The following is a 284,484-nucleotide window of genomic DNA, read 5'->3' on the forward strand; positions in this document are numbered from 1 at the left end:
CTGCTCACCCTCACCGCCCTGCCATGATCGCAGATTAGGGATATAAAGAAAAGATGAGGGTTATAATTAACCATTTCTATCAGTCCTTGGCCGAAGAACAAGTGTGGGGGTTAAGGCACCATGAATAAATACTAGCAAGGAAGGGGCCCCTTGCTGGTCCCTGGGGATCCCTCAGCCCCTCCCTGGGGTGCAGCACCCATCAGGGGAGGCTGATGGGAATGGTAGGACCTCCTGCACCCCTCCCCCCTCAAAAAATACCCACCAGGAGCTCCCCATGGAGCAGGATAGGGTGGGCTTCAGCCAGGTAGCTGCTGTAGACGCCCCATGGGACAGAGGGTGGGGAGGGTGGCACATCACCCATGCACCTCCATTACACCCCGCAATGTGGGGTCCCCACAGCCCCACATCTGCCACCTCTGCCCCCACGGGGCTTTATCTTGCCTGCTGGTGCTCCAGCCTCTCAGTGTGTAACTCTGTACCCCACCAAAGCCATCACCCTCACAGTGCATTTCTCCCCTAATGCACCTCCCTGCAGCCCCCAATGCCTCATCGTGCACCCCTTAATGCAGCACCCCAAATCCAGCACTGCAGCACCCCCACATCCCAGAGGACATCCCATATCCTGTGCCTGCAGCAGCTTCCCAGATCCCCTAACATATCACCCCAGCCTCACTTCATGCATGCACCTGCATGCTGCACCACCCTCAGAGCCCCTAAAACACTTCTGCACCCTACACTGTGTTACACTGTACCCCCTCAGGCAGTGTCCCCCAGCTGCAAACATCTGGCCTAGAAGGAGCCCCCAGGGGCTGTATCCAGCCAACTCCCTCCAGGCTCAGCCCCCAAACTCACCCCAGGGTCCCCCCCACAACCCCTATTAAAACTGATACTGAATCCTGAGAAACTGCACTGAGCTCCAGACCAGCCCTTCCTGGTGTAAACCGCCCTGGCTCCATCGCTGATTTTAGGGAGCAGGAGGGGGTGTCCCCCTCCCTTTCACATATTCCATTTGCTGCATTCCATTTGCCAGCACCCCAAGATCTGATGGGATGTAAATCCCAGGCTGGAGCCAGCAATCCCATCCCCATCTATCCCCAGGGCATTCCTTGTACATAGAAAAGCAGTCTAAACACTGAAAAATCCCCTTCCTGAGCCCTTCATCCCTCCTCCTCCTCCATCAAATGCTCCAGAGACAATCCCCCCTCACCTCCATGCTGCTGCAGCACCTGACACCAAAAAGGGGATTTGGGGTTTCTCCAGAGCTGGTCCCATCATGGGTATCCACTGGCCCAGCAGGAGGTCCCTGTCTGGATGGGATGGGGAAGGATGGAGTGGGGGGATTCACTGACTGGGGGGCTTTGAGAACCAGGCAGGGAGAAGTGGGAAATCAGTGGACAGCCACTCTCATCAGCCAGGATGTTCTGCAAAAGACCAGACCCAGGATGAGAATTTGGGGATGCACAGAAGGACCAGGATGTCCCTGCACACGGCCCCATCAGGGTGAGGGCTTTTGGGGAATCCAGCTGCTCCTCTGCAAGAGCAGCAGGAACCTCTCCCCTCCAGGAAGGTGAAGGCCGGGGGGATGATGGAGAGCAGGAACAGCAACAATGAAGATTAATGAGGCTGAGGCAGCAATTAGCAGCAGCCAGCGCTGACCAAGGGCTGGGTGTGGGCAGGCGGGTACGGGGGTCCCAACCCCGGCCCCCCCAGCCCAGAGGGATGAGGCGTCCCAGGGAGACCCTGATGTGGGGAAGGCTCGTTTGCTGATGAAGGGCGGCTGCCACCGTGGGCCCAGAGTTATTGCTTCTTTACAGGATGGCAGAGCCAGGTCTGAACTTTCCTGCTGGGATGGAGATGTGGGAACCCCCCAGGCTTCCACGAACGAGGAGCTGACCCCAAAACTTCTACCATGTGTCAGGGCTTGGGCTTGGATGACCATGAACGAAAATCCCGAGCCGGTTTCAAGTTGACATCTCTCACCTCAATGCCAGCGGGAAGCCTGGGCACTACAGAACCCACACAATCCTGCAGTGCAGGGGGCAAGCAGAGATTCCAGAGTACAGCTGAGATATGTGGCAGTGCCTCATCTGGATTTTGATACCAGCAGGTGTTTTGCTTCTGGGGTGAGCACAAGAGCTGGAGGGAGAGATCCCATCTCTGCCCGACCCACCGGCACAATGCCTGGGCATCCCTCCCGCCGTTTACAGCCGTCCTGGCTCCCCAGCTCTCCCATCGGGCAGAGAGGAACACGGAGGGGACGTGCCGGGCCGGAGTTTCAGCTCACAGTGGTGAGACAGGAGACTCTAATTAAGGCAAGAGCATGACTTAGCTTCTAATGGTCATTTAATTAACAGAGAATTCCTAGCAAGGGATGTGTGAAGGCACCAGACCAAAGGATCAGGGAGGAGGGAGGGGAAGGGGTGCTGGGTGGGGAGATGCTGCAGGATCCTGGTGCAAAGATACTCTGCAACAGCCCAGCAAACCCTGGAATCTCATCCCTGTTCCCCTTCCCCAGCCCCAGCACAACACCACAGCAGCTGCATCAGCGGTGCCAGATCAGACCCTCAGCAGCCCCTGGCATCCCCCATTCCCACCCTGATCCACTGTGCTGAGGGCAAGGGGAGTCTCTGCTCCCCCAGCTCCACACTTCTCAGGGGAGGGTGTTCCTACAGCTGAGGGGTGTGAAGGGGTGAGGATACTCCAGTAGCAAGTGGCATCACAGGACCTGAGCTGCTGAGACATCACCCTCACAGGGACAGGTTTTCCTGTCTCCAAACCCATGTATGAGCAGGTACTGCTGGCCAGACACCCCCACCCACCAAGGGAAACTGAGGCACAACATGGGAAGCATTGCCCTGAGAGAGGAAATCCCTGATCAGGGCTGAAGGTCAGCATTCCTGTAGCTCTGAATGGGCCAGTGACAGCCACCAGACCTCACCATGACCCCCAGCACTGCTCCCCATCCTGCAGGCTCCAGCAGCATCTGCTGGCCAGCACCCTCCTCCCCACCACAGCACACTCCACTCATGGCCTCATCATCCACCAGCTCCTGTCTCAGCTGATTAAAAATAATGAATTGCTGGGGTTCAGCAGCCCCAAACAGGCTCTTCCCCAGGGATTTGAGGAGGGCATCACTCTGCACAGCGCAGGATGAGCTCCTGCCTCACTGCCCCACAGCCACAGTCTGGGCTCCTCATCACCAAGCCCCTGGCCTCAAGGAAGGAGACTCAGCCCCCGGCTCATGTGGGAGAATTTGTAAAATGAAAAATTTAAAACTGATTGTTTCACAGCCAGTGCTTGCCTATGAGAGAGGATCTGTGTTACTCACAGCAAAACCAAGCGAGGTCTAGCAGTAAATGCAGCTTTAAGGCAGCCTTTGTCCATCATTTGGGTTCCAGATTGATGGCTGCTGGTGTTCCCAAGCCAAACCATTGGCTCAAGCTGCCAGAAGTCTCCCACTGGAGAGGCACCTAAAGGTCAGTGTGAGGAAGGGATGATCCCACCCCACTCCTGTGCATCTCCTCCTGCAAGGCATCACCCCAGCCAACATCCACCAGATACTGGGGTGCTTCTCAGCAATAGCAGGGCCCCCAGAGCACTGTGACTCAGAGAGATGGCAGATTTGTCCCTACCCACGGACACCTCCCTGCATGAGGAGCACTGCTGGCACCCAGCAGCACCAGGGTGCCCAGTGAGGCAGCTCAAGGATTTTCTGTGCCTTTGCCTCTAAAATCAGAACAGCACTGGGGTGAAATGGGGGACGAGGGCAGTGATAGCCCACGATGCCGGCGCCTGCATCAGAGGAGAGAAAGACCCACTGCTGGGCACTCGGAGCCCTGTCTGGCACCCAGAGGTGCTGATCCCCCAAAGCCCACTTTTTCTAGAGGGATCAGGCCCTGGCTCTGGTTTGCAGCTGCCCCAGGAAGGAAGGGCTGGAGGGAGCTGAGCTGGGACTGGTGCCAGGGTTCCCGCAGGAGCTGGGTCAGGCGCTGCCACAGCCACTGCCACCTGAGATTTGGGTGTCATCAGCAAAGGGACTGGTGAGCACCTTGCCCCCCTCTCCACTGTGGCTCTCTGCTTCCCACTGTCTCCCATCACTGCTGCACTGCTCTCTCATCCCACAGGAATGTTGCAGGGGCTGCAGGCACCACTCACCACCAGCACTTCACCCAGAGGGTTTTGGCTCATGCCACGTGCCACCATGGCACAGGTAGAAACGGCAGCTGGGGATGCTGGAGACCACAGTCTCCTGAGCTGTGGGGACACAGCTGTTACCAAGGACAGCAGAGCATATGGAAGATCCCACATAGCACTGACCACTGCCAGAGCAAACCACCAGGCTCACCCCAACCCCAGGCAGCACAGGCAGTCCACTCTTGGCACACAGACCCATGAATGGCCAAAGAAGTCTCCCAGAAAATAGTTCCAGGTGCTGCCAGAGCCCAGCCCACTCCCCGGCACTGTGATGCCACGGCAGCAGTGTCTTGCTCCGAAGGCAACACGAGAGCAGCTAAATAGGGCACCAGATGGTGATGGGCTGAGCTGCCCTGGCACTTCGAAGCCACCACACAGCCAAGAGTTCCAAGTTCTGCCCTCCTGGGTGGGCATCGCACTGCCGGCACCACGGCCATGGCCCCGTGCCCATTGATGGCTGCAGATCAGCATGGCAGGAGAGAAAAGGAGCCAGGTCAGCTCCTGGGGAAGAGCCAGAAGCGGCTCCAGGAGCGAGCCGAGACGCGGCGGATCGATGGCAGACAGGAGCAGGGAGTGCGCGCCCTGTGCTGCTCCCCACCTCAACGGATGGACCAAACAAGCAGACAAAAGCCACGGGGGGCCATTTCCAGGGGGAGGCTCCAGGGAAATCTCCACAGCTCCCAGCCAAGCACAAGGTCTTGGTGGGCTAGTGTTAGAATCCAGGAAACCATCTCCCAGCCCTGGGGAACTCCCAGCAATGCTCATCCTCCTCCTCCTCCCTGTCAGCCTGGGCTCAGTCCCCCAGGACTGGGTACTTGTGGGAGCAATGCTGATGCTGCTTGCCCAGCTCCAAGGCACAGAGAGCCCAGAGGCAGAGTAGTAGCTCTGTGTTCCCAGGGCCATCTGGCCTTGTGGCATTTGGGGTGGCAAAGGGACTGGAGGAAGCACAATGATGGGATCAGCAAGGGCACAGCACCACAGCAGCCCAGAGGATTTTGTTGTGTCACAAAGCCCCACCAAGGCCAGGATACAGGACTGACTTCCATGAATAAACCTTGTGCAGATGGAGAAATGTCACTGGGAGAGCTGGGAGCGCAGCTGGGGTGATGAGCACAGCCCCTGAACACCACAGGGGGCTACTCTGTCCCTGCCCAGTCCCTCTGAACTGCATCCCCATGTGACTCCAAGTGTTTTGTTGGCACAAGCACAACAGCACACACTGTCAGAGCTGCACAGAGGAGCTGCTCCACCAGTGCATCCTGAGAAGGTTGCTCCTCCCCTGGAAAAGCCCAGAGGCAAAGCATCCTGAACTGGTGTTGGTAGTCACCATCCCTTCCAAGAGTCCCCCGTGCCCAGTCCCATGGCGCTCCACCAGGAGGTGTCTGCTGGGCTCTCCTGTGGCACAGAGCAGAGCAGGCACAGCCACACACAGCTCACTGCGGCACCAGGCGCTGGCTGTGCCAGGCTGCTGGCAGTGGTGCCACGATGCTGCACGGGCAGTGTGAGCACAAGCCAGCACCTTCATCCCAGGCACTAACCCAGCTCTGCCAGGCCTCAGTTCCAGGAGAAAACCTTGGGACTCCCCTGGGAACAGAGCAAGACAGCAACAGAGCCCACAGGGAGCCCATGTGCTTATAATTCCACACATAGCTCTGAAATTTGGGATTGTTTTCTTCCTTGAATCCTCTGCTCAAGGCCAGTGGGAGCTGTGGTGCCACTTGGGGTTCCCCAGAACCAGCACCCCTCAGTCCCAGCATGTCCCCAGGGACACCCTGTGTCTTGCAGGAGAAGAGGGGAAGCATCCCCCTGGGATGACGCTGAGCAGTTTGGAGGCTGATCCCACCTCCATGGTGTTTTGGTGTAATTGCTGTGGTGTGGGGCATCACCTGAGGCTCACAGGAGTCAGAGATGCCTCATCCCATGCCAGCACTGCCAGAATGTCAGCTGCCAGATCAGCTCTGCTGATCCCAAACCAGCCCGGCACACGGGCATGTCTTGGGCATCCTGCTGCTCACAGACACTCCCAATCTCCATGGCTTCAGCCTGGCCCCAGATCAGCTCCCCAGGTCCCCGGCAGCAGGGCAGTCTCCCCAGGGCACCTCCAGCTCAGCACAGACTCAGGGCTTGGACTACCCCATCGCATCCCATAGCACCACCTACACCTCGTGCCCCAAGCATCCACTTTGTTCCTGGTCTCCCCATATCCCCAGGGATGCACAAGCCCAGAGTCCACATCTGCTGCATCCTGCAGGGCTGGGAAAAGCTGGGGAGCATGGAACACCCCGGATTAATTAAACCACACCAGCTTTCCTTAAGATGCACAAGGAGAATGACCTCCTGTCAGTGCCAGAACTGCCTTCCAGGCCAGTGGGGCCACAGACAGGCAGTGGGGATGGGTTTGATGCAACAGTCAGACAACTGCTTGTGTGGGAGAGTGGGATGTGGCTCCAGACGGCAGGAATTTGGCACAGCCCAGCACTGCCGCATGTACTGCCAGAGCTGGCTGCAGTCACCCCTCTCAAAGCACCAGCACCAGCAGAACCAGCATGGGGGGACAGGGAGCTCTGCCAGACTCTGACTGCTGACCAGCAGCTAAATTCAGGGACAACACGATTCCTGCTCCAAACACCAGAGCAGATGAAACATCACAACTTCCAGCACGCAGGAAGCAATGGAGCAGGTGGTCCCACTGGGATGTGGCAGCCCCCAAACTCAGCAGAAGACACCAGGATCCCACACCCCAGGGCTGACAAGAACAGGCCAGCACCATCCCCAGCTGCAGGATCACACCAGTTTGGGGCATTCAGATTCCAGACGCACACTGCCTAATTTACAGTTTAATTAATAAATGGGGAATTATGCCAAGTTTATCCAATACTTTTGGATGCATGATGTTATCAAAATCCCATTACTGATGAAGGAAGGCATGAAGAGCAAAATTAGCTTTGGCATCTGAAACAGTTCAGTCGATGTGATAACACAATTATTAGGGCTAATAATCAAAGAGCGCTTTGGGGAACACAGGCTCACACAGGAGCTGAGCTGAGGGCACAAGCCAGGGAAGAGTTGGGTGTTCATCCAGGAGAGAAAGGCCGACCACAGCCAAGGGCAAAAGCATTTTGCCACTTGCACTTACCGGCTCCAGATAAGTGGCACAGGGAAGGTGCTGGTGGCCACCAGGCTGAGGAGGAGCACGGCCGGGCACAGTGCCGAGCTGCACTGCCGGGAGTAGGGAATTAAAAAATAAAACCAGTGGGCACTGGGTCCCATCTGTACACTGGGCATTGATCCTGCTGGAGGACATCACGGCTGCCAGCTCACAGCTCTCTGCGCAGCCCGGGGAAGGAGAAACTCCAGTGATAATGAGGAGCTGCAGTCATCCGGCTCCCAGAGCTGGGACTTTGCCAAAACCATGGTGAACTGGAGGAAGGACCTGCGGGGGAGCGGGAGTCCCGGCTCACTTCAGTGGCCTCTAGCTGTAGCTCAGTGACCATCCCTGGGGCTTATGGAGCAGGAGGCAGCTCCCACGAGAGCAGTCGGCAGCAAATGCCACAGCAGCTGTGTTTGGAAACCCCCTTCCCAACCATATTTATAAAATATATCCATGTACATGTATATATGACTGTATTTGTGTGTCCTCTCTCCTCTGGGACCGCGGGCGCTGTGGGCAGCGGGGTGCAGAGCCAGGGCGGCGGGCAGCAATGCAGTGCAGCCGGGGCTGCTCACCGCCGCTGCCATCCCCGGGCTCACAGGCAGCGAGGGACGTGTCCTCACCCTGCAGAATCGGGGGCACCGGGGCTCCAGGCTGGCTCCCAGCATGCGGGGCAGCGGTGCTCACCATGGGAGGCCGGGCAAGGTGCCAGGGGATCGGGCAAGGTCAGACCCATTCCTGCACTACGTCCATAAGCAAGGAGGAGACATGGCATCACTCCGAGAGGCGCTTGGGTTTGGGGGCACTGAGGTGCTTTGCTGGGTGGTCTGTTCTCGAGCAACACAAGTGACTCTCACTGCCACGGCTGGCCTCAATGACCTTGGGTGCATCACCTCCTCGATGCCTCACACTCCCCCTGCACACAGACCACCGCAAGCCTCACTTCTCCCACCCAAACCCTGCGGCCAAAAGCACCCATACGCAGCAAGGACGCAGAGCCCCGGGGATGCCCCAGGTGTGCCCCGGGGGTCCAGCAGCCCTCAGCGGCGTGCGGCCGAGGCTCCGTGCTAGCGAGGAATAATGCAGCAGGCTGGAGACTCCTGCCGGTGGCTGCGCTGCCGCTCGGTGCGTGCAGGAGTAACACCGCTGCAGCAGCACCTCGCGTACCAGACAGCCTGCGCTCAGGACTGAAGTTTTGCTGCAGCAGAGGAGCAGGCGGGGAGTCCAGCAGCGCTCTGCAGCTCCACAGCGCAGGAGGCTGTGCTGTCGGACACTCTGCAGTGGGTGACACCCCGCAGCACCCCGGCCACTCTCACTCGGAGGACAGAAGAGCTCTGCGCCAAGGAGTGCCCGTGCAGAGAGAAACACTGAGGCGCTGATACAGTTGGAGACCAGGAAGCAATGGGTGACAAAGACTTGTGTTCCCCCCTCTCTGTGCCACAGTCACCTTGCAACGCTGCCTGTCCCCTGCGCAATTTGCAGAGCTCCTTTGGGATCACTCTTTAAAACTAGGCTGAGGGGAGCAGCGATGTGCTGGGCACAGCAAGGACTGCAGCATCTCAGTGTGACATCCCTGGCGATGGACTGAGCCCCTCTGCACGGCTGCACCCTGACGGCACCCAGCCAGCGTAGGGAGTGCTGGAGGATCCCGAACATGGTGTAGCCACGGCGCGGGAATCCAGACGAAGGGTCTGTCTGGAGCTGGCTCCTGGCCAGGCCGCTACGAAGAAGCCGTCAGAGCAGCGGGGCTTGTAGCTGCCCACGCTGGGGCCACGCCGCTCCCCGGGTTCCCAGCACCAGGGTGGGTTCCCCGCAATGCTGCGGGAACAGCCCCGCGCCCCCACCACTCCCGGGGCAAGCACCACAAGGGCACTCATTGTCGGGCATCCGCAGGGATGAGGAGCTGGAGCATCCCGCAGCGCCCAGAGGGCACCTTTGACCCGGCGGCACCGCGCGGCATCACCGGGAGGGTCCCCACGCCCCTGGGTGCTCCCCGCCGGTTCCGCAGCCTCCTGCACCACTGGCCGCCCCCCTCTCCATCTCTCCAGGCTCCGTCCCCAGCCGCCTTCTGGGCGCAGCCCCCCAAGGGCAGCCTCCGGGTGCTGGCCAGCTCTGCGACCTGTGTCCCGGCATGGGTTCCCGGGAAAAGCGCAAGTCCCTGCCCCGCTCCCGGCACCGAGACACGACGAGGTGCACTACCCGGTGCCCGCGGCGAGTACTCCATCCCACCCCCACGGGGGACGATCGCACGGGGCGGCGGGGCCAGGACGGGATCGGCGAGAGCTCGGGCTGCCCCATCCCACAGAGCCCGCGCCGCTGCGGCACGGGGCGAAACTTCGGCGGGAGTGCGGACGGGCACTTACCGGTGCGGTGCGGTCCGAGCGAGCGGGGAGAGCAGCGCTCGGTGCGGGGCGGGCGGAGACGGGAGCGGTCGGTGCGGTCGGTGCGGGGCGGGCGGCGGGACCTGCGCGGCGCTGCGGCAGCCCCGGCCCCTCCGGGCTCGCGTGCGGCGGCTCCGCGAGGCTCCGCCCGCCACCGGGAGGCCCCGCCCGCGGCCCCGCCCGCGCACCTCGGCCCGCCCGGCCCCCCCGGGGGCGCGCACCGGGGCTCGGGCGGGAACGGCACCGGGCACCGGGCGCCCCATGGGGTCACCTCACACTGGGCACCGGGAAACCCCCATCGGGGTAACCTCACACACAGCACTGGCCCCTGGCACTGACACTAGGGATTTCCATCGGGCACCTCGTACCAGGCACTAATACTTGGCACCAGCACCAAACACTTCACATCAATCACCTCGCACCGGTCACGCACACTGGTCCCTTTTCACCAGTGACCTTGCCGAGATCACCACCCGCCAGTCACCCACCACTGCCGCCACCAGCACCACAGGGACCTGCCAGGCCACAGAAGAGAGGCGCTGGAGGCAGCTGCGGTGGTGGCACCTCCACCGTGTTTCCCCCAGATCCAGAGGGCTCTGGGGAACCAGCTTTGGTTTTAGAGCCAAAACGTCAGGAAAAAGGTGATGGGATTCGAATGAGGAGCCCGGGTGGGGAGCAGAGGGCAGTGAGGGGACAATTTTGCCCCCGCTGTGGATCCCTTTCCTACCAACGGAGCCTCCAGTAGGAAAGGGAGCCCTTGGACACTCCTTACTCCCCCTACATGAGCCAGGGACAGGAACCCTGTGGGTTCACCCCAAGTCACCCCAGCTGAGGATCTGCCACCTCCATTCCAGCAGCCTCTGGTCTCAGTGTCGCAGCCAGAGCACCTGAGCTACACAAGGAGGTGTCCGGCCGCTCCAGCCAGAGACATTCTGGAAAGGCGGTGCCTGGAGCAGGGAGGGGATCCCGAGGTCCCAGTCCAGCTGGGAGCTGCATCACCCAAAACCTTTGCACACCCAGTTTTGCTGCAGCAAAACCCCCTCCTAGCTTTGCACCAGCCCCCGACACACATCACAGACAGGAGCTTCCACCGGATACTGGGGGCAGGGGAAGGGTCTTGCGTGGGGGCCACATCCCCACTACAGCACCCAGGGGTGCTGGTTGCTCGGACCGAAGGGACCCTCCCCTGCCCGCCATCCTTGAAAAGGGCGGATGAGTGTTCCCAAAAGCAGAGTCAGTCTGGAATTGAAGTGTCAGCATCATCCCCGTATGGTCTCTCTGCATCGCCCCCCCATCCCATGGCTCGGGCCGATTCCTCTGGCTCTGCGCCGTGGCAATTCCCGTAGTCACGATGCGTGGGACCCTTCTGCTGCTCCCCTGCCTCCTCTCCCGCCTGCTGTCCTCTCCTGCCTGCTCTGCTGCCTGCGCAGGGCTTGGAGTCAGCACAGGTCGGGGTGCACGCACAGGACACATCTCTGCGGACGAGAGACCGGGCGTCACCAAAACCGGTGCCACTCTGCGCGTCCGGGACCGCACCCAACGTAACGAACTCGTGTGAACTCGGCCTGCGGGAGGAGCGGGAGCCGATGGGAAGAGCCCTCTCCTGGCCCTGGATCCGCCACTGCAGCCTCTTACAGCTCATGGCAATCCCGTCATTAATTAACGGCTCCTGAAGCATCTGTACCCACTCCAGTATCGCACTCCGGAGGGGAAAACAGATTTGGAGACGCCGCGGGAAGAATGGGCTTTCCCTGCCTGCTTCAGCCTCCAGCCGTGCTCTGCAAACTGGATTTGCACAAGGGACACTATGCCACCCATCTCTGTCTGTCTGCTGATGTGGCATTTGTCACCATCATGTCCTTTCAAATGGGAGATCAGATGAGACCTGGTTAGGCAAAAGGGGCCCTGGGAATGCCCACTCACCCCGAGCCCTCCTCCCCCCCACTCACCTCAGGCAGGACCTTTCTCTCCTGCCCCAGGAAAGGGACCTCCTGCTTTCCATGTCCTGAACTGCAGATTCCAAACAGGAGCATTTCTGCCCACCCCATACTTTACAGGAGTGTGACCTCGAGAGAGGTCCCCAACCCCTAAAACTACTCCCAGCATCCTGCAAAACAGCTAAGATTTCAACCCAGGAGCACTTATAAGGCTCCCTTCCCAGATTTTGCAGGAAGGCAACTACCAAGGACAGGGATAGATGCTTTGTGGGCTTGAGCCCCTCCGCTCTGGAGCCAGGCTGGGAGAGATGGGGGATGTTCAGCCTGGAGAAGGCCCTGGGGAGAACTCGGAGCCCCTTCCAGTGCATAAAGGGGCTCCAGGAGAGCTGGAGAGGGACTTTGGACAAGGGCCTGGAGGGACAGCACAAGGGGGAATGGCTTCCCACTGCCAGATGGCAGGTTTAGATGGGATATTGGGAAAGAATTCTTGACTGTGAGGATGGTGAGGCTCTGGCACAGGGTGCCCAGAGAAGCTGTGGCCACCCCATCCCTGGAAGTGTTCCAAAGCCAGGGGCTTGGAGCAACCTGGGATAGTGTAAGGTGTCCCCTCCACCGAGATGAGGTTTAAGGTCCCTTCCATCCAAACCATCACATGATTCTATGATGTGCACAACTACCCACCCCTCTGCCACACAGGAACAGAGCCACAGACGCAGGACCAGGAGCCAACAGTACAGGAGATCACTTTATTGAATCCAATGGTGTTAGACAGACGACTGAGAAGAGACATGCCAGTTGGTGCGGGCAGTGTGGGCAGCAGGAGCTGACTTGGTGCAGGGCTGGATTTGTTTCTGTCTTTTCAGAATATCCTCAAGCCTTTTCCTGGCTTCCTTTTATGTTTCTTTTAAAATTTCTTTGAAGTAAAAACCAACTAATCGTGGAAAGAGTCCAGATGGTGTTTGTTTGTTCCCTATGATTGTTCCCGCAGCTATGTACAACGTGGGGCTGGGTCTCAACATCAGGTATAAAATGGAGCGAGTTTACAAACATGGAGGGTGCAAGGAAAAAGCAAAAACAGACAGGCAAGAGCAGTAGAAATCTGGACCAAAATCTTAAAGAGAAATTTAAAAAGTGCTATAAAACCCCTTGGCAGGAATACCATGCAGTTAAGAAACACAAAACCCAGTCCATTACACAGATAATCTAGAACAGGAATTTGTCCATTTCATCTTTTATTTAATTAAAAAAAGGTTGTTTGTGTTTAATAGAAAAAAGCTAAAATTGTAAGGTTCAGGCCACCAGGCAGCAGCAGCTCAAGGGGGCAGGAGGGTGAGGTGCTGACATCACACACCTCCAGCCCCTCAGGGGGACTCCCAGGAACCATGGGCACCTTTGGGGGCAACTGGCACCTCTGGGGGTGGCAGATACCCTTGTGGGGTGATGGGCACCTTTGGGGGTAGTAGGCACCTTTGGGACAACAGGCACCCTTGGAGGTGGCAGGACGATGAGTTAGAGCAATCCCTGGACCCTTTCCCTGGGGACAGAGGGGCTCAGCCCACAGCCAGGGGTTGGCCCCCAGACAGCTGCCAGCCTTGGGGACACGAGGTGCTTGGTGTAAGCCAGGAGGAATCCACCAGGATCTGGCTCTTCTGGCCAAGTAAACCCAGCCAAGGCCCCCAAACATGCCAATCCCAGGGCCCACCTGCTGGCATGGTCCTTCTCCTTCCCTCAGAGATTCCTCCTGGATCACACCCCCACCTGCTACTCCCCTCCAGTTTCCAGGGCCGAGGTGATGGGATGAGGGGCAGCCCCAATCTGGGGAGCAACGGCGCAAACCTGCAGGACATAGGCCAGGGAATGCTCAGCAGTGGGGGATGACTACACTTTGGTCCAGGTTTGGGTGGCTCCCTGGAAGTGTCAGAAAAGAAAGCTCAGGCAAGGCTACCCCTCCTCCCATGGGACTCCTCAGGGCACCTGGGCACCCCAAAGGTGCATCAGTCCCTTCCCACCCTGGGCACCAGGGTCCCAAGGAGGGTGAGAGAGGCTGGAGGAGACAGCTGGGTCCTCACTGCTAACCTCGAGTGGCTGCTGGGCCAGAGTCTCATACAATCAGAAAAGAAGTCAGCACAGCACAGTCATCACAGAGTACAAAAAAAACCCAAAACCAGGGACAAGGCGCAGGGCCGGCCCCCCCAACCCACACAGGGCGTTCCACGACAGATCTATGTACAACGAGTCCTCGACGTCAGCAACACAAGAGAAGGCGAACAGAAAGCCCTAACGCCCAAGCCAGCAGTGGGAGGAGATCCCGGAGATCCCCGTGGGAAGGGGCCGGGCTGGCCGGCCCCGGCAGCAGCAGGAGGCTGTCGGACAGACTGAGAAGTGGGAGAAGTGAGCACCATGGGGTGGCGAGGCGGGACACACCGGCCAAGAGCACCGAGGGCAGAGGTGGCAGCAGCCTCCAAGGGCACTGCGGGAGATGCCCGTTCCAGAGGGGTGTGAGGCGTCCCTGAAGGCCACACCAGCCGTGGCACAGGGGGCTGAGGCTGCCCAGTCCCCAGCCTGGCAGTTTGGGGACAGGGTGGGCTCAGCTGGGGTCACCTCTCCTCATACGTCTCTCCAGGGCCCCCTGGATGAATGTAGGGGCTGAGCTGGAGGGCAGCAGGGAGGAAGGGGCCCCCAGAGCCCAGGTGAGCACAAGACAGGGGTGGGGACCTGCAGGGCACCCTGCAGCCAATGGCAGGGGACAGGCCAGCGAGGGTGCTGCAGGCAGCAGTCCCAGCTTGGCCACTGCCAGCCCATTCATTCCATCCCAGGCAAGCTGGCTTTGGGGACAGAGGACACTGGAACTGGAGCAGGCTGTGACAGCACTATCCCAAGCCCCACATGCCCCCTTTCCCACACAGCCAGGGATTAAGGCACCACAGCAGCACCGGGGCTGACCCTCTCCATGGAGTCTGGCCTTTTGACAATGTGGGAGAAGGCCAGGAGGACATATGGCAACCCCAGGTGTCCCCAAAGCACCAACACAGACTCTGCCAGGCTGCAGGAAGGCACAGGGCCAGAGGGAGCAGGCTGCATGGGGAGCAACCCCAGGCTCATTAACCCGCAGCCCCAGGCCTGGCAGCACCAAGGGGATGGGAGGCTGGTTGGGCCCCCGCTCCACCAAGGGGACAGGGATGGCATCCAGCTGTCCAGGGATGGGGCAGCAGCAGACTCCCCATACCCCAGTACCTCAGGGAGGGGATGCCCTGTGGCATCCCAGCCTGGTGGGAGACAGCGTCCGGATGCCCTGTGTCTTTCAGGAGGAGGGAGTTGCCATGCGAGGGGCTGCTCTGGGAGCCGCCTGCTGCCACCCGCCTCCACACTGGCCTTCAAGTCCCACCTCAGCCAACCTGTGTGGCCCCAGGAGGTGGGTTCAGGGACTGGAGATCATCCAGTGAGCACCAGTTTTGTGACAGAGGTTGTTTGAGTGGTGAAACCAACAGCTGCAAAAGAAACTAAAGGGGAAGGGCACTGCTGCCAGGGAAGCAGTAGGCACCAGACCACAGGCTCCAGGCCAGGAGAGCGAAGAACCAGAACAAAAAAGGGACCAAAGCAAAGTCTGGACTCGGCCAAAGGAAAAGGGGAGGGAGGAAACAAAATAAAATAACCAAAGCATTGTTTTTGGGCTGTCCTGCTCACAGCGGCTGCCATGAAGGTGGAACAGGGAATGCAGAGAGAGCAGTGAGAGCCATGCTCCCCTTGGCTGGTAGGGGGTGGGAGCTCCACAGTGGAGGCTCTAGTGGCTTTGCCTGGTGGGCACAGAGGGAGCCAGAGCCCCTCATGCCCATGCCCTCATCCTGCAGCCCCAGCTCCTCCTGTGCCCCCAGCTGCGGCCCAGGTGGCTCCCACGGGGTCCCTGCCCCACGCAGGGGCCTTCCTGCAGCTCCCGGGAGTGGGGGCTCAGCCTCAGCGGTCACCTTGGTCCCAAAGCCCAAGAGTTTGCAATAGAGACAGAAAAAACAAAGAAGAGAAACCAGGATTCTCCTACCCCCAGGGTCGGGAGGAGACATAACAACTCATGCTCTTTCACAGATGAGCCGAGTTTCCACCAGGACATCCCAGAGCCCTGCTCTTCTCCTCTCCACTTGCTCGCCAGCCCCACGCTCCTGGATGCCAAAGGAAAAGGAGAGCAGCCCAGCAGCAGCTCCCCTCCACCTGGGCTGGCACATCCAGGCTTCACAGAGTCGACTGCAGGTCGGGGTCCACCATGGTCTCACGGTCTGGAGACTCAATGTAGTTGGCGGCTTCCTGGAGCTTGAGCAGCATGGCCATCTGTGGGGACAGGAGGCCTGCAGGTGACTGGGGAGGCCACTTAGCCCTCCCAAACCATCCTTGCTGGGAAGCTCCTTAGAGGGAAAAACAAATCCCAGAGATGCTGCAAAATCCCTCCCTTGTGCCAGGATCCAGCCTCGGGCACAGCTGGAATGCTCAAGACTCAGTGTGCCAAAGCAGCATCAGCTGGTGTCACCTGTGGCAGCTGACCAGTCAGCAGGTGAATCTAGGTGATACATCAGGACATGTAGGAGCACATGTGTGCCTGTCTGTGGCTCTTCATGTGGACATGGCACCTCATGGAGTGTCATGTCATGTCCTTCCACTAGCACATCCCCCTGTGTCCTGGTGTGCAGCCCACCTGCCAGTGCCACCACCCTGCACTCACTGTCTCTCCCAGGAGCACAAAGTGTTTCTGCATCCCTAAATCAGGCTTTTTACACCGAGAATTAACTGGGAAAGCGAAGCTCCACCCTGCTCTGCCACCAGCTCCTCCCAGACCCTCCTGTTGGCCAGCATACCAGTGGGTCCGAGTCCAGGGAGCTGGGTGTGGTGTCCTTCACAGTGCGCTCCTCAGGGGGGGACACGGCGTTGTGGGGCCCGATGGTGGGTGGGGGCAGGTGGTAGAGCTTGGACTGGTCCTGCTGCGCTGACGGCCAGGGCAGGGTGTCCCGCACCCACTCCACGGGGTCCTCCCAGGCCGCCTTCTGCCCATGGACCTGTGGCAAGGAGCAAGTGGCAGCCACCTCTTCAGTACATGCCAGAGCCAGCGATGTGGCACCCTGAACCCCCAGGACAGTGCTATGTGCCATGACAGCCACAGGGAACAGGGACTGACAGAGATGTCACCTGCACCCACAATCCCAGTGCCTCCCGTCTCCTCCGACCCATGACAGCTGTATCACTGTGTCCCCACACTGGTTTGTGTTCCCACGGGCCAGCAGCAGTGGCTACCTTGAGCCCATCTTTCGCCCCCTCCTGCAGGTAAGGGATGATGGAGTTGTTCCACAGGTCGATGAACCAGGTCCGGAAATCCTCAATTCCAATAGGGCAGGACAGAAAGAAGCAGGGGCCTGCGGGGGGAAGGTAGACAGTGGAAATGGGAGCTGGGTCCCCCTCTCCAGTCACTGGGCCCGAGGCTCACAGCACTGAGGTGGGCACGCCTGGCTGCCAGGGTGCCCTTGGGAACAGTGACTAGGCACCATTTGCCTGCACAACAGGCAGACAGCATCTCCCAGGTAAGGAAAGGGGCTGCCTAGTTCAATCTGTTCCCCGAAAGCCTGGTGAAGCATGGGGGATCCTCTTAGGAAAATACAGCTCCTCCATGCCCAGGGAAGGGTGTTGGGAGGACTGGCAGCCTTGGCTGACACTCCTAGTGACAGCTCCCAAAGGAACAAAGACAACTCAGGGAAGAGCAATGCTTGTTTGCATCACCCACCAGCTGTGGTTTGTGGCACTGGGAGACAAAGGGAACACGTCAGCCCCCCTGAGCTCCTTTGGGAGGGTCTGGTCCCAGCCCTCAGGGCTCTTTGCAGCCTGGGGCAGAGGAGGAAGGCAAGGCAAGGCCGTACCGATGAGGAAGTCGGATGTGCTGTGCTTTTCCAGAAAGGTGTGCAAATGGTACCAGAGTTTGGGCACCCAGTCCAGCACCCGCAGCAGCTCCTCCTTGTTGGCATTGATGTCCGTGTCCGACTCCAGCAGCTTCCGCCGCAGGTAGCGCACCAGAAAGCCATTGGCCGGCTCTACGTTGTTGGAGAAGGTCAGCATTCTGGGGAAAGACTCCAGCGGTCAGGACTGGGTCTCCACACAAGCTGTCCTGCTTCCCAACACTCTTGGGGTCCTCCTTGAATCCCTAACCTGCATTTGCCTGAGGCTGGGGAATATCAGGTCCTTCTGGGATGGCAGGGACAGGCTTGGGACTCAGTCCTAATCAGGGTCCCCAGTCATAAGATGTGACCACAGAAACACCCAGGGGCAAGTGATGGCTCCTGTCCCCCACAACCCTACAAGGATGATCCCCAGGGATGTACAATGCCTACCTGAAGCTGAGATGGAGACCGTGGTTTGGGGTCATCTTCACAGGCTGGTTGGTAGTGCCAATGATATACGGGCTGAGTGAGTGATAGAGACAAAATTAATGTGAAAAATCCTCTAAGTCATCCCACAGCCCAGTGACCTCGGTAGGAGCAGCGGGGAGCATGTGTGTGCCATGGGGCTGTGCTGGAGGGGTGCAGAGGGGCTCTCACCATTTGTGGTACTTGCAGGTGAGTGCACCATTGACGAGCTCGCTGATGGAGCCTGCCTCGCTGAGGTCGTCCAGGAGGATCACCAGGGGCACGTCCGTGCCTGTCTCCCGGTCGATCTGGTTGGCCAGATTGGACAGGTACAGTTGTAGATCCTGGAACAAACAGGCCAGGTGTCACGTGTGGGGCCATGGCATGACAGCCATGGGGACCATGGCAGCAGTGCCCAGAGGGATACTGCTGTGCGCTCTCACCTTGCAGGACTGCTGGTGCATGTTGAAGGTGCTGACGATGCCCTCGGTGACGTCCCGGCCCGAGCGCTCCACCAGGTACTCAGCCAGGCGGTTGGTCAGGTAGGTCTTGCCAGTGCCACTGGGCCCCGAGAGGATGAGGCGGCGGTGCTTCAGCAGGAGGCTGATGTAGTGCTGCATCATGGGCTTGGGGATGAGTGTTTCGAACACCAGGCTGTCCACGCACTTCTCTTTCAAGCCTGTGGGCAGGGGAGGGCTGAGGGTCCCACTCACACCCTGCAATACCCTGAGAGAGCAGGGACATGGCACAACCATGGAGCCCCTCTGCCACACTGACCTTTGAGTGTCACCACGACGCTGGTGAGGCCCCGGCGGCACAGTGGCAGCTCCGGTGGCTCCGTGTCCAGCACACGCTTGATGTGGCTGATGCTGTAGCCATAGACAGACTCGGTGCTAAGCCCCAGCGTGGATGCAGGATCCATCTTGGTGATATAATCCTACATGGAGAAAGACAAGGCTGTCAGTGCCCCTGAGGGCTAGCAGAGAGCAGCTCCAAGAGAGCTGGGGAGGACCTGGGCCAGGGAATAGCAGGCTTGGTGGAGCAGAGTCAAAGGATGGCTCTCTAAAGAGTGTTCTTCATGCCCTACCTTGAAGACCTGGCAGACAGCCTCATCCAGCATCTTCCAGTCTACCTTCCCGCTCACCTTGGTCCAGCCCAAGAAAAACTCCTGCTGCTTGAGGTCCTAGGAGCCAAGGCAGAAGTGTGCAGTGCTGCAGCACCACATCCAGTCCCGGGAGGCATCTTTTGCCTCTGTGTTAGGGTTATGACATGGTGACAGGTCAGGCTCCCCAGACAGCCCACACTTACCCCCTTGATGATGTGCTGGGGTGGCATGCGCACCACAATCCGCAGCGTCAGCTCATCCTTCTGGGTGCCAGCACTGACAGCATCCATGGGGGACATGTCTGGGGATGGAGCAGTGAGGCTGTGCTGGCCAGAGCCAAGCCACCAGGCCTGGCTATACCCAGCCAGAGGCAAATCCTGCTGTGGGTGACAGCGGCACCGGCAGCACAGCAGATCCTCTGCTCACTCCAGGTGAGCAGCAGCACACTGCCACCACACACACTCCTCCCTATCCCAGCCCTTCCCATCTGCCAGCAGCTCTATCACCCCTACCTGCATCTCCCAGGCTGGGGCTGAAGGCGTGGCCAAGGGTGAGACCCAAGGAGCGCCGTGGTGAAGAGGAGGCCGATGTGCTCGTGATATGGCTGGGAACAGAACCTGGCACTGTTGATGGCCCTGGGGCCACCTTGAGACGGTCATTCTCAGCCTTCAGGAGATCCACCTCCAGCTGGGGTAGAACAAAGTAGGGCACAGGGTAAGGAGCTGCGCATCAGCAGCACCGTGGGGTGCAACACAATGATGAAGAGGTATGGATTGTGGGCCCTCTGGTAACTGAGAGCAGCCAGGCTGCTGGCAGGGGTCCCTACCTGCATGTTGTGCATTGTCTCCCGCAGCTGCTCCAGCTGGTGGGCTGAGTTGAGGGCCTCCAGGCGGATGTCTGTCAGCTTCATCTCCTTCTCCCACAGCTCTGACCGCAGCTCTGACACCTCCTTCTTCTCGGGCTCGCCCTCGCTGTGGGCCTGGAAGAGCCTGGGCCAAGGGAGAGACCAGGTTTCACACATGTCTCTGGCAGGAGCCTGCAGCCCCTGTCATTGGCCCTCCCTGGCCCCACATACTCAGTTGTGTCGATGCCCACGGAGGAGGATGTGGAGGACTTGATGGAGGGTGAGGCAGTCTCTGTGGAGCCATGCTGTAGCTTTGGGGAGGAGGGGGCTGACGAGTCTGGTGTGGCAATCTCCTCAATGTCCGAGTAGGATGAGGCTGATTTGGGGCCCTTCTTGATGCTGAAGGCCTTATTAAAGGAGCTGCGTAGCTACAGGAGAGGGAAATGTCCTTGTTAGAGACAGTCCAAAGCGCAGCCTCGCAAGCACAGACCTGGCCTAGTCCTGCCCTGTCTGTCCAGGACCTACAGACAGTCTGAGCTGGGACCAGTTCAACCACACCCATCACAGAGGCAGCAGCACCACCATGCTGGGAAAGGCTGCAGTCTAACCCTGCTCTGCTGGCACAGTGAAAGGATGGGGTGCACAGCACTCACCACAGCCCGGATGCCACCAGAGCCCCAAAGAGTGGGACCCATGTCCCAGTCGGGATGTCTTCCAGCCCTGCTCCCCACCAGCACCTACACCACGCTGTTCAGGCACAGCACCATCACCTTGGTCCATCAGGAAGGGCCAATCCATCCCCACATTCACCCCACCACAGCCATTTCAACAAGAGACATTTATTTACAGGGATGTCCCTTGCTCCAGCCACTGCAGAGCCAGGGTCCTGCCCCAGACCTCCCTCTGCCCTGTGGATCCTTCTGGGAGCACAGAGGGGCAGTCAGCCCTCCACAGAGCATGCTGGTGTCTCATCTGAGCATGCAGCATGCACACAGCACACACAGAGCAACGAGTGGGTGAGCAGCAGGCTGGGGCCAGGGAGGGGGATGGACACTGCATAGGGACCCAACTGGACCCAAACCGGGTCACTCTAACCAGTGGGAGAGCATCAGGACGTGCACCCTGGGCTCACAAGATGTGCCAGGGCCTGCTCCAAGGGAAGGTGGGAGAAAGAAGGGATGGAGAACACGCAGGATCTGTCCCAATCCCCACAGGCACCAGCAGACTGCTCTAGGGTGTTTCGAAAAGCAGCAGCATTGCATTTCAGTGTAAAGAGAGTAGGTATCCAGCTCTGCTGATGGTGGAAGCAGGGAAGCACTGAGACCTATGTGGATGCTGACATGGACAGAGTCACTTGAGACCACATCAGGCAGCCCTGGAGAAGCAGAGATGGCCAGTGCACCTCAGTGCCCTCAGTGACACTGGCAGGGCTGCACCAAGGTCCCCATCCAAAAACATTCACTTAAAGGAAGTCAGGAGAGTACCTGCCTTCCCTAGGCAAGAAGGGTACTGCTCCCATCCATGGGACAGGTCCCATCTGAGCCTTTCCTGCTGCCTCAGGCAGTTCAACCCCCTCCTTGTGGGTGCATATTTGACCTTAACATCAAAGGAAGCAGTCAAAGCGGGCACAGCCTGGCTGGGGACCCAAGATGGCCTGTGCTGGGGTTAGTGCCAGTGGGATGGATGGGATGGGGAGTGTATGAGCACCATCCCATGAAATGGAGCAAGGGTCCTGGCTGGGCACAGCATGTGGTGGATTGGACAGCATGGGACTTACCTCATACACCTGGAAAAAAAGGGTTGAGGTCAGCATAGGGGGAGAGAAACAAAACAAAGCAAGACTTAATCACACATCCAGCTCAGAGCTGCCTGGAGCAGGGAAGGGGCTGCCTGGCCGAGGTGTCGGCCCTCCACACTGTGAGAGCCTGCGTGCGCAGGAGGGAAACATGAGGGAATACACAAGGAAGCAGGCATGCAGGGCCAGGGCTGGGAAACTCCTGAAGTGGCTGGAGAAGCCCCAGCCAATAATTCAACACAAATCCATTGGCAGTTACACGCTCCTCACTCACTACTGCAGTCCCCAGGGGACATGGGACACCAACACTACAAGGGCAAGGCAGACGGAGAGCAGCTGGTTTGTGGGGCTGACCCTGAGCAGACCCTGCCAGTGGCTCCCCAAGCCCCACTTCTCCTGCCAGTGTCCCATCCAACCCACCCAGCTCTTCTTCTTCTTCTTCTTGGCGTCAGCGTCCTTGCTGCTGCCGATGCTGGAGTGGCTGGTGATGCTGTTGAGGCTGGAGATGCTGTCAGAGGAGTTCTGCCGCTTGATGCGCAGCTCTGGGGTCCACCAGACAAGCAGGAGAGATTGGGAAAGGAGGGATCAGCCACCTGCAACTGTCCCAATGCCAGAGCACCCTATAGTCCCCTCTCCCTACACCCAATCCCTCCTCCCACCCAACACCTCCTGAGCTCTTGGAGCTGCCTTGTAATTAATGACATGGGGCTCAGACACACATGGGTGCTGCCAGAGAGATGCCCACAGCACATATCACTCTACTGCTGTCCCAGGCCATCTCTCTGACAGCCCCTTGCATTCACATTGGGGTATTTGGGCTAGAAATAGCACTTATGTGAACGAAGTCAAGATAAGCAGGTAAAACTGGCTGTTGGCTAAGAGCCTGGCAAGGAGGTCTCCCAAAACTGGCAAACAACCATTACCATACACGCCAGCACTATTACCTCCCATGGTGATAGTTCTGACTGTCCGCCCTGGTTTCAGATGCTCAAGGATCCCAGGTGAGGAAAAACTGCTGCCCAGAGAACCCAGCCTCCAGATGAACTTTCCCCATGAGAAGGTGTGCCCTGGGGCCCTGTGCCAGTCCCAGCAGGAGCATCCCAGCTCAGGAAGGGCTGCAGCATCATGCCCTACCTTTGGGGGTGACATCAGTGCCATTTAGAGCACCCTGGATCACAGCCTGGGCCTCTGAGTTCTTCTTCTTTAGGAAGTCAATGGTCTCTCGCAGGTCCAGCAGCTCTGTGTCCTGGGGCAGCAGAGTTGAGAGCCATGGGGTGCGTCCTGATGATGGAGAGCCCACCCCAAGAGCACCCTTGGGGCAATCACCCAAGTCCAGCATCCCCCCAGCCCCACTGAGCACTGTAATACACCCACCTTCTCCTCGGCGGTCTCAGCCAGGTGCCGCAGACGGGATGTCATGCTCACCAGGCTCTGCTCAAAGGCTGCCACCAGGTTGGCCTGGGAGAAGTGGAGAAACAGGTGAGCCCCCCCATTTGGGCAAAAACCCATGGACAGGTGAGCACCCACTCAGGTGTGGGACGCAAAATGCTGAAGGGGAAATCAGGGCTTCTATGGGCACATACAGCAGCAGCCCCATGCCCTGCATGGATGGAGTGGGGGGGCCCACAGGGACTCCCACGGGGACTCACGTTAGCAGACAGCTGGGATGTCAGCGTGGCCACCTTCTCCTGTGAGGACTCCAGCTCGCGGCGCAGCTTGCGGATTTGCTATGGGGAGAGAGCAGAGAGATGAGAGGGGCCAGGCACTCGCCCTCACTGGGGGCAAGGGCAGCCGTGAGCAGAGGGTGTGGGCTCACCTCAGACTGCATCTTCTCCTCAGCCTGGCAGCGTGAGAGCAGAGAGGGATAGACAGACAGAGGAGGCAGTCAGGGGGGCAGCGAGGCACAGACAGGCTCAGCACCAGGCAGAGGCATGCACAGAGCCCGCCCCAGTCCCACCCGGACCCCCCAGCCATGCACAAAGCAGCGCAGCACAGAGGCGGCTCTTACGGAGGAGTAGGTGGAGGACGCGCTGGAGGCCAGGGACAGCACTGATCCGTGAACTGCAACACAGGAAAACCCAAGATTGTCAGGGTGCCCTGGAGAGCAGCACTCAGGGGCTACAGGTCAGGACACAGCTGGTGACTGGGCTCTCAGGGGCAGAAGGCTCTGAGGGGGCCTGGGGGAAGTACAGCGTTGGATGGCAGCTGCTCAGTACTGCCCGTTTCTCAGTGCATGCCTGCTGGCCTCCCTGGGCACACAGTAGGCAATACCTACTGCACCGTCCTCTGCACCTTCCACTCTGTGGAACCTGGGGGCTCTGCTGCCCCTCCGTCTGCTTGGTTCCCCCTCCTCCTCAGTGTCACAACACCCTGGGGCAACCTAAGGACGCTGAGTACCCATGGGGTCAGGGCAGACCCAGGGCTGATGTCAGCTGAGGGGTCTCCAACAGACCCCTCAGCGTTGCTATCCCTGCTCTGATGCCAAGGAACGGGACACACCGAACCATCTAAAAACGTCATGGCAGCACCAGTAGGAAAGGACAAGGGTGCACAGAGCCCCACCAATCCTCTGCAGCCTCCTGTGCCTGGGCAGGAGCGCAGCACACTCTCACCATCGTCCACAGGGTCCCGGAAAGAGCCCGAGCGGATCATGCCCTTGGGCTTGTCGGCCAGGGAGAGGGTGCTGCCCATCTGGGAGGTGCTGTACAGCTCGAAGGTGGAGTCGTGGGTGGGGATGCTGTTGGAGCGGGTGATCCGCGGGGTTGCTGTGGCAGTGGGGCTCACTGCAAGGAGAAAGCAGGGAGGAGGCAGGGTCAGAGTCACGCTGGGGACCTGGCATCAGGATGGGGAAGCAGGACTGGGAGCGATCCACTAGAGCTGTGATGCAGTGAGGAAGCAGGGATTGTGGTCCCAAAGCAGGGAGTGGCCGGGGAAAGCTAAAAGGCAGGTTGATGCTGGGAAGACCTGGACACCAGCACCAAAGTAATCACAGGGCTGAAAAACAAATTCATTGCCCCAGGGCCAAGTGAGTACCACTGCACCATGGCCCAACACCTGCAGGTGCAGGAGTAGAGCCTGCTGCCCCACCCTGTCTGCCTGGACCCCACCCCAAACCCTCCAGGAACATGCAGGTCCTGGTCAGATCAGGGTAGGGATTACTCCTTGCCTCACCAGGCACCCCCAGCGTAGTAGCTATGGCCTGAGGCCCGAAGGGGGATGAGATGCCCTAAAGCAGAAGTGATGGACATCCCTGGTCCCAATCCAGCACCCAAAGCACCAGGTGCTGGTGTTGGTGGTGTCTAGGAGACAAGCAGCACCCGGGGGAGCACCAGCACATCACACAGGGAGCACAGGGAGCAGGAGGGAAGGGACCAGCAGCGGAGGGCACTGACCAATGCTGGTGAGCGGACCCTTCCCGACCAGCGCCATGGGGAGGGCGGGGGGCGAGGGCAGCTCCTGCTGCTCATCCGACTCGGGGAGCCCGCTGACTGCGTGTGAGTGGCGCCGCTCCTTGGCCTCCTCCTGGGAGTGGAGCTGGTACCTGGGGAGCCGCAGACAGGCACGGTAAGATCGACCAGCACCGTCCAGCTCCTGCAGCCCAGCTTCCCTGGCTCAGGGGCACTGCACTGGAAAGCCCCACCTTCCCGCCCCAGCACCATCCAAAAGTGATTTGGGCTCTTTTACCTCAACCCCTTCTTGGGCAGCGTGTTCCTGTCGCGGTTGGCACTGGAAGGGAAGGAAAGATCAGTGACATCCCTGTGTAGACTAGGGAACAAACTATGGGGATTGAGCTGCAGGAACAGGGAGCTTTTCCCTAGAAATATAGCAGGAAGAGACTGAAGCAGGCAAAGGACATGGCAGAACAGCAGGTATCGATGTGAGCCCATGAAGGTGCTGCAGCAGCCCACCAACCTCCTTCCAGCCGTACCTGTCCAGATGTGTGAGCCGGGGGCTCCCACTCCAGCCCAGCTCTCCTGCCTCTTCTTCTTCCTCTTCCTCCTCTGTGCTGGCAGGGGGTGCAGCAGCAGGGGCGGGGGTGGTGGTGCTGCCCCCTGAAAAGGCACTGGGCAGGCTCATGGGCATCTGTAGGGATTCCATGCTGCGGTGAAGGCCGGAGAGCTTGGAATACATCCTGCCCTCCTTGGGAACACTGAAGCCACCCATGAGCTCCAGGCCCTGGGAGAAGCTCGCCGAGTTGATGTTGAGGATGGGGGCAGGGCTGGGGCTGAAGCAGGGTGCGAGGTGCCCACCAGCCGGGTGCAAGTCCTGGAGCTTGGCAGTATGTGGGGTGTGCAGCTCACTGGAGGAGGGCAAGTCCAGGCTGTTGGAGTTGACCTTGTCCAAGTTGGCCAGCGAAGGAGGCTTTGCGTAGGTCTTGGCAGCCGCTCTGGAGGGGGGAAATGGGTACGGAAACAGGTGAGGCTCAGGCGCTGGTGCTGGGCACAGCTGTGCCAGGCACCTGCTGCCCTCGGAGGTGGAAGGACCATACCTGAGAGGTGTAGGGGGCAGTTCGGCCACCTTGGCTGCTGGCGGAAGGTTGGCCTGGGCTTTTGGGGTGCTCTCAGGTGAGCTGGCACTCTTCAGGGTGCTGCACTCAGAGTCAAGCGCCACTGCCTTGGCCTTGGCCTTCTCCTTCTCACGGTCTGTCTGGTTCACAGGGGCTGGTGTGCCACGGCCAGTGCCAACCTTGGACGGCTCCTTGAGCCGCGACACCGAGATGCCACCCTGCTTGGTGCTCAGCATGCTGGGGTCAATGCTGCTGCTGACAGGCCGGGCTGCACTGCGGCCCCCGGTCACACTCATGGAGCTGGACTTGGCCGGCCGGGGCAGGCTGCGGTACTGGATGTTGGAGCGAGCCCCTGGTGCCAGGAACCCAGGCTCAGGTGCGTTGGAGACATCGAGGCTTGTTTTCCTCCCACTGACTGGCTTAACAGGAATGCCAGAACTCTTCTGGATCTTGCCAAGTGTGGCCGAGCCCCCAGCCTGCATGACAGTGGCAGTGCCAGTAGCAGGAGCTGGTTTCTTGTAGCCAAAGGAGCTGGAGGATGAGGGGCGTGCAAGCCCTGATGGCGGCTTCTTGGCGTCAGTGGTGCGGTCACGGCCGGCATCAGAGGAAGAGCGCTGCAGACCTGTGTTCTTCACTGACAGCTTGCTCTTGTCAGTGACTTTGGTCTCTGGCTTGCCTGGTGGCAAGAAAGGACAGGTTAGTGTCCCCAGAGGCTTTGGGGACATTTGGAAGTGAACGAGCCCAGACAGGACACGGGCACCAGAGACACAGGGATGTGACGGAGAAGGGACATGCCAGACCCTTGGTGCACTCAATGACCCCCCAGCCTGGTGTGTGGACATGAGACCATGGGGCAGGCACAGACCCCCAACCTGCCTGCAGCCCGCAACACAGCCCTGCTTCCCTTCCAGCCCACACCCAGCTCTCGTGTCAGAGCACAGCCACAGGCCATCTCATGGCCCACATGCTTGGGGAAGGCACACAAAGACACCACTCAACCTTCTCCACATCAAAGGAGCTGGACCCTGCCGAAACTGGTTTTTACCTGCCACTTTGAGGGTGCTCTGGGCTGTGTGGGTGATGGGGGAGGTCACAGCCACTGGAGGAGTCTTGCCCTTCTTGAGGGAGCCCGGGGTGCCTAGGCTGACAGGTTTCTTCAGCTCACCACCCTTGGGCCCCTCCTCGCTGCCCTCCGAGGGCTCCCGTCGCCACTTGGAGGAGCCATGCTCCATCTTGAGGCTGCTGCTATCGTAGTCTAGCTTCTTGGGTGCCTTCTCGTCACCTTCACCGTACCAGCTCAGTCCGCTCTCTGCCAGTGAGCGCTTCTCTGAATCCGTGCGCAGCTGGGGGCAGAGCAGAGTCAGGGGCACTCTTGGCACCCACCCCAACCCCATCCCCAGAGACATCAGCTAGCTGGGAGAAGGACACAGCAGACGCCCTGTGCCATCCTTGTTTCCTCACACTGGCACCCTCCATGCCCTCTTTCCCACCGAGGTGGTGGCAGGAAAGCTGGGATAGGTGCCGGAAAGGTCCGGGTGCCACTGGCACCTACCGCTATGGCCGAGTTCCTGCGTGAGGCGGTGGGGGTGGAGGGCAGGGAGTTGAGCGAGGAGCTGGCATTGAACTCCTCCGAGCTGAGGTTGTCTGAGGCATCGCTGAGGCCACTGCTGATGGAGCTGCTCTCATCCCAGCTGTGAGGGAGAGACAGCATCAGACCCCTGCTCAGCCCAATGGGTCCCACCACCCACAGGATCTCCCTGTTCCAGGGGCTGCTGGAGCAAAAAACAGCTCCTAGTAGTGCCCATGGCAGGGATATGGCATGCAGGGCCATGACTGGCTCCAGCCCAGTCTGTCATGTGCTCATGGGCTCCTCTGGCACACAAGCCTCAGTGACCCTGCTTCTCCCCCATTAAGGCTCTGTGGAGCCTTGCTGGGGATGGAGGGACCTCCAAAGCTCAAAGCAGCCAGCACCCATGCCACAAGGCTGGCAGCATCACAGCTGGCAACAAACTTCTGGCAACCTGCTCTGACCCTGGAGGCAGGTCGGGATTGTCATTAAGGGCAGGACTGCTGGAATAAACAAACCAACCACCCCACAGCATGCACCCTTCCTGGGGTGATCCCCACCCACTGCACCCTACTGCACCTCTCCAGCCCCCAGCAGCGAGAGGGAGCAAGTCTGGGATCTGCAGCTGTGCCGAGGTGGCTGCTCCATGCCAGGGCTCAACCAAGTGTGCAGAAGCCCATCTGAAGGGCCATCAGTCAGCACCACACTGGGGCAGCCTGGGTGCCCCAAGGGCACGGCTGGTTCCACAGCGGAGGGCTGTGCCTGTGGTGATCTGGCACAGACAGGCATGGAGCACCTTCCAGCAGGATGAGCACAGCACCTTTCAGGTCAGCAGCTGAGTAGGTCAGTGAGACCTCACAGCCTCCAAGGGCCTGTGAGAGGCTGGGGGAGACAACACTGGAACAGGCTACTCAGACAAGCTGTGGGTGCCTCATCACTGAAATGTTCAAGGTCAGGTTGGATGGGGCTTAGAGCAACCTGGTCTAGTGAAAGGTGCCCCCGGCCATGGCAGGGGGGGCACAAGATGAATTCTAAGGTCCCTTCCAACTGACACCATGCCATGATTCTGTGACAAGCTGTGGCGCAGGAATGGGGCACAGAGCTGGGAGCTGCAGCCATCCCCAGACCCTGCAAGAGATGCCTGTTTCTCTACATTGGGGCCACAGAGGTGCAAGCAAAGCCCAGCAAACACTTAAGTCCCAACAGCAGTGGCACAGCAAAAGCAACAGCCACCACCATCCCTGTCCGATGTGCAAAGCTCAAGAAGGAGCAACAAAGGCAGCTCCAACAACATAATACCTGCGCTGCGTGTCCTGCTCTTTCCATCGAGGAGGAGCTCATCACAGACTGGCCAGAGCCAGGATGGACACAGCCCCCTGTGCCCCCACAGCAGCTTCTGGGACAGAGCCAGCAGGGGCTGCTACCCAGGAAGAGATTTCATCATGCACTCAGGATGAGCTGCTGAGCCCCTGAGCTCCAAGCCATGTCTCACCACCAGCCCTATGCCTAGTGTGAGTTCCCACTGGGATGGATATCCCTACCCCAGAGTGTGCAGCAAAGCTCCTCTCCCAGCCTGGCATCACCTGGCAGCGGGCAGTGCCAGGAGTGAGGCCAGGTTTTGTAGGGCTGTGTCCTATGGCAACATGGCTAGAGCCACATGTGGTGGTGGGTGTCTCAGTCTGGCCTTTGGGGCCAGGCAGGGAAACCCCAAACACTCTCCCAGCCACGTATGTGACACCACCAGTGCCCCAGGCATTCCGAGAAAGGGGCACAGAGTCAGAGGTTAGTCCAAGGCAGGAGGTAACTCCAAATCGTCCTTGACAGCCCTGTGCCAAGAAAAGATAACATGGAAGGTCACATCCTAAAATCACTAAAACCATGAGGTGAGGCTGGGGAGCCAGCTGCACATTGTGAGGGTGTCTCTGACTCTCTTATGCACATGGGACACACGGCTGGTGCACTGAGGAATCCCCCAAACTAGTACGTGTATGCCATAGGCAGCATAGCAAGGAAATCCTCAACCACAGCACCACTGGCCCCTCAACAAGCACAAACTCCTGGAGATGGCCGAGTCCTGGCACCCTCAACGCCCCCCTGAAACCGCGAACGGGGGGCAGCCATATCAGAGTGCCACTATGGGGCAAAACTGACCCCCTGCTTTGTGCTCCATCCCCTCCATCTTACCCAGAGCCATTCCTAGCTCCTGCAGACGGCCCCGCACCGAACCCACCGCAGCAGCTCCCGGGAACGGGGATGCTCAAGGGCAGCGTGTCCGTCCTGCCGCGCTCCGCGGCGCCGGCGGGCGGACGGGACCCGCTGAGGGCGGGATAGTCCGGCATGGCCTCGGGGATGAGCACGCTGACCCCAGCCCCGGCGTGGGGAGGCGGCTGCACCGGTAGGGAGCGGGGGATGGACCTGGACCACGGCGCAGTGCGCGGGGATGCTCCGCTCCGCCCCGGCCGCGCCCCGACTCGGCAGCCCCGGGGTCAGACCCGACGTGCGGGGCCACCAGAGCCTCGGGAGCCCCGCGGAGAGCCGGCCCGGCCGTATTGCAGGTGCGGGGCGGGGGCCGGGGCGGAGGAATGGGGTGCCGGGGCGGAGGATGGGAAGGCCCGTGGGAGCCGCCCCGATGTCCCGGTGCCGCGGTGCCGGGCGCGGCCGCGCTGCCCCGACCCCCCTCTCGTCCCCCCCAACCCCGCAGCGCGGCCGAAACAAAGCACCGCCCGCGGAGCGGCCCCGGGGCGCGGGGCTTTGTCTGCCGGGGCCGCGCTCCGGCCGCGCCCCCGCCCGGTACCGCTGCGGTGCCCGTTCCCTGCCCGTGCCGTACCTGCTGGCGAGGCGCGGGGCGCGACGCGGCCTCCCTGCCCGCAGCATCGCGCTGCCCGCGGCGCTGCGCGGCCCCGCCGGGCGGCGAGAGGGGCGGGGGGCGGCGGGACCGCCCCGCTGCCCGCGCCTTAAAGCGACAGCGGCACCGGACCCCCTCCGCCGTCCTTCGGCCCCTCCCTGTCCCCTCCGGGACGGGCCCGGGGTCCCGGCTGCAAGCCCCGCGGCCCCGACCCCTGTCCCTCGTGTCCCCCAGCGTCCCCCCAGATGCCCGCAGAGCCCCCAAGGCACGATTCACATCTCCAAACATAGCAGCAGTGACCCCTAGTCCACCCCACAATGTGATACCACAGGTCATTCCTCAGCACTGGGCCTGGACGACTGCCCCCCAAACCACCCTGTTCTCTCTCCCCAAAGAAACCACTTCTCTAATGTGGATCCCACTTTGGGGTGCCGGGACAGCTGCTTCCAGCAACCCCGGTGCTCATCCCAGAAAGGCCAGCCATGCCTGCCCCACTCTGCCTTTCACTGACCAAAATTTTTTCTTTTTTTCTCTCTCTCTCGCCGTCACAGCAAGAGCCATGTTGCAAGGTAGGGTCTTCACCGAGATAGTAACACCAGAGACAATTTCTCTGTGGCATGGCCACAGAGGGCAGAGAGAGTTAACTGCAGCCTTGGCAAGACAGACCAGACCCAGCAGGCTGGGAAATAAGTAATTCCTTCCTTGAAGCAACAGCGGCGACGCCTCTTGGCTCCTTCCCCACTGCCCCATCACTCAGGACATGGGTACCTGACCATCCCTGTCCCCACTGATAAGCTCATGCCCACACCCACCATGGCAGGAGCTCATGGCAAGGGGCTGGTAGTGCAGTCCTATAGTCGTGTGGGCCAAGGGGTGCGGCAGCACAGCCCATCCAGCACTGCTCCCTCTGGTCCCTCTGGCCTGGCACGATGCCGTGTGCTGTCCCTTCCCTCCTCTTCTCCTGGCTGGCTGCCTCAGCCCCGCCATGGCTCAGGCAATGCTTAGAGCAGCTTCCGCTGGGCCCAAATCTGGGCATCCCAGGTGGTAGGGGAGCCAGCCTAGCACAGCCCAGCACTACAGCCCTTTAGAAAGGCAGCTCTGACCCCGCCAGAGCCATAGGCCTGGTGTGGGATGACAGCAGAGGATCACTGCTAGTCACAGCAGACCCTTGGGCATCAGCACAGCCACTGAGCCCTGTACAGAGGAGTACCCCTGGTATATTTCTCAGCAGAGGTTGCTGTTGGAGCTGGACGGCTTTGAAATCTCTTTGCTTCATCTGTCTCACACCAACACAGACACCTGCCCATGTAGCATCCAGACCCACTGGCACCAGCCAGGGCTCCCACCAACCATGTCCCTGCCAGGCTGCTCCAGCCAGATCCCCACTGCCAGCCTGAAGCCCATCCTAGATGGAAGCAAGTCCTGCCCTGGACCCTTCCTCCTGTGGCAGGGGAGGAAATGCAGGGCATGCACTGAGGTCGTCCCACACCCCACATCAGCAGACCACTGGTATTGAGGGGGCTCTGTGGCACTGCTGCTCCCAGCCTCCTGCTGTGACTTGAGATGAGAGCAGTGAGGAAAGCACAGGCACGGCCGAAGCGTTCCACATCCTCCTCCTCCCTCCTCTCCACTTAATGGGGCAGAAAAAACAATTAGCTTCATAAATCCCGTTGAGGGGGCTGCCCATGGATGTGGGCAGGGCGGGGCTCTGCATCCCCCTCACATCCACATCAGGAACCGGAGAGTAACAACACTCCCTGACCTCCCTGATCCCCACAGCTCTGTAACCCCTCTGCACCCTCCAGGACCCCTCCCAGACCCCCAGGTACCCCCTCAGAGAACTGCAGCCCATACAGAGAGTCAGGCTATCTTGACTCTAGGTGTCTCCTGCTTGGATTTTGGGTACTGTGATCTGGCACTTTTCTCTGAAGCTGCACTCAAAGGAACAGAGGTCTGCAGAGATCTGGCAGATGGGGAAACTGAGGTACGGAAGTGACTTGCCTGAGCTCACCCAGCAGAAGAAGATCAACATCACACCCCACATTTGATTCAGGATCCCATTCTCCAGGCAGCACTACCTCCGGTCTCCGGCCCTCCAGGTCCCTGATGGGTGCAGACAACCCTGCCACAGGACCCCTGAGCGTGCATGGTCCCTGCAAGGGGGGACCCGAGGCCAGGCTGTACCTCCACCCCAGACCTGCGCCATCAACCACAGTAATAGCGGGGTCTGATTTCGTGCAGCAGCGAGGCTGAGGCCATGTGGGGTCAGCAAGCACTCACTGCATACTGCAGTGACATCAACCATGGACCTAACCACACTCCCGGCTGAGTTCAGCTCTGGTCACCCCTCTGCCCCACCCTCGAGTGGTGGAAACCCCGGAGGAAATGAGGAAACGTGTCCTGGTGCGGGGATCTCCGCTGGCAGTTTCAGCGACACATGGAGCCTCACCCGGGCAGCCACGGCACACGGAGCTGCAGAGACCACGTGCAATGCTCAGAGAGTCCCAGGGCAGTGCCGGGGTGGGGAGGGACGTGATTCAGCCTGCTTGTGAAATTCCTATTTTTCCTGCTGTCTGGACAAGCTGGTGACCTCGGACACCTCAGCCCACAGCAGCCAAGCCCCTCCACAGGCGGCAGAGTGGCACATGGCAAAGCCAAGTCTTGCAGGTGGCATGCAGAGAGGCAGGTGGGTTCTCAGGTGGCATGCAGAGAGGTAGGTGGGTTTGGGGGTCATATTCTCCCCAGCAGCTTTCCCTAGGGAACATGGGTGTGTGAGGTCCAGCCCTGTCCGTGGCTCTGCCCCGTGTGTGCATGCAGCCTCATCAACAAGCCGCAGGGGCCAGCAGCTTCCCTCATTCTGGGCGTGCAGTGACCCCCAAGTACCCTGTAGCCCCAAGCCTCATAAGCCAGGATTCCCTGGCCCATGCCTCATGCAGCTGCTGTCACATCCCCAGGGGCCAGGGATCAGCACTGAGTGCCTCAACCCAAATCCCAAAGGACGAAATTGCTAGAAAGCAGTGCACAGGACGATGCTTCAGTGGTGTTGATGCCCAGTGAGGTCCTGGGGCCCCCTTCTGGGAGCATCCCCTGTACCCAGCTGGAGGTAAGAACTCACCAAGCCCAGCATACAGCGCAGCCCAGCAAATATTTATACAACACTGTTCCCTGGCCAGCCAAGCCAGCATCCCACACACGCCAGGCCACGTGCAGGGCCACAGCCATGACCCACGGGATGTCCCTGATGAGGAATGACTTCATGAGCCTGCTGGGACAGGGCATGGGGTCATCCTGAATTATCCGAAGTGGAGCAAGGGGCGATCGAGGGAAGGGAGCAGACTCCAGTGCCGGTCCTGCTTGGAGCAGGAGGAGGGCGGCCGCTCCCCTGCTGCTCCTGGGGAGCTGAGCCAAACATCTGCTCCCGCCTACGGGCTGTGCCGAGCCCGAGGAGCGGCGAGGAAGCCGGAGCCAGGCCAGCCAGAGCGCGGCGGGTGTCAGCTCCAGAACATCCCTCCTGGGAGGATGCTGCTGGCAGCCCCCAGCCCTGCTTTTGCGGACCACAGGCTCTGTAGAGCTTGGCTGCCAGCATCATCATCAGTGACCAGGGACAGTGTCTGGGGTGTGCCATGGGCTAGATACATGTGCCCTGTGCTCCCAATTCCAAAAGCTGCTGCCTCATCTCCATTTCATGCCCAAGAGCAGAGTCAGGACTCATGAGGCTCACAAGGGTGCAGATGCTGCCACTGCTGTGGTGGGATGCAATGCTGCCTCCCTTTCTACCTCCAACAGATAGGATGCAAAAGGACATCCTGAAATCACAGCAGTCTCAGGACTGAAAAAAGATTCCCCCAGGGGTTTGGAAGCCCCAAGGGACATGAAGAGCCCCAGGGACCGGCTCCAGAGCTATGCCCCCACACCACAGCACTGCAGCGCACGCAGACCATCACTGCTCCTGCAGCTACAGCAGCAGAAGGTGCTGACTCAGCAGCCAGCCACAGGCACCCTCTGCACCCCATGAGCTCCCAACTGCAGCAAAGTCTTGCAGTATCCCACTCATTCCCACCGTGACCCAACTGGCCCTAGAGAACACCCAGGGACTGAGCCACTACTCAGGACACACCACACCAGGTCAGGTTCTGGACACACATAGCACAGGGGGAAACACACCAACATGCAGCCATCCTGTGGTGGCACTGGCACTGCTCAGACATGCAGGACATGGCCAGAACAAAATCAGGTCAAACCTGACTTGCACATCCCACTCCATACTCCTCACCACTGCCTGGCTCACGTGCAGGTCTGCACACGAAGGCACCCATGCTGTGGCTATGCAGACAGAGATGTCCCTGGGGAAGCTCCCGGTGGAGTGACCTTGGTGGGGTTACGTCCAGTGTTCAGGAAAAAACCCCAGCCTGGATGGGACTGGCCTCAGGGCAGGGAACATCAAGTGGCCACTGAATGGTGGCGAGTGGGAACCAGAGTTGTCCAAGGAAGGGAATGAATACGTTTTAGTGTTGGAGGAACAACCCAAGACTGGGTGCTATCTCTGCCCATATCCTGCCCAGGCCCCAAGGACAGGCAGGAGAGCAGCAGCATCCCTTCCATCCCTTCAGTCACCCCTGACACGTCTTGGCAGGTGCTCCCTGTGCCAGGTTCCTGCCCTGATGCAGCGCACAAGGAGGATATGGTAACATTGAGAACAAAAGGACCAAAGGACCATTGAGAACAGAGGACCAAAGCCAGAGCTTTCCAGACCCTGAAACCAGCATCAGGTAGAGAGGAGTAGCAAGTGTCATGACGATGGATGCAGGCACAGCTCTGTGAGGAGCCAGGATGCTGGTACACTTGGCTAACACAGGAATACTGCTGGGGTCTTGGGTGTCTCCAGCCAATCCCTGCTCAAACCTGACCATCCCATTCCCTTCCTGAGCTGAACCTCAAGTCCCCCACAGCCTCCTCGGCTGGGCTCACCCCGAACTCCACCCAGCTGAATCCACCTCAATACCTTGTGGGCAGTCCCCTTGCCCCGGCCTGTCTCACCTACCTCGGCCCTTGCTCCTTGCAGTCTGCGTCCCCGCCGAACCACGGCAATGTCGGGAGGCATCTCACAGCCCCACAGCCCTCCAACAGGGCTGTGTCACCGCGTCCTCTGAGTCGTCTCTGACCTACTGCCCTACAAGCTGGGGCGTGCGCCGGCGCCGTGCAGGGGACGCTGCCCCGCGGCCCGGGCTGGGGGCTGCTGGCCCCATCTGCAGCACGCAGCTCCTGCCCGGTGCATTAGCAGCACCGGGAGATGGGGCCTGGGGCGGTGCTGGCTTTCTAGGTCAGAGCCAGCGAGGAGGCTGCATGAGGGGCTGCGCTGGGTGAGGGGATGTACTGGGTGAGGGGCTGTGCTGGGTGAGGGGATGTGCTGGGTGAGGGGATGCGCTGGGTGAGGGGCTGTGCTGGGTGAGGGGATGCGCTGGGTGAGGGGATGCGCTGGGTGAGGGGCTGTGCTGGGTGAGGGGATGCGCTGGGTGAGGGGCTGTGCTGGGTGAGGGGATGCGCTGGGTGAGGGGATGCGCTGGGTGAGGGGATGCGCTGGGTGAGGGGCTGTGCTGGGTGAGGGGATGCGCTGGGTGAGGGGATGCGCTGGGTGAGGGGATGTGCTGGGTGAGGGGATGCGCTGGGTGAAGGATGTGCTGGGTGAGGGGCTGTGCTGGGTGAGGGGATGCGCTGGGTGAGGGGCTGTGCTGGGTGAGGGGATGTACTGGGTGAGGGGCTGCGCTGGGTGAGGGGCTGTGCTGGGAGAGGGGATGTGCTGGGTGAGGGGATGTGCTGGGTGAGGGGCTGTGCTGGGAGAGGGGATGTGCTGGGTGAGGGGCTGTGCTGGGTGAGGGGCTGTGCTGGGTGAGGGGATGCGCTGGGTGAGGGGATGTACTGGGTGAGGGGATGCGCTGGGTGAGGGGATGTACTGGGTGAGGGGCTGTGCTGGGTGAGGGGATGCGCTGGGTGAGGGGATGCACTGGGTGAGGGGCTGTGCTGGGTGAGGGGATGCGCTGGGTGAGGGGATGCGCTGGGTGAGGGGATGTACTGGGTGAGGGGCTGTGCTGGGAGAGGGGATGTAATGGGTGAGGGGCTGCGCTGGGTGAGGGGATGTGCTGGGAGAGGGGATGTACTGGGTGAGGGGCTGCGCTGGGTGAGGGGATGTACTGGGTGAGGGGATGTACTGGGTGAGGGGCTGTGCTGGGTGAGGGGATGCGCTGGGTGAGGGGATGCGCTGGGTGAGGGGATGCACTGGGTGAGGGGATGCGCTGGGTGAGGGGCTGTGCTGGGTGAGGGGATGCGCTGGGTGAGGGGATGCACTGGGTGAGGGGCTGTGCTGGGTGAGGGGATGCGCTGGGTGAGGGGCTGTGCTGGGTGAGGGGATGCGCTGGGTGAGGGGATGCGCTGGGTGAGGGGCTGTGCTGGGTGAGGGGATGTGCTGGATGAGTGGGGTCTGGATGAGGGGCTGTGTTAAATGAGTGCTCCTGGCCAGCTCCTTGTTTCATCTGACTCTCAGTAGGAGGGGATGCTGGGCTCTGCATCCAGAGTGTGCAGGTTCCTGGACAGGGCACCTCAGTGTACCCGTGCACTCAGCTCTGGGACCCCAGCATGCTCTGGGACAGAGATCCTGCCATGCTGCCCAGTCTGGGAGACCCTCCCAAGCCTTGCTGTGGGGCCATGAGGGATGAAGGTGTGAATCTGTGTAGGCCACTACGTGTCCCCGTGCCCACAACGACTCTGGTGAAATGGCTGATTCCCAGGATATGCCCGGATAAGAAGTCCTGTGCTGCCCTGGCACACTCCTGCACCCCTCCTTGGAGAGGGTACCGAGCACAGAGCACCCAGTCTGTCTCTGACATGGAGAGAACTCTGGGCACATCCAGGGCATCATGCTGGGGACTCTGAACAGGAACAGGACTAAGCTCACCGCAGCACTCATAGCCTCACCCACACAGGGGGATTGTGGTGCTGCCAGCACCTGGCAGAGGCTCCGCCATGCAGGGATCCATCCCCAAAGTTTGTACCTTCCTGAAGAAGTAAATCCTGCCCATAGCAGTGCAGGGCTGAGCTGTCGTGGGTCCCTGACAATGCCCACACTCCCCCTGCTCAGTGGTTGATGGAGACAAAATGTTGCTCCAGTCACTTCTCTCAGCTCTGCCTCCGAAGCCAAGGGCATCCCAAGGTTATCTGCCTGCATGAGCAGTACCAAGATGAGACAAGGAGGGAGATGGGGAGTGGTGTACCCTGCATCCCCACAGCCAGCCCTGCTGCAACATCGGCCATCCAGGGCAGCCCAAATCCCCCCCACTGCCAATCACACTTCACAGTCCAGTGGCCAGTGGAAGAACATGGTGATATGGGACCTCTGGCTGCCATGCAATAGGTTAAGATCTACAGGAGAGTCCGTGTTCAACCAGCACAAGGCTCCTTCACTCACAAGCACAGGCCAGTCCCCAAGCTCACATGCCCATGGGGAGGATGGGTCTGACACCTACTGTGCTGCAGACACTCTCAAGCCCACAGCTGGAGTATGGCAAGGGTAGAAACCAGCAGATAGCCAACGGTGTGTCCCCTGCAACTGCAACATGTGCCTACAGGCCATATCTGGGTAGCACTGGCCCCAGGATGGGTGTGAAGCCACAGGCTCTATACTGCACCAGTGACGTGACTACAGTTACCCCAGGAGGGCCAAAGCAGTACTGTCAGGAGTCCAAATACCTCATAGGGCTCTGGAACAGCTCAAACGCCCAAGTTAGTTATTTTCTCCTGTGCCGAAACAGGAAACCTCCAACATATTCAAAGCCTGGACCCCTGCCAGAGTCAGGAGCATCTCAACAGTGCAGCAAGAGCTGGACACATCTGGCAAGAAAATGTGAGCCCTGGGAGTGCTGGGTTGTGCCCATCTGGCAAGAATGCCCCTGGCCCCATGGGTGGAGGGATGGAGGCTGATGGGGGTCCCATAAGGAGGGACCCTGCTCAGCAGCACAGCCTGCTCCATGTGGAGTCATCCATCAGCAATGACACCTTGATGCCCAGTTCTCACTGGGATGCTGAGATCTGAGCAGCCTGTCCCACCATGGACCACCAGGAGTCCCACAGGACGTCCCCACAGTGCCTGGTCACAGGAAGCCACTCAGACTGACTGGTGTAAACTGAAAAGCACTTCTGAAAGCAGCAGCATTCACCCCAGCAGGACTCTGGCTCAGGGCTTCTGCACCTACAGACCATGCACTTTTCTCAGCTCCCTGCTGCAGAACAGCCAGATCAAGCTGGACACTTCCCACATGCTGGGAGAGCAGCTCATTCTGGCTCAGGAGCCCATAAGCCCCAAGAAGACCCAGCTGGCCCAGCACCACCAGCACTGCTGGCAGGGAAGCATCTCCTGAGATGTGGGGACATGATCCAATCCTAACCAGACTGGCTGTAACCTATGTACCACTCCATCCATCCCCGCTGTGCCAAGTGTTCCCCCACTGCCAGCCCGACAGGAGCGGGTGAAACCTCCTGGAGAGCCCCAGTCCGGGCACGAGTCCCCGCACGGGCACGTACCCCGTGGTGATGTCATCATCCTCCGTCAGCGTCTTCCCCATCAGATCACTGTCACTCATGTACCCCGACTTCAGCTCCACGTCATCGGTGTCCAGCGCCTCGACCAGCTCCAGGCGGGAGATGTGGCTCAGCTTGCTGGGGCTGCGCATGGGCATGGTGTGCGAGTAGTGCGCTCGCTCCCCGTGCATGTACCAGCTCGGGGTGCCCTCGGAGCGGCAGGTCCCCCCAACCGATGGCGCGTCCCCGGCCTGCAGGCGTGGGCTGGACTGCCCGTAGCGCCAGGACAAAGGGGAGGAGCGGTTGGAGAGGCTGGAGACGCTCCGTGGGTTGGCTTCATCACTGTCATAGCAGGTCATCTCAAGGGAGCTGCGAGGATAGGCAGTCAGGGAGTTAGGGCAGGGCACAGGGGGTAGTGGAGATCTGTGCCCTGCCTCACCCCTGGAACTGGGTCTGCAAGTGCTCAGATAACAAAACTGCTCATTTTGAGGCAGCCAGGCAAGGCCAGAGGCTCCCAGGACTGTGGTTGCAGTGACGCTGTCTGTTCTGGACCTCCTCCATCTCAGCTGGCAAGGGATAATCCCCTCCTTCCCTGCCTGGTGCCAGCCCAGTGTCCCACAGTCCAGGACCCGCTGGGACATGCACACCACAGTGCATACCCATGGGGTGTGATGGGGGCTCTGTGCTCAAGTCAATTTACAAACGCAACACTCTACCACCATCCTGTCTACCCACCTCAGAGCAGGGCCGGGGGTGCCACCAGGACTGGTGGCAAACACACCTGGGAGAGGGGTCAGCACTATTCTGGAGACTGGCCACAGCCCCAAAATCCAGCTGTGCTGAAATCTCCTGATAGGGAACCTTTAGTGGAAAGCCTGGACATGCTCCCCTGTTCTGCTTCTGCTACTTCTCCCCCAGCACTTCAACACCTGCACCTCAAGATCACACCCAGGACAGGACAAGTTGGGATGGTGGCACTGATCCCAGGGAATGTGACAATGGGCCATGACAGGGAGTGGAGGCTGTGAGTGAAAGGATGCTGAGGGACAGACCTGGGACCAATCCCTGCAGCAGTACTTCACACTGAACCCCTGTAGACTGAACGCCCACATCTGGGCAGGAAAGATGACCCCAAGAGAGGGATGCCCAGCCCCAGGGGCTGCCCAAGCACAGTGCTCTTGCAGCCAGCCCAGAGCCCGCGAGTGCTTCAGGAATGGGGACTTCCAGCACTCCCTGCACCTCCTGGGGTGTATTTTGAGCGAACAGTGATTCTAAAACTAAATTTAGCCACGAGAAACAATTACTTCTTGGAGCAGCTCCTTGGGAACCCACAGTCCTCAAATTGGCTCCAAACACTACTATCAGTAAATTATTCCCTAGCTTGGATTAAACGTTCCTGCAGGAGCACCCAAAGCCAAACTCGGGCTGCAGCACTGAATCTAAAACAGGGAACTACATTAAAAAAAAACTAGGAAGTTTGTTACAGCGGAACTGAAAGGGGCAGCTAAAAGGGTTTTTTGTCGGCAGCACAAAGGCTGTTTGAGGATGTGCTGCCGGCAGCTCAGAGCAGATGCCAACCGTGTCTCTGAGCAGGAGGAACAGAAGCTTCACCTCGAATCCTGGGTTCAGTTCTGGGCCCCTCTTGACAAGAAAGACATTGAGAGGCTGGAGCATGTCCAGAGAAGACCAACAGAGCTGGGGAAGGGTCTGGAGCACCAGGAGCAACTGAAGGAGCTGAGAGGCTCAGCCTGGAGAAAAGGAGGCTCAGGGGGGATCTTCTGGCTCTGACAACCCCCTGACAGGAGGGGACAGCCGGGTGGGTCGGGCTCTGCTCCCAGGAAACAAGGGACAGGACAAGACGAGACAGCCTCCAGCTGTGCCAGGGGAGGTTGAGGTTGGGTATTAGAGAAAATTTCTTCCTTGAAAGGGTGGTCAGGCACTGGCACAGCTGCCCAGGGCAGTGGTGGAGTCATCATCCTTGGAAGTGTTTAAAAAATATGTGGATGTGGCTCTTGGGAACATGATGTAGTGGTGAACACAGCAGTGCTGGGGAAATGGTTGGACTTGATAATCTTAGAGACTTTCTCCAAGTGTCCTCCAAGTGCCCACTGAGTCTCCTCATGACTCTGTGATTCCATTCTAAGCCCCAAGGAAATTCATGCAGCCCTGCTGCTAGGAGCATGGTGACATCTTTCAGGAATAACATTGTGCCCTAACAAGGCAACAGCAAAGACTGAGCCCTCAGCCACTGGATGGAAGAATTCAGTGAGAATAACAAGAGAAATCTGAGGAATACTTTGTGGAAGGAATAAAGAGAGAGCCCAAAGCAGCTACAGTACACCAGAGATGTAGGCACATCCAGAGGACTTGCAGATGACATCTGCTTTGGACAGACTTGTAGGAAGTGTTCCCAAGAGCAGAATGAGTGGGTACGTGTGTAATTACAACATACCAAGGAAGAGCTGACACAGCTTTGGGAAAGGAAAATCTGGCTCACAGTCGCAGAGGAGTTCCTGGAGGGATGCAGGGAGCTGCTGAGGTTGCTGTGGGCTACTGGAATAAAAAAAGCTTCAGCTGCCATGGGACAAGAGGGAAGATCTTCACATGTTTAAGTCCTGCTGAAAGGGACAGAATACAGGAGTAGGGATCCCTGGGCTATCCATAGCCATTTTCCTCCATGGCAGAAATGCAGCTGAGGCATCCACCATGTGATGTACTCACAGCTCATCAAGGAAAGGAAGTGATAGTGAAGAGTCAAATCCCACTAGCAATGCTAATTTAATCTCCCTTAATGTCCTCGTCCTATTTTCCTAAGACCTGAGCTGAGGAGGATTTCCGAAGGAGCTGAGCACTGGGGTGAGGCGGGGGTGGAGTTTGATACTGATGAAAGCAAAATGAACCCAACACAGCCCTGGTTTGGCATGAGCAGTGCTGGGCTCTGACCCAGCTCCTGAACTGAGCAAAGGGACGGCAGCGCTGTAATGGATCATTTCAGGAAATGGCCAGCTCAGACAATATTGTTGTGACCCCATGCAAACCCCACTGCCACAGCTCTCTGCTGCTCCTGGCTCAGAAAACATCCAGGAAGCACAGCAAGGGCGAGCAAGGTTCAGAAGTTCTAGGTGATGAAGAGGGAGATCAAAGGGCTGCTTCATCCTGGGCAAGGCTGGTTGAGAGGTGACACAGGAAGGTCTGTAATGGTGAATGGCTGGTGAAAGGTGGGAGGGAGCTGCTGCTTTTTGTCCCTTCCAAGACAAAAAACAGGATCGAGGGAGACCACGAGGTGGCAACACACTCCAGGAGAAGCGTTCCCACATCCCCACTTTCCCAACCGGCTGACACCCACACAACCTTGGCAAACCCAGAGTGAAACAGAAACCATGCAAGATCTCAAGTGAGTGACCCAGGGGGACACAGGCAGTCCCAGACGTGTGTCAGAGCCCCCTAAGCACAGTCACTGTGCTCTGGTTCTCCACTCAGTGCTCACTCTGTCCTCATCCCCACCATCCCCTCACAGGTCGGGGCAGGGCACCCCAGGGTACCCCCACCTCTGCTCCTGGGGTCTAGCTGAGAGTTCCTCTGTCATCACCCTACACAGAGCAGAGAAACTAAGTTACAGATAGGGATGGAGCCTCTGGTGCAAACCGGGGTCGGTACAGGTGATATCCTCACCTCTGATGGTCCATTCACGGTCACCTGACCACTGGGAACAAACTCACCCCCTCTCTCTGCTCTGCCAGCTTCCTTCGCTGCCACCACTCCCCAGTCTTTACTGTCCCAGAGCACTTTTAGGGACAGGACTCTGCTACAGCAACACAACACCCCATTGATTTGGAGGCTTCTCTCCAAGCCTCCATGCACCGGGTCCCCAGGTCAACAAAGCACTGCCGATTCCCTCCCACCAATGGGGGGGTCCGGTGCTGGGGTCTCACCTGTGAGACACCTGAGAGCCCCTTAGGCTGGACATGGTCTCCTCCAGGTTCTGACGCAGGTCCAGTACATTCTGCACTGTCCTCTTCCTCTGGGACTCGGGGTCTGTGGAGAGACAAGGTGATGGCTTTAAAGGATGGATGGATGGATGGATGGATGGATGGATGGATGGATGGAGCATCCCCCTGCCAGTGGCCATGCCCAACAGCCCTGGTTCTGCCCATCAGGAAGGGGCAGGGCGAGGCTGGCACCAGGCTGGAGCTGCACCACCCTGAAATGCCACTCCCAAGCATGCAGCTGGGATGATGTTATTCAGTCCAGAAAGAATGAGCTGGCAGAGACCAAGTGGAACACAGGACCCACACAGGTGACAGGAGCAGCACTCCTGGAAGAATGTCCCCAAACTTGCCCCTGCATCCCCCAGGCTCCAGGGGTGCTCCAGCCTGGGAACATGGGTGCTGGAGCAGCATCACTGGGTGTGAAGTCAGTGGGACCAAGGGGATGTTGGGGAGTGGACACTGAGCCTCACCCATGAAGGAGCGGCTGCTTCTGTGCGGGGCTAGAGCAGCTGGCGGGACTGAGCCCCCAGAGGCATAGCCCAGAATTGAGTACCCCTGAGTTCTGTTTGGACTTCTCCAAGTGTGCACACCCATGGCATGGGTGTGTACACACATACAGAGCCATGCACCCCCCAAAATGCACACATGCAGATGCATCTACCCACATCAGAACCACTTGTGCACATGTGCAGATACATGCAGGCACATCCACAAATATGAACATACACCTGCACACCCCAGCTCCAGAGACACCTACATGGATGTGTAAGAACGAAGGAAGGGGGTCACTCCTGGCATAACCCCAGCAGTGCTGGGGGCTTGAGGCCATGGCTTCAGCCCTGTCCCTGTCCCATTCACGTGCACCCCGGGCACTAACAGCCATGCCACTGCGGCTTTGATCCCTGATTTCAGGTCTTTCAGCTGCAGCCTGCCACGGATCTGCAGTGACAGCAGGCGTCAGGGACATAGGATGTGGCTCCTCCTAATGTAACGTGGCAACCAGCACAGTATTTGCAACGGCACCAGCATCGTGTGAACTGCAGGGACATAGGGATGAGGGACGCTGACAGCACACACCGCAGCTGCAGGGACATGAGGACAGGGCACACCATTGGCACACACCCCAGCAGCTCCCCACAAAGGCACAGCCACATGCCAGTGCTCAAGCAGGGCTCCTTGTGTGTTCCTTGTCCCCATCACACTGGCCACGTCTCAGGAAACACCCATGGGTGATGCTGCCTCGTCCCCAGGCTCCCCTTGCCCACCAGCCCAGACAGGAGCACCTCAGACCAGTGAAGCAGCCCTGATTTACACGAGCCTGGAAAGGGGTGACAAGCAGGAACAGCCCTGATGAGACGGGTTCAATCAAGCAGGTTAAAGTCAGTTGTAGATGAGGTAAAAGGGCTGGTGAGCCCACAGGGCACCGAATGTGGCCAGTCACATTAGAGCATAAGGACACTCATCCCTGCATGTGTTCAATCACCCCAGTCCAGCTCCCAGAACCTGGCTCAGCAGGACACAAGTCATTATTAACTCATTATTAAATCTCCATCGTGAAGATTGAAGGAGTTAATCAAAGGCACAGAAGCTCCAAGTGCATGTTCCAACGGCACTGACCCACATCCCCAGCTTCATCCATTGTACCAGTGGAGGAGTTAATCAAAGGCACAGAAGCTCCAAGTGGTGCCCAGAGCCACAGGATGGGGATGCACAGGCAGTACAGGAGAGGGATGGAGCTGAGGATTTTCAGGTTTGAAATGGCAGAGTAGGAACCTGTGGCCCAGTCCCCGGCTGTCACACTGCAATGTGTAGGGCAATGGGAGATTTGGGCTCCCTGAACCTCAGGAAACAGCAACACAACACCCACCAGTGTCCTCAGGCAGGTCTCCATGCAGGGAAGGAATTGGCACCCTCAGCTCCTTCACCCTGAACCCATTCGGTGGATGCTGTCACCCAGACCCAGCTCCCACAGCCAGAGCAGGTGGCACGCACACCCCAGCAGTGCCATGTCCCTGCGTGTGGGGTGGGACAGAGTGGGATGGGATGAAGAGTCACTGTTGTCCCCTGGCGCCGGCAGTGGCTGCCACCCCTGCAGTGTGCTCCTCTCGGGCACACTGTGCTCCTCTTTGGGCTCCCTCCCAAAACCCCCTCTGCCTCTGCCACGACCACCCGCAGCCATTCCCCTGGGCACAGAGCCAGCACCGGGGCCTGGCGCTGCCTCCTCCCCAGGCGCCGCTGCCAGCAGGGCTGCTACAGCCATGGCCATGCAAGGAGCAGTGGGGCGAGCCTGAGCCGTGTCCCCAGCTGCCCTGACTGAGGGGCCGGCACAGGGGCACCACCTCCCCTGTACTGCTCTGCTGCTGGGGCACCAATGGCAATAAGCAGCATCCTAGGGCTCAGGGACAGGAGTTCCAGGACAATGGCACTGACTCATCCCCAGCTTCATCCATTGCCCTATTCGCCATCCATGCCTAGATGACATCACCCCAGTTTTTGGGTGACAGTCACTCTGGACTCCAGGAAAAGCAGCAGCTCTCACCCAGGAATGGGCCAAATTGGGACTGGAAGAGCTGCTCACCCACTTCTGGCACACATCCTGCTGCTAGCACTGAAGTGCCACCATCTGCCCCCACAGTGCTGTCCAGGTGGTGACACAGGGAGCTCACAAGTCACCGCATACCAGAGCTGAGTGGAAACCGGAGCCACTGCGAGAGGCTGAAGTGTGGGAACAGCGGGAGAGCGTTGGATTCCTCCACACATCAATTTAGTAAGCTTGTGCAGCCAGATGTTTCCAGCTGCTGGAGCATGGAGCAGCAGAGAAGGCTCAGCCCATGCCGTGGCAAGGTCAGTCGGACACCCGGCCTAGGCCAGACTTATTTTCCCGGCAGCTACGGCTGGGATTTGTTCCGCAGCACTCCCCATTCCACTGGAGCTGCAGCTCAGGGACTGATGTCTCCCTGCCCCAGCCCCAGGTTGGCCTGCAGCCCCTCAGCAGATCCTGCTGCTCTTGCAGGCTCTGACCATCATGCAGTTACAGAGGGAAGGGAGTACGGGCTCTGGCCCTTTGCCCCCCCATTCTGACCATGCACAGGGCAGCCCGAGATGCAGCCACTGTCCCCAGGCCCTGCACTGGGAGGTCACCAGACCCCATTGCCCAAACAACTTGTCCCTGTGCCAGGCTGGGTCTCACTAGCCTATACCCTCTGCTGTGCTTGAGCAGCTCTCACTCAACACTCCTTTCTCAACTGAGCCCTTTCAGTGCTCTCTTCAATATCAGCAAATATGATACAGCTCTACTTGGCACATGAGGAAACTGAGGCAGGAAGCCTCAGCCCACCCCCAACCACTCCCTGGCATGGCTTCTAGTGCTGCCCACCACATCACACACACTCAGCACTGTGGGTGCCTGGCCCCAGCCCACGCAGTGCTCATCGCCCCCATCTCCGGCCTGGCTAAACTGGGGCAGCAGCAGGTACCATCACCACAAGGAGGAGATCTGCAAGGTGGGATGCAGAGCCAGAGGCAGCCAAGGAAGAAGAAGAGTAGGAGGAAGACAAGAGCTGAGAGCTGTGCTGGAATGGCTGCCTCAGGGCACAGCACTGTTTGCTGTGAGTCTGACTGTGCCAGGCAGCACAGAACCACGGCTGGACAAGGCTGGGGAGCCCCAGGTTGTGCTCATGACCAGCTCTCTCTGCCACCTCCCACAGCAAGCAGCAGCAGTTCCTTTGTCCGTGTGTCAGGGTGCAGCCGTGGCCCTGCAGCCAAGTGCTGCCGACGTGGCCCAGTACGTCAAGGAATGAGGAAACAATCAACTCCAAATGGCTCATTTCAAAGAAGCATGTGGCCACCGGCTCCTGCTGGGGCCGGGCAGGACTGCATTCGTGGGACACGTGTCCCCCATGTGCCTTAGCACAGAAACTCGCGTGTATGTGTGTTTACATCATTCATCTGGGACCCACATGGCAGCAAAAGCCTGCAGGAGGATGCACGTATGCATGTGTATCACCTATGCCTGTGACCTTGCACATGTGCCCACGTGCCCATATGCAGGCAGTGGGACAGCAGGACACGATACCAACACTGGCACAAGGGTGCCAGGCTTGCATGGGTGCACTGTCTGCACCTGTCTTCACTCAGCATGAGCACGGTACTCACACTTGTGTTTTCTTGACCCAATTGGTCTCATTTCAGAGGATCTAACTGGGAAAGGAACTCCTGTTGACCCAGTAAAAATTTCAACAGCAGGCAGGAATTCACCGGGAAAGGCTGCATGGTGTTCCTGAGTCATTCCGGTGGGCCCCTATTACACAGTAGCTGTAACGAATTTCCCCAGGCTGGAAAACATTTCTAACTGCTTACCCAATTCCTTCCAGTGCATTGAAAAATCCACTAATAAACTCTGCAATAATACCCATTCTCATAGAGCTGTGAGCCTCCTCCAGCACCACCACACTCCCCGGCTCCACAAACCCTCGAGCAGACTCACACTGTTCTCTCCATCTGCCCCAGTCCCTGCTCCTAGTCCTGTTTATGAACGAATCAGCACAGGCAGCGTTTTGCTGGTATTTTTCTTGAAAACCTTCCACTCTGGCACTCAGAGATCACCCGAGGGGAAACCCAACAGCCAGAGCCCGGTATGAACCTCACTGAGCCCCGTGGGTCCTGCACTCACACCCTGCAGCCCGGGTGCTAGTCTTTCTGAATGGAGTATATGGCTTTATCTTGCATTATTACATCCTGCTCTGATTCCCACTCCTGGATGGCTGGGCAGGCTGCAATCCTCCTCTTTGGGGTTTAACTGTATTTTTCCCTGAACAGCTCCCAAACAGGTAGAATGAGCAGTGGAGATGGCTAACGGGTCTGTGGGGTGACTGCCAGGTCTGCAGTGTTGGCCTTGTTTTCCAGCTCAGCCCCATCCCTGCAATTCCTGTGTGCTCCCACCAAGGATGTACCAGTAGCCCCAAATCACCCCTCTCTCTCTGGAGATGTCCAAGGCACCCAAGCTGGGCAGAGCACGTCTTCCACACTTGCTCAGTGCCCTGGGAAAGCATCGCACTTTTCCCTGCAAACTTATTGCCTCACCCAGAAGGCAGCAGGTACATTAGCACTCCTGGCTTAATTGCTTTCATTGGTGTGAGCAGAGAGCTAGCTGCTAGCCCTACATGCTCTGCAGCAGTGTCAGGAGAGGGTCCTGCTCCCCAAGGGGCAGGGACACAGCCACCCAGTACCCTGGTAATGGGGTACTGGGGTACCTGGACAGCTGGCTGGTGCTCTGCTGACCCCAGGCAGATGGATGGGCAAAGCCTGGCCACCATTCCCTGAATGACAGCAGCAGCCCCTCAACTGGTGGAGCTAGAGTTGCTATTCCCCATGGATATGGAAGCACAGCCTCCTGCCATCGGTGATGGGAAGCTGCAGATAACTGAGATGCCCACCCGTGACTCCACCAAGGCAGGCTAGCCTCTGCACATGATGCTGCCCTGCATACAGCCCTGCAAAGCTGCTGGAGGAAGTTGGACACAGCCCAGCACGTTCTGCACTTGCCCTTGGCTGAGGGAAGAGAGGCCAGCAGCAAGTCTTGGGGGAGACAATGGGGTTACAGCAGGCAGCACTGTGGGGGTAGCATGTGTCCTGCAGAGCCCAAGTCCTTCAAGGAGCACCATCCCCTGTGGAGCCAGAGAGGTGACAGGACCCTGGTTTGGTACAGCTACCCCAAATTTCACATGTTGGTGGACCCTTCTTCAAAATGACGTGGCTCTGCAAGAGGGGCTCCAAGGGTGGCTGCAGAGGGGGAGGAAGCCAATTCCCTGCCTGCAGTCACTGGCTCTTATCATTGCACCCCACTACTGCAGTCGTCATCACTGTCATCATCACCACCACCATCCCCACCACCACACCATCCCCATCACCACCACCATCATCCCCATCACTGTCAACATCCCCACTACTGCAGTCACCATCACTCCCAACATGCCCATCATCACACCATCCCCTCCACTGCCAGCAGTGCAGGCTGGGGCAGCTCCATGCTGTGGGAGGGGGCCCCTATCTCCCCACTGGCAGGTGAGAGCAGACAATAAGCAGCCATGCAGCATTGACAGGCCGGGACTTGAGCCGAATCAGCACTTTAGAGGCGATCGTGGCTGCTAAGCCTTGAGAATCACTGCTTGTAACAAGGGCAGGGCTGAGAGACCTGGAGCCTGGACCCCGTCTGGCTCCAGTGAGCCAAGCTTTTAAAAGGGATTCAGACTTTCTCAGGCTAGAGCAGCCATAAATCTACTTAATTGGGTCTCTCCCATACACAAGTTTCCAAGTGAACCCGCTGAAGAGATCCAGACTGGGCCTCCAGCCCATTTTTGGGTTATTCTTTCAATGGTTGCTGTGCTTGGCCCCAAACCACCCCACCTGCACATCCCAACCACAGTTCCTTTTCCAGATCCAGAGCCTCTAGCTGCTCCATGTACAGGCACTTCACCTTTGTGCTGCCCTTTGCTCCTCTGTGCTGATGAGCCGGAGGAGCCCAGAATCTCCTGCGTTGGGACAGACCCTGCTTCTGCACAAGTCACTGCACATCCTAGAGCCACACCTGCCTCCAAAGCTGCTCCTGAAAGCATTAGAGGAGCTGGGAGCATCCCAGCATCCCTGTCCCCACCACCATGGAAATATCCATGGAAACACCTGTGCAGCTTGGGAAGGAGGGCAATGGTAGGTCAACAGGCCAAATCCATGCTCCAAGGGGTGCCCCGAGCCTCTGGCCACCGGCACACACAGCAGCAGTCACACGCAATGACACTAACTCCCTGCTGACAGCCCCAAGGCCTTGGGCACACAGAGACAGTGTCACCAGTGGTCACTGCACCTGGGGTTTGTGCTAAGCTGACAGGCTGGTCATGCAGCACTCCATGCCTCCGTTTGCCCGGGAGCCTGCCACTCCCCACGGTTCTGCATTACCAAGGTGTGACAGTGCCATGCTGGCCCCCAACATGGCACAGCTGTGTCCAGCCTGGTTTCAGCACCCCGAACACCCAAGACACAACACCTTTCCCACAGTCACCAGCAGATGGTCAGGGCAAGGCTGCAGACACTGTGCAAAAAAAGCCAAAAAGTGAGGAGGAAATGGAAAAAAGCCCTAATTCCCCAGAGGGAACAGCGCAGCCAGGCCCCAGCACAGAGGCCCCGGAGCAGCCGGCAGCAGCAGGTTCACACTCCCCACACATCACCAGACGCAGGTTGGACATTGTGGAAATTCAAAATTCCAGATGGCTCTTTTTGGGTGGGGTTTTTTTTCGCCTTGCCTCATTTCCAAGGCAACAAGACTCCCTGTCATCTGCCAGTTGCCATAGAGATTTCACCTGATTCTGCTTCAGCGGAAGAGAAAGCCAGGCTCTTCGCTGCTGCTGAGGAGCCACGAGCTGCGACCGCCTTCAAACTTACTGGGAAGAGCAGAGATAAATGGGGCTTTATATGAGGAAAGCAATGGGCTGATTCAGAGGATCAAAGGAAGGAACTGCGGGTTTCTATAGCACAAATCAGCCCTTCACTTAACTGCTTTGGTGCCCTCCAGATGTGCTCTGCATCTGGGGACGTCGCCAGCTCTCGATCCAAGCTTTGCCTCGTGGAGGAGGGGGAATGTGGATGTATGGGGAATCCTACACCCACTGCTGACACAGTGTTTCAAGGACTAATCTGGGTTCCCTGCAGGGAAGGGAGGGCACAGGGTCTGTGCAGGTCACAGCCATGTCCTAACTCCATAATAACCCTCCCTCACTGTGTACAGCCCTTCTCCAAAGGCCCTGTGACCCAGAGAGCCTAGGGGAAGACAGGGCAAATGCAGGAGCAGCTAGGGAGGAGATGTCCATGGGCTGTGTTCAGCATGGTTTGGCTGTCAAGGACACGGGGGTCAAGCACCACAGGCCCCCAGGGCAGGCAGACACGGGGCATGTTCCTCATCACCATCAATGCTATCCCAACAGCCCCATCACTGCTGGGGATCATCCATGGAGATGGTGTGGCTGTGTCCATGCCCCAAGCCCAGATGCAGCACGTGATTTCAGTCATTCCTCCCAGACCCACCCTCACTCCTGGCCCCTGTGACAGTAGCCCTTGGACTCTCAGTCAGATGCCCCAAATCAGTGGATCTGATGCCCCCCCCTGCCTGGGGCTCCCTGCTGTTGATGATAATGAATCCCTTGGGCACAAGAGAAGGTCCCTGGTGCTCCCAGGGTGCTCCTGGGTGGCAGTCACCCCTGCGTGGCCTCACAAGAGGCCAAGGTCTCCACACTCATCCCTCCCTGCTGCTCCCCCTGGGTGCCCAGGCCGGGCTGAAAAGGCATTTATCAGTCCCCAGAGCTTCTCCCCTCCCCAGCCCGCATCCCTGCACCAGGGCCAGCGGAGAAGGGCCTGGCTGGGCAGCTCTTGGCTCGAGTTGGCTCTGTTTTGCAGGAGAACAGTCATTAGCAGAGCCAAATTTCCCATTCCCAGCCAGAATACGGACATGCTTGGGGAAGCTTTATATTCACAGAGACAAACAACTCACATTTGCTTTTTAACTGTTGGAATTGCACCCACTGGGACAGAGTGAACAGGGAGCCTTTTGTCCCCCTCGCCTTGTGACTGAGAGCTTTGTGCAGAGCAATGCGTTGCAAACATAATTCTCCCTGGCCTCAGCTGGGCTCTGGTAGACACTTGGTCTGTCTGTCCATCACCAGATCAGCCGAAGAGTCCTCATGTGTCTCCAGCAGGAATGCAAAACATCCTCCCCAGCTTCCCTGGCAACCTGTGGAGCTACTCCACACTGAGAGATCAGAGCCACCCAGATGGACCAAAACACAGCTGGCAATGGGAGCACTTCATCTCCCAGGTACCCAGGGTGGGCTCTCTGGGGTTACAGCTCACCTGGATGCAAGGAAGAGCAGCTCTGAGCATGGAAAATCCCAGCACGGCACAGGCACAAAGAGCAGCTCATCACGAGCCTCCAGAGAAGGTGCCCCAGTCACTCCCCAGACAGAGTGTCTCTGGAAACCTCCAGCCGACTGCCGAGCTCCTGAATATCAGAGCTGGCACTCACTAAGCTGTGGGCATAAACAGTCCTCAGAGCTGTCACTCTGGAGAGGTACAAGGGACAGTTCTCCCAGAGTGGGACATGTCCTCAGGGCACCAGCTGAACCCCTATCTCGGTCCAGCAGCCATCCCCAGGGATAAGCATCCTTCACTCCGGAAGAACGAGATCCCAGAACAGCTGCTCTCCTCTGAATGCTCAGCTTCAGGAAGGGGCTCAGCATTGCAAGCACACCCTGGGCTCTCTGCAAAGCCTGGGGGATGCACACCACGAGGGTCCAGCTGACAGCAGGGCCAGACCCCAGGGCAGGTCATCAGCCCTTGCACAAGAGGGTCCCTCAAGAGCCGAGAGAAGAGACTGGGCAGGAGGCAGAGCACCTCGGGAGGGGGAAAAACCCACCTTAACGAGTTCCAGGCTCCTTAGTGGATCTATTGTTGCTGTGTCCCGCGGGAGGAGGGAGATAATACAGGCTATTTTTGCTTCCATCTGGGGAATTACTTTCCTCCAACATGTACTGCCACGATGCTAATTTTTAAGGCTGATGATTAATTGATGTAAGGCTCATTATGGGGCCAACGGATCCCTCTTCCCTGGGAGCGCCAAGGACAGAGGGAGACGTGTTTTGACAGATGTCGTTGGAGCTGCGTGTGAGTGACGTCCTAACAACAGAGGAGAATAGGAGCCATTACCATGGAAAGTCCTGGAAATGGGAAGGGAAGTGCCTGCACGCGACCCCAAGCACCCCTCCTCGAACAGCCCCTAATCATCCCTTCACGCTCTGCCCCGTGGTTACCAGGGCTTTGCTCCGGAGATAAATGGTCTTTGTGCATGCCCAGGGAGAACTGAATCTCCTGCCGGCAGCGAGGAGGGCTTGGCCTTTCTTCTCCCCCATCCCCAGCCTTGCAGGAGGGCCAGGTGCCAAATTCACTCTGGCACCAGGAGCAGCAGCCTGCGGGGAGCCGGAAACGAGTCTGCTGCACATATGATCAGCAGGATCCCGCAAGGCTCGGGCTCTCCCTGCACCTGTGGTCCCCTGGCAGTGGGGTGGGTGAGCACTCCTGGGGTGCCTAGGGCTGCTGGTCCAACCAGGCACTGGGCAAGGTTCATCCTGAAAATCGTGGCAGCATCTTCAATAGCAGCCCAGGCAGGGCTGAAGACCAACACACATATCACAGATTTTGGAGTCCCTTCAGTCTGCAGCATCAGCTGCCCAAGTGATGATCATCCCAAAGAAAACCCTCCATACCCTCCCAAAGATGGAGCTGTGCATGGTGAGTAGCAGCAGATTTGCTAGAAGAGGGTGCCATGGCTTTTACAGCAACGCAATGACTTCCTGCATTCCCGAGGTGTCTCATGCCCCCTGCCCAGAAGTGGGATGAGGCATCCTGCTAACTCAGTGGAGAGCATAGGGTGATCCTGATCAGTGTCCTGCCCGCTGTGCCAGCTCCCCAGAGCCACCCTCACTGCAGTCAGGGGTACAGAAGAGCATCATGCCCTGCCACGGCCCTCAGCTCACTCCCCTCCCTACTAACACTGCCATTACCTCTGCTGGCCCTGTAACCTGCTCCTCCAAACTTCCCTGGGAACGATGCCTAATCCACTGGAGCTAGGAGCAGCACCAGCCCCACGTTTCTCCCCATCCTGGGGCTCCACATCCAGCACCCAGGACTCCATCCTGCTACCCCACAGCAGTGCCTCACATCCCAATGCCAGGGACATGTTGGGTGTGTGCCGGGGAGCTCAGCAACACCAGTCTCCCACATCCATACTCAGCCAAATTCGACACCGGCTCCAAAGGCTGCACTGCCAATCTGCCAGCAGTGTTATTACAAACTTGTGTTAATTGCTGCACAGTGCCTTGAGCACCCTTCACAGAAGGAGGGTCTATTCTTAGCAGTGATGGTTCCCCACTGCCGGTGCCGGCCCACACCATCCTCCAACTGCTTCCAGACTTGCTCCCCCTCTCACAGTGCACTCACAGAGTCCCCACCACTAGGGGAAGGTTTTCTTGAGCAGCAGTTACATTTTTCCCACTAAAGGTGATTTGCAGAGAAGGAAGGTCCTGTCTCCTTCAGGACATCTATTTGTGCCACAGGAGGGAGGGGCATGCTTGGGACCAGAAAGCTCTGTGGGAGCCACCACCATCCCTCCCTACTCATGTGCCCCAGAGGCTAGGGGCCAGCACGGAGGAAGTGTTTTTTACCTCCAATTCACCACCTGTGTTACAGTGAGTTAAGGAATGCTGACACACTCTACTATTCTATGCAAAGACCTGCTGTTCCACCTACAACTCCAAATTCTACTGGGGGCCTGGCAGTACCTGGGATGGACAGGGTGGAAAATGCTCCAAAACAGGCACCAGTGCCAGAGGGATTTCAGTGGAGTCTCTGGACTCTCCACCGTGTGCCAGCTCCTGTGGCTGCCCTCACTATGCACCTGCCAACACCAAAGGCTGACTGATATATGATGACAGCGGCCATGAGCTTCCAGGCACAACGGGAGAGCAGCCACTCACCTCTGGACCCCACATACTGACAAGCCCATCCCCTGCAGGCTGCAGGATCCTTTAAGCATGCTGAGACCACACGGAGTTACAGCCCCAGCTTGGACAGTCGGGATCCCCAGCCAAGCTCGAGACAATGCCATTCCCTGAGCTGTCAAAGCACCAGTGCTCACCATCCCGAAGGCAGACCCCCTGGGAATGCCACGCTTCAAGGATGGTGCAGAGGGGTCCCTGGCAGCATTGCAGCTGGGATTTATCTCCTCTAAGACATCTCAGCTCCATGCAATGGCTGCCTGCGCAGCAAAAACCCCTCTTCACTGTGGGAAGCAGCTCTGCAATGTGCTTTGAGCTCTTCTCCCCACATTTGCTCCGGGGGCCTGTCCAAGCACTGATGATGCACAGCCCAGAGCCACAACTGCTGCAAGAGAAGCCAAGCCAACACTACAGCTTGGGGGGAAAGCATCAGCCAAAAGTCACTCAAACAAGGAAGCAATTTGTCTTATTCTGGCTACACTCCCTTGAAAAAGGAGCACAGAGCAGGGAAATCAGGATCACGCGCGACGCGCTGACCGAGCACCCACCGCAGCGGCAATGGGGAGTGTTCACACCAGGAGCCTGACAGATACAACAGAATAGGGGAAAAAGGATGGAAAAAGAAATGCCATGTGACCCTTCACTCGATCCAAGGCAGACATCACATCCAACAGTTCAGAAAATGAAATATGCACAATGAGCTCCAGTGAGTAATTAATCCCTTCAGGAACACTGTAAGTGATTGCAGACAGCTTACCAAGAAAAAAAAATTGGAAAGTCATTGAAAAAATTACCACAAAACGTTTCCTTTTCTTTTCCAGCCCTGAAATACAATGAGATCTGCAAGGAGCCCTCTCTGCTCTGCACAGTATGACAGCAGTGGATTTCCAACACCAAGCTGGTTTTCCAACAACACTCAATCTACCTGCCAAGGTGACAGTTGTGAGAAATCAGCCTGCCTGATGGATGGTAGCAAGAAAGGCCGGTCCCAATGCTCAGCTCTGGCCTTGGTGTCAGTGGGACACAGTGGAGGAACATGTCAGGAGGGACAAGGCATGGCACAAAACGATGTCCATGATACCTCACAACATCATCAGCAATTCAAACTCTCCGAATGACTTTTGCAGGTCAGAGCTTGGCTTATGAAGCAGAACAAGCCCTCCTGGCCATGGTATTTAGGCTCCCTGGCAATGCTTAGCTCCGTGAGCCAGCCCCCCTCCTTTCTCCACCTTTCCTCTCCATCCTTTTGCTTCCTCTTGCCTTTTTCCACTTTCTCCAGCACTAACCAGCCAGTTCTCCAGCTGGAAGGCTCCAATTTGGGCCAAATTCTGACCCCCTGCACCAAAAGTCTGCTCACTGTCCGGCACCAACAGGCAAGGAACCACATCTGTCCACATTCTGCCCCTGTGTAAAGTGACCGTGTGCAGGTGATCAACCCTGCAATCCCCTATGAACAGGCAAAGGCATTTGCAGGGGGGTCTATCTCACCCACTCCTCCAGCCTCAGTCCCCCACCTCCAGGGAGCACTGACCCCCAGCACAGCCGGGGGAATTACAGAGCACAGCAGCTGCCTTTTACTTCCGTAATTTCATGGTATTTTTCCACCAACTACTACTACTTGTAAAACTGTAGTTTATTAAAAATAGTATTAGGAAAGGTATTTTCTCCTGTATATAAAGTGACTTAAGATTAGTTGGAACTTTCAAATTAAAAACACAACCTAAACTTTCACTTCCACTTGCAATCACTCTGATTTAGAAAACAGTTTTTTCCTTATGTCATCTCCTGGGTTTTCTCCCCTCTCTCCTGTTTTCTCCTCACCATGTTTTTGTTTAAAAATTCATCAGGTCGGGGAAAAAGGGCAGGAAAAGAGGGGAGGGAAAAAAAGCAGAAGAAATTGTAGCTTTTGCAAACCCATCTCAGCACAGGGGAGAAGAAGAGCTTCCAGCCTCACCTCTCTGCTCTTGGAAAGCGAGAGGCACTCGGGAAGACAAGGGAATACTGTATATTAACCAACCTCCTGCATGCTCCAGCAGCGGATGCGGCCTCGCTGACCCTCCTCAGAGTTCTGTGATCCTCCATGCCTAACAGCTCCTCTAGCATGGCAACCAGGGGAGAAAGGGATGGATGAGGCAGGAAAACAACTCTGTGTGTCGGTGTGGGATGCAGCCTGCTCCAGCACTGACCATAAACCCTGACTGCTGCTCCCAGCTCATGACAGGGCTCTTACTCCACAAAGACAAGTGCCAGCTCACATCTGGCCATGGCACAGCTCTGAGCTGGACACTGGCTGATATGAGGCACATCCCACAGGTGATGTTGATTTGGGGAAGGACTAAGATTATGTTTATACAGCAACAAGGTCGCTCCCATACCCAGTGGTGCAGGAACACCACAGAATAGTTTGGATTGGAAGGGACCTTAAAGACCATCTCGACCTTACACCTTCTACCATGCCAGGTTGTTCCAAGCATCATCCACCCTGGCCCTCAACACTTCCAGGGATGGTACAGCCACAGCTTCTCTCTTCTTCACCGCAACCTGTGCCACGGCCTGACCACACTTAGAGTAATGAATTTCTTCCTAATATCCTTTCCTGCATCCCTGAGCATCCCTGCAGTCTCAGGGGTCACTCTCACCCTAGGCAGATCCTGCTTTGCTGTTCCAGAGCTTACCTCTTACAACATGATTTTTGAGGACAGCTGCTGCACTCTCCACAAAGGATGTGTGCAGCATCGACTTACGAGTGAGCACACTCTGCCAGCGGATGAAAAGCTATATAGAAATGGAAGATCATTACCATGATCTCTGTGAAAACATCCCATCAGAGCAAGTTTTTTTGTCCTCCTTCTTCTCTCTCCCCATGTGCACAAATTCTGGCACCCCATGCACCACTTGGCGTTGCCTCAGCACTGTGGGTCCAAAATGCAGGCGTCTGATTTCTAAAGCCATTGTCTGGGATGTGCTATTGAGCTGCAAAACATGTAAGGTTTGGGATGGAAAACAGGCATCTCCTGAAATACAAAAAGAAGCTGGCAACCCAGATTTTATTTGACTTTGAAGCTATAGAGAATGTCAACCAAACACAGTTTGTTTTATTCCCACAAAGGGAATGAGAATCTCAGCCACAAAACAAACCCACACCTCTGCCCCGGAAGGCAGCAATGGACAAATGGGGAACAGAGCAAAGAGAGCACGGCTTTGTCCCACTGGTCAGCACTGCAGCACAGAGCAGCTGAGCTTGGAAATGCATTACCATGCTCCACCTGAGAATGTGAGGCAGGAAAAGCTGCTTTGTAAATTTACTTTTGATTTGGAGCTCAGGGTCTGTGTGCCATTACATTTAGCCGGTGCTCATTTCTCAGTTCCAGACAGGGAGGTTTGTAGGAACCCCCAGAATTTCACCCATTTTAGCACAGTGACTGTTTGCCAAGTACCTGCTGTTCACTTTTGAAAGGGAGCAGGGTGGGAAGTGCCCAGCGGTGCAAACAGCAGCTGAGCTGAGATCGAATCCTGCCTCCAGGTTACTCTACTTTTCTCATCATAGTATCTGATGAGTGACCTCTCACTGCAGATTCTGCTTTCAGAGGAGCAGCTTTAAAAGCCCAACCTCCAGGCCCAGCTCTGCACAGTCCTGAAAGTATCTCACAGGCTCCAGGATGAGATTCCCTCCCTCATCCCCCATGCTGCTTTATGAGTGGGGCCGTTCCCCTCTCCTCACAGGAATTGGCCACATGTTCTCCATCTGGGAGCAGATGCCCATGAGCCAATAAGCTCAACTTGGAAAACTTCACTGAAAATAGCACCGAATTTCTGAGTGCTCTACAAACCACGGCCAGATGATGGATATTAGTGTTTCAGCAGTCCCGGGACGCTGTTTGGCACAGCACAGCAAAAGCACAGCTACAAGGGCTCAGGGAAATGGGAATGAGATGGCTGGAGGTGCTGCTGCTAGAGTGTCTGCCTTCCTCCAGATGATCCAGCCTGTAAGGAAGGAGGATCTCAGTCTGCTGGTGAATCAGCCCCCAAACGGCAGCTGTACTCAGTCTGGAGTGTTGAAGGACAGCAGCTTTGGCCTTACGGCAATCCCTGGCACTGCTGGGGCACAGGGCAGAGCCCCGGGGAGAAAAGTGAGGGACCACGTAGGGCAGGACCCCTTACTGCCCCACCCCAGTCATGCCCATGGCATTACTGGCACAGGGCTGAGGAGCAAGAGGCCTGAGGTAGGTTTGTCACTGCTCTTCCCCACAGGGTCAGGATGCAGTCAGCTTTTGATGCATTCAACCACCTGACGGTGGGAGACAGGAGGTCCAGACAGGAGGTCCAGACGGTGGTAAATCCAGCGTCACACCACCCAGAGTGAGACATCAAAATGGAATTTGCCAAAGGACCTTGCACTGATGAGCTGTGAGCTCCAGGCTACCCAGAGCCCGAGGCAGAGAAGACTCAGGCCTGCTGGGAGTCAGGCAAATGCCGGCACTTCACTTTGGTCAGCAATCACACGGCTCTCCAGGCCACGACAGATTTTAACTCTGCTGAGTCTATGTACACATTATTTGGGAGAGAAACCACCACTACCAAGAGCCAACAGGTGCCAACTGGCACTTCTGCCCCCAGGGCCTCTCTTCATTGCCCACCCCGAGGTGCAATGCATGGCCTGTCCAGGGTGACTCCAATTCCCTGGAAGGGTTTTTGTTACATTTTTAAATGAACCGGGGGTCTGGGAGATGCAGGAGTGCAGGGCAGCCACCTTTCACCATGCCCAGTGGTGAGGCAGCCCCAGAGAAAAGCCCCCAGGCTGTCCCCATTGAATCCCCACAGCTGTTTCCCTCTAGCAGCCCTGCCCTGCCCTGATCCAGCAGGACAGAAAGCCCCATGCCAAGCACCAACAGAGCCAGACTCAATTTACTCCCACCCTTCAGTCTGCAGAAACCTCAAGCCCTGCACAGCTGCAGTGCGAGTCCAGCTCCTCAGGATTAGGCACATGCTCCTCTGGGCTCACAGCAGCAGAATTTTGCAGGACATCATCTGTCATCCTTCCTGCTGGGATGGGAGGAAGGTGAACTTCATTATTTCCTTTGCTTCTGCACTGCCTGTTTATACAGTGAAGGTCTAGCGGCTAAATGCACAGAGGCTGTGAAAGGCTACAGCTGGGTGGCCAGGGGTCCTGCACCGATGGTGGCTCAGCATGCTTGGTGCCACATTGGTCCTACCCTGGCAGAGCTGGATAGTCCCAGGTTCCAGCCAGAATCTGTAAAATTCTGCTTCTAAGATGAGGGGAACTTTGTTGTCTCCCCTCCCACAAAGCAGTGCTCCCACCTTGGAGCCTGCCAAAACAACCCTGCCTTACCTGACTTCACCACTGCCAGGTTAGCCCATGACTCTGTACCCACCCTGGCAATGCTGCCTCGGGCCTTTGAACCACCAAAGCTGAGAGAAACCTCGGGATGTGGGAGCAAGCATCCACGAGGCTGACAACGTGTCCCCTGCGGCAGCACACCGGGAAACAGCCGGGGAGGGAGGTGCTGGCCCCATCAAATGGTCCACAGCACGTTTTCTGCCAACCCCAGCTCACCTCGGGGAGCTCCAGCATCACAGCGATCAATGTGAATTAGCTGCTATCTATTCTTCCACTTGTTTGCATCAGCTTGGAAACGCACCGCCAGGCCAGAGATAAAGTGAACTGGAAATACCCCAGCAGCACCTAACACTTCCAGCCTGAGGGGTTCATTCAGCTGATGAGTTTCATCATCACAGGTTCCAGCCCGAAGAGCAGGTTCCTGCACTCCCCATGCATATCCCTCCCTGCCAGTGCCTGCATCTCACAAGCTGGGCTATGAAAGGACTGCTCTCTGTGAGGTGGGTTTTACAGAGCCCAAACTACTCCCCACCACGCTCCCTGCAAAAGCTGGTATGTCCTGACAAGGATTGGGTGACAAAGCCCTGCCATGATTAAGCAGCTGAATCTCCAGGCCAGAAAAAAAAAAAAAAACCAGGGTAAGCCCATTTTAGTGTCAAGCCGGGCTGGCAGAGGACCAAGACAGACCCCAAGATGACACGTGGGAAGTCTGAGATGATGTTGCTGTGCATGGGCGACGGATGTGTGATTCTGAGAAGCGTCTCCTCTGAGTTATTCTCAGTGCACAGCAATGCTGAAAGCTCACATGCTATAAATAACTAGCAACAGAGTTGTACCTGCACCACAGCTCTGAACGTGCTTCAAGCCAGCTCATAGAATTGGGAGACCCAGCCAGTGCCAGAGACGCTTGAGGCCTATGACAAAGCAGAGGTGTAAGCTTCAGGCAGTCTGGGTTCCCAACAAAACCAGTAAGGGCTAGGTTTGGCCACGACTGGATGCTCTTGAACAAGCTTATCTGGTAGGGTCTCACTGCCAGCTTTGTCACTCTTGATGACACAACCCTGCATAAGATGCACAGAGGTGGCAGTTTCCCCAGACACCAAACATGCAGTCTGGCAACCAGAAGAGCTGGCATGAGAAATAAAGATGGTTCTACTTTTCTCCAATGCTAAAGGTATGGCACTACCCATCTTCCATGCTGCAGTTAGGGGGAATAGCTTTAAATTGAATAGAACAGGGTTCGACTAGAGATTAGGAAGAAATTCTTCCCTGTAAGGGTGGTGAGGCCCTGGCACAGGTTGCCCAGAGAAGCTGTGGCTGCCCCATCCCTGGAAACGTCATGTTTGGTGCAATTTGGAGCAACCTGGGCTAGTGGAAGGCGTCCTGGACCATGGCAGGGGTTGGAAGAAGATGATATCTAATGGTTTAACCCAAACCATTCTGTGGCTCTATAATTTCCCTTCCAGCTCACACAGCAAAGGCTGCAGCACCCACAGCACAACTCTGCCCATTTTCCTGGGTTATGTGAAAACAACCAGAACCTCCAGCAGCTTCAACAAGGACCTCAGTCATGAACCATCCTTCCAGCTCACCAAGCAAAAGAGGTTGCAATCCCACAGCCAAAGCCAGCCAACCAGCTGGTGAGCCAAGGAGCTGGCAGAGAGCCTGGCCCTTCCACTGCGTCACCTGTGGCTGCGAGTCAGGCTCACAACCTGCCCAGGGAACCGCGGCTTCGTGAGCACAGCTCAAACCCTCAATTTCAGCTCCCCATTGAAAGGCAACTCCTGGGTCCCTCCTAGCCAGCTCACCATCCCCTCCCTACCCATTGGCAAGATCCAGCCTGAGGGGAAGGCAGAGCAGCCCTGCCTTTACATCTTCAGACTCTAATTTCTGGATTTGCCATAAAATGTTTCTGTAATTTCAGGGGGATGCTTGAGGCCAGACCCTCACAGGTACAGAAGAGGACTGCGAAGTGCTCACCTCTAGATAAGCAGGACGGCTAAGAAGAGAGACAACAAGGCTGACACAAAACCAGAGCAATGTGAAGTGATTAAGAATCACTGATACCTACGCCAGGTGGAAAAGCCTGTGCTCCCAAAGCTCACATGTTCACAGAGGTGGAGGCACATGTCCAGCTGCAGGACACATCTGCATTTCACTGGGCAGCATGGGGGCACGTGTGTGCCCAAGGTCTGCTCAGGTCCCCCTCTAGGGAGCTCACATGCCACGCTGTGCCAGGACCACAAGGCTCTGGAGCCACCTCCCCAGTCAGTGGCTGCTCTCAGGAGTGAGCAAAATGTCCTGCCCAAATGTGCTGAGCTTCTGCTCAGTTTCCCTATGTGAATTCCAGTAGATCCTTCAGTGGGAGAAGAATCCCAGTCCTCCTCCTGAATTAATAAAAAATACATTATGCCTTCAATTGAACAAGACAAATACCAGCGCAAGGAATGAGAGAAATGCTGGCGCAAAACAAAATGTGAAAGAACTGGATTAGACGAAGGACCAGCAAATCGGTGGGCACTGGGCACCACTACTCAGTGTCACACCCCCCGACACAAGCACATTTCCATTTGCACAGCTTCTAATCTCAGCTCTGCAATGCAGCATCCCCCGACTTCCCAGCTTCACGGCTGCAGCATCCCTGCCTTCCCAGCTCCCCTCCCGCTCAGCTCTCTGCTCTGAGCTGCAATGCAGCAGCGTGGGCAAGCCCTACTCTCCATTTTGCCCCTCCATCCCACCACGAGGCAACATTGAGCCTCCTAGCCGAGCTCCAAGCCTCACACGTCCTCTACCCTCCCAGGCTCACTGCTTTCTTGCCGGAGAACTGGCAACCCTTTCCCTGGCTCCCCCGGGGAGAGCAGCTTCACGTCTCTGGAGGAGGACACGACTTTGCAGGGTGGGGATATGGCAGAACGGCACCGTGTCTGATCTCCTGTGTCCCCACAGTTCTGCTTGAGACACAGTCAAGGTGTGAAGCCTAGAGAGGACAAGGACTCAGATATCACAGAGGGATGGAGCCATCCCCACTCCACCCAGGAAGTGGATCCAGGCTCAGCAGCTTCACCATTGCCACCAGTACCAGGAACACTGCGCACGCACAGCCCAGGACACCACGGTCATTGGTACCAGGAACATCACACACATGGCTCTGGGACACTGCTGTCACAGGTACCAGGAACACCACACATACAGAGAGCCCACTGCACAGCTGTCACCAAAACAGCCCAGGACACCATCGTCACCAGTACCAGGAACACCACACACATGCAGCCCAGGACACTGCCATCACCAGTAGCAGAAACACCACACATGCACATTACCCCAAGACACTGCACATGCAAGACACCAAACACCACAAGCAAAGTGCCACAAAAGACACTCTGGACCAGACAAGTGACTGATTGAGAGGATGTGCCAGTGGGTCCACCTGACACCACACAGTCAGGTAATCTTGATCCCAAGACTGAAGCCCTACAGCAAACCACTCGGTCACGCCCACAGCTGAGCCAGGTAAGCCATGAGCTGGCACTGGAGGCTGGCATCACTCACAGGTTACACACCTTAGAGGGTGCAGGCTCCGATTCTGTGCTGAGCTGGAACAAATCCTCCCCCATGCAATGGGCACAAGCATCAGCCAAGTGCTGTTCTCACATGCTCAAGTGAGAGTGGGCAAGGGGGTCTGCAGGTAGAAGGGACCAGGGACATTGTTTTCTGGCACCATGAGAAGCTGCACAGAAAGACAAAAGAGCTGGGAACCTAAGTGGACACAACAGGGCAATTGATGGTGGGGGGACTTGTGACAAGGTTGTCCTGTGGGCTCAGAGACACATGCCACAGCATGAGAAGCCAAATACACAAGTTTGGGAACAAGGGCATATGGAAGATGCTCTCCAGAAGGATCCAGAACTACCAATGATTCCCCGAGTGCCAACACGGAAGCATGCTGCTCATGAGGCACCAGGACCAGGCAGGAGCCTTGAGAGGGCATCATCCAGGTCCTACTGTGGTCACATCCCATCAGCAGATCCCAAATAGCACTTTCAGAATTTCCATAGTTTCCTATTCATTTACATATTTTCTTTTTAGACATGTTGGATTTTGGGGGCGAGATATAGGCAATCACTGGGAAAGCCCCATTTGAACAGGGATTTTCAGGCTCTTTGGGAAGAACTTTGTTTCAGCACCGCATCCCCAAATATGTGTTTTTAAGTGTTTGCTCTGCTACCTTTCCATGGGAAATTTTGAAAGACAAATCGGAATTTATTTTTTTTCTCAGCCCTGTTTCCACACTGCCTTAATCACTGGGAACAGGGCACATCCCAAACAGCTTCAGTAGAAGCTCTAGGGCCCATGGATCTCATTTCCACATCTTCTCCCCAATTACTGCAGCCATCTCAGCTGGAGAAAGTTTGCTGTCAGCTCCTGAGAGGAGGCTGGAAGCAGAAACACAACTGTGTACCACTCCCCTTTCTCCTTACTATTATCCCAAAGGCAGGAGTCCAGCTCTGTGGACAAAAGGAAATAAATTCCCATCCCAATGACCTCGTCACACAGATGCTGTCACACAGGGACCTTAAGAGAGGAATAGCATTGGTGGTATCAGGACAGCCGCAGCACTTTACGAGGCAATAACCCACTCTCATCACAATGAAGAGCTACTTGGTCTCTGACCTCCTCATGGTCTCCTGCCAGGGAGCCTGGATACTGCTGCCCAGTGCTGCCACGGGCGCATTAGTGCTTAATTAAACCAGTAGGAAAAACATGGGGCAGAGGGAGGAATGCCATGGGGCAGAAGTGCTTTTTTGATCCTACACTCTGTGTTTCCAGCAAGGATGGCAATCAGAAGGGAGTAACTTAGTTCCCGTCTCCTCTAGGGTCAGGAACATCTTTGCATGGGACATCAGATGCTAGTCTTTTCTGCACTGTGGTTTACTTTTTAAACCAGAGTCAGATGCAACATGCAGCTCCCGCCTGTCACGGAGCCCCTCTGCCCATACCAGCCCTTGGCTCTCCTCCCCACCACTGAGGGACTGCTGGCACCCAGTGCCAGCCTGAGCACAGCCGGGCTCTGCCCTGCCTACGTGTCAGCACCACGAGGGTACCAACTCCCCGTGGGCATACACTGCCCAGCAAGGACATCCCTGCTGGGCCACCTGGGAAGGGCACTCACCCGAGGGCTTCAGGACTAGAATGGTTTATAACTGCAACTGAAGAGTTTGGCAGGGCTGCAGACTTCTGTAGAGAGCATTTCGGAGAACACCATCTCCACTGGGATCTCACGTGTGTCCACTTAGGTTCTGGCCCACACAACACTGACCACTTATTTGCTGTTGCAAATTAGCAGTCACTTAAGAGACACCACATCCAGCAAGAGATGGACAAGAAAGTGGCTGCAGAAAGTAGCTGTACAATCTCAGAGGTGCTCTGGGGAGCTCTAGGTAAGTGCAACCATTACACTGGGCACCACAAGCACAGCCCGTACAAAAAAGCCCCTGCAAAGCCCTGTCCATCTCATGCAGACATGGGCATGGGGAGCTCTGCACAACCAGCTCTTCCAACAAGCTGGTCACGTGCCCTCCATCCCCTTCATGCTGTGGTTGGGCACTGGCGTAATTAGCAACCCCACTTGCCAGCCAGCTTTGATGAGAAGCCTCAGTCTTTGGTTGATGTGAAATGTATAATTTGGATGATGGAAATAGCCTCTACAAAGCACATGTGGTTGCTGCGTGCCCATGACCTCTCCCGGCTTGCGCAGGCTGCTCTTTAAACATGGTTCAGCTACAAAGGCTTCAGTGCCATCAAACAGATGAGGCAGCGGCAGTGACTGAATGAGAGGTAACACATGGCCATTACTCAATAAATTGTATTTTTGGCCAAGTGAGGCTTGGGAATGCTTCTGGCAGAAGCATGAGGTAGAGATGAGAATTCAGGTGTGGAGACCAAAGACACACAAGGCTCTGGAAGCCACTGTGGCTGGCAGGGTCAGGAGCTCAGAAGGTGCACAGGCTTCTCAACACGGATCAGCAGTTCATGGACAAACATATCTGCAGAGGCTGGAAGTCCCCACAATTTCTGCCTCTCTCTTCCCAGCACAAACCAAGCTTGCGGGTCTTTCCGTGCCACTCTGGACAGAGCGTCCTTCAGCAGACATTGCCAAACAGCTCAGGCTGATGTTTCACTTGCCAAAGGGATTGATGAAAACAGCGATCTTCCTTCCCTCCCTCCCAAATATCTCCTGTAGCAACCAGGAGAAAGCTGCTCTCCTCCCCAACCCTAGCAGGGTGTGAAGCCCACTGTCCTGAATCCAGCTCTCCTGGGACCCCATTCCTTCTGGGTCCATCTCCAGCACAGGAACCACCTCTTTCTGGGGAAGCCAGGTTGTGGAAGGTACCATCACCACTGGGGAAGATTCCACCTGCCTAGATTGCAAGCGAAGGAGTCTGGAGGCTCAGCATGTGTCTACACACCCTCAAGTTGTGGTTGTGCCAGCATCACCGTCACACTGCTCCTTCCTCACCACATCCCAGGGTTCCTGGCGGCATCCCCACCACACAGGCTGCCATGGATGTGCCAGGTCACGGCTGGCTTGGGTAAGTACGTGTGATTCAACATCACAAATCCCATGAACATGGGAAGTATAACCCATGGAACGGAAGGGAAGTTTCAGTAGGGTGAAGCTCCTGCTCTGTCCACCCCAGCCGTTCCCCTCATCCAACTCTGGACACAGTCCTCGATGCCCCCCACAGGAAGCCTGCCAGTCCATGTGTCTTGGAAAATTATTGGCAATACACAGAGGACAGATCTGGCAGAGTTTGGGCCTCACAGACCAGCTGACCAAGTCTTCAGATGCTAAGTGCAGTCCAAAGAGATGTTCAATACCTCCCAAGGTCAAAGTCAGCCCTGACTGATGCAGGTGGAGGCTTGGCAACACCCCAGAAACCAAACCAGTTGCTGGGGGCACTTCCACAACCATGATCTTCCTCAGAGTGTGCACAAGATCCTGTCTTGGATCTCTGATACTCCAGAGTACCACAAACTGGGAGTCACTTCCACTTGGGCCATTCCTGCAAGGATTTCTCTTGGGGATGCTGAGGAAACTCCCACCTAAGAGCAGAGCATCATGGGGAGACACTAAGATTCCCCCAGGCATCCCAACATCAGTGAGTGGCAGTCTGTTAGTCCCGTAAGTGACAAATCCTCATGCAATTTTGCCCTGCTCCCATGGCATCTGGTGCTACCGTGGCACTAGTCCTGAGGATGGATGTCTAAACCCAGCTGTGGGACCACTGGGGCAGCCTGAGCCCCTGCACCCAGGCTGACCTCCTGCATCCCACCTCCCCATCCCCACGGTCTGCCTGCCCAGGCCTCAAGCTCACTCTGTGGCCTTCCACTTGCAAGCCCTGGGATGCCCCAGCATCAGGGCAGACCCTGTCAAGGAGGACACTGCTGCTGCCTCCACGGCTGGACATGGCCAGGGGGCCAAGAGCAATGGTCTGGGGGCTCCATGCCTGTGTGCCAGCACACACTGGTGCACGCTGTGCCAGAGCCCTGCTGGAGCTGGGGCTGTGACACCCCAAAGGCTCCTGGAACAGCTAGGGGTACACAGGGAAGCAGACTGGGCAAGTGTGGTTTTCCAGGTGCCTGGCTCCAGCACATGCTCCAGCTCACCTCCCATCTCCAAACCACCTCTCCCAGCCTCCAGCCAGGGCAAACTCTCCCCTTTCTCTTCATCACACAGCAAAGACAAGGCATCTCAAGCCAGCTCAAGTGCCAGAGAAGCTCCTGGTCCCCTAAAAAGAGGTCCCAGGCAGGGAACTTGAAGGGACTGGACACAGCAGTCCTGACTGTACTGCTGCTCCTCCACCACCACCACTAAGTACCAGGGCTTTACAGATGGCCAGCTTGAGCACTACGAGCACCATGATGTCTGTGCAGGGCTCCTTCCCACCTTCTAATGCCAGTTTGCCAGATCAAACACAGCTCTTCAGTCACAAGCCCCCACAGTCATTGCCTAGCCAAGACCGCAGGAACTGCTGGTTGGGATACTAGGAAGACAGGGCGTCAGCGGGAAGCAGAGGGCTGCCGAGGCAGCCACAATTCCTAGAGATCAGCACACAGAACGAGAGAATAGCAAGGGCTGGGTTCACCTGTACTGAGACCCAACGCTGCAGCCCGCAACGTGGCAGTGGGTTCCGAGGTCCGGGGCACAGCCAGCACTGGGCCAGTGCTTGTTGTTCTCATGGAAACTCACTATACACAAAATGAACACAACAAGCTCGGGGATCAAACCCACAGGGATAGCAAAGCGCAGGCAGCCACAGCCTGAAACTGGCTCACGCAAACCCTGCAGCAGCATCCTTGGAGAACCCTCCTCTTCCAGAGCCCCAGACCTCAGTGAAGCTCTGGATCTGCCCAACATGGAACAACAGCAGGGACCCCCTCACACGGCACCTCCACCAGCAGCTTCCCAAGGTCACCCCCAGGGCGAGCCACGCTGATGGTGGGGAGCAGCTGTGGCACCCAGCTGTGCAGCCTCCATCGTGTAGGGTGGGTGTAGAGACAAGGGATGGCCAAAAAGACACGTGGGAGGGAACAAGCTCCACCACCACCTGCCACTGCTCCTTGTGAGGAGGAACTGCCCTTCCTCCAAGGCAAGAGGCAGGTGACAGCGCCTTCCCTCAAGCATGCCTTGGAGATGCGCTGAGGGCTGGAGCTCCTCTGCTCTGGAGCCAGGCTGGGAGAGCTGGGGGTGTTCAGCCTAAAGAAAGCTCTGGGGAGACATTAAAGCCCTTTTCAGTGCCTAAGGGGGCTCCAGGAGAGCTGGAGGGGGGCTTTAGGACCGCTGACAGAGGGCAGGGGTAAATGAGATATTGGGAAGGAATTTTCCCTGTGAGAGTGGGAAGACTCTGGCACAGGTTTCTCAGAGCAGCTGTGGCTTCCTGATGCCTTAGCAGTGGCCAAGGCCGGGTTGGACAGGGCTAGGAACAATCAGGGCTAGTGGAAAATGCCCTTCCCCATGGCAGGGAGTGGATAAGGATGAGCTCTGATGTCTCTTCCAACCCAAACCATTCTGTGATTGTGACTGAGGACGCGGAGGCTGATGACTCCTTTCCCCTCAGCCTCCCTTCGCTTCAAGATACCGAGGTGGCCCCAGCGGGTCCTCACGGAGTGTCAGGAGCCCACATGCCTACAGCTGCCACCTCTGGCCATTCCCATCCCGACGTCGGGCCCGGGGGCCGCGCCGGCCGCACTCACCCAGCATTTGGCTGAAGAGGAGCTGCTCCAGGTCGCCCAGCACCGTCACCACCAGCTCGGGGTCCACCTTCAGGTACGGCTTCTCCTCGGTGCCCGCCGCCACCGCCGGCCCCTTCCCTCCCAGCAGCTCGTCGTCGCACTTGCCGCCGCCGCCCGCCTCGGGGGCCTTGCTGAGGGGCTTCACCTCGGCGTAGGGCCCGCGGGGGATGCGGCTCGGCTTCCCGGCGGGCGGCGGCTTGGCGGGGCCGGCGGGGCGCGGCGACAGCAGCGAGTGCTCGGAGCGGGACAGACTCCGCGACATGGCGGGCGCGTCCCGCCCGCGGGGGCCGCCGCGCCCGCCGCCCCCCGCCGCCGCCGTCCCCGGCGCTGCCGCTTTGGCCATATCGTCGCTCCAGCGAGGCTCATAGAGCTGCCGCTTCTTCTCGGCGTCGGTGAGGAAGGCGAGGTTGGTGAGCGACTTCTGCTTGCGCAGGTTGGTGCCGGCCGGCAGCCGCCCCTCCGCGCTGCTCGCCTTGAAGACGCGCAGCTCCGCGCCCCGCGGGCCCGCGGCCGCAGCCGCCGCCTTCGCCCGCTTCGGCATCACGGTGCCGCCGTCGGGGCCCCGCCGAAAGCCGCGCTCCTCCTCGCCCAGCTCCACGTCGGGAAGGCTCTTGAGGTTGCTCCCCAGCATCCCCGCGCTGCAACCATTTAACCCGCCGGGCACTGCTGCTGTTGCTGCGGCACCGAGGACACACCGGGCGAGACAGAGGGAGAGGCGGCGTCAGCGCCCGTCCCACCGGCCGGGGCGGAGCGGGGAGGGGATGGCGCGGGCGGGGAGTTGGGGCGGAGAGTGGCACGGCCCCACCTCGCCGCTCCGCCGCCGGCAGGACACAGCGAACCAGCGGAATGTCAGGGGCGAACAAAAAGGGCCCGCCCTCCTCTGGCGCGGGCCGGGGGCGGGGCGCAGCGCGCGCGCCCGCGGAGGGCAGGGAGGGGAGGGGGCGCGCGCCGCGGGGCGGGGCGGGGCGGGGGCGCGCGCGGCGGAGCTGGAGGGGCGGAGGGACCGAGCGGGAGCGCGGGGACAGCGCTCCGGGCGGGACCGTGCCATGGCACAGGACCTCTGATAGCGGCGAGGGTGAAACTGCCGGGCAGCCGGCAATGGCCCCCGCGACCCCCACGGCCTACCGGCCCCGTTCCGCAGCCCCTCGCAGGCAGGGCCGTGTTGGGTGCTGGGCGGGAAGTGCATGAAGCCATGCAGAGGTCCCACGCCCCAGCACCCTGCTTTGAAGCACCCCCTGTCCCGCCCGCCATGGACCCCACACCCTCCTAGACACTGCGCGCCCATTCCCAGGGGGGCCAAAGCATCCCCATTTCTCCCCAAATTCTGCATCAAGGGCCCAGGGTGGCCCCAGGAATCCCTCGAGGGACACTGTGGCCCCCAAACCCAGCGAGGCCTCTCCACTGATCCTAGGGAATTAAGGGCGGGGGGGGTGAAGACGGGGAGTGGGATCTGGTTATCATCATTTTTCATTAATTACCCGTCCCTCGGGAGGGCTGAATTAAGTCTATTTGGTGACCTCACGCGGGCTGCCATGGCAACCGCCGGGAAATATTGCATTAGAGCCCATCACTGCTGCCGAGATAAGGACGGGAGGACTGGGGATGGTGCGAGCCCCCCAGCCCACCCCCAGGCCAGTGATCCGGGGTTCAGCCCGTGGTAGTGCTGAAGAGTCCCGCATAACTCCGCCTGGATGGGACAATAAAGGATACCAAAAAAAAGGGGGGGGTGGGGGGTGGTTTGCAACTAAGAGGTGCTGCTGGGGCAGGATGGGTGCACAACCTGCACCCCTAAGCCACAGGGAGGGCTGTTGCCTGGGTGCAGGCCCCGCTGTACGGGACAAATCTGCTGGTGTAGTGTCCTTTTGGGGCTGGTGAGGTGATTCTTGGGGTCTCCCAATGTCCCCTGTTCCCTCTGGCTCGGCCCAGCAGAGCCGTGGGAGGTGCCGTGGGCCGGGGAAGCTGGAACAGGCATGGAGTGAGGGAAAGGATCCGGCTCCTTCCCCGGTGCCGAACCCGCTCGGCTTTATCCCAAAACCTCCCCGAGGAGCAGGGCAGCTGCACTGGGCACATGCCAGCCCCGCTCGCTCCCTCCTGCTCCCTCCTGGAACATCCTCCCGCTTGCTGCTGGCTTCAGCACTTTCCAAATCGGGCATCAGCGCTGATTATTCTCTGACTGAGGTGCTGGGACTCCAGGTCAAAGTCGGGCTCTGTCAGGAGCCACAATGGATCTGACCGACTTCTGTCCCTTCAAATCACCCGGTGAAGCTCCTGACTCTCTTTTTCCCCTTCCCTGCACATCTCTGGAGCATCCCGCCATCCTCGGCTGCCGCTGCCCTGGCAACCGCCGCCCCAGCATCCTCCCTGGAGCCGCCTCTCCAAAATCTCTCCTCAAAGCAAGCGCCAGAGGGGACTGGGGTGGCCTCAGCACTGCAGCGGGGAGCTTGTATTCAGCTCTTGAGAAAGGGGGCGACCTGGTGGTGGGTGTGGGGACCCAGCGGTCCCTCTGTGCCGGCTCCTTGGAAATGGGTCATTCCTGGAGCTCGCTGGGAAACTGGGAAGAGGAGGGAAAGGAGGCAGCCCGGGTGATGTGGGTGCCGTCCCCAGAGGGTTCAGTCCCCTGTGTTTCTCACAGTGTAGGGTTTTGTCCACGGAGGTCACCTGATGCAGAAACTGCAGACGAGCCTTTCCCAGGGGAGTTGGAGCACCTCCAGTGTGAGGGTTCCCCCCACCGCCCCCCTGACCTCCAGCCCTGGCTCCCGTTCCAGCACGAGCCTCTGTCCCCTGGCACTGTCACGGCAGTCCCCCAGCAGGACACACCCGTTCCTGACCAACCCTTCTGGACTCACTCAGGCCTCTGGGCTTGGGGTCAGGGTCAGATCCCTTCTCAGGACCAGAGCACTCATCACCCGGGGACGTGGCACTCTCATGCTCCTGGTCCTCCTGCAGCCTGCGGGCAGAGAGGGGTGAGGGTGGGTGATCAGGGGCAACTGGCTGGGGACCCTCAGGAGATGAGAACGTGGAGCCATAGGCTCTGCCATGGTCTGGGGACACTGGTGCCATGGCAAGGGGTCCCAGGGCACCCAATTCCTCAATGAGTCCATCCCCTGCCCGACATCAGCTCCCATGGGTGCCTTAGGAACCCCAGCACCCCAAATCCAGTGGGAACCTTCCTTTTGGTACAGAGACCCCTGAACCAACCCCACCATCTCCCATGGCCACCCCTCCTGGGCCTGCCTGCCTCCCCCTGTTCCCATGCCCCCCACAACCCATGTCCCCATGTCCCCAGGCACCCCCAGCCCCATGTTCCCCCATCCCCAGGGACTCACCGGTACTGGAAGGGTGCCACAGTGGCAGTGATGGGGCGGCTGTGTGGGGGCCCTGAGGAGAAAGTGATGGCCCCTGACCCGAATACAGGGCCCCTCCTCTGTGAGCCACCATGAGACTCATCCCCTGTCCCTGCTGTGGCTATTCCACTGCCCTTCCCAGGGGCCCCTCCCAGCCTTCCCCCGCCCCTGCCCTGTGCTAGGGGAGCGTTGTGCAGCTCCGTGGGCTCCCCCATCCTGCCTGCCCCTCTCCTCCCACTGTCCATTGCCTCTGGCAATTTCCCAGGGGACACCAGGGGTCTTGACAGGGCTTTCTGCCCGCCATGAGTGGAGGCACTGGGGCTTCCCTCCCTGCCCTTGGCTGGCTCATGGCCAGCAGCTTTTCCAGTGGCTTTGGGCTTGAGAGCCTTGGGACCGGGGGATGGCACCTTCCCTGGCCGAGGGGATGGAGCCCTGTGGAGGACGGGGGACCCCGGGGTGCTCAGGGGGGCTGTGGTGTGCAGTTTGCCATGGGCCATGGCACGGGGCACTGGGATGGCAGACTGGTAGTGGCTGCGGCCAGTGGAGTTGATGCTGGCTGTCCCCTTCATCCTGGTGAGGCAGCTGCTGGCAAGGCTGTGGAGGAAGAAGAGGATTTGTTACAGTCCAGGACAGAGAGAGCACTCACCGCCCCCCAGCTGCACCAGACCTTGGTCTTTGTTCCTACTAGCCATGGGTGCTCAATGTCCCCATCCTTGGAGAAGGCTACTGCACCTCACACCCCAGGGTGAGGACACACATGATGTCCCCTGACAGGGATCCACAGGACCAGGGCTCATGCGATGTCCTCTACTAGGGAGCCTGTGCAGCCCCACCCCTGTGTCCCCAGGTGCCTACAGCAGGTCCCTGCAGCAAGGACATCTGGGCACTGACCTTCACCAGTTAAGCCTGCACCACAGTCAGTATGGGGCCCTCTTGGCCACTCAAAACATTTTCCTGGTCCCCAAAACCACCTCCTGATCAACTAAGATCACCTCCCAAACATCTGAGGCCATCTTCTGATCACCTAAGACCAATTCCTTGTCACCTGAAACAGTCCCCTGTCACCCAAGACCACCTTCTAGTGATATGAGGACTAGCTCTGTGACCCCATCTACTGATGTCTGAGTCCCACCCCCACACTGGAGTGTCCTTCTCATCCCCAATGTCCCCACACATGGTGCCATTTGCCACATCTCTCCATGCTCCTGCTCTCGTCTTGCTTGCCCTATGGTCACCCCTCAGACAGTGCCCTGTGTCCCCTGCCCCCTTGCCTTGGTGTTTTTCTCCATGTGATAAGGATGAGGTCTCATCCTACCTAAAACACCCACCACCAGTGACAGGGATGCCAGCACAGCAGCAGTGAGTGGAGAAGCTCATTGCTCCTCATGCCCACAGGATTTACCTAGGCAAACAGAGCAGAGCTCAGCAAGGAAACTGGCCATGGAACAAAGCTCCATCTCCAACTATGTTCCGCCTGCAGCTCTTCAGGAAAAAAATCTCAAAACTCAAAGAAAACGGTTTTCTTCAGGGGATGAAATGATCTCTAGAAAGATGGAGAGCTGTGGTCCCACAGGCACCAGGTGCCACAACTCTCCCAGGACATACATTCCACATGTTGCTCCAGCATGGTTTCACTCCTTGAATGAAAACCTCTGAGGAGGGGAAGCTTTGTGGGGTTCCAGAGCATTCTGTGGGGACCATCAGTTCCATGCTGGCCACCCATGGTAAGGGTTCCTCTACCTAGTGCTGACTTGGTGTTGGGTGGGTACTGGAGCCCAGGGAGGCTGTCCCTGGTGGGCTGGGAAATGCAGCCTCCCACGTACTCCCCCACCTCCTTTTCCAAACCACCCAGCCAAGACAGCTTCTGCAGAGCTGGAGAGGAGCTGTGGGGTGCAGGGAGGGGGCTCCATCACCCCGATGGGAACAACCCAGCCTCAGCCCTGCATCCATTGCATTACCCAGCAGAGGGTATTACATGAACCAAGTCCAAAAATGTCCTAAACCGCCCTGTTTTGCCTTTTCCCCTAACTGAGCTGCCCTGAGCCCTGCTTCCCCCAGGCTTTTGGGGGTCTGCAAGGACCATGCCTCACATTCTCCCCACCCTGGGATGACCATGTCCCTGCCATATGCAGCACTGGGATGAACACACTCAAATTCCCTTTTTCCAGACCCACGTGAGCTGGATCATTTGATCGTGGAGCCATGGGTCACGGGCTGATGATACCGATAAGATTAAGGAATTGCAGCACCAATTCCAACACCAGCCAGGAGCTACAAAGATCTTTCCAAGGCAATTTTGATTAAGGGGTAGAGGAATCTGACACACAGAGCTCTGGGCTTGCTCTCCCCGAAGCCTCTGAAACACTGGCACGTTTCAGAGGATGTCTCCCCAGCTGAGCTGTCTCTGTCTCTGCTCGCCATGGTCATGGCCCTGAGGCACGGCAGAGGTGGGTGGAGGCAGTGCTGGGACAGGTACTCGGAGGGCTCTGGAACAGATCCGTGCTCCAGTCACTGCAGGAGGTGGGATGGAGGCAGGCATGGGGGCTCTGCCACTCCCACGTGGGCACATAGATTCAGCTCCAGCCTGTTCTGGCAACAGCCCACACCCAAGGGTGCTGCAAGGTGGGCAGCAGGAGACAGGCAGGGCTTTCCTGGTGCCAGTGGGATTTCCAGCACCTACAAAGGTCATTCCTGGGAGCGTGGAGCTCAGCGTTGGGCTCAGCACCCAACTGGACATCAGCTCATTTTTGGGGGCATAATGTTCCCAACCAAACCAGCCATGAATATCAGCAGAGAGCAGTTCCCCTCTGTCCCCCAGTCTGTTCCCAAGCTGTGCCTCACAACCCACACTTACAAACACCAATTCTGCACTTTTCCCCCCCTCTTTAAGGCAGTCTCTGCCCTGAGAGTGGTCTGCCTGGGGACAGCAGTTCACAGCCTTGAGCTGCAAAACACCTTGTGCAAACACAAACAAGGTTGGCCTTCATAGAACTACAGAACAGTTTGGGTTGGAAGGGGCCTTACAGACCATCATCTCACTCCAACCCCATGCCACGGGCAGGGACACCTTCCACTATCCCATGTTGTTCCAAGCCCTGTCCAACCTGGCCTTGGACACTTCCAAGGATAAGGGAACCTTCCTCCTCATAGGTGCAAGGATGTTGAAACCACTGGTTCCAAGACACTCATTTCACCCCGAGGTCCCTCACACAAACACCTCCAGCCCCAGCGGCTGGTCTTGGTAGGTTTTCTCCTAATGCAGAAGCAGATAATCTGCTTCTCACTCCATAAAATCTGTCCCAAGCTCATCCTCAACCAACTCAGGTAAAATCTTCATCTAGATTTATGCTACCCTACCTTCCCCAGCACCTACTGAGCACCACCAGCATGCAGCACTCCTCCAGCCCTGCCTGCTCCCTGGGCATGTGGCATCAGGGCTGTAACCAGGTTTTGTAGATTTTTTTTCCACTTTGGATTTTTCTCTTGTGGACACAACTTCCATTTCATCCCCTCTGAGCCCACCAGCGATGCCACAGCTGCAGCAGAAGCCAAAGCTACCACGCTGGCCACAAGAAAATCAATCCTTCTCTTGTGCTCACAGGGTTGGGGCTTCTCAGGAGATGCCAATGCGTGCCGGGACCCAGCTCAGAGCAGTCCTTTTCCCACCACACACACCTCAGGTGCCTCCAAGGATTCCTCTGTGCTTGGCTAAGCACTGCTGACCCCCCTCCCTGAGCTTCACTCTGCTCTAGAGATGCCATGGGTTTCCTGGGGGATGGCTGAGGGGTGATGTGGATGTGGCCCTGCTCCCCCAGCCTGTGACACCAGTTGGACCCTCATGCTGGAGTCCCACACCCAGGGATGCCGTCAAAGGGATAAACCAAAGTAACTCTTGCCAAGTCCCTATTCCCTATTCCAGGAGGAGCCAGTCCTTTGCCCAGAAGCCCCTTACACATCTGGCATCCACCACCAGGAACTAAAACCATTCCTGGGCAAGATTCAGCCCATTCCTGTTCCCAAAGAATTCTTCCTTTGCCTCCAGACTGATTTTGCCCCCAAGGGCAAAAGCTCTGCCCCAGGACTGGGTGTCCTTGGCACGTGTTCCATGTGTGATGATGGCAGGGGAGCAGTCATGCTGTGTCACGCTGTGTCACGCTGGCATCCTGCTGCCTCTGCCTGGCTAAAGCAGGTCATGGCTTGACCCAGATATACCCAGCAGCTCCTTTGCAATTAGCTCAAAAGGGAAACAACTTTCTCCTTCAGCCCAGGAACAGCTATCAGGAACAGGCTTCTGCTCCCCCTCCGGATAACATGAACCCTGGGAACTTGCACCTGATGCTTTAAACTGGGGACTTCCAGCTGCTGGGTGAGTTTTTGGCCCCATCACTCCCCTGGGTACCAGCTTGGGATCACTGGGTTGTGTGGTAGTGGAAAGCAGCAGGTGAACACAAGGTGTTTCAGCACCAGGGTATATTTTGGAGCAGCCACAGCAGTGCTGTGGGCAGCAGAGCCATGCCTGGGCATCAGGGCTCAGCCTCCTGGGCAGCCAGAGGTATTCATCTCCCAGCCAAGCAGAGGATACTCATCCCAGGTGCCTCCAGAGCTCAGGTCTGGAGATGAACTTCAGTTTTTAACCCCAGAGCTGAGGTGGGATTTAATCCCTTCAGATGATGCCATGCACAGAGTTATGGGTGTTCACATTGAAGGAGAAGCCTTGGCCGAGCTGTGTCCTTCATCCCAGGAGAGACACAAGCCAGCACATCCCTGAAGGCATCTCCTTCAAAGAGGCATCTGTTGTGCCCGGAGCTTGAACTACTTCCTCAGCCTCGTGTCCAAATCCATCTCACACGTGATTTTAGCAGCCAGAAATGAACAGGGACCTGGAGCCTGGTCTCATTTCATGTCCCATTTCCATGACCTAGAGGGGTCACTGGAGTATTCCCAGCACTGAAGCAGATCTGCTTTGGAGCCATCCATCACCTGAGCCAAGATGGGAACAGCCTCCGGCCCTGCAGGGACTACAATGAGTGGCTGAAGCCCCTGGCTCCACCACTGTACCTTGGAGAGGTCCAATCACAGGGGCTCCCATGCCAAGAGAACAGCAAATGGCTCTGCAAGCATTTTGCTCTGTATTTTGTAGCATTTTGGGGTGACTTTTATAAGCGAGATAAAAGTTGTTTCTCTCCTATCTCTCACAGCTTAGATCCCTGTGAGGGATGACATGCTGTCCCATGTCCCAGGATAAATGTGGCAGGACTCTGAACATGGAGTGATGGAAAATGTGTGCAACCCGTCAGCCTCTGCTGGCATCTTGCTGCTGTTCTATGCCTGTTTCCCAACCCTGACGCAGCCTCTGGAAGGGGTAAGAGAGCTGAAACCAGGCTGATAAATAGGAAAAAAGGAGGATGGATCCTCCCCTGGGTGTTCTTGGATGCAGAACAGCTCTGTAAACTGGGAATCATCTTTGAGACGCCTTTGGGACTGGTAGCACAGGAACACCAGGGGCTGCAGCACTGTGCCAGGTGTCGCCAGGGAGATGCTCAGGGGCTGCAAACCATCCTTCATTTGTACAGGTGAGGGTGGAGGAGGCAGCCCAGGAGTGAACCCCAGGGTGTGAGTGGCATGAGGAGCTGAGTCCTTGCCAAGGTACAGGTCCTGGTGCTGTGAAACAGCTGCCCCCAGAACGCTTGCAGCTCTGTGCAGCATCCAGCCTTGAGCTGCCATCAGGGATGGACATGCTCCAGCACAACCTCCTCCCTGGCACACTCGGGAAGGGCGACAAAGAAAAGGGTCCTTGTGACACAAGGAACATAAAACTTTCCAAAGAGAAACAGAGGGAGCTGGGGCAGAAAGGGGCCTTCAGAGGAGAACAAGCTGCCGATTCAGCCACCAGGCCCAGCCCTCCAGCCCCCGTGCCCCAGTCAGGACCTGGCCTGCCCACCAGCCTGTGTCATCGCCTGGGACATTGCCACCACCCGCGTGGATGGGACACCAGGCTGGGTCCTTCCCAAGGGAGGTCTCACTGCTCCCTTCTCCTGCTCCCCCGGAGGGCAATGTCAGGCTGGGTCTGGGTGCAGGCAGGTGTTTCTCCTGGGTGCAGGCAGGTAGAAGTGAAGACCAGCCAGACACAGCTCTGCCTGTCCTGGATGTGTATTCCCCCCAGCACGATGCTGGGAGCTCTGGGAACTGCTGGGAGCTGAACAGGGGCAGGCACTGAAGGACAGAAATCAGCTGTTGTCCAAGCAGAGATCATAGAGAAATCACATATCATAGAGAATTGCCAGGTTGGAAAAGCCCTCCAAGATTATCAAGTCCAACTGCTAACCCAGCACTGCCATACCCATCACTAAACCATGTCCCCAAGTGTCACATCCACACGTTTTTTGAACACTTTCAGACATGCCCGGCCCATAACCACAGCACTAATCCCTGCCTTAGCCCCTCCGCAGCAATCCCATTAGCCACTTAACCCACTTCAATAAAACCGGCTCTGAGCAAAGCTGAGCTCTGGGCTGGACCTGCTGCAGCAGACACTGTACACGTAGATGCGGCCAGGAGACCGAGCTCTGCTTGGACTGGGCTGTGCCCGGCACAAATTCTGCTGTAGGATGAGGCTGGATGGTCTGGGGCTGGGACAGACCCTGGGAGCTCTGTGCGAGAATCTGGAAGGGGAACGGTCTGAAGGGCTGGGCAAGGGTCGTCGGCGCCCAAGGCTTCTCCCCGGGGTTATCCTGGACACACTGTGCCCGGTTCGCCACGGCCCCTGCGTGTTCCCCCAGCCCATCCCCACCCCGGTCTCTCACAGCCCTGGTTCCTGCCGGCGGCTGCGACACCTCCCGGGCCGGAGCCGGGTGTGTCCCCTCCTCCTGGCAGGACCCCCGGCGGGTGGATATGGGGAGTGCCCGGCAGACGCGGGGAGCAGCGGGGGCGTCCCCGGCCCCCGGCGCTGCGGCCGTTCAGGAGACGCCGGTGCTGGACAGCTCCGCCTGCGGCACCGCCCCCCGGTACCGCCCCCCCGGGCCGGTGTCACCCCCCACCCCGACCGGTGTCACCTCTGCCCGGTATCGCATCCCGAGCCGCTGTCACCCTCCCCTCCGCCGGGTACCGCCCCCTGAGCAGATGTGACCCTTTCCGCCGAACCGGTGTCACTTTCCTCGGTTCGGTACCGCCTCTCCCAGCCGCTGCAGCCCCTCCAGGACGAGCGTCACGTCCTCGAGCGCGTGTCCGTCCCACCCCAGCCTGATGCCCTCCGGGCCGGCAGTGCCCGCACCGCCTATGGCCGGTGGTGCCAGTTCCCCTCGGGCCACCGCCACCAGCCGGGGGCCGGCAGAGGGAGTCCCCAGGGACCAGCCCAGCGCCGGAGGCCCCCGGCCCCTCTGCTGCCTGTCTGGGACGGAGCCATCTGTCCGGTGCTGGTGCCATCTGTCCCCCAGCAGCGCTGCCTGTTATGTCCCGGTGTCCTCAACACCCACAGGGAAAAGGGTTGGGCTGTCCCTCCATGGGGTGACACCTCACCAAACCCTCTCCAGATGTCCCTGCAGTGAAGGGTCGCCTGGAAAGGTTTGGGTCGTGCCTGAGGTTCTCCCACTCTCCTCAGCCCCCTGCTCTTCTCGTGCTGTGTGGCAAGAAGAGCCATAAAGCTGTCGCTAGCCCTGCGGACACCTCCTCCAGCACACGAGCCACCACTGGACATCGCAGAGCCCGGGGTCTCTCCAGCATCCAGCACCGTAGCCAAAATACAGCGTCTCCTACTGCACGTCCTGAGGGCTTCAAAACCATCCCAGAACCTCAGTGCTGCCTTGGGGCTAAGGACCTCTCAGTGCCGGATCAAGCCCTGGGCCAGGAGCTGTCCCACAGCTCTGGTGACACTCAGCTGAACTCCTGTCTGGGCCAAAACTCCGCGGAGCCAGCTGCATCATTTATTTAGCCCTGTGTTCCTGCAGCATCACACACCTGGCCCTTTGCTCCTGAGAATACTGAGCAAGACCATATGTCACAGTGTCTGCGTTCGCTGCCGCTGTGCGGAAACGGCCCCCCCAGCCCTCAACCCCTGAAACCTGGAAGCCCCTGATGGATTTTGGCTTGGCTGCTGGGGTGGGGGGGAGAGGCAGCTGCACGGCGGGGCTGCAAAACACATTAACTCAGCAAAAGCTGCTGCTTTTGCAGGCATATGTGAGTGCTGGGTGGTCAGGATGGTCGAGAGGGCAGCTGGGCTTGTCCCCCCTATCCTGGCACTGGCAATGCATCCTCAGCACCCCCAGCACTCCCTGTTGAGACCCTCACTGCCTGTCTGCTGCTTTCAACACACAGCAGGCAAAGTGGAGTCATGGGGGTACCCAAAAAAGCAGGTTAAGGATTTAAAAATGCCACTAGGAACATGGGATGGTTATCACTAGCGACACAGCAACAGGGTGTGCCAGCAAAGTGGGAGATTAAGCCCCAAGAGCAGACACTGAGGATGTGCCACCATCACAGCCAAGCTCCAAATTGGGGTGGTTTTAGATGCTGAACCTACTTTGGGTGATGAACCAAGTGAATGAAAGCCAACCCACAGATCCAATTCCAAACTGAACCCCTCAATCCCTGCTCCAGTACGGGCCATTCCCATCACAGACCGTTCCTACCACGAGCTAAACTGCTGTGTCTGGTCTTACCTGGCCAAGCGAGACAGGTCTCCCCAATCAGTCCTGTAATAAACAAAGCTGTTCTTGCAGCCTGGACTCTTCTGCAGGGTTTGCCCTGAGAGCCCCACACACCCACTGGCACCCAGAGGGGGTTTCCCTTGAGATAACCAGGTATTTGCAATGGAAAGCAAAAACCACGGGGAGCCCTTAATGGGATGAGTGGATTTTCCAGTGAGCTGTAAATCCGCAAGGGCTGCTGGCAAACACCTCCCTGCTCACTCCGGAGGTGGGGGTGTGTGGAGGGGGGTGTGTGTGTGTGTGTATGGATATGTGTATGTGTGGGTGGATGTTTGTGGGTGTGGGGGTGGGGGTGTTGCAACAGTCTCCACTCCAGAGGGATCCACATCCCCAGGGCTTATCAGAACAACTCCAAGTATGTTCACGATGCCAACATCCCAAGGGAGTTGAGAATTGTCACTTAATACATGAGGCTGGAAGAGGTTGGCAGGGGCTGGCAATGCCCTCCCTGGCCCTAATACCCTTCACCAGCCCCAGCACAGGTAGCAGCTCCAGTCCCACGACCCTCTTACACTTAAAATTAAACCTCCTCCCTCAAAAGGATGCAACCAATGGAGCCGTCATGAGGCCATCACATCTGGAGAATGCCTGGCTTTCCTAGAGGGGAGCCCAAGCATCCCTCAGACATCCCTTCAGTATCCCTCAATCGTCCTTGAGCATCCTGCCTGCCTGAAGCGAGCAGCCCATTCGAGGATGGCAGCACTCCTGCCTTCTCTAGCCCACCCTACACTGCACATCCCCTGGTATGGAGACCCTAGCAGGGCGAGAGAGGAGGGGTTGCAGAGCCCAGAGGGGCGAGGAGAAGGGAAGGCGGGGGAGAAGGGGTGGAGGAGAATTCGTGACTGAACCCTGCCCAGGGGGAGTTTCCGCTGCCGGAGGCGGCACCGCCCCGGCCGCATCCGCACGGGCCTTGAACGGATCTGCGGAGGAGAACGGAGAACGAGCACAGCCCCGGCTCCCCCAGCTTCCACCTCCGCTCCTCCATGGGAGCAGGGGAATCCAGGGAATCCAGGCAAACAGTGGGGAGGCGTTAACTCGAGCGCTGGCTCCCACTCCAAACCCTGCAGCACAGCTGAGACCTCCGAAGCCCGATTCCCACATCCGGCGGTAAGAGGATGCGGGACACCGGTGATACCAGTCCCACTGCCCCAGCCCCCCCCGGGCATGGCTGGCTTGTCCCCACCTGCGATACCTTGGGGCTCTCCATTCCCCAGTGCCGGCAGGGTGGCAGCAGGGCAGGGCTCAGAGTGACACCAGGACCTGCTGCTGAGCCTTTGCGGGATGTGATCCCACTATGAAACTCAGGGCAGCCTGGCACCGAGATGGAGTGACCCAGAGCCCCTCATAAAAGTCCTGAGGATGGGAATGGTGCCACAGGTGATTTGGGGCCGGGATGGGGCATTGACCAGGTAAGCTCAGAGGAGTGCAGGGGGACCAAGTCCCACAGCCTCACCCCAGCTCCTACCCCACCATGACCCCTTCGGACAGAGCAGAGCTTCAAACCGTCCCTTGCTCATCCAGGACCTCCCTCCACCCTGGTTAATGAAAATGTTGCTCTCCCCAGTTATTGTGACTTCCTGTGATGGTGGTCATGGGTGCCACGTGCCAGGGGGATCCTCCAGCCCCTCTCCCAACAAACATCTCCTGATCCAGGCAGTCAATCCACAGCAGTGCCTGATGTCCATAGCACCGCCCAGACCCTGCAGTACAACCGGGCAAAACTCATTAGAGGTCACTTGCTAACGAGCAGGAGTTGGGTTGTGCCAGCCAATGCACCAAGGAAGCCACTAGAGCCTGTTGGGACAGGATGGTGGCTGATCTGTCACCTGGAGCATTCGAAGAGTTCCCACAAGGGTTGGCAATGTGCCACCTGCCTGCAGCCTGTGCCTCAGTTTCCCCATGCACTGCCACCAGCCTTGTCACCACCAGTGCCATTGACTGCCCCAGCAGGTCCTGGCTCCCTGCAGAGCACTCCTGGGGCTGCCACCCCTCTGGGCTTGGTTAGGGCTTGGGGACTGATCCTGCCCAGCCAGGACAGGCCAGTGACATGAGATGGGCTTTCCCTGGGGACACACAGGGCAGTGGGCAGAGGCAGTGTGGTTCCAGCTGCTCCCTCCCTGTCACTGCTGTTTTTCCCACTGCACAGGGCACAAAGGGCTGTGGGAGGACAGAGGGTGCTGTCCCTGCCCTGACTGCCACTAAATGGATGCCCAGACAGATGAGGGAGGACTGTCACCCATTTGCCAGCAGCAAGGCAGAGGGGGGGTCACATGGTGGTGGGAACAAATGCTGAAGACTTCCATCCAGTACTGATGTCCCAATCCCACACTGGTGTCCCCAGCCCAGGCTGATGACCAGGCACTGTGCTGGTGGAGCATGCCAGATGTCCCCAGGTAGCACATGCAGGTGAGGGGACATCGTGCTTGGTCAGGGAGCAAGGGTCATGGGCAAGGAGAAGCACTCTTGTCTCACAGTGCCCACTTCTGCTCTACAGGGATCCTGCTCTAGCCAGAAAGGAGGAACAGATCCCCAGGTTCTCACCTGGTAGCTGCCCTGGCTGGTGGCACTGAGAGGACAGGGTGCCCCAGGCTGGTGGCACCACGTCCTGTCCCCACAGTGGTGTCAGCTGCACCGGGGACTCCTGCCATCAGCCCAGCCAGGGCCTAGGGGGCTGCAGTGGCCCCACTGAGGTCAGGGGTCCCACCAGCCATGGGATCAGCAGCTGCACCCCAAGATCCAGACCGAGGGGGTCACCTGATCCCCCTGTCCATGGCCCAGGCCCTGCATCCCATTCCAGGCCTGGGGCCCCGCTCCCATCCGCAGGCGGAAACACCTTTTTCCTGTCCGTGGAGCTGCATGGGGGGGCAGCAGGAAAAAACCTCGTGTCCTGGCAGGTTATTTACATCCTGCTGCCAGTGGGGCCAGCCTGATTCCCTCCACGTCCCCATATGCACCCCAAACTCTGTTCCAGCCCTGTCAGCCTCATCTGTGTCTCCATCCTATTCCCACCCTCACCCTCATCTCATCCTATCCCAATGCACAGTGGAATAGGGACAGCCCTATCCCTACCCCATCCCTATCCTCATCCCACTCCCAATACATCTCTCATCTCATCTCATCTCATCTCATCTCAATCTCATCATCTCATCTCATCTCATCCCCACCCCTTCCCTATCCCCATCTCTGTCCCCATTCTGATCTTTACTTCCCATCCCAGTTCTCATCCTCATCCTTTCTTCGCCCCCATTCCTCTCCTCAGTGCCAATCCCCTCCCAACACCATGACTGGAGACCTCCTTTACCAGAAGGAGGATCCCAAATCCTGCCGTGGGGATACCATTCTCCTCCCAGTGAGCACCAGAGCTCACTGAGTCCCACAGTCCCCACCCCAACCCGTTTTCCCTCTCCCTGGCCTCTCAGAGCCAACTCCCATGCTGGGATGTGTGACATGTCCACGTCTCAGGAGCCTTCTGTCTCATCCAGTCCTAGGAAAACGTTGGGGGGAAACTGAGGCACGGGGCTGGCAGGGCTGGGAGTGACCCGAGGCCAGGGCCAGGGGCACTGCCGGGACATGTGCGGGCAGCCCCTGCCCCCCTGCCCTGCAGCCCCGGCACGGGCACTTACTCAGCGCCGCGAAATGACTCAGCCGGGATCCGGCCGGGCCAGCCGGGATTTCCTGATTCAGCTCTCCCAGCTGTGAAACTGGGGGGGGTCCAGCCCCTCCTTCCAACAACACCGGCACCAACACACGCTGCTCTGGGGTGCAGGGAGCTGCCCCATCCCTGTGACCCCCTAGGGAGCACATGGACCCTCTCTGGAACCGCGGATAATGACATAGCAGCTACAGCAAAGCCTTGGGGAACGCAGGCAGCACCCCAAAAACCCATGGGCAAGCCCTGCCTGTGCGGGGTCTCGCCTGCTCTGGGCAGTTGCGGGGACGCAGCAGGGCTGGCTGCGGGCTTGGCATCCCAGCACATCCAGACTCCCTGGCTCCCCTCCCAGTTGTTTTTTTCCTAGGTGAAATCCAGGAAAGAGTCGTCCTGGCACATGCACTCAGTGTGTTTTCACCGCTTCCCTCGCACAGGGTGACGGGCACCTCCGTGTCTCATGGGGCATGGCCTGGGATGAAGTCATCTCAAAGTTTCCCTCTGTCCTGTGCCATCCCAGTTTGGCTGCAACATTCCCAGCTCCACGGAGTGTGGGGATGGCTCTTTCACCCCAGGTGGTGGAGGATCCCCATGGGAAGCACCCATAGATGCCTACAGCCTGGATGTACCTTCCCATGTCAGAAATTAGGGCAGACCACCATGATCTGGCAGCACCGACCTGCTCTGCCTGTGGAAAGGGGATGTGGGGCAGCAGGACACACATTTTCTCTGTGCTTCGTTTGCCCCGTCACCCTTTGCTGGCCATTTTGTGCTCCCCAGGACTGAACTGGGGAGGCACCACAGCGTCTTCCTGCAGCCCCCCTCTGCCGGGGACAGGAACTGGGGTTGTCCAGGGGACATCGAAGGCACTGGGACACAGGAATTTGCCAGCTCGGTCACGCTGTAGCTCCCACCGCTGAAGCAGGGTCTCTGCGGAGAGGTGGGGACGTTGTGGGACACAGGGGGCTGCCCCGAGTGTCAGGCTGTGCCAGCCCCTACAGCTGCTGCCCGTACTCCCCGTCCCTGCCAGCGTGTCTCTCGTGTCACCGCTGTTCCCCGCAGCATGACCCCATCATCTCGGTCTTCATCAGGGTGCTCCCCATCATCTGCCGCTCCCACTGTGTTTAGGCAGCCCCCGATGGGGTGTCCCCCACCACCGCCCGTTGTCCCCTCTGTCAACGCTGATCCCCGCAGGATGACCCCGCTGATGTGTCCCCGATTGTCACCGCCAGTCTCTGTCGGGATGTTCCGTATCAGAACGGATACCACCGGGGTGTCTCTGCCTTCCAGGGCCACGCAGGACGTCCCCCATCACCCCCGCTCCCACCGGCGTTTCTCCCGAGTCTCCCCGCTCGCACGGGGAGTTGTCCCGCGGCCCCGATCCCGGTGCCCCGCTCACCGCTCGCTGCGCCCCGTCCCGCGCGGCCCCGCGGGCAGCGCCCGGAGCCGCCGCCGCTCGCGGAGTGACAGCGCGGCCGGGGACCCGCGCGGGCCGGGCCGGCGGCCGGGGGAGGAGTCGCGCAGGCCCGAGCCTGGCCCCGCCGCTCCTGCAGCCCGGGGTGCCCGCCCCGTCCCCGGTCCCCTGGCCCCTCGGTCCCCCGACCCCCGGCCCGGAGAGGCGGGTGCGGGGCCGGCCCTGCCCCGCTCGGTCCCTGGGGACGGCCCCGCCCGGTCCCTGCTGCCCCCGGTGCCGCTCGGCTGGCGAGACGCGGCGCCTGGAACCGGCAACGGAGCCTGAGCCGGGGAAACTCCATGGACGCCCCCCAGCCCCCCACGGAACATCCCCTCTTCGGGTTTCTCATGGATCCCACACGACCGCCCTGACCCAGGGGATCCCCCATCGTTCCCTCTGGATATCCCACCTCCACTCTCCCCGGATGTCCCCACGAGCCCCTCGGTGAATCTCTGTTCCCTCCCTATGGATCCTGACATTGTCACCCCTCCAGATCCCCCATGGACGACCCCAGCGAATTTCTCAGGGATCCCGGCCCCATTCACTCCCGCCCCCTTCTTCCCCAAATCCCCCGCTATGGATCTCTCTCTCCATCTGACTCCCGTTCTGGATCTTGCCCCACCTCACCTCCGGCTCTGGCACTCCTCCGCTTGGATCTTGACCCCCTCTGGATCCCCCGTATATTTTCCCAGATCCCACATGGATCCCCGACCCTAGATACACCCGCCCGCAACTCGATCTTTCCTCGGATCTGTATCTATATCCTTCCTCGAGTTCCCCTGGATCTTCCCACGGACCCCTGTGCTGGGTCCCCCGCTCCATCCTCTCTCCGTGGAGCCCGACATGAACCCTGCAAGGGATCCCATTTTGGATCCCTATAGAACCTCCTGTCCAAGAGTGCCTCACCATGAATCCCTTGATCCATGGATTCCCAACCTCTGGATTCTGCTGCACACCGCCCCCCACCCCCCCCCCACCACGGATCCCTGCCCATAGATTTTCCTAGATCCCTTGCCCCAACGAATTCCTCCCATCCCTATTTCCCCCAGATGTCTCTTGATTCTCGCCAACCCATGAATTCTGTCCTTCTCCTGAATTCTCTCTGGGACTCTCATAGGTCCCTCATAGATCCCCCTACACCCCGGTAACATGGATCCCATCCCATGTCCCCTCCATCCCCCCCTCATAGATCCCCTACCCATGGATCTACCCTATAGATGCCTCTCCATTCCCCACCCATGGATCTCCGATGGATCCTATCCATAGTTTTCTCTGTATTCCCCACCCACGGATCCCCTCCATAGATTTCTCTCTATCCCCCATCCATGGATGCCCGCGAGATCTCCGCATGGGTCCCTTGCATTGCCCATCCACGGATCTCCCCATAGGCCCCCTCCATCCCCCACCCATGGATTCCCCGCCTCTCCATTCCCCGCTCCCGGGACCGCCCCGCGCCCGCCCCTGGACGGGACCGGCCTCCCGCCCCCGGGGGCAGCCCCGCCCCGATCCCGCCCCGATCCCGCCCCCGGTCCCGCCCCCGGTCCCGTCCCTGGCGCGGCGATGGCGGCCCCGGTACCGGACGTGTCCCCGGTGCGGGACAGGGCCTCGGCGAGCAGCGCGGGCCCGTGGTCCCTGCGGCACCTGCACCTGGACCTGCGCGTGTCCTTCGCGGCCGCGGGCGCGGGGCGGCTGCGGGGCCGAGCGCGGCTGGAGCTGCGCTGCGAGCGGGACAGCGCGGAGGGAGCGGAGCTGCGGCTGGACGCGCACCCCGCGCTGTCCGTGAGCCGCGCCGCGCTCCTGCCGCCGCCGGGCGGGCCCGGGGACGCGGCCGGTCAGGAGCTGCCCGTGGAGAGCCGGCCCTTCGCCAGCTATGGCAGCGCCCTGCACATCGCCCTGCCCCAGGCACCCCGTGCCGGGCAGCTGCTCACCCTCCTCATCGACTACGAAGCGGGCGAGGGGCCCGGGGTGAGCGGGGTAACACTGGGAGACACCGGGCCTGGGGGAAGTGGGAGGACACCGGGGGCCACCGGGAGCGGGATGAGCAGGGGGACACTGGGGGACACCGGGCTCGGAGAGAGCAGGATGGGGGGAGGAAGTACCGAGCCCGGCGGGTAACCGGGTGGATGGAAGGGACGCCGAGCCCGGTGGGACATCCAGGCCCACAAAGTCCAAGAGGACTGGATGTGGACTGGGGGCCACCAGACCCGGGGGGAGCTGGGGGGTGGTCTAGGGGACAGCAGGCCTAGGGTGGGCAAAGCACCCTTGGGTGAGGAGCCTCTTCCCAGCTCCCTCCGTAAGGAGTTGCTGTGGTCGAGCCGCCCCTCACTGGGGTCTTGGTGCCTCCCAGGTGTGCTGGCTGTCCCCTGAGCAGACGGCGGGGAAGCAGAAGCCCTACATGTACACACAGGGCCAGGCTGTCCTCAACAGGTCCTTCTTCCCTTGCTTCGACACCCCCTCAGTCAAGTTCACCTATTCAGCCACTGTGAAGGTAAGCAGAGCCCCAAGAGGTGCCCCGGCCGTTCCCTCACACCCACCAGAGGCAAAACACTCCATGAGTGCAAAGTTTGCTGGGGAAGAAAGTCCAAGGGAAGCTATGGATATGATCCAAGGGCTGGAGCACCTCTTCTCTGGAGCCAGGCTGGGAAAGCTGGGGGTGTTCACCTGGAGAGGAGAACTTTCCGAGGTGACCTGAGAGCCCCTTCCAGTGCCTAAAGGGGCTCCAGGAAAGCTGCAGAGAGACTTTGGACAAGGGCCTGGAGTGCCAGGACAAGGGGAAATGGCTTCCCATTGCCCGAGGGCAGCGTTAGATGGGATATTGGGAAGGAATTCTTCCCTCTGAGGGTGCTGAGGCCCTGGCACAGGGTGCCCAGAGCGGCTGTGGCTGCTCCATCCCTGGAAGTGTCCAAGGCCAGGTTGGACAGGGCTTCAGTAACCTGGGCTAGTGGAAGGTGTCCCTGCCCATGGCACAGGGTGGAATGAGTTGAGCTTTAAGGTCTCTTCCAGCTTAAACTGTTCTGAGCTGTTGGGTTCTTTGCAAGGAATGTGCCAAAGCACTGGAGCATCACAGCAGGGACACTACTTCAAACCCTCCTCCTCAGGCCCCAGCTGAGAAATCATTCTTCTGTACTTGGGCTATTTTTCTCTTATATGCCCTTTTGGATGAGTTCAAGCAGTCCCAGGGTGCTCCTGTCTCTCTCGAGTTGCATTGCTGGTGCCCGGGAGCAGATGCATGAGGTGTCCTGCCTGAGCTCTTGGCATTTGTAGCAGGAGGAGCTGAGTTTGGGGGAAAACAGCTGAAGGAGGGTGGTGGTGCTGGGCCATGCTGGGCCCTGGTGGCAGTTCTGTAGCTGCCAAACTTCCAGGAAGGAGCAGCTGCTGATCTTCAAAGATGGCACTAAATCCAGATTCCCTAATTGTCTGTGTGTGGGCACGTGGTGACACTGGCACTGGGCCGCCACAGTGTGCTGGCCTGCTGTGGGCAAGGGGAACTGCTTAATGGTGTGACACCAAGCCAGTGCCAATGGCACATGGTGGCATCAGCTGGTGATGCCAGGATTGACTTATTTTGCTCTCCCAGGGCAGTGCCCCTCTGGTGCCACAGGGTGAGTGTGGGATGGGGCTGTTGCTGAGCTCTGGTGTGATGCCCTGTACCAAGGAAACCATATTCCCTGTGCACCACAGGGCTCACCCCCTGTATGGGATAGGGGACACTGGATCAGTCTCCCTGGGCTCAGCCCAGCCTGGTGAATTGGCCATGGGTTCTACATTGGCTTGGGAACAGGAAAAATGAGTTGTTGTGCAAGAACTGGAAGGGGAGCCAGAGATCTGCATCCTCTGCCCCTTCACACCTGCAGCTCCAGCATTTTCCTTATCTTCTCGTAGCTCCAGGAGCACCTGGGGCAGCTCCAGGTATCCTAGTGTTACAGAGATGCAGCTGGGAGCTCGGGGTGTTCCTGCTCTGCTCTGCTCCCCAAAGCCTGCAGTGCCCATGGCCCCAGCACCTTCAGGCTGGGATGCATTTGCCATCAGGCATTGTGGTGTCCCAGCTGGCCTAACTGGCCTCCCACTGTGTATGCTGTGGATCTAATGGATGGTTTTATCCACGTGTTCAGGTTCCTGAGGGTTTCACAGCTGTAATGAGTGCCACAACCTGGGAGAAGCAGAAGGATAACACCTTTGTATTCAAGATGTCCCAGCCAATCCCCTCCTACTTGATTGCTCTGGTTGTTGGGGACATTGTGTCTGCTGATGTTGGCCCAAGGTAAGGGGCTCAAGAGGGCTCCAGAGCTGTGGAAGCTGCACAGTGAAGCTCCTGTGGCAGCCAGCTCCTGCCTCTCCCTGCTCCACAGGGCTCTGGAGAGCAGAGACACTGGCCATAAACATGGCACAGTCAGTCCCTGTCTGTGTCACGGGATGAGGGTCCTTCTCGAACTGGAGAGTTCTCCTCACCTTCAGGAGCTCCTGGCTCTGCTCATGTCACCCTGCTTGTGAATGAGGGCAGTGGGTCCCCATGCATGGAGGATCCCACATTTCCTCACATGCTGGTGCTTTCTTGAGTTCTTGGCTGCCACTGCAGCCATATAAAAGCCCTTTGACATTCAGACAAGGAAAGAAATCACTGCAGTTTGCACTATTGGCCTCTTTAGATGCCTTTATCAGCAGGATTTTTTTCTTCGAAATAAACCTGTACAATTTCTGTCTGATGAAGCAACAAGGTGAAAGTCCCCTAATGGTTAAACTTCTTCTTCTCTGCACCTGGCCAGGAGCCGTGTCTGGGCCGAGCCCTGCCTGATCGAGGCTGCCAAGAAGGAGTACGACGGGGTGATTGAGGAGTTCCTGGTGGTTGGAGAGAAACTCTTTGGACCTTATGTTTGGGGCAGGTATGGCTAGAAGGTTCCTGAAGGGTCTGGCTCCCCAGGGACAGGGAGAAAATTTCCTTCTGTCCCCAGCCCCGTCTTCAGGAAGAGTGGGGTCTGAGCCCAGTCTTCTCTGGCAGGTACGACATCCTGTTCATGCCACCCTCCTTCCCCTTTGGTGGCATGGAGAACCCCTGCCTCACCTTTGTCACTCCGTGCCTGCTGGCCGGGGACCGCTCCTTGGTGGACGTCATCATCCATGAGATCTCTCACAGCTGGTTTGGCAACTTGGTCACCAATGCCACGTGGGGCGAGTTCTGGCTGAACGAGGGCTTCACCATGTACGCCCAGAGGCGCATCTCCACCGAGGTCTATGGTGCGTGGCTGTGCCTGGCTGTGGGGTACTGAGCCCTGTGTGGGTCTGGGGGCTGTGTCTCACAGCTCAGCGCATCCCTCCGAGTGCCAGTGGGAATGGAGCCTGTGCTGCATCTCAGAAGAGGTGAAGGGCAGCAGCTGCAAGGCCCTGTGGGGTTCTGTAAACTGAAAAAGTAGGTTTAGATTCGATATTTTGAGTTTGAGGAGGCACTGGCACAGGTGGCCCAGAGAAGCTGTGGCTACCCCACCCCTGAAAGTGTCCAAGACCAGGTTGGATGGGGCTTAGAACCACCTGGTCTAGTGGAAGGTGTCCCTGTCCATGGCAGAGGGTGGAACAAGATGATCTGTAGTGTCCCTTTCAGCCCAAACCAGTCCGTGATTTCCAGCAGCCTTTGCTCTGAGATGGACAGTTCCCCACAACCCCTGCCAGGAATGTGGGCACTGTGTCCTTGCCTCACCTTCCTCATCCTCTTGCAGCTCCCATGTGGAGTTGATACCAGCTGTCCTGACCTCCCCCCTGCACACACAGTGCTGTCCAGAAACTCGTGTTCTCCCAGCACAATTTGCTGTATCCACACAAATTTAAGTGGCTTAAAAAATCTGTCGCTGCCTAGGGCTGGGTTGCCCCGTGCCCCCCTGCAGCTCTGCCATCCCAACTCCCCATGTTTTGTTTTTCCTGCTCTCCCAGCTCAGTCACTGATGCTGTTCTCCCGTCGCAGTGCCCGCTGTGCCCGCAGTGCGCAGGGGTCTGGCCGGGCTCCCCGAACGCCTCCGTTTGTCTCTGCCCAGGTTTGCCCTACACGTGCCTGGAGGCTGCCACGGGAAGGGCCCTCCTGCGCCAGCACATGGACGCCACGGGGGAGGACCATCCCCTCAACAAGCTGCGGGTGGTGATCGAGCCAGGTGTGTGGGGTGTCCCTGGGCTCTGGAGGAGTGGGACAGTGAGGTGGGCTGGGGGGAGCCAGGCTGTTCCATGGCTGGCAATAACACCAGCATAGGTGATGGGACCCAGGAAAGATGATGGCTGCAGGAGTGATGGGATAGGCTGTGCCCAGCACAGATGGGAGAATCTTGGTGCACATGAGGGCTGTGATGTTCTGCAGGTGAGCAGAGGATTTCTGAGAGTTTTGCCTTTTTCTAGGTGTCAATCCAGATGACACATATAATGAAACACCCTATGAGAAGGGGTACTGCTTCGTTAGCTACTTGGCTCATCTTGTGGGTGACCAGAGCAAGTTTGATGCCTTCCTCCAGGTGGGTATGAGCTGAAAAGTCATCCAAAATGCCATGGCAGGAGGCCAGGGCACAGCAGGATCCTGGGGTGGCTGGGGAGAGGAAGAAGAGGTGGGAAACAGCAATGTGAATAGGGGAATAAGATGAAGGCGGAGCTTAGGCTCGTGCTAGCAGTAGATGCTCGGAATGTTGAGGGGTATCCCTGGGGATGCAGGGGGCTGGGCAGCCCCTGTAGGGAAGAAGGGCTGGAATGTGTTCCCCCATGAGGTGAAGCACACAGAGGGCTGGGCAGCACTGCTGGGGTGAGAGTGGCATCGGCCTCATCCATTCCTACAGGCCTACGTGAACCGGTTCAAGTTCCAGAGCATCACTGCAGATGACACCCTTGGGTTCTTCCTGGAGTACTTCCCAGAGCTGAAGGAGAAAGGCGTGGACTCCATCCCAGGTCAGTACAGCACCATCCTGGCCAGGGAATGGGGCTGCCACTTCACAGCCCCACACCCACGGGTGTCAGAGCTGCCATGTCCCCCGGAGCCTTTGCATGTTGATTTGTGTGTTCTGCTAGAGATGCTGGAGGCAGGGATGGCACTGACCAGCTGGGATCAGGCTCAGGCTTGGGCATGTGCCAGCTTAGCCTGATTTTTTTCCATTCAAACCCAGTCCCTGCTCCGCACTTGGGTGCTGTTTCATGGGGTGTCCATGACTCAGCCTGGTGAGTCTGGTGATCAGGCCCAGCCAGCACTCTGGGCTTGGCCTGGCCTTGCTGGAGATCCAGGCTTGGCAGGAGCTTTCTGTGCCAGAGCCAGCTCATCCTGCTGGTGGTGCTAGGACTGATACCTGAGCCCATGTGTCTGATGGCCTCACCCCATTAGTTTGTGGTGGTCACCGTCCTTGGGCAGGTTTGGTGGCACTGGAAGAAAGCAGTGGGGGGTCTGGGCAGTAGCACCTGGTGTGGGGCTCAGGGATCTATTCCCAGCTCTCCCTCCTGCCTCGCTGCAGGGTTTGAATTTGACCGCTGGCTGAACACGCCGGGCTGGCCGCCCTACCTGCCTGACCTGTCCCCGGGGCAGCAGCTGATGAGGCCGGCGGATGAGCTGGCAGAGCTCTGGGCAGCTGACGGCTTGAACATGGAGGCGATCGAAGCTGTGGACATCACAGGCTGGAGGACGTACCAGCTGGTCTATTTCCTGGATCAGGTCCTGCAGAAATCCCCCCTGCCCGAAGGTGAGTGACAGGGCACTCCCAGGGCTCTGGTGCCCAGGGTGATGTGCCCAAGTCCAGCCAATTGGCCAGGGATCTGAGGGCACATGGGGAGGACACACAGGTGTGTGACTATCAGCCCCTCCCAGCTGGGTCCTGGTTCCAGGGAAGCCTTGGTCAGTGTGGTGGGGGATGGAGAGCCAGGGAAAGCATGTCCCTGGATTTATGGGAACACGTGCAGTCCTGCTGTCCCTAGGCTGGCTCTGCTGGGCTGTCATGTCCCCATGTCACCACAACTCTCCTTGCCCTCTTCACTGAGGAATCTCCCCCCACTTTGTGCTGGCACCCCAAGCCACCAGCACATGGCCCTTCAGGGCTGCCCAGCCTGGAAGGCCCAACATAGGCACTGTCCTGCCCAGAGCCAGCAAGTGCCTGAGGTGCTCCAGAGCTGGGGTGGGGGTCACTTGGGCAGGGGATAGGGCTTACCTGAGGCTGGGAGGATCCCAGAGAATTTGCAGCACAGCTGGGATGCACTCCCAGGGACAAGGGCTGGGAGCTGGGTCAGAGCCCTGTGGGGGATGGTGACCATTCCCCTCTCACAGGCAATGTGAAAAGACTGAGCAAGATGTACCCCAAAATCTCCAAGGCCCAGAACGCTGAGCTGCGACTGCGCTGGTGCCAGATTGTCCTCAAGAACAACCTGGAGGCTGAGTACAGCAAAGTCAAGGACTTCCTGCACAGCCAGGTTTGTCCCTGGGCAGTGGTGGCAGTGCCCAGAAGCATGCCAGTGGGGAGAGAAGGGCATGGGGCACAGGGCCTTCAGTGCCAGAGAGACAGTGCTTTTAATAGTCCCACAGGATGGTTTGAGTTGGAAGGGACCTTAAGGCTCATCTTATTCCACTCCATACCATGGGCAGGGACATCTTCCTCTAGCCCAGGTTGCTCCAAGCCCCATCCAACCTGGCCTTGGACACTACTAGGGGATGTGCCAGGGCCTCACCACCCTCATAGGGAAGAATTTCTTTTTAATATCCTATCTAACCCTGCCCTCTGGCAGTGGGAAGCCATTCCCCATTGTCCTGTCACTCCAAAGTCCCTCTCCAGCTCTCTTGGCTCTGGAAGGGGCTCTAAGGTCTCCCTGGAGCCTTCTCCAGGTGAACACCCCCATCTCTCACAGCCTGGCCCCAAAGCAGAGGTGCTCCAGCCCTTAGAACAGCTCCATGGACTCCTCTGGACCTGCTCTGTTCATGTGTGTCTTTTGCTGGAGACTCTAGAGCTGGATGCTCCAGTGTTGGGGTCTTACGAGAGGGCAGAATTTCCCCCTCACTTGCTGCCCACGCTGCTGGGGATGAGCCTAGGACACAGTTGGGTTTCCGGGCTGGGAGAGCACATGGCCAGGTCACACCCAATTTGTCATCTAAGTCCTCCTCTGAAGGGCTGCTCTCCATCCATCCTGTCCTGACCCAGGTGCAGGACCCTGCACCTGGCCTTATTGAACTTCATGAACTTCTCATGGTCTGCTCCTTCTCCAAGGTCCAGGTGTTCTCCCCTCTCCAGGTGCTGCAGTGCCAAGGGCTGCCCACGGCCACATTCCCCACCCTGTCCCATTGCTGTGTGCTCTGTGCCTCGCTAAGAGCCGGGCGAGGCTGGAGGTGCTGGGGACGGGGGAATGGGGGGCGTCACCCTTGGGGCCGGGCGGAGTCTGGGCCATAACTGCGCTGTCCCCGCAGGGCAAGCAGAAGTACACGCTGCCCCTGTACCGCGCCATGTGGGGCGGCTCCGAGGCCACCCGGGCCCTGGCCATGGAGACCTTCTCTGCTACGGCTCCCCAGCTCCACGTCAACGTCCAGAACTACGTCAAGAAGATCCTGGGCTTGGGGGGAGCTGAGGACTGAGGCAGCCTGGGCTCTGCTCCCTCCGCCGGTGTTCCTGCTGGCAGGACCTCAGTGCCTCTCTCTCATTTCACATTTCCTTATTAAAATGTGTAATTTTTTCTCTGTGTTCTTCCTGTTCCCAGTGAGCCAAGGGCTACCTTAGAGTTACTCCCTGCCCCCCTGCCACCCCTGCTCTGGGCATTTGGCTTCTCCTGATGCTGGCACTGGAGGGATGGGCTTGGCTTTAGTGCCTGCAGGGCTGGAGCAGCTCCTGGCCCTGATTCACACTGCTCCTTGCTAGGCTCCTGCCACAGGTCCTGTGTGATAGTGGGGACATGGGCAGCTGGTGCAATGTGGCAAAGTTAGGACTTCCTGGCTCCGGTGCCCTGAGCTGCTGCTCCAGAGTTGGGGATTGCTTCTCCACCTTGCTTTTTGCCACCATGCTGGTGCTCACAATGGGCTGGAGGAAAGGAGTGCTCCTGCTCTCCCACCAGCAGTCCCAAGGGCTTTAAAGAGCCAGTGTGAGGCCTACATGTGGCAGAGACTAGGAATAAGGCAAGGCTGGACAGCCACAACGTTCCTTTTCCTTATCTAATGCAGGGATTTGACTGCACAAAGTCCAGTACAAAACTGCCCAAGGCTGCAGTAACCTGGGAGCCTGCTGGCCATAATGATAACAAGGTGGTGATAGCAAGAACACCTAACTGCCCTGGGAAACTCATGTGTACCCCGCAGTCTGTGTGGCCCTTACAACACCTCCCCATCCTGTGATCACCTGGGAAACTGGGGGATGTCCTCTCAGGGAGGTGTGCTGGCACTCTGCACAACAGCAGCCCAGAGGCAAATCTCAATGGGCTACAAGTTTTCACACTAAATCTCTGACCCAGCATTGTGGTCCCTACAGCTGTGACTGAGCCCAAACCCCCCCAAAGGCAAGACCCCACAGTGCCGTCTCAGAGGGTGCAGAGGTTGTGCATTTCCTCACGAGTGGACTCAGGATTTAAAGAGGGCTGGTTATGGCGTGGTTGAAACCAACCTGTTCAGCCTGAGAGAATGAGGTTTCCCTGGGCAATGGGTGTCCTCTAGTGGATCAGCATTACTGGAAATAGACTGTAGTGTTGTTACAAGTTGCAGTGTAGAACCTTTCTCAGCTGCCAGTCTGGTTTCCCAGGAAACACAGAGCCTGTCAGTTACAATTATCATGACCTCTGGGAAGAGGCTCCACTATCTATAAGGCATCTGGAAACAATCCCTCTGGTTTAAAAGGTGTCCTTGGCTCTCAAAAGCACCTGTCACCTCTGGTCAGACTCACCTGAGCAAGCCACCAGGGAGACAGGGGGTGGTCCCAAGAGCACTTCCCTTGGGTGAATACGTGACAAGTTCTCCATTGCACAGCCTGCAGTACCCCTGGCACAGCAGAGCATGTGCAGGTGTGTCAGGCTGTGGGATGCTGACGAGCTCACAACTGCTGCTCCAGGAACACTTCACTGAATGAAAATCATGGCTGCAAGCGTGGGAATGTGAGGGCTGGGAGCTTCATGTCTCGACAGGGATCCTGCAACACTCCAACTTCAGACAGAGAGCAGCCCCTGCAGCTGGAGCAGGACAAGATTTTGATTCCCAGCTTGTCACTCCCTCCCGAGGCAGCCCCAGGGGTTCTGGGCAGGGCTGGGACAGTTCTACCACCAGACACTTTACCAACACCACCAGCTGTGAGGAGAGGTGAAGCTCCTCTCCACTCTGCAGAGTGGGATGCATCCAGCACAGACCTGAGGGCTGCAAGGGGAGGGAACAGCAGCTGCTCCTCCACAGGCTGGGAAGGGCACTCTGCCTTCATTCACCTTCCTGCAAAGGCAACAGCTCACAGAGACACTTCAATATAAAATTAGTAACAAGATGTAACACACTTATTTTTAACAATGTGACCTTCATCAAGCTCAGAACGTTTTTTGCTTAATTTTTTTTCCAAAATGAAACCCAAGTCAATCATGAAATGCCAGGAAAAGATGTTAATTCTTTATTAATAAATAGATTTAGAAAGGCTTAGCAAGACAGGATTAATGGATTTGATGGTCAGAGAGGACTGCTGTAATCTTTCAGTCTGACCTGCTGCAGAGCATAGGTCTGGATTCCCACAGCTCACCAATCCAGGCAGTTGCACAGGGGCTTATCTGTTAATCCACACCACGGAGTCTCTGAAAAGTCACTACATTCTGGCCCAAGGGCCAGTCTCCCTGTGAACACCATGTGCTCTTGTTCCCAGTTTCGTTCTGACTTCCCCTTACAGCCCTTGGGCTGGGTCAGCTGAAGCTCTTTAAATAGTATTCTTTAACTATTGTGTTTCAAAGGATTAGTGACTCTTACTCGTGACTGCTTGATTTTACAGTATGAAAGTAATAATGGGCTTTATTATGAACTTAGTAACTCCCCAACCCATGTGGAATTAATTCATGCCTGCAATGATTTCAAGTCTACATTTGGGTAACAAATGTAACAAAGTCCAAATACTGCACAAAGGTACAAACCCAGAAAATCCAAAGAGAGCAGCTCAGTGGTCCCTGCTCCTCCAGGGCTGCTGTAGTGTGCAGACACTGAGCTACTCCATACGTAACAGTAAACCAGAGCCAGCTCTAAAGTGCCAGTGTTTTTCAGGAGCAAATGAGAAGGTGGATTACCCAAGGCATGTCATATGTCTGCACTCAGCTCTGCACACTGCTTGTCTGAGATGTGAGTAGCTAAGGAATCTATGATGTCAAGGAGGAGGAGCTGACTGAGCGAGCGGAGATTTGGCAACTTGGAGACCTTCAAGGAAAACAAAACAGAAAAAAACAGGAAGAAATTAAAACCCTCCCCAAATCACAGCTCATGTATTACCCTTTTACCCTTGGCACCCCACGGCAAGTCTGGCTGGGCACAGATGGTGCGAGATCCCAGCTGTGGGGCTGGGCTGCAGGGAACAGACCATGGGGCTCCAACTGGGGCTTAGAACCAAATTCAGACTGCTGGGAGTGGAGACCAGCAGGAATCTGCCCTCAGAGCTGCCTCTGTTGGTACTGACAGCCCTACTGCTACAAGACACTGACTGAGCACTCTCCTGAGAGCAATGCTGGGCACCAGTACAGCCTGAGCTCTGAGAGCTGTGGTTTTGCACTGAAAATGGGACTCAGGGCCTGCTCCCTTTGCTCCTGTGCTTCTGAGGAAAAGCTCTTCTCAGTGTCCATGCTGGTTCTGCTGGCATTCTTCCTGCAGTTAAAGCAGGTCACTGGAGCATTTGCCAACAAAAACCTCCACCCGCATTAGATAGATGAGAATCTACAACAAACTTTATGCTTTTGGACTGTTCAGAAGCTGAACTACTAGCAAAAATGAGCTCTACACATTCCTTCCTTCTCCTCAACCTCATGGTAAGGAGCCAGTAATCCTCTGTCTAGAGGCACTAACACACACCCAGCCTCCAGGCAGACCGTGCCCAAGCACTCACCTACTCTCCTTACCTTGAACTGACATTATCACCTCGCTCTAGGGAGCTGCACTGGGATAAAGAATAAAGATGTCCTGAGCAACCTTTGAAGGCCAGGAAGGAAATGGCTGAGCATGCTTTCAGAAAGAGCTCAGGACATGCTTGTAGCAATATCCTCAGCCTAAAGATCTGCCAGCACTGAAAGGGAGAGAGACCCCCTTAGCACTGGTGGGATCCTGGCCCCTCCCCAGGCATGCACTGAACAGATCAGGGTGTCACTACAAACACATCACAACAGCAGATTTATTAGGGCTTTTGCACAACACTGACACACAAGAGCCTGAAAACACATTGCCCAAAGCAGTGAACTTCTGGGAAACAGCTCTTCAGTAAGGTTCCTGCTGTGGAGAAAACTCCTTAACAGTCCAAATCCAGAACAGCCAGGAAGAACAGGAAATCCCAGAGCCAGGGCCCCAGCCTGCCTGAGCTCCGGTGACCCACCGGGCTTGTGCCCGAGAACAAACTCCCCTCAGAGCCCGAGGCTGGCCAGGAGCAGAGCAGTGTCCGTGCCCAGCCACGCTGAGTCACCCAGACAGGCCAAGAATCACACACTGAGGCCTCTCAGGCCAAGGGAAAACATTGCATAATTGAGATTTCTCCATGCACATCTGCTTGACAGTCTTCCAGCCACGTTTTGATGAACACTGTTCTACCAGTCAACAGTTTAAATAAAAAACATTTCTCCACATCCTGGTGAGGAAGTACAGCTGAGGAACGCCCTCCAGCTCCCATGGCTGCCTCCCAGTGTTGCAATGTCCATTTCCCCCTGTATGTTCTGGGGAGAATGACACCTCTTTTTCTTCCTGTCTTTCTTTGGCCCGCACTGGGCAAGTGATACTGTGATATTTCAGCCCTCAGTGGCCGCAAGGAACCAACCCCAGGAATGTCCTGTACACTGCAGTGGGACCATTCCCCATCCCTGCTGAACTGGGCTGCTCCACAGGACTCGTGGGGCCAGAAGAAAACAGACAGGATGAAGGCAGGGGCTGCAACCTCACACTGTGGAGTGTCCTCTGGGAGTGATTCTGAATGCTGGCTCGGCTCTCAATGCTTTTTATGCAATTTCAGTTATTTCTGAATGTAAAATGCATCATGCTCCAGCAACTCTGGCATTTAATGAAGAGCCTGAACACCATCCTGTCTCCTCTCCAGACACTAATGGGACATAGCAGTGCTGTTCTTCCCCAGGAGGATTGTGAGTTTAAATATACAAAGGAGACTGAGCTACTTGAATATTAACTAGGGAATTATTATCAGTATGTGTGTAGCATTCAGAAATCCCAATACCTATGATTTATCTACCTATTTCAGCAATGCTAATGAGCTGAGCAATGAACTGATGACATGCTGGGGAACTCTCATGGAGGGATCACATCTCATAGGAGCAATTAAATGACAATATCCTTATTCTTTCAAGTGAGGACAGGAGTATCAACACATCAGGCTCTTGACCTTTCCTGCCACTAATGCATAATCCCATTAAAACAGAACTACAGAATTTTTAAGTTGGAAAGGACCTCTAAGACCATGGAGTCCAACTGTTGAACATGGAAATCACAGAGAGCCCAGCCAGGACATGGTAATTTGTTTTAGAGCACATGACAATAAAAATGTATGACAGAGAATACTTTAAGGTAAGTATGAGGAGCACACTGATAACTGCTAGTGATTTGTGCCCTCAATACACAACAAACTTACCCTGCTATACACACACCAACCCAAGAAGGGCATGGCACAAAATTAACAGTTGGAACAACCGGAAATGGAAGCAATTTAAGGTAACTTCTGCTTGGAAGGGCTTTACATTTCTAGACTAGCTTGTTCTAGTCTTTAATTTACTTTGGTGTGAGAAGTGTGCCTAGCAGTCCTGTCAGTGAGTGTCAGTAACATGCAGCCAGCTCTCAGCTGTCCCACAGGAGGAAGAATTAAACTGATTTCTATATGAACATGTCTTTAACCAAGGCAGTGACAGAGGACAGCAGCTCTCAAAAGCCACGGAAAAGATGCAACCAACCTTGGTGAACTGGTGAACGATGATGTGCAGGCAGTGCCTCTTCATGTCCAGGGCCTGGGTCTTGTCAGCTGCTTCTAAAATCTAGAGCAGGAGCAAAAATGTGACTTCCATTCTGCACAGCTCAGATGCACAAACAGGCCTGACCTAGAGCAGGTAACTCCTCTTAGCTAGGGGACATCTCCATTTTGCATTACAAACTGAGTATTTTCTGAACTACTCAAAGATAAGCCTTGGATTTAAAATGTATGGAGTCCTCAAGAGCTGATAAGCAGGAATTGCTTCTGCTTGTGCTGCAGAGGTTCAGGGTGCCTGCCTGGGAGCTGGCATTGGCTTTCTTACCACACAGTGTCTTTTGTTAGTTCAAGTTCCACTGCCAGATCCTGTCAGCATCACTGATGAAACAAGACTAATGTCTGTCACCTGCAAACCACCATTTGCCCTGGAACAAATGTCTGCCAAAAAGGGTTTACAGTTGAGTATTGAGCACGTGGTCATCTTAAAAAGACCTTTAGAAACACAGTTCTGTAAGAGGGGATGAGAGCAGTACCTGCTGAACCCTGCAGCACAGGAACAGAAGTAACACAGTACCAGGTAAGGAACTCTGCTGCTGAAGTCTGGGCTCCCACACATCACATAGGGCCACTGCCACCAGAAAGGTCTGGGCAGTCTCAGTGACCTGGCACTGGGGGTACCCACTTGACCAGACCCCTTGGCTTTCCTCTAAGTGACTAACTGAAGTGCTTGGGAACAGTTACCTGGAGAACATTCTCCACTGTGACATTCATTTCCAGGTTCTGCTTACAGTAGGCCTGGAGTCTGTTGTTGGAGAAGCCGTAGTAGTAAGGTGCTGCAAAGAGGTATCTGCTCATCCCATTGAGGAATACACCAGAAAGCCAAGGTGAGAGCAATTTGCTGACAACAAACCCCTGTGAGGAGTGGAAGTGCAGAGCCTGCTGGTAGCCCCCTTGTCTTGACTTGCAAAGCAGGATGTAACCAAAAGTATGTATCCTATCACCATATATTGAAACCAGCTGGGGCAGTGTTCTCTATCTCCTCCACAGCCCATCCTCCCTCCAGGAGATCTCTCCTGTTCATGGCCATGCAGTCCCAGGGCAGGGCTGATCAAATTCCATCATCCCATTGGGAGATGCCCCACCCAGGGGGAGGAGCCAAGCATTTCCTACCCAGATCAAAGGGGAGATTTGGAACAGCAGAGCAGCCTTTTCCCACTGGATCCCAGAAGAAAACCAGAGCCTTCCACATCATCCCTGCAGCTTTGGAGGAAAACTGCACCTTGTGCAGGAGCCCTGCTCCAGCAGAACCACATCTGTCACTGCAGGAGGATGCAGCCACCATGGAATGGGACTGCACCAACACCCTGACTGACTGATGGGGTGTCAGGGTGTATTCTGACTCTGGCAGTGTTTTGGGTTTGTTTTCTGTAATATTGTATTTCTATTTTAATTTTTCCTAGTAAAAAACTATTATTCCTATTTCCATATCTTTGCCTGAGAGCTCCTTAATTTCAAAATTACAATAATTTGGAGAGAGGAAGTTTACATTCTCCATTTCAAGAAAGGCTCCTGCCTTTCTTAACCAATACCTGTCTTTCAAATCAAGACATCCCCTTGACAGCCCATCCTCCCAGTCTGTGCCAGGCAATCCAAAGCAAAAGGAAGGTGACCTGCTGGACATGCACTCAGACAGATCCTCCAATTCCTGGGAATCTAAGGATACAGGGAGTCCTCAGGAGGCATGTTCACTTCTCCATAATAGATGTATCTAAGCATGGACTCGAATGCTTGCTTGCTGGGGACCATTTCACCTATAGAAATGTTCACTTGTCCATCTTCTGGCATGAAGGAACGGAACATGGCTTCAAAGTAACTGGAAAGGAAAATAAAATTGATATAACACATTCTGCAGACAGATGGTGTAACCCAGTATCGTTCAAAGGCTGCTATTCAGAACTGCAGCTTCCAAAGCAATAAATTCAGGTGACAACCTGGGCAAAAACACTGCTGATGTATTTCTTCATGTATGTCAGCCAGTGAAAACTCCAAATATAATCCCCCTAATTACCATCAGAACCACCTGAAATTTGTCTGTTTCTTGAAAATTAGGACACATGGTGCTTTGATTTTTTTCTCTAATTTGCATAAGACCTAGCAGAGAGCTTAAAGCATTATGAATTTCCTTGGTATCTACAGGCTGCCAATCATCAGGGCTGCTTTAAGAGCTGTGAAATGCTTCTGGTAAAATACCATGGTAAGTAATAGTGAATATTGTTACTGGGTCTGGAAAAAATTGTGATGGTATTTGAAAATTTTATGTCAACACTTAATGTTTGGTGGAGCATAGAGTGCAGGTCCACAGAACACACAAGTGCAGGACAAATCCACTTCATCCATGCTCTGAGGAGGGAGAACAGTCTCACCATCAGCAGGGTAAACTCCTTTCTCTGCACAAAGCATGAGAACACTCTAGTCTCTGTCATGCACCATTTTTTGTTATGCTTATTCATAATCAGTCTCAAATATCAGAAAGTGAGAAAGAGATTCAAGTTCCACATGATTCAATACAAATTGTTCACTGTCAGAAGGCTCCTTCTGACCTCACTGGACATCTGTTGCTTTCCACTTCACTGAAACCACCCTATGTTTTCCACTTTTTCCCTTCCTGTGATTGTACAGATGCTTTGTCTTGCAGTGCAGCTTCTCACACCCTCTGCAGAATCTCTGCAGTTCTAATTTCTTCCTATCTTTCCCTGTTGGGTATCAAATGGAGAAAAAAAATTAATCACTACTGCTTAAAGGCTTATTACATTCATTGAGCAAAGCTGCATCTTAACACTTCATGGAGATTTATGTTCTTCCCTGTCTTCTAAACCAAGCCAGCTGAGCACAGACTGCCCAGCCCTGCACTGTTCTTCACACACACTCTTGGTTCAGGAACAGGGCTCACCTGGAACGAGCTGCCAGGATGGCTTTGTGGGCTGGCCGTGGGTGCCCATCTAGGAGCAGGATGATATCACAGAATTCAGTTCCAGCTCCTTCCAGGTAAGCCTTCATGTCCTGAATTAAAGATGTTCCTGAAATTAAACATAATGAAATAAAGACATGATAGTTCCAGGTGACCAAGTACTATCAAACGGCCAAGCCAGAGCTCCAGCCTCTCTTTGCGTTGGGACTTTCAGCGTGAATTTGAATCAAGTCCTTCCTCATAATCTCAGAGCAAATGAGCTTCATCTTTCCCCACTACAGCTCATTCCCTGCTGCCCCTCCCAGAACCAAACCTGTCAGCTCTGCTTTCTGCCACTGACAGCAAACTCCAGCTGTGGCCACACTGATAGGTGCTCTCTACAGATATAAAAGCTGATTTCCCCCCTCCCTTGCACTATTTCCAACCACAAGTAATATCAATTTCTGTATCTTAATGAAAAATTTTTCCCAAATCAGCAACAAAGGCTTCTTTTATACATTATTTTAATCAACCTTTGTAAATACACAACTGAGAAACAGAGCACATCCAAGTCTGCTCCAAACTCACTCAAATTTTCAAAGTTCGTCTTTTAGCTTTTAATATTTGGGTCTCTCACATCATTCCAGCTCTGGATACAGAACTGGCTGTGCCACCTTCCCAGCCAGTGAACCTCTTCCCCCTGGGACAAATGCCAGCCAAAGTCTTTCTACTTGACCTTCCAGGACTAGCTTCCTTCTCTTTCTCTTCAGTTCCCAATTATTTTTGTGCACAACTCCACACCAACACTGCCAATGCCTCTGACCTTTGTGGCCTTAGAAAATTTCATTATTACATTCCTTGTGTTGTGTGTCAGGACGTTAAAATGTTGAATAAGACTAGTCCCAAATCAGCCCTTGACGAATTCCACAATAAAACTGTAAACCACATCTTTCTCTTCTGCTCCCTATCTTCTGTGCCTTTCACACACACACACAGAGCAGTGCATTATTCACGAGATCCCCCTTCCTCCTGCTCCTCCTTGGTGTAGACCTACGAGCAGGCTGTTTCCCTGCTCATCTCTGCCACCCTTCAGCCACTTGTAGTAGCTGTCCATTGCCTTTTTTGTATCATTCTTCACACCCTTCTGCTCCTTCTCTCATCACTGTGTACAGGATCAGGATGCTTTATTGCAAGAACACAACTGTATTTCCCATGTACTTTGATGGGACACCGTTCTGATTGAAACTCACTGGGAAAAGAACTGGGAGAGAGCCTGAGCAGTTATCCCAGCTGGGGACTGGTGGGCTGCAGAGGGCTGCTTCCCAGACATCTCCTCAGGCTAAACAAACCATTAGCAAAGCCAAAGCAGCAGAAGGAATTACTCCACAAGGCAGGAAGGTTACCAATGTCGAGTGGCTGGTCAGAGTGTGTTCGGACAGGAGGCTGCTGCTTTCTCCGGACAATCTCCACAATGAGGGATGAAGAAAGATGCTCAAACTCCTTCATCATTATGACTTGATTAAAATGGGATTCCTTCACCACAAAGTTCAGGCAATGTTCCTTAAAGATACACCAGTATTAATTAAGAAATTTCTGGTTTATTGTTTGAAGTCATCTTACAGCATCCCACAAACATGTTACATGTTACATACACCATCTGCCATCCTTTCCTTTGACCCTCCTCATGAATCCTGGAGCTGGAACTATCCAACAGTGATATCCTTATCCTTCCTAAATGACCATTTAAGCTCGTACTTGAACAGGAAATTCAAGATAATTCTAAGCATCTAGAAAAATTTGACTAGAAATATTACAATGAGGAGATTAAATGCTCATCGAGCTGCTCCAAAGCTTTCTAAAACAGGAATCTCAGGAGATGCTGAAAACTTCATGGAGATAATGAAGATCGGTTGCTACCTCATAATAATTAGACAGCAAAAGTTAATTAAAAGGGTGAAGAGATCTTAACTCTTGACACTCTCCATCAAGGATCCAAAGAGTTTACAGGATTCCTTGTGTGGGTTTTGCCTGAACCTTTTCCATAAATACAGCAAACAGTTCAAGAATTCTGGAAGGCTCTCCTATGATCAACTACTTACAAAAATCAGTGTGGTGAAAAGGTGAAAAATGAACCAGACCTAATGCTAAACAGTTAAGAGACAAAAAAGGGCATTTAATTTCCCAGTATGAACCAAGGCTTCCCCTCAGGACACTTTTATAAGCAATAAATACAATCTACACCAGCTCACCATAAAGTGGGTACAAGGTTCACCCAAAGAATCATTACTACCATCAGTTTCTGACAGTTTATTTCACCTGGGATCCAAAGGTATCTGTCAGGACTCACTTGTGAAATGTTTTAAATCATGACTGGGATGCCAGAAAGCAGCTCTCTACAGAGGACCCACCCATGATGACTAATGAGCACCTGAGCAGAGAGGATGCCAGCTCAGGGTGATCCTGCCCGGCTGGAGCTGTGTGTAAGAATCTCTGGCACTCCAGAGGTAGCCAGGCAGGTGGGGACACCTGATCCACCAATGCTTGAGCTTCTGGGCAGCTGATGGCACCATGGTGCTATGCACCAAAGGTGTCAGCATTTACACTCTTGCTACTGGCCCTGCTGCTTCCTCCTGGAGGCTTTCCTCTCCCAAATGCAGTGAGCACACAGCCTGAGGAAATGCTGGTGCATACTGATTTCTCCAGCCTCACTGTGCTTGCAGCCACCAGCAATATGGTCACTGGTGTGCTCAGGCTGAATATCATCAGCAGGTACTGCATGGTCCTGCCCTGGCTCTGGGACTGGGGGCAGGAGCTGCTTCCTCGCAGGTTCAGTAGAACTGGCTGTGGGCACTGTGCTGCGATCAGCACACCCAGCACCTCCTGGGCTGCAGACAGGGGTCAACTCTACCCTGATTGCCACCAAACACCCAAAAGCCTCTCACCCATCACAGAGATGGAGAATCACTGGCACATTTAGTTTTTCAGTGCAAAGGCCTGAGAATAGTTTAGTTTTTCCATCTAGAAAATGAAAGAACCTATCTGCAGTGTCAGTATATATAACACAGCAAGACCAGGAAATGCACTGGTTTCATCTTGCTGCAGCAAGAGTGAACTGATGAAGAGCCAAAGTCACTCTGCCCTTGACATTCTACAAAGCAGATATGCAAAAATATTGAGCATGTATTGAAAAAAGCCTACATAATATCACAAGCCACTGCAGGACAACCCATGCTAAATATACTCAAGCAACTGTAATTAAAGGAATGATGAATCAGCAAAAGTTAGCACCTTTGGCCAAATGTTAATTACATAAATTTTATTTTTAAATTTTTTTTATCAGTTACTTTGTATGCAGAATGTGATTACCTTTAGCTGATCCAGCTGAAGCTTGTTAGCATTCTCACACACAATGAGCACGTTCTGCAGATCTACAGATGCTTCAATATACTGAAGGCAGAGCTGTTCCAGCCGAGAGAGCTTGAAGTTTAAGGCCAGCTTGTACACATCCATAATGAGTAACACATCCTGCACATGACCTGAAATTGCAAGAGGGAAAACTGCTGGAGAGCTCACAGAACAGTGAGAGGAACTCTTCTAAAAGCATTTTTTTTATCAACCAGAGCAATCGGAACAGTAGAACAGGCAGTGGCTGAAGTATTTTTATAAAGAAAAAAATTCCATTCCTGGTTAGATAAAATCTGAATTAATACTAGAAGAGGAAGTTCAAATTTGAAGCATGCAAAAGCCAACCCAAAGTATTGTTTAGACAAAGATTTTGTGACAATCTGGATCACAATTTTTTTAAACCCTCCAAATAAAGTGAAGTCTCTCAAGTCCTGGAGCTTGCAGCCCAGTTTCTCACAGTGCTCAGCTGCCAACAGCCCTGCCAGAGTCTTTGAGTTTTACACAGCATTAACAATCAGCTCCCTGATTCCAACAGACCCTTATGAAGGTACTCTGTGCTTTCACTCTGTGCTTCAGCCTACACAGACCCATACCTGGTCTACAAGGGCTGAAGTGAGAGAGGAGCAGAGGGGACCCCTGTAGGCCACCACAATGGGGCTACTGGGACACCAACTCAAGAAATAATCCCCCATGGCCTTTGCTTTCCTCACAGGAGATCTCTGCCCATCTGCTCTAACTGGTTTTTAATAGAGAAAAGCCCTTTTGCATGTCACGTGCCTTCCCTGTGTCTAATTGGAAAATCCCATTTGATGAGCATGCCCAATTCCATTAGCTCAGCCTCTTGATGGTTCCCCAGGGTGCTGCCCTCTGAACTGAGAGAAGTAACTAGGAATACAAATGAGCAGGGCAGGGCCCATGGAGGATCCCAGCAGAGGAGGGAGCACCAGGGAGAACTCCTCATGGGCTGGGAAGGAGGGGCAGGCTGCCTGGGAAGCCTGTAACAATGGGAAGAGCTCAGGGGTCCAAGCCTTCCCTTGGCCTGAGCCTGCCCTAAGGTGAGGGTACAGAGGATCAGTGAACGGCAGGAAGAGGGATCTGGCAATGTCAGCAGAATCCAGGGAGCAGTTCCCTCATCCCCAGTTAGTGGGATCAATCTCAGACAGGCCTCCCCACAGGGAAAGCTTTGGCACAAATGGACACGTACCACTTCTTTTCCTTAGAATTCTCTTTGCAGAAAGGGACGAAATTGGAGTGAAGCAAAGTTCAGTGCTAGGACAGCTGTACCTCACTGTACTTCACTGTGCCCCATGGCTGCAGCTTCTCCAGCCCCAGCAGCTGGAATTCCCTGCTGTATCCAGTCGTAACCAGACTCATTCCCATTGCCCCACAGCCCTCACCACTCACACAGCCAGGAGCTGGATTCCCTGGGAATCCAGGGAGCTGCAAGTTCTCTGGCTATTACTTCCCCACTCACAAGTGTTTTTAATCCAGAGAACTTCAATGAATGCATCAAATGGATTTTTCCTTTCTTGAGGTATTCCTTCAGGTTGGATTTTTAACAGGTAGTAAATACTGGCTTACACACCTTTCTGTGTGGGCTCAGTTTAAAACAGATCAAAATAATACCAGAAAAAGGAAATTAGCCAAGCCAGGATAAGATACATGGTCCTTCCAAGCAGGATGCTATAACGTTCAAAATACCGTAATATTTTTGTTTGTTTGGGGTTTTTTACACCTTTTGGAATGATCAAGAACTTGTTCTTCCTTGATACTTGAAAAGAATCAAGAAAAAAAAAGCATGGTTAGTATGCTCTACTAAAAATCTGCTTTTTGTTTAATCTCAGGTTCGTAATTAAGTGCTCAGAACAGGACTGATCACCTCAAATGCTGGATCCTGCTGTTTCCAAACACGTTTCCCCCTGCCCCCCACCCCCCCAGTGCCAGTGTTACTTCCCCCTGCCCTACCTTTGCGGGGGTACTTTATCTTATCTGTGTACAGGAACTGCATGAGCACCTCAAAGGGCTGGGCCTCGGCCTCTCGGATGGGCACTTCCAGCAGCGGCTGCAGCCGGCACAGCTTGACATTCCCACCAATCCCATCCTTCTGGCATGTGCTGTGTCCCTCCTCTTCAATGTCTTGCTTTGATTTCTAATGAAACAGAAAAACCACCCAAACATGGCACAAGCCTGTGCCAGTTCACACAAGTTACCACCAAACCGGAGTATTCTTCTCCTTACTCCACATTCTTCAAGACCGAGGATCTCTTTAGCTTCAGGATCATCTTCAAGATAACACGGAATTCCTATGTCTTAAGACTTACTGCTCCATTGTTGGATCTCAGAAATACTGAACACTCTTACACTCCATATCCTGGGACACACATGGATCAGAACACAAGTAAGCTCCTGGATACAGGTTAGAAGCAGGACATCAGAGCAAGGGAGGAATGAACTGCACTGAACTCACATTTCTGCTCACAGCAGAGACAGCCTCACTCTGTGAAGGAGGGACAGATGGGAGTAGATTCCATAAACCTTGCCTTGCAAAGGCAAAGCATGAAGTGCTGCACAGAAGTATTTTAAAGCACTCTGTTACTTCAAGTTTCACTTCGACAGCCTTTTCCAACAGCCTTTCCAGTGGTAAAACAATTAACTGGGGGGCAGTGAGGCATCCACATCTTACTGCAGATTGTGTGCTACTACCTTCCCAAAAGCTACAAAATGTTTGCTGCTAAAAAGCTGGAAGTAGTCAAAATTAATAGACAATGATCAGAGGCAACAGACTTCCACCTCTGGAAAAAGTAAAAAAATACAAAGGTTAAGGGAACAGAGACAGCTGAAACCCTCAGCAGTGCCTTTCTTCCCTCTAATCTGTCTGATCTTGTGGGCCATGACACAGCTCTTGCCTCCCCCACAGGGAAGGGTACACACACCTCTCTGGGGCATTCCTCAAGATTAGACCTCAGACAGCTATGAGAGCTTCCAAGAACCACACTGTCAAATCCAGATAACTGGATTAACTCTGGCTCCTCCATGTTACACTCCTGATACACATCCAGTAGCTTTCATTAATACTAATGATCCTCTTGATTTTACCTGCTCAAGAGCACCTTAGCTTCAGACACTGCTCCTAGCTGTCTCAGCAGATACTACTTTTCTCCTGACAACCTTACTCCCAAACCTGGGCAGAATAAGCCTTACCTTGCTACAAGGCTACTTTCCCAAAATACTCACCTGTTTCACCCTCTCCCTGGCATGCATGATTTTTTTTTTCAGCCACTTGCAGCGAGCGGTGACAATCGCGGTGTGCCCTCGTACTCGCTCCTCCTTCTGCCAAAGGCAAAGGTAGAAATCACATTCAACTTTTATCCCCAAATCACACGGTCCTGGCAGATGGCAGAAGTCATAGAAACCTGGGCTGAACCCCAAGTTACAATACATTTCAAGTTAGAGTCAAAGGCAGCCTTACATCTGCTCTGCACATACAGATGAAATTCAACACCTATTTCCCCAAAGGTTATTGGCAAACACCATTTTGGGAAAGAGTCACTCACTTTGTCACATTCACTGAGTGGAAGTGGTTGTATCACGTATAGTGTTTTTTAATTTTGCATCTGATTTTCTGTTTAATTTTCCCTTTTCAAAATAACAGTATGGTTTTTGCTATTTGCATAATTTATTTCACCTATTGTTGAGGATCTTTCTCTGAGCTTTGCAAAGCTTTTTCAACCTTTTTCTTTTTGCAAAAGGAATGCAGGTAAGTTCAAATTTCTCATGTTTAACTTCAGAAAACCTGTTCTCTGTTAATTTTTTAACTGTTTTCATTACTAGAGGGCCATTCCCCTGTACTGCTCTTACTCATTGTTTTTTATTTCAATAATTAAAAATGGCTCTTGAAATGATAATGGGTTTGCAAAACACTAGGAGGCAACTGGGACCTGGGTGTACAGAGGTAGTTGGTAAATTTTAATATTGCAACTTTATATAACATACTTCGATGAATTCAGGTTAAGTCAGTGACCCACAAATCTTCTCAGTTTAAAAGTTTTTTCTCCATTGCAGCTTTAAATATTTATCTGGATTAGTGAAACTTACTTAACCAGGCAGACAGTTCACCAGTGATTCATTCCCAGGGTTTCTGGCACAACCACTGCACAGTTTGCTTTTTCCCAGCAAACACACCACACACACAGTAACACCCCCATTGGCACCTCTCCAATAAATTCTACTCACCTCTCCCAAAACAAACTCCAAGTCACTGAACTGTCTGTTTTCCCACAGCCTTCCATAATCTTCATGGAGAGTGCATTTAGGGTAACAAGAAAACTGGGAGAAAAAAAAAAAACATAGAAGACAGAATTAATTTCAGTGGCTATATAAACATCAAATCTCAAATCACTAAAGCAGAGGAGCCTGAGGTCAGATCTCCTCAGCATCTGCAGCTTCCTCACAAGGGGCAGTGGAGGGACAATCAATCTCTGCTTCTCCGCTTGAGCAAGAACAGGACCCAAAGAAGGGCTGGAGCTGTGTCAGGGGAGGGTCAGGCTGGGTATCAGGGAAAGGTTCGACCCCCAGAGAGTGCTGAACATGCTCTCCAGGGAATGGGCATGGCCCTGCCAGAGCTCCAGGAGCATTTGGATAATTCTCTCAGGGATGCACAGGATGTCTGTGCAGGGCCAGGGGTTGGACTCGATAATCCTTGTGGGCTCCTTCCAGTTCAGGATATTCCTGATTCTGTGATTCTATAACTAAAAGTGCCAAGGTTACATCTACTATCACTGGAATTTCTTATTAACTCAGCCTCAGTGTAGCACATGAAGTAGAATATCACAAGCAAACCAAACACATGCAAGGGCTTCCCCCACCTTGAGGGTAAGGACAGAGCACACAGCGTAACATGGAAGAATTGAGCCTCATCACAACTTCCAGATAGGAGGATTTGGAGGCTGGGAGTCTCACGTGCTCTCAGGATTTATCTAAGGGTGCCATGCAATAAAAATAAACTCGAGTGTATGTGGGATTTAATCTAGTGTGAGTATCCTGAATTAAAAGTTTTCAATTCTCATAGTTCTGTGGGATGGGAGCAGGAAAGCTGCATGGAGAAAAAACTGCAACACAAAACACTCTGCTCCAGAACCCTGAACAGGACAGTACATGAAGAGGAACAACCAAATTTAATGAAATAACACAGCAAATCCATCTGCTACACTTTCCAATGATTTGTCAAAGTTATCATGATCTCCGTAGGACTTCAGAAGGCACTAGAGGGCTCGACCTTACCAAAACGTCTGTCCAAATAACATTTCTCAAAAGATTTTAGAGACACACATTGACTTTTGAAAGCTGAATCTGAAATACAGAGGCTGTCTGTAGGAAGGCCACAGACTAAAAGCTGTGGAGCTCATGGGTGAGCTAAACCAGACACTCCACAGACAGGACTCATGGGGAATTGGTGTGGAAGTGAGTATGTTTATCAGCAAATTACCTGGAACCTGTACATCTCTCCACTCCTGATGTTATTGTCCACTGTGCCACCAAAGATGTACATAGCATCTGAGATAACTGCTGCAGCATGGAAGAGTCTGCCACTGGGTAGCTGGGGAAAGAAAAGGACAAAAAAGGCAAGGTCATAAATAAAAGCTTATTTATCTGCCAAAAAAAAGGATCTGCTATTAACACATCAAGAGTGAAAAGGGAAAATCACAGAATATCTGAATTGGAAGGAATACACAGGGATCGAGTCCAGCTCTTAAGTTACTGGCCTGTAAGGGGATTGAACCCACAACCTCGGCATTGAGAGCACCGAGCTCTGACCAAAGGGATGCAGTGTGGGGTCACACCCCCACACCCACAAACACACCCACTCTCACACCTACACCCACAAACACACCCACACTCACACCTACACCCACACCCACACCTACACCCACACTCACACAACTCAAACACTCTCTCACACACATACACACACTTGCATCCTAAGACTGACATTTGCTGTACCTCAAGGATTGTTTTCTAGCATGTCTAGACCACATTGTCTCGTCACATTTAAGAATGCCCATTCACTGCACCTTCTAATCTGAATGGTCCCTACACAGCTCTACATATCATGGCAGCTACAAAATGTATAATTTACAAAATGAAACCCAATGTCATCTTCCACATAAACCCCCTCCACACTTTTAGAAATAAGCAGATTCTGCAAATGTGATCACTGTGCAAACTCAGCTTATTCCAAATGCTGTCAGGAACTTGAAAGGTGAATGATCATCTACCTCAGCAGGACTGAGCCCCAGGCCTGTGACTGCCTGCCTCCCCCACAGCTTGAAGGGCTGAACCATCTGGCCATGGCCCCAGGAATGTCCAGTGCCGAACAGGAGCCCAAGGCTGGAGCTGTTGGCAGAGCTGGCTCCTCAGAGCCACAGCTCCTGTTCCATCTTGCCAGCTCCACAGAAAGTGAAGCCCCCCACATTGCAGCTATTTATAGGGCTGAGGAATCACACCATCCCTGCAACACACCCCACCTCAGAGCTGCAGCATCGGGTGATTTTTGAAGAGTCATTGCAAGCCAAAGCCTCCGTGACCCTCCTGCAGAGGACAGACCACAGCATTTTTACTCATTTCTTCTGAGGCTACTCAAAGGTGTGTGAACACATCAGCATATCTCACTGAGAGCTCACAGAAAGGCTTCAAGTTGTGAGAGAAACTTCTTTTTTCCCCGTAGTTTGATCAGGTCTTTCATTTTCCAGGCAGTAAATCTCATTAAATCTTTGCTTACAGACTAAGAAGCCCTCTGGTATAAGAAATCTTTGCTTCTTGTACATATTTATAGACACCACTCAAGTAAAGTCAAACATGAAACAAGATTATGTTTATCTGGAGAGGCAGATTTTCCAGGAAACCATGCTGACTGGCAGTTCCCATTCCCACCAACTCACCCCTCTCACCACAGTATCACACAACAGCCTCATTTAGCCTCTTACTCACCACACTTTCCATGACTTGTTCTTTTCCTCAAACTACAGCTTTTAAGGAGACAATCCCCCAGTCAGGAACTAGGACGTGGTATTTTTCTCAGATGTACAAACCCCAGACTTGCTCACCTTAAAAGGCACATTTGCCTGTGCCAGTTTAACAAACCCTCTGGATTCCTCTGGATAAACCAGAAATACAGATGGCCTTCTGTATCCAGCATGTTTCATGGATACTTTATCAAGGAAACTTCAGAGTTGGTTCTAAAAAATCCTGTGATGGGTTATGGAATAACACTGATCTGTTAGTACATTCCTGCTTGGACCCAGTTCCACATCTCTCTGAAAGAGGATGAGATTACTGTCAAATATCGTCTGTTTTCTACAGCCTCTGCTTGTTCTTAGCAGTAATCTCATTAACTAAATAAGATGTACTAATTGAAATAATCAACCATATTATAATGGGTTAAAAATACATCTGTCACCTTCATCAACTGGAGCTCCAAGCTCATCCCAAAGTAAGAAGTTTGCTTGCTAAGACCCATTCCCACACAGCTAGGCAGGCTGAGTTTATCTGTATTGTAACATCTTCCTCACAACTAACTGCAACCAAAACCAAACTAAAAGAACTGCTCTAGCAAAGTTCAAATGCAGCCCACTCCCACCTGTTTTAGACTTATTCAGGTCATTTTCCACATCTCTTTTTTTAAAATAAATAATATTTTAGGGTTTTTTAAATTAAAATAATTCTCAAAATTCTCCAGTATTTAGTTTTTAAAAGCTGCCATTGAATTTAACCACTTTTTTTTTCAATCAAAAAGCCTTAGAGCTTTGAAACAACTGGTGCCAGAAGGCAAACATGAACCACCTGAATATTTAACCAAGTAAGATGTATTTCCCAGTCACATCATATTCAACTGCAACAACCTCTACGGAACACTGTAATGATGATTTTTCTTTTCTAATGGTTGGTATCAGCCAAGGAACCAGTTACTGCAGTTACTGATAACTTAAACAATCAAATAACTTTACTTTCTAAATACACAGACCACACACTCAAAGAGAAAAATTTAAAACATGGAATGACAGCCTGGAACAGAAAAGGTTCTGTTTTTCAGTTCATCAAAACGCTGTGCAGCTGAGAGTCTCAGAGTGTTTGTTTTACTAAATCAGAACAGCAGAATTCAGGCCAGCACAAACCCCCACGTGGAGATGACAACGCTGCAAATGGTGACATTTTGGTGCCACCCGCACAGGGCATAATGCTCAGCCCTCCCAGGACCAAGGATTTGGCCACAGGAACTTTGTTCCAGTGCCTGGAAGGAGAGCTGGGTGCTCAAGAAAATATTCAGGAGGATAAAAAGGTTAATAGAGCTCAGGAGCACAAACAGCTGTTGAGACATTCTGGTCTGCATGTTCCTCATTCACCTATACCAGACACCCAGAACCTGCCCTATCTAGAACTTTTCACTGGGAGACCTCCCAGGCTGCCAAATCCAGCTGCTCACTCACCCCAGGCAGAGTTTATAAGAAACAGCTACAAAATACCATCTACTGTGCTAGCCAGGATGGCCAGAAAGGATGAGAGGAAATGGCTCAAATTGCAGCAGGGGAGGTTGAGGTTGGATATCAGGAAACATTTTCTCCTGAAAGGGGATGTAAGCATTGGCACAGGCTGCTTAGGGCAGTGATAGTCACCATCCCCGGAAGTGTTCAAAAGGTGCCTGGCACTTGGGGATATGGATTAGAGGTGAATGTGCTGGTGCTGGATGGATGACTGGACTTGATTATCATGAAGGTCTTTTCCAACCCTAATGGTTCTGTAATTCTATGATTCTAATTTCATTTGCTGGCACAACTCCAGATGGTCCTGTATGAATCCAAAGGGATTTGTCTTTCCCATTCCTGGTACATACAGGAATGGTAAAAATCACAGACAAAGAGGCATTGCCAATCTGAATGTATTTGTCAGCTCTAGATCCAGTACTTACCTCTCCATCAATGTGATCTCCTTACTTTACTAACAGTGCCTGACAGAAGAAATTCTGGATTCAATTCTGACACCTCCAATGATGGGCACTGGCACCCCTCTCCGAGCTACACTGCCCTGTTTCATCTGTTGGAGTGGTTTCTCTATTTAAGGTTAATGAGATTTGCATCTGAGGATCTTTACAAGCTGGAATCTTTGCTTTCAAAAGCAGATCTCATCAGTCACCTTTGCTTCCCTTTCAGTACACCCTTCCACACTTGCTGGCATGACTCAAGCCATCATTTTCAAAATAAAAGTATTTCACAAATCTTTTTTCCTCATTTCTTGTGCTCAGACTCGTACTGTAGCCTGTCCAGACAGCACAAATGCAGTTTGTCTTGTGCTGCTCATCAGGGTTCTAATTTGACTCCCAAGGCTGTGCATTAGAGTTGCCTCTCCCTGTGCCAGAGCACCCAGCAATCATTCAAATAGGTGAGATTACAGCCCTGAGCATCACCTCTGGGCCTGAGCACATATACTTTAAAATAAACTCAGTAATACCTGTGCAAACCCCTTCATAAACTCATTGCTTTAAATTTTGATCTCACCAGGAACATATTCAGCTTTGCTTGAAGTCCTTAATACATTAGGTTGAAGCAATGTAAAGTAAAATTAAATAGTGAAAGAAGTAAAATGAATAATCTCCACTCAGGGGTCAATAGTAGCCTGCTCTATGCAATTTAGAGCTTGCACATGCAGAGCCAATGCTTAAATGGTTCTTGAGTTACAGCTTAAGTTAAATAGCTTATGATAAATTGCAAGGGGAAAAAAGGGAGCAGAGAAGAAAAGGCATATATGAAGGTGGAATTTCTCTCCCTTTCCTATAATAAGTTTAATATCCATTTTTGAAGTCTTTTTTATTTTCAAGTGCTTCTTTATTCACCTCTGAGTCTGCTGCAGGTCCTTGTTTAACTGTTGCTATGCTGAAATCTAAACCAAATACATACCAAGATTTTTTTAAACATCATTCTCTCAAGGGCACAATGGGAGCTTCCTCTGGGGCAGATATTCTGTCAGCTACTGCTGGGTAGGACACCTGGTTACAAGGTTTAAAACCAGAAGTGTGTAAATGACTCTTCACAAATCACAGAATCCGAGACTGGTTCAGTTTGGGAGGGACACTAAAGCTCATCTTGTTCCACCCTCTGCCATGGACAGGGACATTCCACTAGCCCAGGCTGCTGCCAGCCCTGTCCAACCTGGCCATGGACACTGCCAGGGATGAGGACGAGAAGCTGAGGGGTTTGCTCACTGCAAGCAGGCAAAACACAGATCACAAGCTAAGGTGGTGAAGAGGGAATATCCATCAGCTATTCCTAAGTCTGAGACAGCCTTCCCACAATTTGTCATGATGAAAAAACAGGGCAGATGGATCACTCCAAAGTGACAACCTGTGTTTTATATCAAAGCTGACTGACACACTGGAAGAGGATGAAGCAAAGCCCTTTCTCAGCTGGCAGGTTGGCAGCACCCACAGAGCCATAGCCTTGCCCAGCTCTTTTGTACAGCCAGCAGAACTGGGTCAGGGACAAAAATTCAACCTCCTTGTAGTGAGATTCACTCTCTTGGCTGTGAGGAATGCATTAACTATGCTATTATTGCAGGCTGTGACTACTTGTGCTGTTGTACATGATATGTTTCAGTGGTTTTGGTGATAGAAGTTTCAACATTAGAGGCAATACTAGGACATTGCTAAAATCAGATCTTCTGCAGTTGTTTCAAGGTTCTCTTTTCTTACTCTCAGCTCCTCTGAAGTCTTCTTATATTTACAGAATAGATTTATAACTGTGTAAACGTCAATTTTCCTCACAGTCAGCTATGAGCAGGTATTATGGAAGGCAGTTGTTGCACTGAACTCATAAGCCAGTAATGATGTGCTCAGATTTCTTTCACAACCCAGGAACATCAATGAGCCTCTCTATCCTTCAGTATCATTAAAAGCTCAAAATCAAAATGAAATAAGAAGACCTAAAGCCATCAACAAACCAACCTGGTGAACCAACATAAATTAAGAGATAAAAAAGTATCTATTTTTCTCTGAAACTGTAAGAAAACTGTAAGCTACAACAGGTTCAAATGAGCTGTCACTGCTGGGAGACTGGGAGCTGTTGATACCTGAGAAGTTTTTACCCTGTTACACCAGGCAACAGCATCAAATTCAAACAGATGGACAGAGCTTTGGATAGTCTTTAGGTTCAAGGAGGTTTAAGGATTTAAAATGTTTTCCCATACTGGGTGCAGACAATCTCTGCTTTCAGACAAAATTGGAACAGACATATATTAGAGTGAACTTCAAGTCATATGGCTCTACAAATGAAGAGAAGCAGGCAAATGCTGAAGGATTTCACTGAGCCTTTCCACAGGCTGTTGTTCCTTTATTGGGCCTTTCCTTAGGCTGACATATCCAGTTTATCACTACAAGTACCCAAGAGTAACCAAAGTGCTGTTTATAACCCAAAATATACCTATTAATTTTAAAAATCTGGCCTAGTATGAACTTTGGAAACACAGCTAACCATGAGCCAGGCAACTGCACGCTGTACAAGAAAGTTATGGAGAAAATCTTCCTGGAAGCTACTTCTACCACATGAAGGAGGTGACTGGTACCAGTCAGCAAGGATTTACCATGGGCAAATTTTTCCTGACTAACCTGATCATCCCCTTCAAAATGCTTCATGGGTTAGAGGACGGCACTGCATTCTCAGCAAGTCTATGCTTGATAACAAATTATCTGGAGCAGTTGAAATACTGGAGACTGATATTCCAAAGGACTCAGCCAGGCTGGAAAATGGGCCAGCAGGTACCTCAGGAAGTTCTGCCAAGTCCCAGCCCTGGGACAGTCATTCCAGAACACAGCTCTGCAGAACACAGATGTGGTGGACAGGGAGCTGCAGAAGGTTCAGCAGCATCCTCTGGCAGCACAGCCAGCAGCCCCTCAGCTGTGTCAGCGGGCTCAGGGAAGGGACCTGTCCTCCTCTACTCACTGCTTTCAAGTGCCCAGCTGAAGCACTCTGCCCAGTTCTGGGATCCCCAGTATAGAAAGGCACTGACCTACATAAGTCCAGTGCAGGGACACCAACATCAAGGTTGTGATAAGGGGTTGGAGCACAGGATGCACGAGGGAAGGGAAAGGAGGCACCTTCCTGCAGGGAAGTCAGAGCTGCCCTTCAGAGAGGTGCCTGGTGGGGAGAGAGGAGCCAACAGACTCAAGCCAGCACAGGAAGCTCTTTCTTAGTGTGAGAGGGAAATGTCTTTGATCATGATAGTGGACAAACACTGGATGGAAGCCAGGAAGAGCTGCTCGATCTCTGGAGATGGGATGGGATGGGATGGACAATGCCCTGAGCAGCCTGGCTCAACAAGACTTGCTCTGAGCATGTGGTTGGATTCAAAACCTTGGAAGTCGTTCCAACCCACCTGCTTTTGTGATACTAAGATTTCCTCCTGTTCTTTAACACACTGTAGGGCTGGGAGCTCAGCTGTGCTCTTGTTACAATGGAAATTTAATTTACATCTAAGATGGAAATTTAGCTTTTACTTTTCCCCTCTGATGGTACAGACAAGAAAACAGGGAATAAAAGCTCTATCACAGACACATAGAATGAACCTCTTCAAAGGCTATTTCCATTCCTTTGCCCCAGACAGGGTCAACAATACTTATTTTTCTCCTGAGAGAAAAAAATCCAGCCAGTTTTTAGAGATTTCCACTGGTAGACTTCTCAAAACATCTCATTAAACCTTCAACACCACACTTATGTCAGAAAGCCGAAAATATTTTGTCTGCAGTTTATTTATTGAGATTGCTATAACTACATTGTCAACATAAATGGATCTACTGCAGCTTAACAATGATGAAAAGCAGAGGATCACCTCTGTAAGTACCACCTCCTCGTGTGGAGCCATTAATACAGAAAGAGACTGCCATGGATTGAAGCAGAAGATAGAAAGTTGAAGACCATGATGTAGAAACCTACAGCTTAGGATAAATCATGGAATCACATGATGGTTTTGGTGGGAAGGAACCTTAAAGCACATCTTGTTCCAATCCCTGCATGACAGGGACACGTTCCACCAGCCCAGTTTGCTCCAAGCCCTGTCCAAGCTGGCCATGGACACTTCCAGGGATGGGGCAGCCACAGCTGCTCTGGGCAGCCTGTGCCAGGACCTCAGCACCCTCACAAGGAAGAATTCCTTCCCAATATCCCATCTAACCCTGCCTTCTGGCAATAGAAATCCATTCCCTTGTCCTGTCCCTCTAGGACTTTGTCCAAAGTCCCTCTCCAGCTCTCTTGGAGCCCCTTTAGGCACTGGAAGGGGCTCTCAGGTCCCCTCAGAGCCTTCTCTTCTCCAGGCTGAACACCCCCATCTCTCCCAGCCTGGCTCCAGAGCAGAGGGGCTCCAGACCTTGGGGCAGCTCCGTGGCCTCCTCTGGACTCGCTCCAGCAGCTCCAGGTCCTTCCTGTGCTGGAAGCCCAGGGCTGGAGGCAGCTCTGCAGGTGAGGTCTCACCTGAGTGGGGCACAGGGGCAGAATCCCCCCCTGCCCTGCTGCCCACGCTGGGGGATCAGCCCAGCACATGAAGGGGTGGTTCTGGGCTGAATCACCACATACAGAAGCAAAGCCACAATAACAAATGCTTATTGCAGTATCAGCTCTGGTTATGGTAAGTGACAGGGGATGCAACAGAGACATCCTTTGCAATTGTGCTCTACACTAAGGATGAGATTTTTCCATTTGGCATTCACTGGAGAACACAGAATGGAAACAGGAAGATAAATCCATTAACAATGACATCCAAACACGTGGCAGCATAACCACAAAGGTCAGGGTATGAGGCTGTCTGTAATTTATTTACAGCTGTAATAGTAAATGTTATTTCCTTTAAAACTGTTTTAGTATATATCAGTTGCAAATTTAAAGAGCAATGTAAATGTATAATTCATCAGAGGATGAGGCAGTTTGAAGAACAAGCCAAACTCCAGCCAAATCCAAAGAATGTGTTACAAAAGATTATATATTAAAATCTGACAACAGCTGACAGAAATCCAGTGACCAACCATTTGCTTCTCTTTGGCATGTGGTGTGCTTTCAAAAATCCAATAACCATAATAGTACTTTTGGGACCTTAATATGACTTTCTAAATAAACCAACCTACCAAACTTCTGTGAAGAGGTACTGAAATTTAGACTTTCTTTGAGGAAAACTTTCTTTTTAGAAGATATCAAATTCTGGTTTAAGTGTAATGAAGACTTTACAAAAAAAACCTGGTAAAATGTTCCAATAAATAATTACTCTCATTTTTTACAATTTGCAAACATTTGTTTTCCTTTCTTTTTCAGTCTGGATATTTCTAGTCTCAACCTGAAGTGACTGGATCTTATTTTATCTTTCACTGATAGATGAAAAGCACTCTGTTCCCCAGGTAAGCCAGGGAAGATTTAATTTCCTACAGCTAAAAGACACTTCATAGTTGGCCACTGGGATTCCCACCTTCAATCATTCTCTGAACAACCTCCCGGGTTTGTGAACACAACATGGGGAGATGTTACACTGGAAGATCTATCTAATAAACACAAGGATCATGTATTTATATTACTTAATGACTACTTAATTACTACACTGTGTCAGCTTCTAGAACCAAGTAGAATGTCAACTTCCAGCCATTCAGACCACCAGGAGCTCTCTCAGCTCCCCACAAGAACTGGGAATTTAAGTCATTGTTTCCAAGGATACTGTAAGGGAAACCATGAAGCCCAGACCACACACTGTTCATAAATGTATCCTACAGCCAAACTGAAACATGGACTGTTTGCATCCACCTTAAGAAGAAATCAAAATCTCTGACTGGACTGTTATTGTAATCAGTAATTGGCAAAACTCTGGACAATTAGTAAATATTGGAGGAAAGCTGTGATTTTCTGTTGTCTTTCAAGGCTGGTGGCTTAAGTTTATCCAGACTAACTGCTCCTCATTAACAAAGCATATTTCAAGTCCTTCTGTTACTCAGTTTTATACCACCTTAATGTGGGTCACGTTAAATCTGTGTTGTTACAATTCCTTACCAGTGAGTGAGTTACAGAAATATCCCTTCTGCCTATCATCCACATCATTTGCATTTTGCTTTCTCTGGGAAAATACTGTAAAAGGATGTAATAATGAACACCCCTCAAAAGGATATGAACATAGAATTGACAAACAGAAGTGGGGCTGTACAATAGCATTAGCTACAGCTACTTTGATGCACAGATTCTTATAAATACAAACATTTTCAAGATGTCTCTCTCCAGACAGATGCAGAGCACAGACCTGCAAAGGACACTGGTATGAGGGTCCTACATTTTTAAAAAAGGTTTTTAAAAAGGATGCAAGCTTGAACACTACACATTATTTATAAACATCAAAAGTATCAGTCTTCCCTCTGGATTGTGAAATGCTCAGTTTTCTCTGTCCCAGCAGAACACCATACCGTGACAACGACCCTGCCCACGTGTGAGGCAATCTTGTTAGGGGGCTCACTGCAGGAAACCAGGGCATTGTACACAGCAACATGTTTCTCTTGCCTGAAGATACTTCGAGGGGTGTAACTGATCTCTGCAGAAGGAGACTGGGGCAGACTCATCCCCAGGAGGATGACTAAATCCTTTTAATCTTCCTCAGCTGCCCACAAACCACGTCACTGTAATCTGTCTGAAAACTTCCAAAACTGAGCCTCCAAGTAAGCCCAAGAAGGTTACCAGCACATTAACCTCCCTTTTGGATTATTAAAAGAAAAATTAAGAGCTTTGAAAATTGGAGGTTTTTATTGCTCTTGGCTTTGAAAGCCTTAATTGTGAGACTGAAATGTTTCCCAGAACAAGTTTCAGAGATTTCCCTCATAACTTCAGGAGAGATGGATGAATCCCCACAGCCACAGGGAGATGATGGGAAGTGTGAGGAAGGAGAATTTTCTTCTTCCTGATGTAACACCCTGCCTCTATGAATCAAACATCACCTTGGATTCTGTGGGTCTGTGTCCACAACTGGCTGTGCTCCCTGCCAGACCCAGAGCTCCTGTCATTCCCTGCAGAACTCTCCTCTCTGTAGAACAAGCCATGACTGCCACGTGCACATGGGTCTGCCAAATATGCAACATGGGGCAATTTTCCTCTTACTGCCTGCTGATTTCTTATGCTGCTCCAACCTTCTTCAGAAAGTAAAGGATATTTCGAGTTCAATAAAAAAACTCAAGGCAAACAAAAAATCTATTTCTTGGTTTTGAAATCCTTCAGTAACCCTGTAAAAAGAAAATCCAGCTCACCAGGAAGCTTTGTCAGTGTTATGCAGGCAGGCAAGGACTCAGCCAAGATATTCCTGTGAAAAGGAATAGAAAAGGAGAACCCCCAGCTGTGAAGATCATCTCACAGCAAAGATGGGGAATAGCTCTGTACAATATATATGTACATGTATTAGATATAGGTTTGAGCAGCTACAGACTGCAATTGTGTAACTCAGCAAGGATGTCTTGTTATTCATTCTGGAGACATCCTAAAGCATAAAATGGCAGCTCCTGGCATATTTTTGAAGTACTGACCTGTTCCATCTCAGTTTGCCCTCTTCTAGTCATTAAGCCGTTTCCCATCCTCCATCCCACAGTGAAGCACTCCCAAGAATTCTGAGCGCCCTGGGCAGAGAACTACAAGAGATCCATTGCCAGATCTATTCCCAGGTTTGTTCTGTTTACTCAAAATGCAGAAAATGCCAGACTGCCTCAGGACATCTGCAGCACATGACACACCATTGCTGTCTGTGCTCAAGAAGTGCCTCTAGGACCTTCCTAGAACTTACTCTGCTTTGCTGTGATTAATGCCCAAATTGTGCCACCTTTTCCAGGTAATAACCCCAAGATTCTTCAGCTTTGTGTGACTTGTTACTTTCTGTGTTGCCCATAACAGGGTAGCAGAGGACAGACAATTTCCACATGACAGCCTATTCCTGCTACTGGCACGAATTTTGGACTGAAAAGAACAAATCACTCCCTGACCACCCTGAAAAGCTCCTCATGGCAGCCTAAGTTCAGAGAACAAGACTGGAATGGCAGTAATGACTCTTCTTCAGCGTAAGCAATTTCCTCTGTAATCTCTTTGTAAAACACTGTAAAAATCACCACTGAATGAATAGCTTAATCAGCACCAAACCTTATTTTGGACTCCAGAGGCTTTACCCATTCCATGCTAAACATCCAAAAGAAGAATTAAGGATCTGCATCACATGATGAAAGTAACCTCGCTATAGTGCAGCTAAGCAAAGTTGTAAAGCAGCATTTCTAAGATCATACCACGTAATACAGAGCAAGCAGAAGGTAAACTCTGTAATCCATCCATTGGAAAGGAAAAAACCCAACTCTAAAAGTCAAGATAGGTCATTCTACTGCACAATAACAGAGGTCACACTATCACTTCACACACAGCAGAAACCCTCAAGTGATGAGACAGCATTGCACTTACCGACTTCTATTTTGTTTCAAATTAATAATTTTGTTCACAGCGATGGATAAAAAAGGAAAATCCAAGTTCAGAGTGTCCAGGGAACAGGATGGTATGATAGATTCATTGCTACCTTTAGAAGTCTTTGCCAAAAGCTCATGGAAACTTTAGGAAAATGATTCTGATCAATTACCTAATTATGACTTCAGAAGACACAAAATAATTTAAAATTTACTTGAAACGCCAGAAGTCTTTCAGGTTTTTAATCAGTCTTTTAGGAAAATTTACTATCATGTGTTTCAACAGCACCAGTTTCACCTCCCATTTCTACCAAATCAGTCTCTAGATACTGTACCAGAGAAAGAAACTGCAAAATACAACACAAGCAACTAACAGACCTCTGCCTGGGATTACAGACAGAGGAAGAAAAGAGCTTTGAAATCTGAAATGAAATTTAGCAGGGGATAACTCAGGGAATAATGCTGGTTTACAACACTACCATGAGCAATTCTGCTCCTGGAAGCCATAAGCAATTGTGTGCCAAAGAACCAATTCCTACTGAAGCCTCACATATCCAACAGTAACACTGGCAGGAAGAGAACAAGATCTACAGTCCTGAAGGCAACTATGGGGGTAGATAGTTGAAGAAGCAGCTTTATTAATTTCATATGACAATAAATCAGCTTTGTAAAGCACTAAATAGGCTGCTGTGAAATACTTTGGTCAAATAACAGCTCCCAACAAGGCCCATGTGCATGGTTAATTTCGAGCAGTGTGTGTGGGATTCTCCAGCTCATCCAACACCGTGACATGTCTGCAAACACATAAACACACCAAACAGACCACACAGCTCTTGGGGGCTGAGCCCTGTCACCCCTGTGCTGGCTAAATCTGTAACTCTGCACCTGATCCCAATTCTTGCAACACTCAGCTGTCTGAGGTGTAACCTCACAGACAAATGGAGCATCTCCTCCTCCAAAGCACCTCACACCCTAAACCCACTGTGACATCAGCTGCAGTACCTTAACATGGCTTAAGGCAAAATCTATTCACATTAATAAACACAATGAATGCTGCTGCTCCAAAGCCAGGAACTACACTGGTATGGGCTTCAGGGAACAACTGCTTGTGCATTCTGGGATGAAATGATCCTCACTTACATGACCTGGAATATACACTGAAACCAGGTAAGCCCTTGGCACTTCCACCTGGAATACATGCTGATCCCAGACAGGATCTGTGAGTGTGCTATGAGAAAAAACAGGCATTTTATCACACAACTGCTGCCTTGCATGAGTAGCAAGTAGCAAAAGAAACAGAATGATATGTTCATATTTCTTTTTTTTTTTAAATATTGTCTCCTTTGGAGTATTTCCTTGGCATTCAGTGGTCTACAGCCTTTTGATGTCCATGCAAAAACAGACATTTTAAAATTTCTATCTCTTATTAATGCAAGTATGTTAAAACAGCTCTTTCTGAGCCTCCATGTTACTATTTGTCAGCCACACCTCTATTTATAACCAGAATTTATAAGATTTTATGCACATGGACATTACAGTGACAAATCAAACCTTGTCTAGTTTTGAATTCTGCTTCAAGAGGATCACATAGCCAACCAAAGAACCACTGATACACACTGGATTCATTGTTCAGCTTTTGGCTGATTAAATGATTGACTCATAACGCGTATCAAAGCGTTTCATGGTATTGCTTTAAAATGTGTTAAATGAAGTTTTAGATGTGTCAACACTGACTAATTTTTAAGGACTGCTACCCACAGTATTTGAGCTGATTAACCATCAGTGGGAAGGAGTTGTTACTATTTAGCTAAAAGCCAATGCTCTTGTAAAAAAGCGTCCATGGCAAAAATGAGTCAGAAAAGATGGAGTGTGGACACACACATTTAGAGAGGTAGGGAATTACAGCTTGGAAATTCTTTTCAGGCCTGGATTTCTCCTGACTCTCAGCTCCATTCCCAGGCTGACAAGCTGACTACAGCTTCAGTTAGGGAGGAGTCTCCCAGGGTGATAATATGGTGAAAAACAGAGTGGAATTCATAATAAAGATTAACACCTGGTGTCTTTCCCGTGGGACACATCCTGAGGTACTGTCCCAAGGATGTTTTTCCCAATTGTCCAATGAACTACTGTCCTGTCCTAGCTGCACATAGCACACTTTAAATACAGGTTGTCCATACAATAATGTTGGCCTTTTTTCCCCAAAGAAGTCCGTGTGTTGCTGTCCTTTCTCTCTCTTTTCAGCGCAGTAACCACAATGGAGCATAAAGGAAAAACCACAAGCAGAAGGTTTTACCTCACTGTCTGGGCTGGGCTGGATGACCTCCCAGGTCTGGGAGTCCACGTCGTAGCAGTGGAGCTCGTTGGGCAGCGTGTTGTCCGCAGCCCCGCCGAACACGTAGAGGTGCCGGTCGAAGGCCACCATGGTGTGCCCGTATCGCCGCTGCGGAGGGGGTGGCGAGCCCCGCAGCAGGTGCTCCGTGGGGATCCGTGTCCAGCTGGGGCAGGAAACACAAAACAGGCTGGTGTTTTACAATTCTTTTACATATTCTGACTCTACCCTTTGTCGCTGAGAGATATGGCATTCTCCCTCAATACGCTGAAGTATTACATTTCACAACTCAGGCAGTCAAGGATTAGGTGGATTTTGCACGATTTAACTGTCTACACTTACATCTTTTCCTTGAATTCAAACTGGAAGAGATTATTGGTAATCTTTGCTCCACTCTGGCCAGAGAAAACAAACATCTTGTCTTTGCAAACGGCCACGGGAAAATTACAGCAGGAAGGAGGAATTTCACCACTTTGCTCAATCTGAAAGGTAATTAAGTTCAAAATCAGAAATGTATTGTTAGAACGCACAACTCTACATGCTGAGGATGCTGCAGGGCCACGGGATGCAGGCGCAGCCAGGGTGAGCACATGAGCCCTGTAAAGCTGGTGACAGGTAATTGACTCCTGCTGTGCTTACATGTCTGATTTTCCCTGGATAAGAAGGTTGGGAGGCTATGTTTTTAAAGGTCCCAGTACTGTAAGGATCAGGACTTCGGTCAGCTGGCCAGCAAAGCACCCAGTCTGTGTCAGTGGTATGAGTGGGAATGCAGTGGTCAGAGTGGGAATGCAGTCCCTTCCACAGGAGGCATAGCAAATCCCCCATGGGAAGTCCAAGTCCAGTTCACAGATTCACAAGCAAAAAAATCACCCTTTTATACACACTTGATTTTCCAAATACCCAAACCAAATCAAACTGGAACTGTTTCTTTTCACTGTGGGTCAAAAACACATTCTGGAGAAAGTGCAGTGCAGTCTATCACGGGAAATTTTAAATAATTGTGCATTAAAACAAAAAAAGATAATTTTATGTGCTAGTTGAAATGAAAGCTTCTTACCTCTTCCCAGCAGGTCAGCTCTCTGTCCTGCAGGCCTATTGTCCACATGTCATTTAATCTGTGCCATAACACAAAAAATGCCTGATTTGAAACAGTTCATTTTTTGTTAACAGTGTTGAAAGGACACAAATCCTATTTCATCAACATTCCTTCTGCACAGGAAGAGACTCCTACTTCTACTGACAGAAAAACAATTATTAGAATCCCTTTGTCCTATACCTAAATTTTACAGCCCCTACCCATCTTGCTTCAGCATCTTTCTAGTTACAAGTACACTGCAGTTAACAGCTATACACAGCAACTTTGTCTGGAGCTTAAGGATTTGAACTATTTAATCTTCAGGATTTTTACAAAATACCCCTTATTACCCTGCTCCTTCTGCTCATCCCTGTTAACTACTGAGACTGACCCTAACAATTATTTACATTGCTGAATCCTTCCTTAAATACAGAAAGGAGGATGAAGCAGGTAACCTGACACATCTCTGACTGTGCTGTTCCCAGAACAAGTTACTCACAGTAACTACAGATGTTTCCTTTGTTCAAATCTGCCTGGAGGCTCAAGTTCCATAAAAAGACATTTTTTAAACGTGATTAGACATATTTAACATAAAAATTAGACAGCTCCTCTCACCCACTCCTTCCTTACAGCTACCCAAGGCCCTGGGGGACTCCCTAAGATGACACTGAACAATCCCACAAAGTCATGCATCTTATCTTACACCAATTCCTCCTCCAGAAATAACAAAGACATCCCATCTGTTTTCCCGATTATCACCAGTTCTCCTGGAGACTTTGTGGAGCTGGACACTTTTCTGAAGATTCTCCTCAGAAGAGGAGGCAACCCACCTCCTCATTTGTAACAATCTCTGTGTGCTCTCATGATGCAAATATTGTGCATCAACATAAAGTATTCAAGTTCATCATAACAGAAAAAAAAAAGGCACGTCCAGAATTGACTGCTCCCTCTCAGACCAACAGAAAATGCAAGGAGCTACTGTGAAAAAAAGCACCAAGCTCTCTAACTTCTCAGCACCACTCCTTTCCAGTCTTTCCCCACACAAAATCCCACCTCTCTTTAACCTAAGTATTACATATTTCCACAGATTTATGAGAAAAAACCTGACATGTTGCTTTACTTAGTTCTGTCAGGTGATTTCAGAGCAAATCCAGGGTTTGCTAAGTCTTCAGCAACACCAGCCGGCCTGTGCCGGGGACGTTACAAGAAATGTGCATTTGCCAAATTCCAAATATCATTCTGCAGCCTTACAACCAAGCACACTGTCAAATTACACATCCACAACCATTCCAAGTAACCAGATCTTTAGGCTTTAAGCACATACTTATTTGAACATGAAGCAGGGAATTGTGAAGCAGTGAAGTGCAATGCTCAGCACTCCAGTTGAGTGTTCAAATCTCTTGGAATATGGAAATGTCTCTACAAAGGTGGAAACTGAGGGGTTGGAATTTCACAGAAACATTCAAGCAGAGGGTGATGCTGCCCCATACCGTGCATTGCCATCATATCCAGCAAAGATCCACAGCTTGTCACTGTACACTGTCGCACCGTGAGCTGACCTGGCCACTGGCAACCTGCAAGGAAGAAAATGCAGACAACAATCTTTCCTCTGCAGCTGCAGAGGGGCTGCAGAAGGATCTAAGGGCTAAAATGCACACGGAAGAAGAAAATCTCCTACACAAAACTGCTTCTGAGTGAGCCTCTGAAGGCATGTATTAGTTTTGCACTCTTCTGCCTTCAATGGAGAGAAACTACCTTAATGCAGACAGGAAAAAAAAAAAGAAAAAAAATCCCAACTAATTCCTTGCCAGGACTCAAATACTCCTGGAGTATTTTGTGTAAAGTAGTTAAATAATGGGAAAATTCATAGCACCACTGGTAGAGCAAAGTGGCAATAAAGTGGCAATCAACTCTTGCTATGAACATCCCACATGTATTCCCACAGACTAAGCAGTGAAACACAGAAATGAGACCAGGACAGAGCTCAGGATACTCATATGGGATCATTCAGGGTTGCTTTCAAGATGTAGTGCCCACAATGAAAGATCAAACCTATGATTTCTCTTCCACAGTCTTTGTTGTTTTAACTACATCAGCCAGGTTGAACAAACCTGTGATGCCACAAGGCATCTGTTGGCTTGTCTGAGGTCATTGTGCATGAACACTGTAACTCTGGGGAACAACAAGCAAAATGTGAGTTTGTAAACTGAGTAAGAATTACTCTCCAAAATGTCCCATGTTACCAGAATTAACCAGAAAGAGAAGTTACTAATGTCGTCTCTGTTCTGAAATATAATGTGCTCATCAGACGTGAGCAACAGTAACACAAGAATGGATGGGATCTTCCTCATCCCTCTCCACAAATCACAATAAAAAATGTTCCCTTTCCTCTCTCCACTGAAACCAGCATTTCAGAAACTTCAGCTGGGTAAAGGACTGTGGGTAAAGACACCACATGACCCTTACTGGGGAGTGGTAAACACAGAAATGTTTGGGGCAGAAAGGGACTTTAGAGCACATCCAGTCCCACTCCCTGCCATGGACAGGAACACCTCCCACTAGCCCAGGTTACTCCAAGCCCCATCCAACCTGGCCATGGACACTTCCAGGGATCCAGGGGCAGCCACAGCCGCTTTGGGCAACCTGTGCCAGGGCCTGCCCAACCTCACAGCCAAGAATTTCTTCCCAATATCCCATCTATTCCTGCTTTGCCAGTATGAGGCCATTCCCCTTTATCCTGTCCAGGCCCTTTTAAAAACACTAAGTCGTTGGACAACCATCACTTTCAGAAATGGCATTTTGAAATGTGCACCGAGTCAACTTTAGGAAGCAATGTGTTAATAGTGATTTTGATTTTCCTTGGAACAATGAATCTCAGGAACCCATGTTCATGAGGGATCAACAATTCCCAAGCTATCCTTGAAACTAAAATAACTCAGAAAAAAACCCAACTCCCTTTGCTCCCATCCCTTCTGTCACGGACCTGAAACATGAATAGTGGATTTTGGACAAATTTCTATTACAGTGCACTCTGGAATGGAGGCCTTCCAAAAAAACTCCTGTAGAACCAGAAAACTTTAACTGAGAAAGCAGAGCAGCAATCATGCTGCAGTCCTAACATCAGCACTGTAATTAGGTCTGACTGTGCCATGTGAAATGATGCCAGGCTACCCTCACTCCCCCAAAGCATGAGGCAATGACACCAACTCTTACCTTCCCTCAGTCTTCCACTCTGTCCACTGCCCAGTTGCAAACTTATACTCAAAGAGGTCGTTTTTATTCTTCAGGTTAGAATTGGAATAGATATCTCCAGTATAACCACCTGGACAAAAAGAATTCCATTAGACTCCCAGGCAATGGAGCACACACACTCCCAGTCACTGCATTAGGAGAAACTTTAGATTCCAGAAAGTGTTTGGTGTGGACACACACATTTAGAGAGGTAGGAAATTGCAGCTTGGCAATTCCTTTCAGGCCTGGATTTATCCTGTCTCTCAGGTCCATTCCAGGCTGACAAGCTGACTACAGCTTCAGTTAGGGAGGAAGTCTCCCAGAGTGATAACTTGGTGAAAAACAGAAGGGAATTCGTAATAAAGATTAACACCTGGTGTGTTTCCCATGGGACATCCGGACATGCTGTCCCAGGGGATGTTTGTCCCAATCGTCCAATGAACTACTGTCCTGTCCTAACTGCACGTAACACACTTTAAATACAGGCTGTCTGTACAATAAAGTTGGCCTTTTTTCCCCAAAGAAGTCCGTGTGTGTTGCTGTCCTTTCTCTCTCTTTGCAGTGCAGTAACCACAGTTTGGCTAATGGACTACTACAGAAGAAGACTTCTTCTCCACTCCTTCTCCTAAAGAATCACTTTGGTAATGCACTTCAAGTCATCTTTACTTTAAACAAAACAGTGAAGTATTTCCAAACTAAAGTTGAAATCAGTCAGCCATGAAAACACCAGATTTGCTGCTGAATGAGGTCTTTGACACTTCCTAAAGATCTCTCATTCTTTATTCAAACCAGTACAGCATGACATCGAGCACTCCCAGCACAACCTGCTGCTGCCTTACCAAACACGAACATGCTGCTCCCGTAGACCACAGCAGAGTGGTGGTACCGTGGTGCTGGCGGTGTCCCCGTCGTGAAAGCCCTGCACAGGTTACAACAGCAGCAGTCAAACACCCTGGTGGTGCTTTGGGCACTCAGAGCTACTGTGCAGACTCAGAAAAGAAACAACTGTTAGAAGTTATTCTTTTGTTCCTGAGTGTTTCACTGGTTTTGGATAGCTGATCACACTAAGATCTTATGGAACAGCAATATAGTATAAATGGTTACAAACATGCTGCTGCTGAAATCTATTTGGCAGAGCTAGAAAGTGAGACACAGGTAAGACAGACTGCCCAGTGCAGAGCAAAGGAGCGAAGAAAGGTGTGAGCTCCCCTGGCACCTTCCCTGGCCCGAGGGGTGCAGCACACCCGGTCCCTCTGCCTTCCCTTCTGCAAGAACAGAGGTGACCCTGGTCCCCTTCCTCACTGTGCCGCCCGGCCTCCCCTCGGGAAGGATCGATAACCCCGATGGCCCAGCACACAGCAGGCTGGCAGGGAGCAGCTGTGACAGCGCTGGGCGGAGGTGACACTTCCTCTCGGGTACTCGGCTAGTGCCACAAACTTTTACAAGCAGCCCGAGGTGCTGAGGGAAGCCGCGGCGTGTTCCGCCCTGGCGGCGCCCGGCGAGGGGCCGCGCTGCTCACCTGCACCACGAGCAGTCCTTCACGTCGAAGCGTAGCAGATCGTTCAGCATCGTCTTCCTGGGGGAGGGACAGGAGAGGCGGCTGAGCCGGGCCAGGGGTCGCACAGGGATGGCCACGGATCCTCAGCCCTGCTCCCCTCACACCCATCTCCCCTCACACCCATATCCCCTCACACTCATCTCCCCTCACACCCATATCGCCTCACACTCATCTCCCCTTACACCCATCTCCCCTCACACCCATCTCCCCTCACACCCCCCTCCCCTCACACTCATCTCCCCTCACACCCACCGCCCCTCACATCCCCCTCCCCTCACACCCATATCCCCCCACACCCCCCTCCCCTCACACCTACCTCTCGTCACACTCCCCTCACATCCATATCCCCTCGATCCCGGCCCTGCTCCCCAGGTTCCCGGCTCCCCTTACCCGTTGTCCCCGCCGAACACGTAGATCGCATCCCGGTAAGCCACTACGGTGTGTTTGCTGCGGCTGTGGGAGGCATGGACAGGTCAGCGGCGCCGGGAGCCCCCCTCCCACCATCTCGTCCGCTCCCCAGCTCACCGGGCCCCCACGAACTCGTCGCAGGGTGGGAGGCGGCGCCAGCGGTGCACGGTCTCGAAGGGCCCGAAATTGAGGGTGAGGTACTCGACGCTGTCCGAGCAGCTGTGGTCGAAGTCCACGCTCGGAGCCACCTTCGAGCGGCCCGCGCCGCCCGCCGGGGCAGCGGCCGCCGCCATGGCCCACGCCTGCCCCCCTGGACTACAACTCCCGGCGCGCCCCGCACACCTGCCTCCCGGCGCGCCTGCGGCCGCGCCGTCAGACCACAACTCCCGGCGTGCATCGCGCCCGGGGCGCCGGCCTGGCAGCTACCAACCCCTGGACTACAGCCCCCAGCATGCACCGCTAGAGGGGAGGGGGCCCGAACGCCACTGCAGGCTCTAGCTGCCGCGTTCGAGGCTGGCGGGGATGCCAGGGTAAAGACGGGGAAGCCAGGAGGTATTCTACATTACAAAAGTTTATTTCTTAATCCAAAAAAACCCACTCCCAAGAAAGAACAATACTGATGAATATGCATAAAGTCTCATTGCAGCATGCGAGCTGGGCGGTTCGCTGGTTAAACACGGTCCGTGGGGGTCTGAGCTTCGTGCTATTCCCCGGAGAACACTCACAGTGAGCAAACACGGCCAGTTCATTCTCACTGACGAGTCCTGAGCAGGTTATGTGCGCCAACGCAGCAGTGACGTGTCCTCGGCTGTGGAGTGGCCCACAGCCCACCTTTCGCGTTTCCTTAATTTATGTTTCCTAACGTAGTGTCAGTCACCTCTACGACTATTAGTTTAGTTTTTTTGCAACAGCAAACACAAGTGGTGCTGCACCTCAAAACCAGACCTCAGACACTGCTTCACAGAGTGCAGCAGTTTCCATCCTGAGCAATCACTGTTATTAGTCAGAGGTTTATTCAGCACAATTCCTTCAGCAAACACAATCCTTGTATAGACACATCATGGAGCCTTCCGAATTTTATTAGGAAGGATGACTGGTTAAGGAGAAAAGAACAAAGTCATGAGCACCAGCAGGACTTCGCTGAGGTCCCTCAAACCATCTCCCTCGTGCACCCTCTCAGATCCTATCCAGCCTCTTCCTAGGGATTGCTTGAGTCCGAGTATTTCTTGCCAAGACCACCCGGCACACGGTGAGGGTGGTGGCAATAGTTGCTGCACAATCACACCATCCCTGTGCCAGTCCTGCCCCTCGGGCTGGTCCCAAGCTTCAGCTGCCACACAGCAGCACCGTGCCTGGCCAGCTCAGGCTGCATCCGAGCTGAGGATGGAGGAGGGAGAGTGCAGAGCACCAGTTCAGTCAAGAGGAACAACCTTCCCACTCCTCAAGTAATCCGTAAGGGACACAGTGCCTTTTTCTGTCCATCTATACTGTGGGAAACTCAGGTAAGTGAATCTTTACACATAGAGACAGTGCCACTTATCCCCCCCATCCTTCCCTTCTCACACTCCTTGAAAAACATTAATAACTGCAAATCAAAGCCATTTTTACCCAAAACACAGATGAGCTCCAGCAGGAACGTGGCACTGACCCATCCATCTTTTGGAACTTAAAATGACACAGACACCCTTAGATATTTCAGTAGAGTGTCAGTACTAATGTCAGCCCCATTTTTCATGGTCTTGTTTAAATCCACTCTCTGACCTGGCTAAAGCCTCCCTGAGGCACAGGACACCAGCTCCAGCTCCCACTGGAGCACACATGAACCCCACCAGCACCTCTGTGAGCCCAGGCTAACCAGTCTTCAATGTGCTGTTTACTCCAGACACCTTGAACACATCCTGATGCTTCCAGATATTTGGCATCCAGTTTCCTCCAAGTTTGGATGGCTGGGTTTGAGCCTTTGCTGCTGATGCACACGGCAAAAAATGCCAGTCCTGCCTCTTCCCAGAGCGGGGACCAATTCCTCTGAGGACACTCTCGACCCTTCTGGAGTAGCCATGTGGACATACCACTGCAGCCATCAGCTTCTTGGTGGGTTTTGAAAACGGCACTGTTCAGTTTAACCTGTTGGCCCTTTCAGTGAAAGCTGAGAGGCAAAGCCTCAGAACAAAACTCCTGGACTGTATGACAGGAGGGTCAGGGCACCCCATTTATTAGATATTCTTACAGACCAGAGAATCCCCAGGAAAGAAAGACACTGAGACTCAATGGCATGGGAAGAGCTTGTACCTTATTAGATACATAAAAATCAGGCTTCAAACTGTTTCTCATAGAGTTAATTAGAGGTACACAGAAAACTGAGAATGGCTCAGAGGAGTCTGCAGGGGATGGGGGGGTTCCCCCCTGGCTCTGCCCATTCTCACATGGCACAACATGAGACCAGTGAGATACATAAGGACTCCAGGTTATGGAGGTTTTGATTTAAAAAAAAAAAAAGAAAAAAAGAAGCAAATTATTCCACAAAGGAACAGCAAGTGCCTTTCTTAAAAGGAAACTGTAAAGGCTGTTGTTTTAAGCAGCAGATACATACAGCACAGGACTCCCTTTCTGTCCTAATGACTCCCAAGAAACACCCAAACATCCTCTGGCAGCACATACAGAACGAGTCCTAAGCAGAAATATGTCTTTAAAAAGTGACTTCAGGAAACAAGCATAAGTTCCTTTTAAATCTGTTTTATAAGAAGGATACCAATGTACATTTTAATAGTTTTATTTCATTTTCCCCAAAAGGGAACCAAAGGCAGAGAGGTGTTGTGAGATACATCATACTGTTCTCATGGGGAAATCAACTTGCAAATGTTATTTTACCACTCTATAAAATACACACAGGAGTGTGAAAAAAGCAAAGAAGTTCAGAGTGGCTGTCATGGAGCAAATACATTAAGTACAATCAGGTTTTTTTTCCCCTAAAAACTGTGGCTCCTTGTGTTCCAAAAAACCAGTCTTTCATAGCCACATGCCACAGGAACAGAAATTTAAGTGGTGGCTTCCTCTGAGCATGTGCACACACAAGTGTTAGTGAAGAACTGCTCCCATGGGAGATGTGACCGACACAGCCCCGTTCACACCACACCAGGAAAGAAGATATGCACTCAGGTTATTGTCTCAGCTTCCCCTCCAAACTCTGTGAACTGGCTCCATCCCATCCAGGCAGCTCTGAAAAGAGTCTGTGGTTTCATAAAAGAAGTCACGTTGTAGGATCAAGATATTTACCCTGTGTTATGTGAGGAGAAACAACAGCCAAGAGGAACAACCTTCCCACTTCTCAAGCAATCCGTAAGTGACCCGGTTCCTTTCTGTCTGACTGTGCTGTGGGAAACTAAAAGTGCCTCTTCACAGGTAGAGACAGTTTCCTTTTAAAAATATTAAGGACACGTTATTTTTAATCTTTAAGAACTTCCTGGAAAGTTACTGTGGAAAATGAAAGTGCTCCTGTGGTGAGACCAATGTGCAATGTCCTTGCTGCTTTCTCAGGATTCCTTCCCTTAGCAGATGCGTGTTAAGATGAGGCTCAAAACAACGAGGCCATTGTCAACCTGGAACAAGGCAGGCAGACACTGGAAAATGTTTTATGTCCAATCATAAAACGTGGAATTAGCAAAAAATAAACCTATTGTTCAGATCTGGCAGGTGTAGTCTCTGGAATGGGTCTATATCCCGATGGCCTGCAGCACTCGCTTCTCGTTGTCATTGAGGTGGTCAGAGAACATGGCATAGCAGGGCTGCTGTGCAAACTGGCACAGGAAGTCAGTGAGATAGGCCTGGGAGGGACAGAAACACCCTGTCAGCACCACCCTCCTGGGAAATTCTGCTGCTCCCACGTGTCAAAGACATATCCCAACATGCACCAAGTGAGACCCCGGGACTGAGGGGAACAGAAAGGAGTGGTGTAGGAGGAGGAATTGAATGAGGGAAGGGTTGGAGCAGAGGAAGAAGGGTGGGAGCAGAGGGAAGGGCCCATCAACAGCTGCAGGTGGTGGGAAGAGCAGGAGCAAAGGGTAACACAGGGGCTGACTGGGCGTGAGCATCTCCGAGTATGAAACTCTGTCATGTTCACTCTCCAATCTACTCCTGACTTCTGCCAGTAGCTGTGAAGCTCACAGGTAGAAAAGTCTCATCTCCCTCTGTTCAAAGAGTTTTGTTCACTCACATGTCCACCTTATAGATATTAATGATAAGGAAAATAGCTCCAGAAGTTCTTGGGACAACTGGCCATCTCCAAAGTAATTTCAATTAACAGAGTGCCTTCTGGATGACAATAACTGGTGTTTCCAGTGCTTACATATTTGTTGAAGTACAACATTAAAAAAATTAAAGTTTATAGAAAATGATTGGAATCTGGTACAACCCCTCATTCTAGAGCATCACCTGGAGATCTATTTGGTAAAGAGGGTCCTTTAATGCATCTGGATCATCCTCCTCATCATCTTCATAGTAATCTTCATCTGTCAGAGGCAAATCGGCAGGTTTTAACATCAAAAAGAGCAGACTATCTCAGGAAATTTTCGATTAAGCTACTGAAACCCAAGGATCCAAATTAAATGGTTTCAGCACTTCTGGGAAAAAGAAAATTGCATGCAGAATATTTGTTCCTTTAGGTCATGAGACAGAAACCACTGAAGCCCAGAACCAGGATCAGTGGAGGCCCAAGGAACACGCAGGTGAGCCAAGCACACATGGGACACTCACAGGCAGGTTTGGGAATTCCATGCACCAGGATCTTCTGCCTTAATCCCATGGGAGGGTGACAATTTTTTTTCTGAGCTAATGTGAGCAGCATCCCTCACTGTTTCCCTGTAAAGTTCTCCCTTCTGAGGCTACATGAGACTGAGAACTGATGTACCCACTCATCTCTTTAGGCATCACTCGTTCCTCAAGGTGTCTCCACAAACGAGCTCACCCATCCCTAGGACACCCTCACACTGAAGTCACACCTACACCTTTGAGCAGCAATTTTCTCTTTAGAAGAAATACCTGCAGGAACCTCCCAGGTGTGAAGCCTGTGCAGCATGTGAACTCCCAGGTGATGTTATTTATAATGCAGCAATTTAATCACCATGTTCCTCCAAGCCACAGCTTCTCCAGAGGGTCCTTATTCACAATCCCAGAGCAGAATTCTTTCCCTGTGCCTGCAGCCTTTGTTTTGCTGCTGGCAAGGGAAGGAAAGTTTGACTAGGATGTCACCTACTTGATTATTGCTTTGAAGAAGGACTTTCAAGCTGTTACTCACCATACTTGTTTGTGGAAAGAATATCTGATAAGAACTGTCCTGCCAAGCCTTCATCTTCATCCTCGTCTTCTTCCTGATCTTCCCACATATCATTTGAATCATCTGTTTGGAAAAAAAAATACTAGAAATTATCCAAATCCAAGAGTCTGTGATCACTCTATAGAGGACTGGAGTTTGTAGGCAAACACATCCTGATGTAGGTGGATGAACAGAAATACCTACAATCCTCCTTATCCTTTTGGAATGATTCCAGAACTGGAGCCAAGCAAAAGGCAACAAGAACGGATACTTGAAGTACGAAGAAAGCCAAACCAGATATCCATGAAAGGGTAATTTTATTCACACATGGTCAGATGCCATCTTCCAAACTAGCCCAAAAGAATTTTCAGGTCTAGGGATACACAACCCTGACTGATCTTATTCTCCCATTTTATTTCTTTTTACTGGAAGAGATTGGTAGCACTTAAATACAGCACAGTGAAGGAAGAGATGTCGTGCTAATGATGAACTTACAACAAAACAAGAGAGCTGGAGAGGGATATTGACAAAAGCCATTTTTGACATGGCTTCCCACTGGCAGAGGGCAGGGTTAGATGAGATACTGGGAAGAAATTCTTCCCTGTGAGGGCGGGGAGGCCCTGGCACAGAGTGCCCAGAGCAGCTGTGGCTGCCCCTGGATCCCTGGAAGTGGCCAGGGCCAGGTTGGATGGGGCTTGGAGCAGCCTGGGACAGTGGAAGGTGCCCCTGCCCATGGCAGAGTGTGGAACAGGAACTTTAAAGTCCTTTCCAACCCAAACCAGCCTGGGATTCTGTGATTCTATGAGCTTATCCTCTGGATCACTATTCAAGCCTTTGTAGTTACAGGTACACGATTTACTGTCACAAAGTTCCTATACCATAAATGCTTTTCAAGAGAAGATCAAGTACATTTAAGCCATGCAAAGAGAAAAAGCAAACCCAGTATTTTACCTTGGCTCCAATCTGCAGTAGTCTGTCTAGATGCATTTGCTTCCATGGCATTAGAAAGTTCATTTATAATTAATTTTAAGATTTTTACTAACAAAGGAATGTTTGTCCAGCGCTCAGGATCTGTAAGAGAAAAAATACACATATTCAAGATGCTTTTAATTAAAAGTTCTAAAACAGGCCCTTTTTTGTTGAAGTGGAGATTTTTTCTTAGGGAGATTGGGAGGGAAAAAGAATTGACATAAAATCCCCAAATCATCTTTCCATATACCCTCAGAGCTACATTCCCAAAGATCTCAATGCAATATCAACCTTGCAATTCTGAGTGAAGAGGAGGCAGGGAGAAAATATTCCCAGCTGAATGAATGTGTGACTCTGCTCCTGCAGGCTGATTAATGGAGTCATCTGAAGTCAACCTTTATTTCCTGAAATCCATTTGCACATCCATCAATGCTTTCATGTAAATGAGCAGTGCAGTACTCCCAGGCATGGCTCTGCCCCTTCTGAGGTACTGTAAGCTCCAACTTTCCCTTACTAGTGTTCCTGCAGGGCTTAGCTATTCCACAGGGACAGCTAGATGGTTTATTTGCTCTTCATTACAAAAGTAAAGATCCTATCAAATAAATAATCTGGGAGCATTGGTTTTAGCTCTTACGGATACTAATATTTAACTCAAATGCTGGCATTTGCCATTTTTCCGTCTGACCTTCGTTGGTTTGGTTTTCTTAAGCCAAGAATAATCAGGTAGCAAGTGATTTGTGACCAGCACTCACCTCTTAAAATCCCTAGTGTTTGTCCCTATTCATCTTAGCTGTCACCTGTCCTTCACTGCATCACTGCAGATCCCAAGCCCATGGCAGCTGAAGGCTCAAGGAGCACCTGTCTGGACAGGCTCCCAGTTTGGATCTACACATCCTCCACATCCCATTGCACCACTGGTCACACACGAGCTCTAGCACAGCAAGTGCCACAACCAAGCTCTGACTCATGGCTGAGGACAGCAGCCCCCAAGTGGCCTCAGGAGCTCAGTCCTCAGGAAAAACTGCCCAGAGCTCTGCTCTCCGATTTAAAAGCAACAGCAACCTCCAGTCAAAGACTTTGAGTTCAACCTATTAAAAATAAGACACATCTTATGAAGGAGACTGGTCAAGCTTTCCTTAAAAGAAATCTCTAACTTATTGAATCATTGCTTTTTGTGAAAGTGTCTCCTTGAAAAAGGCACCCCTTTGTTTTAAATCTCGGCATATGCTAAAGACATTGTCCTCTAAGAAGCTACCAGGCATCCAGAAGTATCAATTCCATCTCATGATGCAAAACAGCAGTGAAGAATTCTCCATCCCATAATTACCTCATCCAGTTATATTAAATCAGACACCAGGAGTCCTCCAAACAAGTCTTTGGCAAAATTAAGGTAAAGAGATACAGGTAAACAAATATATTAAGAACATGATGTATGAATTAGCTCTAAAAACCAAATGCACCTTCTGCAGAAACTACCTCCCACAGCTCTGTGTGATCTGCCAGACCTATTTAAGGCCTTTCATAGCATCTACTTATAGAAAAAAGCCCTGTTAAACCCAGCAAAATGATAACTTACTTTTGGCTGACTTGGATCGTGTCCGAATTCCCTCATCCATATTAAATATTTCTTCTCCCTTCACCCTAATGTCCTGAAGTCTCTTGTCATCTGTGTTGATGCCATACTGCAGGAGTTTGCACAGTGCTACAGAGCTGGGAGCAGAGAATAGGAAAGTTAGAGATTGGAATTTCCCCAAACTGTCTGGCTTTCACAGCCCCTTTCTAACACATCCCAGAGCAGACACTCAGATGCTCTTTCCTCTACCTCTTTGCCAAGAACAAGCATGACAGAATTTGCCCATGTTTCCTGCTTTAGGTCAGCATCTGAAACTGGACTCGGCTCCCAACCTGCACAGCAAGCTGGGAACTGGTCAAGCTTTGGATTTAGTACCACCAACAGTACAGACATTCACCCATATATACATTAAAGGTTTCTCCAGGTCAGAAGGGCCACCAGGTTAAACCTGGTACACACGAAGGTGGAATTAAGAGGAAAGCAGTGGCAAGAAAGCAGTCATTTGGCTGATTTGCAGTGATGATCTGCCCCCTTTCTCCAGTCTCAATGCTCATTTTCACTTCTGGTCATTCATGGCTCTGCTACACTCACACCTTCCAGCTTGCTCCTCCCCTTTACATGCTCTTTCCATCTCTGATGCTCACATTTCTACTCCACACTTGAAACCTTCTCCAGTTCGATGCTGTTTTCAAGCACATTGAGGATGATGCTGACTACAGGTCAAGGTTGACAATCCATGCTTGGCACCCCCAAAACTCTCTCTCTCCTGGCTCCACAAATCTCAAACTGAAGTTTTAGAGTTCTGTGGAACTGAACTTTTCTTGTGTTTTCACTTCTCACCCTCTCTGTGTCCCACACCACTACAGCTCTGACTTCTGCTGGTTTGGACCCAGGTCTTACCTGCTGCCCCAAGCTGCCCAAAGTTTCCCCATCATTTCATCAAGACCCAACAGCCACTTCTTCAACCTGCTCCCAGTGGATGGGGTCTGTGCACACAGGAGGTGTCAGCTGCCTTCAGGGTCCTTCTACTAACCCTGAACAAGAGGCTCTTCAGAGCAGGCCCCGCTTTTCCTCAGGACACAGAAACACCAAGTATTTCTAATGCATGGTAAATGTTACCACAATCAACCAAATCCAAGTGTTTAATACAGTGTGGAGCCCTGTTTTCACATTTTTCATCTTGGACAACACAGCTCTAAACAACCACTTTTAACCTTGTACTTTTTGTACAGCCTTGGCTTTTCCCTGTGCCATAAGCCTCAAGAGACCCTGCAGACAGGCCTGCACTGTCAAAATAGGGATAAACCACCAGGCTCAGGGATGAAACCAACGAAGTAGGACCAAAAAGAGCACTGCATCCCCAAATCTGCTGCTTGTCCTTCGAGATTATTCACTAACTTCCATTTTGAACCTGCTTTTTCTCATTATTTATTTCACAGGCTATTTGACGGTCCATAACAATGACATAATAACACACACTAATAAGTGAGTTAACAGCTGGTGAGACCCCTAAGAGTGGTCTGTGAGGCTTCATGATTCCAGAAAAATCTAATATAGCAGTGTGACAAAATTTAAATGAATACAGAGCATGCCATGCTTTGGAATACAGCACTCAGCCTCCACCAGAACACAAACATGCTCCTACAGCAAAAGGGAGAGAACACTGTTGCAATTAATTTCTTGATTGACTTTTAATAGATAAATAAATCAACAAGAAATCACCAAATTCTCTTAGGAAACCCACTACAACACCCCAGAACTCTACAGTAGTCTACAAAGGCAATTCCATGTGTGGAAGCTCTTCTCAACACATTCACAGAAGTTCAATTCCAAAAGCAGCCCCATATCTGCAGGAGACATCCCCTTCCCCCTCTGTCTCTGTTCTAGCACAGGAACACAAGGCAGCAGGAGCACTGATGAGGAAGATCAGAGCTTGCTCCAGTTACCACAGCTCTCCTGAGCAGAACTGACAGCACAAGGAGCAGCAATTCTGCCCAATGCTGGCACACACTGCTCCCATCTGAGCCAGCTCCCCTTCCCTACAGCCAGCACTCAATGGCAGTGGGTTGAGGGCAGCTAACAGGGGAGTATCTGTGGGTCCCACCTGACTTTGCCTTCATACTGCCCATAGAAGAGGTGCTGCCGGCTCATCCACTCGGCCATCACGAACTCCAAGGCAGGTTTGCCTGTAGGGCCAGGCAGGCTACACAGGAATTCCAGCAGTGGCTCCAGTTGTGAGTGGACCAAGTGAGCAAACACCATGATCAGGGACTGCAGGAGGAGAAAGGCAGTGTTAGCTGTATGTCATTTAATAGCTGGAAATGTTTTATCAAATGTTTAAGGAGCTGGAGTGAAGCTGTGCTTGCTGAAGGAAGCTGAAGCTCCCTGCAGGAGTGAAGGCTGTGCTCCCCAACCCCGGAAGGGGAAGGGCAAGTACAAATAGCTGCAAAACACTGCTACAAATGCAGGCAATAAACACCATCACATCATCGCTCAGCAGCACCTTCCCAATTCTGAATGCACTACATGATTTTAGGGAAAGAGCTGCAACTTTTGAAAAGGTTTTGTTACAACACACAGTTTTACAATCTGACTCCTAAAGACCAGGGGCAGAACTCATTCACTGTGTATGTCTAAATGTCAGTCTCCCAGCCCGAGGGCATCTCTGCAACGTTCCTCAGAGAAAAGCTGCCTATCTCCAGAGGCCCATCTTCCAGGCTAACACAGAGAAGAGATCCAGCACTGCAAAATGCTTGGCTACAAGAGCTGCATGGGACTGCTTCAGAATTAAACTTTCATATCTTTTAAATCCATAACCAACAAAGTGAGAGCCATTTCAAACACTTATCATCAGTATATCCAGGGGCAAAAAATTCTAAAGCAGGTGAGATTGAAATGGCCATTGTGGCACCATATGCTGGCTGGAAAAATGCACATTCAAAAATCAAAGAAGATAAGATGGTTAGAGCAGAGTGAAGCTCAGCTGAGTGCTGCTCTGGGGGCAGAGATGGGATCTTACTCAGCAGAGCCAGCAAAATGTCTTCCCCCAGCTGCTACTGAGGAACCAGGGCAGTCAGCACAAGCTGTTTTACATTGAGGGCACAGACAAAAAAGACAGGAAAGAGAATAAAGACCATTGGGAAAAAAATCACTCCAGAAAACTATGTCACTACAAGTAGGTCAAGAAGAGATGGTGATGCTCTTTGTCTGTCAGGCCAACTATGCCTCCCATCCACTAAAAGCTCATCATGTCTCAAGTCTCAGGCATTTATCCTTGGAATACGGAAAAAATCCACTCAAAAACACAATGCTGTCTTTGCCATAACATTGCTACTGAGGCAACTCCTATCCCTCCAAAGAAGGCTTGCAAGTACAAGGGCATTACTGAAGGTGCATTACAGCTTATCCAGGAGAATATTGCTTACCCTGTAACCTGACAAAAGATTTCAGACCTGAGGAACAGCATGGAGCTGTGTCACAGGAGGGTTCGGTTGGGTATTAGGAAAAGGTTCTTCTCCCAGAGGGTGGTCAGGCACTGAACAGGCTCTCCAGGAAATGGTCACATCCCCAAGGCTGCCAGAGCTCAAGGACTGTTAGGACAGAGTGGGACTGTTGGGATGTCCTATGCAGGGCCAAGAGCTGGACTCAATGATTCTTTTAGGTCTCTTCTAACTCAGGAGATTCCATGATTCTCTGATCAGAATAAGCATTTTCCTGACTACTTCAAGAGGATACACAGACCCTCCAATTGCACGAGCCATAAATAAACAGGCACAAAATGAAAGAAAATTATGACAGTTTCTTCTCTTGGTGCTTCTCCTCGCTCTCCTGGGTGCCAAGCCTGCTCACCTGCATCACACTGAGCGTCTCCGCTTGCTGCATTTTACTCAGGATGGCTCTCAGGATCTGGTCCAGATTCTCTCCCAGCTCACTCCCAGCTTTTGAAATTAAAGTGGAGACCAGCCTGCCCACAAAGGCAGCAGTGAACTCGGAGGTGCGTGGGTCCAGGAGCTGGCTCACCACCTGCATCACGTACCAGAGCCCGTTGTGGCCCTGCTCGTCGTGCCACTGCGCGATCTGTTCCAGCGCCACCGACACGTAGGCGCGCAGGCACTCGCCGCCGTTCTGCAGGGACAAGCAGTGGGTAAGGGAACGGGCAGGCACGGGGACACGTCCCCTTCACCATCCCAGAACCACCCTGAACAACAATGAAAACAAGGGAGAAACCGGTGGCACCCATAAAAGATTTACAGGCAAGTTCTACAGACTCCAGCTCATTATCAAATACACTACTCTTCACTGCCCAATCAGCAGCAATCAATATAACTAATAAATACAACAACAACCTCAAGTAGCTGCAGTTTTGTGCCAATTTTGGCACCTAAAGAAATTCAAAGAGTTTTTAACAAGTGAGAGATGAAGACAGAGAAGCGTGACGTGAACAAAACACAACTCAGGAGCTAAGCTGCAGTCCTTTTGAATTCTTCTTAGCACAAAGATCCAGCAAAGCAATGTGCAGGTCTGCAGTCTCTCCCTGCTGGTCTCCAGCCTATTCTTACTGGTCTGTTGTTTAGGCAAAGACCATATTCCCATGGTCTGTATTCACATAGCAAAGAGTAGCTGCCACTATGGAACTCCTGACATAAGGAATGAAACCACCCTTGTTATTCATATGCCAGCTACGAGCTGGAATGAAAAGGCTCCCTGCACTTCTAGCCTCTGATGCTTTTTCCTTCTTGCTAGATACCCCAAAGACATCAGGCCGTAGCCAAGGCTGCCAGCAAGCACAGCTCAGGCAATACTGATGATGATACAGGAGATGATTCCCTGCTTTCCCTCCATCCCACACCTGGCTCAATCAGAAAGAGGTTTGCCTTTCCCTTCCCTCATGAGTACAGCAGAAAGCTGCTAGAAGAGGACGGCTAGGAGGGCTTTTGGTGTCCTGTGCCTGTGAATGTTCCTGAAGATAGCCCCTGCCATTACCAGGTACCATAAATATTATGGGAGCAGAAAAGCATTACAGGTTTGCTTGGTTGTATGGTTATTTGGTTTTGGTTGGTTGGTTTTTTTAACATGCTCCAGTGCACTAAAATAGAAAAACCATCCAGGCTGCTGCCTTTCTCACTGTAGTTCTCCATATTCAGCAACGATCAGGAAAAGTCACTGCAGTACTTTCATGGTAAACTGGAGTTGGCAGAGGCTCTGGGGGGCTGCTGATACAGCAACTGGCAAGCACAGCCTGGGCTTCCTCATAGGCTGTGTCACCTCTCTTGGACTAGTACAGCCCTGCAATCCTCCCTCCATCCCACAGTGTCACCTGCCTCCCCCTCCCCACAGGGGTACCTGCATAGTAGCATTGTCATCTGTGTTCAGGCTGCACTGTGCCACTGCAGGGAATGCCTGGCAGATGAGGAGCTGGGACAGAGGAGGTTTTGTATTCCTCACAACTGTGGTCAGTATATCAATAGAAGTCTGAAAGGAAAGCACAAACTGTCACAGCAGCAGCCACAGAACTTCAAGTCAGCACTACCCACCCCTGCTGCAAACATCAAACGTGTGAAACTGCAGGGATGTGGCCACTCCTGCAACCACGCCCTGAACTCACAGTCTAGAATAATTTTTAAATGTGAGGACCCTGGAGTCACATGTCCAAGCATCACTGCTGTGAGCTGTAGAAATTCCCAAGACAATTCCTACATTAAGAGCAGTGTCACCACTCAAACATGGCAAACAGATGCATGCTAGTCTGAACAGCCAGAGAACTGTTCTAGCTGACTTGTTCCATTTTGGTTATATTGATTTAAATTCATTTTAATTACTCATAAGCAATTATTACAGTCATACCAATTAACAGATAATATGCATATCGATGTGGATGTTTATGGATATAATTCCATCCAACCATCCTACACAGTCAAAGCTTCATCTTTTTTTAGGGCACCTGTATAATTTATCTCCAATTCATACATATGTGATGAATAAAAAGCCTTAGGAAGAAGTGCAAGGAAAAGCTGCGTAGTCTGCTGGGAGAAGAGACTGTTCCTGCTGAAAGATGGCAATGTCACAGCAAAACGACTGAGGATGACTGATACTGTGGAGACTGGAAGAAGGCCTGAGGAGCAGTTTATAGCAAATTTTTGGAAGCATCTTCCTGCACCTGCAGTTTGCCTCCTCTCCACAGAGAAGCCTCCTTCAGTGACTGAAGCCATTGCTCCAAAGCATGTCCACAGCAGCCTTCCTGACCTTTGCAGAGCAGCTACCTCAGGTGTCACAGAATAGGGAACATCTCCAGCCCAGGCCCTGCCCCACTGAAGCACTTACTGCACACAGCCCCGCTGGAATCTTGTCAGCTGGGGCCTGCATGATGCTGACAAGGGTTGGGATCAGCCTCATCTGCATTGGACCTTGGCAGGCTTCTATTTGAGCTAGCTCCTTAAAAATATCCTGGGCAAGAGAAGCAACAACAGGATCTGGAGAGAGAAAGCACCATTTACTAAAATACACACACACACATCTCAATCTTTGCCACCACTATTTTGGCTGGGCAAAGCAGCAAGTTTCCCCTCTACCTTTACCACAGGAATCAATGTTCATTCAATGGCCATTGATTAAGTTTGCAGCAGCAAGATTCAACAGCAAAACCAACTGTGCTTTGGGAATGTAAGTGGAGTGCATACCGTTGCTGTACTTGAGGAATATTGCAATGGTGAAGGGGCAGATCTTGTTCTCCATGCTGGCTGTAAACGCCGGGTCCACTGTGCACACAATGCACAGCGTCTCCATCACCAGGTTCAGAACCTCGGAGCTGAACTGAGTTGCCAAGTGGATCAGTCCATCAAGAATGCTGGGAAGGAAAGGCTGCAACACATGGGTGCTCTCAGAGATCTTCAGTTGGTCACAGTATCTAGATGAGAGATTTGTGATACAAAAATATGTTCTTAATATATTGAAGTAACTTAAATAAATTGCATTCTAAATAATACATAAGTGATTGTTCCTGTCCATTCTTATTCCTTAAGTTCACTCCTCTAGGACTTCTCCTACTGCTTGACCTCCCAGCAGCTCAGCAGGAGGGAGGAGGAAAGCTCTCACCAGAAATCTTCCCTCCACATTCCACACAAAGCAGAGTTGAACTGAGGGATGTTAGAGCTTCTACTGCCCCTCAGTGACCGATCTCTCCTAAGAGCTGCCCATCGATGGAGAAAAGGAAAAAAGTCCAGGACAGACACTGCTTACAAAGTGTTTCATTACCATGTTCTACAAGAGAGCTGGGGGGTAATAAAGCAATTTCAGGGATAACTAAGTCATAAAACTCTGACTTTATTTATTCATTAACATTTCAGTGCAAATAAGAGACAAAGTGTCATTTGGAAGTGGTGAACAGCTAGGTTTTAACAGATTTTTTATGACTTTTTTTATTTAAAACGAATGTTCATTTTTTACTTTAGAATGAGTACAGCAGAGCTTCCTTCTGACAAAAATGAGATAAGAAAAATCAAACCCCAAACACTCCTTATTGCTGTGATTGGCTCCATAGGCCTGTATGATGTCAATCACCTTTATGACCAAACAGGAATAACCTGGGTTTCATCCCTGTGCTTTCCAACACTAGTGCTGCTCCTCCCTGTGACCATATCCATCACAACACTTTACTGTAGCCAACCTTGAACCTCAATTCCATATTCCTCATTAGAGTTATTCTATTTTTAATCCGTTGCTTATGCTTTTTAAGCTGACGTCTATTTCATTCAAAGCAAAACCTCCCACAGCCCAAACAGAAACTATTTTAACAACCCAGTTTATCAGTGTGATTTATACCCCTGTCCCTGGGGCTGTGGGTTTGCTTACCCCCAGATGGCTCTGACTGCAGAGATGCGGACAGAAGGGGGCTGGGTTTCATGCAATCCACTGACAGTGGCTTGCAGGAACTGCTGGATGAGCTCTGGAGACATGGCCACGGTGAAACGGCTGGCAGCCCACAGGGCCCGGCCCAGGAGGAAAGGAGACACTGCAGCAAAACAAAAAACCTCAGTGGCTTCAGAATAAGCTTTAGGAGTTTAAAATCACAGCTGCTTCCATGCATTATTAAAATCTTGTCATCCCTACAGGAAAACACTGAAATGTGACACACAAGACTTTGTATGTGCCAGCATACAAAGAATTTTTGTTCATGGGCAGAATCCAGTTTATTTTTTCAGTTATTTCAAAGAGTAATTTCTCATTTATTAAAAAAACCTCTTCCCTTTAACTATTTACACTTGAATTTGTTTATCACTGAACAAAAGCAAAGCAAGAGAACAGAGGCTTTTCCACTAATTCCCATTTATCCAGTTCAATATTCTGACACCAGCTGAAGAAAACAGCAGCATCTTAGGGAGAAGAATTGGAATAACAGAGCTCATACCCAGGGATTTTTCACAGATTACATTACTAGTTTGCAGCCATCACTCTGCAGTTACAGAACAGAATTCTGTGGTTCACACCAGCACCACAGAAGCAGTGGACATTCATTATCCACTCACCTGCTTGCACTCACCAAGGTATGATATATCTTTATCACACTTAGTCCTGCTGCCTTTTCAAACTATGAATCTCCTCCTTACCTATCTAGGCTGGCCTCAAAGTGATGATGCTCCCTGCTCCTCAGCATCTTTACTGCCATTATTTATGCTCCTGCAAGTACTAATTTTAAGATGAGGACATAAAACACTCTGTGCAAGACGTACAGCAAGAGAAGAGCTTTGTTTTTTAAGTCAGTATCATAAAACACAACATTTCTTTGTACCATTACTGACCATTAAACGGATATCTTTGGAGAGTCATCAACACAGACTCCTGGAGCCCTTCTAGAGCACAGCAGCTCATTTACAACCCAATGCCACATATGTAAATGAATGTAAATATATGTAAATTGCTGAGGTTGGTTTCTTACACGGACTGCATACTATGAACTTTGCACACTAGCTCTTCATCCAACATTAACACAAAGAAAAGAAAAAACCCTCTTTGTAATGGGCTAAATGAGTGTTTCTTTGATGAAAAAAGAACCCAGGAATCAGCTTTTTCTACACTGACAACTCAATATGGACTCATCAATGATGCTCACATTGCCTTTAACTTCTAAAATTTTAATTTGCAAGGACTTTTGAGGTCTAACTTTCAACAATTCCTCTGGTTTTCTTGCACACTGATGTACGATAGCACAGAGAGCAAAATCCTGCTGAGTTCCCAATAACAGAATCCCATTTAGCCAGGAGCATTATTTGAATTCATGTGCTACAACTAATGTCAACCTCAGCATAAAACAAATGGGATGACATGATGCAGCAGGAATTCTGAAGGCAGTTAAACACTGCTGGTGACTTTCCCAGGAACAGACACAAGATATCAAAACAGCTATTTTCCACCCAGCTCCCCCAGCCCTACAGGCTCATGCATCCAGCCAGCAATGAGATCCAGCTAAAAGCACAGTCCCAAATAAAAAGGACTTACACTGGAACCAGGAGCACATGGGAACTCATAAGATTTATTTTTTCCACATGACCAAGGTGCACAAGTGCATTTCCCAATACCTCACACACACATCAACCTGACTGATTCATCAGAGACTCCCAGTGTCTGGCACCCAGCAGTTATTCCCCAGGAGGCAGGGTCCCACATACCTGAAAGGTTGAGATCTGCCAGGACCACATTTGTCAGGAAGCCATGCATATCAAAGTGTATTCTCCCATTCTTCACACTGTCTGTAATTATAGACTTGACTGAGCCCAGGGCCAGCATACAGGCCTCATGTATTTTCCACCTGCAAAATAGTTCAGATGCCTTAAGACTTTTTCCTCCATCATTACTCAAGAAATAAATACATATTCTGAAGTGAAGTCACAAGTTATATTTGGTCTAAGCTACCACAACTATTTCCTTGATCGCAAGAGAGAATTTTAAAAAGCCCTCAAAGAGATTAACATTCAAGCAAGATGGGGGCTTGGAAACCTCCTCAGAATGGGCAATATTCTCAGTCACTTCCTAAAACATTGGTGGAATAGTTGTTACTTGTACCAATTTTCTTCTCATAATAAAAAAGAACCTCTTCCATGAAAGCTTGTGTTCCAGCCATGCCTTCATAATTTATGTGCAGAAGCACTGGGATACATTAAAGGTTTAAAACCATCTAATTTTGGATTAACATTTTGTTAATTATAATGATACAGAACTATGTGCAAATACACTTCTCCTTGTTTTATTTGTGAAGCCAAGAATCTACTTTAAAACTTCTCACAACTGGGCCTAATGGGGACCTAATGTCTGATTTTGCAGCCATTCTGTTGCTGCTCATTATCATAGGGGCTACTCTGACACTAACATTCAAAATAAACACAAACACTAAAACCAGGAGAGAATCGCTGTGGACCAGCAACCAGGTACTCCTGCAGCAGAGTCTTCTTCTTTTATCCCCAAATAACATTAAAAACTGCAACTCTGAAGTTCTAAATTGAACACATACATCTGCATACAGCACTGCTCTTCTTGACATCAAGTAAAAAAATAAATTTTTAAATATATATATATATTCCTGAAATTTTTATCTCAATTAACTGAACACGAAGTATTGCAATTTTCTCTTCTGATACTGTATAAGTAATTATCCTTTCCCATGAGATGTTTTAAGGAACATCAAGCTCTGAAGGGAGGGAGCCTTGGCACAGATAGCCCAAAGCACTCCACATGAAGATTTCACCATCTGGCTCAAGAAATGCTGTACTTTCTTCTGCTTCTAATCAGAGCTCTCCAATTCCATCTTTGCCCATCAGTGGCATTGTCACAAATGCAATGTGATTAAATCGTGGTGCATGCAGTGCTGCAATGAGTGACCCCAGCCCAGCCCAGCCCCTCACCAGTGCTCAGCGCCGCTGTTTTTAGCCTGCTCAGCTTCCTGCAAATGCCTCGTAGCTGCTGCAGCCAGAGCAGTTGCACTCTCATTCTGGAAATCAGCAGCCACAGCCTGTGCACAAGGAAATGGTAACACTCATTTGTACGGACTGTTAAAAGTTGGCCTTTTCTCTAAATGCCCTCCCTGAAGGCAGGTTTGATACTTGTTATTACTATTTCAGTATCTAAATGTGGAATACATTTCATACCAGCAGCAGATCCTGAGCAGCAATTCTCACTGTGTAGGAAAAGGTATCATCATCTTCATCCTCCACAAACTGCTGTGGATTGGCAGTCCAAACTTTTATCTAGAGGAGACAAAAAGGACAGGGCAGCTGAGAATTCAGGACATCATGGGTAAAAGGCAGCTTCTCTGTTCCCTGCAAACTGTTTTGGAAAACTACTTTCATAAATTTTCTCTGCCATAAGAAGTCTTCATCCTCAACTGGTTTTTCTTCTATTCCATTGGAGAAACCTTCGAAAAGAAGCAACTCTTTGTTCTGAGCTCATCTTGCTCTTCTGCCCCTCATTTGAGACCAGAGTTTGACAAAACTTATGACTGACCTGGAATCAATGCTACACGGCTTTATTTTTAGATGAGGAATGGGAGAAGCAGATAAATCTTTTAACAGAGTGCTTGTTTTTAGGCATGTCTACCTAAACTAAAAGATGATGGTTGTCATGCTTCAGAGATCAGGAGCTATGCAGAATTTCAGTACAAATTATTTCACCCTACTAGCACAACATTTTTGCTCTCACAGAAAGCCGTTTATTCCTTTCAGCATGATAATCCTCACTTTCACAGCACAATACATCATGGAAGGATGAAGGAAGAAAGCCTGAAAGAGCTGAGGTTGTTCAGCCTGGAAAAGATTCCAGAAGACATTTATAATTACCTTAAAAATAAAGCCCTTTTACCAAGGCCCCAGGACAAGGGGCAACAATTTTAAACTGACAGATGGTATGTTTAAATTACAGAAGAAAGTCCTTGCTAAATAGATGCTGAGACACTGGATATGTTGCCCAGAGAAGTTGTGAATGTCCCAACACTGAAAGTGTCCAAGGCCTGGCTGGATGGGGCTTGGAGCAACCTGGGATAGTGGAAGGTGTCCCTGCCCAGGGCAGGGGGTGGAACAGCATGGGCCTTAAAATCCCTTCTGACCCAAACCCTTCTGTGATCTGTGATTTACTGCCCACCTTGTACCATTTTGGAACCTCTTAGTGCTGCCACAGCAAAGTGGAACAGCCTGTTAGATTACAGCAGCTTCCACACACTGAAACTCATACTAGGACGCTTGCTGGTTAAAATCTCTCATTTCCTTTGTTTCCTACACAACACAAACATGCTCACCTGCTCCTCTGTGATCTGCATGTAAAGCAGGATGTAATAGATCAGGTCTGGCAGAGCCTTCTTCACAGTGCTCTTAAATTTGTTGTTTTCCAACAAGGCATGAACAAATTCAAATATGCTGAACACCAGATTTTCAAAGCCCAGAACTTCACCTGAACAAAGTGGAAAAAAAAAAAGAACATGACTGAATATGCCAACATACAAAAAGGTACAAATGGATGTGAAAAGAATTACAAACTGTTAGCTTGTCTGAGGAGATATTTATTCATTCTACTGGACTAGCAAGTGCAGCAGCAGCCCCAGGAGGATTTCTCACCTCATCACTTTCTGCTCTCTTCCCACCACACATCCCTCATTAAAATTTATCAAGCCCAACCTAAAACCTATTTGATTTTCTTTTGTCCTACTACTTTTAACTCAAAATTGTTGCCAAACTCACTTTGAGCCATTAGAAACTTAAATTGTGTGGCTGCATTGATCACAATCACAAGTAGTTTGCAATGAAGTGATGGACACCATTCTAACATGGTAAATACACCTTTAGCACAATTTCCCACAGTGTTTCAGTCACTGTTTTAAAAGTAATATTTAGGTAACTCCATTCCTCTTCAAATGCAGAAGTGAAGTGCAAGTTCTTACCATCAGAATCCACAGGATCCTCCACCTCTTCTGTGTAATTTACTTCTGTTCTCACATAAGTGGATGGAATTAAGGAAATGCTTTTTTCTATAGAACAACATCTATTTTGGAATTAATCTGCACCTGTCTTAAAATTCCTGATAACTTGGGAAGGTTTTGCTCTTTAAAAACCCTCTGATTTTGTGTAGAGTTCTGTGTTTCACAGAGACGACAACCCCAGGAGCTCCTGGCTTTGTGCACTGCCCAAGTTCAAAGACCACTTTCCATAGACTACTCACATATCACTTCAGCACATCTTTCATACTATTTGATTAACTTAGATCAAACTCACCAAGGTAACCCAAAACTTCATTTATGTTAACTTTGCAAGAACAGAAACCCCCAGACTCACTCTTTTCAGGGGATGTGAGCTAATTCAACACCTCACTGCTGCCCAAGAGTGAGGAGCAATCCCATGCTCCCACATCCTACCTTAGGTTGTCTCTGCTCCCTACCAAGCTTCTCCACAAGCACTAGCCCTGGGAAATGGCAGAAAACTAACCAGGGAGTAAGAAGGAAGGAGTTTTCTTTAGAGATGGTGAACTGAAGATCCAACAAGTACCAGAGGAAGCACAAGGAAAGGAAGAACAAGACTCTCCCCTTTTGCAAACAAAAGCCCATTTTGTCAGCTCAGGTATCAGCAGGACTGTAGTAGGAGTCAGGACAGGAGAGGGAGAAATACACCATCAAAGATCCAACAAACAGTTCCTTGTATTTTCACAGATTCTCAAAATGGTTTGTGTTGGAAGGGACCTTAAAGACCATGTAGTTCCAATCCCTCTGCCACGGGCAGGGACACCTTACACTGTATTTTAACAGGAGTCTGAAAAAACAATATGGAGAGATTTGAGTTGTTAGTTTTCAAGTACTGGGCAATGCACCCATAGAACACTCTGACACAGCTGGGTGTGCACTGAAAATTCGAATGGCAAATCAGCTTCTGCAGCAAGTGCAATCAGCCATCAGTTCTGCTGCAGCAAGGGGTACTGCTGGTTATCCTTGTCCTGAAGTCTTTACACTGTGACCAGCATCTTTTTAAGAAGACAATTTTTACCAAAAAGTACCAGAAACAACGCAGAGCTTGTGGCAGTTCTACAGGACACATACATCAGCATACATTTTAAGCTAAAAGAAACTTAATGGAGCCTCTGGAAGTAATAGAAAGATCCTGTTTTGTCTGGCAGGGCAGAGCACTCCATGGATTGTGCTTCTCCAGCAGTCAGGCCATTATTAGGTATGAGACTGAGTTTGTCTCATTCAGTTCCAGTTAAACCCATTCACTACCAAGGATATAAAGCAGCACTTTCTGTAAGGGTGTTCCAGACGATGGGCAGGATCTGCTGCATTGATGAAATCATGTGCTTTGGGTAGTTTTTCACAAGTGCTGTCACAGCCTGGAACCAAAAAGAATATCAGTCAAAAGCGAAACTGGGAAAGCCATCAACACACTCAAATCACAGGCTGCTGTTTCATGAATAACTGAGATCATCCAAAGTTTTCCTGTCATCAAGGTTGCCTCTCACTCCTGACCACGCAATCCCCTCTCTTGCTCAAACACTGACCAAGACACCTTTCTTGGTGTTTCCTCTTTTGCAGGGAAGCAAAGGGATAACACAAGATGTGGCACTCTGAAGACAATACCACAATGCAGTGGTAAGGGAATGACTCAAATCCAAAGCACATCACTGTGCACACTGTCTGGATATAATTATCCTAGAAGTATCTCGTCCCAGAAAAAGAATTTTAATGTCATGTAAAACCAGACTACTGCCCATTTTCCACTCTTCTACTCATGTAAGCAACACTTCCATTGCACACCCAGGGAGTAGCTGGAGAAGCAAACACCCACCCAGATCAATTCCCTTCCCATTTTGGCTGCAGACGCCGGTGGCTGTGCCAGCCCAGCACAGGGGCTGCTCTGGGAGCAGCTTAGCAGTTCCACAGGGGATCATGCCTGGACTTTCATGAAGCTCATCATCCTCACTTAGGGGAGCCCTTCCACTGACACTTGCCAAAAGCCTTTTGGGACCCTCCAGGAGTGAGGGAGCTCTCACTCCCCCCTCTCCTCCCCAGGGGCATGCCTCCAGCTGCCTTACACTTGTTACAGAACAGCCACTCACAAACTGCCTGAGAGGCGGCTGCTCCCAGACATACAGGTGTCAGTTTGTTTGTGCTTACCCAATACAAACCACTCTGTGCAGTTTGTTTGTTTGAAGCACTGGGTACATTAACAGAAACAAAAAAACAGTAATTCACCTTCCAGAAAAACAACAGCAATCTAATATCAGTGTTGGAGATGAGTAGGTGTCAGGACTAACCCAGATATGTGGGTTTGGGAATGAGTCTGGCAGGTGCTAGAAGGAAGCATTACAGAAAAGACCTGATGTCTCCAGGGAAAAGAAATTATGCAGGTGCTGGCAAAGGATGTGAACCTGATATTCAGGACTGGTGCAAACTCAACATTCTGCCTAGGGCCACAGGAGCATCTAAACAGACTTGTTCCATATGCCACTGCATATGAACCCTATGTAAATGTCTCTAAGCTCTACGCCCAACCCGCTCTGCAGGAAGGCTGCTGGAATGCTAAGGGAGTTCTTAAACTCAATGGCTATGCCTTGTCACCATAGAAGGCTGCATTTGCAAGATTACCAGAGTCTTGCAGAGCCAGTCATTAAAATACAGAGCACTCTCCTGTCAGATGTTGCATTTCAGTCCCCGGCCCCTCATTCTGCCAATTCCCACTGATTGTCTGAACTCAAAGAACTACTTCACAGATCCTCTGCCAATCCCCACATATTGCTCTACCACCTATTAATCCTTCAAGAAAACCCTTATCCTTCTCTCTTCAGAGCCCTGCTCCTTCAAGTCACTCTATCAAAGCTTTTTATTGCTTCTCTTGCTGTTTGCATTTTTAAATAAAGAAGGAATTCCCAAATTTTTGGATAAAAAGCTTAAAATACACACTAGAGAGCATGCTAAAGCTGACTGTCTGTCAGAGTTCAGCAGGGGCAGGTGAAGTACCTTCTTGATAAACTTGGGAAGTTTGTCCCAAGACACAGATACCACCTTATCTTCCATCCAAAAACAAAGAGGTTATGATTAGTTATTTTTTCTAGCTAGTTATTTGTTCCAGCATCAGGAAAATATAAGTGTAACTTCTCTGACTCACAGGTGTTGAACAGCTTCTAAGCACAAATGAAGAAGCACAACAGCAAGGCAGCAAGATGCTTTAGATTGTTGGTTAATTGGTGCTTCCGATATATTACCGAACACTAAGTACACCATTGCATTCCAATTTGTATTCCATTATTGTGAAATTTGCCTTAAATCTGTCACCTGTCACGTTTAACCACTCTGTTTCTCTCAAATCAATCAATAGTAGCATGTTCAACACTGGAATTAGGATTCAAGAATTGCATATTGCAGCTCATTCATCCTTAGAGAAACCAATTTAATTAATACTGAACTATCAAACACAACAATAAATTACACCATAGGTATTTCCTTCTAGTCCTCAAGCTTGATGATATTTTTGTTGTCTCATCTCCTTTAAGGATAAAAGGCCCTGATTTCCTGCTGATAACTGCTTAAAACTTGTAACTATACTGGGAACAACTTGGGACACATTAACCATCAGTGGTTCCTCATGATGTGGTCCAAACTATTCACTCTTCTAACCAGGGTAACAGTCCCAGGGGATCAGGCAGATGTGCACACTGCAATAGCATTCCTCAAAGCTTCTGCCACTGTCCTGCAGAACATTCTGACATGGACAGCACAACAGTTTCGGTCAGAGCTGCCCCTGACTTCCATCAAAAACTCCAAGAACCTTGAAGTAAAAGCTCTCAAGTGACAGGGAAGGAAAAAAAAGTCTTCCTGTCATTTGCAGCACAGCACTTCATTAAGGAAAAGAAGATGGGATTGAGTTTGCATCTGGTTGAATATGTGCCATAAAAAAGTCTCAGTTCCCTCTTCCATTGCATCAGCTTTTCAAGGGGATCCTGTAATGACTTCATCTGTAGAGCTGGTTTAAATAATCCTCTAGGGTTTCTTACTTCTGCATTACAACGACAATAAAATCCACCTCTCTGAAAGTGAAGGCAATTCAAGACTTTCACCTGAATCCCTTTTTCCTCAGAAAATTGCATCAGCTCAGAAACCCTAAGTGACAAAACCATGAATTGTCTTAAGTCAACATCCAGAACACTCATCTCTTCACAAAGAGCCTCCTACAAACCACTTGTCAGCAGCAGATCTCCTGAATTCACTCTTTAATCCACACTGGTTCTCTGCTGCCATCATGCCACACGACACACAGCAGTGTATTCAGATCCAAATCCTCTCGTGCTGCAGCTCTCTTGCAGAGGCCAAAGGCAGAGGCCCTCACATAGCTAAGGAGCAGAGCAAGAAAACAGTGACATTTCCTCAGAGACTTTCCCAGCCTGTCACATTGTTCAAGAACCTCCTGGTGGAACCAGTGCTGACATACCCATGCAAACAGCCCAATGCCAGCAAGCACCTACTTAAATAACAGAAAAGGCTGCAGAATGCATGGATGTAATGAGAACAGAACTGGACTGGCCTGGTTTAGAGTGAAGCCATCAGTTACAACAGTTTTCTGTGGAGTCTGAAAAATACCACTACTCATTAACAATCCAAATGTGAGTATCTTGAGTAAGAGATCCAAATATTCTTGAGCTGCAGCCTGTTCAAATGATACCCTGCAGTGCTCCTTTCATGTTGCTGTTCCTATATATCACTGCCCCAGGAATCCCAGTGCACAGGCAACAGAGAGGAAAAAAACCCAAAAGACACACTCTCTTCAACAAAAACTGCCAACAGCCTTCTCCAAACTCCTTTCCAGTAGTGCTGCACTGGAAGAACAGCTCCAGCTGTTCCTAGAATATGAGACCTGCAGTCCCTCACTGAGAAGCCACAGGATGCCCAGACCAGGTACTGCTGCCTTGAACAGGACTGAGACAGGTTCCAGAACACAGAGCTCAGGATTGCTGGTTTGTGTAACACAAACAGCACCCTCCCAGCATGTATTTTCATTACTTCAGCACAAAGCTGGTCATCCTGAAAAACTTTTGACACTTGTCTTGAGTAACTTCCTTATTGCTTTCTTCAGGGAACTGAATGGGCCTCAGTGCCCATCCTCAGAAACCTGCACACTGACCTGAGTGTTACTCACCCCAGCACACTGGCAGGGAAATGAAAGATCTGGATTTGATCCTGCAACTGATGCTTTTGGCTCTTTGCTCTCCCATGCTGCAGGCAGCACTCCCTACAGCTCCAGTGCTTTCCAAGCTGTTACAGGGGTCTGCACTGGCCCTCATCCCCATGCACAAAAAGCTCTCCAATCCAATCTCCTCTCTCCAGGAAACCAGGACAGTACAAAGACCTTCCATCTCTCTTTCTCAGAGATCATTTAGCATTAAAGAGCAGGCAAGTTCCAGAAAAGCACCTGCACTTAATAAGCTTTTAGAACTTCACTGCAGCAGAGTTCTGCAGCATCTTTAGAAAAGACTGGTATTTCACTACAGATTGCAGTGTCCAAGAAATATCCAAGATACATTAGATCAGCAAATGACAAGGACAGATGGTCCTATAGACCAAATTCCTGAGCATCATTTTACAGACAGATGCTCATGGATCTCATCATAGGTATCTTTAGTACTATTTATTTTACTGTTGATGGTGCTTGGAGCCAAAAGCCTTCACTGTTCATACCATGAGCAATACTGGGAGATGTGCCACTTGAGTTTGTTTTCCAGCATATCTGAGTATATGTTGGTATTCAATTCCTTTTCCACTCAATCAGCCCTAAATGACTCACCTTTAAAACCTCCATCTTAAAGCCGCTGTCTGATGTTGGTCCATCAGGCATCTGCAGGGCCTGAACAAAAGCTTCTGTGAACTGCTGCACCACAGGAAAAATCAGGACCTTGGCAGCACCCTGGTTACAGACAATGCAATAATAGATAGAGCTGAATAACAGACACAGAACCCCCACATCTGACAGGTGAAGCACTAGAAGCAACAGCAATTGCACTTTTCTGGTACAAAATAGAAGACAAACTCATGACAACGGCAGAATATTGCAAAATCACATGAAAGCTGTTTCGGATATCACTTGGGCTCTCTCTTTATGTTAGGAACTAATCTCAGCTGAGTCCCACTCTTCAGAACTCCACAGCACAGGCTGCCACAAAACACATCCAACTGATCACTTTGGAGTCTCAAGAGAGATCCAGACAATCCAGTGTGGAGAGCCCCAGGAGCAGTGCTCACTCCCTCTTAGAAAGGCATTTCATTTGATGAGCTAAATCCTGCCCTGCACCCCAGCACCCCCAGGCTACAAAACCAACCTGAGGTGGCTCCAACACACACAGAATTACCCTAAACCCTTCAGCTGGCATTTATCTCCCTGCAGAGCCTCCATCCCCCAAACCAAACAAGCTGAGTATCAACAGCTGGCCTGAAGATTAGCAGGATGATTCCTCCTAGGAAAATGCAGCAAGTATTTTTCCAGATGTCAGAGCACTCCATAAGCAGTCCTTGGCAGAGCAAGTAATACAGGACAAAAATAATTTTATTGAGATTATTCCTCATAACTTCATAGCCAGGACAGCAAAGTCCTATGCTTAAATCAATTACAAAATGTAAGTTATAAAACTATTGCCTTTTTTTAAAATTTTATTTTTTTAAAGGAAAATTTCAATAGAAGAAGTTTAGTATTCAATGTAAAGGACACTTTCAGCCCTTATCCAGAAAGAAAGTGAGGAGCTACTACTATCTCTTGGATACTGGTACTAGCTGCATGATACAGTGCATAAACAACCTTGTCATGGCAGTACAGATACAGTGTAATTACCAGAACTTTCCAAAAGTCTACACTGGATTGCTCCCTGTGCAAACAGGGACGGAAACAGCACATGGAGCCACTCAGCAGTGACCAGCCACTAGATTGAGAGTCACCCTTCCATATCCTCACACCCCAAAAAGTTAAAAAGAACCATTTATTGTCTGGGAGTGCTGGAAAAGCCACTTGTCAAAGGCCATTTAAAATGCAGATGTGCTCAGTTAGAGCCAGACAGAAGACTCACATACTAAGCTGCTTTGTTTAACAGCTACTCTTCCAAAACAGGGCTGGGTTTGGCTTCCCCCACCCCTTCAGGAACACAAGGCCAAGGGGCCTCCTGAAGCACGGGGTGAAGCTCCAGGAGCCTGGAACCAAAGCCTTGCCCAAAGGTCCCCCAGTACCCAGGTGCCCAAGGCCTGGCAGGTGGTTGGGACACACGGTTCAGCTGAAGGCTGAAAGCTAAGCCAAGGATTTCCAAACAAAGGGTTGATACTCTAGCTCCTCCCTATGCTCACTCCCCCCTTTTCTGATCTCTTACAAGCATGTCTGTTGATAAACCATAAATTTACGTTAATTATGGAAACCAAGTCCCACTATCAAGGCATGCATGTAAAGCAGGGAGTCAGCTACTTTACATGTATTAAATTACAGCCTCTTCCCCCGAATTCCAGCTGACACAGTACGTAATTTCCCAGTGTTTCATTTCCATATTAACAATTATTTAGAACTTCACTCAGTTTGAATTCAAAGTATCTTGTATGTCAAGTTAAATTCTTGCCTTTTCCAACTCCTCCATGTTACAGATCATGTGGGCACACGTGGTAAATATCTCCACTGCACGTGACCTTGTGCGAATCCCATACACCTAGAGAAAAGTTCAACATCAGGAATACAACATTCTTCTTAATGAGATACTTCCTTTAACTATCTTTTAATTGTATTTCATTTTTGCTTTAGCTTTATTCTCTTATTTCATTATTGGCTTCAACTTTTCTGTTGAAAAGCAACACTTTTCTGGTACAAAATAGAAGACAAACTCATGGCAACATTAACTGCCATCATGAAACATTAACTGCCATCACCTATAACATCATCAAGAAAATTCTTTAAGTCTAACTCATACTACAGTATGACTTAACCATGAAATCTAGAGTTTCTCTGTCCCAAGAAACATTCCCGCTAATTTAATCCAATACCAATCTCACTGTGAAGATCATACCTCTGCCATTGTGAAAATTTTGTACATCTCTGGAAGAATAACTGGAGCTACAAGTGGCATCTGTATATCTGTCACTTCTCGGGTAAATTCTAAAAAATGGAAAAAGAAGAGAAGTCCTTATAAGAAATCCAATTTGTAGGGAACAGCAACAATAGAACTGTTGGAAAACACTTAAGTGTACTGAAAAGTTGATTTGCACTTCACTAGCCTAGGGTCATCTGATCTACCTGAGGCAATCCTCAAAGGCAAGCAGAAAAATATCACACTAAAAGCTGCAGGTGTCTGGAAAACAGGGTGCTACAATCCAAGCCCCTGCTGAGCTCTAACCTGTAGCACAGCATCTCCTTCCCCAGCTCTCATGACACCCGCTGAGCACGATTCCACAGCCAGCAAGAGGCACCAGGCCCAGGGGGAAGAGAGGAAGAAAATTCCAATTTCCTCAATTTGGATGCAATGTGTCAGAAGGCTAGCACAAGGCGAAGCTTCTCAGAGCAGCCATGGCAGCACACACCTGTGAGCACTCTCATGGCTCCGTGCACGGCGTTGACGTCGCCGCTGACCAGCATGTCCATGAGCAGGTTGAAGAGCTCGGGCCAGGCCTCGGGCCAGTCCCAGTGGGCAATGGCTGACACGGCGTAGGCCACGCTGGAGCGCACCTTGCTGATGGACTCCCTCAGCCCGTTGGGCAGCAGCTCCCTGATGGCAACTTTGGCCTGTGGATAACAACAGCATTTAGAACAGATCCACAGCCATAGCGTAATCTAGTAAGAAAAATCTAGACCTATGACTGTATCCTGATATTGATCAAATATTGTTCATTTACAAAATGAACATCCAGGAGACAAAAATACTCCTGCACACTACACCCTGTACCTTTTTAGGGAGAACTAATGGTGTGTTTTAACATGGCATCATCTCACACACAGCATCAGACAAGCGCAGAGTAAATAGCTCACAGCTGCAACTACACAGGATGTACAGATCTACATGGAAAACATCCAGAGTTAGCCGAGATAAATCCCAGCTCCAGTGTCAGGGACTGTGCTTGCTTACTTTGGAAGATTTCAGTAAACAAGAATAGTGACCCAGCCCTGAAGGGACAGGAAAAAATAAAAGCCACTTCTGGTGCATAATTCAAGCAATTATCTCTGGATGGGATGAATCATACTCTAGATATGAAGGATGCTCCAGTCAACAGTCAGAGTGGAAAGGGCTGGAATCTCTGGCCATCTCAGCTGTTAAATACTCCTGCTGAACATGAAACCCAGCAGCTTTAAACTAAAATTTTTCATGGGAAAATAACCTTTAAGTCCCAAGATGTATAACAAAAGATTTAGGAAATCTCCAAAAAAGGACTGCCAGAATCAGTATTCAAGAAACTTAGGAAGCTTTTCTTCTAGTCTTGCTCTGAGAGTAGCAGGAGCACTGTGGTTGAACTTCCCCTACAGGAAGCAGCCCAAGATTCTCAAGCCCAGTGTTGTTTTAAGCAACCAAAGCCAGATTTTTGAAGAGGAAAATGTCAAAAATCCTTTACTGAAGCCATTAATCCTCAAAATACACAACGGCACTGGTACTTCTTTAACTGCCTACAGAATTTATATTCTTATGATGGATAAAGTGTTTCAAACCAGATAATGTGAAACCAAGTCTTACCCTTTCTGTGGTCTCTGGAGGTCTAAACTTTTCAGACTGAGAGCACCAGTGAGTTTCCACATACTGTTTCAGAATAACGGATGCCAGCTGTATCAGGAGAAAGGTCAGGAATCAGGGACATACCCTGGAACCATTGCAAAGATTACCCCTTACCCATTTGCTCAGCCTCCTGTCCCATCATGCTTCTTTTAGAGGGGCATCAGGACTTGCCAAAAATGCAAAAAATCCATGAAATGGACCACAAAGTTACTGCAATAAAAAGCACTGCTGGGTATCGACTGAGCAGCAATGGCCTGCACAGCATTGACCCAAGGCAGCAGCTCTAGAAAGGCACAAGATGCAGGTCACAAAGTAACAAAAGAAATAGAGAACCAAAACTTCCTTTCCAAGGAGGAAAACACCTATAGAAAAAGCTTCTGCAAAGAGAAGCCACACTTCTGCTTGTTGATGTCTACCACCCACATCCTAAGTTGTGCCCATTTCCAGTACAGTATTGTCTCAGCACCAGGTTTATTAAGTCCAAAAAAAAAAATATTTTCAAAAATATGCAAGAGTATAACACCTGAATAATGCTGAAAGAAAGACTCTAGAGAATTGTAAAAGAAAGTGGAGAAACGGTAATAGAAAGCTGCTTCCAGTTTTTCATCTGAAAACATGGGAGAATATTTTAAAAACCAAGGAAATTTCCATCAAAATTATTTCTGCCGTTCCAGACAAACTCACCTGCCGGATGGCCAGAGCTCCCTGAGGATCCACAGTCAGTTCTGCTAAATGAACACCAAATTCTGCAAGGAAAAAAAACCAAATATTGGTATTGTAACTTCTATTGCCACACAGCAAAAGCCATCAAGATTTTTGGAGGACATCATACCAATTGACTGACTCATATGCAGGAAGGAGAAGGCAATTCCAAAGCACAGCTACTCAAATCCTGAGCATTAATTTTCCCCTGCCCTCTCTACAAAAACTTTGTTTGTTGTTTTGGCATCTTATTTTCTTCTCTCAGGGGCAAAAAAATTTGCAATGCAGGCTAATAACAAGCAAATTATTTAAACTCCAAATACATATATAAAAATCTCATCTACGATGTAAAATCATTAGTCAAGTTTCTACAGGAGAGATGCATGGGAAAGATCCAGGATGGAGTGAGACAGCAACAGCCTGGCAGGCGGCAGTCCCTTTTTGGGCACTCTGCCTTCATCCACAGGGATGTGCAGGCATTGCTTCAGCTGTGTCAGCCCTCACCCTGACACTGCCCAGGACACAGCAAATGCCTTCCCAAGCAAACCCTGCCCAGCACAGTGACACCAGCACTGCCTGGACAATCCTTGGGGCTAAAATTGCAATTTTAAGTTTCAGGCAGCTGATAACTGTCCTATATACTTCATTTAATTTCACTAGTCTGCTTAAGAAAGACATTTGTGACGTTTTAGTTCTTAGAAGCTGTGGAGCAGAAGTTATGCCCTGGGGTCCTGTCAGCACAGCCTGCCTCCTGCAGACAGGCTAAACGTGCTGACAGCATCCCTGACAAAAACAGACTGGAAATTCTTCTCAAAAGGAGTTCTGTGACTTCCCTCAGCAGCACAGCTGACTGCTTCACAAATGGTTATTGAGTGTCTCCTAATACCCACCTCACTGCTAAGAGGCTTTTCCGGGTTGGGAGATAATTGCCTCTCACTTTCCTCAGCACACATTGAACATACCCAGTTCCTTTACCCTTTCTTCATAGATCATGCATTTAAGAAAGAGGAAAATAACCCTCTTATCCCAGCTCTGAAAGCAGGGAGCCTCATTCCAAGATGTACTTAACATAATACTCCTCTTAACTGAAGCAGTCATTATTCTATATGCTATCTGCAATTTCCATACAAGTGTGGCATTGCATTTCAGCCCCATCTTTAAAGGGTAAGTTGGAAGCGTATAAGGAGTATAAATGGAAAGCTAAAAAGGGTAAAAATAGGTATAAAGGAAACCAGAGTGACTGCAACAGCTTCACACAGCTACAACTCAGTATTGTAGTTCACAATCCTTAATTTACATATACAGTAAGTTTACATATATGCATTTGTTGAATTCTCTCTGCATACAGTGCTCTGCCTGATTTACAGTATTTACTTTCTCCATTTTCCAACACCTTAGTTCTGCTCCCCAGGCAGACTGCAGTGCCATTGCTGGGACACCAGATGTACTCACTACTGCAGTGACCAAGAGTTCTGTCATAAAAACCCTTGGGTCTGACAATAAGCCACTGACAACCTCTCCCCCACAGGTTTTCAGCCTGATGCCCTGCTTAAAAATATTACAAAACTGTATCTTCTTAACTGATAAATTACCATTGTGGCAAATTCCTATCAGGAATCCTGCTGAATTCAGATCATTCACACCCAGCACTTGTTTAAGCAATAAGCCAGCTCTCCTGTCAAACCAAAATCAGATGGATTTATCAAGAACAGACCACATAAAACAGTACTAGTTGTGCAGCAACTATTTATCCTATTGTTATAGACACTGACAAGCTGTTTAATGAGCTGCTCCAAGAATCTTTCCAGGGACTGATATTACACTGATGCTTGTACAGCTCCTGGCTCCTCTCTTCTCAAAGGATTGGTTTATTATTGTTATTTTCCCCAGCTGGCTGGAAACTTATCTTTATCACGGATAAATGCAGTTCAAATGGACCTTGACAGGCGATTCTTTCACTTACGTTTTGTAGATTTGAGATATCAGAAATACCAAGTCTTCTTCCCAAGATAAAGTCTCTAAACCTCAAAGATTAGAAGCTTTTAATGAATGGCCTGGCATAGAGAATGCTTAGCAAACACACTTCCTCCCAGCTCTGCTTCTCCTCTTCATTAACTTCAATATTAATAAAATCAAACTCCCCTCCTTCACAACAAGCTCTATCTACCATGTAACCAGTTTATGCAACCTCTTCACTCCCAACTTTTTTCTGAAACTAAGCCAACATGAAACCAAAAATTCCTAGTAAGCAAGCAGGAAGGAATAAATGAGCAGAATTTCTACTGAATCTTTGCACCGACCTGTCTAGCTGAAGTGGGTCAGCACTGACCAAGTCCAGCTCGGCACATCCACGCAGAGCTGGTTCAGGAGCTGCTAAAGGTCCTTCTTGTTGTCTCTGCTGAGGGCAGAGACAGGGTGAGGAGGAGGAAGGGGCTGCAGCAGCTGCTGCAGCCAGTCTGGTGAATCCAGGTGGCCCCATGGCCACTGACACTCCAAAGTAAAGCAACACTTTGCAGAGGCTGGATGTAACCACCACCACCACAGCAGCACCAGAAACTGAGCTCCCTTTACCCAAATCTTGCCCACCCTTGTGCACTGCAGCCCTCAGACACACCGCCACAGATGTTTTCCATAAGACTGGCTTTCAATAATATCATCAATTAGCAACTTGGGTTGAAAGGGACCTCGGGAGGTCACCCAGTCCAATCTCCTGCTCAAAGCAGGGTCAGCCATGAGATCAGAGCAGCACAGAACAAGATGGGGACCTGAAGTTAGACTAGGAGGAAACACCAAACAAGAATCTAATGCTTAGTCAGAGTTCTGGCACTGTACACATGTGCTGCTTTGAGGAACTTCATCCTCCATCACGATGCTCAAGAACTGCTCTAAAAGCACTCCTTTTGTTAGAACACCTCTAAAACTGCATTCCTTATTTCTCAGCAAAAGACAGAAAGATTGAGGCCACTCTTCTCCAGCAGCTGTGCTGGTTTTAAGCATCTCCTTTGAAATCCCTCCTGCACAACTTCTCTCCACACTCAACGTATCTGTGGCATTTCACAGAGCAACAGTAGCATTTGCTGCCCTTTCTTCCCAACAGACACTATCATTTGTTGCAATGTGGCCATTTCTTGTTTCAACTTCCCTGTTACAAATCAGTCCAATGTTAAAGTTTACTCCCCTTAAGAATTCAGCTCAGTCCACCCAAAGGACTTCCACTCATTTCTGCCCATCATTCATTCTACTACAATTGAAGTTACAGCCAAAAGAGCACCACACAACCACATGTTGTGGTCATGTTTTTATATTCTCCAGAATCTCCCCTTCCAAACAATGCTTGGGTTTATGGCATAAAATCATGTATTCACAGAGTACCTGATGCAACACTGAAATCCCTCTTGAAGCCATATTAAAGAAGTTCTGTTGGGAAGGAGCTGACCATAAACAAAAACATGCTGAACCAAGGAAGCATAAGTGATGCAATATGCTTTGTGCCATTATGGTACCTGTAGGTGTTCTGGTACAACCAAACAGCAAACTGTATCATGAAAATATCATCAGAGAATCAAGGAGTTTTAAACCATCAAACCGAATGTGCTGAGCCACCTGCCCTGGAAGAGGAGATAGTGAAAGAACATTTACAAGACCCATAAAGCCAATCTTCCATTCTGAAATCACATTCAAGTCAAAGCACTGGTTTGATTTGAATGTCCCAGACAGGACTAGTCTCAAACAAGATGGACAAGAGGGTCAGCATGCCCAGACTGACACGGGAGTCAGTCTGCCAGGGTCAGCATCATCTTCAGAGCCACCTGCACATCTCAGCTTCTGGCAACTACCAGAACAACATTGGGAAGGACTGAGCTGAAGGTGCCTTTTCACACACGGGGTGTCTCAACATAAGCCATGCTGAAGATGGCCTTGTGATCCCTTTCTACCTGCAGAAAGGACATACAGAAACACGTAAAGCAGACAGGCAAAAGAAAGGCAATTCTCCAGCCTGGAGCCATTGATCTCTCACACCCATGCTTCCAGAGCACGAGTCAACAGCTCAGAAACTAAATCCTGTCACCATAAAACATGAAACCTGAGATCTAACATGACAAGCAGAGCAGTGTTTTCCAACTGTCTGAGAAACTGCCATTAAACCTCCTTATCCACATAATTTAGAGGACTGTGTGGCAGATACTACTCCTCTCCATAGGGTGGAAGCCACCCAGCAGAGCTGGACTGGATGATCCTTGTGGGTCCATTCCAAGCCAGAACAGTCTGTGATTATCAGCAATCTGAGTCCTTCTGCTGGACATGACCTCCCCTTAGAGTGCCACTGCCCTGCTCTGGCATTCCTGGAGGTGACTTGGGCTCCACACATGTTCTCCAATACAGTAAGACCTAGAGGAAGAGACCATTTTTCCATATTGGGTAATTATGCTCAGGCCATATGACACTGGCAGTAGTGCACACCATGGAGTGGTGCATGGTGCTAACTGCTGGGACCAGATAAAGGGAACAGAAGCCCCACAAGTCCCACTTCAGCACAACACCCTGGCACCACAGTCGAGCCAAGTTAGACACACTCACTGCAGCACCACTCCACAGCTGCAGCTCTCATTTCTCTGCCTTCCCCCTGCAGTCTCAGGCATTTTACTTATGTTCCACTAAAATCTAGAGACAACAAAAGTCACCAGGTGAACTCTCCTCTTTCCAGTGACTGACAGTAACGCATCTCCCATCCCCAAGCTGCCAAGTGGTGCCTGTTTCCTCAGCAGACAGACGATGCAGAAGCAGGTGAGAGATTGAGCTGCTGAGGATGTGTGTGGCAGTTGCCAAAGGTTGACATGGTGGGAAGAAACTGCTACCATGTCCTTAATCCAGAGGAGACATCCCATATTTCTCCAGAGCACGTGTATGGAGTCAGACAAGAGACTCCCCTTGAACAGCTCAGCCTGCTCCAGAGGCTTTGACTGTGCACTGCTACTCATCTCCCTGAACAAGCACTGCTTCAGGGAGCTCCACTGCATCCTCTAAACACCTGAACCATCCTGACCTGGCTAAAACCTGCCTGGAAGAGAGGACAGCACACACCACACAGGAGAGCCAACAGTTGCATTGGCTTAACCACATTATACAACCCAATCCCTGACCACCTTAGGAAAAGAGCTGGGGGCAGAGCAGTGCTGCCCCAACACCCCCAAGGAAATGCTGGCATTGGGAATCTCCTTAAGTGGGTGTTATATCCAAGCAGTGTTCAACAATTCTTGATGAGTTTTTCCTCCATTCATGTTAAATCATTTAAAAAACATTTCTACTTCTACCATCCAGCAGCAAAGAATTCCACAGTTTGCATACTGGAGCAACAGCCTAGCTCCACCTGTTTCAGATTCATTTCCCCTGACAGCCCAGGATATTCCACGATTCTGTGATCTTAGCTGTATGAGAAGTCACAATCTCTCCTCACTCACCTTCCCTGCAGCTTATTATTTCAGGGCCTCCATTTCTACTAACCCTTTCCCAGGCAGAAAAGCCAATGGATTAGGTCCTTTGCTTTTCCACACCTCTGTGAGTGTCTGTGCTGCCTTTTTGCTGCCCTGCTTGACCCCTGCCAGAGCAGCAGACTAGTAATACATGCAGCACTGGCTGTGGAAGCATGAGGAATTTATGTGGGCTTTGCTCTCTGTTCCCTCCTTAACGGTCCATTTGGCTTATTGGAGCATGAGAGAGCAGTGATTGGGTATTTTCAGGGAACTCTCCACACAGACAATGCCCAAGGACAATAGCTAGGACCGCCCATAACTTTTTAGGGCATTATCTGGACTGCCTCCCCCTCCCCCAGCACTGCTCTGCTGACCAACACTGAGTAGCTGCACCTTCTGTGTCTGCACTCAACACACCTTATGAAACCATCCTGTAATTTGTGCCACTGATTCTCACTCTGGCCAGACTGAGCAGCACTATCAGCAACATTTTCCCACCACTATTCACGCTGTTGCACATTATTTACAGATGTGCTGAGCAGCTCAGCTTCACCTGGAACTCCTGACCCTGCCAGTCAAGAGCTGTGCTCAGCAGTTCAGTTTCTGCAAAAAGTTTCAGCAAGTAAACTTTCTAAGAGCTTTTTGGGAGTCCCAGGACTCCTTCAAACAATTCTTCTGCCACAACAATTTAATGCACCTGTCCCTTCTCATTCCAACTGCTGAATTTGAACCATAACAGGCAGTGCAAAACCCACAGCCACTCCCCTGTACCTTGCTGCTCTCCACCTTGGAGCCCTCACTAAAGGCTGTCCCATGTTTACCAGATTAATACTTAGCTGGTCCCTAAGTGGTAAGTTTTACAGCCCAGTAAATGAGTGCTTGAGTAATTGAATTCACAGTAATTGAATGTCTCAGTCCCTCTAAACTCTGGGAGATCCATTCTTTAGCACTTGCTGTTTATGGCAAACTGGTAAGTGGAACTGCTTCTATTTAGGCTTCAATCTGAAGTGGATTCCCCAGCGTGTCTCCTGTAGAGGCTCCTCAATATCACAAGTTAACATCAGCACAAGGAATTTGGCTCTTCTGCAGTCCTTCTGCACTGAATGTACCTTCCCAAGTCAGTCGCTGGCTTTGAACACCTCTGAAACCTTTTCTGCTTCTGCAACATTTGAAAGCATTTTAAGTTTTCATGACTTTAACCAGTTCTTCCTCATTCTCTTTTTGCCCTACTTTAATTTGTTTTGCATTAAAAGTGCCAACACGTGTGCTCTTTCCTACTCCTTCACTTCTATTTCAGCATCTCCTTCATGTTGCTTAATGATACATTTTTTTCTCTTTTAAAATACTTGTGACACACATGATCTACATTTTTCTACCTCAATAATATGGTGCTGATACACACTGGACTCCTGTAGCTCCTCCTCTTGGTTTCTGAAAGCTTCTCCATACCAAAGACAGCACAGAAAGGCAAATATAGCTTATTCTTCCCATGCTGCTTGACTAGTACAAGAGAGGAGAAATCAAAAGTGTGCAAAAGAATTTCTTGAAAGAGAACTCGAGAGGATTCCAGTCAAACCCCCATGACCAAAGCAAAACCTGCAGCATTAGATCAGGGTGCTCAGATTTTCTAGGCAGGTCTTAGAGATACTCAAGGATGGAAACAACACAGCTTTTACAGACAATCTGCTTAAAAACTCCTTCTATCCAGCTGGTACCTCCAGTTTCGAGTTTGTGTCCATTTATCTGTCATCCTCTCAGTGTCCTGACAATCTCCTCATAGTTACCAGAAGCTGCTGTCAGACCCACCCCAAAACCTTCTTGCTTCCCCAGTGGAAAACCCCTCAACCCCAGCATCACCTCACGTGGTGAGTGCTGCAATTCCCCCGCCCAACCCATCACCCTTTGCTGAACTCGCTCCCCTCTGTTGCCGTGTCTCATCCCGGGTGCTGGGAGCAAAACCACCCAGGTATTCCAGGTGTGGTCTAAGGAGCACTGACTAGAGAGGCCGATCACTGCCTCTGATCCTGCTCAGACAGCCCTGCATGCAGGGGGCCTCCAGGGCACACTGCTGGCCCTGTCCAGCTCACTGGTATTTCCTGGCCCTTTGGCAGTGCCTGACCCACATCCCAGCAGGGGGTTCTCCTGTCCCAGGAGCAGAACGTGCCGTCTGTCCGTGCTGAATTCCTCTGCCTCTGTTCCTGCAGGGCACTCTGGACAGCAGCCCTGCCCTCAGGACATCAACTGCCTCCCCTCCAGTTTGGTGTCACCTGCAAACTGCTTGTGCAGGTGTTCTGCAGCCTCCTCCAGGTCACAGGGACAGATCTGCACCACACCACAGAGTTCTGGCCCTACAACCACAGAGAAGTATCGAGGACTCCAGCAGATTTGTAAAACCATGACAAAACAGAAGGGAGGATGACTCCATGCCTCTTACCCTAACATCCACTAAATGCAATTCTGCAATCTTAGGCCCTTAAAGGCACCTCAGGGACATCCATTGCCTAGAACCCTCAGAAAACATTCTTCTCTGGCAATCTGTCACCCAAACAGACTGTAGAAAGGTTCAGACTCTCAGAGGAGAAGCTGCCCCTGAAGTAGTAGCTGTGAAGACCAAGGCTCTTCAGTCAATGAACCTCTCAGCACTTCCAAACTTGTGCTGCTGCAATGTCATCAAACCATGCAAGAAAACTCCAACAACTGTGGGAGCGACACACAGAATTCCTGGTAATGACAGGAAGAGCTAAGCTGAGTGACCACATTAAGGGAACGCACAACAACAAACATTTAATCAAAACAATCTGCCTGCCTTCATTCCCAGAGCAGCAAAATCACACCATCACTCTTGGTTCTGTCTCACCCTTACACCTTCCCTCTCTGTACCACAAATTGCCTCTAGTAACACTTCTGAGCTGAAGTTCAGGAGCAGAAAGAGTTCACAAAACATTTCACAGGACACCTTCAATGCAATCAGACTAAAGGTAAGGCAATATTTCCAGGAGGGTCCACAAACAACCCCCCCCATCAAGATGCCAGGCCACAAGCAAAACTTCAGGCCTGGGGCTGCAGTGCTGCACTCTCCAGCTCCTCTCGCAGCAGATCATCTGCAAATCTTCCCATAGTTTCTACAAACTCCGGTCATTTGAGCTGAAGCAAAATAAAATGTTAGCATTAATAATTTTTAAATGTATCTTCCACACAGAAAAAGTAGCCAGTGCATGAACTAACCCAGTGTCACTATAAAAAGGCTAAAGGAGTAATGGAATAATTAGAGACACTGCTTGAACTTGGGGTGCTTGTTCATTTAAAATTTCTCTTTCCAAAGCCAGAAGCCAGTTGCCATCCAGCTCCACTGTCCTGCTTGTCCTCAACTTTCCACAACAGACAGTGGAGCTCTGCCACTGGAGTTTCACGCTGGATGAAGGCACAGCTACATCTTGGCCACCCTCAACCTCAAACACACCATGTACAGATGACAATCTGCAGGACATGGGCACACACCAGGACACACATCCAGAGGTGAAGAGGATCCCTGTGGGAGCAGGGCAGGTCTACAGATGGAAGGGCTCTCCATGACCCTCATGTGACAAACCCTGGGGACTCCAGCTGAGGTGGAACAATGTACCCAGAACAACAGCCCTGCTGCTTCCCCACCTCAGCCCCTCCATATCCTAGCCCTGGTGAGCTTAGGGCACTCCTTGGTGCCTAGCTCTCACACACCGCCCCAGACCCACCTACCGGCAGAGCTCTCCTGGCCGCTGCCCAGAGCAGAGCCCGAGCACGCCCCGCCGTGACCCCGCTACAGGCGGGAGCCAGCCCGGGACAGGGGCAGGGGCTGCTCCGGAGAAAGACAAGGAGCTACTGGAGTGGGTCCAGTGAGGCCACAAAGATGATGAGGGATCTGGAGCATCTCTCTGGCGAGCAGAGTCTGGGGGAGCTGGGCTTTTTTAGCCTAAAGAAGACAGAGGAAAATCTCAGCAATCCATACAAGTACCTCCATACACAGGACGGGTGCCAAGAGGTTGGTGCCAGACTCTTCAGTAGTGCCCAGAGACAGGACAAGGAGCAATAGCCATAAACTAAAGCACAAGAAGTTCCACCTCAAGATGAAGAAGAATTTCTTTACATTCAGGGAGGCAGAGCACTAGAACACTAGGGCACTAGAACGACCCCAGGGAGGCCGTTCTCTGGAGACATTCCAAACCCACCGGGACGTGTCCCTGTGTCACCCGCTCCAGGTGACCCTGCCTGGGCAGGGGCTTGTCCTCAATGATCTCCAAAGGTCTCTTTCAGCCCCAACTGTTCTGTGATTCCATGAGAGACATCGGGCACACATCGACAGCCGGCAGGAAACCAGCCCCAGCCGCCTGCTCCCGCTGGCCCGAGCGACGAGGCTGAAAGTTTCGGCCGAGGGCAAGGCGCAGCCATGAGGCGCCGGTACCGGGAATCGCTGCGGCGGCGGCCTGGGGTCCCCCCATCCCCTCAGCGCGGCCCTCACTCACCCTCCGTCACCTCCAGCACCTTCACCTGCTCCTCAGCAGCGGCTCGCACCGCCTGCACCGGACACAGGATCCCCGTCAGCGTCTCCACCAGCGCCTCCTTCAGCCCCTGCGCCACCGGCCCCGCTCCGGGCCCGCCACCGCCTCCCGCCATCGCCGCCCCCTCCGCGGGCCGCGCGCGCCAAACGCACCGCGCGCCGGGAGGAGGGGCCGGGCCGGCACCGCGCACAGCGCCCCCTGGCGGCGCGGCGGACCGCGGCCATCCCGGGTCAGGGAATGGCCCCGAGCGGCCCGAGCAGCCCAGCTCGGGAAGGGCCGGGAATGACAAACACCCTGGCAGGAGGGGCAGGAGGGGCTGCACACGGGGCCCTGCGGGGACAGGCAGCGCTTCTCTGGGACAAACCTCCTTGTTGTGGCTCCTGGGCATCAGCACAGCCCAGCGCAGGAGCGAGGCCGGGCAGAGGCACGGGCTGGGCACCATCAACACCCTCAGAGCCTCTGACCCATTCCCAGGAGGGTCCAAAAACAGCGACTGAGCAGGAGAACTCATGGGCATGGAAAGGAGAAACCTGGGCCAGGCAGGGAAACCTGTCCAGAAAATGGAACCGCCGAAGCAGGACCCTGGCCTGGACATTGGCCAGACCGGGCTGCAGGAGCAATGTGCTGGAACCAGGAATACTGATTGATTGATTGATTGATTGATTGATTACTCTCACTCCCCCTCTCTTTAATTCATCTCTTCCTTTCTCTCTTCCCTTTCCTCCTACCCCTTTATCCAAACGCCACTGCCATGGGCTTATGTAGTAGATCAGAGATTAACAGAGCAATTCCATGACAAGTGCGTGACTTACTAGTAAAACTTAGATTTTTTTGTGGACCCTCCCACTTTTGTCCTTTTCCACCAGGAGCATTCTAGGGATCTTGGGTGCTCCCCCCACTAAGGGTGGGATGCCACAGGGGGAGCAGGGGACTGAGGCAGTGCCCAGAGTCCAGTGGAGCCCAGAGCAGGGACACCCCTGGGGTGCAGGAACAAGTCGTAGGGAGGAAGAGCTCTGAGTGCCTCACAACCTCTTTTCCCACATGTAGATGTGGTGAACACCCAGTGTGAGCCTTGAGGACCCCACCTGTGTTTTCTGCAGCTGTTTATTTAGGAAGTATAAACAATTTTACAAAGCATTACAAGTATTAAAAAGTGGTGTTGACCCATACAAAGTGGGCTTCTTACCTGGAGAATGATGATGGAGTTGTGTTTTGGGATGAAGATAGCAGTTCCCACACACTGTGGGAAAAATACTGAGGTTTTCTGTATCCAGTGATGATTTGGTCATTAAGTCCCCAGGAGGATGAATGACAGCGATTTGTCAACAGACACAGTCCAGGGGTGAGCCTGGCAGCCACATTCAGAGAATCACAGAATCATTCAGACTGGAAAAGCCCTCCAGGTTCATCCTTGTCACCAGCCCAGAGCACTGAGTGCTATGCCCAGTCATCCCTTGGACACCTCCAGCATGGGGACTGGACTCCAACACAAGCCCTTTGCAATGTTTAATCACCCTCTCTGTTCAAGAACCTCTGTGCTGCTGCATGTGCACTTTTGCACTTAGATCACCTCCAACCTGCAGGAACACCTCTTTCCACTGAGAGCCCATCAACATTCCAGTCATGATGGTAGACAGCTCTCCTTGCTCCCAACACCTCCTGTTTGAAAGCTCTGGAGTTTATCAAGTGAGTGTCTGGTCACTGATGTGCTACCCCCAGGAGTATTTGGGGTTTAGTCTTGTTCTTGTACTGTCTAATAATAAATGTCCAAGGCCAGGCTGAACAGGGCTTGGAGTCACCTGGGCTAATGGAAGGTGTCCCTGCCCACAGCTCAGGGTGGAACAAGATGGGCTTTAAGGTCCCTTCCAACCCAAGCCGGTCTGGGTTTCTGCAATTCCATGCGTGTAACTTTTGCAACCCGAGTTGGAAGGTTTTTTGTAAAAGCAGAAGGAGCAATTTGAGATCCTACACAAACCCAAGCCTGGGTTCAGCTCCCTGCAAGCTCACTGAGTGTCCTGCTGCCCCCCCGTCCTGCAGCCCCACGGCCACCCCACTCCAGCTCTTCCCCTCTGCCAGCACAGGGGCTGGATGATCAACAGTAGAACCCACAGGGGCAGAACCCACATGGGCAGAATCCACCTGCCCAGCACCAACCCCCAGCCCTACTGGAGTCCCCTCCTCACCCTCCTGCCTGGTCTCCAGGCCTGGGCAGCTCCTGCAAGGACAGCTTCACATCAGCAAAGACAGCAAAGGGGACACAAAGTACCTCTGGAAGTTCCTCTGTGCTCACCTGAGGCACAGCCAGGGCAGCTGTGATGAAAGCAATCAATTCCCATCTCAGTTACATAAACTTCCCACACATGGAGTTAAGATTTCTTTCTGCAGAAGTTGGGCTGGTGGGCCCCATCTTTCCCCCCAAACAGGACCAGGGGCTCAGACCATGCCCAGTACTGCTCATACCCCAAACAAGCTGTGCCCTCCCTGGCAGAGCAGACAGACTGGACAGCAGAGGCCACTCCCAACCAGAGGCATGGGCACAACCAAGACAGGCTGGGATTTTTGTAGCAAGAAAAGGGCACATTTCAGCCACAGTGCTTGACCCAGACTGGGCCCTGTCCTGAGCAGCACAGCCAGGGAGTTCACGCCATCCCTCTGTCATTGCTGGCCCCAGAGAGGTCTCTGCAAGGGGAATATTTGATTTTCCTCTCTTGTTCTTCCCAATCCAAAATGCTGCTTCTGCTGGAGGAATAAATACGTATTTATATATGCAGAAGTGTAGCTTCTGCAAACCCAGGGTCATCGCTCATCTCCGCACTGTCCCAGGACTTCAGCTTAGTGGAAAATGTAAGTGAGCTGCTGCACACCAAAACCAGTGAGGCAGGAGATCCAGATCTCTTCCAGGAAACAAGGGACAGGACAAGAAGCAGCAGCCTCAAGTTGCTCCAGGGAAAGTTTCTTCCCAAAAAGGTGGTCAGGCCCTGGCACAGGCTGCCCAGGGCAGTGGTAGAGTCACCATCCCTGGGAGTGTTCAAAAGATGTGTGGATGTGGCACTTGGGGACATGGTTTAGTGGTGAACACGGCTGTGCTGGCGGAAATGTGGGACTCAATGGTCTTGGAGAGCTTTTCCAGCCCTGTTGAGTCTGTGATTCTCTGATTCCATGGCACCGGGCTAATCAGTGGCTCTCAGTGCCAGCATCAGATCTGACACATCGCTGCAAGTATCTGTTAGGAAGGGACAAAAATGATCACAATGGCAACTCTCTCCTTACAAACACATTGCAAAGAAAGAAGATGTGCTTTAGGGAGAGGAGGGGTATCCCAGAGCAATGCCAGTCTAGCCCTTCCTCCTTTTAGCTGAAGTGATGCATAACCACACTGAACGTGTCAACTCATTCTTCTGTATTTGTAGAAGCTCCATTTATTTGACTCTTCCAGGCTTTTCCAGGTTCGAATTCCCACCCATTTGGCATTGCACAGGCTCTTCACAGGTTTCTGCAGGGATCTGCCATGCAAAGTCAGCACTCAGAGCTTGCTGGTCAAATACTTCTGTCTCCAAGGCCAATCCCAGTTCTGTCATCCCTTCTTCTGACCTTCTTTAGGGAGGACAGTTCCCTCACGACAAAGACATTCTTGGTATGCAAAGGTATTTTATGATGAACTCCCTGTTTCTCCCTTTGCTGTTTCAGCTCAAAGCACAGCTCTGAGCTCCCCCTGCAGACCCATGCCATGGAAGACCCCACAGGAAGGTGGCATGGGACTACTGGAACCAGCAAAAAAACCCCAAGAAATATCAGGGCAGCACATGAAGCAGGCAAAGGATCAGCCTGAGTTAGAAGGTGCTAGCCCAGCCTTATCCCCGGCTCGATTAAAATTTAACTCCATACAGTAAAAAAAACATGAAAAGCCAAAATCCCAACAGACACCAAAGCAGCCCAAACACTTGACCCACACTCTCCAACATTGGTTTTAACTTCAATAAAGCCTGGATGATGGAGAGACTCTTCAAGTGAATTCCATGTGCTTTAGACAGGGGGCTGCTGGTTTTGCTTATATATGTTTAGAACCCAGCTCTCATGGATTTCAAGGGACAAGCACACACACAAATATATATATTTATTTATATACAAATATATACATATTTATATATAAATATATATGTATTTATATATATAAATAAAATCTGGCCCACTATTGTGATTAAATAAACAGCTTCATTCCTTTAAAACACTACTGTATAAGCAGATTTTCAGAACCTGAAAAACTGAGGTGCACAAGAAGCCTTTGTGAAGCTGCACCTCTGAATTTAGGATACATCACTACTTCTTTTCAACCACCTTGCAGCAAACCTTCCTCTCAGGAAGGGGAATTTTGGACCTGGCAGTCTATCACATGATCACATGGGCTTTCCTTCATGTCGTAAGACATTTGTTCCTTCTACCCAAGGTCTTTGTGCAGGAACTCACTGATCCCAGTCTTGTCTGTCTCTAAAAGCAGTTGCGTGTTGAACCTGCAGCTCCATTCTTCTCCTGTGGCTGCTTTATCTCCTCTTCCAGACAGACTTTTATCTCCATTGATGCTGCTCTTGGTGACGAGCTGTTTCTTCACAGGCTGAGGTGTTCACATGCTCAAGGAGAGCTCTCAGTATGAAACCTCTTCCCTGATGAATGAAGGATAATGAAGGATGCCATTTGTCAAGGCTGTACTTCAGCCACTCTCTCAGAACAGCACACTCATTTCTAGTTTCACAGAAGTGCTGTCTCAGTTCCTTATGTTGCTGTGTGTGCATTCTGGAAACAGTTCCTTCCTGAACCCTGTGTGACACAGGACACACAGATGTCCTATAGACACATCTCCTGCAGTCAAAACGTTCATCATTCCCACTTGTTGGTGTTTTGTGTGCCCTGGCAAGGTCCTGGCAGCTGAACCCCTGCTGAAAGCCCCAATTCCATGAGCTGCACTGACCCTGGAGCAGCCCAAACACCCAGCAAATGCTCTCCAACGTTGGTTTTATCTTCCATAAAGCCTAGATGATGGAGAGTCTTCGAGTGGATTCCATGTTCAGTATCCAAAGGATAAGCTCATAGAATCAAAGAATCCCAGGCTGGTTTGGGTTAGAAGGGACCTTAAAGCTCATCCTGTTCCATCCCCTGCCACAGGCAGGGACACCTTCTGCTATCCCAGGTTAGTCCAAGCCCCATCCAACCTGGCCTTGGACACTTCCAGGGATCCAGGCAGACACAGCTGCTCTGGGCACCCTGTGCCAGGGCCTCAGCACCCTCACAGCCAAGAATTCCTTCCCACTGTCCCATCTAACCCTGCCCTATGGCAGTGGAAGCCATTCCCTGTGTCCTGTCATGCCATCCCTTGTCCCCAGTCCCTCTCCAGCTCTCCTGGAGCCCCTTTAGGCACTGGAAGGAGCTCTAAGATCTCCCCAGAGCCTTCTCTTCTCCAGGCTGAACACCCCCAGCCCTCCCAGCCTGGCTCCAGAGCAGAGAGGCTACACTGCTTGGAGCACCTTTGTAGGTATCTAAATAGGTGGAATCAAAGCCCTGCCTTTTCCTTGGGTGAGTCATGGGTGCTGAGTGACCACACCAGGCTGTTCTGATGCTCCTGGGGTATGACACAATACAGGGCACATCCCATGGACTAAAGGTGGCACAACAGGTACAACCTTAGAGTCTTGGCACACGGTACAGGCAGGTTTTAAACCAGAGTTTTCAGTCTCAAATCCACACGTAGGGTTACTTAATTTCATTTTTGTCCTGTTTTATGATTAAACTAATGTAGAAGCCGTAAACTGCTCTTATTAAATAAAGAATTAGGATCTGAGCAATCCAGGGAGGTTTGATGTACTTGGTTGTTATATTATAAAAATAAATAAAATAAAGCACAGCAGCAGAATGAGGTGACAGAGACCTTTTCCCTGTCCTGTCTTAGCCTTTGGAAATCGGGTGCACAACAGGAGGGGTGAAAGGGGCAGCTCATCCACACTCTGAGCATGTTCTGACCTCATCATCCTCCCTGAGGATGAGGAATGTGCAAAGGGCACCACAGCAGAGCCCACCCCAAAGTGAACAAATCTCTCTCGTTTTGTTTAACAGAAGTAAAACCCTGATTTCATCAAGTCTGAGATCCACATGGGGATGAAACCCAAGGGCAGGGTCTGTGGCATGGCAGGCACTGTCACCTCTTCCAGCCTCCAGCCACTGCCCACAGGTCACAGCTCCAGCAGGAACTAAGACACCAATCCTTCAGCAGTCCTGGGCTGCAGGCATAGGTCATCCATGGACTGGGGCTTCCATTTCCTGAAAAATTTCAAGCAACAATGTGGCCATTTCCAAAAAGTTGCACTTGAATTCTACTGCAGTCAATAATCCTGATAATAAATGCTGCTGCTGAGACCCCAGAAGTCTCCTCTGACCCCCTGAATCCCCAAACTGACAATGGTTGATCCTGTATAGAATGACCATGTTGAATTTAACTGCATCCCATTTCCTCTGGCACTTTTGGATAAACAGCCATTTCTTAAATGGAAAAAAAGTAAAGGTGACAAAGAGAAACATCTGTAATGGTTCAGCTGCATCAGACACTGTGCCAGCTCCAGCTTGTCTGTCTGTCCCCTCTGAAAGGAAGTTATTACAGAGCAGTGTTTTTCCCCTGCTTAGACTGTTATCTCAGCATTGCATAAAGCAAAAAGAGGAAAAAAATCCCCATTTCTCAAAGTATCCTTTTGGTACTTAAATAAAAAGGACCAATTATACTATGGAAGCATAGACACAGCTCATGCACACAAGCTCAAGGCTCTTCCCCTCCCCAGCACTTCCAGACAGATCATTTGGGCCAGGCTGAAGATTCTTCTAACAGTCAAAAATGAATGTTTAAAAAAAAACAACCAAACCCCTTACCAAATCCCCGTGGGAGCAAATTCCTGCATAGTTCTCATCCCACCTACAGACCTCCATGTCATCACCAGCCAAAGATGCTCCAAGGCTCTGCCCTACTCCACTCCCATGGCACTTCTGCCCATGGTAAAAAGAGGTAAAACCAGCAGGGAAAAAACTTACCAGCAAATTCCTCCTGGTGACAAGTGGAGGGAACATCAAGCCCACCATGGTTCTGGTGAGGACAAGCTGTCATGGAGAGTGCTCTGAGACAAAGATCTCCAGCCCTCTTGTCTCCCTGGGCTCCAGAAGTTCCACCTCTGGCAGGCCTGGGAGACACATCACTGTCACCAGGACACTTCCAGCTGTGCTCTGCAGCAGTGATTGCTCCCCAAGGGATTTTGGGTGCAGCCCCACGTGGGAAGTGCCTTGTGGGCCTGACCACCCGAGCTGTGCTGCTCAGAGATCGTCTCCTCTGGGAGTACCGTGGTGCCACACCTGCAGTGCCACAGCTACAGGCCCTGAACAGCCTTTGGGAGAGCCAGGAATCTCCTTATTCCCCAGGCTTCTGGGCTAAATGCAGGTGGAAGCAGCTGAAGGGAGTCCACCTAGAGCTTGCTGTGGCCACCAGGTTGGGCTGTGCAGAGCCAGCTCCCTGTGGGCCACAGAGAAGGTTACTGTGGCCACCAGCAGTGAGGGAAGGTCTCTCCTTTGTTGCAGCTGGGCAGGGCTGACAGCAGAAGCTGCCCCACACCTTTGCCTCCTGTGTGAACCCACCATTCCTGCTCCTGCCAAGTCCCAAATTGTACCTTCAGTTCTTCATGCACTCGACCTGCAAATAATTTCAGCTTTGGAAAAGCTTTTTTTTTTCTTTCTGGGGTAACATTTTGACCTTCCTCCTCCCTCCAAACCTGAACAGACAAGAACCACCACAGCTCCTGCATTGCTTCTTTGGAAGGTGATTATTTGTTGGCTAAGAGAACCCAACGATGCAGTGTGGATTCAGAGGGAAATAAAACTGCATTTCAAACTCTCTAAAAACACCAACATTTAATTTTATAACATAACCAGGGGTTTATTCCACAATATAAACTGCAACATTTGATACAAGCTACCCAAAAAAGGAGAAAGCCAAAATACAGCTGTGGCAATTACTTTACAGATTTTTTTTTTCCTGTCTTCTACATCACAGGGCCCTCAGTGACACTAGGATCTAACATTTGCTGTCTGTACATCAACCAATGCTAGAAGCAACACGCTGTTCAGTTGTCATTCCAGTCACTGAAACCAGACATAGAAGTTATTGCTCAGATAAATAAACCTAGTCTACGAAAAACAAAGTGGAAAAAAACTAAAGTCTCCAAAGAGTTAACAGAGTAAACAGGGATTTCCTCAAAAGAGGATTATTGGAAAATTCATGGTGCAGGGTTTTTTTTTTTTGTTTGTTTGTTTTTGCACCCAAACCAAGCTGAATTAAATATGCCGGTAAATCCCAGAGGTAACTGAATGCTGTACAACAAAGGTGCATGTGTCAAATGCCTTCCCAATCGGTGGAAACCCCTGCAAACAGTCAGCATCTCAAACCTCAACAACCACAAACAGATCAAGGGAAAATACAAAAGTGTCAAAAATTGTTTTGAGTTCTGGAAAATGATCCCATAAGGATAGAAGTAGCACCATTTGCAATCTGGTTCTTAAACCAGCCCCTGTGGCTTAACTGGAAAACTGGGAACCTTCTTTACTCGAGTCCTGAAGGGTTTATGGGGGTTTTACTTCCGGTACTGGGCGTCCTTGCCGCCGCAGCTGGCACAGATGTAATCCTCCTTCTCTGCCATCTCTGGGGAGATGCCCACACACACCTGGTGGAACCACTGGTTGCAGCTGCCATCACACTGGACCCAGTCGACCTGGTGAAGAGCAGACACAGGGGTCAGAGCAGGGCCAGGCAAAGTCCCCCACACTCCTGGGTCATCCTGGGACTCCTGGTCTATTGACATGAGAAATGTCCTGTTCCACAGCTGGCTGGTGCTAGATATTCACTGTGCTCCCTGCTCTCCGGGGCTGTGGGCAGGGCACACTCTCCCTTATCTCCCCACTGCTTTCCCACCTATCCCACCTGTCCCTCCTCTCCATTTCCAGGGTGGATGGGCCTGAGTAGAGCCCCAGGCACTGCCCTCACCCACAGAGCCCATCCACACCTGTATCCCAAGAGCAGCCATGGACACAGTGTCTGCACAGCCCCACCTGTCCCTTTTCCATGGCCTGCAGAAGTTCTGATGCCACAGGGCTGCCCCAGGGAAGGGGGGACTCCCCAGGAGTCAGTCCTGCCCATCCCAGCTGCACAGACAACCACTTCCCTCATGAACAGCTTCTGTGCACTCAAAACTGCCCCAGATCCCAGCACTCAGAACACCGTGGTGGGTCTGCCCCTCCTGACCTCATCCCCCTCGGGCTGGAGGCAGTTCACAGCTGGGCAGATGGCATCCTCATCCTCAGAGTCCTCCTGCTCCGAGAACGACGACGTGTCTGAGGGCAGCAAGTGGCTGTCACTGGAACGCTGCAGCTCCAGCAGCCGCTCCCGCTCTCTCTCCAGTTTGTTACTGCACTGATCCTTTGAGTGACTCAGTTTCAGTTTCTTCTTTTTGGGTGTTCTCATCTTTTTTACTCTCGCTCTCTTCTCACCACAGAAGCTCTCTCTCTCAAAACGCCGCTTCAGTTTTCTCTCCATGTAACTCATCCCATCCTTCTTCCCTCGGCAACACTCATTCTGTGGGAAAGACATTTTGGCAAGGTTGGAAGTATGCAGCTAACATGCATTGTCCTGCTATTCCATACCCTGATTTTAGGAATAGGTTTAAGTACAAGTGTTTGACAGTGCTGCTTTTTCAGTAGAACGAGACGTGTAAGGGGAGCCAAGGACAAGGTCAGGCCCCAGAGACAGAACTCAGAGAGAAAACCATCCTCATTTCCTGCCTCTGAGCCCACAGCTTCCACAGCAGCTCCCTTGGCAAGCCCTGACATAGGACAAGAGGCAAGGCCAGGATGGGACTTGGAACAATCTGGTCTAGAGGAAGGTGTCTCTGCCCATGGGAAGAGGTGGCACAAAATGAGCTTTAAGGGTCCTTCCACCCAAACCAGTCTGGGATTCTGCAATTCTGTGAAATCAGGACAGGTGTATTTAAAGTATAGAGACTGACAATAAACATATATCTAAATTTCAAAAATGTATTAGGCCACAAATTGCATTCAATATTTTGTAACTAATTCCTTATCGACTTCTTGACTCCTTTTGCACAAGGAAGATGCATTTTCATGGAAGTGCAGCCACACACACAAACCCCTGTAAAGCCCAAGGGCTGAGGCAGAGCCCTCCCCCAGAGTGCCCCAGCTCAGTGCTGCTGTTGGACACTTGCCTTCTCACTTGTGGCTGCGCTGGGTGACCTCTGCTCAGGCTGCAGGGCAGGGCTCTGCTTTGTGAACAGGGCCTGGTACAGCTCCTGGATCTCAGGCAAAGAAACCTGCAGCAGCTGGGCTTCCATCATCAGCTCATCCAGCTCGGTGCTAATGACTAGTGGGAAAGACAAGGAGACACAGCAGGAATTCTTCAGTGCCAGCACTGACAAGAACTGCATAGATAATGAAAAATCTCTGGTAGCACAATAAAACATGGTGAAAGACTTTAGATTTGCAACTGTATGAGTTAGTTCTTATCTGCTCCCTCTTGACTGGTCGTTTTTAACAGCAGGGTTAAAAGGAAAGATAAAGGCTTGCACTGTAGCTCAGCACCCTGCCATGCTCCCATTCCCTGCTGGTTCAAGGATAAGGCATTGCCATCATTCCTGGCAAATTCTCCTGCTTTGGGGAGCTACAGGAGTAGGACAATCCCCTCACTACCCAACAAATGGGTAAGATGAACAAATTGAGTGAGATCTGTACAGGGAGCCAAGAAGGCTGAGAGGATGAGCCTGGTGACAAGGTCCTGCTCTATGGTCATCACCCACTGCTGCTACTGGCTCCAAAACTCCAAAGCTCATGCAGGGCTCTGAAACAGTCCCAGCTGGGGAGGCCAAAATCTTTGTATAAATAACAACTTATTAATACACTACAACTCAAATATGAAAAATAAACCTGGTGACACAAAGAACTGCCTTGTTTGATGTGAACTGTAACATTCCACTGAAATGGCTCTTATAACACTGGTATGGCCTGAGCTGCACACACATGAAGGTGAATCTAGACTTGTGTCCCTGCAGCATTATGCATGAAAAGAGAAGAAATGATAAATAGTTTCTGTCACAGTCATAAAATGATGCAATTCACAGCTTGTCTGTTAGTCCAACCCAGGTGCCTGAGGTGAGGATGGTCCAGAGCCTGTGCTGAGTGACCCCAGCAGAGCAGCCCCATGGGGCAGGGACAGCTCCAGTCTCTGACAGCTGAGCAGTTGTGATGCAGCAAAGCTCACATGGACTCGTGTCCTGGGCATTAAGTATCCCATGGCTTCCAGCACCACATCCCAGCTGTTCCCATCCACCTCTGACACTTCCAGTGCCCCCTCCCCCCTTTCCTTCCCCCTTCTGCAGCTCGGCTGGGACACAGCCTGGAGGAGCTGCTCTCGTGGGAAGGGGCCAGCTCTGCTGATTCCTCATCCCATTGTGCCACACCTTTTCATTACACATGGGAAATTTCTATCCTTGAGCAATGCACCCCTCTGCCAAAGCTGGACACTGAGCTCCAAAGCTGCTGAGGAGATGGAGAAACAACCACCAGTGCTATGCAGTCACAGGTCTGCTCAGCCATCTCAGGACACCCTCCCTGCCCCACCAAACATGGGAGAAGAAAAGAAAGGCACAAGGGGAAACCCCCCAAACCAAAGTGAAGATTACAAACCATGAAGTGGGATGCAGTGCTGTCCTGTAGAGAATGGAGAATGCAAATACATGGTTCTGTTATCCCAGTCATGAGGCATGGAGAATGACATTGCTCCAATTGTCTGTGACACCTAGAAAACAAAACACAGATAGTTTCACTAAACGTGGAGTTTGAAATGCAGAATAACTGTGATAGGATAAACATTTGTTTCTCTTACAGCTACTGAAATCTTGCATCTCACTGCCCTGGTCCAAAAGACTGCAGCCCTGCCCTGCCTAGGCAGGGACACACCAACAGCAAACCCTGCACCTCCTGACACTGCCAGGGGCATCTCACCAGGAACCTTCACAACATCCTCTGCCTCACTAACCTAAGTGCTTGGGCCCCTTTCAGAATATGGCTTTCCTCTATTCCCACTGCTGCTCTCAAGGGAATTTTTCAAACTCACCCACATCCCTCACGTTGGCCAGTGTCAAAGCAGCCCAACTCCAGTGGTTACTGAAGAATTCTTGTGGGGAAGTGAGTGTTGAATTAGCCCAGATGACAGGGAAAACAGAACTGGGCCAGGATAGGACAGCCATGTCCATGGTGAGACACTGGATTCACCAGAAAATCACATCAAATCCATGGAGACTGAAGTTTCAGCTCACACCTGTGCCGAGGTGTGCTGGGAGCTCAGAAGAGTCCCTGGTTCAGGCACAGTCCCTGACACAGAGGGACCTGGTCAGATGTTCTTCCACTGAACTTCCCAGGGACCTCTGATTTGGGAAATGTAGTCACAAGGATCTGGACTAGCTCAGCCAGAAACACCCTGATTTGGAACTTAAGGTCCAGATCCCTCAAAAATGGTTACACTGCTCTGGGTGGGAGGAGCCTCACAGTTCCACACTGAGCTAATGCCATCATACAAATAAAACTCACTGCTTCAATTTCTGGCTGAAACATCAACTTCTATTTCCAAAGTCTCGGCCAGTTCTTTTCAGCTGCACTAGCTAACCCAGCAAAATGATACTTTCAGACCTAAATGACCAGAAAAATTCTCTTAAATACCTAAAGATATTTTAATTCCTGTATCTTGACTTGCCTGCTTGAAAAACTTGGTCCACAAGCCATTGTCACAGCTGGGTGAATGAGAAGCAGCTGCAACACCCTGTCAGGCATGTGTGGCATGGTTTATGTTTTAACATAAATGAAAGCTAAAACAGAAACACAGTCTAACTGTAACTGGATTGGACTAAAGTGTTTCAAAATATAAAAGAAACAGAGTACATTCCATTTGGGGGTGTTTTATGTTCTTTATATAGCACAGAGCTTTGATTTCTGATATTTTTCTGCATTTGTTATCTCAGGAAAACTCTTTACCTCATTTCCTTCTTTCCATGTGCTTTTTGCTGAAAGACCTTCACTGGAAAAACCAAACTCCCTCACTACTCCACCTGAAACAGCTGCTGTGGCTAAACCCAGCAACATGAGCAAAATATTCAGCTTGGGAGGTCTAGTGGGAGTGAGGAGAGGCAGCAAAGGATGAAGACACTTTGTTGAAAATAACCTTGTCTAGAGCCAAGCTGGCAATGCACAGGACAGTTTGTGCCTCTGTCAGTAATTCTCAACACTTATACTTGTAGACTATAAAGACCAACTGAATAGTAAGAACTCTAGAAACAGTAAGTCAGCAGCTCTGTCATTAGTGGTGTCACAGCAGAACACAGGAGCTGGAAGAGGAGAGGGGAGAACAGGCTCTTTGGGAGGAATTGTTCCTGGACTCCAGCAGAAGGGAACATGAAGCTGCTGCTGGGGCACACAAACGTCCTGGCTGAGGGGCACAGCAGGACCCAGCTCCTGACAGCTGAGAAGCAGGAACAAACCCTCTGCCTTGTCAGGATTTGTAGGGAGCTACAGCAGACCCAACCCAGAGCAGTGTCACCCCCTGTCCCCACCGACCCAGTGCCAGGAAGCCCAGCCCCGGCCCAGCCTCACCTTGTTTGTCTCTGGCAGCTGGCCCGCCGAGGCTTGCCACCTGCTGTACAGTAATCCTGAGCCAACTTTGTCCTGGATGCGTTTTAGATTCCCTGAATACAACATCTGTTGTGCTCTGTGCTGCCAGTTCACAGTTCTCTCGATCATGTAGCGCAGGGCATCCCCCTCGGGCAGCCGGACGCGGATGCGCTGCAGGGACGCCAGCAGGGGCAGGATCTTCTCCAGAGGCGGCTTCTGCGAGCGGTGGCACTGCGGGCACAGCCACACGCGCGGCCCGGGCGCGGCGCCGGGCACCGGCACACAGCCCGTGTGGAAGAAGCCCCGGCAGAGCTCACACTGGATCATGGGAGCAGCCGGCTCCTTCTGGCACAGACACACCTTGAGCTCGGCGTCCTCCTCGCTCGACAGCGCCTTCCCCTCGTTGGCTGCTCGCAGGGCCCGCAGCGCCTCCATCTCCCTCAGCCGCGCCTCTCCCAGCGTGGCCATCTGCAAGGAGGCAAAGGATGGCGTCTCCAAGGGAACACTGCTTGCTACAAACAGGGTGCCCTCTGCATGTCACCCTCCAGACATGCCAGTGTCCAGGGCTTTAAACGCTGGAATGAAGCAAGGATGGGGATGTGCAGTGGGGCAGCAAAAGGTATTGGAAGAGCAGCAGTGGGGACGTGCAGTGGTGTGACTTCAATTTCCTTCCATTTTCTCGTGAGGGCCTGAGAGAAAAAGCTTAATCCTTTGTAAAAAAAAAGCTCCTAACCCCTTCTCTGTTCCAAGTTTTTGTGTTTTGTACTACAAAAACATGGTCTGCCTTCAAGCAGCTCAAATCGTGAAAAAGTGCAAGTTTGGATTGCAGACACTGCTCTGGGAAGTGTGTCTCAACAGTGACTCTGGATACTCAGAAAAGCTTCCTGGGCAGTTTTCACAAATGCAAATGTGACCTTCACTTTGTACTTGCTGCCCAGTGCTCAGGGCCATGCTCTGACCTATGAACTTGCTCTGGGGATTGTGAAAAGCAGGCGAAGTTCAGGTGTACCCTGGACGTGCTGTTTACCCTCTCTGCAGATGCTCCTATAAATTCCTGTTTTCAGGAATCTTTAGCACTAGCTCCTATAAAGACAGCAATATATTTCAGTTCCATAAAGGCTGTTCAAACCAGCTGCAACTAATTACTTCTATGCATTTTATAATGTATATAAACATACCAAGAAGGGTTTATAAATACATACAAAACGCTTATTTCTCACACCATGGCTTTCAAGCGTAATTCCTGGACTAAAATCAGCTCTGGAAAAATGAGACAGTTGTGTCCATCCTGGGCACACATGGCAGTGGGGCACAGCACATTCTGATGTGCGCACAGATACTGAGCTGGGTTGGGAGTGTAGGAAGGTTCTGGATCCCCTCGTGTATCAGAAGCAGCCTTGCCACACTGAATGACTTCCCCTTCCTGGGTTCAGCCCCCGGGAGTGCCCTGGGTCTCCTTAGCCAGGGATGCTGGAGTCACACAGGGCTGAGTGTGACCCAGCGCCCAACCTGTCCCCACAGGACAGGGACACTGCTCCAGCTCTGGGCTTCAGACAAGAGAGGCCAACACCAAAGCACTGTAAGTACAAGTTTCAAGCAGTTGCCATAGGTTAAAATTTAAATGTCCCACATTAAATTACATTCAAGCCCCACCAATGAGCCCCTACTGAGTCTCATTAGCCACAGGACATCATTACCTGGCCCAGACGGAGGCTTTGCACTAGATCTGCTGGAATGAAGCTCTTCCCCACCAGCAACTGAGTCTGCTCCACCCAGAGCAGTGTTTCAGTGACTCCATAATGCACAAGGTTTTCTTTACTTATTTAGTGTTTGTTTTAACTATAAATGGTGCTGGATTATTGTATTCTTTGAAAGGATCAGACTTGGGCAAACTCTATCCCATTTTTAATAAGGTTTAGGTATGGCAGGGGAAAACAGTTCTCCATTTTTTGTTTTTCTGTGCTTTGCTCAGCTACAGGCACTGCCTAGAAAAATGTGAGGCTGCTTAATGCACAAAGCAACACATGTTTCCACAGAAAACAATTTTGGGAAGTCCGAAGCAAACACAGAAAAGTGCAGTCCCAGAAATCCTGCAGAGCAGCACAGCAAGAAGAGGGTGGAAGCCACACTCCTGCACAGGAGGCAAACAGAAACAAGGATTCAAGGAACTCAGAAGAAATTCCAGTTAGGAAAGACGTGCCCACATACCGCGGATGCAGTGTCCTTGCTTTCGGAGAGCGCCCGCTCCAGGTCACTGAGTGTCTCCAGCTTCGTGCTTTTCTTCTTGCCACTCGGCACTGGCTCCTTCAGCTTCTTCTGCTTCCTCTTCAGACTGAGCATCCCGATGTCACACCAAGGACACAACACCTGAGGGACAGAACAGCAGTGTCCCACCTGCAGCAGTGTTACACCTGCACTGCTCCTAATGCACCTTCCTGCCTGGATGCAGCCACAGGCAACTGGTGAGAACTAGGGCTCCTGCAGTTATTCCATCAAAGATCTGAGGGATTAGGATGAGGTCATCTGGAAGGTAGGGAGAGCTGGAAAGTTGGAACTTCAATTATGTAAAATGGCCAGACCCAAACAACCCTTGTGTTTCACCCAGACTGCTGGGGGGGAGAGAGAGAGAAAACTGATATGCTGAACAGCCTCCATGGGACTGAAACTGCAAACCCTGGGAAAGAGCAGAGATTCCAGGGGCTGCCCTACATTCCTGTCTGTTCTGACAGGAGGGGGTTCAGAGGGCCTCAGTGCCAGGCAGAGTGCACATTGCTCAAGGACTGCAGATGTGACACAGCCACAGCTCCAGAGGGGCAGCAAACACAGCCCCAGCCTCGCCCTGGCATACCTGAACCTGAGGAGGATGGAGCAGGTAGGAACGTGCTCACCTGCAGCTCAGCCTGATGCACTGGAGTTAATCCAGTGCCTCAGATTTGTCAGTATTGCCATATTCATATGGAAAATGGTACACACTGGCACTGCCTGCTCTTGTTAGCCACTGATTAAGAAGAATAGAGAAAACATGGCTAAATCTTAAGCATTTTAGAAGTTTAAAACTATTATTAAAAGTATAGGTCACTAACAAAAGCTGTTATTAAAACAGTTCATGTAATCCTAAAGTAATTCTGCAAATATACTTAATATTCACTGGTCCTTCCTGGGTGCACATTGAGTCCCTGTGCATGACTGACCAGGCTGATCTCCAATCCATGCCTCTCACCTCCAGGAGGGAATACGGAGAGTTCTCACACAGGAACGTGTTTGCTGCACACTCCTTCCACGCCTGCACTTCAGCCACCAGGGCCTCCAGCCTGGGCAGGTAATCCAGGTGCACTGGGATGGATCGACCTCTCGTGACGAGCTCTGCCAGCGTGTCCAGCACGGGCACACGGCCCCCAGCCTGCCGGGTTGGAAATGGGGAGATGCTGGATGCACCCAACACACAGCACTGCCCAAGTCACAGCAGGCACTCGAGGAATTCAGGGCAGAACTTGTAAAAATGAATTTAATGCTCAGACAGCTCAGTGACCTGCACTATCAGTCCAACATTTGTGCTGCTCGTGCACTTAGTCATTGACTACCGGACAAAACTAACAACACATTTGGGGGTGGGAAGCAAGAATACACTTGCCAAATGACCCTTTAAAAAGAAAACACAACAAAACCAGAGACTGCCAACAACATAAACAGCCTCCCAATCTCACACTGCATTCACAGCAGAAAATCAAAATACTTCTGAAATAATTAAATCATACAGTTATTAACATTGAAAAAAGATCTCCAAGATCAATTTCAGCCATTAACCCAGCATTGCCAAAGCCACCACTAAACCGTCCCCAAGTGTCACATCCACTTGCTCTTTAAGTCCCTCCAGGGATGGTGACTCTACCCTGGGCAGTCTGTGCCAGGGCCTGACCACTCCTTTCAGTAAAGAAATTTTCCCAACATCCAACCTGAACCTCCCCAGGTGCAACTTGAGGCAGTTTCCTCTCATCCTGGGAGGAAACTCTGATTCCCCTGGCTCCAGCCTCCTTTCAGGTACTGTAGGGAGCCACAGCACCAGAAGACAAGTTTAACCCAAGCTGTGCCAGGCTAAGAATGAGAACCACCTCCAGTATCCCAAGCAGTCCCTTGGCACCCCACACCTCAGGCAATCCAGGTACCACACACCCAGAGGTAAAGCAGCACAAGAGGCAATGCCAAAGGTAATTTTAGAACAGTCGTTTAATGTGGGACTGGAGAACTATTCACCAAACAACCCCAACACCTCTAGCAACTTCGAAGTTCTGATGCCAAGAATTTTCCTGCAAGTCACAGTGACTGCAGGCATTTAACAAATCCTTCACAGAACTGAAGCAAAAATTCTTTGCACAGACAGAACTAGTTTTCCATATTCAGAAGGCAGAATTTCAGAGTCCAGATAGAGAAATTAGCGAATTCCAAGAAAAAAATCACTCAAGTTCTTTCAAGACAGTCCTCAAATGAAAGTTAGTATTACATGAATTTTATTCCTTCAAAATATTTAAAACCAGGAAAATCAGTTTTTAAAATAGAAGTTCAAAAGAAGTTTTTATTAAAGCCCAATTTAGGCCAGAGCCCCTAAGTTAGATTAGAGCTCACCTTATAGAAAAATAAAAAATAGGACAAATGAAAATACTTGGCAATCTATACCAAAATGTGAAATCAGGGCTATGTCCCACCCTGGTCTGATCTGGGCAGTCCCATTGACCTGGCTTGAGCACTTGCAAGGCTGAGCCAGGAGCTACTTCTGTATCATCACTCTGTATCTCAGTGTACCACAGAAAAAATGTGATTAACCGGGAGTTGTTACTGAGCAACTGAACAAAAGTGACTTTAAGGTGAAATTCCACAATGCAGTAACTTTTAACTTTAGGTTTTTGCTAATAGTTGCTTCAGAGATTTTAATGCAGGCGTGTAGTTGCAAAGATGAAGGAGCACAGATCAGAAACAGAAGCAAGAATCAGAGCAGTGAGTGCAGCTGCTCCATGGCTGAGGTAACCAGTGTCCCACACTGGGACATTGACACCAGAGCCCCATAGCATGCACGAGGTGTGGGGTGGCTCTGGTGACATGAGCAGGGTCACTGTCCCTCCCCAGCAGCCAGGCTCACGTACCTGCAGAGCCTCCACCTCCTGCAGCCAATCCTTGGCTTTCTGCACTGCATCCTTCAGTGCTGCTCCATTTGGGAGGTAGGCTGGGATCTCCTCCAGTTCCTTCACTGCTGCTGCCAGGCTGCTCAGGGACTGCCGGGGCCTGGGGGAACACAGCAGCCCAGATGTGAGATGCTGCTTACAGAGGGGGCTCTCCCACTCACCTGGGTTATTAACATCAGAGGGCCACACCAACTGATGGTGTTACTTTCAGTACTGGCTGCACCCAGCAGATCTGGGGGTCAGAAGCAGGGGAGGTTTAGAAATATCTGTTTGCTTACTCTAAACTCCTACTAGAAATATTCTCACATTTGGACTTAAGGGAGATTTACTAACTTTTGGATGACAAACATGCACCAAACCCCAGACCAGCATCAGCTGAGAGATTCTGCATTAGAAGGTTAAAAGCCTGAAACTGGCTTTTCTGTATTTCCCAGTTTGATTCTGAGGTTTTAGAAGTCTGCAAACACAACATAGCTCCCTATCGAATGTTAAACCCAAGCTTAGTCAGTAATGTGCTAAATGAAGTTGTCTTAAAACACTGTGGTTAGTAGTAGGTAAGAAATGTTCCAATACTCCAAGTCTGACAAAATCAAATAAAAGAAAGGAATCTTGAGCAAAGATACCTGGCACATAAGTCTGTACCACGTTGCTAATTTTTAAGTACATTGTGCTCTCCTGTTTTACTTTATAAATCAGAAGGTAAAAAACACAAGAAAATTTTTCTTAGTAAGATGTATTTGCTTATTTTCTTCTTCCCTGCACCAATTAATCCAGAAAAATCTCCTCCTTGTTAGTTAGGAACAGTCCTACATGGACCTCTATGGACTATGAACTTTTACCTGCTGATGGCACCTATCTGAGCTTGATCTGAACACGTGTCCTCCAGCCTGAAACTGGGGAGGGGGGAAGGTGGAAAAGAAGGAAGAGGATCTCCTGTGGCACAAGGAGAATTTACACAAGATGGTTGTGTGACACAAACACTGCAAAGCAACCCCAACACCTGAAACTGGTCCATCCCTCATCCCCCTCCTCCAGCCCAGTCCCTCCTGGCTGGCACAAGCTGAACTGTTCAAGGGAACTGAATGAACAAAGGGGAGTCCCTCCAGGAGTCGGGGCACTTCCATCTGAAACAACTCACGGAACTACAAAATGCAACACTGAGATTTAGCACTACCTGGCCTTTATCAGGTTCCTGGCTTTGTCATCCCAGTGCTCGGACACGGTGAGCAGCTCCTGCAGCTTCGCCATGGCCTTCTCCACGGCCGGGTATGGCGCGAGCCCCACGCCCGAGTCAATGAGGCGCCTCATGTCATCCAGAGTGAGCGAGCCGTGCTCGGAGCTCGCCAGCTGCACGTCCTCCAGCCAGCGCGCCTGCTCCAGCCGCGCCCGCAGCTCCGCCAGCTGCGGCAGGTCCACGTCAAAGTCAAAGCTGACATCCAGCAGCTCCTGCAGCTCCGCAGCACTGGGCATCTCTTCAGAAAGGAGCTTCTGGCTTTGCTGTTGGAAAGCTTCCACACGGTCAAGGAGATCCTGAAATACACCAATGCAATGATAAATCAGAGGAAAGTCCTCTTCCAAGTCACTTAAGCATGGAAGTGCAGGGTTAACGATGGGAGCGCAGGCTTCTGGCAAAGCCCCTGCTGCAATGCAAACAGTGCCCACGGCAAATTATCCCCAGGGCTGAAACACTGCAACAGTCTCTTCAACACACAGTGCTGCCAGCACCTCCTCACATGTAACGTGGCCACAAGCTTGGGTATCTCAGAACAAGGCAATCCCAGTCCCAGAAGTGTCGGAAAGAGCACTCGGAAGAACGGAAAGGATGTAAAGGGAAATTGAGTGTTCCCTGGGTGCTGCTGTCAGGATTCGTTTTGGAATGGTTCAAGCAGGGTGAGGATTATGAAGGCTTTGCAAAACACTGGGAAGGGCACAGAGGTTCTGGGGTTCATTTCTGCTGCACTGCTAAGGCTTTTGAATTGCAACCCACAGTCCCAGTGAGCCACAGGCATTTTACTCTCTCATGGACAACACCTTCTTTCTCTCCATGCACTCAGCAGCTCATTACCCCAGAAGGTATTTCTGGGGCTGTTTGCATTTTCCCCAGGATAAAGGACAGTCATCCAGAGCAATCCCACAGTGAAGGCTGGGATTATCCTGTATGGAACAACCTGCCCAGTACTTCCAGTACTGCCTGAAATGCTGCTCCTGCAGGAAGTTCCTCCCTCACAGCTGACACCTTGGCATTTTGCCAATGATGCTGTTTCCCAGGGTGGGCAACCTCCCCCAACATGGAATAAAATTTTAGAGATAGACTGAATTGTGAACCCATCTCCAGTAATGTTGGTCATTTATATTAACAGCCAAATTTGCACAATGACATATAATTGAGGCTTGTTGAGAATGATACAAAGCAACACTCAGACCATATGTGTTTATTATTTCCCTGTTCAGGAATGCCAGATGGAGAGGAACTGTTTGCATGTCTGGCATTTCTATATTTCTGCTTTTCAACCAGCAAGAAAACTTCACAGCTTCAGTGCTATACACAAATAACTGTAAATAGGACTGCACTGAATCTGATCCACACACTGCAGGGCAGATAAAGGTTCCAAAGCAGCAAAGCCGAGTTGAACTGGTTTATTCCCATTCATTTACATGGCACTATCTGGTGCCTCAGTGTTGGCTGGATACTTGAGGGACAGATCAAGAGCTGGACACGGCATCTCCTGGTTTCATGTGTCATGAATATGCAAAGCACTTCTCCTTTAAGACAGGAATTGCAGCTGCACAGAAATTTTTTTAAATTGCTCCTCAGTGTGATATGGAACATTTTGGCAAATTCTGAAACAAGATTCTGAATTATTTCAATTTGCCTGAGGGCTCATCATCTGGAGAGCACAGAACCAGCACAGCTGGTAGTCGTGGGATTCACAATGATCCGAGTCCTGCCAGCAGCAGGTTCTCTGTTAGAGAGAGGATCTGGCCAGCCTGGGCTGGGTTTGGCTGGAGTTATCTGTGGGGTTTCCTGGAATGTGGTCCGAAAGCACAAAGAGGGATCTAATTACCAGACTGAGAAAGCTGATTCTGGATTAACAAAGAAGGAAAGTGGTAAGAACGAGAGCTGTCCCTCAGAGCATTGGGAAGTTTAATGTTCTCATATTAACCTGGCTTTACTTGTAAGAGCAGACCAGTTAACTGACCCCAAACTTTTAACCTGTAGTTGTCCTGCTCCTTCTCCTACAATCCTTCATACAACATGAATGGTTTGATTTGCCTGTGCAGTAGAAAACTCTGCCAACCACGAATAGCAGCAGGTTCCTTTCCTCAGCATCCCATGTGCTCAGGTCAGCCCAGCCCACCAGTCTCCAGCTGTAGCCCTTGGAGCCAACAGTGAGGAGATGAAGGCAGTGCAAAGCCATCACTGTGCAAACGCTCCTGCTCCCTTCCCAAGCTTCCCCAGGGTACCTTGAGCAGTGGTGTCTGGCTGAGCACGCAGGGCAGGGCATAGAGCTGCCTGACAAACAGGCGCAGCTCGTTCACCGTCAGCTGGTTCTGACACTTCCCCCCTCCGGAGCGGTACCTGCAACGACACCGTGCGGCTTTCCTGGTCATCACTGACAAAATAAAGGTCAAAACACTCAACTTGGAGGCCAGGCTGGACAGGGCATGGAGCAATGTGGTCTAGTGGAAGGTGCCCCTGCAGGGAGTGGAACAAGATGAGCTTTAAGGTCCCTTCCCAGCCAAACTATTCTGTGATTTTTTGATTCCCTGACCTCTGCTCATGACTTCATGTCAGGCCTTCTTCAGGAACAGCAGAATATTCACAAGCATCCAAGCAGGCCAGGGCTCACACACGTGGGAAACCTCAGCCTGCCACTGCAGAACGAGCTATTGTTGAAACACTCATATTAAATAGGATTCTGGAACAACTACTCAGCCTTGGAAGGGCACTGGTTATTATGGAATAAAATTAAGCTTTTTTTTCCAGAACACAAAGCAACTGTGGATAAACTATTCAGTTATGTTGCAGTAGCTATTGTAGTCAGCTCTGCCCATGACCACATCAAAAGAGAACAAATCCCAATTCTGAATGGGTTTTATATTGACAGGTTGTGTAGGCACTTCTGAAAAATCCTCTCTACACTGAAATCAGCATTTTTATTTTTAACTAAAAGCTTTGTATCAAATGAATGGCTTATAAGTGTTAACAAATTGCCCAATATTAAAAGCCTGTCTAAACTCAAGCCAGTATTAATGAAGTCTGAGAACTCTGAACAGAAAAGGAAAGAGATCCCTTACAATGCTGGCTCCAATTGAATCCACAGTGTGTTATTTATACAAAAGAGAACAGCCCAGCAGGATGTGCCAGCATGACTGGAATGTGAACACTATAAAATAAATTTTAATTTATCATTCTGTGTTAAAAATAGGTATTTTTAATGGATACACAGGATCACATTGGGAGTTCCAAACCTCACAGTCAGCTGAACAGTAAAATTAATTCAAAGCCTCAGGTACAACACAGGTTTCTGTACAGGCTGCTTTGTTCTACTGGCTTTTGAGTAAGCTCCACAGTGTCTTCCAAGGAAAAGCACAAGTTTTTAAATACATAAATATTTATATACATAGATATAGACATATCTAAATGGCAAAGCTGTCATAAGATATTTTTGAAAATCAGAAATTACATGAGCCTAACAGAAACTATCAACAGAAGCCAAACCCATGTCCATCCAGGGTTATTAATCACAAAGGTCTCCAAGCACAAATTCTCAGAGACTGTAAGGAGCAGACCAGCTTTCAGGAGACCTAGAGAAGGAAGAGAGTAGACAGGAAAAACATGGCAGCAGGGCAGGAACACTGTCAGTGCCAGGAGAACAAGGGCCACACTGATGTTCACAGAACCAGCATCTGGGAGGGTTTCATCCCCCAGCACTGAGAGAACCAGAGGAAACAGGGATGTACAGCCCATTTGCATCTCTTCAGGTACTGCACAGGAGCTGGTGAGCAGGAGTCACAGGATTTATTATGATTTATTACCTTATGGCTTGCTCTTCTCCCCATGAACTGCTGTGTTTACTGTACTGGAGGAGATCCCCCAGGGTCACTGACTGCTGTGACTGGCAGGGGTGACCTTCCTACAGGAGACAAATCTCCTGCATGGCTCTTCCAAACTTGGGATCAGACCAAAATTCTCAGTCCACAATAGAAAGTGTGCCAGAAGCACAAACGAAATTTTAGGCAGAATCTACAATCATTCCTAACCAACACCTAGCACTGGGCATGATGAAGGTTGTCAAGCATCCTGCATGTATGACCTTCAGGCACATGAATCTGCATGTGATGTAACATGTATTAAGATTTTAAGCAGATGATTCTCTTCTTTGTATCTTCCTTCAAAAGTTGTGAGCATTCCCCACTTCAACCTTCTAAGAAAAAAAATAATCAAGTAACACGGGTCTTAAAATTCCTAAAAATTATGAAGACATAAAACTGGACTTTTCCCAGAAACATGCCAAAAAAGATCGAAGAACAAATTGTTAGAGAAGAACTAAAACCTCTTCTAGAGCAAGTAAGAATCTCAATGCAAGCACTGCCTTGACACTGTGTACAGCAGCAGCACAGGGGTAATTACTCATCACAGTCTGGGATGCTGCAGGAGCTGGCAGGCCCAGCTGTGAGGAAGGCTGAGAGCCTCCCATGGTGACAGAAGAACAGACTTAGTCAAGATGAAAATTGCTCCCAGCTCTTTCCAGGCCAAAGTCAGGGACATATTCAGTGCAGGAAAGACCCATCTGGCAAAGAGAAGCTGGGAAGGGCCTGGATGCTGCTCCCAGTTCAGCACTGGGACACCTGAACAAGCACAGGGATGGGAAAACACACACTGGGGATGCCAGAAGAAGAAATCGCTCAACACCAAGTGAAGGAGAACATCAGAAGTTTTAATGATGGTGCCTCAAATCTCTAGGTTGGAAGTAAATGATGATATCTTCCTTTATTTCAGTAACTCCTACCAAGCATGGTCACTGAATTGTTCAGAAAATCCTTGTCTTAGGGCTGTGAGCACTCAGGAGCAACATAAATATAGGAATGACCTACAGAAGAAGGAAAAATATTTTACAGGCTTCTTCTGTGCCGTGCCTGTGTCCTGGTGCACTCCCAGGGCACTGCCATCAGTGCCAGCATGGACCACTCTCCCTGCAAGGAATCTTCCCTGTGTGTTCTCCAGTGCTGCTGCAGCTGTGGTGGAGAGAAACCCCAAAATCCCTTCGTGGCCTCTTTTATGGGACAGAAAAGAGTTTAACCACAAGAGGAGGAGGGCAGATTAGGTTTGTCAGAGTCACACTGATCAGACTTTTCAGGCCTGAAAGGAATATTGTTGTGCTGTTCCTGCATAGTCCAGGCCTCAGCACATTTTGTGGGAATTCCTATGCCAGTTTCAAAGACCTGCACTTCAGCTCAGCCTGTCACTGGCATCAGCCTTCCAGTATCTGAAGGGACCTACAGGGAAGCCAGAAAGGGACTCTTCATCAGAAGCTGCAGCAATGAGCCAATGGGGAATGGTTTCACACTGAAAGAGGGGAAATCTAGGGAAGAAATTCTCCCCTGAGAGGGTGCTGAGGCCCAGGCACAGAGAAGCTGTGGCAGCTCCATCCCTGGAAGTGTCCAAGGCCAGGTAGGACAGGGCTTGGAGCAGCCTGGGATGGTGGAAAGTGTCCCTGCCCATGGTATCAGGGTGGAACTGGATGAGCTTTAAGGTCCCTTCCAACTCACACCATTCTGGGATCTTTGGGTGAAGAATGACACAACAGAAGATGGTAATCTGTGAATCCCGAGAGAAAGGCTCTTACATCAACACAGGCACAACTAGACCTGTGCAATGAGGAGAACTGGCCTTAGCCTTCTGTTCTGGCTCTTTTCAGCTGATTTCAGACATGGAGTGCCAGCAGGACCAGGCAGGCAGCTCGCAAAGAACACCGCCCTACTTGAAATCCCTTGAGCACATAACCTGTCTAAAAGATTCAATGTAAAGAGCAGGTATTTCTTCAGAGCTCTCATACAACATCACCACCAGCAGCTCAGAGAATTAAGGCACTTTGTTTTTCCACAGCACAGAGAGTAATGAATAAAACCACACCTGCACTATGGACAGATTTACAGTGCCCACAGCACAAAGACAAGGGGACTGTATCTTGCTGAGTGTTACTTTGTCTGGACATAGCACACCATTTTTTTCTTTCCAGGGAACCCTGGAATGAATTTACAGACTAACTGTCAAACACAGAGAAGGAAGAGATTTGAAAACTCAGGATGTTTAACTGATTACATGTAGTAAAGCTGAATCTCCCTGTCAAAGATGGCTCTGCTGAGGAGACAAAGATTCTCTTAATTTTTAAGTCTTGCAGAGCACTGGCATCCATCACTGGCCGCTGACATTCATCTCTGGTGCCCCAGTTTTGCTGCAGACATGGAGTGGCACTTACCTGGTCTGCCTCTTGCCATTCAGCAGCTGCTGGGCCACCGAGGCACACTTGTCTGCATCCTGTGTCACCAGCCGGAGGTGTCGCAGCAGGTCATTGTCTGGGAACTTTTTCATTTCTGATTCTTCTATCAAAGCCTTAAAACTGATGAGACCTGTTGGGAAAGACATTAAGTTAAGAAGTCTCCCTTTGTGATGGATTCTCCATGGTGCTTAGAAATGCAACACATTAAATGTATTTCTATTTCTACTTCAGTTACACTTTGTGTCAAAGTGATTTACAGTCTTGTCACACAGAGAAAGCTTAGCATCATTTCTGGGACTGTAACACCTAAAATATTTACTTAAAAACATGAAGTGATAAATGATTTCTTTTGATTGTCACACAAGGAAAAAGCTACTACAGTTTGGAAACTAAAAACTGAAGAAACAGTCCTTTAAAATGACGTGCTACAGGCAGTAGGTAAAATCCTCACTTTTTTTGTTGTTGATCTTTGCCTCCAGGGCCTCGTTGACGTTGGAAGCCCACTCGTTGTAGGACTCCGCGCGCATCTTGAGCGCGTTCATCATCGGGTACAGCTCCTCCAGGGTGTAGCGGTACCTGCGGGCAGCACACGACTCAAACCTCCAGCAACACTGCACAGGCAGCAGGAGGGTGCAAGGAGGGGCACCAAGATCAGGACCCGGGTTGGATGGGGCTTGGAGCAACCCGGGCTGCTGGAAAGTGTCCCTGCCCATGGTATGGATGGAATGAGAAGAGCTTTAAGGTCCCTTCCGGACCGAACCATTTGGTAATTCTAAGATGTGTTGGTCCATACAGAGAAATAAGCTTCTGTGCACTCAGGGTTACACAATGAAGACCTTACAACTACACCATGTTCCTTTTGAGATAATGTCAATGCTGTAATTGCTTCAAAAAGCAATTTCTACAGGACAATTAAGGAACTGTGTCACTGTCTTAGAGCAAGCTATGTTCATGTAGGACAGAAAATGTACTAAACAGCACAGGAAAGTTAACAATAGAAGGAAAGCTCCAAAAAGCAAAACAATACTCCTTGGCAAGGACTGGATCTAAGGGACAATGACCTAGTTGCTATAAATAAAAACACAAACCAACTTAGCCAGCAATTTTTGCCATTATAGAGCAAGAAGAGCTGAATGCTGAAGAGGCTTTGTGTGTGAGCATAAAACAGTCCCATTGTTGTGGGGGCACTGGATTTGCAAAGGACTGATACAGAAACAGAGACCAGCCCCATTGGCAGCAGAGACTACCAAACCACAGTATCTACACAGACAATACTAACTCCAGATCATGGTGTTAGTTACTACCTCAAGCTTACCCCAGCTTGTATTTGTAGGTGGGACAGGAGCAGAGGTCCTCGACATGGTACAAGCACACCAACAACCCAGGTTTGCAAGGACAATAAACTGCTGACATGAAGCAGGTGGTTTTACACTTCAGGCACTGTCGCTCATCATCAGGGAACAGCTCAAACATCACCCTCTCTGAGTCAGTCACTCCCTGCAAGAGTATCACAAAGCCTAATGAAGAAGTGACTTACAAAGAGGAGGCTATTCCAAGCTAAAACATTAGAAGGTAAATTCATCAAAAGAATAATGAAGTGTAGGTATAAGATACTTAACCCAGGTAGACAGAAATCTTGGTTAATGAAAAAATCAGCTTTTCTGACCAAATCACTGGAAATAAAAGTATTACCTTAAAAGTGGCATTCTGAACAACATTAAAGGGTAGGTACTAAAGTAAGGTGCATGATCAATGATTCTTTACCCACGTGGTCCTCTGAAATCCACAACTTAGGAAGGGACTAGGTACCTCTAAGCATCTGACACCCCAACACAAGAACCAGCATGTTCTCACATAACTGCTTCAACTGTTACTTCATTCATTATAATGAATTCCATCCCTCTAAGTGTTCAAGGTCGGGTTGAATAGGGCGGGGAACAATCTGATCTAGTGGAAGGTGTCCCTGCCCATGGCAGGGGATGGAACGAGATGACCTTTAAAGTCCCTTCCCACCCAAATCATCATTTCCTACAACTCACCAATTTATCAACCTTCTCACGCAACCTCTTCTCCTCTTCAATCATAATAGCCATGTCTTTCTGGACTGTAGATGCCACCACAACGTCCAGGACATCTGCTTTGGAAGCCATTTTGCAGATCATCTCGTCGTGGGAGAAGACGCAGTAGCGGTTGAGCAGGCGGTAATGCTCCACGCACTGCCGGCCCAGGGGCAGCTGGGGGCACACACGGCATCAGGGGGAGCACGTGGGAAATGACAGCAAGCACTCTGTGTGCTGCTAACCACAAACTGCCCCAAGGAAAGGCCAGGACAAATACTGCCAGCAGCAATACTCATACTTCAGTGTACAACTAGAGAAATCAAGATCCCAAGCTGTGCACACCAGGAACGCTTACAGCTCTTTTCCAGTGGACTCTATGGGTGTGAGCTGTGTAGCTGAGGGAAGTGCCCTCTCTTGTAGAGGTTGTAATTAAGGGCTACTAAATCACTAAACCAAGTGGGCTCAGGAAGATCCACTGAGGCTGAGGAAGCATCAAAAGGACAAGTACACGAGCCTGGCCTGTTTGCACCATTCAAGGGATGCCCCATCCCAGGCAGGTTCAGGGCCTTCTCCCTGCTGACATGAACTGTGCTGTAGCACGACAAACTGCTGGCTCAGGGAGCACTGATGTCTCTAACTGGCTGCAGGCAGAGCACACAGCTCATCCTGAGCTGGGCAGGTCACTCAGCTCGATTTTAAGGCCAGGCAGACAGGGATGTTCAGAGTACAGTGAGGTTATGTGTTCCAGTGTGAAACTCATGGAAGGACAGGAGGAAAAACCAAACCAAACCAACTGACACATGAGCACAGTCAAGTGCAGAAAGCCTTCTTGCAATATTAGTCATCTCCTTCTTCTAAGTAATGTTTTTTACATCTAGCAATGTTTTAGTTGGGCTACACTTCCGAATAATCAGGACCTCTTTGGGAGAAAAAAAAAAATCACAAGGGAAGTAATTTGAAATATCAGAAGCTTTGAAGAGTCTTTGCGAGATCAGACAGCATGTGTGTCTGAGTCATTTGCTGTGAAGGTAAAATTACTTGTAACTTGGGAGCAACTGTCCTCTATTTGTGTTTATTTTTAAAAAGACAAAGATCTTACTCAATAACTCTAACCTTATAACTGCAATGTGTGCCCATATCTGCTGGTTCAGTGAGCTGAGTGAAGTTTACTGGGAATGATGTACTGCTCTGTAAACCTTCCATCTGAACTTGAGAACTTTCTGCTCTCTTTTCATTAAAGTGCTCTTCCCTGAAAAACCAGACCATCTCTGCTACCTAAGAGGATGCTCTCACATGAGATTCAACTCCTATTTTTATTTTCCCCACAAAAGGACTATCGAGATCTTTAGCTGTTATTAATGTGCTACATGTATCATCTGACTTTATCACAGAAGCTAAAGTAGAAAAGATATCCAAGTTGGATTTGGTTTCCAGCTGCAGAAAGCACCTCTTAAGAGAATTCTCAGTGCAATAAACTGAGGAATTTCATTACAGCTTTTGATTTGAGATGGAATTTGGGGACACAAAAATGAGCAAACTCTAGCAGCACTGGTGCATCTCATACTCCAGGCATGCACAGGACTGTGCCTCCCTCCTCCTGCAAAAGCTACATCAGCCCTGACACATAATTCCAAACTAGATCCTCAGAACCAGAGGAAGGCCACAGTTCAGTGCATGACAAACCACTTCAGCAAACACCATGCTGCCAGTAACAGGCTCCTCCTGATGTGTGGCCTAGATTTGTACATCAGCAATAAATCAGGGCTGTACACCAGCTAGGAACAGCTTTGGAACTGCTCACTTAGGGAAAACTGGTTTGGAACGTACCCAGTCTACGGTGCAGAAGTTCACAGCTTCAGCAAAGTTGAAGCCCTGGTTGAAGCCGCTGTGGTAAGCTCTGGGAAAGGTGATCACAAACTCCCCAGCACACTGGTTGGTCCTGTACACCTGGGGGGACAGACAGGCCAGTGTCAGATCACACCCAAACACAGCTGGCGGCTGCAAGGAGAACACGGATTTCCAACTCGCAGTAACTTCTGTGAGGACTTCCAAGAGTTTTAAACCATAAGCCCAAGAATTACAACTGGCAGCTGATCAAGTGTCATGTCAAACCCTAGAAAGCCAAGGGTTCCACTCAGCCACACTCCACTCTGAACAGTTCTAGGATGGCTGCCTGGGCCTTGTGCTCCTCACACCTCAGGGTTAGGGTCAACACAGATCCACCTCTCTCTAATGTGCAGCTGAAGGGGAAGAGAAATTTGGAACCTTAACATCCATATTATTGTTCATCTAACGCTATTGGGGCTATACGGTCAGCATGAAAGCAGGCAGATCTTCCTGCATCCTTCCATTTTGGAGGCTATCATAGGAGACACCACAAATTTAGCTACTTTTTCCAGATTTTCCTTTTAAGTCCCAAGGTCAGCTCATCAAAAGCCAATTAAGTTGTAAAGGGACATAATTCCCATGAATAATCTAGTATGGAATAAGATGAAATCTGATGAAAAAATGTTTTTTAAATACCTAAGGACTTATCCAGGAAAAATAAGAGAATGTGGATGACAAATAAAGGAAGAATGGGATTTGGGCCCTTGACAGAAACTCTATGCCAAAAAAACAGTGTCTGATTGAACAGACATACAAAAGCTCCTGCCATTGTTCCAAAGGTAAAGCCTAAATCTTCCAGCTGAGACACAGAAATAGAAATATCCAAGATTGATCTCCAGAGAAGAGTCTGCCAGTCGATTCCAACGGCAACAATTTCCATTGCCCATCTGTTCACACTGGCACATTATAGTGGATAAGGAAGATGCAACACACATGGAAACCACCACACCACCTCTGTAATACAAGTGGCTTCAATTATCAGCTTTAAGTAGCGTTCCAATCAAAGAGGGTTGGGTTGGGGGAGTAGCACAGGAGTCCGACACATACAGGCACCCCGTGGGCCATCAAAGTGTTCGGGTTCATTATGGTGACAAGTTGGTGCAAGAGATCTGGCTGGGACTCAAATAGCTCTGGAGCAAGTTTCTTCATTACATCCTCCAGCTGCTCAGCTGCGTACCCTGGGGCTCCATACCACGTTTTAGGCTCCCCCCTGCAAGATTATTAAAAAAAGTTAAATATAAGCAAACTTTAAGTTACATTTTTAGTCTTCTGCTTTAAAATACACCATGTCAAAGGAAGGGTATATCACCAGGAAGGAATGCAAAGGTTCTGTACCTTCATGAATCTTCATATTTTACACAGGTCCCTCTTCTCCAGACCTGTTTTTAACTGCCTACACTTCTGCGCAGGTACTTCAAATATTGTGGGGGAGGGAGAAAAAGTCTGAAGAAGTCCTCCGTGAAGTTCTGCTAATTCCAGCACAACTTCAAAACATAAGCTTGTCTTTTCCCATGAACACAAACTCCCTCTTGGGTCCAACAACCAAAGCCAGTTCTTTCTGTCTTATGCATAACTGCCATAAAAGCAACGCATAGGAATTAGAAATCAAACTTCCAAATTATGCAAGACTTCAAGAGAAAAAAAATCCATATCCGGAGTGGGAACAAAGAACTTTCAGCACCACCTTTACCCGATGCAAGCCAGCTGAGAGGATTAAGGGGATGCAGATGTGTTCCAGCAGACAGTGTTTCAAGCTTACACTGACACTGGCTCACTGCAGCACTGAGACAAAAACACCTCCAGGGCCTTAGAAAGAATCAAATTAGAAAAGATATTTAGAAAACAGACAAATCACCTTATTCCAAGACTTCTGAAGAGTTGGCAGACTAAAACTGACCCAACAGTGCTCTTTTCTTCCATCAGTCATGAAGCAATTGGGAGAATTCCAAAAGAAGAGAGTGAAGTGTGAATCCAGAAGTCCTATCTCTCATCCCTAGGAGCTCATCCTGTACTCACACAGCCCCTGTGTCAGGGGAAGAGGACAGGCAGCAGGATGGACTGTGGAGGGGCAGGTACACACAAGGTATCACAAGGAGTTGTTACAGAGTATTAAATGACTTCGTGGCCTTGGACTTGGCCATAATTCCAGGACAACTCTGCAGCCTTGGAGCTGGCCATCATTCTGGGACAACTCTAGGAATCCAGGAAGACCAGCCACAGATGCAACTAAAAATCACCCATCCTATGTTTGGACTGGGCTAGTCAAGAGTTCTGCTCCCTGATAGATGCCAGCACTGAGGAATGGGTGACAGATATGAACTAAACTTGGAGCAGGATACCGGAATTGGGGGGGTCTCTGGATCTCAGGGGAACAAGTACCAGACAGTTCTAATGCAGGTGTTGAGGTGCCAGCAGCCCGAGGGAGCAGCAGTGGAGGGCACAGGTCTTTTTGCTCTACTTCGTGACTGCTCCACATCCCTGCCTGTACAAATCCTAGCAGCAATGATGGCAATTATTGCTCTGTTCAGGACATCTTATTTATTTCCAAGCATCTTTAGAAGCAAAGGTTTGGGGTTTTTTTTTCCCTTTTACCATTTCTAGAACTAACACAGGACTCAGAGTTCTGTAGGAGACCTATTGTCTTCAACCCTGGGAAAGCTCTGCTGCTGCAGCCTGGGTCACCTGGGATTAGCTGCTCACAACACTGCACCAGGCAGGACACAGGCTCCTCCAAGGCACATGGGAAGGCTGAAGATGGACATGCCATCCCTAGGGCTCTCCCCAAAACCAGTCCTGCTTTTTAGAGTCTTTGATTTAGAGTTTGGACCACTGTCTCTGCAGAAGCAGGTTGTTCAGACCACTCTGGCCAAGAGCAGTTTTAACCTCAACTGCACATTGCCCTCCAATGCAGACTTAAACCTCTGCATAGAAGGGAAATAAAGAAGAATATCTGCAAATGAAAGGACATCAAAGACTTTCCCACTGGAGCATAAATAAATTGAAAGCAATTTATGTCTGGGTGTATCTCATGCATGCACAAGTACACCTATTGCACTTGACACACCTTTCTGGCCTTCTGCAGACAATAATGCAATTGGGGGCACACTATGGAGGACAGAAAGCCATTCTAAGAACAGTGAGGGGAACTCTCCTAGAAGACACAAAATTTGTGCTGCAATCTCCTCTCCCACCCAGTTTTCAGTCTGACTGAAGACTCAAACAAAGAGAAAAAAAAGCAGTAACACATGACAAGAAAGATAATTTTCACCATGTAATACAGCCACTCCTTCACTCACCCTCACTCAAACATTAGTTTTTGTAACAGTAAGCGCCATGAAATCAAGTGAATTAAGTCACTGGCTCTTGGGTTGCACTTGCAGAAGCTGCTATTTCAAGGAGCAGCAACTGAATAACCAAAAAGGACCCACTAAACAGCAGCTGGGATGTGGTTTTACCATTCTGCTTGAATACTCATATGAACTAGGAAAGAGAAAGAGCTTGACAGGTTTCAAGAAGAGTGACAACCATAATCCAGACTCTAGAAAAGCTGTTGTAAGGTGAGAAGTTCAAGGAGTTCAGTCTATTTAGAATATCAAAGAGATGGCAAAGATCTATCCTGATTACAGCTGACAAGTGTTGGCTTGATGAGAGGATTTATGACAGCATGATCCATCTAACAGACAAAACGTGCCAGAACTGAGTTGCTAGCTGAAGTTGGATGATTTTTAAAAGAAAATTCACATGGTTTTTAGTTTACATTGAGTATAATAAAACATTTGATGGAATATCTGCTGCATCTCTCATGGATTTTTTAAAACTGGGAATGGATGTCTCTTTCCAAAATATGACCTCTTGTTCAAAAGTAAATCAATGTAGGAATTATACTGTCAGATTTGACCCTGCTGCAACAGAACAGCAATGGTTACTCTGGCTGAGCTCTGTGAATCTGCTTTTAGTCCACTAATTAAGGAGAATAGGGAAGGAAAGGGAGATTGTTTCCTAGACTGGGTTTATTCCTCAAACTCACCAATGCAGATAGTTAATGGAATAGCTCCAATGGTCTTCTATATGCCAACAAAATGAGGAAAAGCACATTCCTACGTACAGCCAGGGCAATTTCATCCCACAGATGTCCGCAGTGATGTGAGCAAGCACAGACTGCTCCATCACAGGCATGTTGTTTAAATTCCAGCCACTATCAAGGTATTCCTGAAATTTGAACAGAACAGTTACAGGTTTATACAACAGGAAGTGAAAAACCTAAGAAGATAAAACTTCTCAAGAGCAATAGAAGAAAAGCACTTTTCCCAAATCAGGAATATAAGAAACAGGTGAATGACTCAAATACTAAATCCTCCATTGTCTTTGCCTCTTTCACAGCCCTGACCTGCTTTGTTAAAATGAGACCTTTTTTATTTGGTTTGGAAGTTATTTATTAACCACTAGAATAAACCTATGGCTTGGAATGGCTTATCACAACAAATTTTATTTATTCAAAACCCCAATGCAGTTCTCCTCTTCAAATACTCTGCCAGATGCACAAAACAAACACTTTGCAACCAAGTTCCATTACTGTGATTTAAACCAAGGAGAGTTATTAAATGAAAAACTGCAATAAAAACATTCACAGTGAACTCAAAGACCTACCTCTTCTTCTGGTCTAACTTTAAACTTCCCACCTCTAACTGGGAAGCCACTGCCAAACTCCTTCGAAGCAATGTCAGCTCCATATTCCACTGTCACATCCTCTTCAATGGTACTGACAAGTCTCCAAAATTCTTTTTCAACCAGCTCAGTGGGGACCATCTAGGTATGAGAAGAAAAGGGAGTACATACTGAGGAATCAGTAGATAAGAAGCATGTGCATCAAAGCTGTCTCAGGAAGAAACCTCCATCAGCTTGAAGCTTTCCCCATTTAAAATTGTTTCAACAAAGGGAAAAACAACTGCAGCAGAGGCGTGGTTCCAGAAGATGCTGCTGCCCTGATCTCTCATGAGTGGCTGACAGTCACTGTTCCCTTCCCTAAAGACACTTCTTCTAAAGTGGGAAAAAAACCAAATAAAAACACAAGCAGCTGGTGGAACAAGAAACCACCACACCAGCAAGAACCAAGATTTGCTGATGTAAATGAGAACCTCTGATTTGGGATTTCATCTCATTCAAAAGCAGAATTCCTCCCTTCCTCTCTCCCCAGAGTTACCTATTTTAGCTAACCACACCAAACGAACTCTGCACAACCCGAGGATAAAGCAGGAACATACGTGCACTGGCATGTTAAAATAGTCTGACTTGAAGGCATCGGCCATTTCCCCAAACGTGCGCAGGGTGTAGTCCCGTGCTGCTTGTTCAAACCCAAAGGCTTCTTGAGGCTTGTTACACTCCTGCAAGTGAAAAGGTAATTGTTTCTAGAACACATTAACACAACACTGTGCTCAGATTTACACAAATGAAATATCAGAAATATTCTGTAACAGCTTCTGAGCTGTAAGAAGGAAGGACCCACTGAAATGAAAACACTCTCAAAATGCAGAGTTACAAGAAGAAACTCTGCTTGATTCACCAAATCACAATATTTATTTCTAAGTCTGCATAAACTAATAATTAAAAGGCATAAATTAATGAATTAATATACTTAATTTCTCCTTACTCTAATAGAGCTAAGCAGGATAAGATCCATAAATCACTGCACTGAAGCACTAGTGAGACTCCAATTTTAAGTACAGAGAAAAGGTGTCAGTTAAAATCCAAAACGTTCTTCAAAGGCACATCAATTTTTGGCTCAAAACAATAAGTGTCAGCTTTGCAATATGAAGCATTCCCAGTCTTCATTTCAGCTTTACCTCTATCACCTTGTTTGCACAACCTTAAATAACAACAAATTGTATTTTCTATTCCTGTGATCAGCTTAAAAAACCCACAAAACACAAATTAGCCTTTGGCCTAACTGCAGTGATTTGTCAGATTACCTGAGCCAGACACTGAGGACACCTCCAGTCCCCTTTGGGAACATCATGGAGGGGTGGAATTAAACAGAAGGTGTGGTAACTGTCATCACAGCCATCACACAGCAGCAGTCGGTCCTCATCATTGCCACTGCCACACAGGAGACACACATACAAATCCACCTGCAACACAAAATTCCACGAGAATGGGAGTGCTGAAGGTAACTCAGGGTGAAAGAAATTGGATAGCTCCCATCTGTGACACTTCCCAAAGCTTATTCTTACTTTATCTCTGCAACGGAAATGAGACAAACACACCCTGAATATTCTTTCAGAAGTTTAAGTACCTCCCTCCATAATTTAAGAAAAGACCACAAGAGCTGCAAGCTCTTCCATTTTTTTTTTTCCCCAAATGCCAGAAGTGAGTTCCCGAGTGCCAGGATAGTTCACATCAGCAGCACTATGGCCTTAGCAGGTACAACCCAACACCTGGGGCTGGGCAGGAATAACCCAACACCTGCTGGGGGCTCACAAACCCTTTTCTCACGTGCAGCCTCAGATGTTTCATTCCCCTCTGAGACCAACTGCATTGGAAGACAGAAATCTGGAGAGAAAGGGGTTCCTGTCACTGGGGGTGTTCCTTATTATCCCCAGAGAAGGCACCAACCTCCCAGTAGAGCTTTGGGTAGGAAGCACAGGCACTCCAACCTGGGATGGGCTCTGTGCTGCCTGTCCTACACCCAACTCTCACCAACGATAGCCTGGAAAGCTCTTCCCAAACACAGCACCGAGTCATGAGGACAGGAAGAACCTCTTGCCTTATGTTGTTAAAAAAAAAGCAGCAGCATCTCCTGCTCCTCCCCACAAGGTATTTTCATTTTGGGGGGTGAGGGTGTCAGGCTTCTGGTATTTGCACTCTTCGTTCTCAGGTACCAGCTACAGGTGTGGATTGAATGAGAACATGTTTGGTTTTAGGAGGGACCCAACTTGTGGCATGGGCCGAAAGAATCTCAAGATTATCTTCTCAAAAGTGAGACAACTACCACTGCCTTCAGCTGGGGGTTTTGGTGGTGGTGTGTGGAGAGCTGGAGCAGGAATACGTTTGGTTTTTTAAGAGATATTTGAACCAATTTAGTGCTGAAATTCTGGAATTAGGGGCAGGTCTGTGAAGTGCCATGTGCCACAGCCTGCACAGAACTCCCCTGAGGTTACACAGCAGTGGGGAGGGATCAGGTCACACAAGAACACTTCCCCTGGACTATGCTTCCCAAATGCTTATTTTGAGACTGTACTTTGAAGACAGAAAACAAGCTACTGTAGCTATAGATAATGAAACTTAACCATCCTGTAATTTCCAGCTTTGTGAAGCAGGAAGCTTTGGCAGTGTTGATATTCCAGCAGGCACAAACACTGCTATGCTTCAGCCTGGGGCTCCAGGAAAAGACAAGAGTCCTCCGTGTGACAAAGTGACAGCAGGTTTTACTACACACCCCAGAGAAATCCAGAAATGCCTGCAAAACATGCAGCTGCAGGAAGGGAGGGGTACTCACAGCATTGGTAGGTTTTTTAGATCTGACTTTGGATTTGTCCTTCTCTGGCTCCCCAGAAAGTTCTTTCTTCTCAGGGAGTTTCACCACACTGCGCATTTCCTTGTCTGGGCAAAGAAAAAAAAAAAGAGAATATTACAAAATGTTTCAATGCTTCGCATTCTTTGTTATTATTTATTTGTTGCCTGTTAGACTGCATCATACCAAGGTATTTGCTGGATTGATATCCCCCCTACACCTGTTTCAGTCGGCGTAGGGCAAGACTTGAACTCCTGCAATGCCTCCAGAAGTCAGGGTTACCCAAAAATCCCAGCACACCACACCAGCACTGGCTAGCACAGCCCACAGTGTTTCAGTACTGTATATGCCATTTCAATTAATTTTAATTGAATTATGAGCAGGTTTATAAGCTAAGGTGTTCTTTCCATGTGGTGTTCAAGAATGTTGTCAAGAGCTTCTTCCTTCTGCTTTTGGGGGAGGGAGGCTTGTGCTTAGAGACTCCTTGAAGAAAAATAATCAAATTACAAAACACCATAATCTAAAAAAATTATTTTAAAAAATTATTTTGAATGAACAAATGAGACTGACAGATTGCTCAGGTAATTTCAATTATTGAGCAGCTGTAAATGGTTCCTGTATTTATTTTGCTAAATTATTTATCAACAAGCTTATTCTTCTGTTTGATGGCATTAAATATTGTTTCTCAGTCTCAAATAATTATTTCTTAAGGAGAGAACAGACTCAGGACTGCTGATAGCAGCAATTTAATCACATTATGGAAACTTTATCATTAAGCTCAAAACATACTATCTTTTGCTTTCATGAATTTAATTTCCTGATTTCAAGTCCAAATTCTTTCCTAAAATATCTGATATCTGACACATTCTTAAAAGAGTTTCTTCTATTTATAGCTCATGGATTGATGTTATTTAAAATACAAAACAAAAACATGGCTCCAATCTCATTTCCAATTGTTCCAGAAGAAACACCCAAGTTTGAAAAAGTAGAAGTCTTTTTCAAATTAAAATATCATCTTCAAGAAAACTCAACCACCTACAAGAAAAAAAACCCCAAAATACTTCAAACCAATAAAATAAATTTTTATCAAAAGGACCCCAAAAAATTAACTGGAAGTTGTTTTTTTTTAATAAAATACTTTGATTAGTTCCAACTGCTGATTTTAACTCTGGTCTTAAAACACATTTGTGCAAAGTAACAAACTGCATTCACGCTGTGTTTCACTCACCACCTTCACTCTTTGGAGGGGCACAGCCCATTCTGCGTCTCAGATTGTGAGTTCTGGCTTCTGGAGGGTCAGTCTCACTTTTAACATTGGTTGCCTTTATAAAAAAAAAAAAAACAAGCAAGGAGAAACCCCTCAGTAACATCCTTAGCTGGAAGACTCTGGTTTGCCACTTGTGTTTGGGAAGATGCTCAGTGCCAGCTGATCTGGCTGCTCGCCCAAGCACAGAGACATGAATCTGGAATCTCCAGCTGGCTGTGGGAAGGGCTGGCTCTGGGAGTCCCAACCAAACATTTTCTAAGGTCCTTTCCAATGCAAACCATTTCAGGGTTCCTTGGTGTGAGACACAAACACCTCACTGAGGTACCGTGAGGGCTTGAGACTTGTAACCTTCCTCGTTCCAGGAAAAAGGCAGACAGGTGAGAGTCAGAGAGAAAATCTGAGGACTTCAATGAAACTCAGAACCACTTGATACTTACAAACCTTTACATCTAAACAGACACCTGGAGTTCTGAAATACTTGTCTTCAATTATTTACAATGAGTTCAGAGAGAAATAATGCAGGGAACAACATGGAAGATTTGAAAGCAAATCCTCCAAAATGTCCATGCCAATAATGATACCAGGATTTGGGTTTACTTTCAGTGGGACCTATTAAGAAGCAAAGAACATGGAACTCAGTGCTTTCACAGATTTTCCTGTATTCCTGAGGAACAGAACATTGCTCCTGAGCAGTCTCCAAAGCATGGACCTCTGTTGGTACATCTTGGAACTTTCAACACAGAATAATGCTCTTCCATTTAATTCTTACATTTCTTCCCTGAAGTTCTGAGATGGTGGGAGAACGATTCTCCCACCCCTCAGTGTTACAAGAGGTTTCTCCAACACTTTTTGTAAAGAAATGAGGTCATGCTAGGAGTCAGTCACTCTCGGGCACTCTCTGAAGCCCAGGAGATGGGATGTGTGGCCCAGGTCTAATGCAGGACTGGACACAGCCCCAGGTACTCCAAGGGGTGGGAACTGCTGCCCAGTCTACAGTTTTTTGTAGGTGTTCATTGTTTAATTTTGATTTTTACAGAGTTGGTTTTGACATTATTTCCTAATTACTTTTGTGTTCTCTTTGCCCAAATGTCTCCATCAGACCAGACAGAGGTCCCATTGCTTAAGATATGCACCAACAGAAGTTGTTGGTTGTGTGCAGCAGTTCTGCCTCAGGGCCAGTGTGCCCTGAACCACAAGTGCAGGCACAGACCCCCAACTTCTGCATCCTCAACTCTGAGCTGTGCCTTTTGTGCTTCGGCTGATACTGATCTTCACAAGAACTGCTCTTGGTTTGGCCTGAGCCTTTTATCACATCAGTCATCTCACTTCTACCTCCCCTGCATTGTCTGTGGTCTTTCACACTGAACTGCTCTACATCAAGCACCTAAAGCCTTTGCATTTCAAAACCAGCCTAGACAGTCATTGCCTTTTTCCTTTCTCATTATGAACGTTTTCTCCTGACTGTTTACTCACCAGGTAGGAAAGGGCAAGGTAAAACCTCGTGTGGTTCCAACTGCAAACTAACTATCCTACAGGCCACAAGAACTTACAGTACTTCCTGTCGTTCACTTCTGCTAAATGTTTATGGTCAGCTTTTGAAAAGCAGGAAACATCAAACTGGCAAATATGAGAATGAATTTAGTACTAACAGTTTAAGATCCTGACAAATCGTTGTGTATCTCATTAGAGCAAAAAATTGAGACTAAACATTACTCTTTTGCAACCAGGTCAGTGAAAATGCCAACTGCTTGGAGCTTCAGGGGTGAATAAAATGGATGTAATCACCTTCTGTGACTGCACTGACATGGAACAGCAAAATTCACATTAACCAATCTTAACTTTGGGAAATTACTGTCTTAAAACACTACAGCTCCTGGCTAAGCCAGCCAGTCCTTGTTGCTCAATTCAGCCTTAGCGCTGTGTGTTCCAGTTATGTTCTTAATTATGGGTTTTCTTTCCACAAAAATGAGGTATACAACATCAGTGGTTCCTGGGGCAAGAGCTCAGAGGGCAGACTTGCCTTTTGGCTAAGGATGAGCAGTTGGTTTCCCCCAAAATGACAAAAATGTGCTCTCTCTGTCAGTGCCATCTGACACCACTGCCAGAGAAACAGTTGGAATTTTAGTGTATATTTGTTCTGCTGTCAATTCTTAAGGGATGCATGAAAACATGCATCCTTCAACCACAGGCAGATACTTCAAATGGAAAGTTTCAGCTCAAACTACTCAAGTTTGCTCAGAATTATAAATCCACTTGAAACCAGGTATTCGAGTGGAAAAGCTTTAGAAACCCTTAATTGTAACTCATTAACCAAGCATAATTACAGGCAGAATTTGCAACAGCTAAGCTGTATTATTGGTACTAATAAAGACCAAAACCAGAACAATGGGAGTTAATAAGAGTCTGAAACAAACTGTGACCTTCCTAACTCATGATGTCACCACTAATCAGACCCTCTCCTGGGAATATCCTCCCCTACTCTTCATCTGCTCAAACAAAAGAAATAGGAACTCTCTAGAGACAGGATCATCAGGCTGGAAAGGCTGGAGCCAAAGTATTACAGTTTTCCAGCAACAAAGGAGACACATGATCTCCTAAAATATGTCTTCACAGAAGATACTGAGATATAACCAATACATTTCATGCATATCCAAATAAATATTGTTCCTTAAGGACATGTAAGATTGTACAAAACTACACTGACTTGATGGTATACATTTTTGCCTTATATTGCATGGATAAAATAACATAAATTGATAGAACTCAAGATTGAAAAATGAATCACAACAAAGCTAATGTTATAAACAAAATCTTCCCCGCTCTAATAGCTGACTTCAACTCATGAGAAATGTACAGAAACCTCCCAGCCCATTTAGAGAGTAAGTGGTGCTCAATGACTGAGGAATAAGAGATCAAAGCTGCTTCACTTCCAGGATTTGTTACCAGTATTTTAATTTAAGAGCCCCACAGTATGTACATCATGCTGAAAGCATAACTCCACTGTACACACTCTTGCACAGCAGAGCCTCCCAGAACTCCAAACCGCAGTAACACACTTGGTAAAGTATCAGCCAATTCTTCCCCATTATTTATGATTTATGCATTTACAAACGTTTAGGTCCCCCTGGCAGAGTGAAGCAGCTGTTCCCACACACACACACACACACACACACACACACACACACACACAGGGACGTGCTCAGGGTCCCTGGTGCCCGGGCCAGGCTCACCTCGGGTGTCAGGCGCTTGGCGCGCCGGGCGGGCGGGCAGCTCTCGGACGGTGGCACCGACTGCCGCTGAGGGATGTCGTGGGGCTTGTACTCCTTGTCCTTCGTGTCACTGCTCAGATCTGGCTTCTGCAAGCACTAAAGAGACAATTGGATTACTTCATTTCTACCTCCCCTTGCAATCAAACCATCTAGAACAATCTCCTGGCTCACGGAAAGAACAGAGACAGGGCCCTAATAATTCCTGTGCTGAGTTAATAAACAGCATGTATGACAATTGCAACATTACCTATCCAAACAAGGCACAACATCACCTTTTTCTTATCAGTTTAACGGGTGCAATAGTCATAATAATGGATCATAAATAAAACCAAAGTCATCCTTTAAGTGTTAATGAGCACCAAACATTTCTGGTATTGTGGAATACCAAGCCCGACTCTTCAGTCACCAGCACTCTGGAACTGCTGAAGTGTTCTAAGGTTGAGTGGCTGTGATGCCAACATACAGAGCAATATAAAAGTAAATTACAGCCTATCAAATATCCCAGTCCTAACTGAAAGACAGCTCTGTATTGCTCACATTGCAGGAGCTCCCTTCTTTCCATGTTCTGGAGAGGACAACTGCTGCTTGAATAAAGGGCAGAAGGGAAAAGATGCAAGAAGAGTTTTAGTTCTTTCAAGCTGCTGAATGAACCCATTTAATTGCTGGAAACTGTGCATACCTCTGGCAAGAAACAGAATAATTAATGACAATTCCCCATTTGTCAAGCCACACAACATTCAGTTACTGCAGACAAAATGTAACAGTTTTTAATGAGTAAACAAATCCTACAGAAAGAAAAAATCTCATGTTGTCAGGAAATAATTCATGAAATTGCTGGATCCACATTTCCCCAGTTCTGTTAGTCCGTTTCCATCACAAGCATTTACTCAGCAAGAGAGAGCAATAAAGGACAGAGAGAACCACTGCAGTCGTGTGAAGATCATGATGCTCTATAAACAGCACAGAAAACTTTCAGAAACAAATGACAGCCAGAAGGGGGGAGGAAAAAGGAGGAAAAAGTGTTTAGAAGAGATGTCCACGCTGGAAAATGATGTATTTAACAAAAAAGCAGTATCAGTCAAGGGCAGCACAATGTCCTTAACATCACCCACAGACAGCCCACCACACTGACCAAAGAAACTTCCAGAACTGCTGTTTGCTTTCAGACTGCCTCCAGTCTCAGACTTTCTAAACTCTAGATTTCTATTCTGAAAGCAAATGGCTGACTTAATTTCAGCATTAAATACACAGTATCATTCAACTTTGCAGCTCATGCACGTGAGCAATGAGTCCTGGCTGATGTTCAAAGGCTGGGTCTGGAGCCCCAGAGCTCTGCAGCTGCCTGTTCACAAGAGCCTGGTCCCTGAAAGCTCCCACTGGAACCAGAATTACAGGGTCACAGGAGGGTTTGGGATGGAAGGGACCCTAAAGATCACCTTGTTCTAAGCTCTTGCCATGGGCAGAGACACCTTCCACTAGATGAGGTTGAGACGCATCCAACCTGGCCTTAGATGTTTCCATGGATCTACCAAAGGTGAAAGAAGATGATGTGGAATCAGTTGAAGAAAGAAAAAAAAAAACAACCAATTTCTCAAAACAGAAAATGGACAAGCAGAAAGAGCAAATGAGTAGGAAAAGGTTGAAAATGAGAGAATAGAAAAGAACTTCCATAAAATCTGGGTTCTTGAATAATTTCCTCATGTGAAAACTAAAATTATCAGGGGGAAAGAAAAAAGTTTCTACTGCTTCTGATAATAGAGGACATACTATCCTTGAAAACAAAGATCTAGAAGGCTTTGCCTAAAAAAAATGTAAGAATGTAAGAAAACCTTGAAAAATCAACAGTTTGTGCCTTACTTCAGCACAGTGCCCAAACAAACATATAACAAAAAACCTCCAAAACCAAAAACACACACAAAACAAAAACAAACAAAAAAATCCAAAAAACCAAAACCCCCAAAAAACCAAACAATGACCCCAAACCCACAACAACAACAAAACAACAAAAAAACCCACCCCCAACCCCCCAAACAATCAGAAAAAAAAAAACTAAACAAACAACACAAACCCCACAAAAAAAGACCACTCAGTCTTCCTTGAAAAACACCAGAAGACACTTTCTAAATAATGATGTTTCACCACCTATTTAAGCACAAACATTTCCCAGTGTCTCTCTAACCCGAGGCAAAGACAGTGGTATGGAATTGGAATGGCTGTAAATTCACAACCTCAGCTGCACCAAGAGAACACCTCGACTTGTTAAGTTCTAAGGATGAGAATTCCTCTGCACCTTCTTCACTCCTTCACTGAGGATGAGCTGTCTCCACCCAAGGACACAGCTGCCATCCCTGTCCTTCCCTCCTCCCAGCCAGGCTTTGGCAAGCTTGAGCTTCTATCAGCCATTCCCCAGAGCTCATCTCACACTCTGACCATGACCTCCTTATATTCCAAGATGGTTGCACACATGATCCTTGAACCCTCAGCAGTGGCAGAGAGCAAGTTAAAACCCATCAGCTGAAGCCAAAAAGGAACAGCTTCTTTAGCAAAGGACAAAGCACAAATGGTCAGAAGGCCTTCAGGAAGCCAAAAGATTGGAGGGGGGAAAGGGATACAGTTCATCTCCTCCAGGTTTAGACATTTATTAGTAGTAATTAAATTGATAGTAATTTACACAAAAGCCAATCTGTCAGGCTCCCTGTACTTGCAGAACACAACTGGTTTATCCCTGCTACACATCCACGGAGGGGAAAACCCACCAAACTCTAGAGGTGCTCATTTTTTTCCAGGAACAATGAAAGTGCCAGAGAACAGTCTTACACTGAAACATCTCTATCAGAGGCACACACATACAAATCCTTGGAAATACGAATCCCACTAAGGCCACTAAAGCCTTAGTTTGAAAAAGAGACCAGATGCACAATTACTGAGTCGGTTGGATTCACTGAAAAGCATAAGTAAAGCACCTCGAGGCCCCCAAAATGTAGCTGCACTTTAAATCATAAAACATCTGGGCAATTCACCACAGAAGATGTACTGGAAGATTCTGGATACTCAGTTCATGCAGGGGACAGTTTTCCCTCTGGGCATTCAGTGTGACTGTCTGGGCCGACACACAGTTACTACAGCTGGGAATGAGAGGTTCAGGTGGCAGGAACCAGCACCAACAGGTTCACTGCAACTACTCTGGAAGACACTCGAGGCCTCTATAGTCCAATTTCAAAATAAGAGGAAAATAAATACCCCCTGTGGAGAGCTGCTTTGGGTATTAGAAACTGGCTGATTTAAGGAATTTTTTGCTGTTGGACTGAACATGAGCTATAAGGAAAACATGCTATTCCATTCTGAACAGCTCCAGAGAGTTTCACTATTTCAGCATGTAGATAGAAATATCTCCAGCTGGAATATCTGTCAAAATAACTTCTAAAGCCATTTTAACCTGTATTGAAGCTACACAGTTAATGCTATACACAGATCCAGAAGAGATTAAATTTATGGCACAGTCATTAGTGGAAATTACATGATTTCATATTTCTGGCTTCTTGCAGGAAAGAAGGCAACCAATATTTCAAGTATTACCAAATAAAGAAAAAAAAGTTAAAAGACTCAGTGAATACAAGCACTAATGTTGTGTGGATGATCACCAGAGCTGTGTGAAGAGCTTCTCTAAACAGGCTGCTGAAGGAGGAGGCACATCTCCAACTGACAGCTGTCACATTTAACAGCCACACCTCAAAAACACAGCTCGGGTGCTCAGATTCCCAGGAAAACACTGAACAGACACACAGGAACGGACTCCTACACAAGAAGCATCTTGGTAAGCACCACTTAAGAACATGTGAAAGGAAAGAAAAAGAAATCTCATTTGAAATGATACTCAAAAAATGTATTGTAAAACGAATTCACTTGAAAGACAACACTGTCAGGAAAAAAAGTCAAATTAGCGTGAAAGGTGGGATAAACCAAATTTATTTTTGTGAATTCTCTCAGGTCATTAAAAAATCTGTAGCTGCCACTTATAGGAGGGAAGGAGCTAAAAAAAATAAGTTAACCTTGCATGCATCACTTGTCTAGAACTGCCTCCACATTGGTTTGGACAGATGTCAAGTGCCCATTGCAAGACAGAACTTGAAAAGTCATTTAAAAAGAAGTATGTCCTCATCTAAGGAGATTTTTCCTCTTCTAAAAGAATTTAATATGGAGCAAATCATGAAGTGAGTATTAATTGTGTGACAGATGCTCTCAGGAAATTTCCATTCCCAGGATACTATGGTACCATAGTCACTGTTTTAAAACTTTTAATTAGATCTTTCCCTGTGCAATGGCACCTCAAAAATATGGAAGCAAAGACAGGTGTAGCAAACACAAAAGTTCAATAAAAACCCCAAAGAGAAATCACAGTTTTCAGAAATAATACAAATGCCAAGTTTTCAATTAAATGCCTTCACAAAATGGTGCTGCTTTCCATTACTTAACATGAATGTTTGAGGGAAGCCAAAATATTTTTGATCCAGCAGTTTCCTTAGCATGAAGATTTTTATCTTCCACCCTATTTTGTTCTTAGCCGGTTTGCAAAAGACCCCTTTTTCTGAAGGGCCAGCAGAACTTAGCTATTCTTCACTGACAAGTGATTGTCACTGCCTAAATAAAAAGTTTCATTCTAACCTCTCTGGACTTACAGCAAATCCCTTCCTCATTTTGGTAGCTTTGTGTAAATACCTATGTTGATTTCTGTACACAGATCTTGCTTGTAACAGGATTAGAGCATTTATTGCTTAAAAAAGGTCAGCACTCCTGTCTTTGAAAGATCATAATGGAAAGACCATTTCAAAGAAATAAAAATGGATGTTGGCAACTGCAAGCAATTTTGGTTTTCCAAATAAATGGAAATGCTGCTCTAAAAGAACAGACCTATTCCTCATTAGAGATTATGTGGCCTCCACTCTCAATCAACCCTGAATTTTGGTTTAATGGCCAAATCAAAGATTGATGACTAGGAAGGATGAAGATTTAAGCTTGGAAAAAAATCCCAAGTCACGCTGTTAACATCACTAGAGCAGCCAGGAAGTTTTCTGCAACTTGTTCCCCTTAGTGAACGTGCCACAACACTGCCATGGCTCGGCCCAGCCCCTCAGTCACTCCACACACGTGACACAGGCCCACAGCACTTCTTGTGGCAGAGAGATGGACCTGCTAATGTTCCATCAATATGGCAGTACTTGGCCTTACAGAACTCATTACAGGAATGTCCCTTTTCATGAGGCTTCTATAAACTGCAGAGACAAAACCCCAACAAATGGTGTTCAAAGCAGGAGTCAGAGATTACCTTGAGGACTAATGCTAAAAGCTTCACTTCTAATGAAAAGTTTGCCCGTGGCTTTCGGGACTGCTGACCATGGCATGTGGTCAGCAAGCACGAACTGCAGCTTCACAAACATTCCAGAAATCAAAAGAAGGCTCCCAGCCTGGCTGCTCCATGAACCAAGGGATGTTTTGAGCACAGCTTACCAGGAGACTCGCTCCCGACTGGAACAAGTTGTAGGGGTAGAGAATTCTCTCGTAATGCGCGCGGATGTGCGAGCCCACGGCTTTGCCAGGAGCAAAGCCCATCCTCGTGGCTATTTTGGTCCATTTTCTCTCCTTGCAAACCACATCAAATCCTCCTTGTTCTGCAACTAGCTAAAAAGTGAAAATAAAATGGTCACATATTTAATGGTAAAATTGCCAGTGTTCAAGGAAAAAAGCAGGACAACATCCCAAGTGACATTTTAAACCACAAAAAATAGATTAAAAAAAACACACACAAGATCGAAGTTGTTTTAAGGCAATAACATATATACGGAATATGTAACACATAACCTACTCAGGAATTACAAACCTGCTGAATTACTTCACAAAGAAGTCAGCACCTGTGCTCCATGTGCAGCCACTCAGCCTACCCTGAGAACTCATTTGGCTACAATTTGTCACTTTGTATCCCAACACAAATTTCTAGCACAGGACACTCAGTTCTTTTCACTGGATCAAGTGCTATAAAATAAGCTCAAAAATTCCCAATAAAAACTGCACTAGAAATAAAGACAAGAGATAGAACATATCCTTTCAAAGAATCCCATCTCTTACCATCAGTATACATGAACTTCTCCACAAGTTTAACAAGTTGCATCCTAAAAGTAATTGGATTTTTTTTCTTCCATATTTCTAATGGAATTTTTTTTTCTCTCACTTTTGTCACTGTTCAGGAACTTTCTCCAATTAAGCCTAAGTTTATTCTTGACCAGTATATCTAAGCTGAATTTCAAAGAACAGCTGTAAATTTAATCTCCCAGGTCACAGGAAAACTTCCATGACAATGTATTACTTACTATCTTTCCCTGATAATGTATTCTTAGTCTTACTGTCCCATTAACTATGTTAGCTTAAACAAAGGAATACTTTTCCCAGCTTAGATATACCCCAAAACCTTCCCTGACCAGCCGTGATACCATCCCAGGAATTGAGGTAACACAGCAGTTTTTCAGGACAGTTTTACCATAATGGTCTTACTCTGTTAAGCTGAAATAAATCCAAGATCTTCCTCTCCACATGTGGAATTTTCAGTGTGCATCCTTGAAGCTCCCAAAACTTTGCAATCTGGTCCAGAAAATTCAGCTTTACACGAGTTTGGGCCTGAAACCAACCAAACAAACAAGTGAAGTGCATGCTAAAAGCAGACGTAGGTTTTGTATAAGGTTTACAGCACTGCAGCCACAGCTGCTTGCCCAGCTTTGCCCTTTACAAGAGTAATTTTGCATTTTTCCCTCTCATCATTTGAAGAAAAATAAATTCCATGCAGATACCATTGATGGTATCTGTATCTTTCCTTGAGTCACTTTTTGTTACCTTTTACTGCACTGAGAAAAGTACTTTCAAGAGAACAGCCAAACAGTAAATTATTACTGCTAAAAGCTCCCTAAACACCTGCATTGTCAGGATTTATTGCATTTACTACATTAATTATTGCAATAGTTTATTACTCTTTGGTTTATTTGAAATAAACAATATTTTTTTTTTTCAAATAATAACTTTTAAAGCTTTTTCTGTTATCCCTTCTCATTCACAGGTGTATTTGTTTCACTTTTAAGGATACAAATGGGCCAGGGCAGGGAAAGCCTGGCTGGTTGCACAGCAATTACCACAGGAAGATCACTGCACTGCTGCTATGTAAGAGCAGTAACTTAAATTTTGACTTATTTTATTTTCTTATTTTGTCTTTATTTTCTTATCATTTCTTATCTTAAGGTAAGAAAATGGCCATGTCTGTACAGATTATCTTGTCTGCAAACTCCAAGGAGTTCTGAACAGCTTGTGCTCTCACAAATCCTTCTCTTAGCATTCCAAGCCATCATCTGAGCCCCTCCCCAGCACTTCACACGACTACATCAGAGCTTTAAAAACCAAGAATCGAGAGAATAATCAGGCACAGAGTCACCATCATCCCAAATGGTACCAGCACAGAGCCAACCAGGACTCCTCACACCCCCCTTCAGTGTCAATTCATTGAAGCAATGAATGAAAGTGCTTGTGAACAGCAAATTTCCAAACTCAATCCAGATTTTGCAATTGTTTCTTCCAAAAGGCTGGCTATTTTTAAAGCACTCCAAGTGTTTCATTTTCATCTCTTTTCCTTTCGAAAGATGCTGTATGAGTGCAAAACACAGACACAGATCTATGGCCCTGGAAGCTTAACTACTTAGCTGTGTGGAAAAGGCCTAAATTATGTTCCTTTAATGAGCATTAAGACTACTTTTATGCCTGGAATGTTTCTAACTAGGTTCTGAAACAGATGAATTTCCGTGTTAATTAAAAATTGCTGTTCGTGGTCCAGAGTGCTGTCAGCTCATGGCCAGCTCTGGCAAACATCACCTCCCAAAAACACACAGACACATTTGGGAGCAGAAGAACTGCTCAGCTTTCCAGTTTACCTCCAGTTCATTGAGCCTCTGGATCCTTGGTGTGAAGTGAAGCTTGTCGACATCGCATGCAAATGGAGGCTGCCAGTCCTGGAAAACAGAAGGGTTCCATCAAAAGATCAGGAAAAGGAAAGAAGTCTCTGCAACAGTCAAAAGCCAAGGGAGCCCAGAGCACGAAGAGGCCTCTGTGGCCTCCAGAGCCTCCTCAGCCCCACCAGAACAAGGAACTTGGCACAGAGGGGGCTCAGTGGCTGCACCCTGAGCTGTCAGGGAGCCAGGGCTGTGCTGATCCTCAAATCCCCTCACCAGGAACAAGTGCAGAGAGCAGGAAGGGTGAGACACACTGAGTGAGTGAGTGCCACTGTCTACTCCTTAGAACACTTCACTGTGCCTCAAAAACAGATAATGGAACCACAAAATCAATTATGTTTTGGAACTAAACACCTGTCCTGCATTGCAAGCCTCCACAGGACCATGGAATCATTAAGGCTGGAAAAGCCCTTTAAGATCATTGAGTCCAACTTTTTAACCCCCCACCACCACCACGTTCACCACTAACCCATGTCCCCAAGTGCCACATCCACACATCTTCAAACACTTCCAGGGACGGTGACTCCACCACTGCCCTGGGCAATCTGTGCCAATGCTTAACAATTTCCTTGGCTGCAAACATTCATGAAGAGCTGGAGTATGACCAATTTTAAAAAAGATTATTATTGCTTTGATAAAATACCTGCAAGTGAAGTGTTATTTATAAACACAACTATAAAGATGTTTTATCTTTTAGATCTCTGACATTTACTGCACACGCTTGGTTTGGCAATACACAACTTCACAAAACCAAATTAGATTTTATTTAAACTTGACAGGAATTTATTACATATAAAGTTATCTTATTACCACTAATTACAGAATGAAGATAATGAACAACAAGTGAGCTACTGACAGTGGAGTAAGACAGAGCTTTGCTTCAGGAAAAAGAAAATCTTTCTTTTAGCATCAGGTGGCTGAGGCAACTGAAGTAAGACCAGCATCACAAACACAGTATTTTTTTATTTTAGATTCACAGAGAATATGAAAACTGGAGTTAAAACCAACCATACATGGTTTTCAAAGCAATTGTCTTACAGATAAGGAACAAGATTCACCAAGAGTGTGGAGAAGCTGAAGAGCAAAGAGGGCCACCAATCCATCCATCCATTTTACCAAGCTTGCATTGACTAATCCAGACCTCAAAATCAGTAATAGAAGTTTTCTGATCCTGCAAGGCACTTGCAGCACATCACAACTTGGCAATGCCAGTTGAAATCAAAATTTGAATTGGAAATTAGACAATGGTAGGGAGTCAGGATGACAAATTATCCAGAGAATACTCAATCCTTGACCAGTGGGATGCATTTCTTGATTATTTTCCTGCTTTAAACCACAAGACTGCCTGGTGCCCAAAGACATGTTCTTGAGAAACTTGATAACACTAACCCTTCTTTTACTGCCTATTGTCTATGCCAGAAAACCAAATGCAATGAAACCATCAAGTCTGAGGAGGAGAACTGACATTCTTTCCTAATATCCCATTGCCTGATGAATCATTAAGGCCCTCAAGCTGCAAGATGAGAAACAACTGGGAACAGCTGGGCAGGATCTGAAGTATTGTACTTCAACAGGACAAATTTGACTCTCAAGCTGAACCAACTGGTTACATCACGAGTCACAACTCCAGAGCCTCTGTACCAAAGACAGGGAGATAGGAGACAGGCACTGAGACCAGGCAGGGACAAAGTGGTGATGACACACAGGACCCTTGAGACACTGGGGACTGAACTAAACTGCCCAAGGGAGAACTGCAGGAAGCTTTGCTTAGGCTGAGAGTAAATGAAACCTTAAGGGCTGTGCTGCCTCTGGCTTTGCTAAGCAGTAAGCCAAGGCTGTCCCCAGGTGGACTGTGCATTACCCCAGAGCAGATACTCTAATAAGGCTCTGCAGGGGCCAAGAACCAAGAATAAGATGAACATGGGCAAGAATTCAGCTCACGTAGGTAATGACACCACCTCTGAAACTGTCACCAGTCTAGGCTGTGCTTCAGGGCCACCACCTGCAGTTCCTGCACTGGCAACAACTCAGGGAAGTCAAAGAAGGGAGGGGACAGCACAGGAGACTCTTCTGGTCAGGCCACATGTCTGCTGGCATAGGCTGCTGCTCTGGGCAGAGCCCAGAGGAAAGCCTGCATGCCACTGGGCACAACAGGAGGAACAGGATCCCCAGCTGCTCCCACAGGCTCTGGCTCATGCTCAGACTAAAGAAATCCAGCTCCAAGGGTGCCTAGGGCAGACACAGCCAGTCCATGTCAGACAGTACAGAGCAGGCTAGTCCCCTCTACTTAGGGAAGCAAATGAGGAAATTTATGTGCATTATCTTAGAGAAACACCTCGTTCACAGCATGGCATGGCACCCAAAACATCCTGCTCCAGATTTGGCTGATTATCTCCATGATCTCTATGTGTCTATTTATTACTGACTGGTGCATGTTTGGGGACAGTCTTTCCTGTTTGGCCAAAGACACTGACTCTGGCAAAGCACCAGTCACCTACTGTGTTGGAAAAGTAACACGATTCCAGACAACACAACAGGCATTTCCTACACCTGCAGTTTTGAAGTTTACCAATGACTAAAAGACAATGCACACACCAAGATGTCCTGATGGCACGTCAGCTGTTTCTCAAAGATAAGCTTTGGAAACTCCATTTATTCAACAGCATTTTCAGAAAGTGACTTTTCAGCCTATCAGGCAGAAGCGTTCATCAGCCAGAATCAAACATTTAACAGCCTTAAAAGAGTTTCATTTTTAGCAAGGAGAAAGTCATTGCAAGAGCTTCTGCTGGGTGATGGCAAATTGGCTTAATGAGAGGCAACACTGGATTGACTCCAGCTTCTGAGCAGGTACCTTAGAATATGCAGAGTTGGAAGGGATCACCAAGTCCATCAGGATCATCACATCCAATTCCTGGCCCTGCACAGACACCCCAACAATCCCACCCAGTGTCTAGAAGCGTTGTCCAAACACTTCTTGAACTCAAGACAGGCTTGGAGCTGTGCCTATTCCCTGGAGAGCCTCTTCTGTGCCTCAGCACTCTCTGGGGAAAAACCTTTTCCTGATATCCAAGCTGAATATCCCCCAGCTCGGCTCCAGCCATCCCCATGAGTCCTGTCACTTGTCATGAGAGGGAACAGATCAGTACCTGTCCCTCTGCTGCCCCTCATGAGGACACTGAGGACCTCAGTGAGCTCTCCCCTCAGTCTCCTCTGGGCTGAACAAACCAAGTGACCTCAGCTGCCCCTCATGAGGCTTCCCCTCCAGACCCTTTACCATTCTCATGGCCCTCCTTAGGATGCTCTCCAATGGCTTCATGTCTTTTTTGTACTGTGGTGCTCAAAACTGCACCAAGGACTTGAGATGAGGCTGCAGTAGTGCAGGTAGAGCTGAGGGAAACAAATGCCATATATAATATATCACATTAGATAATTATAAAATCACTCCTGGCTTTACAAACACACTACAGCACATCCCACTGAACACAAACTGTGTCAGATGACACTTACAGACCCACAGCCATTCACCATCTGGAGAAATGACAGCAGGTATAGCAGAGTCCATCCTGACTGTCACAGAGTAACTTTAAAGTCACAAGTTTATTTTGGGGTATCCAAACTACTCAAAGTTGATATAACCAATAAGGATAATATTTATCTTTCTCTATTCCACAGTATGGCAAGTTCCTCAAGTCCTCAACAAGATACTTTCAACTCTTCTTTAATAAGTGTATTATTTATTCAACAAAAATCTTGGACACATTTTGAAGCACAAGTTACCAAGCCAAATGTGATGCTCACTTGCAGGCCCATGAAAAGACATTTCTGTGTGACAGAAATGCCTTTATGCACTTGGAAAGGCAGCAGCACCACGAGAGGGAGCTTTATTGTGCAGGATTCACTAGCCAAGATGCTGAGCCACATGAGCAGCTTTGCTGGGGAAGATACCAACCCCCACCCCCAGCTCTCCAGGCACTCTTCCCTAAAGCTCATGCCTGGGAATCAGTAAGACTTGCCCTCTCCATCCAGCTCCTCAAAGGAACTGGTTTGGACTTTCCTGTTTTAAAAATGAATTTTAAAAGCTTAAGAAGTTCAGTTTTAAGTGTCTTCCAACAGCCACGCTGAGCATTAAGTATACACAGAAAGCAAGAAGACATTAATTTCCTTAAAAAAAGCCCAGTTCTTACTCCACCAGGACTCTTCATCTGAAATGACTCCATCGTGTTCTGTTGTCCATCCCTGACTGTTATAAGCCTGCAAGGGACAAACAAAATCCTGTGCCCACCTTACCCTGCAATTATGATAAACCTGTCATCAAATCCAGGCAAAAATGAGACTGACTTCAAAATTCCAAACTCTTCTATAAACTTGAGGGACAAATCCAGCCATGCAGAAGGCACACTCTAAGGATCACATTAATATTTCCAGCAGTAATGCGAACTACAAATGGTCAGCAGAATTATTTCTGTTATTTCCATATTCCAGCTCCCAACGGAGCTGTTCCAGGGATGTCAGGCTTTAGAGCACTGCATTTCAGCTGACAAACCTGCACCTCACCCAGACTCACTAATTAAATTTTATCCACCCCCACCCCTATGAATTCAAGTAAACAAGAAATTACCACCGTCCCTGGTAAGCTGTTCTACAAGTTAGTTGGCTTCAGCTTTTCTTCTTCCCTTATCCTCATGTCCTTTATAACCAAATCCCTTGTCTGCTGGCTGCCAAAGCAGCTATTCCTGAATCCTTCCCGGAAGAAATGTTTCAAGACATTTTTCAATAAACAAATATCTTTTTTTTTCTCTTTACAGAACCAGCTTTCCAGTCCTGCAAATAAAAGGGTTTTTTTCCTTGGGCTTTTTTTCTGAAGTCTCTTATATTTTTTCAACATATTTTGAAAACTGCAAGCAGCATTTTACTTGCAGTCTCTCCTGTGTCTGACACACACAAAAAAGACAGCCCTTTCATTATTTTGCTAGACAGCAGTTCATAGTAAGATCCAAAGGAATATCTTAGCAATTCTTGCCAGAGAAACACATTCATTCAGTGAACTGCAGCAATTCCCCCCTTCCTGGGATGCCCACCCTGTGAGCCTGACCTACATTCTTTGTTCCCACATCTATGATCTTGCCTTGGCAAAGGTGTTCCATGACTGCTGCCTCTGAGAGGAAGGGAGCACACTCAGTGACTCAGGAGGTCCTTTTCAGTCTCCTGGTTTTATGACTACATTAAAAACACACTTGGAGCTCAGATGGCAGAATCCACAGAAAGCCATTATCAGCCAGCAGTGGGTCAGCCACAAAGCTCTTGTCTAACGGGAACTAATCCCTCTGTGACCCTGTTAAAGGCTAACATTAGCTGGGAACTCCAACCATCAGCTAACCCAGTTTGTGATGAACAGTCCTTCGTTGGTCATTTTGAATGGAGGAGTTTCTTCCATCAAACCCCCCGAATTCCTCCTTGCCAGTAAGGAGCCCTGGGTGCACTAACCCACCTTATGTGAACAACTCTCCAAAAAGAAGCCTGGTGGAGTATTTCTATTGGAGACAAAATTGGCTCTGTTCTGTATTGCAGACTAGCAAAGGAGAACAGACACAACTACAGATCCTTCCCATCTGAGAACCATAGCCAAGGATGAGTGTACAGTGGGAACCACCTCTCTAGATCCCAGCGCTTTTGTGCCAGCTCCACACCTGGAGAGAAATCAAGGCTCAGGTAAGCTGGAGATGATTCTCAAGCATCAGGGCCAGATGCTCCTTGGGATCCAAAGGCAGAGAGGAGAGAAACTACACACAGGGTTTGAACCTCTAAACACAACAGGCAGCCAGGCACACGCACAGGAGATGTCAGGCTCCTCCCCATGGAGGCAACCCCATCCGGGAACAGATACACCACCACTGCACCAGCAGCACTGCAGGTACAGCTGGGGGTGGACGGGGTGCTGGATCAGCAAATCCCAGATCCATGATTCACTTCAGAGCACTGACCAAGACCCTGAAAGAGAGCATCCATCGGGGCTGGGGCCAGACCCAGCTGTACACCACACCCCAAGAGCTGTGCAACCTCCCGTCAAGGCACAGACCTATCCACGGACACAGCTTTGCTCTGATCCCCAGTACGTTCCTGGAGTGTGTGTGACCAGCACAGACAGCACACTCTGCTCCTCAGGCTGTCCCATCACAGCCCTTGGAGCGAGTCCATCCCCTCTTCAGAGCTGTACCTGACAGCTCTCAAATCTCGACTTCACTCCCAGTGTAACTCAGATTAGGAAAAGGCCTGAATTTCACAGCCATCCAGAACAGCTATGGCCAACTCCACCAGCCTCAGCTGCCCAGGGATTCCCTGTGCTCCCACCATCTACTGGCTCTCCACAACATCCTCCCCTTCCAGCTGCTCAGATTCACCATCCCAGCTAAAGCACCTGCTCCCAAGGAAGACCCTGTACTCAGACACTCCTAAGGGTGGCAGGCTGGATGATCCCACAAGTTCTTCCTGACTTCTAAAAACACTCAACCTGGTCTTGTGGGCATGGACACAGCATTCCCCCCAGCCCATCTCAGACATAACCCAGTGATCTGGGATTGAGAGGAAGCATGTCCTAATGGATACATGGCATGGTTTGCTTCATCCACTGGCAGCTTTGGTTTCAATGCTGGGCAAGGGAGCCATGTTCACTTTTAAACTCCATTTCCAGCTATTAGCTACCTGACTATCTTAAGTTAAACAAAAAACTACAGAAATTCTATCTATGTTATTCTTGCCCCATATGGAAAGTTCTGGACTAAATTGTTTCATCTTAAATTTTCAATGAGCTGAAGAGTGTGTGTTGAAAATCCCTCACTGAAAGAAAATGAGGCAAGAAGAGGAAATTCTCATTGTCATTTAAGCCCATCACAATGTTTCAGTGTTTCTGAAGAGTAGAAACCACTCATGGTGACCATAGCAGCCCTGTGCATGGCCACAGCCATTAGTAAATAAATAATAAACTAAAAAGAACTAGTCTTTTGCATATTTTCTTGCTAATTAGAGATCAGTAAATAACCCACTCTGAATTTGTCTAATCCCACATCACCACTATGATGAGTATGACAGGTTCTTCATTTAAAGCCAACATTTCCTAATGACCTTTGGTAGCTGATCTATTTTTCTTCACATGAATTGACAGCAGGGGAACAAGAACCTCAGCACTAAATATCTCTTCCCCTCCCAACACCTCATTCATTCTTGATCCCAAAATCCCTGAAAGTGGCAGATCCACCACTTTCCATCCTTCACTTTCCCCTTGCAGCTGATCCTCTCTCATTCAGAAATGCTGTTTCCTGACTCACCTGAGCCTGGCCCCTGCTCAGCAGGACTCAGGCTCAGATCGCCAGGACTGACAGACGTGGCAGCACCTCTGGTTTCTCCCACTGAAGTTCACTTACGTGTTGTAATTGAGTTATTTCTGTGTTTTCTTTTTGATAAAATCAACTGACTGAGCTTCTGTGTATTATCAAATCTGAAGGATCATCACCATCAGCTTCCTGTTTCAGACAAAGTATTGCAATTCTCTGCATTATTTCCTGTTTTAGTGGTGGTTTGTTTTATGGCTCCAGGACCAGATTGCCAGAACCCTCAGTCAAGCTGCTCCAAAACCGAACTGTTGCTTTGTGTTTTCTTTTTCTCCATAAAAATTAAGTAACTCAAGCAACCAGCTGAATGAGAAGCTTAAACAGACCTTAAGAGGTTTAAACAACATTTAAATCAACGTTGATCCTCAAAATATGTCCCTGGAGGAGCAGGTCTAGCCCTCTCAAGCCCCGAGACTCTAGGTTTCACCACTCAGGCTCTGCTAAGGTTAAATATTTCAAAATTCATTATGTCATGTGCCAAACTTTTCTGATGCTTCTCTGTGCCCTCTCCAGTTGTCAAATCTTTTTAAAATCCTCCAATGAGTGTGGGATCTTGAACACAGAATTTTCTACTCTTGTGCTGCCAGAGGTAAAATTCCCCCATTTATCACTGAGAAACTCCAGAGCTGCATGCACTGGCTTAGCCAGAGCTCCCATTCCACCATTACACTGCTTTCCACAGGGACCTACAATCATTTTTCTACACTTCTTCCTCCTCTAAGACGCTCTATGCTCCTTTGTTCCAAAGGTAAACCTTCTCATTGAGTCCTACTTAAGTGATTTGATTACAGTTTCACAATATCATTGTTTATTGGGCAACTGTGATCCCTCTAAAGCAATGAGCCACCACAAGTCCATCCAAAATAACAGCTTTTGCTCTTCTAGACTTGTAATGAAAATTACACACCCTTGGCTTGAGGTTGTGAGACACCATTAGAAAGGGATCCTTCATTACAAACACTCATTAGTAGTTGAAATAATTTGTGATTTGGTGTATTAGTTTCACACAATAGTAATTTTCATAATCAGAATACTGAACACAATTAATTTCTAGATATCAGACAATGACAACACAACTGACTTGACCAAATACCTGGTCTCATGGAAAAAAATAAACTAATTTGACTACAGCAGTGTTCATACAATTGTATTCCATACTGTCATCTTCCAAGTTCCTATCCAGGACTATTCCAGACACTCCTCCACTCTGGAGCTAGAGGTGGTCAATTCTTGCACCCACAAAGAATTTAAACCATTCAGGAAATTATTTCTCCCCGTTCTCAAGTTCACCAGTATTCCAGGATTTACTGCAAACTGACAGTCAATAATTTCGATAACTCCAGTGCCAATTCCTTCAAAATTCCAGCTCTGCTAATACAGACTTTCTAATATTTAAGTGCTTGGTTTAATTCCTTTGGAAGCCTTAACAGTACTTTCCATATTCACGTTATTCAGAGCAACAAAATTTAGCCTGGATGTTCTCAATTTTCATGCTTGGCCTTGGGAAAGTCATGATGTTTCTAGTATATTGTACAATACTGTGTATTTTGAAATACACTTGTATGGTAAGTAAAGCTTAAATAATCATTATTTATTATTTCTTCACAGCAGCAAAGCAACGATGCAATGAAGTGAAGGAAGAGTCCATCTTCAAGAAAGGCTTGGAGCATTTGATACCATTCCTGCTCCACATGCTACCATTAACCTTTGAAGCTAAGCTTCACATTTGTTAGATTGTTTGCTTCCATTAGTTATTATTAACTATCTACTTTGAAGAACAACTCCATTCTCAAGCAATTCTTCATTTGACCCCCTAAATGCCCCCACTGATTTGCAGACCTATCACAAGCTGCTAGAATATAAGGCCACCACTTGACATGCCAAGCTTTGGAGTAAACTTAGTTTATTCCAAACTACCAGACACTGTTCAAATGAAGAAATCCTAATAAAAGATGGTTTTGGTTCATAGAAGAAAATTCTAACTACAAAATGGCACAGGATGGACTGCAAGCAAGTTGTACCCCACCTACTTTCCTGCATCCAGCTGCCCCTTCCCCCACAGATCCACAACAGATTCAAATTTAAATCTGTACTTTATGGAGCTCATTAACTACCAGGAAGAACCACCATCCGAGCACTTTGCTGCCAATGGGACTCTGTACTCATGCTGCACACTGCTGACAAAAAGTTACAGAGAACAGTGCCCGTGAGCTGGCTACTGCTGCACTCTCCACCAGTCAGTGCAGCATCTCAGAATCCCCAAATAAGAGCAAAACTCAGTCACTGGTGATGGCTGGAACAAACTGAACTGGAATGAAGGGGAAGAAAACTTCTTTTGAGTGCTCATCTGGAAATTGCCATGCAGAAATTGCACCTCCTATTATATTCCTGAACGTTCTTTCATTTTGTGATCATGCAGTGATCACCCAGAATCCTCTGTCTTCCTCCCAGATGTCTTCTGCACATCAGCTACCTCCACGCCCCCCACTGAACAGGTCACTGTCCTCCAAAGCTGCCACACAAGAAGCCACCGCAGGCGTGGTTTTCTCTGGGTCCACCTGGTTCCCAGCTAATGCCAGCAGAAAGGGACCATGGAAAGCCCTGCTGCCAGTCCTTCAGAGCCCAGGGAACTCTCCTGTGCATGCTCCGGTGCTGGAGCATCAAAGCCACTTCTGGAGCAAGGACTTGTCTGTGAACAAATGGGGAAGCCACAGCTGGGCACCACCAGTCTCACACAACATTATTCCATACTGCTGCTTACATACAGAAACACAAATTCATCTGCTGATAACTACACAGCAGAGTTTAAGCTAAAGTAATGCCAGCCCAACCATCAAATTTTCAATTCCTCTCTCGGCACAGATCCTGACAGCTCATGGTGCTGCCTACCTGCTTCCCGGCACGTAACCAGACTGCACACGCCGGGATCGAGTCCCTGGGATGCAGGAAGATTCCAAACCTCAGCCACCACCAAACAAGGCATCCAGCTGGAACACACACTGTTGTGCAAAGGGTAGGACAGTCTTTAGCTCACGCTATTACAGACCCCTCGATTACACCAAAAAGAACAATAACTGAATATTCACTGCGGCTTCTGATCGCAGGGGGAAGGCCAGGAACTACGTCAACTTAAAGGCTTTTCTGGTCGCTTTGGAAGAGCTCCCTCTATGCTCCAGGCCGCTGAACCAACCACGCACTTCACAAGTCATCCCAGGCATTATCCGGGGCAGATAAAGCCGTGGGAGCTCAGCTCTCCCAAAGCCAGGCTCCACAGAACTACCCGTACTCAGCTCTCAGCAGCTCCAACTGTTTTCACCCTGCTTCTAAATAGACTCAAAGAGCTGATCACATGGCCAGGCAGGCACAATACCTGGTGCAGTATCTGGAGCAATACCTGCCCCTTCAGGAAGAGGAGAGCGGCTGAAAATGCAGTTGCAATAAGTAATTCAGTCCTTTGGAGGGCTGTTGATTTATGATCTCCAACAGATAACATCCTACAAGTAGCTTTCTGATACAGTTTTGGCTTTTTACACAAGTAGCCAAGAAAGATGAGATTTTTTTTAGACGAGATGTTCCTAAAACAAATAAAAAGTCACTCCCCTCAAAAACAAAAACACCCAAACAAACTAACAAACAACTCTCCCAAGAAACCCGACCAAACAAAAAAAGCAGTTCTGGTCACAGTTGCTGAAACACTGTCGGGAAATTAAAACCCCAAAACGTCTAGTAAAAAACACTACACAACTTCAATGGTGACTCTGTAACAAAAACCATCTTACCCCCTTAACTCTGAGTATCTGGCTGCCCTGCATGAAAAGAAGCCCTGGCACATTCTCCCAGGACACAAATTCAAGAGCAGTCGTCACACAGCAACTGGGGATTCTTCCTCCAGAGAGCTGAAACATCTTCATTCCTTTCCAGCAAGATTCACATTATTCACTCTGCCACAAACATTTCTGCCACCTCAGACACTAGCTCAGCAACTTGCTACTATTTTAATTCAGAAGGTAAAGGATGGACACAACAGGAGTCCCAGCAACAACCAAAACACGAAAGTGAGGAGTGTGTGTGTTTCTGAACGTTATTTTTTGAAGTCAAAGTCTCCCTCGCAAAACTTCAGCCTACAGAACTGTTCTATCAGCTTCTCCTTTTGCTGGAGGAGATGTAAGCTCAGTGCCTGTTTAACATTCTATTCTAGTTGTTGCCGTCATATTAACTGCCTTACCCGGCTGCACCACCCCAAGACTCGCACCACTCTTCACTTAGGGGAAGAGCAATTCACTCAAAATAAAGATGATTCACACATAGTTTAATTAGATTTTTACTTCGAGAAGCCCCTCTTCTCACCAGTGTGAGTGTTCATACCTTTAAACAAACTAACAATTTTGACTACACAAAACTATGGTTCTAAGATCGTCACAGGATTTCTTAGTAAATTGAGTCGACCAACAAGGGGAAATCAGAATTCATACTCTAGTTTTGAGCTTACTACACCATCGGTCGAGATGATGATGATGAAGATGAAGGCTTACTACTTCTTCCCACTGTGGATTGCATTCTAAAATGGTGGCCATGTCTGTCTAGGCTTCAGTTCGCAGAGCCACCAACCAAACTCAACGGCTGCAGAGTTTGGTCTTGTCCAACTTGAGAAACAGTTCCCTGTGCTAAAAGTGCGCCGAGGCCGGGGAGGCCGCGGCGGGGCCGGGGGGACCCGCTCCCTGCCGCCCCCGGCCCCACACCGCCACAATGCCAACATGGAGGGCAGCACCCCGGCACCTCCTCCGGGGCTCGGCGGGGCCGCTGCGGGCGCGAGGCCCCGGCCAACCCCGGGACCCAGGCAGAGAACGGGCCCGGCCGGGGTAGCTGTCCCCCCGCCCCCGCTCCCTCCACGGCCGCTCCGGCGACTCCCCCAGTGGGAGCTCCGACACTTGGGAGCCACTTCGCGGAGGGAGCGGTTGGTCCCTGCGGTCCCCTCAGCCCCGGCCCGAGAAACTTCCGAGGGCCGGCGGGGCGGCCTCGCCTGCCCGGGGTCACCTGGGCGGCCGCGGGCCGGGGGGGCCGGGCCGGGCCCCACACAAAGGCCGCTCCCGGCGGCGCCATGCGGGCACTCACCGGCGGCGGCCGCACCTTGCAGATGCCGGTCTGCTCGGCGATGGGCCGGATCTTGTGGATGAAGGCGAAGGGGTCGGCGAACTCCTCCCAGCTAGGCTCGAAGACAGGGCACTCGGGCGGGGGCAGGAACTCGGCCATGGCCCGGCCGGGGCGGCCGCTCCGCTCCGCTCTCCGAACAATCTCCGGAGCCGCCGCGCTCCGTGCACGTCCGCGGGGGGGCCGGGGCTGGGAAAAGAGTCCGCCCGGCCCGGGCAGGGGAGGGGGCGCGGCTGCCCCGCCCCGCCCGCGCCTTTGTGAGGGGGCGCCGGGGCCGGACCGGGGAGGGCCCGTTGGGGGCGGGGGGAAGAGGCAGCGGCGGCTCCTCTGGAGCGCGGCCTGGCCCGCGCGGCGCCGATCCCACGCCCGCTACCCGGGCCCCGGCGGAGAGCGGGGCCCCGAGAGCGCCGCTCACCGCGGCCTCTGGGGGTCCCTCCCGGTGCCCCCCACCCCGCCGGGCCGCAGCTCCGCGGCCCCTGCTCCCGCCGCCTTTGTGCGCGGCCCCTCGCCCCGGGCGTGCTGCGGCCGCTCCCCCCAGCACCGCTGGTTCGGGGAGGCCCCGGGGCCGCGCTGCCCGCCCGCCGTGCCCCCGCGCCCCGGGCCGCTCCGTCCCGCCCCCCCGCGCGGGGCCGCCGGCGCTGTGTTTACATGCGCGGAGGGATCCGCACAGCTGACAGCGGACCACGGCCGGCGCTTCTTTTTTTAAAGAGCCTCTCCGCGAGCCGCCATTGGCTGCGCGCGGGCCCCGTCACGCGCGGGGCGGAGCCGTTCGCCTCCGCGCGGCCGCATTGTCTGCCCCGGCCGCGGAGCCCCCGCGGCCCCGGCCCGGCCCCTTTGTTCGGGGGGAGCCGGGCCATTGTCCTGCCCGCCGACCCCGGGCAGCGCGGGTGCAAGGAGCTCTCCTGCACCTGAGGGAGCACAGCGAGGTGCCCCCCACCCGTCCCCCCACGCCCCGGCGGTAACCGGGGCTTCCCCCGCTGGGGGTCCCACACTGGGCGGTCCCGGCCCCAGTACCGGGGCCTGGGGGGCGGTGCCGGGCGGGGGAGGGGCGGCCCCGCCGCAGCAGGCGCCGCACGTAGCGCACGTGCGCGGGGGGGGCGGCCTCGTTCCCGCCCCCGGCCCGGCCCCCCCGGCCCGGCCCCGCCCCCGAGGGACCCCCGAGACACCCCCACACCGCCGGGGCTTCTGCGGCCCCTGAAGGCACAAAGTCACCCTCGGTACTCCAAGCCACCGGTCCAGAGCGCAGCCAACCCAGGTGCTGTCACATCCGACAATGAAACAAACAATTGCAACTTTTGAGACGTGCACACAATGCTCAGGGTGTCATTTTTTGTAAAACTTCACTTACTGGCTTCAAATTTCCACTAAAACTCAGAAAAGCATCCACTGTTAACTGCCGTGGCTAGAGAAGTAACACGGAGTTCCAGAGCTGGCAGCGAGGGATTCGGGCACTAAGGCCCTCAGTTTACCATGGCATCAGCTCCATGGCACGCACCTTCCCCAGGAGATGGGATGAGGAGAAAGCTGTCAGCTCTCCATACTGCTGCTCATGCTTACAGTGAATCAAAAATTTGTAAAAGTGCTCAGGGCCCGTTTAGGACAAACCTAATTCTTCTCCTCACTTAAAATTGGAGGAAAAAAAGAAAGCAGGCACAGCTTTTGTAAAACATTTGTGCAGGCAGTATCAAAAGGAGCGATCCCTCCGAGCTGTCCCTGCTGGAGCCTCCCTGGGGGGATACAGAGGAGCAGGACCCACAGCCCGGGGGCTGTCGGCCATAGCTCAGAGAAGGCTGCCAGGGGCACAGGACAAGGCACCAGCTCCAAGCCTGGCAGCACAGGCTGCTCTCCATCCCACCCTGGGCCCAGGGGCTGTTCTGGGCCAGCGCCGGTGCCAGGCCGAGCTCTGAAGCAGCACAGCCCCGGCAGCAGCACTCAGAGCTGAGCACTGCCAGTCCCAGCCTTGCAGGGACAGGGTGGGCCTGGAGTCACACACTGATGCGGCTTCAGGACATCAAGCAGGCTCTGCTTCTGGGAGTCCCAGAGGGTTCTCAGCCAGCAGGAGCATCTCCAGTTTCCAGGAGGCTCCTGCCCCTTCTTTCCCTGAGTTAGCCCTACATCTGATAGAAGTCACTGTACTCTTTTCCTTGTACAAAAGCAAGATCAGGTTTAGACAGAGCTTCAAACACAGATGTAAAATGCACCATACCTGTTTGTATTTCCATTTACACCACGAGAGCGCTACAGTACAAATCACCAAATATCACCATTTGGAGAGAAAACTAAGCTGGTTCATCACCTTCCAACAGCCAATCTGCAGCACATCCCAAACTTGAGGGGCTCTGGCAGGGAGAACACTATCATTGAAACTTTGGGTCTGAGTGAACCTGAGGGGCAAGGATATTTGAACAACAGTGGATTATGGTGTTCCACAAATAAATCCATTTCTACAATGATTCCCTGAGGACTCCTTTCATTAGAGCAGGAGGACCACAGTCAGCAGGACTGTTTCTCTACTTCTGTCACATCTAAAGGCCTCCCATGGGGCTGGGATGAAAAATACTCAGACACAGGCATTTTACTTAGGTAGTTCTGATGGAGGAGAAAAAGCACTTGCTACAAAGATCTGAAGATGAGCAGAGCAGGGAGATCAAGGGATGACCCAGGGATAAAAAACAGGTGCCTTGAAGGGAGAGCAAAGTGGCTCAGGGGTGGATAAGATGGAGATTTAAGATAAGCAGGAAGCCCTGGAGGGTCTGTGTATCCCATCAGGCATCTTACTTGTCTTTCCTGCTAACCTTGCTACCTGCTAACAAAAACACCTCATCACCACAAATGTGTACTTTTGCACGTTGCCTTCTCTGTATCTTCCCTTTGCTGTGACATCTGCAGTGTTTGTTCTGTTCAGGGGATTAGTGTGGCACAGCACTGTCTGGCTTAGAAACCCAATTCCCCAAGTGCTAAAGGCACAAACGGCGGGAAGGAAAGCTGATTTCCCTCAGCCAGAATGAGAGTGCAGACATTCTTTCTTCATGGTTCAGTTGACTGCCATTAATTGACACCTTTTATTAGACAGGCTTTCTCCAAGCCTGTTCCACTGGTGCCCTGTGAACAGAATTCCCACATTTGCTGCAGCTCAGTGTTAACCCAGGAGCAGCTGCAGGGCTGGCAGGGACCAAGCAGGGACAGTGAGAAATAAGGGACCAGGACTCCAACACAGTGCAAAAAGCCATCCAAAAGGGCTGGCCCAAGGTGAGGAGTGCCAAGGCTTCCAACTGAAGCCAAGCTTTCTTCACTACATCAGGGATTTATTCTTGGCAACTCCTCCATCCTCGCCCAGCTGTGAGCTCCAAATAAGACTATCTGTTCAGAACCATTCACATCTGAGTGTCCCTTTACACATTGCTGCAGCACAGCTCTCCTCACATACCATTTGACCACAGGAGTCCCATCAGCCTGGAGGAATATTTAGCAAATCTTTTGTGTTTTCTTGGATGGGAACCATACTGTGAACTTTCCTATTAGTTCCTTCCTTTCATTCTCCTGCACCAGCCATCATCTGCCTGGGGCACCTTGTTCACACAGCCTATATTGACTTGTTTGCATTTCTGTATCTGACTCAGACACTGCAAGGAAAATCACAGAATCCCAGACTGGTTTGGGTTGGGAGAGACTTCAAAGCTCATCTTGTTCCACACTCTGCCATGGGCAGGGACACCTTCCACTGTCTCAGGCTGCTCCAAGCCCTGTCCAGCCTGGCCTTGGACACTTCAGGGATGGAGTAGCCACAGCTGCTCTGGGCCAGGGCCTCAGCACCCTCACAGGGAGGAATTCCTTCCCAATATTTCATCTAACCCTGCCCTCTGGCAGTGTGAAGCCATTCCCTTGTAAATAGTCTCTCTTCATCTTTCCTGTAGGCTTCCTTCAGGTACTGGAAGGTTACAATTAGGTCACCCCAAAGCTCCTCTTCCCCATGTGAGCAATTCCAATTTTCTCAGCCTTTTCTCTCAGGAGAGGTGCTCCACCCCTCTGATCAGCATCATGGCCTCCTCTGGACTCACTCCAGCAGCATCACACCCTTCCCTGTGCTGGGAACCTCTGAGCTAGATGCAGCTCTGCAGTTGAGAGTCTCATGAGAGCAGAGTAAGGAGCAGGTTAATCTTCTCCCCTTCTGTGCACATGCTCTTGCCATTCTAGACCAGCTCTCCTCTTCAGACAAAGGTTGGCTACCGTCCCTTGACCCAAAACCTTCCATCCCAGTCTGGGTGTTTGGTTTAATTCTGTGTCACAGCAAGAACTTCCGCTGCAGCCACTTTCTCCAACATCCACCAAGTGCTGGGGCCATCAGCCTTGCACAACAGGAACACTGAGAAGAGCAGCTTTAGGAAACACCATACCCTGGACATCTGAGCAGGCAGAAGGTATCTGCTCTTGGGACACTGGAAAAGCCAAGGAAACAGCTCCCAGCGGCTCTGCAATGGACAATACTCAGGGAAATATGGTAACATCTCACAAGCTCCACTCCAGAATAACCCAGAACCGAGCTGGAGGAGATCCTGCCCAGATCCTGGAGGAGGTGCACTACCATGTCCAGGGACCATCAGAACCACAAAGAGAGTTGAAATTCCAATGAAACCAAAGCCCTAATTTCACCAGCACAGTCTGGCCTAATTAAAGCTCTACATGTTTAGAGCACAGGGCAGGGAAAGATGTGCTGAGCTTCTCTGCTCTTTAAGAAAATAGGTTCCTGGGAACAAACAGATTCAGTAAGCAGAATCTCTGACAGATCAAACCAAACCAGTTTTCCTGGGCAAACCAACAGCCTGTACAAACCTGCAATGCAGTCCAAGTGTCATCATCAAGGCCAGAGAAGGGGTTTACTTTTCCAGTTGTTCCCAGAGATGGTGATGCACATCAGCCCTTGAGAAACAGGGCTATTAGCAACAAGGCACTGTGATCTTGACATCCTGGTCAAAATTATGGAGTATTCTGAATACACTGGGCTCTGGACATTTACAGCATAGCTCCCAGCTCAGACACTGCACTGGATCTTGCTGACACCAGGCCAGACTGCCTGTCACACTGTGCCCTGGGTGAGGCTCAGCAGCAGCACTCAGATGGGGAATTAGGAACTTTGGTGGCAATTTTTGCTGAAACAGAGAGAGATGCCCTGGTATATCTCTGCCTTTCCATCCCCTGTCCCTCTCTGCACTGCTCCCTGTGATCCCTTTGCACTCCGGGGGAGCCAAAGAGCCCCAGCAGCTCTGAACTGCTCAGGTTGGAGATGTCAGTACAGGAAACCCTGCTGAGGGGCCTGCAGAGGGGGCAGGCAGGAAACCTGAGCCTCGGCTGTGGGCTGGAACCCCGTGGCTGAGGACAGAAGTCCCCCAGCTGCACACAGGCCCAGTGAGGACTGTCAACAGCCAGGTAAGAACAGCTGGTGAGCATGTGGAGCCAATATGGAAGCTCCCCTGCAGTTGTGCAACTGCCTTCAGCATTACTTTTATTAATAAAATTCTGTAAGTTCCTTACCCTATCATTAGCTGCTATTAAAGCTGAGTAAAGCCTTACTCCAAATCCTTGCCCAGACTACCCTAATAACAAGGATAAGCAAACCACAGCTGCTGGAGTGCTGGAAAGGCAGATCTGAGGTGCTGTTTCACATGCCTCACCTTGCTCTTGGGCAGTCGCTGACTCACACTCAAGAAATTTGGGCTGTACTTTCTGTGCTTCAGCATGTAAGTGACAGACAGCAGTGAGGGACACAACCTGCTTCAGGCTGTCAGGCAGGACATGCAGAGGGTGGGATTCTCCTGCTGTGGAGGCTGACAAGGGAGCTGTCACCAGTGGAGCACTGACAGGCAGTGATGGTGAGCCTTTGGAGTTCATTATCTTAAGGAAGGTGCCTAAAATAGGTCAGAGTAACCTCACCCAACCCCCCTTGCTGCTCTGCACGGGCTGTACAGGGAGCCTGGGGTGACTTGCTCAGCCCCAGGCCTCAATGCTTGAGAAAGTGAAGCCCTGGCAACAACAGAGCAACTTGGGAAACACAATTTGCGACAATGTATAAAACCACAAAGCCTATCTTTTTTCTTAGAAAAAACCACTAACTGAGACCTGAAAAGGCAGCCCTAGCCCCTAGGTTGCAGTGAAACAAAGTACCATCACAACTGGTCCCCCAGGAGGATCTGAACTCAGCTGTGGTTTCTGCCAGGGCAAGAAGCAGCAGCACGAACCCTCCCCAAGGCAGCAGACCGTGCCCTGTGCCAGCACTGCACAGCCCTCTGTCACTGTGTGTGCCATCCCAAAGAAACCCCTGCCCCTCCCACAATGCCATGACACCCCCAGGCTTAGGCAAGGAGAGAAGCTGGTTCTGCAGAAAATGTTTAATTAGCAAATCTTGTTCCTAGTCAGGCTTCCTGCCTCTGCTACAGCTGAAATCCCCCTCTGTTACCCAGACGTGCTCCAGGACTCGCTTTCAGACACACCAGGGGTGACATGACCAAGGCAGCGAGGACACTTCATTAGCCTGGGCAATGGCACAGGATTCAAGGATCCTCATATCCAGGAACCTGCATGTGCATTTCAGAGGGACTTCCACTCTCAAACTGTCCCACCAAGCTACCAGCCAGGTTTCAATCAGCAAGTACACACAAAGCCATCTAAGCACTTAAAATACACTAAAAATTTACAGTCCAGGGCTGAACAGACAAGGAGTTGCCTGTTAAAACCCAAGTTAAAACCTGGGTTTTAAACCACTCATTCACTAATACAGAGCCATGGGAAAAACTGCTCCTAAAAGGGATTTAAAGGTGCAGAAATAATTGCAGATCACTTGAATACAATGGAGAATGTGCGAGAGCTACACGAATTAAGGCAGAGAAGACATTTCAGTTAACGCTGATGACAAAGGTGACAATGTCAGTAAAGCAAAAGTGAAAGAACCCACATGAATTGTACCAAGGCAGACTGATGCTGAGTATGGGAGATGGCACACAGGTTAAAAGCAGCTGGGGAGCCAGCAGGCAGTCAAAGGGGAAAGTCTTGCATTAAATAACCTGGCAGTGGAAAGAATTTAGGAGCTTTACAGTCAAAAATCAGGCCTCCAAATGCAGAGTTCTGAGGGAGTTTCACAAAGGAATCTTGGCTTACTGTCTTCATACCTGGAACCACACACGTCTGAGGAAGGTGATGTACCTCCTTGTGAAAGATGCTCTAACGTCTGTTGGAGACTTCGAATTTTTTACAAGATTAAACAAGAAAAGCCTTTAGTGACCACAAGTACTATGGTAAGGATTACTCTTGATCTGCCAGCACTTACAATTAGCAAAGAAAAGGGTGTATCAGCACACAGGTACTTCAGAGAAGTGCCTGCTCTGATCACGTATGAGGGTTTAATACAACCAGGCTAAAGTAGAGTCTAAAGCAGTATGGGGTCAAGCTGCCCCCCTCAGCCTCATCAGGCTGATCCAACACATGCAGACACTTACAGACATTAAGCACTTGCAGGCAGTGACAGTAACGAAGCCAGTGCACATATGCTCTAATAGACAAAGCTGGAGCCAAAACACTCTGCTAGGATCTGCAACAGCAGTGAACAAGCAAAGAAACAGGCACAGAATTTGAAAACACAGAGAGGAAGATAAACACTAAACACAGCAACAAGTAAAACAAGAAACAGGAGTACTCTGCATGGAAGTGCCAGTAACTTGCTGGAATGATGAGGGAAGTCAGGGAATAGGAACCCCCATCTCTGGGTGCCATATGTTCACTGCAAGGCATTAACACCAGATTCAAAAGCATTTGTGGACAATGGCAGAAACTCTTCTGTAACGTACTGAGACGTGACTGGGACACTTCCATACATGCATGGGCTCTGCCTTGCACACAAACACACCACAGAAGTTGTGAGGAAAAAAGGCAGAAACCATTCTGTCCCACTCAGCAGGGAACAGTGGAGTCTGTGGCTCCACAGCAGCTGTAGATGAGCCCTGGTACCTCATAGCTCCCTGCTCCAGCACCCAGCTGGTCCTACACTGAGTTTAGGGGAACAAAAAAAACCTGTGTCCTTCTTGCAGGAAGAGATTTTTTTTTTTTTCCAATTTAACACAAAGCTCGGTGCCAAGGGCAGTGCAAGAGTGAAAACATGATTGCATGGGTGAGACAGCAGGGACAGTGATAGCCAGGAGGTAAGATACACAATATACACATATATATTTAGAATATATACACATATAAAAAAAGTAACTCAGCATTGGGCATTGCTGTGGCAACTTGTGCAGAATTGCACAGAATCAACTCCAGAACTTCTGGAATACAGCACCAGACTTGTGTGGGACATCACAATCTCTTGAGAACACTGCACACCAGCAGCAGCCACCCAAGGCAGTTTCCACAACAGGGTTTGGAAATAACTGAAAAGCCACAAAGATCCCCACTCTCAGCAGAACCACTCAAGTGCAGCTTTTGCAAGTGGTGGTGAGGTAAGAGCATGAAATGCATTTGACAGTTGTAGCCACAGAGCTCTAGCAAAAGGAAAAGCAACACAAAGATGCTCAAGGTCTTTGCAGCCTTCTTGAAGAACATTGCTTGGAATTCCTCCCTAATGTGAAGCTCTGCAACAAGTCCCTCACAGCAGCCACCTCTGAAACAGGAACTGGAACACTGAAAGCCAGTAACCTCAGGGGTTCTTGTCCTGCAGAAAGGACAGATGAAAACTGCAGGGTAAAAATCACAGAAATATTGAGACTGGGGAAGAAAAAAAAAAAAAAAAGAGTCCAACAATTCCCCCAGGACTACCATGTTTACAATTAAACCATGTCCCCAAGTGCCAAATCCACTAGTTTTTTGAACACTTCCAGGGATGGTGACACCACCACTGCCCTGGGCAGCCTGTGCCAGTGCTTAACCACTCTTTTGGGAAGACATTTTCCCCAAATATTTCATCTAAAGCTCCCCAGTACAACTCGAGGTCGTTTCCTCTTGTCCTGTCCCTGTTCCCTGGGAGCAGAGCCTGACCCCCCCACCCCGGCCATCCCCTCCTGTCAGGGAGTTGTGCAGAGCCAGAAGGTCCCCCCTGAGCCTCCTTGTCTCCAGGCTGAGCCCCCCAGCTCCCTCAAGCTGCTTCTGAGCCAAGTCTCATTAAGTCTGAGCCATTTTAGACAGAAGAATTTGTCCCAGTTTCAGCCTTCTGAAGTCAAATGCAAGTTCTGGACTTGACAACAACAGGAACTTAGAATTAGGTAATTTTCTAGGTTTTCTAACTTCAAAATGGACAGAAATGGACACTTCTGCCCTTTACCTTCTTTCTCCTAATCTCCTTGGTGTTGCAAAAGGATCCTAGCACACCTAGCTCAGGCTACAGGTAACTCTAACAGATGCAGTTCTTGGAAAAGTTAATCTCACCCACCAAACAAAAGGCACAGCTTGGGAGAATCACAGACTGCCCAGGTAGCCTGTCCCTGACCTGGTGGATGCAGTGTCCCAGTAGCAGAGCTGGCTGGTGTGTAAGGAGCAGACACAGGTCTGCAGATAGAGCCCAGCCATAGCACCTCACCATTTCAACCCAGAACTCTTTAGAGATAAAAGAACTGCAGCTCAGGAGGAAGTCACAAACAGGCCCTCAGCACAGAGTGATGGCAGTTCAGCATCACCCATCACCTCCCGAGGGAAGCAGGGCTGAAGGGGCAGAAATGCCTCATGCAACATGTTTGGGGCAGCCTTTCTGGAGCCCTGATTGCATCCACATGGACACAAACTTCAAAGTCATCTGGAACATTTTTTTCAACTTCCCTCTTAACATCTGATCCCCAGCCCCAATCTTATAAAGTGAATTTCGATATTCCTGCCTGTGATCAGGACTTGCTTCTCACTTTTTGAAACTCCCAAAGAAATGCTTAAACCCTTGTTCCTCCCTCAGCTTTGCAGCTGATGTATCAAAATCACAGCTGCACATATTGAGCCAAAATTGAGAGACCATTCACACACTCGTGTCACACAGAAGCCTGGAATAGTTCTTAAAGGCAAGATGAGCACATCCAGTGTGCTGCAATGCTCCATTTTAAAGGGATCCAGCTCCACCTCCTTTTTTTCTCCTAAGGAGTAATTCACTTAAGACTTCCCAAGTCTCTCTGAATTTCTAATTAACTGTTCAGCATTAGAATAAAGTAACTCCTAAATGTTTCTGGAATCTTTTTTTTTTATCCTTAAACTTAATATTTACAGCTATTGCTTTCTAGCAAGCATCTGAAAAGAAAAACTTAACTTTTTGTGCCCAAGTACTCCAAGCTTCTGACACAGACCAGGGAAAACAAAATAATCCTGCAGAAAAAGTGGGAAACATGCTCCTGAAAGATGGCTAGAAGACTGAGAAAACAAGGTAGTATCTCGAGATCTAAGAATATCTTTAAACACCTCAACGTATTTTATATCACATGAAGCTGGCCATGCAAAGGAGGGTCTGCAAAAAGCAAAGGAACAGGGACATGGCAGCAGAAAGATGGAGACCAGGGTTTACCTGACTCAATTAACTGAAAAGCTCCAGAGACAGCACCACTCATGTGAATCTTGTCCCCTTTTTTTTTTTTTTTAATTTATTATCGTGGTATTCTCAGCATCTTGTCAGCCAACACCTACAAAACCTTCAGAGTGATGTAATTTTTCCCACTTCATCATGCTCTCACTCCTCTCCCCACTAACAGCCAGTTGAGACTCCACATCTTTAATCTACTTGCCTGACTTTCAGGAGAAATCTGTAGATCAAAGTCTCTGCACAGCCTGGAAGTTACACTGTTAGTATTCTTTCTAGTTCAAACCCAGATAGAGCAAAGGGATCAATCATTATCACCTCCCCAACACACAAAGAAATACCTATAGCCCTTCCAGGGAGTCCTGCAATAATGATGGAAAATTGTTATTCAGCTCTTTACTCCTGAATTTACTTATAAGTCCAGTCCTTGTTTTTAGAGTTCAAAAGAAAATGCTTTTTTATTTGAAGTAATTCCTTATAAATGTGACAAAACAGGCAAGATCAGGAGTCACCTAATTCAGTATCTTTTTCCTGACAGAAGACTCTGTGTTTTCCCAGCCATAGCAGCTCACAGCTCCTAACCAGGATATGGCATCTCCACATTTAGTACCAGACTCATTTTTCTTCCTAAACTTTTAAGAGTTATAAGAGAAATATGACTTCAAAGGTACTACTGTGAGGTTGGGGAGGCCCTGGTACAGGCTGTCCAGAGCAGCTGTGGCTGTCCCATCCCTGAAGTGTCCAGGGCCGGGTTGGACAAAGCTTGGAGCAACCTGGGACAGTGGAAGGTGTCCCTGCCCTTGGCAGAAGGTGGAGTGAGATGAGCTTTAAGGTCCCTTCCAACCCAACCCATTCTGTGATTGAAAAAAACCTGCAAAACAATTGGAATCTGCAGTTGCTACAAAACTTCAGCAATGCCAGTGAAAAACCCACCCCACTGCACTGAAATAGCTCTGCACTATAAATAGTGAGCACAGCAGCTTTGTTTCTGTGCAGCATCTCCTACACACAGGAAACCATGGCCTGCTGCAAAGGCAGACAGGCTCATCTGGCACATCAGAGGCACTGGAGCCCAGAGACAATGGGCACAGGACAGCACAGCAGCAGCACTGCTGCAGCTCTCAAGCTCTCTGCTGTTTCAGTGTTCACACGGACTGCACTGCAAAGCAGGGTCAGGACAGAACCAAGCCAGCCTGGCTTGTCTTGGGGAATCTGCCAGAGTGTAGCAGTAGTGCAGTGCCAGCAGGCCTAGCAAGGCTGAAGGCCTGGGACAAAACAACCAAAATTGTGCAAACATGCTCCTGTAAGTGGGCATAAAGCAATGGAATGAGTGAATGGGTGAACGTTACCTATTTGACAGAATTTTAAGTTTCTGAGACACAAAATTTCTTTCTGATACTACTTGAGATCAGTTTATCTGTAGGAAGGAGGTAGAGGCATGTGTAGCTGTGGGCTTATGTTACCTCTGCTGCCTAAAAGAGATTTTCATCCTCCAATTATACTGTGGCATGCTTACTATAGAAATTAAAAATGTACATAGTTGTATATATAATATAGATATTAGCACATTAAAGGGGATTCAGACTGCTTTTTCAGAGAGCAGAGTGGGTGGAAATCAAATTCTGCTGCATTGCATTCTCCTGGAACAGCTCCAGAACCATCCTAGAACAGATCTCACAGATAACACCAGAATTTACAACAAAGTTCACAGTGACCGCCATGGCTCCAACTCATTTCCTCCTCCTCCTCCACCTCATGACTCACACAAGTTATTCTGTCAGGTGAGAGCTATTAATTGCCAATCTCAATACTGGAGAAAGCTGTGTCACCACACAGGTAAAGATATATTTAGTTACCACTAGATAATGCCTGCACTTCTGCCAGTGCAAACAGGCACATGACTGTGCAAAGCACAAGTATGAGCATTTCTTATCAAAGAAAACAACACTTACAGTGTAGAATTAAAAAAAAGGCTTTCAGAGTGCAAAGCAAGTAATTTCTGTAAAGTGACAGCTAACAATCTCTGCAAGTTTCAGAAGTTCACACTCTTACACTCAAATTTTAATTCAGTGCAAGATCTCCCCTATGTTTCAGGAAGTGAATGAACCATATTTGTTAATTCAACCATAGAGTCAGTAATTAGAACATGTTTAAGGATTTCTGCAGCTCACTGAAGCAAGAGCAGTTTTAGCAGGATTTTCCTGCTGTAATTATCTTGGCTTCATATCTGAGAAAAACCCTATCTTATCTTAGCTCAGCATGCACATGCCTACACAGAGAGCAGCTGCCCACTAACTAAAGCAACAGGGTTTCTTAACATTAATATGATGAAGTTTCAAGTATGATGTAGGCTGAAAACGTATAATATGTTTTCAGCACTGGTCCCACGGCTACCAGGTGACAGAGTATCTCTTGTGAAACCTTCCACCCATCATGTTGCAGATTACATCTTCCCTAAGTATCATTACATGTTACTTTTAAAAATTAAAAGCATAATGCTTCTCATCTAATGCCTACACAGAATGAGATTCCCAGGTTTCAGAGCTCAGCATTCCGTTTGTACAAGGATTTTACATGGCTGTTGAGTGCCCTGCACAGCCTCATCACTGTACACGCCTGGATAAAACAGACACACCCCGAGCCAATTCCCACCGCAGGGGAAGTGGCCTGAATACAAGTAATCCACCAATGCAGTCAAAACCAGACACTATTTGCAGGAGGGAGTAGGCCAGGCTTCAATGACACCAAATTCCTCACAGGAAAGCCAAATAACTGCTAAAAGATCCCACTGAAGGCCAGTTCAGAAACCTATAACTCCAACACAACTAACTTCCAAAGGAAATTATGCACTTGTGGCACAGAGCACTCTCCATGACGTGCTGGCAATACAGGACGTTTGGGGTGAAAACCTGACACCTGCATGGCACCAAACAGCCCTGTGCACATTTCTCTCTGGGCACCGTCATCCCATTAAAACCTGAATGCTTGCTGCCATGGAGTTGTTCTGACTGGAATAAATGTGTCTGTCCCTTGGCCCCACCAAACACATTTGCTTAATCAACAAGTAAGCAGGAAAATATGTTAATCAACAGGACTTCAAATTCATGACAGTTATGTCTACCCTGGAACATAAAATCACAAGGAAAAACAAATGAGAAACTCACTGAGACACTGGCCACACTTAGCTGCGCTGAATGGCAGGAGGTGTGACTGCCACACATCCTGCACAGCATCAGAGCTGACAGTCTGAAACAACCATGGAGGTAATAAAGCACTAACTGCTCTCTCCTCAGCTTTGTAAAATTGGTAACTTTCAGTTCCAAGAATTTCAAATCAGACTGACTCAACACAATGGCTGAAAAAAAAAACAGTGATCCAGGACAAGAGGAATCAAAGCAATTCCTGGTCAGCTCTAACAGACCAGGTTGTTCTCGAACCTTCCATCAACAGCAGCAGCTATTACTCTAAATCATAGGTGACACCCCAAGCCAGAACAAATCCTGCCAACTGGGACCAGGAAAAGAGCTCCACTTTGTGAGGGGATGTCAGATACTGCAGCATTACCTGAACACTGAAGCTTCCATGCAGAAGAGAGTTCAGGAATCTCACGTACTCCAGCTGTGAGACTCCTGCCAAGCAGGTGTGCACATCTGCAACTAACAAGACTTGGCCTGAATCACGTTCTGCTATTAAATCAGAAGGAATATGAATAAATTTGAAATCAGGTGGGGAAAATTCTCCAGCCCAAATCTCCTCTTGGAGTCAGACTTTGGTATCCTGTAATCACATTATTTGGTATTCAATCATCATAAGATTTAACTATTCCACCTTTGGCATTGCTGTGGGGGAGATTCCTCAGTCATCCAGCTCTACAACAGTGAACTTATTTGGTTCGTGCTTCACTGTGTGCCCAGGCTCAGTCCATGCAGAAGGTTTCAGACAGAGGCTGTTCACATGTGAAGATAAACCTGATTAGCCAAATCCTCTCCTTTTACATCAGCTTACACAGAAGGATGGCAGTATTCATTTCTGAACCCATGGAATCATTAATTCTGCAAAAGATTTAGCTCTAGGGAAAACTAAGGTGTTTAACTGTGGCCAGTTAACCCAGAGACTTTTCTCCAGACAGCATCAGGTAAAATCTAACTCTAGAGAGCTGCAGACAAGGACTCCAGCTCCTTCTGTGGGAGGGCACAGCAACAAAAGAGCAACCACTGCTCAGGTTCTGGCTACAGTGGCAGGTTCCTCATGCTATGGCACAACCTTCCTGGGCATCCCCTCCCATCCAGGTTACTGCATCTCTGAGTTACTGGCCCTTGCTAAGTCTAAGAATAGGAGACAACTAACCCAAACAGCCTTCAGTTTTGAAGTTTGCATCTTTTATGGGTAACACAGCTCCTTTTGCCTCTTGTGACATCAGCTCTAGAGCCTTGGAAAAAACATACCTAACACCACCCAGAAAAAGCTCCAGCTCATTCTAGTCTCGTGTTTTGGGCACTAATAGCTCTTCAAACAGCAATGCCTTAAGGACAAGAGCTGATTGAACTATAGCATGGTTATTTTATTCAGCCACCTTCTTCAGAAAGGAATTCCATCTCTTGGACTGCTGACTGCATGTAGTTGATGAATGTACATAGTGTCTGGACACTACCAAAGTTCTTGATTAAAGAAGTTTATTCCAATCAGTTGACATGATTTACATTGCTACTAAAGAGGCAGTAAAATGGCAAAGACTTGCAATTCACTGTTGGATTTAATATTCTTCACCTTCATCTTCTCCATCCAACGAGTCTGTGCCCACTTCTTCATAATCTTTCTCAAGTGCAGCCAAATCTTCCCGAGCCTCTGAGAACTCCCCTTCCTCCATCCCTTCTCCAACATACCAGTGAACAAAGGCACGTTTGGCATACATCAGGTCAAACTTGTGGTCCAGGCGAGCCCAGGCCTCGGCAATGGCTGTGGTATTGCTCAGCATGCAGACTGCCCGCTGGACTTTGGCCAAGTCGCCCCCAGGAACCACTGTGGGGGGCTGGTAATTGATGCCAACCTACAGGAGATGTGGAAGAGACCATGAGTTTTTTTGTGGTGCTTGACAATGACAATAATCAAAGCCAGACAACAGTAGTTGATTAAAAAGTGTCCCTCACAAAACAGCTCTGCACGAGAACCTAAATCTCCACATCTCAGAATACAAATCAGCTACTAACAGGGCAGCTCAGAGCAAATACCCTCCCACACACCCAGGACAGTGAATGAGAAGTCTAAGAAATCATGCTGGAACTTGTGAGGTTTAGGCAAACCTCCGGGTGCCTCTTGGGCACCCACACTGCCGGGTTATGTTCTTCTTTAAAAAGCCAAGCAAGTTAATAGTTGCTATAAAGTTATTTATTGCAGAAGCACATCAGTCTCAAAGGCAAAAACAAAGCAAAGCAATGGCAAAACGCACATGGCAAAACGCACATGGCAAAACGCACATGGCAAAACGCACATGGCAAAACGCACATGGCAAAACGCACATGGCAAAACGCACATGGCAAAACGCACATGGCAAAACGCACATGGCAAAACGCACATGGCAAAACGCACATGGCAAAACGCACATGGCAAAACGCACATGGCAAAACGCACATGGCAAAACGCACATGGCAAAACGCACCAGCTCTCCCTGGTGCATGTTATTTTATAGAAACTTTCCAACTAGCTAAGACACAAACTCGCACCACTACTCCTTAACCTATTAGAATTCTAGTTTCTCAGCATGCCAGGCTACGTATAGACTAAGTACATGGCCTATCTTGTTTTAACTGAAAAATGTAAGCAATATTCTTAACTCTAACTCTGTCATGTCTGAAGCTAGGTTCTTGGAGCCTCTAAGGAAACACTAGTATGTTTTTCAACCTTCACTAGAAGATGTACTACTTCTCAGGCATCTAAGACCTTTTACTCACTAAAAGCACTTAAAACTTATTCCATTTACTCACTTACTCATTTAATTCAAAGACTTTAATTCAATCCCTGCACTCTGCCTTCTCTCTGAAGAAATCAGAGAGACTCCTGACTAACTGACTCCAACAGGAATTGAGACTTGCCTTAAATCCAGTAGGACACCAGTCCACGAACTGGATGGTGCGCTTGGTCTTGATGGCGGCGATGGCGGCGTTGACATCCTTGGGCACCACGTCGCCGCGGTACAGCATGCAGCACGCCATGTACTTGCCGTGCCGCGGGTCACACTTCACCATCTGGTTGGAGGGCTCGAAGCAGGCATTGGTGATCTCAGCCACGGACAGCTGCTCGTGGTACGCCTTCTCTGCTGAAATAATCGGCGAGTACGTCACCAGAGGGAAGTGGATACGAGGGTAAGGCACCAGGTTAGTCTGGAACTCAGTAAGATCCACGTTTAAGGCACCATCGAACCTAAGGGAAGCAGTAATGGAAGACACTATCTGACCAATGAGGCGATTGAGGTTGGTGTAGGTTGGGCGCTCAATGTCCAGGTTCCGACGGCAAATGTCATAAATGGCCTCATTGTCAACCATGAAGGCACAGTCAGAGTGCTCCAGCGTGGTGTGGGTGGTCAGGATGGAGTTGTAGGGCTCCACAACAGCTGTGGAGACCTGAGGTGCAGGGTAGATGGCGAATTCCAGCTTGGATTTTTTCCCATAGTCAACTGAGAGGCGCTCCATCAGCAGAGAGGTGAAACCAGATCCAGTCCCTCCCCCAAAGCTGTGGAAAATCAGGAAGCCCTGCAAGCCAGTGCACTGATCTGACTGAAAGAGAAAATACAGGTGGTTCAAGACACTGTGTGCATTAAGAATCCCCAGTTAAGCTCAAGAAAGGCATCTCTGAATTCTGACACATACCAACTGTTCAAGCTTCAGAAATAAGGAATTTATTCATCAAGAGTCAAAGAGCTACCCCATGAAAAACAGTATTCTTGGCTGGTTTAAACCCCTACATACTGGATGGTGACCACTTCAAATTGCTGCTTTAAAATTCTTTCTACCCCGAATTCTCAGCTGAGGCCATAAACAACAAGCAAGAAAAGCAGGAATATTCAAAGACCTACACATTATCTATCCCTCACAGTTACTTGGTATTCTCTATCTGCACAAAAACGGAGCAATCTCCCATCCCAGAGCTACTGCTCTAATGCTGTACAACTGCCAAGTGTGTATCTCTGCTCAGGGAAGTGAGCTGTCACAGGCTATTACAGTGCCAGTCCCATTCACTACTCAGAAGACAAAACTAGACAGCCCTGTCCTCACAAAGAGGTGCCACATGATGCTCAGCTCTCAGGATTAACAGGGACTGCCAACAGCTTGTACAAAGAAATTATGACTGGTTTTCAGGTCAAGGTACAGCCTGCTGCAAACTTATCACTGCTTTAATTAGAGACTGCAGCAGTCAAGTGTTCAGAATAATCCCAGTTCTGATCTGCAAAAGGTGAACTTTAAACTAAGAGCAGTCCATATCAGAGCAAATGGGTTTTGTGCAACAAGAACTCCTACCTTTGTGACACAGATTGGGCAATGGACATGCTTTGCAGCCCTCAACAGTGAACCTGAACCTCCTAAACTGTCACCTTTGTAAGTTTGCCACATGACTGAAACATCCCAACTTACTGAGATTTATTCTTTTTCTACTGTTATTACCATAAATTTAATCTAAAAATCATCATAGCAGGAAATACAAACAGTAGTCTAAACCACAGAAGCAAGCACTCTTATTTAAACTTCCTTGAAAGAGCCACAGCCAGAGACCAATCCAGCAGGAACCATGTAAATCATGATTTTTGGTTCTGGCTTTCTGAACATGAAACTACATATGAAGTTTTAGGTGCCTCATCACCATTTTAGGCCACTTGAAAGCCATATCTGACAAGAATAACCCAGACATTCTCAGCTGGCTAAGAATAAAACCAGATGCAGACTAAGTCCATAGATTCTCATACCACAAAGAAATTAAAGCACAATTTATAGAGCTATGCATTTGATAACCTCATTTCCAAATCCTGTAAAACAGATGTTTCAGAGCCTTCAGTGAAGAGAAGTCTTACCAGCTTCCTGATACGCTCTAGAACCAGATCAATTATCTCTTTCCCAACTGTGTAGTGACCTCGAGCATAGTTATTTGCAGCATCTTCTTTACCAGATATCAGTTGCTCAGGATGAAAGAGCTGCCGGTATGTCCCATTCCTAACTTCATCTGGGGAGAGACAAGACATATTTTATTATATATAAACATTTTAATGTTAATTTTCTATATAGACCAGCTTTTTCAAACTTCGGAGGGTGTCTAGAATAATGTACTTAAACCTTTAGAAAAAAAATGCAACTACCTATCAGTAGGTGACTTGCTACAGCCTAAATGCTGAATAACTAAGAAAAATTAAGTTACTCCTTAGGAAAGTGTTCTATTTTACACCAAAGTTTAGAATTTTCACCTGTCAAAACTGGACTATAGCAGCAGAACCATTTTTCCAGTTTAAGAAAAGTCAAGGCCCATTTTACAGCTCAGCAGCTGAAATCCCACTTTTCCCCTTCACTTCCCAATCCTTCCAGGATGCTTCTGTGGGCAGGCAGAGCCAGCATTGCTTGCATGCTCCTTTCTCTTCACTGTATTTTCAGCCAAAGGTAGAGAAAGGTTCAAAAGGAACAGGAGATGCTCCTGGAGAGTTCTGCAATTATCTAAACCCAGAGCTGAAAGCTGCAGCACACAACTGTGTTAAAGCCACTGTGCAGATGCACACAGCATCCCCCAGCAGTTACACATTTGGAGGCTGATTTAGAGCCACTAGGTTCCCAGAAATATGCACTTACACCTAGCAGGCTAAAGCCCTGTCCTACCAGAAAGGTACAAAGACACTCAACAGAGCTTTGTCTATGGTTTAGTTCAAGCCACTCCAGTTGTGTGCTATTGCAGTATTGCATCCTTTAATTTAAATCAGGTGGACAGCAGAGAGCTTTATTAACTACAGCTGAAGTTGCCTGCTTGTATGTATTCATTAATCTGAAATAGAACAAGCAAGACAAAGATAAACAAAATTTAAGACATAAAAGTATAGTTAGCATGCAAACCAATTTAGGCTGAGCAGCTTCCACTGCAGTGGATATTCCACTACAGTCTGATATTCTAAAGTATTTCTAAGACTGCATCAAAATGCAAACAATTTGGAAAAGTTTACCACCTCAAATACCCCTGTGTCTAAGACTTCCTACAGTACCACTCCACAAGGGACAAATATGGGTAACAAGGGAAAAATACAGAACTAAAATAAAATGGTTCTTTATCCTATGCAGATAGGAGTAGTGTGAGCCAAGACAGCCCTCAGGAAGTAACAAAACTTGCAGAGTTCAGAGGATCAGTGACTGGACTACAAAAGTGTGCCTGGAACAAAGGACTTAGGTGAGGGGACAGCTAGACCAGCTTGGCCCAGACATCCTGTCCTTCATATTTTCAAATCTAGCTGGGGTAGATTGTCAAAGACACTTGTAGTGAATTCCCAGATGTCACTGCCCTATTTTGTGGTGGAAAGTTTGATGATGTTTTACGACCACATTCACAGAGGTGATACATATCCACCATCCTGCTGCTTTCTGCAAGACCAGCACTAATCTGGAAGGACAGAAATCCCTGTGCACACATGTGGCAGCTGCACAGCTGCTGGATGCACAAAGATGGGTTTTTCATCAATTCAGTGCACTGGGATTTGCTGCATGAATGGGGAGACTCATGAGCCCTGCCCAGGAAACTGGAGCAGTGATTTTCACATTAGCCACAGAGGAATAACAAAGAGCAGCCATCTCCCAGAAAGGCACATGATGTAATATTTAACAAAAAGCCCTAACTTTGAGTATTACCAACCTTGCCCATCTCCCCACACTACACCTGCATCACCAACAAGCACTGGAACACTCACTACTTTTTGGCATTTGTTCCAAGACTCACTGGCTCCTCTGCCCTGTTTTGCCACCTGTTCTCCCTCATCTCATTTCTCAGCATTCCTGGGTGCTCAGAGCCACCACCTGGCCAGCAGCAGAGGAGACAACAGCCACAGGGCTCAAAAAAGCACAAAGCCAGGCCTGCAACAGCTCCTGGGAATATCAGTGTATGGCCAAGGGTGCCTGGGTTCATTTCAAAGTTATAGCCCAGCACTCCCACCCTTATGTAGCCTCAGAGCCTTCTGCTCCCCTGAGAGGTTCATTCTGCTGTGTTAGCAACAAGAAGGGGTCTGGTGTGTTACACTCAACAGAAGTTACAGGAGAGTCATGGTTTGGTACAGAGGAGTAGCCTGGGCACATTCACACATTTCCCCAGCTCTGTATTGCAAAAACACAGCAACTGCATAAGCACAGGCAACACAGACCTCTGCTATAAGAGTCCCAAATCACTACTTGAGACAAGATGGCTTGACTCAAGAAGAATTACTTCTGGTACACACTGGTGAGAGGAAAACCATGATTCCTGACACAAAGGATGAAGATCTTGTGAAACCCGGAGCTCACGTTGATCTGACAGTGCATCTACTGTCCCAGGATGAAGGATTGGTCAGTGGCTGATGCATGGGATCATATCTGAACACCAAGAGCCAGTGCTGCCAGAGCCTGAAACAGAACTCATTTTCAGGAGTAGATTGTTTCTCAAAGATAAGGCAATGGGAAGTTGAAGCACATGTTCAGAAGTCCCTGAATTTAGGCCAGCTATGGGAACTCATTTCTGCAAGCAAGCACTGTTCAGCTTACACAGATTGCTTTGGGAAACCACAGGAATCATTTCTGTGTACAATAAGGAACCTTCCTAATGATATATATTGTGTCTCTTAAAGAGGTTCTACTGACTGCAGCACATATTATGCCATACTGTTCCAAGGGGCTGTAACTGCTCCTTGCATAGAAAAGCATGAAGCATGTTCATGAGACCCATTGAACTGCACAGCCTGGCAGAAGGTAATGCTGAAATTCTTGACAGCTCCACAGTGCACGTTTGCCAGTCTCATTGAACATAAAGCCAAGTATTTTCCATCACTAGGAAGGTGTAGGCAAGCTTTATGCACTAACAATTTAAAGCCTCAAAGTGTTTTTCAGGACTAGCCAAAAACCGTGGCAGTGTTCAGCAGTGCCTTGCACAGGTGAGTGTTACCTATGACCGCAGGTTCCAGGTCCACAAACACAGCCCTTGGGACGTGCTTCCCCGCGCCCGTCTCGCTGAAGAAGGTGTTGAAGGAGTCGTCCCCGCCGCCCACGCTCTTGTCGCTGGGCATGTTTCCGTCGGGCTGGATGCCGTGCTCCAGGCAGTAGAGCTCCCAGCACGCATTGCCGATCTGCACGCCTGCCTGCCCCACGTGGACTGAGATGCACTCGCGCTGCGGGACACAAACGCATCACTCAGCACAAACAGCACTGCTCTTGTTCAGCAAAGGCTCAGCACACCCAGGGGGACTGCCAGCCCCGCAAAGCCATTAAAACATTGGCCTTATTGTCTTGATGTTGGGGGTATTGGCACAAAACACAACAGAACACAAAAGCCCCTTTGAGACATCATCGGCTCCACCCAGAAAAACCCTCTTGGACATTATCATTTTTACAAGCTCATTTCTCTTTGTTATTCTTCAATCAGACAGGAAGAGTCTGATCAACTCTTTCAAGTTCTTCAGCCAATTCCTGTCTTCATACCACACGGAATATTTAGAAAAGCTGATGATCACACCTCTCACTGGCCCAAGCGTCCAGAACAGCATCACCCAGACCCCAGCTCCACGAGCACAGCCACCAGAGGCAGCAAAATCCTCCCAGGATCCAGGAGCACTTCATTTAATATACACAAAGCCAAAAATATATTCTCCTGATCCCTTGAGGAAACTTTCTCATTCAGTAGGAAAGGCTTTGCCTAACAAACCACTTCATATCCCTCCATAAATACACACCCACCAGGCCTCAAAACACACTGCTGTACACAAGGTACTGAATTCCTCAACACCAGACAAAACTACCTTATGAAAGCTATGCAGAAAATAGTTCAAGGCAGCAAAACTATCTGTTCGTACCCATTTATGAATTCCCAAGTTGCCTATGATGTCCAGAGCATAAACCCAGTTTCTTTAATATTGCAACACAGGACTTCAAATGGTAAAAGCCAAACCATAATAGAAACATCTCCAAACTCCTGGTTCATCTCTGGCAATTTCATATTCAACATCTAGTTTTGAACGTCAGTAAAGCCCGTTCTAGAAGAGCCTAGACTTCAGTTTAATGTGACTGTTAGCCAAAACTATGTTCAGACCCTATGACTGGATGGGACAATTTGGTCCCCTGGAATTCCAGGATAAGCAGGAGTACTTTCAGGCAGAAGTACAGGCCATGCAGAGAATGGACAGGGAGCAGCCCTGGGGAGAAGGACATGGGGGTGCTGGTGGATGAGAAGCTCAACGTGCCCCAGCCACGTGCTCTGGCAGCCCAGAACCCCCCTGTGCTGGGCTGATCCCCCAGCGTGGGCAGCAGGGCAGGGGGGGATTCTGCCCCTGTGGCCCACTCAGGTGAGACCTCACCTGCAGAGCTGCCTCCAGCCCTGGGCTTCCAGCACAGGAAGGACCTGGAGCTGCCCCAAGGCCTGGAGCCCCTCTGCTCTGGAGCCAGGCTGGGAGAGATGGGGGTGTTCAGCCTGGAGAAGGTTCCAGGGAGGCCTTAGAGCCCCTTCCAGGGCCTAAAGGGGCTCCAAGAGAGCCGTAGTGGGACTTTGAACAAATGGAAATGGCCTTCAAATGAAGGAGGATAGGATTAGATTGGATATTAGGATGAAATTCTTCCCTGTGAGGGTGGTGAGGCCCTGGCACAGGCTGCCCAGAGAAGCTGTGGCTACCCCAGCACTGGAAGTGTCCAAGACCAGGCTGGATGGGGCCTGAAGCAGACTGGGATAGTGGAAGAGATTAAACTGGATGGTCTTTAAGGTCCCCTTCAACATAAACCGTTCTGTGATTCTATGACCTGGAACTGCCTATTCCACATCCATAGTCAATGTAGAAAAGCAGGAGCGCAGTCCTTTCAAATTAATTGGGAACCTCATGTAATTAAAATCTGTATTTATTAAAAAAAAAATTGCCTGTTTTCAAGCACAGCACTGTACAGCTGAACTGTTTTTAAGCTCCCATCCATCCAAGCCGTATATTCAGATGTCCAGCCCACATTCTCTCTGCAAGCAGCCTTGCTCAGAGCTGCTGCCACACTTCTCTCTAAAGCCATGACACCATTGCTCTCCGAGCTGAAGCACTGAGCTAGTCCAGTACTCCCATGGCAGAGAACACACACACAGCCAACCCGCACAACATGAAAGAGGTGACAGGAAAACCAGCTGCAGTGCCACAGAGACCAGACCATGGCAACCACTCAGGGAGCATCCCTTTAGGAGAACAGGACAGCCTGAAACTTTTCTGCAGGGAGAGGAGAACAGCACAGACCACCACATCAGCCTGGATCCTAACCTGTCACCTAAGCCTTGGTAAAGAAACTCCTGAGCAGCTGGGAAAGGTCACTGAAAGAGTGTAAAAGGACTACACCCACCACAGAGATGGAGGGTATGTGGAGCAGTTGAGGCCATTGGCTTGTTTAGTCAGGAGAAGAAGGGAGATATGATCATGGTCTAGAGCTTCCTCATGAGAGGAGGCAGAGGGCTCTTTGGCGACCAGTGACAGGAGCCAAGGGAAGCTGTGTCAGGGGAAGATTGCCTGGATATGAGGAAAACATCCTTCCCCCAGAGGGTGATCAGACAATGGAACAGGCTCCTCAGGACAGTGGTCACAACCCCAAAGCTGACAGAACTCAACAGTCTCAGGCAAAGAGTGGGATTCTTGGGGGTGTCCTGTGCAGGGCCAGGATCTGGACTCAATGTTCCTTGTGAGTCCCTTCCAACTCTGAATGTACAGCTTGGCAACACAGCCACAGACCAGTGCTACAGGTGCTACATTAAACCATGCCATGTTTACTTGGACAAAATACAAAGTTCAACACATTGGGCAATGACTCCCTGCAGCAGTACAAACAGCAGTAACTGAGAGGCAGCCCTGCTGCAAAGATCCTGGAGATTACCAAAGAAACCAGCCCGAATGTCCCACAGGGTGGTCTCATCCTCAGCAGGACAAACCATGTGCCAGGGAACAAGAGGAGACACATGGCCAGCACAGGAGAAGGCCTCCCTCTGCTCTGCAAGTGGCACCAGGTCAGATTCTCAAAGGCTGATGCAAGGCTCAGGTTCGTGTTAGGAAAAGCCTCCCCAGTGGAACAGTGTGGCCCTGGAACAGGTCACTAGAGAAGTGGGAAGAAATCTCTATCCTTGGAGGTTTTCAAAACTTGGCTAAACAAGTTCAGTCACAAAGCCTGGCCTGGTGCTACTGTGAGTTCTGCTTTGGGAGTTCTTTCAACTGCTTTCCTACAACTCTGCTAAAGACTTTTAAGTAGTATGTGGCTATTCAATGAAATACAAATTTTTATCAGACAGTAACAGAGTCTCTGCCCATTTCGCACTTCATGGCCTTTTCACAGCACGAAGAATACTAACGAACAAGACTCAGATTTTATGCCAAAAAACATCAGCTCCAAGTTGGAATGACAGGCAAGAGAACTGTCACACTCATTATAACTTGGGGCCTTCACACATAACTGATGAAAGCTTCAGAATAAGGATTAAATGCATACAGACAGCACTGGTGAATGCTGTATTCAAGCCACTACAGAATCCTCTTATTTACTTAACTAATACTAAATGCTTTCCCCACACTTATATACATTATTTGCAAGCACACAGTTTCAGGCAGAATTTCTCCAGCCTAATCTCTGTCTCCTTTCCCTACAGGATGCACTCCAGCTGAAGGGCACTGTCCTGTCCTGTCCCTGCCCTCCCAACAGCTGCAGACTCACCCCTTGCTGCACTCATTGCTGGGCTGCAGCTCCCCAGCTCCTCCACGGCACTGCTGGATCAGGTTCTAGGTCCTCTGCATTCCCCAGCACGGTGCTCAAGGTCCAGCTGCACCTGCATGAGGCTGATGGAAAGCCAAGCTTCCTGAGAAAGGCTGTGCCAGCTCAGAGTAAGCTCACCAGCACACCATATGGAGGAACACTGTTTCCCTGGGATGGGACTCCAGAGAACCTGCATCCTTTGCAGAGACCAGGGGCTCTATTCATACTCTTGATTTGACTATTTGAAATGATAATAAACAGTCCCCAAGGGAAGGGTAAGAGCAAGGACCTCAACACATCCCACCAATACTCTAACTTACAATCATTTTCAGCTCAACAAGTATTTCCCACACATTCACAAGCCTGCAGTGACAGTCTTGCTACATCTGTAAATCCACGTAACCTTCTGACAATATCTTTTCGAAGAGGTGAGAAGACACTACCCCAACGTGGAAGAACGTCATGCCCATCCCAGGCTCCAGCTGTGCTGCCCAGCTCAGCATCTGAACCCTGACCTGTGGGACATCCCAGCCTCGTCACGCCTTTCAGATTACCCTTCAAAGGTGACTCAATTTACCAGGTCATTCTTGCCAGCCAGTCTCACAAAGTCCTTCAGGAACTCTCCCCATCGGCCCAACCCCGGCGCTCCCACCCGCGCACAGCACGGACAGCCCCGGGGCAGGACCGGGGGAGCGGCACCTCGGCAGCAGCCAGGGCGGTGGGCAGGGCTCCTCCCCCGGCCCTGCGGGTCGCGCACATCGCGCGGAGCTGCCCCTCCCCGGGCTCGAACGCAGCGGGAACCCGGCCGCTCTCCCGCTCTGTGCGGGCAAGCCCATAGGGACATGCGGCCCGGGGGCTGACGGCGGCCGGGACGGAGCCGCAGCCCCAGAGCCGGCCAGGTCTGAAGGTCCCGTAGGCCGCCATGTTCTCGATGAGGCCGCCACCATTTTGGGACGAGACGGCGGGAACGACAGGGCGCGGGACGAGAAGCGGCTCGGGGCAGCAAGACCCACCGCCCACCAGGGCCCGGTGGGGCCGTCCCGCCACCAATCCCGTCCCCTCCAGCTTCTCGCTGCAGCGCGCGGAGCGGCGCCAGGCTACCCCTCAGCAGCGGGCCCTCATCCCACTCACCATGGTTTGGAGCGCCGGGACAGACGGGCAACGTGTCTGGACAGCACCGCAACAGCAGCAGCCCTCACCGGGCTCACCTTATATAAACTGAGGGGCGGGGCGCTCGGCTCCCTGCGCTGTGCTCATTGGCGTGGAGTGCGCTCACCTCTGCGCTATTGGATAAAAGAAATGTCTGTCACTGTCCTGCGCGAGCTATTGGCTGATTCATAACAAGGGGCGGGGAGGGGGCGGGGTTTATTCTTCCCGCCAACGAAGGCCGGCACCTCCCTTCTCAAGCCCTGCTTCAGGCCGAGATCGCTGTAGCTGGGCCGGGATCACTGTCCTGGGCCGAGATTGCTGTGGCTGGGCTGGGATCGCTTTGTCCAGAGCCAGCGGCTGAAGGGGACGGGGCTCAGCACTGTGCACCCCCGGGTGTTGGCCAAGGGCTCTGAGCTCAGCCTGGGGAGCCCGGAGCCGGCGGCTGCTGCCCTGGGAAGGAGCCCTGAGGGCTGCTCGTGGCCTCGCACCCACGGGTATCCTGGGTGAAAGCTCTCCCTGTCCCGGCTACGCGCACTGAGCCCAGGGAAAGCCACCAGTGAAACACCCGGGACCAAGGCAAGGCCCCAGGATCTGCTGGGGACACCCTGAGATCCCCACACTGCCTGGTGGGACTCAGAGGCGCTGGTCCTCCAGGCGGGCTCTGGGTGCTGTCTCTGGGCTGAAGGACTGGGGTGTGGACAAATCCCTCTCCCAGGAGGCTGGAGGCAGGGACAGCGGTGCCTGTGCCAAGTGCCACTACTGGGATGAAGAGTCACAAAATGGAAAGGATTCAAAGCTAAAGGGCCAAATCTCGAGAGCCACATAGATTCTACTGGAATCAGCAGATCTGGTGTTTAAATGCCCCAGTTTAAGTTGGATATTAAGTGGGAAGCATAAAAACCTTGTGTTACGTCCTAAGTGTTATATTAACAGAAATATTCCTGAGATTGCCAAATTCACTCCCTGGGTAAAAGCAGCTGCTGTGTGTGTGAGTCTCATGTTTGATACCTGGAGTTCCATTCGTCCTTCAGGGCCTCAGCAGCAGGTTGGGTTTCAGGAAATTCCTTCTTCCTGTACTGAGCTGAGTTTTTGCAGCAGGAGAGGGATGTGAAACAATTCTGAACAATAACAAAGTAGGTGATTTTTCTTCTTCCTGTGTAGATCTCCAGCCCTGCAAGCAGCCTGGATAAAGGCAGTGCTTTTAACAGGAGTGTCATGGAATTCTGCCAGGCTGGATCTGTACGTGGAGGGAAGGGATGAACCCCCTCCCTCCGACTGATCCCCAGGGCAGAGAGCTGACACCTGCTGAGGATGCTGCTCCTGCTTTATCAACCCCACTGCGATCATTTGAGCCCAAGGTGTGGAATGAAACCTGTATGAGTGTACCCTGAGAAAAAAAAAAAGAAGGGCAAAAGCACGCTGGAAAGCAAGGATCAGAGAACCGAGAGAGGAAGTCAGAGGTGGAAGAAGGGGAAAAACCCACAAATAACACTGATATAATTGTTTTTCCAAAGAATGATGCCAAGTTGATGTGTCACTGAAAAACAGGTGGGCTTAGGGAATTCGGCCATCCCCACACCAGAGTGGGGAGTGATCACACAAATGGCTACCTGTGATCTGGGTGATGGACACCAAGGGAAAACATACAGGTGTACAATGTTTTTTTAAAAGATAAGTCTTTCATGTTTTGATCCTCAGCAAGTCCAAACTCTTTGTCTTGTGCTTTCAAGCTGGTATATATTCGAAGAATCCAGTCAACATTAAACTTTTATTAACCCCCAACCTGTGTTCCAAGAGACCTGAAAGACTTCTTTTCTCTCATTTATTTTATCCTAATTGCTTGGCTTAACTTCAATGAGGCATGACCTTGGCTGCAAAGTGCCTTTAGCTGTGACCATCTCCTTAGTGAAGCTGTTTGGTAAAGAAGACCACGATAGTCCTGCTTGTCTGAGACAGGAAGAACTGAAATGACAGAACCATGGAATGGGTTGGGTTGGAAGGGACCTTAAAGCTCATCTCATTCCACCCCCTGCCATGGCAGGGACACCTTCCACTATCCCAGACTGCTCCAAGCCCTGTCCAGCCTGGCCTTGGACACTTCAGGGATGGGGCAGCCACAGCTGCTCTGGGCACTCTAGTCTAAATCTCTCCTCTTTTAGTTTAAAAGCATCCCCTGCCTAGTCCTGTCACTCTCTGCCCTGAAAACCTTTGCAGCTGTAGATGTTCATGATCAGATAGGAGGGATTCCACCTGAAGTGGTCATGAGCTATTGGAAGATGAAAGAGAAAAATAGTTATAATATTTTAGTTTCTTCTGTTCTTTTCTTATTTAAGAAAAAAAAAACAACAGATGTTCTTTATTTTTTTTAATCCTCTGATGTGCTTTTCTCAGTTGGAAACAAAATACCAGCACTACATGGCTAGTGGGATCTTTGCAAGCCCAGATTTAGGAATGCTTTTCCTGTAGGTTAAAAGAGAAAATAGAAAATCTAAATCAAATTAGATTTAATTTTCCACAAGTTGTTATTGTATTACAAATATTTCAGTGTTCTCTTTTTTCTTTTCTCAAGGCCTCCTATTTTAGACATCAGCTATATCTGTGAGAATTTGATCTGCTCATTCAAGCAATACATTTGGTTCTGTTGTTCCAAATTACTAAGGAAATCTTCAACTTATGAGCAAAGTTTAATGTAAAATGTACAATGCATGGAAAATAAGTGCCCACGCTGATTTTTTTTTAATCATTATTTTTAAACTGGTTATAAGACTTTAAAGATTTGATTTATGCTTTTCAAATGCTCTGACCTGAAATAACACCCACACTGCTCCAGCTGTCTTTCAACTCTGCCAGTGCAGCTGAGCAGTGGGGCAGAGCCTGGACTGCCAGTGGCACAGTCACACACTCAGGGGGTTTTATTCTCTGTTAGAAATGTTGTAGCACCACAACATGAGATGGGTCAGACCCCTTGCCAAAGCAGAAAATTCAGATGGCATCGCTCTGAGTGCAGTGAGCATTCTTTTCGGCTTAGCTGACAAAATCAGAGATTAGGCTGGGCTGTGGTGTTAAAGGGTGCCCTGGTCCAGCATCAGCTGAGGTTTTGACAACCTTTATTCCTGAACTGAGCACTTGCTCTGACTTGGGCACCTGCAACCTATGCTGGCATTGCCTCAGCCCCACTCCTCAGGCTCTGTTGGGTGTCTCTTGTGGCATCAAGGGCAGATTCAGGTTGGACACCAGGAAGAATTTTCCTCACTGAAAGGGTGATTAAACACCTGAAGGGGCTTCTCAGGGAGGTTTGGAGTCCTCACCCCTGGAAGTGTCCAAGGAAGGACTGGACGTGGCACTCAATGTTCTGGGCTGGTTGACAAGGTGGGGGTTGGGCACAGCTTGGACTCGATGGACCTTGAGGTCTTTTCCAACCTCAGTGATTCTGTGATTCTGTGAAAAGGACATCAAGGCAGTGATATCACATTTTGCACTTGGAGCTCTGTGTGCCTCAGTTTCCCTCAGTGTGCCCTCCCAGAGCTGCTGCACTAGCAAGAAGTCCCCCAGTCTTACAGAAGCTGTTGCTGCTGCACACCCAAAAACCATTTCTTGGGGTCTGAAATGCTTTTGATTTAGTTTGACTAAACAGTCGTGTCAAGTCCTAGGGGCTATCAGGAGTTTCTTGAGCACATTCTTTTTTCCTGCTGGAGACCAGTTCTGTGAACAGCAGAAGGTTTTTGGTTTCCCAGGATTTCCCTGTGCCTGGTAATGTAATCATGGCCCCAGGCACAGACTTTGGCTGCAACCCATGATTCAGTGAATATGACACCTTCCAAAAATTCTGGACTAGCTGTGCATCTGTGGTACAGTCTCTGTGGCTGCACTGTGGGCCTGGGGCTTCTCCAGCAGCTTGGATGAAACTTCTTTGAATGTACAACTCTGCACCTCTTGCTTTCTGTTCTTTCTCAGAAGAATTGGATATATAACGTGTGCACATTCACTTCTATCACTGAATTCCCAAAAACACGACAGCCTTAACCCCGTGCCTGCCTGCTCAAAGTACCTGGGATGACCTGGGATTTCCATGCACATTTCCCAGCACTCAGATGGACAAGGGCAGCTTGCTGCCTGCATTTCAGCCAGGTACTGACTGGGGTACCAGCTCCTCCTCATCCCCAGCTCACAGGACACCCATCCAGGTGTGGGGATTGCTGAGGGCGTGTGTATGGTGAGAGTGAAACCATCCAATTGCACCACTCAGGGGACAACACTTCACCACAGCTCCATTGTTTCAGAGCTCAGGTTCCTCTCCAAGTGCAAATCCATTCTGTTTCACATATCCATCCTGAGGCCTGTGTACTCACCCTGCTTTTAGATCTGCCTCCTTCCAGAAGTGTAGGGCCCCTCTGACACAGTCAGAAACACTCCCTTGCAAATGCCTCCTTTGTGGAGGCCAAAGAGCCCAGCCCAGATGCCTGTCTGGACAATTCCTGCACAGGAGCATGGCAGACAGGGAAGAGGGGACTGGCAGTGAGTTTGAGAGTTTTCCTGCTCTGGTTTCAGCTGTATCCCATGACCACAGCCTTACACGAGCCCATCACAGGCTGGATCAAGGGGTCCCTCAGCATTGTCGGGGTCCTGCTCCTCAGTGACAGGTTTTATTCTCTGGCTCTGAAAGACCCTTTCTGTCTCTAATATATTTGATTTTATTAATTATTTTAAATTTTAGATGGCAGGACCTGGAGCTGGTCCTGAACATCAGCTGGGAGCTGGTGAAGGGATGTAAGGAGCACACTCCAGCAGCCAGTTCCTTAACATGGATTTCACTTTCTCATAAGGAGAACAGCATAACCCAGGTGAGTGGGGATGGATCCTCTGTCCCATGGCAGCAGGACAGGGCTGTGCCAGCTGCAACCTTTATGGCCACCTGTTCATAGCTCATTTGCCATCAAAAAATTTCCTTAGCTGCAGACACAGGTACAGACAGGTACTCCATCCTTCACTTCCATTCTTTCCTCATCCTTGTTTCCCAAAATGGGCACCCAGCTTCCTCTTGGTCAGCTCAGATGAAACAGTACCATAAACTCCCACAGATGGGGTCAGGGCCAGGGCTGAGTGTCAGAGGGAGGGATGGTGTGACACAGTTGAACATTGACAAACACAGTCCCTTCCCTCCCTTCCCAGTGCAGGGGGATGGGATTGTTTTGGCAGCTCAGAGCTCTCCTGAGGGAGAGGTTGGAAACAGGGACTGATCCCCTGCCCTGTGCACAACACGGGGCTGTGGCAAACGAGGGCCCAGGTCTGTGCTGATCCTGGGGACAGATCCCAGGGACACCCATCATGTGCTGCTGTGGCAGCAGATAGTCTTGGGCTGAGTGTTGGTGCTGCTGTGCTGGTTTGGGTTTCCCTTTGCTTTGCTGATGTCTCTCTTTGGCACTGTAGCAGAGGGTGAGAGGTTGGGTTTAGATCTCTGTGTTTTAATCCTGAGGTGACTGTACACATGAGGAAATCACCAAGGGCAGAACACATTACACAAGAAGAGTCACCCTGGCTCAGCCTTTCACCACTGAACTCACTTGTGGTGACCCACAGCAAACACCTTGGGAAGTGTTGACGTTGTGTAACATCACCACTACCCTGGGATATTCTTCCCCACTTCCAGCAATCCCTGTAATAGAGGATTCCTGAACTACCAGCCTGTATTTTCTGAACTTTCTATCAGACCTATGCTCTGGGGATGGGTTTTTCCATGTCTGTTTGCTCTGTTTCCCACAGGTACCTCAATGCCTCACCAGCAGCCAGGAAAGTACCAGAATCTCCTTTTGGGTCTGGGGTCCTGTATTGCTACAGGAACAGAGGGGTTTTAGCGTTGTCAAGGAGTTACTTCCATTTTGTCTTAACAGAGACTACCATGCATTTTGATTTTGGTTTGATCTTCCTTTGGGGCACTGGGTGCACTTCACTTGAGTTTATCAGATCTGGTCTAACCCTTCTCCTCCAGCTGACAGGTCTGACACCCAGCCCAGGGCTGTGGACTTTAACAGGGGCTCCCACTGCAAAGCCCTGACCTTTGGCTGTTGCAAAATGTACTGTCAGCTCTGCAGAGGCTGGGATGGGACAAGGTTCCTGACATCAGAACTGCCATTAGTCTTTTGGAGAGGTGGAAGGTGAAAAGAAGCAGGGATGTTGTTCTGGAGGTTTTTTTTTCCTTGTAGCCTGGGAAGGGTATGACAGGTAAAGAAAACTGTTGCATAAAGCTGAGCTAGCAAGAATGAGGAAAACCAGTACATTTTGTACTGTGTACTGAGATTTTTGTTGGTTTAGCCCTAACTGTGATCATGTTCTATCCAGACAGGCTCATCTGGCCATTCAGGTCTGGGATGCATTGTCACTAGTGTAAAACTGCAGGAGCAGCCAGCACCCTGTCCTTTCTTGCTGGAATGTATTGATGTAATCTAAATGCATCATGGAAATAATGGAAGACACCCAGAATAGAACACTCTCTTCACCAGACTGGGTTAAAATCAGAAACCACTGCAGCTCTACCTGTACCCTCTTCCTGCCCCATATCCAAGGAACACAGGTTCACCCTGGAGCAGGATGGGGTATTCAGCCCATTTCTGTTTCCTGGGCAAGCTGAAGATCCACAAGCCCTGCCCAGAAAAGGAGGCAGGCCCTGGTGTGCCTCAGGGTGGTGTGGGCAGGAAGAAAGGAAGGTGTCCTGGGAAGGAGAGGGCTGTGATGGTGGAGGTGCTCCAGGCCACCTGGGATGCACCAGAGCAGCACAGCCCAGTGCACATGGCTGGGCTTTGACTGCAGAGCAGGGTGTTCATCTCCTCACATGGACCTGCACATTTGCCCTGGTTTCAGCCAAGACAGGGTGAATTTTTTTCACAGCAGCTATGAGAGGCAGAGCCTGGAGCCGTGTGGGTGCTCCAGGTTATTCCATTCCATGCACTTCACCACCAGGGTGGGGAGGTGCAAGTGAGGGACTCTCTCTTCCTAGAGGAGGATGACATTCCCTTCGGTGGTGTGATGGGGAAAAGCTGTTGGATATTGTGGTTTTCCACAATAATAAATAGTAAATAAATACTGCCCTATACCTCTTGTTACTAATATTGTTGCTATTCCTGGTTGGTTTTTTATCTCATTGCTGTTTCCAGTAAATTGTTCTTATCTCAACACATGATTTGCACCTTTTGTGCCTCCAATTCTCAATCCCATCCCCAGTGCAGGAAGGTGGAGGGGAAGGGGGGCAGTGAGAGGCATCTGATTTAGGGGAGTCTTGGTGGAGATACTGAATTGGGGAATATAATTTCTAAACCACAACAACCTTCTATCCCATCACACAGATCTGCACATTTTATCTCAAGTGATGCATTGCAACAAATGGAGCAAGAATTTGGGGAGGATGCTTAATCCACTGACCTCAGGCCAAACCTTGATGGGAGGACATGGATTCTTCATGAGGGTTTTGGGAAACTTTGCTGGGTGCCAAGATATATCTTTCATTTAGAGCTGAAAACTACTCAACTAGACAGCACTGAATTAATTCCTGTTCTAAACAGTCCTGATCCAGATGGGCTGAGTATCCTTAAATACAGGAGTTACAAGTGCAGAAGGCATAGTCAGAGTGGTTTGCACAAGGGAAGGCCTCCAGAACCGTGAACATGTGCAGTAGGTGTATCTCTAATTATCTGATTAAACTCTGTTTATATCTGATCCTGCCCCCGCAGGGAGTGTCCAATTAAGTGCAGGATGTGCCTGAGTTGCCAGAGTGGAGCCCCAAAGGGCTGGGCTCTGTTTTTGTTTTGTGAGGTTCCTTCTGTGACAGTCAGAGCACTTGCAGCAGTGTCTGCACACAGATGAACATTTCATGAGCAAGTTTAACATCAGCATTCTCTCCCTTGATCACTTGACTTTGTAACCTCACCATGCTATTAGCTTGGCTTCTTGGAGGTAATCCTTAAATAAGAGCCTGGTTTAATTACCTTAAATACATTCTGTGCTTTTAAATCTTGGATTATTTGTTTATCCAACTGTTTTAATCCTGCTCCTGCAAGCATGGACTTCACTACCTGCCCTATTTTTTTGTTCTCTGCAAGCCCACATTGCAGGGGCTGCTCCCATCCCTGCTCACTTTAAATATTGCTTCACCCCAGACTCTTTCAGTGCTGCTTTCCTGCCTTTCCCTGCTGCTCTGTGGTACCAAACCTCCATTTATCAAAGCTGAAACAGCTTCTCTAGCAAGTACAGTTGTTTTTAATTTAGAATTCAAAGCCTTCTTGAGTAACTCACCAATTGGGCTGTGGCCTCTCTGTATTGGGTGCTGTGTGTGTGCCCCTGTCTCAAATGATGCCAAACTTTGGTACCTGAACCTGTACCAGGTTCAGTTTGTTACCTGGGAGTAAACTGTTCCTAGTCTACAAATTTTGTCTTCTCCACACTAACTTTTGGTTTAGATACTGAAAGCATATCTTATCTTGCCTTGCTAGAGGAATTGGTCTCTCTTTTAGGGCAACTAATTGGCTTTTTTTGGGAGGTGTTCACCTGGAGAATGCTCCAGGGAGACCTTAGAGTTCTTTCCAGTGCCTAAAGAGGCTCCAGAAGATCTGGAAGAGGGACTTTGGACAAGGGCATGGAGTGCCTGGATGAGGGGGAATGGCTTTCCACTGACAGAGGGCAGGGATGGGTGGGATACTGGGGAGAAATTCCTCCCTGTGAGGGTGGGCAGGCCCTGGCACAGGGTGCCCAGAGAAGCTGTGGCTGCCCCTGGATCCCTGGAAGTGTCCAAGGCCAGGTTGGACAGGGCTTGGAGCCACCAGGAATAGTAGAAGATGTCCCTGCCCACGACAGGGATGGAAACAAGGTGAGCTTTAAGGTCCTTTCCAACTCAAACCATTTTGGGATTCTTTTTGTGTGGGTAACCAAAATCATTCATTAAGCCAGATCTCTCTTGCTGTGCAGCTTCCCCTCCCTGCTGGTACCAACTCATTCCTATTCCCAGAGTCTGGGCATTCCCATCTGTACCAGCTCTGTCCTTTTGACCATGGAACCTATCAGAGGTGGGGCAGTGAGTGAGCGTGGCAAACAGTTCACATCCTGTTTGGCTTTGGGCTGGGCCAGAGTTACAGCTCTCCACAGCACCTTGTGGTGCTGTTAGGGATCTGTGCTGAAAACAGCACAGATCCCACAGGGATGATTTTGCTCCTGCTGAGTCAGGAGCTGTTGTGCCCACCAGTGTTGGGCTGGGGGTGCACAAGGAGCTGGGGGGACACAGCCAAGACAGCTGTCTCTCACTGACTACAGGGATATCCCAGACCATGTGATGCCATTGCTCAGCCCTGAAACAGAGAGTGGGGGGATGGTGGGGGCTGGCCAGGCTTAGGGCAGTTGGTGATGAGCAATTGCTTTCTTGTATCATTTGTTTTTCTTGGTTTATATTTTCCTCTCTTTGTTATTTTTTCCCCCTTACATTCATTAAAAAATCCTTTTTCAATATTTAACTGTCTTCATGCCAACCCACCAGTTTTCTCACTTTCACCTTCCACTTCTGCCATCACAGTGTAGGGGAGAAATGAGGGGCTGTGTTGGTGCTTAGCTGCCAGCCGGGGTTAAACCACAACACATCCACAGTCCAGACTGCACTGGCAGGGCTGTATCCATCTGTGATGGTCAGGCAGCAGAAGCTGGGGAAGTGTCACAGATCTGAGCTGGTTCTTGCTACCCAAAGTGTACACAGGGTGGCTGTGCTGAGAATCCCGTGGATTGCTGACCAGTAAAGCAGGTTGGAATAGAAACTCCTTAGTGCACTGTCTCAGATTTGAGACTGTCTTGGAATTCATGGTGACACTGATGGATTAGAGCAGGGCACCAGGACAGAGCTGAGCATTCATGTCCACATTAGCCCTGAGGAGCTGAAGCACTGTAGGCACTGACCTGGCTGGAGAACTCCAGGTGCTCCAGGGACCTGCAGAAGGATGCAAGGACAAGGCAAAGGTGCTTTGCAGGTGCAGTGCACTGCATTAGCCTTGTGGTGCAGCCGCACATGGCAACAGCCTCTTTTCACTGACCTCTGTGCCATGACTAATTTCACATCAATTTAGCTGGACAAGCAGCACAAACTGTTTGTGAAGGTGGGGAGGGGTGCCAAGGAGTGAGCCAGAGGGTCCCGAGCCTGAAGCTGCTCCTTGCCCCGAGCACCCTTCCTCTTCAGTACTTGGGTTCTATTGCTGTCTCCTGGCCTCTTTTGGTGCCAGCCCCTTGGACCTGCCATGGCCTGGCAGAGAGAACCAAGTCCTCCAAGGGAACAGGAAAGCAAGAGGCAACAAGTTCTTGAAGCCAAGTCCTCATGTTCCACTGGCAGATACTCCAAATTAACCGGCGATTTTGCAAAGAGCTGTGGCCTGGATGTTTGCCATGGAAAGAGCCTCTGTTCACAGCACTGCAGGCAGCGTGCAGAGCCAGCTGCTTGAGGAAGGGAAGGATACCTGTGCTGACACGGTCTGCTCATTTTCCCTTGCTCTCAGGGCATCTCTTCCAGCTGGGTTGGAACAATGGCACAGGGGACTCCCGGCAGCAAGCAGCTCTGCCCCTGCACGCACAGAGATTACAGCAACTGTCTGCCTTCCCCAGGGCATTCAGAGCCTCCTGCAAGATAAGGAACATGAAAGGGGGAGCAGAAGCCCAGCTGAGCACACACACACTCCCTGCTGCTTCCCCAGCGAGGAGAGGCGGGGACAAACCCAGTCCCGAGGGAATCCTCCCAGCGCAGCCTCTCGCCCCGGGGACACTCGGATCCCACGGACACACAAATGACCCTGCAAGGTTTGTGAAGGACAGACCCCGCCGGCAGCTCCAGCCTGTCACACACACACAGCCGGGCTGCAGGAAACACACGGCTCTGGCTCTCTGCTTTGGCCTCCTGTGGCACCACATGCCCCGCTCCAGGCCCAGCTGCATTTCTGAGCTCCAAACCTGCCCGGGCTGTCCCGTCCAGCTCAGCCCACACGGCTGAGAACCGTGCCAAGGAGGGAAGGGGGAGTGCCTTTCTGCAGGGAGAAGCTGTGTCCGACTCGTTCATGTCTTAGGACCCCAGGAAATGGTCCTGGGATGCTCAAGGGACAGATCCTCCCCCCCAGATGCTCCCAGCCCTGCAGCTCTCCCGGAGCGCGATGTGCAGCACTTCAAAAGCCAAACTGCAGCCACCGCTGGGATGGACTGTGCCATGCTCCATTCAGTTTTAGGAATGATGGAAGAAACACTTTTTCCAGAGCTGCTTCCCCCTCTCAGAGGATGGAAGTGTTATCTCAGCAGCCCTGGAGTCTGCTCACTCTTCCTCAGGGGTTGCACAAAGGGAGCCAAGCACTCCATTTTCACTTTGTGTAGGACTGGGTCATTTTCAAGTGCTGGGGCACTCACTCCAAAGCACGCTCCTGTGAAAACTGGCTTCTGTCCCCCATCCAGCCCCACAGGTCACGGACTCTCACCTGCACTGCTGGGCTGCCATCTCCCCCTTTTCTCCCCTCACCGTCACTGAGGGGCCCAGCTGTGCTTATACCAAAGCTGCACCGGAGGGATCTGGCTGCCTCACAACTCAGCACTCAAGTATTTATGCTGAAATGCATAAAAGTGTTGGTTGAAAAGAGAACAAAGCTTGCTTTGATAAAAGCCCTCATGTTCTCTCTGCATTTTAATGGCCAGTTCCACTCATCTGCTGTGGTTTCCTTTTGTGTCCCTAAGCAGCTTCAAAATACTTGGTGTGTTTTTGGCAATATACTTGGTAGTTTAGTGTTTCTTTGATTTTGGAGTTTGGCCTGTATTAACCTGACTCAGTGGGAGGCAGGGATGCTTTCCCTGCACCAATTGTCCAAGGACCCTGAAGCTATTTAATCTCAATTGTTTCCTTTCCTCCTACTTATGTTCCTGCCAGGGAGTATAATGTCAGATAAGTAAAATGACCCTCAGGGAAATTTGTAACACATTTCAGAAATCCCTGTTCCCCCAAACGCCTCCCTGCAGAATTGCCTGTGCTGATGGGGCAGTCCTTGCTCACACAGAGGTTTAGGGGATGCAGCAAGGTGAGCTGTGCAGGACAGGGAGCACCACAACCACCTCCCAGGCTAAGCTGGCCCTGCTTTCATCAACCACAGCTCTTCCCTGAACTCTGCTGAGCCATTCCCCTCCAAAGCTGCAGGCAGCAGGTCCCACAGACACTGTGCAGGTGTTGCAGTGATCTCATTCATCCCTGCTGGGTTCCTCTGTGAGGACTCAGGGGGATGGGAGAGCCCTAGGACACAGCAGGGAAGCAAAGTTCTCCAAGCTACTGCTTCAAAGTTCACATTGTCATCACTGCTCGGCTGAAGATTCCCCTCAGCAAGAGGTGAGGAATCAAGGAGAGACTCCAGGCACCAAGGCCTTTTGCTGCCTTGCAGAGCTTAGGAAAGAAGGATCCTTAAATCCCAGCCCCTGCTCCATGCACCACTTACCTGATTCAGTGCAATGTAATTAATTTAGGGAAGGAAGAGAGTGATTGTGACCTCTATGCAAGACATGACTTGTGACAGCTCCCCAGGACAGCTCAGCTGATCTCAGAGCCTGCAGCTGCCAAAAAGGAGGGAAAGCCTTAATCCTGCCATTGCCCCTGCAGCATCTCACAGGCTGCAGCACCCAAATTCCTGTGTGTCAACCCAGCAGCCAAGAAAAGTCTAACTTCAGCCTAAGTTATCAAACTGAACATGCAAAGGGTTCAGCAGGTGCTCGAGTGGGAGGTTTAGGTGGGAATGGGAGCAGAGACCTGAAGCTACAAGAGGTGCCAATGTCAGTCAAGCCCAGACCATGGCTCTGGGCTGTGAACCCATCCCAATACCAGAACCAGAGTGGAGCAAAGTCTGCTTTTAACCATCCTAAGCACATTTATGGCACATAAACACCTGACTCATACAAACCAGGCATGCCTTAAATCCACACCGGGAAGCAATTAGATAAAACTGTTGTTATTTGCCCCCCTGAACCTTGCTGGAGGGATTGGCTGGAGCAAGGGATGCAGGTTTGTTACTGTTCCCTCTCAAGGCACTGCTACATCTTAACACAGGATGGTCTCAGGAGTCAAATCTATGCAGACATTAAACAGAAGAATCCATTTCCAAATTAATTTAAAGTGACCTACACGTGGAAATAAGGATTTCTGCACTGTCTTGGTGTTGATAGAGAAAGATGGGCTGCAAGATGAGCTTTCCCAGGTCCTATGTAAGTGCTTCCCATCCCTGAGGGTTGTCTATCCTAATTTTCTAGGAGTTACTGCAGGCAACTGGAAAACAGTTTTTCAACATGCTGGATAAAAAGCAGTGAAAATATTTGTGAGTCTATGTGAATTTTTATTAGCTCTCATTGACACAGGAATGGTGCAGCTTCAGCAGATCCCAAACCTGGTGATGTGTCCGATGCAGCAGCAGCTGCTCTTCCCCCAGGCCACATCTGCTGACAGGGACACTCCTCCCCCAAACTCCATTAACAGCTCAGAGGAGCTGCCCGAGCTCAAATTCCACACAATGATGCTGCCTTTTCCCCACTTCCTGCCCACCCCCCTGAAATTCTCAGTCACCTCTGGGAACACGAATGAGCCCAGGTGCTAATAGAGAGCCACCCCCTGCCCCAGGTCTCTGCCCTGCAGGGGTGTTTCTCAAGGCCTCTCCAAGCTGCAGGAACCCAAGACCCTACCTGAGGCTGAGTGGCCCCCAAGATCTCATGGTACAAAAGCTTCTTCCCAAGAATTCCCATCAGACTGTTCATTTCTTCTTAGCATTTCAAGTCTATGTGATCCTATTTAATATGTAAGAGTCAGCAGAAAGCACACCTGGATCCATGGAGGATTCACCTCCCCTCTCCCACTGAAGAGGAGCAGGAGCTCACAGCACTCCGAGTGCTGTGCTGGGTGGATTTCAGTTGCTGCCATTGAGATGTGAAGGCTTTTGACCTGAGTTCTCCCATCTCTCCAGGGGTGTTCTACTGACTGGGAAAGCTGCCACCAACCCCCAGCTCCATCCCAGTGCCACCCATTACTCAGGAATCCACATGCACCATTTTTTGGAGGTCATTTACTCAGCGTTAGCCAAGCTGATTTCCACAGTCAGTTCTGCACAGTGGCACCTTCAAAATGAAGCTGAACAGCGCAGCATATTGAAGTAACATGGACTATAACTGGGGTATTACAGGGCAGAACACATACCCTAAGACACAACAATCCAAATGAAAGTGTGAAATTAGTGATGTGATCCCACCATTTTGCCATGCCTGTGCAGAATCCAAGTGGAGCTCTCTTGTCGTTTGAGGCACATCTCCTTGATGAAACTGTGTAGTCCTTGGGCTTAGGGCTAAGAGACAGGAAGGGCAGGAGGGAAGAAGCAGTTTCCATGACAAATATCCATCTTACACATTTAGCAAGGACACAGCACAGGATTTGCCTCCTGCTCCAGCGACATCCTCAGCCCCCAGACCACAGTTCTGCCTCTCTCCCTCCCCTGATAAATCCTGAGTGCCCACAGCAGAGGCTCCTGACAGAGCAGTCCCAGAACAGGCCACACATTAAGGCAGAGTCTCCAAATCTTAGAAGTGCAGGTGCTCAAGCACTGCAGGAAGAAGGGACTTGTTTGTGCCCCTCCTGCTGTCAGGATGCCTCTTCTGGGAGTCTCATCCAAGGCTGTGCCTGCCTTACAGAGCTCTGTCAGCAAAACTGTTTCATTAGAGGGATAAGCAAAGGTTCTTCCTACAGCCTTGGGGCAGAACACCTACACCCCTCCTTGAGTTTGGTGACACAAACAAGTCCATCACCCCAGCACGGTGACAGCTACGCCCTCACAGCTGGGTTAGTACCCAGCTGCTTATGAGCAGAGGACAGTGACATGTCCCACAGTGAGGCACAGCACCAGGGACCCCAGAGCATCCCAGGAGAGCTGTTCTGTCACTCATACAGGGGTTAGCAATGGAGAATGAACTGGGCCATGATTACCAGCAGTGATAAATGCAGGGAGAACAGCTGCTGCAGCCTCCTTCCATTTTTAATTAGCTTTGTGCCCAGCTTTTAAAAGGCAGAAACCAAAACTGGTCACACTATCCCAGATTACTCTCACCACCTTTTACAGAAGGGAAATTCCTTCCTGACATCACTGTTTAACACACATACATGTGTTCTGACATGCTTCAGCACTGCCTATCCAATGATTCAGATCATTTTCAGGCTGGAATCTCTTCACTCTTGCTGCCTGGAAGCTCTATGGTCTGGCACACGTTTTTTGTTTGCTGCTCTATCAGCCGATGGTGCCTGCACATTCTATCAGTGTTTTGTTCCCAAGCACTCAGTTAATAGAACTGCACAGGTTAGCTGGAATGCCTTACACTCACTTCAGGTGCCACAACTCTCAGAGTACAGGTGTCAGGTGGGATGAGGTTTGGGAGAACATAAATGTTAGAGCCTGGGGCAGCAAACATTCCTTTTGAAAATCAACAGAACATTCAGCCTTAAACCCTGGAAGTGCTCTGACTGCAGGTCAGACAGTTTCAGCTGCCACGACGACTCAGTGCAGCAGTCCTGTCCTTCTGCTGCCCTGTCCCAGTGCCCCCATTTACATGGTGTCACAGGGCCACCAGCATGACAGACACCTCAGCCCCCTGGAGCAGCCACCAGGAAAGTGGTAGAGCAGGAAAGGGGTAGATCAGGCTATGTGACAAAAAAAAAAAAAAAAAAAAAAAAAAAAAAAAAAAAAGGTGAGCTGTCCCTGCAGGGTACAGGAACCCTCCCAACACCAACACCCTTCCCATGGGGGTGCAGGTGAGAAGTTGGCTGTGCCAGGGCTGCAGTTCCTGACGCTGCTCAGCCTGTGTATGTGGGAAATGGGGAAACGGGGTGAGCAGCCGGGCTGCGGCTCAGTCACAGCGGGCGAGCTGTGGCCACGGGGTAGGCAGGCGGCGCTCAGGCCGGCTCTGGGCTGACCGGCTGCGCTCAGTCCGCACGGATCCCGGCCCGGGGCTCTCGGGGGCCGGGCCCAGCTCCCAGCCCGGGCCCGGGCCCAGCGTCACTCGTGGGCCACGCGCTCCAGCGCCACGTAGAAGCTGTCCTTGTCGTCCAGGCAGTGCCAGCCGATGGGCCCCGCCTCGCAGTCGGCGCACACCAGGAACTTGACGTTGCCCACGTCGCGGGTGAATCCCACGTTCTCGAAGGAGAACATGTCGCGCACCAGCCAGTGCTCCCGCAGCACGTCCCCGCCGCCTCCCGCCGCCGCCGCCGCCGCCGCCTTCTTCCTCATGGCGGGCAGGAGGAGCTGCGGAGACACGGGGCCGTCACCGCCCGGCCGGCACCGCCCGCCCCACCCCCGAACCCCCCGGTACCTCACGGCGGGCGAAGGTGGCGGTGCCGGGCAGCAGCACCCGGGAGCCGCAGCGCTGGCACAGCACGGCCCGTAGGTTGCGGCCCTGCGCGCACACGAGCCCGGCCGAGCCCGGCGCGGCCGCAGGAGGAGCAGGGGGGGAAGGCGGAGGCGCCGCCGGCTCCATCTCCGCGCAGGGCGCCGCCATGGCGAGGGGCGGGGCCGGCGGCGTGACGTCAGGCGGAGCGTGTGATGACGTCATTGCTATGGCCCCGCCCCGCCCCGGGAGTGTGCTGGAGATGCGGACTGGGAATGCTGGCCTGGCACGGGCTGGGAATGCTGGCACCTTGTCCCTGGACCCTGGAAGTGTTCCAGACCAAGCTGGACGGGCCTTGGAGATGATGGTGGAAGGTGTCCCTGCCCATGACAGGAGGGATGAGTTTTAAGGTCCTTTCCACCCAAACCAGTCTGGGATTTTCTGGTCCCCCAGTGATCTTGAGCCGGTAGGAGTTGGCAGTGAGGTCTGTCTGTCGTGGGCCTGCCCACAGGAACCATGAGAACAGTCATGTCCCAGACATGGGAGTCTGGATATGCTCGAATTCATGGTTGGAGAAGGAGCTCAGTTGATGCTGGACAAAGGGGAATTGTCTCCCTTAAAAGTCTCCATAGATATTCCAGAACCCTCTGGATGCAATCTGTGCCTTGTGCTCTGGGATGGCCCTGCCTGAGCAGGGAGGTGGGACCAGATGAGCCCCTGGGGTCCCTTCCCACCTGACCTATTCTGGGATGCTGTGAAGCTGCAGCACCTCTGCATGCAGTGATTGCATCAGCATTTGGGAGTGCCTGGGCTGCTCTGACACAGCAGCTGTCTTGGCTGCTTGGTACAGAGAGGACCCCCTTGATGGGGAGGATAGAACGCCCTGAAAGGGGCAAGGGGCTGACATTGGCAGCAATGTGTTTTCCTGGAGAGGAATGCAGAGATCAGCCTGAGCCCACAGAGCCTGGGCAAAGCAGGAGGCAGTGCCAGGGCCCACAGGCAGCAGTGCTGGGGCCCAGGTGACTCTGCTGCTCCTCACTGAACACCTTTGAGACACTCTGGCTGTGTGCTGGCCTGGGTTGCTGCTAACACCTCTCTGTTAGCGTTGAAAAGACTGAAAGAGGCCTTTTTCTTGAGCCACTGCTTCTTTAAAGGGTAGGCCAGATCCCAGAAGAGTCCTGATTTGGTGTAAATATGCCACATCCTCCTGCTGTTTCACTCCTGACTGTCTTCTGCCAAGGGCCCTCAGGAGAAACCAGAAATGGGAACTGATATTTGAGGTACTAAATAAAGGTATAAAGGATTTCAGCAGCAATCCATCTGCTCCCCTCAGGCTCCAGCCCTGGGCAATGCTGACATGAACTGGGGTATGACTGTAGCTGGGAGACATCACCCCACTCTCCTGTCACCTGTGCAGGTGTTTCTAAGGCAGGGACAGTGCTTGGGACATTTGAGCTCCTAAGCCCTGTCTGGGTGTGTGTGGGGAGACAGGGCAGGGCTCGAGAGGGGAGTGGGGCATGAGGAGATGAGGAGCTCAGCAGTGCCCACTGAGCAGCCCTGGGGCACACACTGCCCTGAGCCACAGGAAGGTGACACGGATCAGTCCTGTCCCACAGCCATGGGGAGGTGACACGGTTCAGTCCTGTCCGGGGGCTCAGGGAAGTCACAGAAATCCCGTGCCTGGAGATACTCTGGACTCAACAGAACCTGCTCCAAACTGGATCTCCCTCAGGCAGGGTTACAGATCACCAGATTGCTCTTCCCAAAATACAATTATCCTTGGATTCTCTGAGTTCTTTCCTGCTCATGTAGGTGTCAACATCACTTTGAGAAAAACACCCCAGAACATTCCTGGGAGTCCAAATCCATCTCTGCCCTGGGAGCTGACTCTGGCTGCCCCAGAGGCACCTGAGCAGGGACAGTCCACTTGAGTCTCACTTCTCTCTGCAGGGAATCAGAGCCTCCCCACGGGTCACTCCTGCCCCAGACCAGCCAGGAAAGCTGCTCCTGCCCACGCCTCTGCTTTGCAGGAGGGTCGATGGCAGTTTGACTGCAGCAGGACATGAAGTGACACATTTGTAAGGCTTCTGCCTGGTTGTACCACGTATGCATATCCTCATTTTGGGGGTAGCACAGCCTGTGATGGGCGAGATCCCAGCCAGATGTGCGGGGAGGAAGGTGAGCCCTGTGCCTGCCCTGGGGAGGATGGTGCAGGATGCAAATCCAGAGCTGCCAGTGCTGCATCTGCTCTCACCTCGTCACACTAACGTGGGATGGGGCACTTCTGAAAGTCCCAAGTGGCACAACACCACACTGATGTCTCCAGCTTGTGGCCCAAGGCTGCTGGGCTGGGCTGGTTGGTCAGGGCTGGTGGCTGGAGTGGTGTCCCTCACTGTTACAGTTCTTGTGAACAATTCAAGAGGTAAATAAAATCCTGTTAATAGGATCTTTGGCCAATTCTTAAGTCTTGGGTGGGAGCTTTTTCTGTTGAAAACTCACTCTTAATTCTGCCTTTTAGCATTTTTTGCTAGATTATTCATGAAGCAAAGATTTACTCTTGCTGGCCAGGGAGAATTGATATCAGCTTCCTCCCAAGCAGAACATTTTGTCCCTTTGTTTTGCTTCCAGCAGGAGCCTGTACATTTTCTCATCTCCAGCACCAACACAGAACATTTTGATTTATATTGTGCATTACCTCCCTGGAAACACCAGTTCCTCTTCAAACCCTTCAGTACATCCTGTCCTGGGAAGGCAGGGATGGGTCTGCTGGCCACTCCCATGTGGTCACATCCTGCTGTGACCCAGTTCTGATGCTGCTGCTTCAATCTGCCCCACTGAGTTTCTGCCCAGCCACACACTGGACATGTCACTTTTGGAGCTGCATCCCCCTGAGGCCTTTGCAGGAGAGCAGGGCTCATTAGGGAAGGGAGAGGAGATGCTGACAGCTCTAGGGTCAGCGTCAGAACCTGGGAACTCCCCCTGCACTGCCTGTCTCCCTGCAGGGGCACAGATAGGACAGATCCATGTACGGGACAA

At 50.5% G+C, this 284,484-nt stretch overlaps 7 protein-coding genes and 1 long non-coding RNA gene across 19 annotated transcripts; 2 read left to right on the top strand and 6 right to left on the bottom strand.

Annotated features, from left to right (window-relative positions):
- Positions 1–12,395: 12,395 nt before the first annotated feature.
- On the bottom strand, positions 12,396–73,429 carry NAV1 (neuron navigator 1). 5 transcript variants are annotated; one of them, XM_088180402.1, is made up of 32 exons: positions 72,828–73,429; positions 72,348–72,448; positions 69,463–70,176; positions 43,198–43,300; positions 39,269–39,634; positions 27,838–27,976; positions 27,331–27,628; positions 26,268–26,961; positions 25,707–26,165; positions 25,463–25,504; positions 25,171–25,319; positions 24,391–24,561; positions 23,787–23,839; positions 23,595–23,618; positions 23,428–23,505; positions 23,153–23,236; positions 22,913–23,024; positions 22,199–22,320; positions 21,761–21,769; positions 20,215–20,411; positions 19,966–20,128; positions 19,652–19,826; positions 19,343–19,440; positions 19,122–19,217; positions 18,812–18,971; positions 18,478–18,713; positions 18,227–18,378; positions 18,020–18,091; positions 17,552–17,748; positions 16,935–17,053; positions 16,502–16,699; positions 12,396–15,980 (listed from the first exon to the last, which is right to left on the bottom strand). In XM_088180402.1, the coding sequence occupies exons 1-32, from the start codon at positions 73,412–73,414 to the stop codon at positions 15,885–15,887; spliced, it is 6,264 nt and encodes a 2,087-aa protein (XP_088036528.1). In that variant the 5' UTR covers positions 73,415–73,429; the 3' UTR covers positions 12,396–15,884. The 5 variants fall into 5 exon arrangements, with proteins under 5 accessions (XP_088036528.1, XP_088036530.1, XP_088036529.1 ...); XM_088180404.1 differs by lacking the exon at positions 23,595–23,618; XM_088180403.1 differs by lacking the exon at positions 21,761–21,769.
- On the top strand, positions 73,372–81,558 carry LOC148220920 (uncharacterized). The gene is made up of 2 exons (XR_015808754.1): positions 73,372–78,207; positions 80,443–81,558. It is a non-coding gene; the product is annotated as an uncharacterized LOC148220920 (long non-coding RNA).
- An 865-nt stretch (positions 81,559–82,423) lies between these two features.
- RNPEP (arginyl aminopeptidase) lies at positions 82,424–96,303 on the top strand. Of its 2 annotated transcripts, none has more exons than XM_088180192.1 (11): positions 82,424–82,654; positions 88,994–89,134; positions 90,759–90,907; positions 91,410–91,526; positions 91,643–91,878; positions 92,667–92,780; positions 93,019–93,131; positions 93,447–93,555; positions 94,110–94,334; positions 94,913–95,055; positions 96,041–96,303. In XM_088180192.1, the coding sequence occupies exons 2-11, from the start codon at positions 89,042–89,044 to the stop codon at positions 96,203–96,205; spliced, it is 1,464 nt and encodes a 487-aa protein (XP_088036318.1). In that variant the 5' UTR covers positions 82,424–82,654; positions 88,994–89,041; the 3' UTR covers positions 96,206–96,303. The 2 variants fall into 2 exon arrangements, with proteins under 2 accessions (XP_088036318.1, XP_014728097.1); XM_014872611.2 differs by lacking the exon at positions 82,424–82,654 and adding an exon at positions 88,182–88,611.
- A 1,875-nt stretch (positions 96,304–98,178) lies between these two features.
- Positions 98,179–134,487, bottom strand: LZTR1 (leucine zipper like post translational regulator 1). 3 transcript variants are annotated; one of them, XM_088180475.1, is made up of 21 exons: positions 134,285–134,487; positions 134,150–134,212; positions 133,721–133,777; positions 133,041–133,120; positions 132,184–132,292; positions 130,461–130,544; positions 128,953–129,010; positions 128,238–128,377; positions 127,860–128,061; positions 113,570–113,680; positions 112,318–112,410; positions 111,319–111,414; positions 110,050–110,233; positions 108,046–108,215; positions 106,083–106,239; positions 104,683–104,809; positions 103,456–103,605; positions 102,474–102,579; positions 101,719–101,799; positions 99,679–99,716; positions 98,179–98,986 (listed from the first exon to the last, which is right to left on the bottom strand). In XM_088180475.1, exons 1-21 carry the CDS (start codon positions 134,458–134,460, stop codon positions 98,929–98,931), a joined length of 2,340 nt encoding a protein of 779 aa, XP_088036601.1. In that variant the 5' UTR covers positions 134,461–134,487; the 3' UTR covers positions 98,179–98,928. The 3 variants fall into 3 exon arrangements, with proteins under 3 accessions (XP_088036601.1, XP_014728342.1, XP_088036602.1); XM_014872856.2 differs by lacking the exon at positions 99,679–99,716; XM_088180476.1 differs by lacking the exons at positions 98,179–98,986; positions 99,679–99,716 and adding an exon at positions 100,139–100,541.
- A 1,948-nt stretch (positions 134,488–136,435) lies between these two features.
- Positions 136,436–175,576, bottom strand: IPO9 (importin 9). 3 transcript variants are annotated; one of them, XR_015808761.1, is made up of 25 exons: positions 175,421–175,576; positions 165,433–165,494; positions 164,710–164,796; positions 163,568–163,769; positions 163,057–163,145; positions 162,616–162,702; positions 160,812–160,931; positions 156,266–156,366; positions 154,934–154,992; positions 154,295–154,446; positions 153,153–153,251; positions 152,910–153,016; positions 151,680–151,819; positions 149,866–150,025; positions 148,695–148,921; positions 148,339–148,487; positions 147,361–147,489; positions 145,867–146,142; positions 144,122–144,288; positions 142,021–142,154; positions 140,427–140,546; positions 139,458–139,559; positions 139,202–139,373; positions 138,596–138,672; positions 137,872–137,988 (listed from the first exon to the last, which is right to left on the bottom strand). XR_015808761.1 is itself a non-coding variant. In XM_014872610.2 (24 exons), the coding sequence occupies exons 1-24, from the start codon at positions 175,569–175,571 to the stop codon at positions 137,878–137,880; spliced, it is 3,108 nt and encodes a 1,035-aa protein (XP_014728096.1). In that variant the 5' UTR covers positions 175,572–175,576; the 3' UTR covers positions 136,436–137,877. The 3 variants fall into 3 exon arrangements, 1 of the variants encoding a protein (XP_014728096.1); XR_015808760.1 differs by having other exon boundaries at positions 139,202–139,376; XM_014872610.2 differs by lacking the exon at positions 139,202–139,373 and having other exon boundaries at positions 136,436–137,988.
- Positions 175,577–183,373: 7,797 nt separating this feature from the next.
- On the bottom strand, positions 183,374–238,575 carry KDM5B (lysine demethylase 5B). Of its 2 annotated transcripts, none has more exons than XM_014872854.2 (27): positions 238,408–238,575; positions 225,833–225,910; positions 224,415–224,537; positions 223,377–223,547; positions 217,833–217,967; positions 214,567–214,657; positions 213,321–213,424; positions 211,795–211,953; positions 211,090–211,209; positions 210,476–210,634; positions 209,856–210,037; positions 206,876–207,038; positions 205,769–205,888; positions 203,921–204,115; positions 203,197–203,378; positions 202,333–202,457; positions 201,861–202,011; positions 197,842–197,956; positions 195,551–195,906; positions 194,338–194,476; positions 192,423–192,602; positions 191,411–191,569; positions 189,185–189,670; positions 187,226–187,337; positions 185,752–185,906; positions 184,776–185,105; positions 183,374–184,245 (listed from the first exon to the last, which is right to left on the bottom strand). In XM_014872854.2, the coding sequence occupies exons 1-27, from the start codon at positions 238,543–238,545 to the stop codon at positions 184,108–184,110; spliced, it is 4,566 nt and encodes a 1,521-aa protein (XP_014728340.1). In that variant the 5' UTR covers positions 238,546–238,575; the 3' UTR covers positions 183,374–184,107. The 2 variants fall into 2 exon arrangements, with proteins under 2 accessions (XP_014728340.1, XP_014728339.1); XM_014872853.2 differs by having other exon boundaries at positions 214,564–214,657.
- A 15,049-nt stretch (positions 238,576–253,624) lies between these two features.
- Positions 253,625–265,136, bottom strand: LOC106851107 (tubulin alpha-1C chain). 2 transcript variants are annotated; one of them, XM_088180406.1, is made up of 6 exons: positions 265,048–265,106; positions 263,878–263,999; positions 260,111–260,333; positions 257,028–257,176; positions 255,058–255,738; positions 253,625–254,015 (listed from the first exon to the last, which is right to left on the bottom strand). In XM_088180406.1, exons 3-6 carry the CDS (start codon positions 260,229–260,231, stop codon positions 253,722–253,724), a joined length of 1,245 nt encoding a protein of 414 aa, XP_088036532.1. In that variant the 5' UTR covers positions 260,232–260,333; positions 263,878–263,999; positions 265,048–265,106; the 3' UTR covers positions 253,625–253,721. The 2 variants fall into 2 exon arrangements, with proteins under 2 accessions (XP_088036532.1, XP_014728338.1); XM_014872852.2 differs by lacking the exon at positions 263,878–263,999 and having other exon boundaries at positions 265,048–265,136.
- A 13,269-nt stretch (positions 265,137–278,405) lies between these two features.
- Positions 278,406–281,628, bottom strand: RABIF (RAB interacting factor). The gene is made up of 2 exons (XM_014872644.2): positions 281,434–281,628; positions 278,406–281,366 (listed from the first exon to the last, which is right to left on the bottom strand). The coding sequence occupies exons 1-2, from the start codon at positions 281,617–281,619 to the stop codon at positions 281,121–281,123; spliced, it is 432 nt and encodes a 143-aa protein (XP_014728130.2). The 5' UTR covers positions 281,620–281,628; the 3' UTR covers positions 278,406–281,120.
- Between the last annotated feature and the right edge of the window lie 2,856 nt (positions 281,629–284,484).

The sequence above is a fragment of the Sturnus vulgaris genome, chromosome 29, assembly GCF_052056855.1.
Source record: "Sturnus vulgaris isolate bStuVul1 chromosome 29, bStuVul1.hap1, whole genome shotgun sequence".
Taxonomy (NCBI): Eukaryota; Metazoa; Chordata; class Aves; order Passeriformes; family Sturnidae; genus Sturnus; species Sturnus vulgaris.

Coding starts and splice junctions, on each gene's coding strand:
- LOC106851107 (XM_014872852.2), bottom strand. Junction 257,177..260,110: donor CCTGGAACCTGCGGTCATAG/GTAACACTCACC, acceptor GTCTCTCCCCAG/ATGAAGTTAGGAATGGGACA. Junction 254,016..255,057: donor GGTGTCCTACTGGATTTAAG/GCAAGTCTCAAT, acceptor CATCTCCTGTAG/GTTGGCATCAATTACCAGCC.
- KDM5B (XM_014872853.2), bottom strand. CDS start 238,545: ATGGCCGAGTTCCTGCCCCCGCCCGAGTGCCCTGTCTTCGAGCCTAGC. Junction 223,548..224,414: donor ATTTATTTCAGCTTAACAGA/GTAAGACCATTA, acceptor TTCACTTTTTAG/CTAGTTGCAGAACAAGGAGG. Junction 205,889..206,875: donor TGATGGCCCACGGGGTGCCT/GTATGTGTCGGA, acceptor CTGTCCCCCCAG/GTGTACAGGACCAACCAGTG.
- LZTR1 (XM_088180476.1), bottom strand. CDS start 134,460: ATGGCGGCGGCCGCTGCCCCGGCGGGCGGCGCGGGCCGCTCGAAGGTG. Junction 134,213..134,284: donor GACGAGTTCGTGGGGGCCCG/GTGAGCTGGGGA, acceptor TGCCTCCCACAG/CCGCAGCAAACACACCGTAG. Junction 112,411..113,569: donor GAGAGATGTACAGGTTCCAG/GTAATTTGCTGA, acceptor TTTTTCTCCCAG/TTTTCTTGTTACCCTAAATG.
- RABIF (XM_014872644.2), bottom strand. CDS start 281,619: ATGGCGGCGCCCTGCGCGGAGATGGAGCCGGCGGCGCCTCCGCCTTCC. Junction 281,367..281,433: donor CCACCTTCGCCCGCCGTGAG/GTACCGGGGGGT, acceptor GTGTCTCCGCAG/CTCCTCCTGCCCGCCATGAG.
- RNPEP (XM_014872611.2), top strand. CDS start 88,207: ATGGCGGCCCCGGTACCGGACGTGTCCCCGGTGCGGGACAGGGCCTCG. Junction 91,879..92,666: donor CATCTCCACCGAGGTCTATG/GTGCGTGGCTGT, acceptor GTCTCTGCCCAG/GTTTGCCCTACACGTGCCTG. Junction 95,056..96,040: donor AGGACTTCCTGCACAGCCAG/GTTTGTCCCTGG, acceptor CTGTCCCCGCAG/GGCAAGCAGAAGTACACGCT.
- IPO9 (XM_014872610.2), bottom strand. CDS start 175,571: ATGGCGGGAGGCGGTGGCGGGCCCGGAGCGGGGCCGGTGGCGCAGGGG. Junction 147,490..148,338: donor TTCCAGCGGGGCTGTGTGCA/GTAAGTGCTTCA, acceptor CTTTCCTTTCAG/ACTTCTATTGATATACTGAC. Junction 139,560..140,426: donor TACTGCAGATTGGAGCCAAG/GTAAAATACTGG, acceptor TTTTCCAAACAG/ATGATTCAAATGATATGTGG.
- NAV1 (XM_088180402.1), bottom strand. CDS start 73,414: ATGAAGGGGACAGCCAGCATCAACTCCACTGGCCGCAGCCACTACCAG. Junction 23,506..23,594: donor AGGAGAAGATGCAGTCTGAG/GTGAGCCCACAC, acceptor CTCTCCCCATAG/CAAATCCGCAAGCTGCGCCG. Junction 23,237..23,427: donor CATCCCAGCTGTCTGCTAAC/GTGAGTCCCCGT, acceptor CACTTCTCCCAG/GCCAACCTGGTGGCAGCCTT.